Genomic DNA, 288,358 nt, shown 5'->3' on the forward strand with positions numbered 1-288,358 from the left:
AAACTCGTCTGTGGCCTGCTATTTACTGTACACATACTTCTATACATCGTAGCAAAGCAAATGTTTACGTATCAGTAAATATGGGAAAATAAGTAATGGTTTCAATGTGTATATGCTGCTTTGTTACTCTTTTGAATAGAAACTCTTCTTTAAATACTGGGATCCTGAGAACGACCCGTTCTTCAAGTACCTGAGCACTGCGGGTCCCAACCTTTCTTTGGCTCGATCTATAGACATTCGGTAGGGCTCCTTGTGCGAGGGATCGGCCCGTCGCAAGGCACAGGACAGCACAACACAGAAAAACGCGGACAGACATCCATCCGAAAGTAGTATTAATAGTAACTGTGAAGAAAAACGATCACACTGTCCATAAAGGGTTTGAGGATGTTGACTGGATTCACGTGACTCAAGTTTGGAGACAATGAGTGACTCTCAGCCCTTAAGTAGGACAATGTCCTCTTAATTAACGGAAATTACAGAACAGGTACGCACTGCGACACTGCACACAGAATCGGAAATGCTTCAAGTAAAACCTGTATTTCTAAACGAGATTAATATTTCAGGTTAGGTACCGTACGTAAACCAACTTTTTTTTTTTCAGTTTCGTTTAATTCCAGCTTTCTTGTAGGGCAGGGGTTACATTATAAATTTCCCCCAACAGTAGCTAAGTAATTCACAGAGAAACTTGCTGACAGTCGAACACGACCTCTTCGTTCGGTTTTCGTTTCATTCGCATCGTGCAAATATCACATAATAAATCACAGGACACGGAGGACAGCTGCAATGAAGATGTGGGACTCTAGTTTCTCTTGAGACCTGTTAATTGTAGTATCTGAAGAGTATTTCTTGATACAGCAGGATCTATCAAACAAACGATATTCCCAAATTAACAAATTGGCGTAAAGATCGCGTAGTTGCACAAATAACCGCCACGGTGGTCTAGCGGTTAGAACGCTGGCCTTGTAATTCTGGGGTCTCGGATTCGATTCCCGGCGGTGCCCGAACTTATAACTTATGTTGGGCAAGGCCGTGGTCTAGGCAACACGGAGTTTTCCTCCGGGGGCTTCCCCGGTTTCTCCGTGGTATCCAAACAATTACTCCATTCACACACAGAAGAAGGCAATGGCAAACCACTTCTGGATCATCTGCCAAGAACATATATGAACAGGTCCCAGTCCGAGAAAAGGATGGAAGGATCCTGTTCATATGGACCTGTCGTCACACAGAACACTAAATAATAATAAGATGAGGTGGTCTAGCGGTCAGAACGGTGGCCTTGTAATCCTGGGGTCTCGGGTTCGATTCCCGGCGGTGCCCGAATTTATAACTTGTGTTGGGCAAGGCCGTGGTCTAGGCAACACGGAGTTTTCCTCCGGGGGCTTCCCCGGTTTCTCCGTGGTATCCAAACAATTACTCCATTCACACACAGAAGAAGGCAATGGCAAACCACTTCTGGATCATCTGCCAAGAACATATATGAACAGGTCCCAGTCCGAGAAAAGGATGGAAGGATCCTGTTCATATGGACCTGTCGTCACACAGAACACTAAATAATAATAAGATGAGGTGGTCTAGCGGTCAGAACGGTGGCCTTGTAATCCTGGGGTCTCGGGTTCGATTCCCGGCGGTGCCCGAATTTATAACTTGTGTTGGGCAAGGCCGTGGTCTAGGCAACACGGAGTTTTCCTCCGGGGGCTTCCCCGGTTTCTCCGTGGCATCCCATTCACACACAGAAGAAGGCAATGGCAAATCACTTCTGGATCATCTGCCAAGAACGTAGGGTAAGGTTGCTCAAATCGTACCACTTGAATTTTGAACGAACTACGACGACAACAGCACATACAACGGCAACCAAATATACATCTGAGTCAACCAAGTTGCTTTACGTATTATTGTCTGCCATAAACCAGCCTCGTTATAAATCCTGTCATCAAGTAAGTTTATTTCAATTCTCTTATAATTTTCTGCATATGTTTGGTAGCTAATCTTGCAAGTAAATTATTGATAAAATTATGTTCCTTATTAAATATAAATTCAGTAGAATTTACATAATCGTTTGGTCGAAACGAAATCTTATTAATTTTATTCAATGTTAGGTTATGTTTACTGTTAAATTTAACTTGTGCCGTGTCTTAAGTCGTACCCATATGAGATTCCTAAGTCGTACTGGTACGACTTAAGAAATTACTTCTTGTTTTTACCTACTCTCAACTGACGTTGCTTTCATTCTTATTTTTAGGCCATAATTATGTGAAGGCAGTCAAAGCGAATTTATAATAAATGGAAACAAGAAGATATGGACGAGGCGTTAACCAAATTATCGGAAGGAGTTATTGGATTCAATGAAGCTCATAGACAATATAACATCCCTAAACCAACGTTACGGCGTCATTTTAAAGGATTAAATACGAATGTCAAATTTGGAAGGCCTAAGGACATGACTGAAAATATGGAGAAGGAGTTGGTTGCACACGTTCTCAATTTAGAATCAAGCTTTTCTGGGCTTACTGCAACTGATCTAAGAAGAATTGCTTATCAATTGGCAGAAAAATATAAACGGACGCGCCTATAAACCAAATAAAACTGCAATTAAATATTTTAGCTCCTATTCCAATAATAAACCAAAGCAAAGAGTTCCGTGAATGCTCTACCTCGTCAGTCGAAATAACGTCAACGCAGAATAAAGAAAACATAAAAAAAGCGGCAAATAAAAGAAACGCAGTAATTAATAAAAAGGAATTGGCATTAAAAATTAAAAAGAAGAAAAGCGATTGGTTTTGTTTTATTTTTGGAGAAGATCGGGAGGAAAACATGATTCAATGCTTGAAATGCAAATCATGGGTGCACGATGTATGCGCTGGAGTTGACAAAAGAACAAAAAAATTTGTATGTGATGTTTCTACTAACTGAATACCTATGTGTCATGTAAACAGATTAATAAAAAATACGTTTTAATTATTATTGTTGCTTAATTGAATTCTTAGGTACGACTTAGGAAACCGGTTACTTTAGTCGTAGCGATGTAAGTTTTTAAAGATTTAGTTTATTTTACGTGAAAGCATATAGATTTTCTAATTTCGTTATAATAAATAACAACAATATTAACACAAGTTTTGAATAACACATTTAATTTCTATTTATTTGATAAATCCTAAGTTTTATACGGTTTTTTTAAGGGGTACGACTTGAGCAACCTTACCCTATATGAACAGGTCCCAGTCCGAGAAAAGGATGGAAGGATCTTGTTCATATGGACCTGTCGTCAGACAGAACACTAAATAAATAAATGATGGCCACGGTGGTCTAGCGGTTAGAACGCTGGCCTTGTAATCCTGGGGTCTCGGGTTCGATTCCCGGCGGTGGCCGAATTTATAACTTGTGCTGGGCAAGGCCGTGGTCTAGGCAACACGGAGTTTTCCTCCGTGGCATCCCAACAATTACTCCATTCACACACAGAAGAAGGCAATGGCAAACCACTTCTGGATCATCTGCCAAGAACGTATATGAACAGGTCCCAGTCCAAGAAAAGGATGGAAGGACCCTGTTCATATGGACCTGTCGTCAGACAGAACACTAAATAAATAAATAAATAAATAAATAAATAAATAAATAAATAAATGATGGCCACGGTGGTCTAGCGGTTAGAACGCTGGCCTTGTAATCCTGGGGTCTCGGGTTCGATTCCCGGCGGTGCCCGAATTTATAACTTGTGTTGGGCAAGGCCGTGGTCTAGGCAACACGGAGTTTTCCTCCGGGGGCTTCCCCGGTTTCTCCGTGGCATCCCAACAATTACTCCATTCACACACAGAAGAAGGCAATGACAAACCACTTCTGGATCATCTGCCAAGAACGTATATGAACAGGTCCCAGTCCGAGAAAAGGATGGAAGGATCCTGTTCATATGGACCTGTCGTCAGACAGAACACTAAATAAATAAATAATATAGCATTGTTTGTCTGAGTAATGTAATATTTAACAAACAGAATAAGAGTCAGAAATTGTTTACATGCCTTTTCGATTAAACAGTATTACTGTTTTCGACTCAGAGCAGAATGCCAATGATTTTATCCTGATTAATGTGGCGTAAGCCCATTATTACTGTGTTGGTGTCGAGGGGTGAATACATCTCTGTATAGGCTGTATGACAACAAGAAAACCGTATGATTTGAGGTTTTCACAGCGGTGACTATGAAGATTTCTGTCTTCTGGGTTCTGAATTTATCGCCCTGATGACGGAGGCAGTATGACCTCTGCAACTTTGGTTAACAGCTACCAGACTACACAGCGCAACAACCCAGAAGACAGAAATCTTCATACTCATCGCCCTGATGATGGAGGCAGTATGACCTCTGAAACGTTGGTAAACATCGACCAGACTACACAGCGCAACAACCCAGAAGACAGAAATCTTCATACTCATCGCCCTGATGATGGAGGCAGTATGACCTCTGAAACGTTGGTAAACATCGACCAGACTACACAGCGCAACAACCCAGAAGACAGAAATCTTCATACTCATCGCCCTGATGACGGAGGCAGTATAACCTCTGAAACGTTGGTAAACATCGACCAGACTACACAGCGCAACAACCCAGAAGACAGAAATCTTCATACTCATCGCCCTGATGACGGAGGCAGTATAACCTCTGAAACGTTGGTAAACATCGACCAGACTACACGGCGCAACAACCCAGAAGACAGAAATCTTCATACTCTGATGACGGAGGCAGTATGACCTCTGAAACGTTGGTAAACATCGATCAGACTATACAGCGCAACAACCCAGAAGACAGAAATCTTCATACTCTGATGACGGAGGCAGTATGACCTCTGAAACGTTGGTAAACATCGATCAGACTATACAGCGCAACAACCCAGAAGACAGAAATCTTCATACTCTGATGACGGAGGCAGTATGACCTCTGAAACTTTGGTAAACATCGACCAGACTACACAGCGCAACAACCCAGAAGACAGAAATCTTCATACTCATCGCCCTGATGACGGAGGCAGTATGACCTCTAAAACGTTGGTTAACATCGACCAGACTACACAGCGCAACAACCCAGAAGACAGAAATCTTCATACTCATCGCCCTGATGACGGAGGCAGTATAACCTCTGAAACGTTGGTAAACATCGACCAGACTACACAGCGCAACAACCCAGAAGACAGAAATCTTCATACTCATCGCCCTGATGACGGAGGCAGTATAACCTCTGAAACGTTGGTAAACATCGACCAGACTACACGGCGCAACAACCCAGAAGACAGAAATCTTCATACTCATCGCCCTGATGATGGAGGCAGTATGACCTCTGAAACGTTGGTAAACATCGACCAGACTACACAGCGCAACAACCCAGAAGACAGAAATCTTCATACTCATCGCCCTGATGACGGAGGCAGTATGACCTCTGAAACGTTGGTAAACATCGACCAGACTACACGGCGCAACAACCCAGAAGACAGAAATCTTCATACTCATCGCCCTGATGATGGAGGCAGTATGACCTCTGAAACGTTGGTAAACATCGACCAGACTACACGGCGCAACAACCCAGAAGACAGAAATCTTCATACTCTGATGACGGAGGCAGTATGACCTCTGAAACGTTGGTAAACATCGATCAGACTATACAGCGCAACAACCCAGAAGACAGAAATCTTCATACTCTGATGACGGAGGCAGTATGACCTCTGAAACGTTGGTAAACATCGATCAGACTATACAGCGCAACAACCCAGAAGACAGAAATCTTCATACTCTGATGACGGAGGCAGTATGACCTCTGAAACGTTGGTAAACATCGATCAGACTACACAGCGCAACAACCCAGAAGACAGAAATCTTCATACTCATCGCCCTGATGACGGAGGCAGTATGACCTCTGAAACGTTGGTTAACATCGACCAGACTACACAGCGCAACAACCCAGAAGACGGAAATCTTCTTGATCATATAACACAATCAAATGCGTTTAGTTTTCAATGATCTGCTTTTCGGTTCATGAGGAATGTTGCAGTCAAATGGTGCACAATCTGCATTTACTTGTAAAACATACGCTGTATTTTCTCACGAATTGAAAGATCGATTGAGATGTGATTTTCGAAAATAGGAAGTTTGAAACTTTAGCCAAATTTTATAGCCATAGTATGGGTGGAAGTATGCATAGAACGTAAATTCGTAGCAGGATACATTTTCTTTTACGAGGTGAATAATAATTCGAAATACAGGGAAAAATGTCTAAGTCACACGTACGTAGTACAATGCAACAGAAAATGCATTATAAAGGCAGTTATATGAACAAAGACATGGAGAATGCAACAATAAAAATATATCACTGAACTTTAAAAATGAAAATGTTACAGCAGGTTGAAGTGAGAAGTGACGCAAGACGTTGACTCTCTTGAAAATAGATCTACGTTTTATGAAGTTGATTTTTGGTGTGACCTTGTTGTAGGTGGTTGTTGCTGCAGCCTTGCATTTGTGATTATGCAAATATGTTGTTACACATTCTTACGCTCGCCAAGCTAGACTTATTTAAAGACAAACAAACATTTCATTTATTTTAGTCTGAAATTAACAGTGAGCAGAGAAACCTCAGTAAAGATGGCTGATCATTCAGTAGGCTCTAACAATTCTGACTTCTCGCCAGTTGGAGTACCAACGATTACTAAAGAGTTTGACGTGAGTTTTTCTTTGTTTATTATACGGAAAGAGTTTGCTGTAGTCATAATTATTCAGTTCAGTGATGAGCTACAACAGACAAGCTTCTTGTCAGTGTACTAATGTTTCTGCATGTCTTGTATAAGGCCTGTTAAGCGTGGACTGTAGGCCTACACTTTTACATTCAAGTATTTAAAATACAATTCTATTTTTGAAAATTTAATCACGCTACAGATATATTTTAAATATGTTTGCTTCTATTTCTCTAAATATTCGCTAAGTACAAAAATATTTAAAACAGAATTTGTAGACCTTAATGGTACCTAAATATCAGTAACAAATAAAACCTTTTATTCATGAGGAAATTAAGAGCAGATTGAATTTGGTAAATGCTCACTGCATTCAGTTCATAAACTTTTGTCTTATCGTCTGCTGTCTAAAGACGTAGATATTCAAATATACGAAAGCATAATTCTATTTACAGTTTTATATGAGTGTGAAACTTGGTCTCTGACACTAAGAGAGGAACGTAGATTGTATTTGAAACAGGGCGATGAGGAGAATATTTGGGCCTAAGAGGGAGGAATCACTAGGAGACTGGAGAAAGTCTCATAAAGAGGAGCTTCACAAGCTGTACTTTTCACCAAACTTAATTAGACTGTTTGTAGCTTAAATGCGTCATGTTTGTGTTGATTAAATATATATTTATTTTCACAGTCTATACACAAACGTTGTAATTAAATGATGTTGTTAAAATTATATAATATTAAAACATTATGTAGTATAAAATATTATATTTTGGAGCTTTTTATCGTAAATACGATTTTACATTATTTAGCGCTTTTTTACGACATGTTTCGATGGATAAGACCTCATCTTCAGGTTTATATCAATTTTATAATATTTTAAAATTATTAGATATTTTTATGCAAAGTATTATATTGATCTGTGGTTTGTTTGTAGATTTTCCATTTTCATGATGAGTTGTTTGTTTGTAGTCAGACGTTTATTTTCAAGATGTGTTGTGCGGAGTGACTTACATCTGATAGCTGGTGAGGATAATCTGTAACTGTAGTTACATTGCATAAAAATATCTAATAATTTTAAAATATTATAAAATTGATATAAACCTGAAGATGAGGTCTTATCCATCGAAACATGTCGTAAAAAGCGATAAATAATGTAAAATCGTATTTACGATAAAAAGCGCCAAAATATAATATTTTATACTACATAATGTTTTAATATTATATAATTTTAACAACATCATTTAATTACAAACGTTTGTGTATAGACTGTGAAAATAAATATATATTTAATTAGACTGATCAAGTCAAGGAGGATGAGATGGGAAGGGCATGTAGCCCGCATGGGTGAGAGGAGGAACGCATACAGGGTTTTGGCTGGCAAACCAGAAAAAAAGATACCACCAGAAAGACCCAGATTTAAGTTGGAGGATAATATATTTGTTTAATCTTGTCAGTCTAATCACAATAAAATTCCTATTAAATATTAAAATATTGCTATAATTAACATTTAAATATTTAAAATATATTAAAATGATGTTCTCTATCGAAATGTTCGATTTACAATTAGTACATCACTTTTTACACGACATGTTTCAGTTCTAAAAGAACCATCTTCAGGTGTATAAAATTATATAAACTTAAATATAATTTCTTAAATGCAACTTTTAGTCAGATGTTTAACAGATATCAAAATGATGTTTTCTTCCAGATTTTATTGTATTTTTAATATCGTATTCGAAGTTGTTCTGTATATGTACGTCGTGTTTAACATGATTTTGTGTGGGTGAACGTTTTGTTGTTGTTTTTGTATCAGCCTGTAAAGTAAATAATATAAAGAATAAATGAATATTAATGAATTAGAAATAGAAAATAAAATAATATATTGGTAAATTTAATTTTTGAAACATACCAGAAATGAAGTAGTGGAGGAGTTGCGTCCGTCTGGAAGTATTGCCGTGTTTGAACTCAATAGTGTTCATTATTGATCGTGGTTGTTTGTAAGTGAAAGGAGGTTGTTGGGGGTGGAGTTAAGTATTTGAAGGGAATTAAAGATAGGGTTATTAAGATAAATATTATTGTCATTCAAGCAAATATTTTGTTTGAATGTTTGTTGTGTATGGTATTTTTCAATTGTGTCTCTGTGTTTCTTGTTGTGTACTTTTTTAAGATGTCCATTGTGTCTGTTATCGTGTTCTAATTATAAATCGAACATTTCGATAGAGAACATCATTTTAATATATTTTAAATATTTAAATGTTAATTATAGCAATATTTTAATATTTAATAGGAATTTTATTGTGATTAGACTGACAAGATTAAACAAATATATATTTATCACAATATGACGCAACTTTATCATCTCTTGGAGGATAATATTAAAATGGATCTAGGAGAAATGGGATGGGGTGGTTTGGATTGGATTCTTCTGGCTCAGGTTCGGGGCTAGTGGCGGGCTCTTGTGAACACAGTAATGAACCTATTCAAACAGAATTGTTAAGGATACGAAATAAATCAGAAAATGGCACGAATACGCCACGTAGAAGGAAACTTAGCCTAAATACATGATATATTTTGGTATGGAATTCTTAAGAGAATACGTCACTTAGAGACCTAATCGCAGACTTGAGGATCTTAAAGAAATAACGAGTGAAGGTGTGAAGTAGGTTGAATCATCAGCTTGTATGAGAAAAAAAATGCATTTAGAATTCTGGTAATGAAATTTTTTTGGGAAACTTTCACTTCAGAAGCTGAGAAGGGGATAAATAGATGGAATTATGGAGATTATTTATGGAAATGTGAAGTGGACGGAGCTAGATCAGGATAACAGGTTTTGATATTCAATACGCAGTAGACCGTTCTGGTTCTGCTATCACAGTCTTAGTTAATACAAATAAAAGATAGGAACATAGGACTTGTGTGTCGAATTTAAGGGAAAATGGAACTTCTTGCAGATTACAAATTTGTAAGAACACTTTATATCTTAATTGCGTCATGTTTGTGTTTTATTGATACAATATTTTATTTTCCGTCTATACACAAACTTAAAATAATGTTGTTTAAAATTACTTAAAATTATAACATTCTCAGTAGATACTGTATCTTGTTATATTTTATATTGACGACATGTTTAGATGTGTATTACATCATCATCAGGTCTATCAATTTTAAAAACTGTTGCACATCTTGCGTTGCGTATATTGATTTGTTTGATTTTAAGTCTCTTCCTTTAAATTTGGAGGTTGTGCTTGGATGTTTTATATCGGGTTGTAAGTGATGTGTTGTGTGTCCGATATTAAGAGACGGTAGACTGACGGTAACAAGATACAGTATCTACTGAGAATGTTATAATTTTAAGTAATTTTAAACAACATTATTTTAAGTTTGTGTATAGACGGAAAATAAAATATTGTAAGAACACGTCTGGCAAGTGTAACTACGTACAACGATTATTTCACATTTCCTGTTTTATTATGTATGAAGGTAGGACCACGTCCTTGTAGTCATACATCGTTTACTCTTTAATTATATTGGAATAAATAAACAATATTTTTTTTGCTTTATTATTGTTTAAAACGTATTATATACAATGAAAACTTGTCCGCACCAATAGATGTCTCATATTCAAGGCGTCTGTTTTCTTTTTACATTTCTGAAAGTTCTGTCAAATGACACTGAATTTTATAAGCATCTGAGCGTTGTGTAGTTTGATATACATCTAGGACATTTTTGAAAAGACCAGAACGAGTTGGAGGCTGTTCAAGTTATTCGTATTAGCGATTATTATGCGCTCTTTGCACGAAGAGTAGCGCGAGAACGCAGTATTGGCTGGTCACACTTGTCCTTCGATTCAACTCAAGAACCAGTGAACGGGTTTGGATGAAATCTGATGAGGAGTTTGTGCCATTGTGCACGACCTCGAAATCGTACTTGTGAAATTACTACGAGTGGTGATAACAAAATTACTAATGAGAAAATTTCTTGAGGTAGACAATGACGTCCTGAGATCTGACGGTCAAAATGGGAATTATCGAACAATGCGTTGGAAACAAGGCATGAGATCTTGTGTATCTTCCGGCACGGAATTCACTTTCCGGTGTGTTATTATTTACAAAAGTCTTCCTTTCATCTGTAGTACGTGCCAAGTCACTAGGTGCGCGTGGCCACTAAATCATACAAGAATCTCAGTTACTGATCGTGAGTTTCTGATACAAAGGTAGTACTTCTTGAACGATACATTAACTGCGCGGCATTTCATTAGTTAAAGAAAGATATGCTTATGATACGTTCATGATTATTTTTATTTTTATTTAGTGTTGTGTCTGACGACAGGTCCATATGAACAGGATCCTTCCATCCTTTTCTCGGACTGGGACCTGTTCATATACGTTCTTGGCAAATGATCCAGAAGTGGTTTGCCATTGCCTTCTTCTGTGTGTGAATGGAGTAATTGTTGGGATGCCACGGAGAAACCGGGGAAGCCCCCGGAGGAAAACTCCGTGTTGCCTAGACCACGGTCTTGCCCAACACAAATTATAAATTCGGGCGCCGCCGGGAATCGAACCCGAGACCCCAGGATTACAAGGCCAACGTTCTAACCGCTACACCACCGTAGCGGTCACGTTCATGATTACATAACCATTTTGAAGTAGCTCATGGATTTTTGTGGAATTTGATTATAAACATCATGCCACATTAAAGATTATCCTACTTTTGTACCTTTTGATTTCATGTTACAAATATATATATATATATATATATATATATATATATATATATTAAATACCAGCTCTTTTAATACAGTTTTACTTTATCGAACTCAAACCAAGAATATGGTTGAAGATGGCTGTGTTATTGGTTATTGTCAACGTTTAAGAGATCCTTGCTGGCTCCATCATCAGGGCGATGAATCATGTTCTACCACAGTGATATTCAACCTTTTTTGTTCGCGTACCCTCAGATATAATTTCTCTTCAACTTTGTACCCCCAAAGTTGTTGGTGTATAATTCAAGTTATACATAGTATATAATCTACATGTAAAATAAATTAAATAAATTATTCAGTGTTTATCATAAAATAATATATTTTTATAAATTTCACGTACTCCCTAAGATGTCTTCGCGTACCCCAGGTTGAATACCACTGGTCTACCAGACTACACAGCCCAACTACCCAGAAGACAGCCATAGTCAGACTCACCGCCGTGAAAACCTCAAATCCTACAAGAATATGGCTGACGTTCAAAATAAGCATTAGAATTTCAGTTTTATAGCTAGACAACAATTAAACACTGGAGGTATGGTGAAGGATCATAAACACGACTACAAATTTTATGAACAGAAACGAGCATACAGACAAACCTTGTCTGACATCGATAATTTAATAACGCGGGATTTTGATCAGGAACAAACGTGTCACACACATCTGTAACTCTAAACGACATGTAGAATCAAAGGCGAATTGACCAATAAAGCATATTGACAGAAGCCAACCTCATCTAGGCAAACACCCGCCTCAGAAATGTTCAGTTTTCTTACACAAAACACTACATCAGCCTAACACCAAGAGCTACAAAAACTATAAAAATATAAAGATGGGATAATTATTACAAGTCAGGTTTTGGAATATTTTACATAGGACATGCATTTACGGTGCAATGCTCTTTACATCATCTTTGTAGAAAGTTATGGCAGTGTTGCCACATAGGCGTGACAGACCACTAGTCGATGAGGTTTTCCTGCTTCCTTCACTCTGTATTCCCTATACGATAGGGTGATCGAAAAGTAACGCAACATATTCCTGGCACATCTTCTGTCTGTCAAAAAATAAATTACACTAAAATCAAAAACAAACAAAAAACAATGTTATATTAAATGTTGAAATGTCCACCGCGTTCACTATTTCCCTCATGATTGATGCAACCCAGTGACGAGGTCCTTTGTCAGGGAAATAGTTCGCCAGACGAGGCATTGTCGATTTGTTTGGCACAGGAGAATAGAAAATGTATCCCCAAACTCATTCTGTTAGAACGAGATGCCAAGTAGTGTTCGACAATGGACACTCGTTGAGCTTGTGAAAAAGACATCCTTGCACTTCGACTGTTGTACGACAACTGACGGGAATACGCGAGCAGGTTACAACATGATGTGACCTGCTGAGCTCTTGTACACACACAGCGATACGCGCGTTTATTAATCGAATCGAAATGTATTGAACTGCAATCGGACTTATTGGACAGTGTGTATTTCTAAGAGACAATAACGTCCCAGAGGATATACTTGGTCCGTTTCATCCGCTACAGTTCTACGAAACATAAATGAAAACATAAAACAAGTTGGAATGTGAGCGAACAAAGAGGAAAGGATGAAAATGCATACAAAATTTCGTAATAGTAGTGTACGAGTGTTTGTACATTACTTTCTAGTCACGAACACCTGCCGGTAAGGATTCTGTTAAGAATAAATGTCATGTAGTTTAGGGCTTCAGAATCCAGCAAATCATTTGGAGAAATAGTCAGGCTTCTAATTGCAAAGTATGTTACGTACGTATCTCCACTAGATTACATCCGCATCGTCGGTCTGAATGCCTTAAGTGAAACGTAATTTGTATTAACTTAAAGCCTTCTTTCCTAGCATCAAACGTTCAATGATTACATCACACTGTCACCATTTCACGTTCCACTTATCATTTAATCGGATGAATGCACAATATGGCGTTTTTCAACAGAGTATCAGAACTGAACCTAACTTATCTTACAAAAGCACTTTCCCTTGACAGTAGCAGAACCTTTAGGCCAAATATTATCGTCACAAGTGTTCTGTCATGCTTCATTGACGAGTAGTCATTTTCTATCGTGACTTGGCGAAAAATTAACTGCAGTACAAAGTCACCAGAATAGTGAAGAACCAGAAAACTTCGCATTATATTGAATTTATGTTCCAAATTACATGACATGTGAGCTCCAAACTCTGGCTTAATCCAGTGAATGTAGTATTTATTCAGTGTTCTGTCTTACGACAGGTCCATTGCTCTGCCCAAAGAGAGCTCTCCAGTTTTCCTTATTCTCAGCTTCTCGCTTTAATTCCTGGAACGTCATCTTCTTTCCTTGTTTAATGTCGTCGGTTAGCTGTATCAATCTTCTTCCCAGTCCTCGCTTTCCTTCAACCTGGCCTTCGGTGATATAACTCAGTAACCCATTCCTTCTCATAATATGTCCCAGCCAGTTAGCTTTCCTTTGTGTAATCGCCTGCAGAATGTTTCTTTGCTCGTTGACTCTCCTCAATACTTCTTCGTTGGTCACTCGATCCGTCCACCTGATCTTCTCTATTCTTCTCCAACACCACATTTCGAAACTCTCCAGGTATTTCTGTTCCTTCTTCCTGAGTGTCCAAGTCTCTGCTCCATACGTAACACTTCATTAGTTTCTTCTTCATCTCCAAGCCCAACTTGCTAGAGAGAAGTATCCTCTTCTTGACGAAAGCTGCCTTGGCCATGGCTATCCTTGCTTTTACTTCCTTGGTGCATAGGGCATCCGTCGTGATTATGCTTCCCAAGTACTTGAAATGCTCCACATTCTACAGCTGTTGGTTTCCAACTACAACGTTCAATGGTTCTGCTCTCGGTGCTATCCTCATTACCCTTGATTTTAAAGGCTTAATTCGGCTATACCATATTACCATCAAACACAACATTCACTGCAGGCTTCAAGAATTTCACGGCGAATCGATACGACGCAATGATTATGCAATACACGTCTCAACAAATCAAATGCCAATTGTATATATTCTAAATTACAGCTTCCTTCTGACACAACAGCGATTCTTGGATGAAACTGAAAGATTTATGTCCAAAATTGATTCACAATACATAGGCAATTTACTACGAACTGAGTTTATATTTAATCATTATCACGTGGCATAGCATCACATTACGTTCCATCGCATAGCATTATATCGATTGGTATCGAATTGCAATACATCGGATCGTACCATACTGTCGATCACATAAAATCGAAAGTTTAAGAATGTGTGTCCGCTTATAGCTCGAGAACGGACTACTAGTATCCGAAAGATCATTACTCAGATGTAAATATCGCAAGTGAAAAACGTCTGTGCGCTAAACAGAGGAGGAGAGAGACACCTAAGCCGCGATGCACAAACATTACCGCAATAATTCTTCCACGATTTAGTAAAACAGTGACGCTCAAATCAACAAACAAAGCGGGTATGCTCCGACAAAAGATTGGCTCCCGGTCAGGGGATCTGCGGTCTAAAACCCGCTCATTGTATATACGAGCGACTTCCAGGTGTGGTGATGCCACGCTGAAAACATTTATCTCAGATTTCTGTTCTGGACAACAGTTCAAGTCGTGCAGTCCAGTCCATAGTGTGTTTTTTTTGACAACGTGCTGTTTGTGTTTTAAAATTTCCTTCTATTGAGGAAAGTTTTATATTTTATTTAAGTGGTTCACTTCCTGGTGTCAGATGCCTTTTGAATGACTAGTAGAATTGCTGTCAATTTCCTAGTACTGTGACGTCACCCACACCCTTTGCCCAGTGTCGCTGAACACGGTTAACACGTCATTCTTTCTTGCCTTTCTTCAAATTATTAGTTTTATGGAGCAGGGTTTTTGTTAAGAAAGTGAAAGTCGCTCAGTTAATCGAGATCTTCCATAACATTTGTTTAATCCGAATGTTAGTCACACCAGTCCAGAGTGTAACATTTCATACGTGCTGCGATATAAATAACAGTCGCTCACGTGACCCTTTTTTTCGTCCATATCAGTTTTCTGATGTATGATTCGCTTATAACACGAAAGTGCAATTGGCTTCCACCAAGCCCAATGCATTGCTTTATATAAAATGGCAAAGAATACATATGGGAAGTGAGAGAGAGAGAGATAGCAGAAGAGTAGAATTTGCAAAGAGGAAATTGGCAGTGGGAGAAGTGAGAGACACTTCGATTTCCGGGGTGGGGTGGGGGGAAATAAAGAGAATCTTATAGCACATCAGTACGTACCGCGAAGAAAACACAACACTTCAACATTACAAATATTAAATTGGTCACACAAACTCATCAATACAGGTTTCAGGCGTGTCGCAAATTTCTATAAGCATAATCGCAAGTTACAGTCAGAGAATGTCAGTATCCTACCTTCCGTAATCAGAATTTGTATAATTTTGTATCCCCCTTTTCGTGAGGCAAAGTTTTGTGCTGTGCAGTCACGTGTTTTTGACAAGCAAGGGCAAAAGACCGTTAACTACAATGACATCTTGGTAACATGCTGTGTGTACGTCTAAGGCAGTGTTTGCAGACGTGCCAGGACAACGTTCGACAGACTGAACACTGTTACAAGTGTTTGATTTGTTCATAAAGAACTCTATAAATAACTAAGAATGTTTGATGTTTGTCTTCTTTGTCTAGTATGCACAGATATTTACTCTGCTGTGCATATCTTAGAAAGGACAGGAATAAAGACAAGCTCTCCTTTGGCCTACGTCAACGAGTAATGTAGTAAACAATTATGATAAATGACAAATGGCAGGCGTCGTTTAATGTAGTCTGTGTTAGTCTACGAGGTCGTCGGGTAAATATACGTTTCTTCTTAGCCCTGACTAGATTCACGGTGAGCATGTTCTGAAGGCTGATGGCTGGAGTTGTAGTTCTAAAAATGACATGCAGTCTTTCAAACCTTTAACACACAACTGTGCTATTCCCGATACTGAAAGTGCAGGACGAAAAGCGAGTTACAAGGTGGATGAGAGAACGGATAGAACAACAGGAAGAGAAAACAAAGAAGGAGAAGACAAAATAATTACTTTTGTCATCTTCATACTTGCAATGAAGATGGCTGTCTTCTGGGTAGAAGTTTACCACTTCTGACAGACTACACGCCGCTACAATCCAGAAGACTCACTCAAATCTTACTTCACACTTTTACTGTACAGGAAAACATCACATCGCGTAGATTGACCTCTTCCTGTTGATTTGGATGTAAAAGGACTATAACCTTTATAATCAAGCAGCGCTTGTTAAGTTGTACAGATGGCTCTGCAGTACGGAAAGAACAGCGGGATCGATTAGTGGTGTAATAACTAGTCTATAGATGGCAGGATACGTCCGACAGGAGCATTCTAATGCAGTGCAGCTTTAGTATTCTTAATGACGATATCGAAATCAAAAACACAGCGACTGTCCAACGTTTGGTGATAATTCACGAAATATTGACATCCATGAAGAATAAATTACACAAGATAAACTTTTCGGCTTGCAGGCTGAAAACAACATTGGTGAAGGCAGAAATAATTCTGAATTTTGGATGGGAACTATGAGTTGCTGAATGGAACGTGAGGGGAGAACACTGTTGAAGAAATCACGCAGTAGGTCATAACCGAACGTCGTAAGTGAGAGGACCAATGAAAGACTGCGTAATGTCTGTCAACTTAAAGCCTATGGCTCTAGAGTTTATAATATCATGGAAATGTAGCCAATTACAACTCACATTTATTTAAATAAAAGCCAGTATATGAAGGGCTAAGTTAAATTACAGGAATTTTCTTGGAGGGACTAAGAAGATCTATAAATCTCGACAAACTGATCGACAGTCTATTGTCGAGTCGAAGTCTGAAGGTTTCTGACGATGGTGCGTTATAAGTAAAATTGTTCTTTTCGACTTTGTCCATCGTAGAATTTACAAAATTATAAAATTACAACGTTTCGGAATCTGTATTCTGCTTCCGAAAAGTTGTAGTTTTATAATTCAGACGATGGACAAGGCCACCCTCAGAAAAATTTCAGACAAGCCTACCTCCCTCTGGAAAATGACGGGAAATTTTTCAAGTCTGAATACCATTGTTTGTTTTCCGGATAATACATTTGAATATACTAAAATGAATCACGTGATCGTGTTGACATACGCACTCATTTTGTGGTTACTCACAACTACAGACTAAAATATCGCAGCTGCACCATTTCAGCCTGCAGTGAGAGCCTGTACATCAGGTGAAGTGTGTAATCTAATACTGCTGATTAAAAAAATTCCAAGTGTCCCGAAAAGATGCACACACATTCAAGAATCCATTGTTCCAACCGATCGTCTGCTATATGCAGATGAGGGCACGCAGTATCAACAAGACGGGGACACCCCACATTACCATTGTGATATCAGGGCCTATCATGACAACACTTCTCTGGACTATCAAAAAGGACACAGAGGATCTGTTTGGTACACCAATGATTACCAGATTTAATCCAACCTGACTTTTTCTTGTGCGGTGTACAACACAGAGCCAGCAGCAACACTGGTGGCCGCTGGCCAGTCGGTTAGTTGCTCGACGCTACCAGCTGCGCTACGAAGCTAGCGGTGGTCATTTTGAACACCTGCACCAGATTCGCTAATTCACTAAGTGCTAACGCTGACGTCAGAACTTACTTTTACATGTGGACTTCCGCTGGGATCTACGTGTTTAAACTCGTGAGCTTATAGCAGTGAGGCATTAATAATATAATATGACTGTAAGCCAAAATGCGGTCAGGTTTGAGTTTCTGCTCAATACTGTTGCTAATTCCGTAAGTGCCCCACTGATTCCTTGAGACATTCTAACACGACTTTTATACAAGTTGTCAAATAACAAACCAATTCCTCTAAAATACCCGTTACTAATAAAGTTCTTTGCAGCATGTTTAACTTATAATCGTCACCCAGTAGATTAACTGTTGGTTGTTCATTGCCCCTCATAAATTGTTTTCCAAAAAATCATTAGAAAAATACAAACTTTTAGCCATTCACAGACGCCGATGATAACAGAGCTTTGCTGCATTCACAGCTGAGCAGAAATACTAACAGCTTGCAAGGTCTTCACACTAACGGTCAGTCCCGAAACTTCAGAAAACATTCCAAAATTCCCTTCTTTCGACAGATATTTAATCATCGATTAACCAGACTTGCCTTATGAAGATTTCTTTATTTTTCTGAAAATTTAAAGTAAAGTTGTATACATGTCTAAGCTCCACACCATGAAGGCGAACAATGGGCGGGGTATATTAAAAGTTCCACGTACTTTAAATATCGATTATTAGGCGATGGTGAGAGGCCAGCAAAGTTATCGTGATAAGTCAACCTTCTGGTACAGGCCTACGTCTGTGACGATGAATACGTTTTACGAGCTGTTCCCCTGCAGCGGTCTTTGCAAATGCAATGCCGGAGTTATTCTGTGAAACTATCCGGTCCCTAGTTCATCGAATTTTCCGGCTGTATGGATCCCCAGAGCAGAATCAGAACACAATTTATTTCCAGAAAATCCTACTCACTTACAATTTGGTCATCAGATGAACGTTATTTCAATAGACAAGTTTGAATTTATGGTAAGATTTTCAAGATACTAAAATGATTTCAGGAGAACTTACCGGAACGCGAAGCTGACCACTCATCTCCGACAAACCTCGAAATTGAGAATGCGTGTAGCTTTACCGCCACCATCACGATTTATTCAGGGACAAATTTATTATTTTTTCTCTGCTAACTGCAAGCACGTTTTCATGGGGGCTGGCGTGGGTTAAAACCGGAATGCCTAGAAGCGGCAAGCCTACGGTACAGCGTCGCAGTTACAGGCAGCGCCACCCTCTCCAATGCTGCAGAGGTAGGCGCACAATTCTCCCCAGTCGACGTCCTCAGAATTGCCTCTAGTGCTGTCAGCGGCCATTGACAGCTTCTCGGCGTGGAAGGCCGGCTTCACCCGGCAAAGAGGACACCCGTACAGAGTGTACCCTTCTTGGTAGCAGAACGAGTCGCAGATGGCGGTCCAGTTCGCAGGCTTCGTCACCATGGCACTGCACACAGGAGGATTGCCAAATAATTACTTAAGTACAGGGCATCAGACGTTCTGAAACTTCCAGAACAGTCTCCGTCACTTGCAGTCACTTCTTCCAGATATTAAATTTGTGTGATGTTAAATAACACCACTGAACTGCATCGACTTTTAAATCTAACATTACCAAACGTTTCATTCACAGTTTTCACACAGGTTTACAGTTGATGTAACAGATTTCGTACTGACGATTATTCTTTTAAAACTTCTTTGTAACCGATACTTATTCCGTCGCTCCAAGATGAAAAATTCTGTTCTGCTGTTGTTTTGGCAACGATTACAAAATTTGGCATGCCTACAGCTCACATATTGTAACCAGGAACGTGGTTACAAATAAACCACGTCGTCGAGTACCAAATATCGGTGTTTGAATTTGCACCTTAGAAGACATGATGGAGTTATCTGACACTTTATCTCTCAATTAAACTGATCGTTATGTTGATTATTTGACTTAGTTAAGTCTCTTAATACAGGACGTGGTAACATGATTATGAAATGAGATTTTATGTTCTCACAGCATTTATTATGAAGATGGATATTTTCTGGGTTCTTGCACCCTGTAGTATGGTACAAATTTACCAACGTCTCAGAGGTACTTGCTGCCTTCATAATTAGGGTAATGAATACCTGATGAACGAGATAGCAAGCACCTTTGAAACGACAGTGAACTTTTATATTACACGGAGTGCAACCCCGAAGACAGCCAATTGATGATTATGAAATGGAAGACGTATGAAATTTTCTAAGACAGAATTTAAAATCTCAACATGTGACCAGAATCAAGTTAACGGTGACATTTAAATGTGAGAATGCTAATGAAGATCAGATGTAATAAGGAACTTGGCAGAACTTAAAAATACCTGACGAGTGACAACAAACACTCCAGGAAGTTGGCGTATAAGGAGCAGAGCTCACGTAGGCTCTGGATGGAGGAAAGAGGTCACCTTCAGGCTCTGTACGCTTTACCCCTGGGGAAAGTTATTCTGAACAGGAGGACGGGTGAGCCTGAAAACCGGTCTGGACTTAGTAGCGAAGAAATGAATTCTTGTCGAAAGCTGTCCCGAAGCCAGAACATTTAAAGTTTGATTCACAAGCGACATGCAGTACGCGATTGGTTATTTGCAACATCATGTCAACTTATGTTCACATTAAATAAATCAAACTGTTAGTTTATAAAAAAATGTCAGGGAGAGAAGTGGTAATTATATTTAAGTAATCGTAGCGGCGTGGATAGTTTTCTACGATTTAATATTTTGTAGTGTTTTTTTTTCTTCTGAAGGCGTAAATAGTACACACTGCGCTGACATCACAAAAAACCCATCTGGACCAGAACGTTCTAGTTAATGACAGTCGATATGTATCACTCAGAGATGCAACAAAGATGTTCGATCATCACTGTGAAGATTTCAAAAGTGACAACTCTGTAATTTTTGGTGTGAAATTCATGCCAATTCCTTAAAGCGACATCTATTGTGTAACGCCTGTAAATGATCCGTGGGAATAGATTTTCGGAAAATACAATCTTTGTATCATGGCGGTTGCAGAATAAATACGTCGACTTAACCAGGATGTTGTCACAGAGCTGACACACCTCATGACGTATCAGTATCAATTACATTAATTACTTCAAGAAGACTTTAAGACCAAACGACCATCATATTTGGGAACTAAAATTGTCTGAGATAAACTAACGTAATCTTTTATTAACAATTCAGAATATGCAAAGAACGAATTTGTGTATGTTGCCACCAGCTGCTTTGCCGTAAATCCTGACAAAGTGTACGTGGAAGTTCCCGAACATACCTCTCGACGTGACAGCCGCAGAGCGGATCACCGAGGTTGTTATGGCACAACACAGGGCAGACGGCAAGACGCGGTCCGTAAATATCCTTCTTTCGGGCAGTGGCGAGAGTGAATTGTCTCAGACGGGACCGGAGATCGAACCCCATGTCCTCGTTGCATAGCTCCCCGCAGGGGGCGCCTCCCAGCCCCGAGGTGCACAGGTCCGAGCACATCTGTTGTTTCATGACGTGCAGAGACTTGGTCTTGTTGGCGACCGTGAGCGGCGCCACCAGCATCAGCAAAATCAGCAGCATCGCTCTGCAACAGAACGATTGCATCCTGATCTATATTTTTCGACTTCCTTCTTCGGCTACAGTAAGGATCGAACGCAGTCACTTTCAAAACATTAATTTTCTTTAACCCTGCTATATTTAACCACCTAAAGCCAAGCGGTAGCTATACTAAGCGCTTTAACAACCACTAAGACTGCGTTTTGTTTTGTGTTTCACTGCAAACAACGATTATTTCCTTAAAAAGTGTTTCGTAATTTCTTTTTTTATATCTGCCGAATACATAATTTTGTAATTGTATTTGTCTACAGACCGCCACGGTGGTCTAGCGGTTAGAACGCTGGCCTTGTAATCCTGGGGTCCCGGGTTCGATTCCCGGCGGTACCCGAATTTATAACTTGTGTTGGGCAAGACCGTGGTCTAGGCAACACGGAGTTTTCCTCCGGGGGTTTCCCCGGTTTCTCCGTGGCATCCCATTCACACACAGAAGAAGGCAATGGCAAACCACTTCTGGATCATCTGCCAAGAACGTATATGAACAGGTCCCAGTCCGAGAAAAGGATGGAAGGATCCTGTTCATATGGACCTGTCGTCAGACAGAACACTAAAAAAAATTGTCTACGTCACTTGTAGTATTAAAATAATTAAATTAGAATAGGCCTAAATCTGCCATAAAAGTGCTGGTGGAAAAGTTGATCATGCTATTAGCAACTGGGCTAGAACAAGTGACTGAAATTGATGAAATTATGGAGACCAAGCAAGCTATCACACGAGTGGATAGCAAACAAGATGCACTTGAATGACTCCGGAGTGCAGAGTTAGTAGCGAGTGGCAGCCATATGCCGCACTGCGTGACAACCTTAACAAATGACTTTCAACGGACACTACTACTTAGCCTACTTCAGGCTTATCTAGAATCTCTTTTTGGTCTAACCTCACTTTGGACCATATATGACGTATAAACCGTAGTTGAAGGTATCTGGACACAAAACAGACCGTAACCTACGACAGATTAACTAACAAGAGCGTGGAGAAAGTTACATGGCGAGTAATATTACTGATTTTATTCTTCACTTACAATGTTTAAATAATTATAAATTAAGGACTTTGTCGGAAAAATTCCACTTGAAAGAATAAGGTGTAGCGGAGAGAAATATTAAGAAAATGTTGTTTGGATGTGAACTGGGCATCAGAAGAGGAACCAACGTAGGGCTTCTGTGGACAAAACGTCGGAAGCCATGTTTATAAAAAACAAAACATTTCCTAACATCTCCGAGAAAAAAGATGCACGTTTTCGCTTACCGTGCACCTTTGTAGGTGTGTTCTTGAAAACAGAGTTTATAGCTTCATATTTAGGTATTAAAATTCTGACTGTGCTATGTTTTACTTGGAAATCCGCCCTCAGCCCAAATGTTCAAGATGACATGGTTTGACTTGATTAATCGGCTACTGCATTTCATCGTCAAAGGGTTTGTTGTTAAGATTTGTGTCTTCTGGGTTGTTGCGCTGTGTAGTCTGGTCGATGTTAACCAACGTTTCAGAGGTCATACTGCCTCCGTCATCAGGGCGATGAGTATGAAGATTTCTGTCTTCTGGGTTGTTGCACCGTGTAGTATGGTCGATGTTAACCAACGTTTCAGAGGTCATACTGCCTCCATCATCAGGGCGATGAGTATGAAGATTTCTGTCTTCTGGGTTGTTGCGCTGTGTAGTCTGGTCGATGTTAACCAACGTTTCAGAGGTCATACTGCCTCCGTCATCAGAGTATGAAGATTTCTATCTTCTTGGGTGTTGCACCGTGTAGTATGGTCGATGTTAACCAACGTTTCAGAGGTCATACTGCCTCCGTCATCAGGGCGATGAATTCAGAACCCGGAAGACAGAAATCTTCATAGTCACCGCTGTGAAAACCTCAAATCATACGGTTTTCTTGTTGTCATACAGCCTATACAGAGATGTATTCACCCCTCGACACCAACACAGTAATAATGGGCTTACGCCACATTAGTCAGGATGAAATCATTGGCATTCTGCTCTGAGTCGAAAACAGTAATACTGTTTAATCGAAAAGGCATGTAAACAATTTCTGACTCTTATTCTGTTTGTTAAATATTACATTACTCAGACAAACAATGCTATATTATTTATTTATTATTATTATTAGTGTTCTGTCTGACGACAGGTCCATATGAACAGGATCCTTCGATCTTTTTCTCGGACTGGGACCTGTTCATATACGTTCTTGGCAGATGATCCAGAAGTGGTTTGCCATTGCCTTCTTCTGTGTGTGAATGGAGTAATTGTTGGGATGCCACGGAGGAAAACTCCGTGATGCCTAGACCACGGCCTTGCCCAATACAAGTTACAAATTCGGGCACCGCCGGGAATCGAACCCGAGACCCCAGGATTACAAGGCCAGCGTTCTAACCGCTAGACCACCGTGGCTATTAATGCTATATTACGTGTTAGAAACGTTTAGTGTGTTCAGCAAAGTATGGATTCCCTCTTTTCCTTACATCTGATGCAACACGGTAAAGCGTTTCTGTGTCATGGAAAAGGTTCACCAAACGAGGTACTGTCGATTCGTTTGGAACATGAAAATCGAGAAACGTATCCTTAAACTCATTCTGGCACGTTAAGTAGGTACGAGATGACAGGTAGTGTTCGACAATGAACACTCGTTGCACTTTTGAAAGGCATCCTTGCACTTCGACTGTTGAAAGATAAATGACGGACTGACTCGAGCAGGTTACAACATGACGCGACCTGCATAGGCTCTTGTATGGGCACAATGATATCGTGTATTTAAAAACGCAATCGAATAGTACTAAATTACAGCCATAAAAACGTTTTAATATTTGTTTCCTACGTTCACTCTATATATAGCATCCATTTATGTCAACTCGAGCCGGAAGTGTTAGGGATCTAATATTCTAATGACGTCATCAAACAGCGTTATCCTTAGCCGAGTCACATTTAAATGTTCATTCCTCAGGAATGATAAGAGTAAGGGTATTGTAACCTATATGTAAAATGACCAATAAATAAAGACCTTTAAGAATCTGTAATGTATTTTGTTGTAATTATAATTGTTTATACATTTATTGTAATTTTAATGAACCAATGTGTATAATTTTCAATGCATCTGGCGCGTTAAGCGCCCGCCTCTCGAAAACCGTAAGAGATAGATCTGGACATATTGCGTACGAAATGCATATTACCTCTTGAGCTTTTCATATCTGTTTTCAGATATTATATATCACAAATGGTTTAGGTTCTACAAACATTTATTTAGCGCAATCCACTCGCGTCATTTCTTTACTCGGCAACTTGAGTTCATTTTCTTCCCTACAGGAGGCAGAACAGTCGAAATTATCGAGAAAGAACGACAAGGACTCTAGTGCAACCGCTCCGAAGGAGCGCGTTGCTCTAGTCACTGAAAAAACGTGTGTCACTCTCTTCGAGACAGCCGATGAGAACCAGTTAAAAAAAACCTGTCCAAATCTGCAGTCTCCTCATCTTAAAAACGCGCATTTCAGTTTCAGACTTCTGTAATGCTTTTACAAACGTCCTTGAAGCCCCTGTAGAAATGTCAGACACGTGTGCCTACGTAAAGATCCTAAGTAGTATTAATATTTGAAATATACCAGTTATTCCCAGCTACGTCATTCGCCATCATACATACAAATCCGTCGATTCAAAGTAGTAAAATTAGACATCCATTGCACCAGATATTAGAGTAAAACATTGTAATTCTCCTATTTTATGGGACTTCTGGAAAGAGTCGTCTGGATACGACCCAGCGTCACCATTTTAGGGAGATTTAAAGTAACGCCAAGAGCAGCTAAGCAAACAAATTATGCAGAGGGTGCAGATATTAACACCCTCAGTCTCAAGTACTCCCGAGGGAGGTAGCTCCCCTCCACATTAACATGAAGATTATGGTCGAGTTGCAGCGTAATCGACTCCAGCTATAAATAATGTTCAGAACGCGATTTTAACACATCCGCAGCGGAATTCAACGGATTCCATATCACCATAACAACATCGTTTTCCTTCTTCTTCTCTTAAGCTTCATAAGACAAAATATGCTTCATTCTCTTGAGGCAAATTTTATAAATGATTTTTCGTAAACGGAATGGTGGAAAGTATATGAACTGACAGTATATCTGCTCGTCACAATTTCACTTTCTCTATTCTCACGATGTTTCAAGAATGCAAAGAATTTGGTAATAGGAACAAAGACTGGAGACTGTAAATAGATCTATTATGGCTCGCAACTGCACTGCACGATACAGCGGCTGTGATCACGTCCCCCAATCCGATTACATATGTTTTACGTCGTACAAAAAATTCCCATTTAATGGTTCGGTTGCATTATAAGACTGTATTGCAACATTCCTTGCTGTAGTGTTCGGGTACAGACAGTATTCATTTATTTCATGTATTTTAGGTACTGGATAAATATCAGGGATTCCAAAATTAGATAAATATTCATTTCACATATAACGCGGGTACTGCAGCTGTCCCCCGAAACCCGCGTTATATCGAGGTTCCACTGTAATTAAAAATCACTTACATAACCTATTCTGTACAACAGAGGCCTTGCGATGGGCCGATCCCTCGTCCAAAGAGTCTTACCAAATGTCGCCGTGGTAGAAGTTTATCGACATTTCAGAGGTCCTTGCTGCCTTCGTCATCAGGAAACCTTGGTGATGGAATCAGGAAGGAGCTCTGAAACGTCGGGAAACTTCTACCAAACTACACGGTGCAGCAATCCAGAAGACAGCCATCTTCTGTGTATTTTTCTGTATTTCCTCGACAGACCTCGTGTGCCAATATCCTACCTCCCTAACAAATGGACAATTCATCTTTAATTATCGTTTTATAACACATAATCGGGTCTTGAACAGAAAACATTATATTAGACGAGCTAATTGCGTGGGACAATTCGGATGGGGACAGAAACCCTCCACCCCCCCCTCGGGCCGGCCCACTTTCAGCAACCCGAAATGACGTAAAATCAATCTCGAGCCAGTTTGTATATATATGCACTGCACCCCTCTGCTACCGCCTGACGGAGCGGGGTTGCTTTTAATCAAAATTTTTTGGGAGGGGGTTGCAGGGTGCGGTGGTGAGATTCCATTGTTACTAGCACACCAGATGCTGCCAGTGACGTCAGTACAGACTGTTCACAAATAAACTGAAATCTTCTTCTCTCGTTAAGAAGCAAAACGTACCATGAGGTTCAAGTCTGTGATCAGAGCGCAGAATAATTGAAAACAAAATGTTCGTAAATCTTATAATCAAAAAGTAATAGGAGTGGAAATGTGTAATTCAGTGAAAACCACATATTTTCCAAAATCGATCCTTGCGATTTTACATTTCTCACTGGACTTCCTGTTAATTTGTTTCGGATACAAATCTATTCTCCCTGACGCAGAAGCAAATATATTTTAAAAGATAATAAAAGTTTTCATACCAACGCACACACTAAAATTATATTAATTTACATTTCATTAAATATTAATTTCACCCAAAAAAATAAAAGTTCTAGGCCTTAATGACATATGTATTTTATGAACTGTCCCAGGTTCCGTATAATGAACAATTTTTTCAGAAAACTTTAAACCTCAGCATCAACTACTTGTAAAATGCATATTAGCTCTGCCGGACCGACTTCAGGACGGAATTCGATAAAGAGTTTCGAAGTTGAAACGTCAGTGGGCAGATGCTACTTTCCACTTCAGCATTAATTTTAAAAAAAGCCTTATGTAAATTTCGCACGAAATCGGGCAGAGCGCGTGTCTGGTATTAACCTATTTGAACTTGACAGAAAATTACGCTTTTCTACAAATTGAAGAACATCAAAGCATCACGAATTTGTGCGGCCGTTACTGAAAGACCAGTTTTCGAAAAAGTGGATTAGTAGAGGATGATCTATGCCTTGACATCAGCCAATTATATTTCCTTTCGGGAGCAGATGATTATACTCCTATAAAGAACAACGTATACTTCTCAAAAGCAGCACGGTTAAAACACTTAAAAGCATCCGTATCGGATGATTGTCGTGTGTAGTAATAGTGCATATTTGAATATTCCCTATGAATTAGCAGTAATTCGCAGTTTCAACAGATTATGACAGCTGTAATGAAAACCCCATAAAATTAAATTTCTTTGACAGAATGGTTTTTGCTAAATATATATCCTACCTGGAGTCGATCTTGGGTCCTGTCCGTAGAAGGGCAGCTGCGGAAGAGATGTGATAGTCTGTCGCCCGTGGGCACTGATTTATCGGAAGAGATAAGAGAACGATTTACGTTCTCATGACAACAATCTCTCGTTCTGTTGTGAATCACTCTATGAGGGAGTTACCAGGGAACAGAACCATCTCGTTAGACATACAAATCGAAACGGTCGATCTTTGATTTTCTTCTGAACTTCGGTTAATTTTGTTATAAAAGTTGGATTAAAACGTAGACTATTATAACATAAGTCACAAGACAAACACTGTCTGCTTTCGTCTGCATTGTAAATTATATTTAAAATATTTAGCGTAGGATAGAAAAGAAATGAGTACTGATTTGGTGATAATGAGCTATTATAACAACGCATGTGAAATTCAATATGGCGTGACATTAAAATCATTAGGCGTACAAATGTATTTTAAAAAGAAATATGGAAGTCTTCTGGCTTGTTGATCCGTGTAGGCCGAGCTTTACAGACGTTTCAGAGATACTTACAGCCTTCACCATTAGGTAAGGTAATCACTGTCCTGTTGATGTACGCATTAAAAACCTCTGAAACGTTGGTAAATATCTTCCAAAAGACATCATTCTTCATACTCTCCGCCTCGAAAACCTAAAATTCCCGCCGTAAAACCCAAGGTTTATTTTTGGACAAATCAGAAATTTAAACTGCGCAGTGAGAAACCACAAACCTATCAATAAACTCTGTTATGAATCATGTCGTGTATGGAAAATATCAAAGTGCTGAATATTCGGTTATATTTCCAAAGAAAAACAGGACACACGAGTCTTTATTGGATATGAAGCCATCCTGATTATATCCCCAGCCGCGCAAAGTGGGATATTTTTGCCCTAAAGAACTCGAAGAGCCACTTATCTCACTCTTGCAGCACGCTTGTGCAGATCACGTGACGCGGACAGCAAAAATATCGCAACGTTGATGTGAATACTTCGGCAGTTAAATTCTGCGGCGTCCAGAGGCGTCTAAAAGTAAATTTAATTTCCTCACGATCGACTGATGTTACCCTTAAAACTTTGATATTGGTCCTTTAAAGAGGCGTATGTTTGGTTACCTAAAGTTTTAATTACCCCCCCCCCCCCCGGCCCCACACTCACAGACACAGACAAAGACACACGCATTCATAAAAATAGAAATTTCACGTAAAAAAGACTGTATCGTATGATTTTAATTGGCGATAATATGATGGTGTAATAATCGATTCTGTAAATGTTGGTAGCAACGGCTGATTAAATTACTCTGTACATTGTTCCTGGTCAGTATAAATAATAGGCATAAAGAATTTGTAAGACTATAAACAGAAGTACCAAGGGATAGGTCTATGTCAGAATAAATAACAAATCTCATTTATATAAATATGTATCTCCAACATCTGCATTAATAGTAACCTCCAATTCGTATTGGTCCTTCAAACGACATGTTTCTCTGTTCCTCGCTAATTTAATTTCACTCTAATCTACATTTCTTAACATTTTATATATTCTGTCAGAGAACATAAGAGACCAAGTTTGATATTTATATCAGTTAGCATTTATCTCCAGATGTTTAGAAAGAAAAGAAGATGGCAGATTTTAAACTGAATAATAACGTGGGTTCCTAGACCATCCTTGTTCGAGGGTTTCAGTTTCGCGGTTTTGCTTATTCGCGGAAAAATAAATGTGATAATATTTCAGCATCGCGGTGTAGGTCCCTCGTTTTGTCGCTGTCGCTTTGGCCCGCCCTCCTGTCTCAGCAGCTACGTAGATATAGTGACACACCGAGTGTATTTCCACTGTATTTTTCGCACTTCTTAGAACTGATTGCTGCCCTTGTGTTCGATCACCCTGACAGCACCAACAATGTTCTTGTATTATTTATTATTTATTTAGTGTGCTGTCTGACGACAGGTCCATATGAACAGGATCCTTCCATCCTTTTCTCGGACTGGGACCTGTTCATATACGTTCTTGGCAGATGATCCAGAAGTGGTTTGCCATTGCCTTCTTCTGTGTGTGAATGGAGTAATTGTTGGGATGCCACGGAGGAAAACTCCGTGTTGCTTAGACCACGGCCTTGCCCAACACAAGTTATAAGTTCGGGCACCGCCGGGAATCGAACCCGAGACCCCAGGATTACAAGGCCAGCGTTCTAACCGCTAGACCACCTCATCTTATTATTATTTAGTGTTCTGTCTTACGACAGGTCCATATGTACAGGATCCTTCCATCCTTTTCTCGGACTGGAACCTGTTCATATACGTTCTTGGCAGATGATCCAGAAGTGGTTTGCCATTTCCTTCTTCTGTGTTTGTGAATGGATGCCACGGAGAAACCGGGGAAGCCCCCGGAGGAAAACTCCGTGTTGCCTAGACCACGGCCTTGCCCAACACAAGTTATAAATTCGGACACGGCCGGAAATCGAACCCGAGACCCCAGGATTACAAGGCCAGCGTTCTAACCGATAGACCACCGTAGCTCCTATTCTTGTATTAATTATTATTAATTGTCATATTCAGTATCACGTTCTGTGTGTCTTTGTTCTTCTATGCCGTTCGCAACCACAGCAAAGGAGTGGATGTGCTGTACCTTCATTCTATACTTAACCTCAAATTGTTTACATGTAAAATACTTTTATTTCGTTCCTTAATATCTTCCCCCTGATCCGCTTAGATATAACCAATTTCACAGGCATTCTCCAACACAGTTTCTCTTACATGAAAAGGAATTAACTAAAGTTATTTTGTAGGATTTGAGGTTCTCACAAGCGGCGAATATGAAGACGACTGTCTTCTCTAAGTTGTAGCGCCGTGCAGAAGTTTGTAAACGTTTCAGAGGTCCTTGCTGTCTCCATCATTAGAGCCCTGGTGATGAAGGCAGTAAGAAACTTCAAAACGTCGGTAAACTACCATACTACACGGCGTTAAAACCCATAAAACAGCCACAATTTAACATTATTTTTGTTTGGTTACCATTCATATACTCGTTTCTGGGGTTTCTAAGTCAAGTGTTGCTAGCAATGCCACTCGATACCCGACTAACACATTTCAGAATCATAAAAGAAGTCTTAGGGCCAACAGTTTCAAGCATAATTATGCAAGCTTTCAAGGGTTCAAACCCCAAGCCTCGACCCTAGATTGTTGCACTTCAAAATATCAAGACCTCGATGCGGGTCGCTGGTTTCCCCTACATCCTGCTTCGCTAGCCACAATCCTTTCCCGCGCTAATCAGTCTCCTGCTCCGTCGTGGCAAACAACCCGCGTTCAAGAAAGGGAATGTCAGTTGTCCCTCAACTCGCGGCCTTGTGAATGTTTTCTGTGACCCGCGTAGATTTGCTGCAAAAAGATGTTATTCTCTGTAATGAAACGTAGTTATCTAAAATGCAAAAACAGTAACAAATCTTATTTACAACTGATTTTATTAAAGAATTTTAATACGTAATAAATGAACCTGCTTGTTACAAGAAGTTGACAATATATTTGTTAAATTGCCATGGCGTTTGAATAAGTTGTTCTCATTTATAACCTTGCAGCCTGGGAGTCCTTGAGCAAGGTTCAGAAAAACTTGGAAACTCGTATGCGTCCAACAAATCGTTTCTTTCTTTTATAAAAGAGTGATAGCAGTTCAAATTACGAGTATACTCACTGGAAGGAAATCTGTGAATTTTACTAATTAAGTCCACGGTGTACATACCTTACTGAGAAGATAAAAATTTCCCAGATAGAAAAGAATTCCCTGCTTTTACGGAACCCCAAGATGCATACAGTGTCCGCAAGTCTGTACCGCTAAACCCCATTCTAAGCCAGATAAATCCACTCTATACTCCATAACGTTAAGATCTATTTTAATATTAATCCCCCCCCCCCCAACTTGGATTTACCGAGTGGTGACTTTCCTTTAAGTTGTCCGATTCAAATTATGAATGAATTTCACATTTCTCATGTGCAGACCTGCATTTTCTTAAAGGCCTTGGCCTCACTCGTAGAATAAACTGTATTTACACTATCATCCAGTGTCGGGGTTTTGTTGTGACTGTCATGAAGGAAGCTTTTTGAGTTTCCATAATTCTGAAGTAAAGGCATGCACGTACAGGACAAATTTCACGGCGCTCCTAAGTCATCAGAAAGACTTTCAACGAGAAAAGTACTCTGAAGTTTAAGAATATCATACGGACAATTTTAACAGTCATTAAGCGGACTTGCTGGTAAGAACACCTAAAAATGAAACTATTCATTGTATTAAACCCGTATAGATATATTTATACAATCAGCGAATTGAAGAACAAAGTTGCTTGCATCTAAATTGCATTGAAATGTAACCTTGACAATGAAGTCAAGGGAATGCAGGTTCTGAGATCAACGTTTCCCTTCATGTTCAATGCTCCTGTCATGAAGGTTGTGAATAATCTACCGAAACAGACGCGTGTTTAAGTGGCAAGAGCCTTAAAACGAGGTTCACGTTTCTGTCTAGCTTACGCAATGCGATCTTCAAATTCTCGTATTTTCCTCGTTCCTCCAAGGCAGGTTAGCACAAATTTCGACTCGTATACATAGAATATATTTCTTGCTACAATAGATTCTGGATGCTGTCATACGGTTTATTACACCGACATTATGGGACAATTTGAGATATCGCATTCTCGTGGTCTACCTATTTAAAAATCTGTACTCCTCCCCCAATATTGTCAGGGTGATTAAGTCAAGAAGAGACCGCTGGGGAGACCTAGACGTAGATGGGAGGATAATCTCAGACGGGATCCATGGGAGATAGGAGTCGAAGGAGACTGGATTTTGCTGGCCCAGGACAGGGTCCGGTGGAGGGCTTTGGTTGATTCGGTGATGAACCTTCGGGTTCCGTAAGCCATCTGGTTGGTTGGGTCCACTATTTGGGAAGCCTGAGGGGAAGAGACCGCTGGGGAGACCTAAACGTAGATGGGAGGATAATCTCAGGCGGGATCTACGGGAGATAGGTGTTGGAGGAGACTGGGTTTTGTCGGCCCAGGACAGGGTCCGGTGGAGGGATTTAGTTAATTCGGTGATGAACCTTCGGGTTCGGTAAGCCATCTGGTTGGTTGGGTCCACTATTTGGGAAGCCTGAGGGGAAGAGACCTCTGGGGAGACCTAGACGTAGATGGGAGGATAATCTCAGGCGGGATCTATGGGAGATAGGAGTTGAAGGAGACTGGATTTTGTTGGCCTAGGACAGGGTCCGGTGGAGGGCTTTGGTTAATTCGGTGATGAACCTTCGGGTTCCGTAAGCCATCTGGTTGGTTGGGTTCATTATTTGGGAAGCCTGAGGGGAAGAGACCTCTGGGGAGACCTAGACGTAGATGGGAGGATAATCTCAGGCGGGATCTATGGGAGATAGGAGTTGAAGGAAACTGGATTTTGTTGGCCCTGGACAGGGACTGGTGGAGGGCTTTGGTTAATTCGGTGATGAACCTTCGGGTTCGGTAAGCCATCTTGTTAGTTAGTTATGGTCTACCTGTGCCACATTGAGTTTAATTTTAATAGTATCCACCTTCTAGATATTTTAAGTTACTTTGGAAAGGGATTTCTCCATTCACTATATGTGCAGACTAGTGAAACCTCCGTAGCCTGACAACATGAGGACAGCCAAGTTTCTTGTTTTGTAGTACGCTCTTCAAAACACTTGTGCCTTAAAATAATTAACCTGCCGGAGTTCGGACAGAGAGGAGACGGCGGACAATTTCAGCATCGATTGTAAAGCTGTTCAGTGAGTTGTTCATAACAAACAAAAAACAAAGAAACAATTCTTTTAAATTCTTATAATGATGTCACTAAAGTTTACAAATATTGTTGTAGTTGTGACTGCGTTTAAAACGAGATTTTAATGTTTAAAACACTTTTCTTACTTTAAATAGGTTATTTGACGCTGCTTATTCTGAGACGGTTAAAACGTGGATTGTGGTTTCTGGGTTGTGAGGCAGTGCCTTGAAGATGAAGATAATACGTTTCTCCGAAACACTGATAAACTGCCACTGCGTCATAACATATAAAGCCAAAATCCGTTGTTTACATTTCTAATTTGTTATCATTATGAACATAATACTTCCTTGCAGATAAACCAGCAGCGAATATGCGAGAACGTTCACTCCCGCACAAAGCACACAGAAACTGCCTGTTTTATGCACTTGTGATAACGTTTGTGGAGCCGCCACTGCACTCAGAGAGATACAAATCACACAAATCCATTAGCGACGTGATGCTAAATCTCAGTGCAAGAATGGCTCTCATAGCAATCTGAGTCGTCCTTCCAGTTTCGGCAACGCTGAAAGTAATCCACTACGATGATAACGGGTTTCCCTACCAGTTGGCGGGTTGCAGAAGAAATGGGCTACTTAATTTAATAATTACAGAATTAGAATGTTATTTAAACGTCCCTGGTTTAATGCAACGAAATGCAAGAAGTCCTGCAGTCACGTTTTGCTGGCTGCTTGCCTCGCCGTGTCTGTCCGCCAATCCGCCTTTCTTAATATATTTGAGGGGACCCATTTTAAAAAGTTTTGATAACATTTTTACTTACATAATATTAACTCCATGGGTACCTGTCTTAGTCTGACCTCTCCTCCTCGACCAATCTGGCTAGGGAGGCCCTACCAGTAGCTATGCTACCGCCAGTCAACAGGCTAATGTACCCTGGTCCTCCAGGTTGGGGGTTGGTCGCAAGGCTAACAACCTTGCACCGTAAAAAGGAAGATGTTTCGAAACCTCGATCAAAGCCTGGGATAGAATCGACCTTACAATAGGACCGAATGGAAGGGGAGAATTGAGGAGGCCATGGACCGAATACGGACCGGAGAGCCATAGAAGAAGAAGAAGAATATTGAAGATTTCCCTCTTCTGGGTTGTTGTTGTTGCGGGGAAGCCCCCGGAGGAAAACTCCGTGATGCCTAGACCACGGCCTTGCCCAACATAAGTTATAAATTTGAGCACCACCGGGTATTGAACCCGGGACCCCAGGCTTACAAGGCTAGTGTTCTGACCGCTAGACCACCATGGCGGTAATTTTAGATATACATTCTGTTAAATCTGAAGATTTTCTTTTGTTTCCTTCTAATACATTAAAATACAAACCTTATGAGTAATTTAAAATAATATTATATCATGTAAGACTTGAGGTTTTCACAGCGGTGAGTACGAAGATTTCTGTCTTCTGGGTTGTTGCGCTGTGTAGTCTGAGGTCATACTGCCTCCGTCATCAGGGCGATATCGCCCTGATGATGGAGGCAGTATGACCTCTGAAACGTTGGTTAACATCGACCAGACTACACAGCGCAACAACCCAGAAGACAGAGATCTTCATACTCATCGCCCTGATGACGGAGGCAGTATGACCTCTGAAACGTTGGTTAACATCGACCAGACTACACAGCGCAACAACCCAGAAGACGGAAATCTTCATACTCACCGCTGTGAGAACCTCAAGTCTTACAAGAAGAATATTAACTCCATGGTATATTAGCCTGTTGACTGGTGTGTGTGTGTAGTCGTCATGAAACTGTCATTTATATTGGGGCAAGGTTCGCCACGTTTACAAGAGTCCGCCATTGGATCCCTTTATCTTGTCAGTGCAATTCAGTTCACACCGTCACGCCATTGTCCTCTAGTAAGACACATCCACCTACGCCTTGGTATATCAGCTAGCTTCGTCCCTTGAAGATTCCCGACCAAAATTATTCACGCGTTCATTTCCTAGACGCATTCTAACCAATTCACGTCTTTGCATTTAATCACACTATCAACATTTGGCGAAAAGTAAATTTTATAAAGTTCCTCATTCGGATCTATCTAATCAATTCCAGTTCTTTTTATCCTCGCTTTTTAACACAAAAATACAATTTCTGTCCTTCAGAAGATCATTTTCTTCTGTTCCCAGTCCCGTAGCCACGTAGGACGTTCGCATGAGTTTCCAAGGGACATAATTCCTCCATCAAATCCCCGCCAGGTATCAGCGGCAATAATACCTTAAAGGCACATTCTTGTGTTGCCGATGACGTCAATGAGCCTCACACCCATGCACTCTCTGACGCAATACCACGAGCCCGATCGTTGCAGCTTGACCTGGTTCCCGGGTTGCAGGATTCCCAGGGGCTCAGAGTAGCAGTAACAATGCATTGATTTGCTTCCGCGCGGGGTCTGGCTTATTATAAGAACCACCAACAATGAGGTCACTTCTCTCTTCTCTCAGTATGATAATAATGAACTGGAAGACGGTCGTAGAATCATGGCCGTTGGTCCATTGCAACTGGTCCCCTGATAGTAACTATGCTACGACCCGAAGATTCAACGCAAATATTACAAAGTCTGTAACTGGGCTCGATCCTGAGTCTTTTATATATCTGTTCCCCAAACGTAAGACACCATGTTTCACACTCATACAAAACAACTATTGAATTACTGTTTATCTTATTTTGATTTTGTTTTAAACATTAAAAGCATCATAAATTTTACAGCCCAATAAATGACAAACATTTTTCAGAATGTATTCTCACCTCAATTTTTCTATAAACCTCATTATATTTGCTAGTGTTATTCCTAGATACTTCAGTTATCGAACAATTTTAAATGTTATTTGCTATGTTATTGAGATTTGAGGATCTCAAAGAGGTTCAGATATCAATGATGATCTTTTGGGTTGTAACGTCATGTGGCCTTATATGCATTTACCAAAGTTTTGGAAGAATTTTGCTGCCCCAAACTTCAGCCCTGTACGTACAATATGCTTCAAAATATACTACAAATCAAAACGTTCAACAAAGCTCACTGCAGAAGACAATTTACGTAAATAATAACTGACAACGTAATAAACAAGCATTTCGGCTTAATGCAAACACCTTAGTATTAATGAACATTCCGACGATATAATTTTCCCAAATACAACATAAAATATTCGTACCGCCTCCTTCTTTATAACGTCATCATAAAATATGAATTCCAAACAAAATGTATATACATGTTTAGAAGTAGATACGATTTTAAAACATAGATAATTTTAACGTTATGAATTAGGAAATAAATAGAGGCCTATATTATTCCTGACGTCAATTAATTAACTTATCTGTAATACAAATTAAGTAATTCTTCTCAATTACACACTGTTTTTGTTTAAAGAAAAACCACAGTAATAAGACATTCAAACTATTGTTTCCCACGCCTTCAGGAAGTCCAGTTCGATTTACGTGGGGTCAGAATCAACTTGAAAAACAGAAAATTACCTGTAAGTTTAACTTATATAATTAACTACAACTTTAAAGACAGAGATAAACCAAAGAGATCGGCTGAACAAGGGCTGAAATCGATATGCACAGAGCAGGGCTACCAGCTTAGCAGCTAAAGGAGCAGACAGGAAGGCTTCCAAAAGTACGAAGTGTCTGCTGGGTCCGAAAAGCCAAGTGACTTTTTAGAACATGATAATTTCTCTGTCGATCCGTTAGCACGGCGTTGCTAATGATTTTCCTTTGAAGACAGGGACAAATCTACGAATTAACGAAAAATAAGTCAACTACAACAAGATTATCAGTCGGATTATATTACCTTCCAATATTAAATCTGTCTGGCTAATTAATATACTATAAGACGCGAATTTTTTAAAAAAAATTCCTTCAAATACATTTATAATTTATAAAATAAACTTAGTTCGCCTATTACATATCCAAAAAAAGTCTAACCAATGATAAAAACACATCAGCCATCGCAGAATTCACCTCCCAAAGCCACAAAATTCGTGGGCGCAATGACTTCTGACATTTCAGATCTTCACGCGAGCCCCCTCGAAACGACAAGGGTGCACAGGAATAGAAGTCATGCCAGAGCGTGACCCGCTTTATTTGCTCCAAAAAAAAAAATAATGTGATTTATGTGCCACCCCTGAGGGAGGATTTTATTTAGAAAAGGAAGGTGGGCATTTAATGGAATATCACGTCTCAGTGGCCACACAATGGCTGTTCAGATTCCAAGCCCCGCCCACTCGGTAAATTGATTTAAACGCACGGCGCCGGCGTCTGGTACGAGCGACGCTATTCGTCAGTGTTGCGTTCCACCGCGCAGTTCCGTGCCCGGACTGGGGTAAACCCCTCTTACAGGCGCACAGCAAAAAGGACGCTACTGTTCGTTTCCATAGGCCCTTCTTACACAGAGCGTGCTAAATGGTCTTTCTTTCTTACTTACTTTCCTTCTTAATTCAATTCTTATTCCTAGCATTAATTATCTCTTTTATATTTTATCTTCTTACTTATATATACCGCCACGGTGGTCTAGCGGTTAGAATGCTGGCCTTGTAATCCTGGGGTCTCGGGTTCGATTCCCGGCGGTGCCCGAATTTATAACTTGTGTTGGGCAAGGCCGTGGTCTAGGCAACACGGAGTTTTCCTCCGGGGGCTTCCCCGGTTTCTCCGTGGCATCCCAACAATTACTCCATTCACACACAGAAGAAGGCAATGGCAAACCACTTCTGGATCATTGCCAAGAACGTATATGAACAGGTCCCAGTCCGAGAAAAGGATGGAAGGATCCTGTTCATATGGACCTGTCGTCAGACAGAACACTAAATAATAATATAACTTATATATCTCCCTTTCTCCAAGCATTTATACCTTTCGCCCGTATCATAAATATATAATAAAAGTCCGAAATGCACCAAAATCTAAAATGTAACATTCGCTGGAGACAAGAACTGAAGAAAAAATGTAATTAGAAACTTATAAGAAGCTTGTAACAGTTCACACTGTAAAATCCACCGTCCATTATCCTTTGTAAATTCCTCAAGCACGAAGTCGACATTATCGTAAAAAAGTTAGGATATTTCCGCATTGTATAACAATTCTGGAACGTTCGCTAGAATTTAACCTTGGAATTTGTGAAAGGCTGAGAAATTTCGCGGTAGGGGATTCCCCACCCTCTAACATCCGAGCGCAAAACCGCACACAGGTTTTCATTAAAGTGCCAGTTATTGTTGCTAATTTAAATCAAAATTAAGATGACTCCTTAGTATTCCTGTAGAACTTCTGAATACCAGAAGTAATTGAAATCGATTTAACGATTATCGATTTATTACATGCGCTGAAATGCGAACGCGCCTAAACGTAATTCTCATCATGACCTTAAGTTACATTACTTTACAAAAATATGGTATACTTTTTACTAAATAAAGTATGTCCAAAAGCGTGCTGTAGACTTAATGTCTGTAACACGCTGATCATTTTAGAGAACGAGAGCCATGATTCAATATTGAGCTCTTTTGTATCCAATAAAACGAATAACAACAAAAGAACAGAAACATTATTAATAGGTTATTTATTATTTATTTAGTGTTCTGTCTGACGACAGGTCCATATGAACAGGATCCTTCCATCCTTTTCTCGGACTGGGACCTGTTCATATATGTTCTTGGCAGATGATCCAGAAGTGGTTTGCCATTGCCTTCTTCTGTGTGTGAATGCCACGGAGAAACCGGGGAAGCCCCCGGAGGAAAACTCCGTGTTGCCTAGACCACGGCCTTGCCCAACACAAGTTATAAATTCGGGCACCGCCGGGAATCGAACCCGAGACCCCAGGATTACAAGGCCAACGTTCTAACCGCTAGACCACCGTGGCCATCATTTATTTATTTAGTGTTCTGTCTGACGACAGGTCCATATGAACAGGCTCCTTCCATCCTTTTCTCCGACTGGGACCTGTTCATATACGTTCTTGGCAGATGATCCAGAAGTGGTTTGTCATTACCTTCTTCTGTGTGTGAATGGAGTAATTGTTGGGATGCCACGGAGAAACCGGGGAAGCCCCCGGAGGAAAACTCCGTGTTGCCTAGACCACGTCCTTGCCCAACACAAGACTCATTTGCCCGGGATATTTCTCGCCTTTTACGAAACAAAAAAGTTCATTGCCTTTACATAATAATCGGATGATGTGTTACTACATTCAACTTTAAGAACTTAAATTAAGTATCTATACTGTGGCTTCCACCTGTCGTTTCACTGTCGCCATTTTATTATTATTTTGTGGATTAGAATTAAAGGTATAATTGTGTTTCAGTCTTCAATAGCACGATATAAAACTTCATTAAATTTATCAAATAATTCTAAAGTTATTAAAGGAGAGTTACAAGGGCGAAAATACAAATATTCAATAAATAAATCTGCAATGACAGAGACTACAAGATTGAATGTAGCATACCCTGAAAATAACGAAGGAGGAAACCTTGATTACTGGGTTATCAAGGCAAAGTATTTCATATAAATGCGCGGGACTAACAGTTGTTTTAAATCTTAAACGTATAAGCAAGAGAATCCTTCACACAGTTCAGTAATACGAATACCTATTTATTTCCATACAAAATCTCACTGGTTCGTTCTCGCCGTCAAACCGAGAGATAAATAAAGAATTCTCGCGAACTCCATGTTGCTGCTTTACAAAATAGCCCACAAAAACGAGATTATATCTGGAAAATTTAACGTATTCAAATTCTGTACGTCTATACTAAACATTATAAACGCACTAAATCAATAAGTTGTGTACCCGTAATTAGTATTTTACGGATGTTTATAAAACTCCAGTTAATCCCTTTGAAAGCCAGGCTAGTCTAAATAATATTTAAACATCCAGTTCTTATCGCATAATAAACACTTCACCATTAAAAACATCAGTTGCTTAATTCTGTTTAAGGAAATGACAACTGTTTACTTTAAGAATAATACGAAACCCACAGAAAACACTCTGTGCTCAAAATGCAGTTACTAAACGTTATTAAATGAGACGGTAAATACAGGACTAATTACCACTCAGCCTTAAAAGATTACAATTATGCATCTATGGCTGATGGATATTAGAAGAGTTAGGTTCTAGTGGGATATTCTATACTGAAGATGGCTGTCTTCTGGGTTGTTGAGTCGTGTAGTCTGGTAGAAGTTCACGGCGCAACAAACCAGAAGACAGCCATCTTTAAACTCACCGCCTTAAAAACCTCAAATGCTACATAATCTGTACTATCTGCTCACTCTTTTATTGAAAAAGTGTAATGGAATATGTAGACTTACGTCTACACGAAAAGAAGCTCTTACTCCGAGCCAGACCAGACGCTCAAGACCGCCACAATATAATTGTCCAACAAATTTCTAATTTACCAGCTCTCAGCATCCCATCATGCAAGCACACAGAAATCAGCGATGTGAGATTTGAGGTTTCCACGGCGGTGGAGATAATGTAGTTCTGGGTTTGGGTGTCCAAATGAATGATATCACCACAGAACAATGAGTTGTAAACAGACCATTCTCAGCGCTGAGGTTGCAGCCAAGTAAAATTCCATAGCAGGAATAATACCGTGCATTACACCATTTTATATTTACCCATTTTCATCGTCGTACCATTTACCGCCCACACAAAGCCGCACGCTGTTAAACCAACTCTTGTCAATGGCAAGGTTGCCTCATTAGTAGCTATCCTAAGAGGACCAATTCATTATCAGTTTATCTGTATATGATTTGAGGTTTTCCCAGCTGTGAGTATGAAGATTTCTGTTATATAATCTGTCTCAGAGTTGATATGTAATCAGCAGATCCACACTGGAACAGTTCGTTATAATAGGCCACGTTGGTCTGCAATATACCAATTCATCACCACTCTATCTTCCAGGACTTCGAAACAAACATTCCAGGTTTTCTATACATTTTACCTTTCTAATAGTAAATTACCGCCGCGGTGGTCTAGCGGTTAGAACGCTGGCCTTTTAATCCTGGGGTCTCGGGTTCGATTCCCGGCGGTGCCCGAATTTATAACTTGTGTTGGGCAAGGCCGTGGTCTAGGCAACACGGAGTTTTCCTCGTGGCATCCCAACAATTACTCCATTCACACACAGAAGAAGGCAATGGCAAACCACTTCTGGATCATCTGCCAAGAACGTATATGAACAGGTCCCAGTCCGAGAAAAGGATGGAAGGATCCTGTTCATATGGACCTGTCGTCAGACAGAATAATAATAATAATAATAATAATAGTAAATTATATATAATTAACAGAAGAAGTTTGACGATTGTTCAAAGTTAATGCTTGCTTTGAAAATATTTCTTACAAAAATAAAGTTTAAAACTGAACTCCATGACATATTACAATTTTGAACGTAAAATATTTTTATTTTGTTCTTTAATATCTTTCCCCGATCCGTTTAGATATAACCCATTTCACAGGCATTCCTACACACAGCACCGTTTGTCGTGGTTCATATCAGAGTCTCCCACGTCTCCCAATGTATCATACCTCTGCCCCTCTCCAGGCTTCGTCACCAATCACCGTGTTCTCGGTGTTGCGCCTGTTTGCAGTCAACCCCGCCCAACAGGAGCCCGCCCCTGAATCTAAGAGCATCTCTCAGTGCGTCTCCACACACCGCCCTAGTAGCGTGCTCCCCGTCCAACCTACATGCAGCCATACATCTGGACAACTTCGTCCTCTGGTAGACATCTCAGCAAATAGACCCCTTCCACGTAGCACTCATCCTCAATGTCCCAAACCAAACACTACCCATCGACCCAGTCTTCGTTTTAGAATTCCAAGACGTTTCATTCTTCATCTCCTGTCCAGTGCATTTCGTACTGATTATTTCCTCTACATCCACGCTACTAAATTTCAGTACCATTTTCTCGTTCCATTGTCGGATCGCTAATTTTTCTGTTTAATTCGCCTCCTTGTCTCTGTCGCAAATCTGTCATCCCAACTCCATCTTAAGGCGCCGTCTCACTACCGCTGCTCGGCCGACAGTTTCCAATTAATTGTTGTAGAATAACTCCGCCAAAATTGAGCTACCGGCGCAACTCGACCTCCTTCTCGATCGCTTCCTTCTGAGCCCCTGCAAGTCGCTCAAAGCGAAGCTGCTGACAATGAGCTCTGGAGGTGGACTGGAACCTGCCAACTACAGGCTCACTAAGAACACAGCTCTCCTTACATACACCGGTGAGTTAATCGTCCTCTAACGGACTATACCTTCCTAATAGGATAATATAATTTTAGATATTTTTTTTTTATTTGTAGTGTTCTGTCTGACGACAGGTCCATATATTATGAACAGGATCCTTCCAACCTCTTCAGGTTGTCAGGGACCTGCTCATACATATATACATAATTGGCAGAGATGATCAGAAGTGGTTTGCCATTGCCTTCTTCTGTGTGTGAGTGGAGTAATTGTTGGGATGCCACGGAGAAACCGGGGAAGCCCCCGGACGAAAACTCCGTGATGCCTAGACCACGGCCTTGCCCAACACAAGTTATAAATTTGAGCACCACCGGGAATTTAACCCGGGACCCCAGGCTTACAAGGCTAGTGTTCTGACCGCTAGACCACTGTGGCGGTAATTTTAGATATACATTCTGTTAAATCTGAAGATTTTCTTTTGTTTCCTTCTAATACATTAAAATACAAACCTTATGATTAATTTAAAATAATATTATATCATGTAAGACTTGAGGTTTTCACAGCGGTGAGTATGAAGATTTCTGTCTTCTGGGTTGTTGCGCTGTGTAGTCTGAGGTCATACTGCCTCCGTCATCAGGGCGATATCGCCCTGATGATGGAGGCAGTATGACCTCTGAAACGTTGGTTAACATCGACCAGACTACACAGCGCAACACCCCAGAAGACAGAAATCTTCATACTCATCGCCCTGATGACGGAGGCAGTATGACCTCTGAAACGTTGGTAAACATCGACCAGACTACACAGCGCAACAACCCAGAAGACAGAAATCTTCATACTAAGAATCGCACTGATGATGGAGGCAGTATGATCTCTGAAACGTTGGTTAACATCTACCAGACTACACAGCGCAACAACCCAGAAGACGGAAATCTTCATACTAAGAATCGCACTGATGATGGAGGCAGTATGATCTCTGAAACGTTGGTTGACATCGACCAGACTACACGGCGCAACAACCCAGAAGACGGAAATCTTCATACTAAGAATCGCACTGATGACGGAGGCAGTATGACCTCTGAAACGTTGGTTGACATCGACCAGACTACACAGCACAATAACCCAGAAGACAGAAATCTTCAGACTCATCGCCCTGATGACGGAGGCAGTATGACCTCTGAAACGTTGGTAAACATCGACCAGACTACACAGCGCAACATCCCAGAAGACAGAAATCTTCAGACTCATCGCCCTGATGACGGAGGCAGTATGACCTCTGAAACGTTGGTTAACATCGACCAGACTACACAGCGCAACATCCCAGAAGACAGAAATCTTCATACTAAGAATCGCCCTGATGATGAAGGCAGTATGACCTCTGAAACGTTGGTAAACATCGACCAGACTACACAGCGCAACAACCCAGAAGACAGAAATCTTCAGACTCATCGCCCTGATGACGGAGGCAGTATGACCTCTGAAACGTTGGTTAACATCGACCAGACTACACAGCGCAACATCCCAGAAGACAGAAATCTTCATACTAAGAATCGCCCTGATGATGAAGGCAGTATGACCTCTGAAACGTTGGTAAACATCGACCAGACTACACAGCGCAACAACCCAGAAGACAGAAATCTTCATACTAAGAATCGCCCTGATGATGAAGGCAGTATGACCTCTGAAACGTTGGTAAACATCGACCAGACTACACAGCGCAACATCCCAGAAGACAGAAATCTTTATACTAAGAATCGCCCTGATGATGAAGGCAGTATGACCTCTGAAACGTTGGTAAACATCGACCAGACTACACAGCGCAACAACCCAGAAGACAGAAATCTTCATACTCATCGCCCTGATGACGGAGGCAGTATGACCTCTGAAACGTTGGTAAACATCGACCAGACTACACAGCGCAACAACCCAGAAGACAGAAATCTTCATACTAAGAATCGCACTGATGATGGAGGCAGTATGATCTCTGAAACGTTGGTTAACATCGACCAGACTACACAGCGCAACAACCCAGAAGACGGAAATCTTCATACTAAGAATCGCCCTGATGACGGAGGCAGTATGACCTCTGAAACGTTGGTTAACATCGACCAGACTACACAGCGCAACATCCCAGAAGACAGAAATCTTCATACTAAGAATCGCCCTGATGATGAAGGCAGTATGACCTCTGAAACGTTGGTAAACATCGACCAGACTACACAGCGCAACAACCCAGAAGACAGAAATCTTCATACTAAGAATCGCCCTGATGATGAAGGCAGTATGACCTCTGAAACGTTGGTAAACATCGACCAGACTACACAGCGCAACATCCCAGAAGACAGAAATCTTTATACTAAGAATCGCCCTGATGATGAAGGCAGTATGACCTCTGAAACGTTGGTAAACATCGACCAGACTACACAGCGCAACAACCCAGAAGACAGAAATCTTCATACTCATCGCCCTGATGACGGAGGCAGTATGACCTCTGAAACGTTGGTAAACATCGACCAGACTACACAGCACAACAACCCAGAAGACAGAAATCTTCATACTCATCGCCCTGATGACGGAGGCAGTATGATCTCTGAAACGTTGGTTAACATCGACCAGACTACACAGCGCAACAACCCAGAAGACGGAAATCTTCATACTAAGAATCGCACTGATGATGGAGGCAGTATGATCTCTGAAACGTTGGTTAACATCGACCAGACTACACGGCGCAACAACCCAGAAGACGGAAATCTTCATCCTAAGAATCGCACTGATGATGGAGGCAGTATGATCTCTGAAACGTTGGTTAACATCGACCAGACTACACGGCGCAACAACCCAGAAGACGGAAATCTTCATACTAAGAATCGCACTGATGACGGAGGCAGTATGACCTCTGAAACGTTGGTTGACATCGACCAGACTACACAGCGCAACATCCCAGAAGACAGAAATCTTTATACTAAGAATCGCCCTGATGATGAAGGCAGTATGACCTCTGAAACGTCGGTTAACATCGACCAGACTACACAGCGCAACAACCCAGAAGACAGAAATCTTCATACTAAGAATCGCCCTGATGATGAAGGCAGTATGACCTCTGAAACGTCGGTTAACATCGACCAGACTACACAGCGCAACAACCCAGAAGACAGAAATCTTCATACTCATCGCCCTGATGACGGAGGCAGTATGACCTCTGAAACGTTGGTAAACATCGACCAGACTACACAGCGCAACAACCCAGAAGACAGAAATCTTCATACTAAGAATCGCACTGATGATGGAGGCAGTATGATCTCTGAAACGTTGGTTAACATCTACCAGACTACACAGCGCAACAACCCAGAAGACGGAAATCTTCATACTAAGAATCGCACTGATGATGGAGGCAGTATGATCTCTGAAACGTTGGTTGACATCGACCAGACTACACGGCGCAACAACCCAGAAGACGGAAATCTTCATACTAAGAATCGCACTGATGACGGAGGCAGTATGACCTCTGAAACGTTGGTTGACATCGACCAGACTACACAGCACAATAACCCAGAAGACAGAAATCTTCAGACTCATCGCCCTGATGACGGAGGCAGTATGACCTCTGAAACGTTGGTAAACATCGACCAGACTACACAGCGCAACATCCCAGAAGACAGAAATCTTCAGACTCATCGCCCTGATGACGGAGGCAGTATGACCTCTGAAACGTTGGTTAACATCGACCAGACTACACAGCGCAACATCCCAGAAGACAGAAATCTTCATACTAAGAATCGCCCTGATGATGAAGGCAGTATGACCTCTGAAACGTTGGTAAACATCGACCAGACTACACAGCGCAACAACCCAGAAGACAGAAATCTTCAGACTCATCGCCCTGATGACGGAGGCAGTATGACCTCTGAAACGTTGGTTAACATCGACCAGACTACACAGCGCAACATCCCAGAAGACAGAAATCTTCATACTAAGAATCGCCCTGATGATGAAGGCAGTATGACCTCTGAAACGTTGGTAAACATCGACCAGACTACACAGCGCAACAACCCAGAAGACAGAAATCTTCATACTAAGAATCGCCCTGATGATGAAGGCAGTATGACCTCTGAAACGTTGGTAAACATCGACCAGACTACACAGCGCAACATCCCAGAAGACAGAAATCTTTATACTAAGAATCGCCCTGATGATGAAGGCAGTATGACCTCTGAAACGTTGGTAAACATCGACCAGACTACACAGCGCAACAACCCAGAAGACAGAAATCTTCATACTCATCGCCCTGATGACGGAGGCAGTATGACCTCTGAAACGTTGGTAAACATCGACCAGACTACACAGCGCAACAACCCAGAAGACAGAAATCTTCATACTAAGAATCGCACTGATGATGGAGGCAGTATGATCTCTGAAACGTTGGTTAACATCGACCAGACTACACAGCGCAACAACCCAGAAGACGGAAATCTTCATACTAAGAATCGCCCTGATGACGGAGGCAGTATGACCTCTGAAACGTTGGTTAACATCGACCAGACTACACAGCGCAACATCCCAGAAGACAGAAATCTTCATACTAAGAATCGCCCTGATGATGAAGGCAGTATGACCTCTGAAACGTTGGTAAACATCGACCAGACTACACAGCGCAACAACCCAGAAGACAGAAATCTTCATACTAAGAATCGCCCTGATGATGAAGGCAGTATGACCTCTGAAACGTTGGTAAACATCGACCAGACTACACAGCGCAACATCCCAGAAGACAGAAATCTTTATACTAAGAATCGCCCTGATGATGAAGGCAGTATGACCTCTGAAACGTTGGTAAACATCGACCAGACTACACAGCGCAACAACCCAGAAGACAGAAATCTTCATACTCATCGCCCTGATGACGGAGGCAGTATGACCTCTGAAACGTTGGTAAACATCGACCAGACTACACAGCACAACAACCCAGAAGACAGAAATCTTCATACTCATCGCCCTGATGACGGAGGCAGTATGATCTCTGAAACGTTGGTTAACATCGACCAGACTACACAGCGCAACAACCCAGAAGACGGAAATCTTCATACTAAGAATCGCACTGATGATGGAGGCAGTATGATCTCTGAAACGTTGGTTAACATCGACCAGACTACACGGCGCAACAACCCAGAAGACGGAAATCTTCATCCTAAGAATCGCACTGATGATGGAGGCAGTATGATCTCTGAAACGTTGGTTAACATCGACCAGACTACACGGCGCAACAACCCAGAAGACGGAAATCTTCATACTAAGAATCGCACTGATGACGGAGGCAGTATGACCTCTGAAACGTTGGTTGACATCGACCAGACTACACAGCGCAACATCCCAGAAGACAGAAATCTTTATACTAAGAATCGCCCTGATGATGAAGGCAGTATGACCTCTGAAACGTCGGTTAACATCGACCAGACTACACAGCGCAACAACCCAGAAGACAGAAATCTTCATACTAAGAATCGCCCTGATGATGAAGGCAGTATGACCTCTGAAACGTCGGTTAACATCGACCAGACTACACAGCGCAACAACCCAGAAGACAGAAATCTTCATACTAAGAATCGCCCTGATGATGAAGGCAGTATGACCTCTGAAACGTTGGTAAACATCGACCAGACTACACAGCGCAACATCCCAGAAGACAGAAATCTTTATACTAAGAATCGCCCTGATGATGAAGGCAGTATGACCTCTGAAACGTCGGTTAACATCGACCAGACTACACAGCGCAACAACCCAGAAGACAGAAATCTTCAGACTCATCGCCCTGATGACGGAGGCAGTATGACCTCTGAAACGTTGGTAAACATCGACCAGACTACACAGCGCAACATCCCAGAAGACAGAAATCTTCAGACTCATCGCCCTGATGACGGAGGCAGTATGACCTCTAAAACGTCGGTTAACATCGACCAGACTACACAGCGCAACAGCCCAGAAGACAGAAATCTTCATACTCATCGCCCTGATGATGAAGGCAGTATGACCTCTGAAACGTTGGTAAACATCGACCAGACTACACAGCGCAACAACCCAGAAGACAGAAATCTTTATACTAAGAATCGCCCTGATGATGAAGGCAGTATGACCTCTGAAACGTTGGTAAACATCGACCAGACTACACAGCGCAACAACCCAGAAGACAGAAATCTTCAGACTCATCGCCCTGATGACGGAGGCAGTATGACCTCTGAAACGTTGGTAAACATCGACCAGACTACACAGCGCAACATCCCAGAAGACAGAAATCTTCAGACTCATCGCCCTGATGACGGAGGCAGTATGACCTCTAAAACGTCGGTTAACATCGACCAGACTACACAGCGCAACAGCCCAGAAGACAGAAATCTTCATACTCATCGCCCTGATGATGAAGGCAGTATGACCTCTGAAACGTTGGTAAACATCGACCAGACTACACAGCGCAACATCCCAGAAGACAGAAATCTTTATACTAAGAATCGCCCTGATGATGAAGGCAGTATGACCTCTGAAACGTTGGTAAACATCGACCAGACTACACAGCGCAACAACCCAGAAGACAGAAATCTTCAGACTCATCGCCCTGATGACGGAGGCAGTATGACCTCTAAAACGTCGGTTAACATCGACCAGACTACACAGCGCAACAGCCCAGAAGACAGAAATCTTCAGACTCATCGCCCTGATGATGAAGGCAGTATGACCTCTGAAACGTTGGTAAACATCGACCAGACTACACAGCGCAACAACCCAGAAGACAGAAATCTTCAGACTCATCGCCCTGATGACGGAGGCAGTATGACCTCTAAAACGTCGGTTAACATCGACCAGACTACACAGCGCAACAGCCCAGAAGACAGAAATCTTTATACTAAGAATCGCCCTGATGATGAAGGCAGTATGACCTCTGAAACGTTGGTAAACATCGACCAGACTACACAGCGCAACAACCCAGAAGACAGAAATCTTCAGACTCATCGCCCTGATGACGGAGGCAGTATGACCTCTAAAACGTCGGTTAACATCGACCAGACTACACAGCGCAACAGCCCAGAAGACAGAAATCTTCAGACTCATCGCCCTGATGATGAAGGCAGTATGACCTCTGAAACGTTGGTAAACATCGACCAGACTACACAGCGCAACAACCCAGAAGACAGAAATCTTCATACTAAGAATCGCCCTGATGATGAAGGCAGTATGACCTCTGAAACGTTGGTAAACATCGACCAGACTACACAGCGCAACAACCCAGAAGACAGAAATCTTCATACTCATCGCCCTGATGACGGAGGCAGTATGACCTCTGAAACGTTGGTTAACATCGACCAGACTACACAGCGCAACAACCCAGAAGACAGAAATCTTCATACTAAGAATCGCCCTGATGATGAAGGCAGTATGACCTCTGAAACGTTGGTTAACATCGACCAGACTACACAGCGCAACAACCCAGAAGACAGAAATCTTCATACTCATCGCCCTGATGACGGAGGCAGTATGACCTCTGAAACGTTGGTTAACATCGACCAGACTACACAGCGCAACAACCCAGAAGACAGAAATCTTCATACTAAGAATCGCCCTGATGATGAAGGCAGTATGACCTCTGAAACGTTGGTAAACATCGACCAGACTACACAGCGCAACAACCCAGAAGACAGAAATCTTCATACTCATCGCCCTGATGACGGAGGCAGTATGACCTCTAAAACGTCGGTTAACATCGACCAGACTACACAGCGCAACAACCCAGAAGACAGAAATCTTCATACTCATCGCCCTGATGACGGAGGCAGTATGACCTCTGAAACGTTGGTTAACATCGACCAGACTACACAGCGCAACAACCCAGAAGACAGAAATCTTCATACTCATCGCCCTGATGACGGAGGCAGTATGACCTCTGAAACGTTGGTTAACATCGACCAGACTACACAGCGCAACAACCCAGAAGACAGAAATCTTCATACTCATCGCCCTGATGACGGAGGCAGTATGACCTCTGAAACGTTGGTTAACATCGACCAGACTACACAGCGCAACAACCCAGAAGACAGAAATCTTCATACTCATTGCCCTGATGACGGAGGCAGTATGACCTCTGAAACGTTGGTTAACATCGACCAGACTACACAGCGCAACAACCCAGAAGACAGAAATCTTCATACTCATCGCCCTGATGACGGAGGCAGTATGACCTCTGAAACGTTGGTTAACATCGACCAGACTACACAGCGCAACAACCCAGAAGACAGAAATCTTCATACTCATTGCCCTGATGACGGAGGCAGTATGACCTCTGAAACGTTGGTTAACATCGACCAGACTACACAGCGCAACAACCCAGAAGACAGAAATCTTCATACTCATTGCCCTGATGACGGAGGCAGTATGACCTCTGAAACGTTGGTTAACATCGACCAGACTACACAGCGCAACAACCCAGAAGACAGAAATCTTCATACTCATCGCCCTGATGACGGAGGCAGTATGACCTCTGAAACGTTGGTTAACATCGACCAGACTACACAGCGCAACAACCCAGAAGACAGAAATCTTCATACTCATCGCCCTGATGACGGAGGCAGTATGACCTCTGAAACGTTGGTTAACATCGACCAGACTACACAGCGCAACAACCCAGAAGACAGAAATCTTCATACTCATCGCCCTGATGACGGAGGCAGTATGACCTCTGAAACGTTGGTTAACATCGACCAGACTACACAGCGCAACAACCCAGAAGACAGAAATCTTCATACTCATTGCCCTGATGACGGAGGCAGTATGACCTCTGAAACGTTGGTTAACATCGACCAGACTACACAGCGCAACAACCCAGAAGACAGAAATCTTCATACTCATCGCCCTGATGACGGAGGCAGTATGACCTCTGAAACGTTGGTTAACATCGACCAGACTACACAGCGCAACAACCCAGAAGACAGAAATCTTCATACTCATCGCCCTGATGACGGAGGCAGTATGACCTCTGAAACGTTGGTTAACATCGACCAGACTACACAGCGCAACAACCCAGAAGACAGAAATCTTCATACTCATCGCCCTGATGACGGAGGCAGTATGACCTCTGAAACGTTGGTTAACATCGACCAGACTACACAGCGCAACAACCCAGAAGACAGAAATCTTCATACTAAGAATCGCCCTGATGATGAAGGCAGTATGACCTCTGAAACGTTGGTAAACATCGACCAGACTACACAGCGCAACAACCCAGAAGACAGAAATCTTCATACTCATCGCCCTGATGAAGGAGGCAGTATGACCTCTGAAACGTTGGTTAACATCGACCAGACTACACAGCGCAACAACCCAGAAGACAGAAATCTTCATACTAAGAATCGCCCTGATGATGAAGGCAGTATGACCTCTGAAACGTTGGTAAACATCGACCAGACTACACAGCGCAACAACCCAGAAGACAGAAATCTTCAGACTCATCGCCCTGATGACGGAGGCAGTATGACCTCTAAAACGTCGGTTAACATCGACCAGACTACACAGCGCAACAGCCCAGAAGACAGAAATCTTTATACTAAGAATCGCCCTGATGATGAAGGCAGTATGACCTCTGAAACGTTGGTTAACATCGACCAGACTACACAGCGCAACAGCCCAGAAGACAGAAATCTTTATACTAAGAATCGCCCTGATGATGAAGGCAGTATGACCTCTAAAACGTCGGTTAACATCGACCAGACTACACAGCGCAACAACCCAGAAGACAGAAATCTTCATACTCATCGCCCTGATGACGGAGGCAGTATGACCTCTGAAACGTTGGTAAACATCGACCAGACCATACAGCGCAACAACCCAGAAGACAGAAATCTTCATACTAAGAATCGCCCTGATGACGGAGGCAGTATGGCCTCTGAAACGTTGGTAAACATCGACCAGACTACACAGCGCAACAGCCCAGAAGACAGAAATCTTTATACTAAGAATCGCCCTGATGATGAAGGCAGTATGACCTCTGAAACGTTGGTTAACATCGACCAGACTACACAGCGCAACAGCCCAGAAGACAGAAATCTTCATACTAAGAATCGCCCTGATGATGAAGGCAGTATGACCTCTAAAACGTCGGTTAACATCGACCAGACTACACAGCGCAACAGCCCAGAAGACAGAAATCTTCAATATTATATCACTTTTAGTCGCTGCAGTTAAATATTAGCTGTAGAAATACTTAAATTTTAAATCTCTGTCAAGGTCAGATTTTCAAATTGGACTTTCATAAAGTATTAAGACATGTTTAAAGAATCATTTTGTTCAAAGTTGCAGAATTACGAGATTGTGTTAACGAAATCAACATTTCTTTGTAGGATCTGAAGTTCTTGCGGCGGAGAGTACGAAGATGGCTGTCTCCTGGGTTGTAGTGCCATGTAGTCTGGTAGAATATTACACGACGTTTCAGAGATCCCTGCTGCCTACATCATTAGGGCGATGACTTAAGCAGAAAGTACCTCTGAAACGTTGGTAAACGTCTACCGCGCCACGGCTCTGCAACCCAGAAGACAGCCATCACCAACAATTCTTTTCTCGCATTTCTTTAATATCCACAGCATGGGCAGATTTTTCGAATTTAATATCATCCGAATTTTATATAGTGTACAAATCATCTAAGGAGATGCGCTAGACTAAGAGTGATACCCCGGTCCTCCAGGTTGGGGGTTGGGTGTAGGGCTAACAACCTGTCACCTTTAAAAAAATATGTGTTACGAAAAAATCAACCAAGCCTCGGATCAGGACGGACTTAAAAGAAGCTAGTGGGTCTAATAAAAATGTGCTTAAATGAAACCTGTAGCAAAATTCGAGTAGGTAAATATGTATCTGAGACATTCCTCATCAAGAACGGTCTAACACAATTAGATGCTTTGTCTCCCTTGCTCTTTAACTTTGCACTAGAATACGCCATCAGGAAGGTCCAAGGTAGGCAGGAGGGTTTGCAATTGAATGGGACACATCAGCTATTGGCATATGCTGATGATGTTAATTTATTGGGGGACGATATAAATACAATAAAGAGGAACGCAGAAGTTTTACTAGAGGCTGGTAGACAAGTGGGGCTGGAAGTAAATTCAGAAAAAACTAAGTACATGTTAGTATCTCGTCATCAGAAGACAGGCGGGCAAAATTATCTTAGGGTGGCTAATAAATCCTTTGAAAGGGTTACAAAGTTCAAATATTTGGGAACAACAATAACAAATCGAAATGATACTCGTGAGGAAGTTAGGAGGAGACTAAACTCCGGAAATGCTTGCTACTTCTCAGTCCAAAATATTTTGTCTTCCCGTCTGATTTCTAAGAACCTGAAAATTAAAGTATACAAAACAATAATCTTGCCTGTTGTTTTGTATGGGTGCGAAACATGGTCTCTCACTCAGAGGGAGGAACACAGATTGCAGGTGTTTGAGAATCGGGTGTTGAGGAGGATATTTGGGCCTAAGAGGGAAGACGATGGGGCGTGGAGAAAACTGCACAATGACGAGCTTAAAAATCTGTACTGTTTCCCCAGTATTGTCAGGGTGATTAAGTCGAGAAGAATGAGATGGGCTGGGCACGTAGCGCGCATGGATGGGACAAGAGGTGTGCACCGGGTACTGGTTGGGAAACCTGAAGGGAAGAGACCGCTGGGGAGACCTAGACGTAGATGGGAGGATAATCTCAGGCGGGATCTATGGGAGATAGGAGTTGAAGGAAACTGGATTTTGTTGGCCCAGGACAGGGTCCGGTGGAGGGCTTTGGTTAATTCGGTGATGAACCTTCGGGTTCGGTAAGCCATCTAGTTAGTTAGTTAGTTAGTACAAATCATTTTCCTACGATGTGATGTCCATGAGAAAATCGATGTTTTATTTGAGATTGGGGTTACACTGAACCAAAATGAAATCACTACTGTCGACTAACCCCACCCCCCACCCCTCCAAAATACTAAGTACAAAACCCGCCGAGATGATTCGGATACGATGCAAACGGACGGATGCTGAGAATCTGAGACCGTACCGTTTTCTAATAGTCTGAGCTTTAACAGTTTCCTGTCTAATAAAATCCGACGAGCCACACGATCAAATCCATTATCCTTACAAACGTTCACGGATCAGCTTAATTACGTACAGTAAACTCTAATGTAAATCGAATATTTCGATAAAGAACATCACTTGATATTTTAAATATTAAATATTTTAAAATGTTAATTATTGTAATATTTTAATATTAATAAGAATTTATTGTGATTAGACGGACAAGATTTAAAATATATATATAAAAATATATATATATATTTAAAAATAAAAAATATATATCCCGATTATTCAAGTTGGTTGGGAAGTCGGAAATTCTGATAATCCACAAAAATTAAAGAAATAATAAGCAACTATAACAACCACGTTTGTTTACAGATATACACTACTTAAATTTCTAAAGATTAATAATAACAGAGAGGATTTTTCAACACAATTTAATATATTATATAACAACTATTTTAAATGATTCCAACGGATATTAATAACGATTTATTGTCTTAAACTTTACGTTTTAGCAATAACTGATTTAAGTCATACATTAAATAATATGTCACTATAGAATTTTTAATTTATTTTAAAAGTTCTAATTTTAAATGAGACAGACCCCGTTTAATCAGCATCCTGGTTAATCCACCCACGGATAATCTGGAGTCTACTGTAGAATCATTTGCAGCTGTTAATATTTCGGCATGCAATGCTACATACGATACTAGTATTACTGAATAACTTTAAGAAACAGGTAACTGTTATCCATTTGGGGCATAATAATTAAAGAACGAATTCCGATGAACACTGAACGAAGGCGTCACAAAGCCTTCGAAGAACGCCTTGCTCAGTGCAAATGCCTGTTATGTTTATATGTTCCCCGATCTACCGAATAACCTACCTACGACATTAAAAGTCTAACCAGTAGGTAGGTTGTTGTTTCTCGACTCTACAACAATCTTATGGGTTTCTTGGTGAAGTGAAGTAGTGAGTTACCAGCCACTGCTCAATTCTACTCAATCCTGATTTCACTGCCAGAGCCATCTAGCAGTTAATCAGGAGACTTTTCGGGTGAGAAATGGACACTGAATTTTGCTTACGAAACATCTCGCATCATGCTCGTAAGGTTCTTTTACATGCCGTAAATCTACGATTTCCCTTTCGAAGAAATTTGTACTTAAAAATCCATCGACCTCGGCCTTGATTGAGCAAGCTAACCGCTAGTCCACCGAGGTCGACAACAAGTAGGTCTACCTCTGGATCCTATCCAGAATCACTTAATCCATTCCAAACACTATTGTTTAAGATCCATTTTAATACTGTTTTCCGACCTAAACCTTCAGGTTTTGAAACTCTCAACAATTTCGTACGCTTTTCTCAGCTAAAAATAGCAGCATTGTCGTTTGTCATAATTTGGTCGCCCTAATAATGTTAGGTCCCGACGTTAGGATCCGTTGCCCACGGAAATACATACTGTAAATTTCTTGAATGCCCAGTCTCTCCTGTTTTCCCCTGAAAATATGCTTAAGGTTACGGAACATCACCTGAAATTTGGCTATTTGTGAAATGTAAAGTAAATCTGTCCCACTATACGCCACGTAGGCGCTTGAGGGAAGAGATCTTATAGCTCCTACTCGCTCTTAACCTCGGCACAAGATGGGGTGAATGGTCAGAGTCAAGCCCCATCCGCGCTTTACCGCCGGGAAATAACCCCGGTACCCACCAGACAGGAGATTGGGTCGGCCCCAGAGCCGGCCTGGACGCAGATTTTCTATTTATAATAGTCGTAATAAAACTGTATGTTTTCAGGTCACCGACCAAATTAACAATACAGCGTTGTTATCTTTGCTACGCCGCGAGTTCTGAACTGTCGTCATTCCCCTGAGAGTCGCTGTTAATGTAACGTGGTACAATATTTATATGACCTTGAAACTTGCAATGTGTCCAGTGATTTAGATTTCACACCTGCCATCAGGAGTCTCATCGTATTTTACAACAGAGAACAATATCGATAGTAATCGACTGTGTGCAGAACATGACTATAATAAACATTTTTGGACACGTATAATTGTTTTTAAATAGATAAATCCTGGTTGTCCTTATTATGAATTTCTTACAACCTATATTAATTATTACGAAAATGTGTATAAATATTGCATTCGTTTGATTCTGCATATGATTAAATTAATTATTCGGTTTTTGTCCGTCTAATCACAATTATATTTAAAATTTACAAATAAGATAATTAAAATATCATTTTATGTTCCACATCGAATAATCGATTTACATTTGGAACATTTTTACAACATGTTTCGGTTTAATCGAACCATCTTCAGGTGTAAAATTAGACGGACAAAAACCGAATAATTAATTTAATATTTGATTCACAATATGACGCAATTATACTATCTTTTGCATATGATTGTCGATTTTCAACCTTACAATACCTGGCCACCGGATAACACACAACTTCTTAGCGTGGTACAAGGACATGTATCAGAAGTATTGCTTTGTTTGTTGGACAAAATATACGAACCAGTTTTCCCCATTAGCGTATCAAACGTGACGTCTACTCGGTTTTATCTTCGCAAAATGCAAATGGCGGCTGTAATTACAGGAAGTGACGTTGGTAATCCCATGACCTCACTTAACAGAGCAGCGACTCTTTTGTTTTCACGCTCCAAGTGCTCCATTGTTGTGACGAAACAAAACAGAGGAGTTAAATCTCAGTTTACGATTCTGTAAGTGAAAGAAACCAGACGCCTGGCACAGATGACAACATGGCTCCCGCTGGCTTCAAAGTGACGGGGCAAGAAGTAGAGACCTAGTGCACACTGTCACGTCGGCACTTAACATTATTGCTTTGTCAAATAATTTTGAATTATTAAACAGTTCTACATAAACACCGTTATCTATATTCGGTTAATTTAATCCGTCTCTAAAGCTCAAAGTATATTATTATAAATATATTACTAGCTTGTCAGTTACGCCTGTGTGGATCTCTGTCCAACTCAAATTTCTCATCTTTATCTAAAGTTACATCATCTCAAAATTCATAGCTCAATCGTCATATTTGCAAGTAATTAGAAGTATGGCCTCTCACTAAAGACAGTTTGGTAATTTTCGTATTAATATTACATGCAATAATAATTTTATTATCGGGTTCACGGTGTCATGGTTCGAATGTAAAAATAAGGTACACCAAAGGTTCTTGAGAAGGGCTCACTTAAAATTTCGACGGTTCAGAACCCAATGTAAGTCTTTATTTAAACTTATTACAAAGAAACAGAAAAGGGTTTATTAAGTTTGCCTTACGAAAATAACATCAAAGGTAAGTAAAAAAGTGTTGCATGAAAAATTTTGCCTTATAAATTATTATTGTCAAAAAATAATTTTAGAAATATAAAAATATGTTACACTCCACAAACCACATAAAACAACGTTCTACCTCTTACCCTATCTTCTGAACAGTCCATTTATAATGGAATGGGATATTTTTCGACAGATTTTTTAAAACTAAACCCAATTAAATGCAAATCTGCTAATCTATTAGGATGGATTTATAAATACAGTAACCTGTAATTTAATGATCAAAACAGAAAAAACGATGGAAACATTATGAGCATATAAATAACCACTGTCAAGAAGATATTTCGTCATATGATCATATATTCCAATTTTCTAGTGTCCTGTTATTTACGGCTGGGGCGCTGTAGAATAATCGCTTTATGCATTGGGTTTACTCAATTACCGAGAAATAAAACTTTTAGAAAGCTGGCCTTGTAATCCTTGGGTCTCGGGTTCGATTTCCGGCGGTGCCCGAATTTATAACTTTTGTTGGGCAAGGCCGTGGTCTAGTCAACACGGAGTTTTCCTCCGGGGGCTTACCCGGTTTCTCTGTGGCATCCCAACAATTTCTCCATTCACACACAGAAGAAGACAATGGCAAACCACTTCTGGATCATCTGCCAAGAACGTATATGAACAGGTCCCAGTCCGAGAAAAGGATGGAAGGATCCTGTTCATATGGACCTGGACCTGTCGTCAGACAGAACACTAATTAATTACTTACAACTTTTTATGGACGTAGATCGCTTTTGCATTACAGAAACGGTTAAGCCTGGGTGAACACCATACGGGCCAGAGACGGAGAGACGGAGAACGTTAACCGAACGTATTTCACATAACATAAAATATCGAAAATCTATACGTAATGCAACGCCAAAAATAGAATACAGGGTAGACGCTGAAAGATTTTCTTGTGTGAGTGACAATTTAATAAAAAACACATCTCCATACTGAATTTATGTTCCATGGATATTGAACGTGTAAAAATTGTGACGTGCGAACAGAGTTCTTGGGCAAACAATTGTCTACGAAGAAACGTTCAGGATAAAAATAAACTAGAAGGCCGATGTGGACATGGCATTTGATATGAAATGAGCTTACACTTAAGTACGCTTGAAACCGCGTATCCCATATCAGATCACTGGCATTCCGAACGCATTTCACTGTTCGGATAGTTCTGACACCGATTTAAACGTCAGATTAAAAATAAACGCGCGTCCTCAAGATACGGTTTTCAGCAGACGGATCCGTCTATGGGGGCCGTTAGCTCCGATTACGCTAAAGACAGAAATTCGTCGTCCTCAGCTTGGCCATGTTTACACTAAAAATTATAGTAAAGAAATAGATATAAGATTCAGCGTTTTTTATTGTTAAAGCAGGCGGTAAATATAGTTACCATTTGGCTATAACGGGTTAATGGAATACATAGTCCGATTATACTACATATACAATTATTCAGTTCAAAATATTTACTATTTATGATTACATCAGTATAATAGTCTACATTAAAAGAGCAAAATGGTGTAGCGATTGGCTATTTTTATTTAGTGTTCTGTCTGACGACAGGTCCATATGAACAGGATCCTTCCATCCTTTTCTCGGACTGGGACCTGTTCATATACGTTCTTGGCAGATGATCCAGAAGTGGTTTGCCATTGCCTTCTTTTGTGTGTGAATGCCACGGAGAAACCGGGGAAGCCCCTGGAGGAAAACTCCGTGTTGCCTAAACCACGGACTTGCCCAACACAAGTTATAAATTCGGGCACCGCCGGAAATCGAACCTGAGACCCCAGGATTACAAGGCCAGCGTTCTAACCGCTAGACCACCGTGGCTCCCATTAGAGTGGTAGAAACATATATTTGCAGGACAGATAATAATAACACTTCTACCACGTGTTTTAAATTGAGTGCCCGTCATCTTAATTAGGATATGTCACAGTGTCAGTGTTTTAACAACACGTGGTCAAACTTTATTATAGTTGTTTTCTTTTTAAAGCAGCTTTGCTGGTTTAACGCTTGGTCAGTAAATTGTTTTCAATGTCGAATAGCTTTTCAATGTGCCATATAGTGTAATGAGATATAAACATTAGATACTAATGAGAAAACATAACCTAAACTTAGTTTTAACGTGACCCGGTCTCCCCTAAATTATGACTACGTCAGATTTTACCATTATAAAATCAAAGATTTACATCGTGTTAACGCTTGTGATTGTTAACAGGTGAAGCTTTTTTGCACAGAATGTACGGGCGTCTACGACCCATATCTTTTTGACTATGTAGTCCAATTAAATCACAGAACATGATGGACAAGTTAGTGGAGACAGGTAGAGAGTATGGAATGGAAATCAACATTGAAAAATCAAAGGTAATGAGGATAGCACCGAGAGCAGAACCATTGAACGTTGTAATTGGAAACCAACAGCTGTAGAATGTGGAGCATTTCAAGTACTTGGGAAGCATAGTCACGACGGACGCCCTATGCACCAAGGAAGTAAAAGCAAGGATAGCCATGGCCAAGGCAGCTTTCGTCAAGAAGAGGATACTTCTCACTAGCAAGTTGGGCTTGGAGATGAAGAAGAAACTAGTGAAGTGTTACGTATGGAGCAGAGACTTGGACACTCAGGAAGAAGGAACAGAAATACCTGGAGAGTTTCGAAATGTGGTGTTGGAGAAGAATAGAGAAGATCAGGTGGACGGATCGAGTGACCAACGAAGAAGTATTGAGGAGAGTCAACGAGCAAAGAAACATTCTGCAGGCGATTACACGAAGGAAAGCTAACTGGCTGGGACATATTATGAGAAGGAATGGGTTACTGAGTGATATCACCGAAGGCCAGGTTGAAGGAAAGAGAGGACTAGGAAGAAGATTGATACAGCTAACCGACGACCTTAAACAAGGAAAGAAGATGACGTTCCAGGAATTAAAGCGAGAAGCCGAGAATAGGGACAACTGGAGAGCTCCTTTTGGGCAGAGCAATGGACCTGTCGTAAGACAGAACACTTAATAATAATAATAATAATAATAATAGTCCAATTACATTTCGGTGGTATGTTTACTTGATTTTTGTCAATACCACATTCTTGGAGTAACAGCATGTGACAAACTAAGACATTAGAACGAAAAACGGTCAACGAAAGCGTTCTGTTATTTTAACACCTTTAATGTGTGCGGTGGTCTACCGGTTAGAACGCTGGCCTTGTAATCCTGGAGTCTCGGGTTCGATTCCCGGCGGTGCCCGAATTTATAACTAGTGTTGGGCAAGGCCGTGGCCTAGGCAACACGGAGTTTTCCTCCGGGGGCTTCCCCGGTTTCTCCGTGGCATCCCAACAATTACTCCATTCACACACAGAAGAAGGCAATGGCAAACCACTTCTGGATCATCTGCCAAGAACGTATATGAACAGGTCCCAGTCCGAGAAAAGGATGGAAGGATCCTGTTCATATGGACCTGTCGTCAAACAGAACACTAAATAAATAAATAAATGATGGCCACGGATGTCTAGCGGTTAGAACGCTGGCCTTGTAATCCTGGGGTCTCGGGTTCGATTCTCGGCGGTGCCCGAATTTATAACTAGTGTTGGGCAAGGCCGTGGTCTAGGCAACACGGAGTTTTCCTCCGGGGGCTTCCCCGGTTTCTCCGTGGCATCCCAACAATTACTCCATTCACACACAGAAGAAGGCAATGGCAAACCACTTCTGGATCATCTGCCAAGAACGTATATGAACAGGTCCCAGTCCGAGAAAAGGATGGAAGGATCCTGTTCATATGGACCTGTCGTCAAACAGAACACTAAATAAATAAATAAATAAATAAATAAATGATGGCCACGGATGTCTAGCGGTTAGAACGCTGGCCTTGTAATCCTGGGGTCTCGGGTTCGATTCTCGGCGGTGCCCGAATTTATAACTAGTGTTGGGCAAGGCCGTGGTCTAGGCAACACGGAGTTTTCCTCCGGGGGCTTCCCCGGTTTCTCCGTGGCATCCCATTCACACACAGAAGAAGGCAATGGCAAACCACTTCTGGATCATCTGCCAAGAACGTATATGAACAGGTGCCAGTCCGAGAAAAGGATGGAAGGATCCTGTTCATATGGACCTGTCGTCAGACAGAACACTAAATAAATAATAATAATAATAATGTGTGCGAACACCCAGTCTTATTTTATTTGAGTTTCTGGTCTCTAGTTTCCAGGTATTTCAGAGTCTTTCTAAAAGACTTCAACTATGTCCGTGTGCACTAGTTTCCTTTATCTGGGATTTGAGACTAAATGTGATTAAGGGAGAAGCTCTTTTTGTGATAAGGGCTTTTACCTAGAAAGACTGGAAAAAAAATGACGAAAACCTTCGGTTACTACGGCCGGTCTGAGGGGACAAGATCTGAACTCGTGACCTTCGGAATATTTGACAGGAATGCTAACCACTTTTAACCATCTTTTGTCCCTCAGTTCTTGTAAGTATGCGCACATACATCATTCACTTTGAAATATACGAACATGACAACACAACACAGAACGAACAAAGACAAACATCCATGCATTGAGCTGGATTCGAACTCATGACCTTAATAAACAAGCGGCGACTGTGACCGAAACAATTCGGACGCGACGTTCAGTTAACTTTTCACACACCGAGAGTACGTGAAAAGCGACGGTCATAAAAATAAAAGAAAATCAGTATAACGCACCGGGATTGTAACCGTCCACTGATCGTTACCCCGTGGAGCTGTAGTCGTCTCAGGGTGGGTATTCGGCTGCCTATCCTCCCAAGGGCGATGTGGGTGTCTCAGGATGTATGATACTAGCTCGTCGGTGAGTGCACTCTTATCTCGGGTCGTGTTAACGGCCTGGTTCGCGTCAGCCAATAATAACTCGGATTGAAGTTTTGAGGAAGTCACCACTGTTTATTTTATTCAATAATGAGGTTATAGATATAAGAAATAAGATTATAAGATACGAGGTGCGATCGGAAAGTTTCCAGACTGCGCCTATTAAAAAAACCCGTACACTTATCTCAGGTATTAAATTCATCCATCACCCTTGAAGTAGTTCCCCTGGGAGTGAACACAACGATCCCAGCGCCGCTGCCAAGCCTGGAAGCATCCCTGGAAATCTTTCTTTGTCAGCCTGTCAAGCACCATCTGCGATTCTGCCTGAATCTCTTCTATCGTCTCAAATCTCCTCCCCTTTAGCTGAATTTTCATCTTTGGGAAGAGGAAGAAGTCACACGGCAAATAAGGAGGGTGCGGGATGACGGCCATGGTGCTTGAGGCCAAAAACTGCCGAACTTTGAGGGCGGTGTGCGCTGGCGCGTTGTCATGATGCGTCGCATGTGGAGTTCTTCCTTTAGAATCAGCTGACAGGTCCCATAGCCTATCCCAACAATGTCGCACAAGTCGTTGATGGTACGACGTCGATCTTCGTGAATGGCCTGCCGAATCTTCGTAACATTTTCGGGCGTTGTGCTCGAAGATGGTCGTCCAGAACGCTCGTCATCATCGACAGAGGTTCGGCCATTTTTAAAACGTGAATGCCACACAAAAGTTTGTGCACGACCCATTGCGGACTCCCCAAATGCTTGCTTTAGCATTTCATAGGTTTCCGTAGCCGTTTTGGCGAGTCTTTGGCAAAATTTGATGCACACGCCATTCCGAAATCGCAGGAGGGTCGGTGTAATGCACTACCAAAACGCCCGTAACTAAGAAACAAATGCTAATTCGATGATGCCGGCTGGCACACTGATTCACTATGAATGTAGGCCCAACCCCTTAGCGGCAGAAGCTGGTACTACATCCGGTTTGCCCTCTATTGACACAGTCTTGAAACTTTCCGATCGCACCTCGTATCTTAATCAAGCTAATAATCACTTGGGTGTTTTTGGTTCCTTCGATATAGAGACTCCAACCAAGAATGATATAACATTAATTTCCATTGGCGTTAAGTGTCCGGGGTCGGTGTGAAGAACCACACCTTTCTCGTGAAAGAGAGAGACTCTTACAACATCCGTATAACCCGGTTTTTCACGTTTGCTCCTAAATATAACTCTGTCGGTAATAAATAGAATTCAGCAAGAGCAGGGTAATTTAGATGCGAGATGTTTTCTGCTCAAGTACTGTAAAGGATACTTTTTAGCACTTGGGACGGAAATTCCAAGTAGTTGTCAATACAATAAACATCTTGAGATGTGTGGTGCAGAAGCATGTGTTAAATTGAACAATTCGTGTGGTAACTAATGGTGAAATACAAAACTGTTAATAAACTGATACAAAAACACGTCCTTATACAAAGAAATTATTAAATATACAGAATTAATTAACTAAAAATAAACTAATTTCGGATGAGCGGTTACAGGATTCTAGACTACAGACTAAAATCAGATCAACTCATGAAGGATACTGCGGAATTTTCAAAACGGATATATTCTGTTCATAACCCAATTCAAATTGTATGAACGTCTCGTGGATCTAAATAGAACGCAAATAAATTACTACTAAAGTTTATAGAAGTCTGCACGAAAACTGGGGGCTGAGTCACTAGCATTATGATCGCTTCGAACTTCAAGTCCATCAAAGTTTTAGCAACAAGAAATGCGTAATGTACTTTTTAAAGCTCTTACTTATCCTGTGTAAGGGATGATGGCTCAGATGCATTATCGAAGTTTCTGCACCCTCAATCACTCCCCCCTCGCGGTCCCATACCAACCGCTTCGTGACGTCATTCTGTGAAAGAATTCAGCAAAGTACAAAACAAGATTGCTGAAAATGATCGTCTGTACGCTCAAGGCACAGGCAAGCTGCGTGCCTTTCGCAGATTGGATTAATGAACAATTTGTTATTTCGACACACCACCCCTTGTCGGCTGTCTGAGATTGCTTATTCAGTATCTACAGACATCTTCCATACTTCGAGGACGCCTCCATCCGCAAGTCATCGACATACATCATTAATTGGTTCCTTAAAAATACAACGGATATAGAAACGTTGATTCCTACGTTAAAATGAAAATTCGTATCGAAGAAATCATATAATTGAGCTCAAATTCCAATTCTGGTAAATAAGCACAAATATTTGAACTACTTTATTAACTGTTTATTGAATATATTCTTCTTCTTCTTCTTCTTCTTCTTCTTAATGTGCCTATCCGCTCCGGATGTTGGCGAACAGCATAGCAATTTGAGATTTACCGGCTGCTACTTGAAAGTGCCCTCCAGTGGACATCGAGAACCAAGTTTTTAGGTTCTGAAGCCAGGAGTTTCTTGGCCTGCCAGGTCCACTCTTTCCGAATCCTTTCTCCTGGATTACCAGCTGAAGCAACCCGTATCTATCACTGTTTCTCATGACATGGCCGAAATATTCCAATTCTCTCTTTTTATGGTCTTAACAACCTCGAGATTCTCGAGAACTTTTTTGTTGGTTACACGGTCAATCCAGGAAATTCGAAGAATACGTCAGTATAACCACTTTTTGAAGGCCTCCAACTTTTTTGGAGAAGCTTTGGTCAACGTCCACGATTCAGCGCCGTATAAAAGCATGGAGAGAATATAACATCTGAGTAGTCTTGACTTTGTGTTTAAGTTTAAGTCTCTGCTCCTGAAGATTGATCCCATTTTGATGAAAGTGGCTCTAGATTTTTCGATACGGCACTTTATTTCCAAGGAGTGATTCCACTGGTCATTAATTGTGCTGCCCACGTATGTATATTTCGATACTGAAGCGCTGCTTCCTTCCAAAGATACCATTTTCTAAACAGTTACTGTTAGGTTTTGTTTCAGTCGTTGTTTATTTTTGACGTAAATACGTCTATATGGAAGGGTCAGTGTCATTCCGCAAAAAAGTGTTACGAAAAAGTGTAAGGAAAATGTGTAAGATGGTTACCTAGGAAACTTCATCTGTTTACTCGGCATTGTTGTTACCTATAAAACATTTCATTACCTTACCTTATATTACCTTACCCTACCTTACCTTACCTTACCTTACCTTACCTTACACAACCGCCACGGTGGTCTAGCGGTCAGAACACTAGCCTTGTAAGCCTGGGGTCCCGGGTTCAATTCCCGGTGGTGCTCAAATTTATAACTTGTGTTGGGCAAGGCCGTGGTCTAGGCATCACGGAGTTTTCCTCCGGGGGCTTCCCTGGTTTCTCCGTGGCATCCCAACAATTACTCCACTCACACACAGAAGAAGGCAATGGCAAACCACTTCTGATCATCTCTGCCAAGAATGTATATATGTATGAGCAGGTCCCTGACAACCTGAAGAGGTTGGAAGGATCCTGTTCATAATATATGGACCTGTCGTCAGACAGAACACTACAAATAAATAAATAACCTTACATTACCTTACATTACTTTATATTACATTCATCTATCACAGACCCATCTTAAGCGTAACTAATTCAAGTTAAATAACCAAAGTCTTAATCAAACTTGACTCAATTGTAAGGCATGTATAAAAGAAATATTTAGAATAAAGCCAATATATAAAATTCCTTTCCGTATAGACGTATTTACGTCTAATTCTTATTACATTACATTACTTTACATTCAGCTACCTTCCTTCCATTGTATTTATTGCTTAAATATAATTTAAATGCAGAGACGTATTTACGTCAAATTCTCCGGAACCTTCGTTCCACTGACAAGTTTTTATTAAGTCAGTTGTTTAATCGAAACCAGTGCCTAATTCATGGTTGAACCATTAATTAACCTGCATTTGAGAGGCAAAATACTGAAAACAAAAAGTGCACCAATTAAATGAATTAATATGTAAAACATTTAAAGAGACATCAAGACTATTTTACAACAAACAAAATAAGTGAAAATCAAACTAGAAGAGAATAATCATAATAATAATTAAGAATCTGAAAGTTATCGTAATTTTATTTGTTAATGTGAGGCTTTCCAGTTGCGACCCAAAATTCTTTGTCCTCCCTCGATTGTATCTGTACACATCTTCCCCTAATGGTGGCGCGGTCCGCAGGTTTATAACCCGGTTAGTAGTATCTTATTTTATAATTTTATTTCCCTTTTTCTGTCTTCAGTTGGTACTCTGTGTTCTTAGGGCAAATCAAGTCTGTAAGTGCTCGTACAATCCATCTTCGTTAAAAAATGGTGGAGGAATGTAAACGCAATAAAATAATGCGATCAAATCTGAAGACCATTCGTTCCCCTTCCTCTGAATGTAAAATGAGAAAAAGAAAAACATCACCGAAGCTGAAAATAAAGTGCGCGTTTCCGTGGCAACTAAACCCAGACATTTGCATAAAGAGGAATTACGGTTTACCACACAGCAGCCGCAAGCCATTTACCTGAACATCAAGAGGTTGGACTTGTGCCACTGTTGTTGTAAGGCAGAATTAAACACTTGACTGATGACGAGCTTAGTAACCAGCAAATGGGAGCTTCCTCGGCCACCCAACATAAACTGCCAACTGAAAGCAGCGATGTGAGTAATTTGCTTTGGGTAAAATAATAATATGAAATGTGGTTCAATTTCATTACGTAATATTTAATTAATTAATCTTGTCCGTCTAATCACAATTTTAAAATTTAAAATTAAGAAAATTAAAATACCATGTGATGTTCCTTATCGAAACATTCGATTTACATTTGGAACATCACTTTCTCACTACATGTTTCGGTTCTTAGATGAACCATCTTCAGGTGTGTAAAAATTACAATTACATTACGTAAGTTTATTGAACGTCACGTGTGAATCTTTGTGCTAATGTTTGTTGTTAACTTGCTCGACAATAATTCTCTTTAGGAAACGAAACTCAGGACGAAAGAGTGCATGAATAACTAGAAACTATGGTTAAGCGTCCTTTTATCTAACGATGGCACGAACACAAAATACACCACTGTACTCTGTTTTGCTCCCAACTAATGCCCAATTTTGTGAGACTAGCTTTCAAATCCATACCCAGATATCCCACGTGCTACCTTCTCTCCGGGTTTTCTGTAATGCAAACGAATAGGTGCTTTAAAGAACGGACACACACACAAACACACACTGAATTTAATAAATTATTTCGTGTGATGAAATGTTTTGGGAGTCGCAAAGGATAAGGAGCACTGCAGTGGGCCTACGTGACCAATAAAGTTGACAGATCTGTTGTAGTTAGGGATTCCTTTAGAAATTCACGTAAGTTCAGCTGATCGAAAAATTCTGTTTATAAAACCCAATGTTGTACTACTCTCATCACAATATCTCGCACTGGACACTGTTCTGAGCCAGTTACATCCACTCGAAAGTTAAAGGAGTATTACAATATGCAAAATTGTTCTTTTCCACTTTGTCTATAGTCTATATCAGTGATATTCAATCTGGGGTACGTGTACCCCCGGGGGTACGCGAAGATATCTTAGGGGGTACGTGAAATTTAAAAAATATATATATTATTTTATGATAAACACTGAATAATCAGTAATGTAATTTATTTAATTTATTTTAGATGTAGATTATATACTACATATAACTTGAATTATACACCAACAACTTTGGGGGTACAAAATTAAAGAGAAATTATATCTGAGGGTACGCGAACAAAAGAAAGTTGAATACCACTGCTCTATACTACATGAACCACTACGTTTTCAAAGCTGTTCTATGCTTCCTTGTTCAGATTAAAACGGGGCAAGAAAATAGAAAGCCTGTCTGTTGGGGCCCCTGGTCAAGCTAGCCAACTTAACTGGTATTTTTTAAAGTCAGAGGTGCATGATCACTACGCATTGAAGACATATAAGGTCTATGAGGTAGAAATCCACCTCTTCATAGACTGGTCATATTCACGTATTGGGCGACTTTTAATTCCGTTGAAAGAACCCTCGATACTCACTGGACTATTTGTAGGTGGCCCTCAGAGTCGTTCTGCACACAGCAGTGGCGAAAAGAATAAAATCCAGGTCTTCAGTCCATGGCCAGTCGCACGTTGCTTTCACGATCCATTTTAATATTATGTCAACAGTCCCGTAATATCTCAGAAACAGAATTAAGATTTTGTCTTCTGCTTTCTTGCCATGTGAGTAATCGGAGACTTAACACATCTGCAGTCGATAATACAGCGTGTCGACCCGACCCACTTGCGGTGTGAAGATCGACGGTGCATTCAACTGTCAGCTGCACGCCACTCAGGCCGAATCTCACACTGTCCCTTTCAGTGGTGCTGGCTGGGATGCTGGAGGATGAAAAGGATAAAGGAGAAAAGGATAGAAGAAAGTTGTCTTATGCCATGCCGACAGCTGAATCTCTGAGAAAAGAAATGCCGATTCCTTACTACTATTCTCAAGACGAATGCGTCGATATTGCAGGTAGCTGAATGGTTAGAAGAGAATTGCTTGTTTACCAGAAATGATTTCCCAGTGGTCCGAGGAACGAATATTTGTAGGCGAAGAGGTTATGTGCAATTAAGTGTCATAAGACATTTTTCGTCGAGATAATGTGACTAACTGAATAATGTTGTGTCTCAGTCAAGGAATCACCCATTCGTCGTTTCATCTCAATGGAACTTTCACCTTACATAACCGACAAATGTAAGCGTAACCTAGGTTCGCCGGACTTCTGCTGTGTGGTTTTTTAAGCATATTTAAATTCTGTATTTTTGTCACGTTTAGAATTCGATTTACACGTTGCCCAACCTAAAAATACAAATCCCTGCAGATTTATATATGTGGAAAAAAGCTGTGTAATTGGTCTTCAGCTACGAACGCCTGATACTGTAACAATTCACGCAAACGCCATTTTTTATTTTCCACTTTATGAATAAATGACTGCAAAACAAATTTGTAATTTTAAACCGATAATTATTATGTTATTTCACCTTCATAGGTTTCCTCAACAGTTACGTCACACTGGGACAACCCTTGCAATGTTGGTAATGGTAGAACGGCCGTCTCCTGCCTATCATTTAGAATCCACACAAAACAGTGCGTTGTTAAACAAACTTTTGAGGTTTCCTTTTCTACCTAACAATAAACAATCTCTTCTCCACAATTCATGATCACCCTCTCGCAATCTCCCCTTACCCTTCAAGTTTACAGCTATCTCTTCTGGAGATACTGCTCGTACATCGCTCAGCAGTGACTGGGGGCGGCTGGGGTGGGGGTGGGGTGAGGTGGGAACATCTGGTCAGTATCGGCAGCCGGGGGAGATTAAGGATTAGCTACAGAGAAAGGGGGTGAGACGACTTCACTCCAACAGACGCTGCATCACACATCCACAATATTGCAAGGGGCGGATTAAAATGCGATTACGTTTTGTAAATTTTCTGTTACAACATTGCAATCCGAGATTCTCTTTTTAAAATTGGTGTCGTGGAATAACACATTTATTGAGGATACTGAAAGGGAACCACTTTCCGGTTGCGCCCGACGTTATTGTTCGTACCAGTGTCAGGACAAGTTGGTCTGTACTTGGTGTTTCAAAAACAAAAACTTCCTGATCTAATTCAAAGAAGCTCATGACGTAAACTACAATTCAGTAGACCTTCTTAGGTATGAAATTTTGAAAAGTGACAGACCTTGATAAAAATAAACTACGCCCTGCAAAGATTATTTGTTTATATAAAACACAAAATAAATTAAGGAATTTTTAGAACAAACAATTGAATCTTCTGAAAAGAATCCATGTATATAAATATAATTTATTTCGGCACATCCTGCCGTCTAAAGTTCCAAAAGAAATCCTGAAATAGTAGCCGACAAGTATCAGCAAACGACTTCGATACCCTCTGCCGAACGACGTTATAACTAAAGTCGAACTAGGCCAATTTACATTTCGTGAAAGAATATGACGATGTCGATTATGAAAAGAGGAATTTTCGTTTCTTTATTTTCCTTTCTTCTGGATTGACATTTTGGAGTTCCCTAGGCAGTAACGTTCCTACTAGAGCTCTTATTCCAAGCTGTCTTTACAAATATGCGAAAAATCAGATGTCGAAATGTTAGTCTTAATTATTTAAGGAAATCTGACACCTACGCGAAAATTGGAGATTAATAATAAAGCGAATCTTCAGACAGACAGGACATAAACATGTAAAATAGACTAACGTGACAGTATGGGTACCGTGACGACTTTTGTGGATAGGGTTATGAACATTCCTTTTCCAAAACAAGACAGAACAGCTCTACTCTGCACCAAAGAATTGGCTATCAACACATTGTTTCACGATGGATAATGTGCATTATATCACTATTACATCCAGAAATCTGTGCAACATTTGTAGTACATGAGTTTCCGGTTCCTGTGTCCGGAAATTAAAAGTGAAACGCGACGGAAAACAAGTTCTGGAAGAGCTGGTTATCGGCACACCGCGTTCCGATACGAGGGACGGAAGAAGGGTGGGCCCCGCACGTATTGATTTCTGCTTCACTGTGCTCTCTGCAGGAGCTTCTTAAAAGTAAGTGACGCGCCCCGGCGCCTGGCATCAGCGGGTCGCTACAATTCCTCTGCAGCGTTAGATGTATAAACGATGTCAATTAGCTTCTGAGGCAAATAACAACTGTTTAAATAAGAAGAGAAACGGGAACACGTGAACACAGCACGTATATGGGTCGTAAATCAGACCATCTCAAAAAAGTGCTCAGTATTTCAGTGAACACATACATTCACAGGTCCAGAGACCCTTGGTTTATTCACTTCACTGGTCAGAGAATGAATTTAAATCGAGAAACAAAGTTTTCTTGCCCTTTAATTTCAGTAAGTGCGACGCCATAACTTCCCACATTAAAGTGAAATTAACCATCGACGTGATGTTTCCAACAAAACTGTCTCTCCGTCACAGCTTTTAAAATTATTTCTTAAGCCACGACAAAAAGATTTCAGAAGGATATATGATTTGAGGTTTTCACAGCCGTGAGTATTAAGATTTCTGTCTTCTGGGTTGTTGCGCCGTGTAGTCTGGTCGATGTTAACCAACGTTTCGGAGGTCATACTGCCTCCGTCATCAGGGCGATGAGTATGAAGATTTCTGTCTTCTGGGTTGTTGCGCTGTGTAGTCTGGTCGATGATAACCGACGTTTCAGAGGTCATACTGCCTCCATCATCAGGGCGATGAGTATGACGATTTCTGTCTTCTGGGTTGTTGCGCTGTGTAGTCTGGTCGATGATAACCGACGTTTCAGAGGTCATACTGCCTCCATCATCAGGGCGATGAGTATGACGATTTCTGTCTTCTGGGTTGTTGCGCTGTGTCGTCTGGTCGATTTTAACCAACGTTTCAGAGGTCATACTGCCTCCGTCTTCAGGGCGGTGAAGATTTCTGTCTTCTGGGTTGTTGCGCTGTGTAGTCTGGTCGATGTTTACCAACGATTCAGAGGTCATACTGCCTCCATCATCAGGGCGATGAGTATGAAGATTTCTGTCTTCTGGGTTGTTGCGCTGTGTAGTATGGTCGATGTTTACCAACGTTTCAGAGGTCATACTGCCTCCGTCATCAGAGTATGAAGATTTCTGTCTTCTGGGTTGTTGCGCTGTGTAGTCTGGTAGATGTTTACCAACGTTTCAGAGGTCATACTGCCTCCGTCATCAGAGTATGAAGGTTTCTGTCTTCTGGGTTGTTGCGTTGTGTAGTCTGGTAGATGTTGACCAACGTTTTAGAGGTCATACTGCCTCCGTCATCAGAGTATGAAGGTTTCTGTCTTCTGGGTTGTTGCGTTGTGTAGTCTGGTCGATGTTAACCAACGTTTCTGACGTCATACTGCCTCCGTCATCAGGGCGATTAATCGCCCTGATGACGTAACAACCCAGAAATCTTCATACTCACAGCTGTTTAAACCTCAAATCACACGTGTTAAACCTGTTTTGTAATTATAATAACTCACTGGGAAGATTAGCGCAGCTGTAAAAAAAAATGACTTGTAAACGGAATGCATCAGTTACAAATTGATCGTGATCTTCCTTAATCCTTCCAAAGAAATATCAAACCAGGCTCCACCGCTTCATTCTACGTCATTGTGAATTAACATATGCTACCATATAAACCATTTATGAGATACAGCGTCATCAAATAGGATGGGAACAATCCAAGCACGACAAACATTTTGTACGGGCACGGCGAAGTATTAACAAACGCAACATTTAATTTGAACGGGGTTTTGAGACGGCGGGCTGATGCAAGTGGTGCATGCACCCTCTCTGACAGATGCGTTGTTATTGCATTCCGTTGCGCTTTTAATTAAAACCCCCGCCACATTACACCCTCCCCACCTCATATATTATGACTTACCCCTGGCTATTGGCTTCTTTATGCGCTCACATCCCCACCTCCGCATTTCGCAGGGTAATCGGCCCTGGGGGACGCGATGTTCGCGTGGTGGGGGACGTCACAAGGCACTGCTCGACAAACACAGGACCACGACGAAACTGGGAAGACGAACAAGACTCGAGAGTCGATTACCGAGAGTTTACAAATCATGTAACTGAGAAAATTACGTAGCGAGGAGATGTAACTTCAACAGCCCGGCTGACTAAATAAGACATTTGCTTGAAGAGTGACAAGCACGATCTTACAATAAATACATTTAACTTTTTTACACTGTTTTAAAAACAAGAAGTTTTCTAGATGTTTTCCATCGTCTAGTAAAATCATAAAATTGCACGACGTTTCGGAGATGGGACTCTATCTCCGTCTTCAGTTACCTGTTCTTTTGGGCCCAATCGATAGAGCTAATTCCTATCTATAATCGTCACAAACTTTTAGATTTGAACTGTTTTAAAAATACTATTTAGGAATCCAGAACGGGAAGCTGGAGGTAATGTTAGGTCTGAGCAAGTAATGGACTGTGAGGACTCAAACTTTATTAGATTTAAGTGGTTGTTTTTATGACGAAAGCAAAAAAGTTCTCCATGGCACTTGAAAATTTCCTGAATAGCTGAGTATTTTTCTACTCGCTAAGAACAATTGCGATTAATGCACTTTAGCCAGTTCACCAATTAGTTAGTTGGGTTTTAAGTTCGTTCATTAACCGCTAGTCAGATAGTTTATTAGTAAGTTAATTTAATTTTATTATATTTATCCTTGGTTTATTTCAAGACGATTTCTACAGCTTAGTTTATAGAGCATTTGATGATCGGATTAGCTAATAATTAAATTAAATGATATAAAAAGAAGTTTTAAGATGGCTGTCCTCTGAGGTTTTGCGTCGTGTAGTCCGGTAGAAGTTTACCGACGTTTCAGAGGTCCTTGCTGCCTCCATCATCAGGGAGCCCTGAAAAGTCGGTAAACTTCTACAAGACTATACGGTGCAACAACTCAGAAGACAGCCATCTTCAGACTCACCGCCGTGTAAAACTCAAATTCTGCAAATGAAGTTGTGTCGCATAATTTAAGTTAGCCAGGTAATATCCCGGAATTTGCATAGATGAAGTTAAAAATACGACGAGAAACTTGTCGGTAGAATCAGTATGGGACCAGAACGTTAATGTCGCACTATATTCAGGCTATTTCACAGCTATGAAGTTGGCAACGAGTAGGTTGCAAATCCATTACTGCTCCCTCTGAAATAAACGGAGATAAATTGATACCCTCGCCCTGCCACTTTGATCCTACTTCATCCCGAAATCCCTCACATTCACTGCGGAGAAAAAGGAAAAAGTAATCGCATGTTTATCCTGATGGGACATATTTACCCCGATTAACCCTAGCCGCAGATACTCGTGTCGCGTTAGGACAGTATTCGAGTGGCTGCCTCCACAGACGAGCAACCAAGGTATCACGATGGGGGATCAGCTGGCCGGATAACTAGAAGAAAACTGTGGAACGATCTTGTGAGTAATGATTTTCTGTGGAGTAATAAACAAATGGATTCCACAAAATAACAGGCTTACCGGTTATGTTACAAATAAGAATATTCCATATCTTAGTTGTCGCGAGCGTAATAACGCTAACAAAGCCAAATTATTACTCGTATCAACGCATTTTTAATCTCATCGGTTCTGATATGTTCCAGTGTATGGAGTACCACTGAACCATGAAAGGAAGAGAGAAGATTTTTTCAAAGTGTTAGTCTCTTTGACATGGTTAACATAAACGCTCCACCCATGTTTTTAAATGCGGTACGTTCTATGCAATTAGCAGTGAATGTATTATCGGACAAGTTAATTAGGGACTGAACGATACATTATTTTCCTTTGTATTTCCTTTATCTCTTTCAGACACGGTATTTTGACAGAGACGTGTTTGTAATTTGGAGATGTCCGAGCCAACAATTGTTAATTTTATCAGCCTTGTGTTGCATTCTTGCGGCATAAATTATAGCTAATCACCAGCGTAAAGCGATGTAAATATTCATAAGATGATAGAGTTGCGTCATATTGTGAAAATATATATTTAATTAATTAATCTTATCTGTCTAATCACAATTTAAAATTTAAAATTAAGATAATTAAAATACCATGTGATGCTCCTTATCGAAACATTCGATTTACATTTGGAACATCACTTTCTCACTACATGTTTCGGTTCTTAGATGTACCATCTTCAGGTGTGTAAAAATTACAATTATATAAACTTAAAACTTAATCATAATTTCTTATATGCAACTTTTTGTAGTTGTTTATCAGTTATTCTCTTTATTCTTATTCATTCATTAATATTCATTTATTCTTTGAATTATTTACATTACAGACTGATATAAAAAACATCAACAAAAACATTCACCAACCTAAAAGTTTATTTGAACACGACGCACATATATAGAACAACTTCAAATATATTAAAATGGAATCTGGAAGTGAACACCACAAATAACTGATAAACAACTACAAAAAAGTTGCATATAAGAAATTATGATTAAGTTTTAAGTTTATATAATTGTAATTTTTACACACGTGAAGATGGTTCATCTAAGAACCAAAACATGTAGTGAGAAAGTGATGTTCCAAATGTAAATCGAATGTTTCGATAAGGAGCATCACATGGTATTTTAACTATCTTAATTTTAAATTTTAAATTGTGATTAGACGGATAAGATTAATTAATTAAAGATGTAAATATTGTTGTTTACAAAGTCAGTCGAGAATAAAATGTACCATAGAAAAACATTACATTGTGCCTTGGCTTATTAAATATTTCATATCGAAAATGTTTATCGGTTGGTAGTCGATACATTTAAAGTCGACCAAAGTGAACTTATATAGCCTATGTGCTACTTACTAAACATAAGTTAAAACTTTACTTTAATTTAACCTAACCTAATTTTTGGTAGTGATATTTTCTCCTCCACGCTAGATGTCACGGTTACATTATCATGACTCGATTTCAAAAGTATCATCTCTTTTATAATGTATGTATCACGTGAATATGGGTTTGACATTAAGGCAGAAGAGGCTTTATATTTCATAGTCCTTTCTTTTTGGTTAGTCCTTATACTCCTTTAGCCAAAACTTCCTCTCCGGAATTCAAATTAGAAAGCTTCCTGTTACGATGCTTCGAATCTGGCTTTTTCGGACCATAAAAAGGAACTTGGTCGTTTGGAGTGTCGATTCTACAGTTGGCAGCATTGCGATTGTTGGTCATTGTTCGAGAAGTATCGATCAGTCGAGACAAAGAAGCAGGGGGAGCCGGAAATGATTAACCGCGCTGGATCTGCTCCTTTAGCCCTCAAGTGGGGCGGAAACAGATGGCAAGAAAAAATAGTTTGAGAAGAAGATGCATGTTTGGAGGGATTTCTGGTTGGCTTATGGTGTCATAGCAGGGGAAGATTGGATGGAGGCTGCAACAGACCAGGCATCGAGTTTATAGAGATGTAGGATATCAACTCATTATTACAGAGCAGGGCACGCTCGTTCAAATTTTCACCACGCGCCTACATACTCTGCAAATAAGCGTCCCTGGTTACGTACGTTACCACACTGAACGTAGAAGAGTTGGACAGACAATGGAGTCTCATCTGCAAGATTCTATAACCTATATTACTGGGCTCTATAGACGACACATGCGGATTTAACTAGCAGTAACATAAGCTGAATAACAACATTTTAGTCACTAAAGCTCAAGGGGCAAGACCATCGTAATAACTTGGTCAAAGACGGGTATATAATATTAAAATGCATGCTAGACGACTGGGAAGTTAAGGGTGTAGACTGGTTTTAACAGACTCGACATATCCTAAGGTAGATTTTTGGGAAAGTGGTAATGAATCTTTGGGTTTCATAAATAAATTCTTTCCCAGCTGAGTAACTGTAATATCATGAATAAAAGATGATGATTATGGAGTTAGTTATAAAGTAGACAGTCCATCAACTAAAAATTGCGATCCGGTCTATTATAACTCTGATGTACATTAAAATAAACCAGGCCTTGATCTCACCATAGTTTGCACTCCTCAAAAATTATTTCCAATGTGATTAAATCAATGATAAAATGACAGTTCGTGTAAGAGGAATAAGAGAGATTCAAAATGCTTATAATGGCTTATAATGGTGTGTAGATAACCACTTCAAATACCAAGCTAAATAGAAGAATATACATTCAGCTGGATTATACTGGCTCAAAATAAGGGTCAGTGGCGGGCTCTTGTAAACACGGTAATGAACCCGCGGATTCCGTATATCGCGGTTGAAATCCTTATCGTCTGAGCAATTACAAGTTTCTCAAGAAGGACTCTGCTCCCTGCAGTTAGTCTTTTTTATGTTAATTATAATTTACGGGCCGGCAGCGATCAGCATATAACGTGTTGACAAATATGACTCTGTGTTTATTTCATAGGATAGTGGGGGTTCCGAACAAGAACACACAATTCTTGGGAATCCGTCGAATTAATATTCGAATGAAACACAAAATGTAGCAGCACAGCCTACGTACCGAATTGCAAACAACGCTGACTCTGCAGCTGTCTCCTGACGTGACATGCAAATAGCATCGTATCTGCAAGAACGCAGCCCCTGTTGCTATGCTAGCCTTATCACACGCCGCGTTTGTTTGCACAATGCAAATCTGTGCAGCCAGCCACTCCCAGCAACAGTGACACAAAGCACTCAACAGTAGTCCCGTTTGAAGAAAACTCCACTTACTGTTCTGTTGCTACTTAAAGGTGGTAACATATGAAACCACCTTCAGTCAGATGTCTATGCGATTACTGTTTGTTTGAATGATTCATCACACGAGCCTTTTAACTTGCTGGTTATGCAGTATCGAAAGGAAACAATGAATTAGAAAGGATATTAAAGGAAGCTGTTGTAGCCTATTCTGAGATACCATCTGTACCAGTACTTTCCTATAGGACTGAAGGAAGCCCGTGACATCGCCAGCCAGAATACTCGATCTTCGGGCCGAGACTCGAAGCCTTAACCTCCCGAATACATAGCAGCAGTGCTACCACTCGACACAGACGTTAGAAAACGTTTCCATCCGTGTCTAAATTTAATCTAAGACAAACGACATATGAAAAAACACTTCGGCGTAACTTCCGAATTAATTTATGCTTCGTACGGTTAAAAGAAAGATATCCCAAGAAGAATTCGTCTTAGAGTACAATTACATTTACCATTAAAGAAAGACTTGAGGTTCTCACAGCGGTGAGTATGATGAATATTCATCGCCCTGATGATGGAGGCAGTATGACCTCTGAAACGTTGGTTAACATCGACCAGACTAAACAGCGCAACAACCCAAAAGACGGAAATATTCACCATTAAAGAAGTTTGTAGCTGGCTTCCGATGAAGAAAACCGTTAGTGAATTCGCTGGATATGGGGCGGGAATCTCCCAAGTGTCGATTACTGCCTACAGAGCGTCGCAACACAGAAGACCAGAATTTAATTTTTCGCCTTCAAGAAAACCTGAAATTTCCTACAGACGGGTTTCTTTTCTACGCTCCCACAACCAGACCACAATTTCTATGTAACATGTCGTTCAATCAATAATTAATTAGACAATGTCAAATTAACATATGGCAACTGAGGGAACAATTTACAATTATACGACCGAGTTTTTTAGACAGTGAAAAATTATGCTTGTTTTTTATTATATAAAATATATCATATTTCTGTAAATTAAAATGAAGGCATAATGTATTAAGTTATCAAGACAAAAGCAGTCTAATACAATAATCTGAAACTTAAGTTTATGTAAGACTTGAGGTTCTCACAGCGGTGAGTATGAAGATTTCTGTCTTCTGGGTTGTTGCGCTGTGTAGTCTGGTCGATGTTAACCAGCGTTTCAGAGGTCATACTGCCTCCATCATCAGGGCGATGAGTATGAAGATTTCTGTCTTCTGGGTTGTTGCGCTGTGTAGTCTGGTCGATGTTAACCAGCGTTTCAGAGGTCATACTGCCTCCATCATCAGGGCGATGAGTATGAAGATTTCTGTCTTCTGGGTTGTTGCGCTGTGTAGTCTGGTCGATGTTTACCAACGTTTCAGAGGTCATACTGCCTTCATCATCAGGGCGATGAGTATGAAGATTTCTGTCTTCTGGGTTGTTGCGCTGTGTAGTCTGGTCGATGTTAACCAGCGTTTCAGAGGTCATACTGCCTCCATCATCAGGGCGATGAGTATGAAGATTTCTGTCTTCTGGGTTGTTGCGCTGTGTAGTCTGGTCGATGTTTACCAACGTTTCAGAGGTCATACTGCCTCCATCATCAGGGCGATGAGTATGAAGATTTCTGTCTTCTGGGTTGTTGCGCTGTGTAGTCTGGTCGATGTTTACCAACGTTTCAGAGGTCATACTGCCTTCATCATCAGGGCGATGAGTATGAAGATTTCTGTCTTCTGGGTTGTTGCGCTGTGTAGTCTGGTCGATGTTTACCAACGTTTCAGAGGTCATACTGCCTTCATCATCAGGGCGATTCTTAGTATGAAGATTTCTGTCTTCTGGGATGTTGCGCTGTGTAGTCTGGTCGATGTTTACCAACGTTTCAGAGGTCATACTGCCTCCATCATCAGGGCGATGAGTATGAAGATTTCTGTCTTCTGGGTTGTTGCGCTGTGTAGTCTGGTCGATGTTTACCAACGTTTCAGAGGTCATACTGCCTTCATCATCAGGGCGATGAGTATGAAGATTTCTGTCTTCTGGGTTGTTGCGCTGTGTAGTCTGGTCGATGTTAACCAACGTTTCAGAGGTCATACTGCCTCCATCATCAGGGCGATGAGTATGAAGATTTCTGTCTTCTGGGTTGTTGCGCTGTGTAGTCTGGTCGATGTTAACCAGCGTTTCAGAGGTCATACTGCCTCCATCATCAGGGCGATGAGTATGAAGATTTCTGTCTTCTGGGTTGTTGCGCTGTGTAGTCTGGTCGATGTTAACCAACGTTTCAGAGGTCATACTGCCTCCATCATCAGGGCGATGAGTATGAAGATTTCTGTCTTCTGGGTTGTTGCGCTGTGTAGTCTGGTCGATGTTAACCAGCGTTTCAGAGGTCATACTGCCTCCATCATCAGGGCGATGAGTATGAAGATTTCTGTCTTCTGGGTTGTTGCGCTGTGTAGTCTGGTCGATGTTTACCAACGTTTCAGAGGTCATACTGCCTTCATCATCAGGGCGATTCTTAGTATGAAGATTTCTGTCTTCTGGGATGTTGCGCTGTGTAGTCTGGTCGATGTTTACCAACGTTTCAGAGGTCATACTGCCTCCATCATCAGGGCGATGAGTATGAAGATTTCTGTCTTCTGGGTTGTTGCGCTGTGTAGTCTGGTCGATGTTTACCAACGTTTCAGAGGTCATACTGCCTTCATCATCAGGGCGATGAGTATGAAGATTTCTGTCTTCTGGGTTGTTGCGCTGTGTAGTCTGGTCGATGTTAACCAACGTTTCAGAGGTCATACTGCCTCCATCATCAGGGCGATGAGTATGAAGATTTCTGTCTTCTGGGTTGTTGCGCTGTGTAGTCTGGTCGATGTTAACCAGCGTTTCAGAGGTCATACTGCCTCCATCATCAGGGCGATGAGTATGAAGATTTCTGTCTTCTGGGTTGTTGCGCTGTGTAGTCTGGTCGATGTTAACCAGCGTTTCAGAGGTCATACTGCCTCCATCATCAGGGCGATGAGTATGAAGATTTCTGTCTTCTGGGTTGTTGCGCTGTGTAGTCTGGTCGATGTTTACCAACGTTTCAGAGGTCATACTGCCTTCATCATCAGGGCGATGAGTATGAAGATTTCTGTCTTCTGGGTTGTTGCGCTGTGTAGTCTGGTCGATGTTAACCAGCGTTTCAGAGGTCATACTGCCTCCATCATCAGGGCGATGAGTATGAAGATTTCTGTCTTCTGGGTTGTTGCGCTGTGTAGTCTGGTCGATGTTTACCAACGTTTCAGAGGTCATACTGCCTCCATCATCAGGGCGATGAGTATGAAGATTTCTGTCTTCTGGGTTGTTGCGCTGTGTAGTCTGGTCGATGTTTACCAACGTTTCAGAGGTCATACTGCCTTCATCATCAGGGCGATGAGTATGAAGATTTCTGTCTTCTGGGTTGTTGCGCTGTGTAGTCTGGTCGATGTTTACCAACGTTTCAGAGGTCATACTGCCTTCATCATCAGGGCGATGAGTATGAAGATTTCTGTCTTCTGGGTTGTTGCGCTGTGTAGTCTGGTCGATGTTAACCAACGTTTCAGAGGTCATACTGCCTCCATCATCAGGGCGATGAGTATGAAGATTTCTGTCTTCTGGGTTGTTGCGCTGTGTAGTCTGGTCGATGTTAACCAGCGTTTCAGAGGTCATACTGCCTCCATCATCAGGGCGATGAGTATGAAGATTTCTGTCTTCTGGGTTGTTGCGCTGTGTAGTCTGGTCGATGTTTACCAACGTTTCAGAGGTCATACTGCCTTCATCATCAGGGCGATGAGTATGAAGATTTCTGTCTTCTGGGTTGTTGCGCTGTGTAGTCTGGTCGATGTTAACCAGCGTTTCAGAGGTCATACTGCCTCCATCATCAGGGCGATGAGTATGAAGATTTCTGTCTTCTGGGTTGTTGCGCTGTGTAGTCTGGTCGATGTTTACCAACGTTTCAGAGGTCATACTGCCTCCATCATCAGGGCGATGAGTATGAAGATTTCTGTCTTCTGGGTTGTTGCGCTGTGTAGTCTGGTCGATGTTTACCAACGTTTCAGAGGTCATACTGCCTTCATCATCAGGGCGATGAGTATGAAGATTTCTGTCTTCTGGGTTGTTGCGCTGTGTAGTCTGGTCGATGTTAACCAGCGTTTCAGAGGTCATACTGCCTCCATCATCAGGGCGATGAGTATGAAGATTTCTGTCTTCTGGGTTGTTGCGCTGTGTAGTCTGGTCGATGTTTACCAACGTTTCAGAGGTCATACTGCCTTCATCATCAGGGCGATGAGTATGAAGATTTCTGTCTTCTGGGTTGTTGCGCTGTGTAGTCTGGTCGATGTTAACCAACGTTTCAGAGGTCATACTGCCTCCATCATCAGGGCGATGAGTATGAAGATTTCTGTCTTCTGGGTTGTTGCGCTGTGTAGTCTGGTCGATGTTAACCAGCGTTTCAGAGGTCATACTGCCTCCATCATCAGGGCGATGAGTATGAAGATTTCTGTCTTCTGGGTTGTTGCGCTGTGTAGTCTGGTCGATGTTAACCAGCGTTTCAGAGGTCATACTGCCTCCATCATCAGGGCGATGAGTATGAAGATTTCTGTCTTCTGGGTTGTTGCGCTGTGTAGTCTGGTCGATGTTTACCAACGTTTCAGAGGTCATACTGCCTTCATCATCAGGGCGATGAGTATGAAGATTTCTGTCTTCTGGGTTGTTGCGCTGTGTAGTCTGGTCGATGTTAACCAGCGTTTCAGAGGTCATACTGCCTCCATCATCAGGGCGATGAGTATGAAGATTTCTGTCTTCTGGGTTGTTGCGCTGTGTAGTCTGGTCGATGTTTACCAACGTTTCAGAGGTCATACTGCCTTCATCATCAGGGCGATGAGTATGAAGATTTCTGTCTTCTGGGTTGTTGCGCTGTGTAGTCTGGTCGATGTTAACCAGCGTTTCAGAGGTCATACTGCCTCCATCATCAGGGCGATGAGTATGAAGATTTCTGTCTTCTGGGTTATTGCGCTGTGTAGTCTGGTCGATGTTTACCAACGTTTCAGAGGTCATACTGCCTCCATCATCAGGGCGATGAGTATGAAGATTTCTGTCTTCTGGGTTATTGCGCTGTGTAGTCTGGTCGATGTTTACCAACGTTTCAGAGGTCATGCTGCCTCCGTCATTAGAGTATGAAGATTTCTGTCTTCTGGGTTGTTGCGCTGTGTAGTCTGGTCGATGTTAACCAACGTTTCAGAGGTCATACTGCCTCCATCATCAGGGCGATGAGTATGAAGATTTCTGTCTTCTGGGTTGTTGCGCTGTGTAGTCTGGTAGATGTTTACCAACGTTTCAGAGGTCATACTGCCTCCATCATCAGGGCGATGAGTATGAAGATTTCTGTCTTCTGGGTTGTATCGCCGTGTAGTCTGGTCGATGTTAACCAACGTTTCAGAGGTCATACTGCCTCCGTCCTGATGACGTTGGTTAACATCGACCAGACTACACAGCGCAACAACCCAGAAGACGGAAATCTTCAACTTAAGTTTAGCAAAATAACCACGGAACGTAATACTATAATTACTAGTACAGCTACTACCTTCCACCTTTTGTCAGTATTACCTTACTTATTAACAGCACAATCCTGTTAGTAACGTAAGAATTAAAAGTCTTACTTCTAACTTTTTGTGGAAGTCTCTGGCATCTTCTGCTATAAGATACATATTAATACAGCAGCTGCATGATTTTATTTCGAGGTATTCTTTCCAATGTTCTACAAGTTCCTCATAAGAGTTTTATGGTTGTATTTACAACTATTATTCTCAGTTATCGTCGAATGCCTTCATTACGTTTATGATCCGATTCTGTTTTACTCGTAATAATCCGTCCGTTGACAACAGCAGACCTCTTTACATTGCAGCTCAACATTTACGTCAAGGCCACAGATAGAATTGAATTATTCAATAAGATTATTGATTACGACAGACTATACGCGTTTCCGCCATCTTGTTGCTTATTGTAAAATGATAGACGGTCTTATCTCGACTTCACAGGACCATCCCACGAGAGCGCAACTAGCCCAAGGGACTGCTTAGTGTTGTTTTCCCCATCATTCAACCCTGCTCCCATGGGCGGCTGTGGCCTACCGAGAAACACAGACAAAATAGCTTCGTATGACGACATATCTTCGTTAAAATATAAACCTCCCTTCAATTATGACATATTTTAGAAACATGAAAAATTACAAGTGTTTTACCCAAGAACGGTGACGAATTATTGTAATTTGACCCCTGAAATGTTTGCGGTGACCAGCAGCGGTTTGTGCCTTTAATGTTTCTAGCGGGGCACCCCAGAAACGAAATATAAAATAAAACTTCCATATTCTAATACACTTTCATGTCATCGAATGCAAGTACCAGAATTACCAACATGAACGAAACAGATGTTACTACTAACAGTTTTTAAGTCGTTTTAACACGTAAATGCTAAAATTAATTTTTTTGCAAAATTTTAATACAGCACATTTAAGTATATTCATGTGGGTCTTAATTAAAGATGAACAGTAACAAAACACGTCCTGTCAATGGACGGAAATATGTTAAATTGTTATTTGCTGGACTCGGTGAATGTTATTTTTTTCCCGTTATTTTCAGACAAGTGATCCTAGAGAAGAAAGTCCCATCTCCCGAACTTTCTATTCAGACATATGTTCCTCGCCACATGTAGTCCAGAAACGTGGTTATCTGAACATCTAAACCTATCTGTTGCATCATTTACAACAAAACAATTTGGGGGGGGGGTTAAAGTTAAGAATTAAATTAAATGACAATAACGAGGTTGATCCTGTTGTTCGGTGCTGGCACCGTGTGTAACTAACCAGTACTGGCGACGTTGCGGAGGAAAATTCTTGCCTGATGATGGAGGCAGTATGTTACTCTGAAACGTCGGTAACACAGTCGACATTTACACGGTACCAGCACAGAAAATTAAGATCAATACCAACAACGAATCACCGCGAACATTCAAATTCAGGTACGATCAATAACAAACCCGTAAGACATCCGAAATGCACGTACGATATTTTGAAATGGAAACACACAAAACCAACTAATGTTGTAGGGTCACATGTCATAATTCATGAGTCTGCTGGAGAGTGACAGGCGGAACTCGAATGTTGCAGATCTGCTGCCTTACAACACGCAGCAAGGCGTGCCCATCACTCGAGAATTCCTGCTCAAGTTGATCGAAGTGCTCCTGGAATTCGTACGACAGACGAATGACAGGAACTGCAAGGTATTGGACTTCCACCACCCGGCCGACATGAGGCGTCTGCTGGACTTGGACCTACCAGACAGACCGGTAACCTTGCAGCAGCTCATTGACGACTGCTGCCTCACGCTCAAGTATCAGGTGAAAACAGGTAAGTGGCCTACACTGACTGTCGGCGGCACACGCTCGTTCACTGTGCCGCTTGAACTAAGGTTTCGAATGCAGAGGATACGAGGTGCGATCGGAAAGTTTCAAGACTGTGTCAATAGAGGGCGAACCGGATGTAGTACGAGCTTCTGCCGCTAGGGGGTGCGGCCTACATTCATAGTGAATCAGTGTGAGAGCCGGCATCATCGAATTAGCATTTGTTTCTTAGTTACGGGCGTTTTGGTAGTGCATTACACCGACCCTCCTGCGATTTCGGAATGGCGTGTGCATCAAATTTTGCCAAAGACTCGCCAAAACGGCTACGGAAACCTATGAAATGCTAAAGCAAGCATTTGGGGAGTCCGCAATGGGTCGTGCACAAACTTCTGTGTGGCATTCACGTTTTAAAAATGGCCGAACCTCTTCCAGGCTTGGCAGCGGCGCTGGGATCGTTGTGTTCACTCCCAGGGGAACTACTTCGAGGGTGATGGATGAATTTAATACCTGAGATAAGTGTACGGGTTTTTATAGGCGCAGTCTTGAAACTTTCCGATCGCACCTCGTATTTTAATTGAAATGCGATGTTTACGTTCTTTTATGCCTTCTTTGTTGTAAATAGACGCGCCTGACTCAAAAAGAATATTAATTTATGGAACAATTTGTAGCCTGTTTTCACTATAGGCCTACGAAAGATAAGACAAGTCATTATGTCCGTATGACAATATATGTGTGCCCGCTCACCATTAACATATGGACCAAATGACACTTTTTCATGAGATTTTGTACGAACATCATGTCACTAGAGGTCAATTCCAAATATCAACAATACTTTTGGTAGCCCTATGAACTTCTGAGATGGGAGTTAATTTTGTGATCGATGGGTCTTCGTACATTTATCGACGCTGTTTCAACTACATAGGTGAATGTACCCTAGACTTGTTTGTAAATTGGCTATGATGTGGAAGGGAGTGGTAGTGACCGACTTAAAGGTACAATACTAAAATTTGCATAGAGAAATTTAAAAAAAAACTCAAAAAATATTCAGCCAAGATGGCCAATCGAATGGTCATTTATTCGAACCCACGACATCCCAAATATCAAGTACCGGTGGCGACCCACCCACCATGACGTTAGGCTTGATATTTTATGTCGTAATAAACCCTCGAAAAATAAGGAATTTTTACCAAAGTAATATTTTTTTAGAATTTACAATCATGACATGGCGAGCGCATAATTCAATATCTATCTACCTAGTGTATGATGACAACTAATGGGCCATTGAAACAAAGCACGTGAAACTGTTTTGGCCTATTCAGAGAAACCTACATAAATCGTTGTTTCTTTGTAATCTTCTCTTTATTCCTTCTCTCTTCCACTCATTTTTGCGTTCCTTTCTTAAGAGCTTACTCTGTACTTTGATTAACTAAAACCATCAATACTACTAACCATTCACATGTTTTAATCTCACATATTTCGGCCCGTATCACACTATCCTCAGAGGTACAAACATTTTGAGTTTTACAAGCTTACTTCATCACAGAAGTGTCTGTTATGACCTACTGTAAATTAAAACAATATTTTGACTTGTTACGTATTAACTCAGCATTCGTACGTCCAATAACAGATGAGTTAAATGTTAATAATATATTAATAATCACGCAAAACTTTTATAAATTGATATGACTCCTGAAAGCCCGAGAAATACCATACATGTGAGGTCAATGTGAGATTTCAGATTCTTATGGCGGTGAATATGAAGATGACTCTCTTTCTAAAATGTTAAACCGTGTAGTCTGGAAGATGTTTGCCAGCTTTTAAGAGGTCCTTACTGCCTCCATTATCAGGGCGGTGCCTCATCATCCTGATGATTTAGACAGTACGCACCTCTGAAACGTCGGTGAACTTCTACCAGAATGTTCGGCATCGGTGAACTTCTACCAGAATGTTCGGCGTTGGTGAACTTCTACCAGAATGTTCGGCGTCGGTAAACTTCTACCAGAATATTCGGCGTCGGTGAACTTCTACCAGAATGTTCGGCGTCGGTGAACTTCTACCAGAATGTTCGGCGTCGGTGAACTTCTACCAGAATGTTCGGCGTCGGTGAACTTCTACCAGAATGTTCGGCGTCGGTGAACTTCTACCAGAATGTTCGGCGCAACATCCCAGAAGACACACTTGATGCAACAGAAATGTTCAAACAGCCTAGTCTGTATTGCACTTCATTGCACGCATTGCTGATGTGTTAGGCAGCGTTGTCACTTAAGACACTTCGCCACAAAACACTTCCTGCCTCTCTGACACGTGAGACGCTCTAATTCAATAATCTCACCCCTAACTAGCGCCCTTTTGGCGGTCTGCAGGGGGTGACTTTTAACAATAACTAACAAGAGCTATTCATTCACACGCACGTCCAATCTCGCCGCATTGTTTGCTCCCCGCCACAACAGCGGTAACTCTGAAAGCACGTCGAGCTATTCTTATGGGGCATTCTTAGCATTAATTAGCGTTTGAAGACAGCAGAAGGAATTAATTACATATGAGAATATAAATAAACTCATCCGGTCTGCTGCATACCGTATTGTAAATCTTCGAAATATTTTTTTTAATGAAGACGAATGCAAGAATCATTTCTATGAGCAAATGCTTGAAGTTTTAAACAGGATCTTGGTATTTTTGGAGTTTTCTTTCCCTGAAAAGGCTTCTTAAGTGTTTGAGTAACACATTCTTATTTCGATTTAACAAACACTGACCAATAAATCGATAACTGTAAAGAAATCGCATTCTCGTCCCTCGCTGAGAATTTTATGTTTCAAACTTCAGGTTCTTTTTAAAGTGAGGATGCCAATTGCGGTCTTCCGTGTTGTGACTTCGCCTGTTTTTTGATTTTATTAAGCTGGTTACCGAAGTATCGGAGGTATTCCAGAAATGATGGTGATACTTTCTCTCCGAAACTTTGGTAACCACCCACAAAACTGTACAGTGTCACAACCCAGAAGACCATAATTAACAATTTAATTGTTTCCGACTGACAAGTTGGGGCAATTAAGTAATAAAACAGTCATGTGTGACGGCAAGGGGTGGGTGGGCGAAGTAGAAACATCTTTTCATGTCCCGCAGTCCAGTATTACAAAATAGTTCACATACTGCCGCCTGAAAAATTTGGAAGATAATTACATTTCGTCTCCACACATGTTAGAAAAATCCAACAGAATTTTACCCGCAAAGAATAACGGGAAAATGTGAAGTACTGCAGCAAACACGTTATTATTTATTTATTTATTTAGTGTTCTGTCTGACGACAGGTCCAGGTCCATATGAACAGGATCCTTCCATCCTTTTCTCGGACTGGGACCTGTTCATATACGTTCTTGGCAGATGATCCAGAAGTGGTTTGCCATTGCCTTCTTCTGTGTGTGAATGGAGTAATCGTTGGGATGCCACGGAGAAACCGGGGAAGCCCCCGTGGTGTCTAGATCACGGCCTTGCCCAACACAAGTTATAAATTCGGGCACCGCCGGGAATCGAAACCGAGACCCCAGGATTACAAGGCCAGCGTTCTAACCGCTAGACCACCGTGGCAGACAATGACCACCATCCAATAGTTGATTATTATACAAGTACATATATTTTCCTCGTAATTATTTTCGGAGTAAATTCAAATTATTGTTTCGTCAACGAAATTAACTTTGTTCTGGGCCCGACTTTTTGTATCCGTCCTCTTTGCGCAAACGCAACTCTGCTGTCCTCATGGCAAAAAACATCGTACGCCTTCATATACTATATATGTGTATAAGCAGGTACATAATAATATACTTATATACACACAAATATAGGTCTATCACATTAATTTTATAAATTACTATAGGTTATATACACATAAGTACGCGCATTCATCCACATGCATCAAACGCTTATACATACATACGCACGCGCGTTTCAAGGAATTTAAAATACGCTGTGGAATTAATAAGAAATATGAACACTTTATTGGTGGGACTCATAATCAAAGTTGTAGTGTTGCCTAGTTGTTTAGTGGTTAGTGTACTAGCTTAGGATTTTAAAGGTGACGGCCACCACTAATATTACAATAAATCTGCCAGTGTAATGCCTCCTGAGGAGGACAAGACAGCTAACTCATACATCAAAGAGATCTCACATAGTGTAAAGTATAATAACCCACTTTATACAACTCTTGAAACAGACGGCGAAGACAAACTCCAGAACACGCGGATGCGGTGTTCAGGGCTCGAACTTTTGGAGCCAACTCCCCTGTCCCCTCTTCTAGTACTTACAGAAACGGGGAAGTGAAGAGGGAAAATCCCGGATTATCCCCTTAGAAGCAGCTTAAACTTGGCGGGGAGGAGAAACATTCCGGGGCGCTCGAGTCGCAGTGACAAACTGAAGAACTAATGGTCGTTACATTACTAGAATTACACAGCGAGATGCTGGCAGTGACTTGGCTGCAAGATAGTCGAATTCTAAGTTACGTTGAATCGATTAATTGGGTTTGCCTCATCGACTTTATTCGATGATCTATTAAAACAGACGAAATCATTACACTTATCTTATAAGACAGTGTATTCTAATGTATGGCTACTTTTCTTCATCGGATTTGGGGTTTCAAGGCGGTGAGTCTGAAGATGACTGTCTTCTGGGCTGTGGCGCCGTGTAGTCTGATAGAATTTTACCGACGTTTCAAAGGTCCTTGCTGCCTCCATCATTAGGGCGACCTACTAAATTCTGGGACCCGTTCGTGTGTCTTTGAAAATATGGTGGAAAGCGTTTGGTTAAGATCTTTCTAACAAATTAAAGCGAAAAACCAGGTCGTTTATCTCTTTATTTTGATGTTACCAATACCGTTGTAGTTAGGGCTACCGACTAAATGGAACATACAGAAGAATAAGTCTAATTATTTAACCAATTCCATGCTATATAGGACATCTGTCGATGTAAATACCAGCTAATTTTGCTGTTTGATGTTTCGTATCGGAACATAAATTCTCGCATCGTCTCTTGACACTTCGCTAACTAATTGTATCTTACATCAGTTAATATTACAAACAACTATGAGAAAAATAACCTAAAATAAGGAATTTATTTTATAACCAACAAGGAAACGTTTATTTGTCGGAGATTGTATTTTATGAAACAGGCTAGGCTGGGCCGTGGTCGTTAGGCTATTCCTGTACCAAAGAAGGCTCTGCAAAAGAGAGAGAAATGGACCATAAATCCGGGACAGCTTTGAGTACGACTGCATCGTTTTGTTCGTCGTTTGTCATCATATCTTGTCAACCGACTCGGATTGGATACCTAGCGGTCCCTGCAACATCGATCCGGCCACGCGACCCTTACTATAAGACGCGGGCGTGGCTCGTGGCGTTCTGACTTCAGAAAAGTCTTTTCATTTTTATAAACGCTGACTGCATCTTTACCTCTTGCATTCTGATTAAAGATATATATATATATATATATATATATGCGTTAAGATTTTGGCATCAGAAATAAGTCTGAAGTCTGACGGCGCTACAACCCAGAGGACAGCCATCTTCAGTTCATGCTTCTACGAGTATTTAAGATCCTTTTTCAACTGAATTTGTTACACTTCTAACGTGAGGGTGGGTGTGAACGATGAATTAAAAAAGTCAGTGGAACCAAGGTTCCAGAGAATGTGACGTAAATACGTCTACACGGAAAGGAATTTTATATATTGGCCTTATTCTAAATATTTCCTTTATACATGCTTTACAATTGAGTAAAGTTTGATTAAGACATTGCTTAATCAACTAGAATTAGTTACGCTTAAGATGGGTCTGTGGTAGATGAATGTAATGTAAAGTAATGTATTGTAACGTTCCCTAGGTACACTTGTTACACTTTTTCGTTACACTTTTTGCCGAATGACCCTTCCTCATAGACGTATTTACGTCAAAAAAATTAGAAGGATGTAATTGTGACCTATTTAGATTTACTTTTACAGAATTCATCTGCAAAGACCGGTGAGAAACACGAAAAACTTCAGTCAATGCAACCACCCGCGGACTCGATATTTGAATCTGCGACCTCTCGATTGTCATGCAGGACTTCTTACCATTACACTGCAACACCTGTTCAAACGGAGTTACACTGGCTTCCTTAACTGACAGGGGAATGTACATTTAAATGTCTGATGTCGCTAGTGTTGGTCCCACGTCAGAAGTTCACGTTGGTCGACCTGCAGAGTGATTTGTTTCTGAGGCAGAACTGAGGGGATAGAGAAGTCAAGGGCACGATCGTGGTACCTGACTCGATGTTTGGTACACTGAGCAGTCAGTAGAATGCGTTGGCCATGCTCTAGAATAAGATTGATTACGACTCAGAAATCCTGCAACGTGTAACATGGGGCACATTTTGCGAACAATTTAATACAGTAATTGAATGTCTCTTGCTTGAAACAATAACACATTTCCTATACACTCCCCTTGTCTCCTGTAAATAACCTATTATCAAGGGGTGAATAAATTCTTCCCCCTCTGGATCTAGGCTAATACCTTATTTCGGCCACAGATGGGAACACAGCACGGTCTGCGCGCAGAAGTGGCATAGGTGGAAGCTTCGTACGTTTGTGAAATCACAGGAACTTAGCACGTCCATACATAAGCTGTATTAAGAGGTTGTGGTATCAAAAATATGTCGTAGTTTACAGAATGATTTTATAAGCATAACAAGACTGAAAACGTATATTCTCTGGAGTACGCTAAAACTCCAGAAGATTTCTTACACCACATCACGGGTGACGAGATCAGCAGAACAACCAATGGAATCGCAAATGTAATGGTATCCATGGTCACTCTTGCTACAACATGATACAAGGTCATCGAATCAAAAATGTTATCCAAGGCTGTTGTTACAAAAATGAGTTCCGACGGGCAGAAACGTGGAGGGGCCTATAAGTTCAATATTCTTACTCTAAGGCGTAATAGCACCTAATGCCTGGCGTCTAACTTCCTATACAACGGGTGACGCGTGAGGCAAAGTTTAAATATAAGGGAAAGATAATAAGGAATCCGTATTAAATTCGGACAATACTTGTTACCATTCGGGTCAGAATATTTTCCCTTTAAATTAATCTAAAACTTAAATAGTAATATATACAAAAATAGAATTGCAAAACTAATTCTTTTGTATGGGGATATAATTTTACTCTTTTCCCTACGGAAAGAATGTAAATTGAGGGTGTCTGAGAAAAATATTTGGAACACGTCAGTAACAGAAACTGGAGAAATTTATGACGACTTTCATAATTTGAATTTTGACAGTTGGTACTATGCGACGTAATGGAGGAGCACGAAGTAGGTAAGGCTTGTAGCACACAAAGCATCGTAAACCTGAAAGTGAAAGAACACTTGGGAGGTCTAAGCGAAGATGTAAGGTTAATATCAATTTCCTTTAATATTTACTTTCAAGAAGTGTCAGACACACGTGTCCGTGATCCTCATATAATTTTGTTCGTGGCACGACAAGTGGTCAACTGTTGAAAGTTTCCCGGGATTCGTAATTTTTACGCCATTCGCCTGTCAGACGCGCTCTGCTGGACATGTCATGTATTCGCCCTGACGGCTGCCAGCCATCTTTCACTCACAAACAGCCAGCCTTACTCCACGCTGGACTCCACACTAGTCCATCTCAGGAGGGGTAATCCCATAACATGTTTTGTGAATAAACATTCGTATGTTCTTACATCTAAGAACTAAGCTTCCTCAAGAACACTGGTTGTGTGAGATATGAGGTTCTCACGTCAGCGAGTATGATGGTGGCATGTTTCAGGGGTGCTTGATGCCTACGCAGAAAGAATCTCTAAAACATCGACAAACTTCTACCAGTCTGCAAGGGGCAACAACCAAGTAGACAGAATTTATTTTAACATTAGTTATACGAGGTGCGATCGGAAAGTTTCAAGACTGTGTCAATAGAGGGCGAACCGGATGTATTACGAGCTTCTGCCGCTAGGGGGTGCGGCCTACATTCATAGTGAATCAGTGTGCCAGCCGGCATCATCGAATTAGCATTTGTTTCTTAGTTACGGGCGTTTTGGTAGTGCATTACACCGACCCTCCTGCGATTTCGGAATGGCGTGTGCATCAAATTTTGCCAAAGACTCGCCAAAACGGCTACGGAAACCTATGAAATGCTAAATCAAGCATTTGGGGAGTCCGCAATGGGTCGTGCACAAACTTTTGTGTGGCATTCACGTTTTAAAAATGGCCGAACCTCTTCCAGGCTTGGCAGCGGCGCTGGGATCGTTGTGTTCACTCCGAGGGGAACTACTTCGAGGGTGATGGATGAATTTAATACCTGAGATAAGTGTACGGGTTTTTATAGGCGAAGTCTTGAAACTTTCCGATCGCACCTCGTATAATATGAAGCTAATGTACTGAAAAGGGTACAGAAGGTCGCAGTCATGTATTACTTTAAGATAGGCAACTATCAGAGTGTTTACCGGAGTGACAGAGAGCCTCGACTAACTGAATCAGTACAGCCGGCCAAAGTTTGAGGTGGGCGGGAAATGTAGCATGCATGGAAAAATCAGTAAAGGATACAAACCTGATGGAACGATGTCATTTCGTAAACCGTAAATCTGCGCGAATGGAGGTTGATACATTAAAATAAATACGGTGTGGGAGTGTGAACTGAATTCAACTGACTTAGGATAGAGCCTAGCGGCGGGCTCTACAACGCGTTCACTGATAAAATTTAACGCAACTGCCATTTTTCGTCTCCTGGCTGCTATAAAAAGACAATTTAATCTTACTGCGTTTATAAATCCACGCCATAAAACCGAACGTCGTGGTCGAGTGGTTAGCACTCCTGCTCCTCGAATCTCGGCCCGGAGACCGGCTATCCTGACTGAGGTGCTTCGTAGGTGGTTTTACTAAGACCCTCCAGGAAAATTCCCGGATAGTAACCTAAATTAGGCCACGACCGCTTCCTTCCACATCCTTTCCAGCTCATTATTCACTATCATCTTCTCATTCGACTCTATATATTCTGACTTCCTGAAAAAGCGTAGTTAAATAAACTATAAATAGATACGTAAATAAATATAAAGCAATGCCTTTCTCGTAACAAGAAAACCTTGTAGCGCTTGGCAGTGAGTCAAAGGACGTGGAATATTTTGATTATTTAAATGAAAATAAGTTTGTAAAAAAATTAAGCTGCACGGAATTAATTATGGTCGTGTTTATTTCCTTACTAAGTTGTTGGCGTGAGCTGACTTCAGGTGGTATAACGGTATATAGTTTAGTAATCTCTTACTGCAATCTGCCAATTAAAGTGGTTAGTGCGCCTATAATATGTCTGTGTGTCATGTGAGGGTTTATGGTAACTTAGCTGGCCGTAAGTCCACAAGAATATGAACCACCCACTTGCATTGTAGTTAATTATTTCTTGCAGATATATTTAATTGTTAAACGAGTTCCAGCGTACGTAAGATGTTACAAACAAGAAACCTGAAAGCATTCTGGTTCCAGGAGGCTGTGGACCCCCCTGTGGAGGGGAGTACGCTCTAATGCGCTGGAAGATTGGGCGGGGGGGGGGGGGGCAACATGGAATTTGGCGGGATTATGTCACTCGGTCAAGCGTACTTAAAAGCAGATATACGAGGGTTGTGAACGACGGAGGGTGAACCATCCATCAAGAAATATCCCCGACTCGAGTAACCCTCTTCTCCCACTCCGGCAACATCTCTGATGTTCCAGGTTCCAACCTTGCTGAGATTCGATCATTCTCAGTCTGTTGAATGGCATGTGAATGTTTTAAATACTGAGTTTTTTTTAACAAATACTGACAAACCTTCAAAATAGGCCACAACTACTTCTTCAAACATCGTCCAAACCAACCATACCACAAAAGAAGAAATTTTTATTTTCTGTCTGTAACCTGAGAAAATACTCTGTTTTTGTAATAAATTGGGTACTCTGACCATAGAAATGACAAATTAATAACAAATCTAAAACTTCTTGACGATGGTGAAGAGTCAATTGAATAAAAATTTCCTTCGATATTATCCATCGTCTAGTAAATATAAAACTTAAAAAACGACGTTTCGGAGATGGGACTCTATCTCCGTCTTCAGGTTCCTACACAGTTGGGCCCACTAGATAGAGCTAATCCCTATCTCCGGAGATGGATAATATCCAAGAAAATTTTTATTCAATTGACAAATTACTAAAGTGCACATCTCATTTATTATTCGTAATGTTTTATATGCCTCTTTTGTATTCCCTGTATGTTTTTGTTATTTACATAATGTTTATATTTCAAGTTGATTTGCTAAATGCACAAAATATGCTAATCTGACTTTAAACTTATTACAATGAATTTATTTTTCCTTGTAAACAACAAGTATCACCTTGCATTCCATCACTGTTTTTTTTTCTAATCTTTATTACAAATTGTTAAGTCCAGATCTGCAATAACATGTCAGAAATAATTTTAAAAAGTGAGTTTAATTTTACCACATCCTTGTTGACTGCTTTTACTTCGCTGTTGATAAATCGAATTCCTGTACATCAGACCTAAAATCCGGAGATAGGGATTATCTCTATCTAGTGGGCCCAACTGTGTAGGAACCTGAAGACGGAGATAGAGTCCCATCTCCGAAACGTCGTTTTACGTTTTATATTTTACTAGACGATGGATAATATCAAGAAAACTTTTATTCAATCGAATTCCTGTAGCTAAACTTGCGTATTTCATAACGCACCGTGTTCTCCGCTAACACATCGTACAATGCCGTATTACACTGATATTCACATACCGCGTATTTTCTGTTTCGCAGGGCACCCTCGATTCTTCAACCAGCTGTCCTGTGGTCTGGATTTGGTCTCCATGGCGGGCGAGTGGCTTACGGCGACTGCAAACACTAACATGTTCACTTACGAGATCGCACCAGTCTTCATTCTCATGGAGCACGTTGTCATGGAGAAGATGCGAGAAATCATCGGCTTTCAGGGCGGCGACTCCATACTGGCACCAGGTAACTGACATACCCTCAAGTCTGGTCTTTGTGTTCACTGCGTCAGTATTCAGGTTCCAATGTAGGTATCACCAAACTGCATGCTTCAAGATCACAGCACAAACGTACAACACTGCAACATGAACAGCTGAGTCCAGGCGAGTAAAGACATTTCAGAAATCGCAGCTAGCAACACTACCGTCGAGTCTTAGTCAAGCCTGGATTCACACAGGTCTACGAAGTTGTGTTGTTGAAAGAGATTCCGCTTGAAATTGGTCACATTAAATGCCTCCATCATCAGGGCGATGAGTATGAAGATTTCTGTCTTCTGGGTTGTTGCGCTGTGTAGTCTGGTCGATGTTTACCAACGTTTCAGAGGTCATACTGCCTCCGTCATCAGGGCGATGAGTATGAAGATTTCTGTCTTCTGGGTTGTTGCGCTGTGTAGTCTGGTCGATGTTAACCAACGTTTCAGAGGTCAAACTGCCTCCGTCATCAGGGCGATGAATGTTCCAATTGGGTGGGTGGGGCTAGGTTTATAAACCTCACATTCATCGCCCTGATGACGGAGGCAGTATGACCTCTGAAACGTTGGTTAACATCGACCAGACTACACAGCGCAACAACCCAGAAGACAGAAATCTTCAAATTATACTGAGATGTGAAAGCGAAATATTACGTTTTCTAAGATTAACTGACGTAAATACGTGTCAGTACTTTTTACCGCGCAACTAATGGTCACACGCCATCTTGTCTGAATCTTAGAATACTTAGTTGGTTAGTTATAATTCAAGAGTCAACAGTGTGGGATTAATTCTATGACAAGTAGGGAACACAGTCTATATTAGGCTCTTAAATGTATACTTTGAATTACACACAAATAAGATTATTAAGATAGGAAATTGGGAAACATATCATCGGTAAAATACGTATTTAATTATTCGTGGTTTATATACCAACGTTGCCAGTAGCACCGAGGTCAAGTTTTTAAAATGATTTATCATAGGTCTGTAGATGTGTAAGATGTAAGAATTCCAGACTGATCCTGCTGTTTGCAGGAGGCTCGATATCGAACTTGTATGCCTTCCTGGCAGCTCGGCATCGCATGTTCCCGGACTACAAGCAGAAGGGCCTCAGCTGCATACCGGGACAGCTCGTCATGTACACATCAGATCAGGTAGGCCGTCCCTCAGCATCTGACAGCCAAGAGATAAATTTTCACGATCTTCAGTATATATTTATTTATTATTTCAGTCTATACACAAACTTAATTTTTAAAATGTTGTTGTTAAAATTAAAATTAAAATTTAGCGCTTTTCATCGTTATTACGATGTTACATTTCAGCGCTTATTATTTTACGACATGTTTCGATGCTATTGCATCATCCTCAGGTTTTTATTGTTATTTTCATCTTTAAAACTAATATATATTTATTAATGCAACCATTTATTGATTTATTTGTTTTGTAGATTTCTTTTTGTAGGTATTCCTTTTGATCTTCGTAGTGTTTTGCATATTTTTGGTCAGTTGTTCATTATTCTGTGAAACAATTAATTAACATTCGAATTATTAATTATTAATATGAAAATGAGTTTTGAGATTGTCGTAGAAAATATATATTTGTAAAATTATAGGAATATAAGAAACATACCAAGAGTTGTGATGTGTGGTGTGTCTACGACAATCTCAAAACTCATTTTCATATTAATAATTAATAATTCGAATGTTAATTAATTGTTTCACAGAATAATGAACAACTGACCAAAAATATGCAAAACACTACGAAGATCAAAAGGAATACCTACAAAAAGAAATCTACAAAACAAATAAATCAATAAATGGTTGCATTAATAAATATATATTAGTTTTAAAGATGAAAATAACAATAAAAACCTGAGGATGATGCAATAGCATCGAAACATGTCGTAAAATAATAAGCGCTGAAATGTAACATCGTAATAACGATGAAAAGCGCTAAATTTTAATTTTAATTTTAACAACAACATTTTAAAAATTAAGTTTGTGTATAGACTGAAATAATAAATAAATATATACTGAATTTCAACACAAACATGACGCATCTAAACTACAATTTCACGATCTGTATAACTGGAAATCAGCAGAAGCGATCTCACTGTCATGGGGACTAAAAAGGAAAAGATCGATTTATATTGAGTCGTCTGTGACGGAAAGCTACGCCTTCAAGAACAACGTAATTATAACCCGTCCAGGTTTGTAAAATTTGCTATTTGAAATCAAACTTTCGACAACAAATTATCACCGATTTTCTCTAAAAAATTTCCCGTGATACATCGCGTTTCGCCAGCATCTAAGCCACGCGCGGTGCGTCACTGGCCGCCTCAGTCTGCAACTAGCTGTTGTATCGGCAACATGTGGCGAAGTTCAGCGTTTTTTTTTGTTTTTTTTTACTTTCCGCTCAACCATATTTCACAGAAGAAAAAGTAGTGTTAGCTATGGAAGTACAAATGTGAAACCTGTGAAGTTACAAATGCATAGGTATAATAAGGATCACATAATTTATTAAAACGTTCATACAAATATGCTTATATTCAGCTCTATCAAAATACTTAAATTTTAACGAGATCATCTGAGGAACGTAGGCTGTACCTCGCGAACAAGTTGGTATGCCTGAATATATAGCGATTCGTATAAAAGCTATAAATTTCTGAAATATGAAACGAAACAAGTAATTGATTTAGAAGAATATATTATTGTAGTTATGTCTCTCTCTCGTGAAACAAACGGTATTTATTTTAATTAAAATTTGGTATCATGTCCCCGATGTATTTAAGGTCTCGGTGTTTTGACGTTCTGCAAGCTTTATTTTCATCCCCGTACTGACCGCACATTTTCAAAATGTCTAACAACGTTGGGTTTGATTCGGTACATTACATCTTCCTACCCTCGCTCGGTCCAGGTTTGTGTATGCATCTGTTGACTCGCCTAAACTTTAAAGAATTCAAATAAAATTTGCTGCTTTATGTTACACCAGATTTTTAATGGCGTATATATTTAAAGATTCTTTTATATAAAATTTCTTAACAGTCCATTCAAGAACAAGGCACCTAGTCCTTCTTACTTTTTAAATTTAAAGACACTTCAATCACAGACTACTCTATAAAATGTTATATCTCAGCGGTGAGTAGGAAGATGGCTGTCATCTGGGTTGTAACAACTTTCAGTCTGGTAGAAGCTTACTGACGTTTCAGAGGTCCTTGCTGCCTCCATCATCAGCATCGCAATAAAGATGGAAAATGCAAGGACCTCTGAAACGTCAGTAAAATTCTATCAGACTACACGGCGCTACAAGCCAGAAGAGAGCCCCGGCTTAAAGACTAGGCATTTGTTGCCCATTGCAACTTAAAGCCAGTCCCTCAGCCTGAGGTTTCTGCTGCAGACGCAGTGGGTAGGAATAAAGGCATCTTTAACGAAGAGTGTATTTTGCTTATGCACATTACCCAGCCTTTTACAATTATTGAATAAAAATTTCCTTGGATATTATCCATCGTCTAGTAAATATAAAACGTAAAAAACGACGTTTCGGAGATGGGACTCTATCTCCGTCTTCAGGTTCCTACACAGTTGGGCACACTAGATAGAGCTAATCCCTATCTCCGGACCGGACGGAGATAGAGTCCCATCTCCGAAACGTCGTTTTACGTTTTATATTTACTAGACGATGGATAATATCCAAGGAAATTTTTATTCAATTGACTCTTCACCATCGTCAAGAAGTTTTAGATTTTTTTCACAATTATGTTTCCTTTGTGTGTGTGTATATATATATATATATATATCTGTTTTGTTTCTTTTGCTATTGAATTTATATTTTTTTATTTTAGTGCTTGTCTGTTCCTGCCTATTCAGCTGTTGTCAACACGTCAATCAATAAATCGAATTTAATTATTATACACGCTTAATGTGTTTACTGGGTTCTAAACTGTTGCTTACACACATCATAAGAAAATGCTTCAATACATAATTAGACAGCATGTCGGTCAATGCAGCATATTGGAACGGTGGTTTGTCCTTAGTCTGGAAGTTCGAGTTCGAATCTCGGTCAGGCTAACAGCAAAAAAAGGCCACGGTTTTTAGTGACTTTCTACAGTCTCTCCTGGAGAATTCAAAGACTACCTTCAAATAGGCCTTGACCGATTCTTTCCGACAATTCATAATCATCTTTCCATCCCATCTGACGCCATAGGCTCAGAATTAACCAAGACTTGTGATGTTCCTGAAGATGGACAACAGACAGCTGCCATAACAACTTTTGGATCTGTGTTTAAGAACACACGTCGTGCAGTGTATCGGGTTGTTCAAATACTGTGGAGACCAGACTGTACTGGGAAGGATCAGAGAAGTGTTCTGTGCCCAGTGATCAATCGCGAGGCATATGTCGCGGACAGAGGCCGAGGGAGAGGGGTTGCGTGCCTTTGACATCAAAGATTCACAGCCAGAAAATGGTGGGAGTCAGAGGGACCTCTCGGCCCATTACGAACAGAAACAGGACATAAGCGATTTAACACTTTGTAGCACAAGACCCTTCTATATTTTTATTTGTTTATTTGTTACTTCACATAATCATAAGCTACTTTATCTACTTCGTACCGGCATTTAAATATTCGGTTCCTACTAGGAAGTATCCCAAAGATAACAACTCTGGAACTGAAAGAACCCAGTAAATTCAAAGCTTCGAACGTTTTACCTTTAAGGCAGGCCTTCCATTCTCTACACAACAATAACGTATATCAAATCTAAAACTTCTTGACGATGGTGAAGAGTCAATTGAATAAAAATTTCCTTGGATATTATCCATCGTCTAGTAAATATAAAACGTAAAAAGACGTTTCAGAGATGGGACTCTATCTCCGTCTTCAGGTTCTGAAGAGTCATTTGAATAAAAATTTCCTTGGATATTATCCATCGTCTAGTAAATATAAAACGTAAAACGACGTTTCGGAGATGGGACTCTATCTCCGTCTTCAGGTTCTGAAGAGTCATTTGAATAAAAATTTCCTTGGATATTATCCATCGTCTAGTAAATATAAAACGTAAAACGACGTTTCGGAGATGTTACTCTATCTCCGTCTTCAGGTTCTGAAGAGTCATTCGAATAAAAATTTGCTTGGATATTATCTATCGTCTAGTAAATATAAAACGTAAAACGACGTTTCGGAGATGGGACTCTATCTCCGTCTTCAGGTTCTGAAGAGTCATTTGAATAAAAAATTCCTTGGATATTATCCATCGTCTAGTAAATATAAAACGTAAAAAACGACGTTTCGGAGATGGGACTCTATCTCCGTCTTCAGGTTCCTACACAGTTGGGCCCACTAGATAGAGCTAATCCCTATCTCCGGTCCGGACGGAGATAGAGTCCCACCTCCGAAACGTCGTTTTACGTTTTATATTTACTAGACGATGGATAATATCCAAGGAAATTTTTATTCAATTAACAATAACGTAGTTTATTCTGTTATTCAACAAATACAAAATAAGTCAGCAAGACAGTGTAAGCTCATATCGCAAATGTAACAGGGAAATATTTATTACGTACCTTCAGTCCGAAAACGTTATTTTTAAAAACACTATTCGTGTCCCGGAACAACTCATTCACATTTTTAAACGATTATTTATCTAATTTCACGGATTTACTTTAAGAGCAGGTAAAATTTGGATGTGGATACAGTATCATTTTCATGGAGGAGACTTATATTAGGGAAGCAGGAGAGAAATACAAAATGTTTGTTATGGAAAATTCATCACAAGAGATAACTTATAATATGAAAATGTCGATGAGAGTGAAGATGGCTGTCTTCTGTGTTGTAGCGCCGTGAAGTGTGGTAGAATATTACCGACGTTTCAAAGGCGTTTGCTGCTCCATCGTTACTCATCGCCCAGATGATAGAGGCAGCAAGCACCTTTGAAACGATGTAATCTTCTATCAGACTAACGGCATTACAACCCAGAAGACAACCACCTTCAATTACAAAATAATTTCGCGGGCCTTGTGGTCTCGGGCCGTATGTGCCCAGTTTACCACGCTGACTTAAGATATTTTTTTTTAAAATCAGACGTAAACTTACTCAGATAAATGGAAGTAACTGCAAAAGACATGACAGGAAAATCTTAACTAATTTGATCCCAAACTCTGCTTTTAAGAATTCAATCTAAGAGTCACATCATTCAGTCTGTGTGAACCCTTTGAACGCCGAAAGTCATGCAAAGAATATTTAAACATGGAGAAACACAACGCATCTCCATTACAAGACCCTGTAAACGCTGTTTAGGAAATAATTGCAAGATGCAGTGACAGTGAATGTTACAGCGCATGGCACACAGAGTTACCACTGTGTTTAAAGGGTAAAGGCAGGTGTACACGCTGTTCGTTTTGTATGCGCAGTGCCATTACTCGGTCAAGAGTTGCGCAGCTGTGTGTGGCCTGGGAGTGGACAACTGTGTCGAGGTGCCATCTGACGAGAGGTAAGAGTACCACAAAATAAAATAAAATAAAGAGTATTTAGAGCAGTGGTATTCAACTTTCTTTTGTTCGCGTACCCTCAGATATAATTTCTCTTTAATTTTGTACCCCCAAAGTTGTTGGTGTATAATTCAAGTTATACATACTATATAATCTACATCTAAAATAAATTAAATAAATTACATTACTGATTATTCAGTGTTTATAATAAAATAATTTTTTTTTAAATTTCAATATTTCTTCGCGTACCCCCGGGGGTACGCGTACCCCGGGTTAAATACCACTGATTTAGAGCACTGTACTATATACTTTTTGAAACGTGAAAATAATTTATATCGCTTCAGTAACAACGTCAGTCTACTGGTACAAAGTGTTGTTTGATTTACGTACTGTACTCAACTCGCGGCTTAATGTTAATGTACCATCACCCGAAGATGATGGTTCAGTGGTTTGACGTTAATTCTTAAAAAAGCATTGTACTTTGTGAGTGCAACCGTTAGCTTCTTCGCACAGCTGACAGCGATGAGTGACAACCAAAGTTGTTCTTGCTGTTATTTTATACATGTTTTTTGGGACATTCTGTTAACATTTAAGCCAAAAGTACTTAAAAAAGTCCATAATTATACAACATTTTAGATGATTCTGCACAGGATTATAAGAATAGTGGTCTTCTGTGGTGTAGTCTGGTAGAAGTGTACGACGTTTCATCAGGGCAATAAGCAACAACCCAGAAGACAGCCATCTTCAGACTCACAGCCGTAGAAACCTCAAATCCTACAAGAGTAGTGGAGTAGTGGTAAACTGACAGACCACATTATTTTACCAGCAATAAATAAACAAGTCGACAAACTAGAAACTAATTTCACAAAGCACAATAGTTCTTGAGAAGCTGTTATAGAATTTCCGTTCTTAGAGGAAGGTTCGAGAGATGATTTTTCTCTTCAAGTAGAAGAAAAGTTGAGTTTGATCTAATATTGTTATATAAAATGTAGAAAAAGGTCTTGCTCATCTGTTAAATAATCTCTCAATCAAGAATTAAAATATTATGTAATATCTAAAAGGAAATTCGTAGAATAAACAGACATAAATCTATGTAGAGAGTTATGTATAATTTGAGGTCTCACGGTACTGACTCTGAAGATGGCTGCTTTCTGGGTCGTAGGGCCGTGTAGTCTGGTAGATGTTTGCTGACGTTTCAGAGGTCACACAAATCTATAATGTTAGAGATAGCAAGGACCTCTGAAACTTTGGTAAATTTCTCTAGACTGCACGGCGCTAAAACCCAGAAGACAGCTGTCCAAAAATATTTGTTCCATTTGTATCATAGCCCGAGTAAAGAGTTATTATTAGCTAATTATATTCTGTTGTGACTGCCAGCACAAACGTGTTAATAATCACGATGTAGGTCTGTTCGATTGTGGTATTCTGGGTTTTGACATCATATGGTCTTGTAGAAGGTTACCAACGTTTCGAATAAACGCATCGCATCCATTGTCAGGAAAGCACTATTACACTGAAGATGAAGGCGAAACACTAAGTCACAACCCAGAAACCCATTTCACCTCCGTGAGAAAATTAAATCACAGAAACAGAGATGACTGTCTTTTGTTTCATGACAGAGGGCGAATGATCCCTTCGGAACTGGAGCGCTTGATTCTGGAGAGGAAAGCAAAGGGTCACATACCCTTCTTTGTGAACGCGACCGCTGGAACTACAGTGTTAGGGGCATTTGACCCCATCGAACCGATTGCCGACATCTGCCAGAAATACAATCTGTGGCTGCATGTTGATGTGAGTACTGAACTGCTTGAAATAGTCTTAATCTCAAACGCGTATTAACACGCATCATATAATAAGGATAAGGATTGAGTTTTACAGAAATCCAGAAGTTCTACAGAACGTCTGAGGTAAGTTCTGTTCCTTAGTCGGGGTACTCTTCGGGTCGTTTCTGCTAAAAACAAATTTCATTACGCCAGTTAAACGGAATAAACTATCTGTATTGAAGTCACAATACCATACAAGGTTCTGTTCATATGTTCTCAAAGACAACACGTTTAGCTCGCATTTTGAGCGTCTAACAGCGAGTTCTTCATGAGCCGGGATAGCTCAGTCAGTACAGTGACTAGCTACGGGCTGGACGACCGGGGTTCGATCCCCGACGGGGGCAGAGGATTTTTCCTCTAGCCTCTGCGTCCAGACCGGCTCTGTGTGGCAATGGGTACCGGGGTCCTTTCCCGGGGGTAAAGCCGGCCGGGGCGTGATGCTGACCACTCACCCCCATCTAGTGCCGAGGTCAAGGAAGAGAGGAGCTATACCTCCACTCCCCCCAAGCGCCTACATGGCGTATAGTGGGACAAACTTTACTTTACTTTAACAGCGAGTTCTTCACAGTTCCACACATGTTTCGAATACTGCCCACCGCATTCTGCACATGATGATTCAGGTGTCCAGAGATCTCGATCGCATTGAGACCTACGGCATTCATAATTAGCAATCCTATTTTTTAATCGAAAAGTCACTGGTTCAAACCTAATCCCACGGAATAGCTATACTGAATGACATTTATTGTGGTTTCTGTCAGTCTGTTAGGCAAATTAAGGTGAAATGCCTTAAGTTAAGCCACGACCGCTATCTTCCATATCGTTTCCTATTCACTTTTCATTAAACATCCTATCATTCTACGTTATATAATCTGAGATACTGACAGAGTAGTTAAATTAATCACAAATAGATAAATACTATGTTCTTCATGGTCATCCTCAGGAACGTTGTCTAGTATTATGAAGGACAAAATAGTTGAAACAAAAACAATTACCATGAGGTAATAACAATTTTTATCACTTTCTTTCATAAGTTGATATAATTGCGTCATATTGTGAATTAAAATTTAATTATTCGTGTTTTATCCGTCTAATCACAATTGTATATAAATAAAATTATACATAAGATATTAAAATATCATTTACATATTTGGTACATCTTTTTACTACATGTTTCGGTTACATTGAACCATCTTCAGGTGTAAAGTTAAAAGTTAAAAATTATAATCTTATAAACTAAAACTTAATTACTGTTGTTGTGTAACTTCTGATGATGTTTACATCCAAATTCATTGGAGTGAGGGTATATTTTGAAGTGATAGTGGTTTAACATTGGCCTGTAACGTAAATAATTTAAAATATTTTTAAATATTACTGAACTTGAAAGAACGAGTATAGAAGACAAAATGTAATAAGGTAAAAATAAATAAAAATGGAAGGTAAAATGTAAAAATGAACATACCGAGGAAGATGGTTCAATGTAACCGAAACATGTAGTAAAAATATGTACCAAATATGTAATTGATATTTTAATATCTTATGTATAATTTTATTTATATACAATTGTGATTAGACGGATAAAACACGAATAATCACTTTCTTTATCACTTGCACCTCAAAAAGTTATATGACTACTTTCTCACTGCAACATATGTCAGGACACACTGAGCCTTAAACTATAATTACAACATATGATTAAATTGTTCCCCGTCCTGTTGTAGATAACATTAAACCCGTTTCAACATACTCGTAAAAACGTAAAAACTCTGCACAGGTTGGCGCCGTTGAGTAAGAAGCAAAGAAAAGTTAACTTTATCAGTAAGTATATATTATTTAAATCTTGTCCGTCTAATCACAATAAATTCTTATTAAATATTAAAATATTACAATAATTAACATTTAAAATATTTAAAATATTAAATGATGTTCTTTATCGAAATATTCGATTTACATTAGACCATCATTTTTCACGACATTGTATTTAAGTTATTATTGATTTGAATCTTTATATAATTATATACACCTGAAGATAGTTCTTTTAGGAACTGAAACATGTCGTGAAAAATGATGGTCTAATGTAAATCGAATATTTCGATAAAGAACATCATTTAATATTTTAAATATTTTAAATGTTAATTATTGTAATATTTTAATATTTAATAAGAATTTATTGTGATTAGACGGACAAGATTTAAATAATATATATTTATTATATCACAATATGACGCAACTTTACCATCTCATTTATCAGTAAGGTTTATCTGCTATGTCTGTTTAACTGCTTCATTCTGTGGTCTAAAGTAACGTTCAACAACAAACACATACTGCTCTGTCGGAAACTGAGCCATTCTTCTTGCACAAACTGACGAAGACCAACAAATACTCAAGAAAAAGTTTTAGGCGTTCCTTACTTTCATATCTCATTGTTTTCTGTTTGAACTGATTGAAGCATTGGAATGATTTTAAGCAGGTGGTAAAAGTACATTTAGAAGTCAATAAATCTGATAACACAATTTAATCCCAATCAAATTCGATAAAATATCGATTGCCGTGTGTGTTGCAGGCTGCTTGGGGAGGCGGCCTACTACTGTCCAGGAAATACCGACACCCGAGACTCTCTGGCATTGAGAGGTGAGTGTACCCAGGGTGGGGACTGCATTTAGCCAGAAAATCTACAAGTCAAAATGCTTCAAGAAAGGCCCCATAGAATATTCTTACTTCATCACTAGTAGTTCCTTGACCACTATATAATTTTAGAGCACAAGTGTACTGAACACATAATAGGGAGGTCACGTTAAGCAGCTTTTCAGAAAGCACGTCTCATGTCCAAGAGTTGAAAGAAGGGTCTGTGCTCATAGTGTTAAGAGCTGTAAGTTCATATGGGCCGCCATGTACAACCTCTACTTGACATGAAGACTAACCTGAACCTAACCGAATTTCTCAGAAAAAAATACAAAATATGCATCACATCAAGCACTATAACGTTTATTTAGAACAACATTCTTCACATTCTAGCGTGAGCGAAGAACTTCCTATGTTTCCGTCAATGTCTGTCTGTCTGTATCAGTTTTCGGCACAGGAAACAGGCAATCTCCAAGGATTTTTGAAGGCGCAAAGACAACCTAGGAATTTTCACTACGAGGGTTCCTCCCTCCCCTTGGGGGTTCTACAACAGGTTTTAGCCCGGTAGCGACCTTTGTTCCCTTTGGCTTGTCTCACTTTGAGGCTTTGTACGCAAACTTGTTCCCTGCAGCTTTGCCCCCCCCCCCCCCCCAATTTTCTGTCCTTGCCCTCTCTGGGTTGAAAATTCATAGGCTTCTACCACCTCAAGGTAGATCACTCAGGCCTCAAGAACATGAGACTGACCTCGAGGGGCTTTGACCACCTACGGATCGACTCCAGGGACACCCCAAATAATGACACCGGGCTTGCTTCTTAATCCCTGAAGCTTCAACACTCAGGCCTTTCGTCAGCATGTTTGCTCCCTGGAACCTAGTTCGCCACCCTTGTTGCCCAGGATTTCCTGTCCTGTACCTAGACCACTCCGGCTTTCAAAATCCACAGATTTGCCCTCCTTGGGTTGAGACATAACAGAGTTTCCAACATGGACTTGGTCACACACGAGGTTAGGCCATATCTGGCGCCTACACCCCTTTGTGAAAAAAATTTAATTTCTCGCAGTCTTACCCCAAACGGGACTTGATACATCACAGCTTCACAAACACAGCTCTTCCCAGCAGCCTTGCTCCATGAGATCAAACCCCCTACGTTAGCTGCACCGGGGGCTGTGCCCCACATGCTTTATATCCCATGTTTCCCCACTGTGCTGCCACCATTACGGGATAGAGCACCCACGGAACTGCAGTGGATTAGCCGATCCCAGGCCACCTCTGGGGAATGTGCACCATGTGACGTCACATCCGCAGCTGAGTAAGACCATTAGAACAGTTAAAGAAAAAATCGCCTCAATATAAAATACTAATGACGTCTGCGTTACAATTTTAGTGTTTAGGATGGAACAAGAGTGTACTCATAATGAGTACGTATCTGTACAAACGTGTTCCATGCGATTTTGAATGCTTCACTGGACTAGGATGTTCCTTTGGTTTAGATAAGAATCTGTTGTTGCGACCATTTAATCATTACATATGAGCACGCGACGCTAAAGTCAGACAAGTCTTTCGTTAAACATACAGAACTCTAGACATTTTTTTTTTCAATTTGCAAAAGCGAATTAACTCTATTGTATGCGTGTACTTTTTCTTTCTGCACGATAAAATCTATTATAAAATGTTTGAAGTTCTACTTAAGCTCAATGTAAAGTTAGGTTTCTATTGAACAGATTCACAGAAAAATTAAATTCACTCGACAATTTTAAGCGCAGAATCGCAATGTCAAAATTAATTAAAAAAAATCCACTGAGTAGCTTCGGAGATTAAACATGTGGATGTTACGTTAGCTGACACAACTCTGCCTAATGCATACACTTCATAGGCCGCATTATAATAAATAGCACATATGAACTTAAAATGACAAATACGAAACAAATCGACTGAGTTACTTAAGATCTAATCGTCTTCACACCCACAAGTAGAATTCCAGAAGCTATTTGTACCTAAAACGTACTTTTCGAATAATTAGATCGATTTTCAGCGATCGCAATATCGAGGTGGTGGCAAGAGGGGATGTCCCACCCTCTCTGTCAGTGACGCACGTGCTTTTAATTCCACGTCTTGGTTTTAATCTGCGAAGCAAAGCAGCTGTGCCCATCTGGTGCCACCCCAGTGTTGCCAACATCTTGTGTTCTACACCAGAAACACGCACTGATACTTTCTGATAATTCATATATGAGACTTTCGTAAGTTAGTCCAGTCAGAAATCAATTATATAGCCATTTGAAACTGCACAATTATTTACACGATTTAATGAATTTCGATTATGATTTCATATTCATGGCCTACATTATATTTTATTGCGAATTACATTTAGCTAAGAAGATTTCTGTCTTCTGGGTTGTTGCGCTGTGTAGTCTGGTCGATGTTAACCAACGTTTCAGAGATCATACTGCCTCCATCATTAGGGCGATTCTTTCTAAGTTATCTACGCTATGAAGATTTCTGTCTTCTGGGTTGTTGCGCTGTGTAGTCTGGTCGATGTTAACCAACGTTTCTGAGGTCATACTGCCTCCGTCATCAGGGCGATGAATATGCCAATAGGGTGTGTGGGGCTAGGTTTTTAGGTGCATATTGGCATATTCATTGCCCTGATGACGGAGGCAGTATGACCTATGAAACGTTGGTTAACATCGACCAGACTACACAGCGCAACAACCCAGAAGACAGAAATATTCATACTCATCGCCCTGATGACGGAGGCAGTATGACCTATGAAACGTTGGTTAACATCGACCAGACTACACAGCGCAACAACCCAGAAGACAGAAATATTCATACTCATCGCCCTGATGACGGAGGCAGTATGACCTCTGAAACGTTGGTAGACATCGACCAGACTACACAGCGCAACAACCCAGAAGACAGAAATATTCATACTCATCGCCCTGATGACGGAGGCAGTATGACCTATGAAACGTTGGTTAACATCGACCAGACTACACAGCGCAACAACCCAGAAGACAGAAATCTTCATACTCACCGCTGTGAAAACCTCAAATCTTACATTTACCTACATAACGATCCACTACAAGTCCTGCTTTTCAAGTAGCTCCAGTCGAATTTCTCAAAAACTATTAGTCTTCCCAAAAAATGAATCCACGACAAAAACCTGGAAGTATAGTTTTTGTTTATATATTAAGTTGGTTCAAATTTAACATGGACTCTTTACTTTTCCGGACGTTTACAGGCTTTATACACAACTGACACCACCTCTCGGATAACTTGAGGAATATAGCAGCGAAGAATTCTTTCGGCTGACTGCGCTACCAGAGTCGCATAGCTTCCAGAATCTCTTCAGTTGTGTAGAACCGCTGGCCTCCCAAATGGTCCATAATTGGTCCAAACAAGTAATAATCTCACAGGAAGAAATGTGCACTCCAACGATCGTCAGACAGCATCATTCACCCCAGTTAATCAAGAACATTAACTGTCGCATGTGCAAAATGTGGACTGGCATTATCATATATGATAATGGTCCCTTTGGACAGCTGTCAGTGCCTTTTGATTCTAATGTCGAACTAAAATCTGTCTTTGAGTAGATAACTGTACTAGGCTCAATTAATGTTTCTATTACAACGAAAAGTTTACATACACATTAACTTCGATCACTGCCACGGTGCGGAGCTGTGTATGTGCACGGCCGTCTTTAAATGATTCTCGTCATTTGAACCCAGACGAACGAGAAAGACACTCTACCTTTAACTGCGACTGAAGACGACGATGGATACAGCCACATTTTCACACTCGTTACAGCAACATTTGATAATAAAATGCTATTCAAGAGAGCTCGGCACATCACCTGCCGCCATGATGGACAACACAATAGAAACACTAATGTGGGTAGCGTTTGTACAAATACTTGCTATCCTAGGAGGGTTAAATTATAGCTCTTGATTTGACTACCATAAAAATAGAAACCCGATTCAAATTTTAACCCTCGCCGTATATTTAAATGTGAATTATATTTAAGAAGACGGAAGAAAAATGTTTTATGTTCGTGTTTAGTGAAATAGTCCCTTCATTCAGAAGCTCTTTCAGCAAAATATGTATCTAAAAAACACCAACTGAAATTCAAGAGGCGTTGCACATGACAGCACACGAAGACTTAAAACGTATATCTGTCACTGTGACTAAGTACCACACCAAGAAGTCGAATGAGACAAGTGGAGGTAAAACTCCACGCAATCTTAACCGCGGTACCCGAAGATGATAAACGTCGCGCTTCGGCCGTCTTATTTCAAGATAGTCGAAAATGTCTCAGACGTCTATCACGACGTATCAGATCTATATATCATGCATTCAGCAATGTCACTGAACGGACACAGACCTTCAGCTTAATTTTACAACCAGAGGTTTAAAGACGAATTATGTGAGGTTGCGAGCGTTAACCGATTCAAATAATCTGCTACCGAATAACTAACTGACGCATTGTTACTGAGTCAAATTCACTTACTATATCGGTCAATTAAACAACCCCCATCCCCTTTTGAGATTTAAAAGCAGCCCACATGATTGATGCCGCTACTGTCGACACCCCCCCCCCTATAATTGAATTTTAATGTTGCTCACTAATGACACCCCGCAGCGACAGGTTATTCTCAGCCGCTCCATCAATGAGTGCAGTGTTTATCGATGCATTTATCCTTGTGCGTCAGTAATGTGAAATGAGAATGGGTCAATAGGACGAAATTGAACAACACAGCTTACTTTCTTCCTTTCCCTTATTTATCATTCCCTTTTATATCCTCTTCCTTTCTTTAACTTCTCATATTCCTTTCCCACTTTTCTATTGTTTTTTCTCGCTTGTTCACTTTTCTCTTCTTTCGTACGAATGAATCAGTCACGCAATAAAGAAACAGAACTTCGCGGCCCAGTGGCTGTCACGTCTGCTGGAGGCCTCTGGTTCAAATTTCAATCCGGAAACCGGCTACTTTTTCTCAGTTTCTCCAGATATATGCTGCGACAATGTCAAAAATTAGGCCACGACCGATTCTTTCCATACACCTAACTATTCGTTATTTATTAATGACATCATATGACGCTGTGCATATTGAGCTACTGGCAGCGTTGTTAAATACGCCACAAACAAAGGAGTCACACGAAATGTTTGAGGACAGTCTCTTGGGCAAGCTCTGCCAGAAAAGTTGCTAATGTTCACGGTCCCCTTGAGCCGCTAATTGCACGTCGCGTCCATTAATCAACAGGAATCACAGCACGAGGCGGGCGACATGCTTCCTGCACACAACTGTTTAGACTACACGCCACACATAAGTGTCGGAGAAGTTGCCGCCGACCGCAGGTCGCAACAGTGATTCAAACACGCAGTAAAGGCATATACGTCACTTTAATCTCATTGAATCACAATCTTACTCATTTCCTGATAAGTTCATACAGGCGTAGACGACTTTCCTTACTTAATACGAATAGAAGGCCTGTGATATTATGTGTGTCAGTGTTTTCACACAAACTGATTCTACGTAAACTTTAGAATGCGTAGAGCTATATCTCCAAGATTTCTGTCTTCTGGGTTGTTGTGCTGTGTAGTCTGGTTGATGTTTACCGACGTTTCAGAGGTCATACTGCCTCCGTCATCAGAGTATGAAGATTTCTGTCTTCTGGGTTGTTGTGCTGTGTAGTCTGGTTGATGTTTACCGACGTTTCTGAGGTCATACTGCCTCCGTCATCAGGGCGATTCTTAGTATGAATATTTCTGTCTTCTGGGTTGTTGCGCTGTGTAGTCTGGTCGATGTTAACCAACGTTTTAGAAGTCATACTGCCTCCGTCATCAGAGTATGAAGATTTCTGTCTTCTGGGTTGTTGCGCTGTGTAGTCTGGTCGATGTTAACCAACGTTTCTGAGGTCATACTGCCTCCGTCATCAGGGCGATGGTGAGTATGAAGATTTCTGTCTTCTGGGTTGTTGCGCTGTGTAGTCTGGTTGATGTTTACCAACGTTTCTGAGGTCATACTGCCTCTGTCATCAGTTCGATGAGTATGAAGAGTTCTGTCTTCTGAGTTATTGCGCTGTGTAGTCTGGTTGATGTTTACCGACGTTTCTGAGGTTATACTGCCTCCGTCATCAGGGCGGTGGTGAGTATGAAGATTTCTGTCTTCTGGGTTGTTGCGCTGTGTAGTCTGGTTGATGTTTACCAACGTTTCTGAGGTCATACTGCCTCCGTCATCAGGTCGATGAGTATGAAGATTTCTGTCTTCTGGGTTGTTGGGCTGTGTAGTCTGGTCCATGTTAACCAACGTTTCAGAGGTCATACTGCCTCCGTCATCAGGGCGATGAGTCTGAAGATTTCTGTCTTCCGGGTTGTTGTGCTGTGTAGTCTGGTCGATGTTAACCAACGTATCTGAGGTCATACTGCCTCCGTCATCAGAGTATGAAGATTTCTGTCTTCTGGGTTGTTGCGCTGTGTAGTCTGGTCGATGTTAACCAACGTTTTAGAAGTCATACTGCCTCCGTCATCAGAGTATGAAGATTTCTGTCTTCTGGGTTGTTGCGCTGTGTAGTCTGGTCGATGTTTACCAACGTTTCAGAGGTCATACTGCCTCAGTCATCAGGGCGATTCAAGTCACCATTACAACGTTGCTATCTTTGCTACGAAGTGAGTTATCAGCTGCCTTTATTCGCTTGGGATCCGCTGTTAGTGTTGAACCGTTGTAAAATTTTGTTGTGTCCTTGGAGCACAAAATTTGGTGGCGGCTACACTAAATGGACGAAGAAAAACATCCATACTGAGCGGGATTAGATTTCACGATCCCAGCAACCAAACTGCCGAAACCTACACCCCAGATCGAAGGAACATGGCGGCCACAGACGCGCACTAACGCCGGCTTTCTGTTTCAGAGCGGATTCTGTGACGTGGAATCCACATAAGCTGATGGGGGCGCTTCTACAGTGCTCCACGATACACTTCAAGCAGGATGTGAGTAGAATATAAAAGTCCACTGACTATATTTATGTATACGAACCTCTTACGGCTTCGTCGATTTGGTAGCGGCGTTATAAACATCATACATTTATTACATTTACATTTTGTTTACAATGTTACGAATTTCAAGAACTTTGCTACAACGGTAACGAATAAATATTGTATCATCATGGGTTTAAAGGAGTAATATCCTATGCCAGAGTGGTTCAACAAGCGGCATGTGATCAACAAACGAAATTATTTATTTTCCACAAACTATTTTATTGTCTTTACTCCGAAAGATTTTTAAGAAAAACACAAATATTATCTGCTGCTTTACATACAAGTTCCAGACAAATAATGACTTTAAAATTCTACCGTAAGACGTAAGTTTTCCAGGTACAAATTATTTCAGATACAAGCTGTTGCAAAAGCAAGTTTAAAACAACATTAACTTTAAAAATAGTGCGAGAAGGAGTTCTTGACCATTGGGGCCAACGGGAACACTACCCTTGGACCAAGGTAAAAAGAAAGTTGGATCACCTGACCCTACGCAAATGCAATTAGTAATTCATTCCAGAGTCTGTCACTTTTTATCCTAAATCTAAACAACAAAATACTAAGAGAGACATGCGTAGGCCTACGTTCATACCGGTATCTGAGTAGTAACATGTATTCATAGTATTAAAGGAGATATACTGAACAGGAATTAAGAAAACCATAAAACAAGGAGCGCTATAAACCGGTTTAACGTTAGACCACATACGTAGCACGCAGGCTTTGAAGATGGAGAAAATAAAGCCATCGCGAAGTGGTAACAATAATCTGTAGTTTCTACTTGTGAGTGCATTGGTTTAGTAAGGACGTTATATAACAAATTTTATGAAAATTTAATTCGCCCATACCAGGGCAAGTACATGATTACACGCGGAAACAGAAACCTGCTGTTTTGTGGGTGTCAAAATTAGTCTTTAAAGGACGAACACTGATCGAGAGTATTTGAGAACAGGATGCCAAATAGAATATTTGAACCTAAAAGGGATGAAAACTGTATAATCAGAAGCGCTAAATTTGCAATCTTCGCAAAGTATCTTTGGAATGAACAAATCAAAGTGAATGAGATGGTAGAGGCATAGTACGATGAGAAATGCATAGAAAGATTTGGTTGGAAAACCTGAAGAGAAGAGACCACTCCGAAAAGCTAGACGTAGATGGAGGAGATAATATTAAAATAGGTTTTAAAGAAGTCGGGTGGAAGTGTGGACTAAATGCATGTGGCTGAGGATAGGTTCCAATGGTAGACTGTCGTGAACACGGTAATAAACCCTATTATTCCATAAAAGATGGGAAATTTTACTAGTTGAGTGCACTATAAGCTTCTCAAGAAGGGCTCTGCTCCATGCGGTCAGATCCAGTAGGGTTCCGCGGAGCACAGTTTGAAGAATCACGTTTCCTGACAATCAGGTCAGCTGATGGAACTAATAAAGAAAGCAGCAGTGAAGCTGAGGGAGGAACATTCAGTCCAGCTGCGAGATTCATGCGCATCGAAGACTATTCTATATACCTGTTCTGCAAGTGCCCTTAATTTTAGAAATTTGCCTACACTTCGAGCTGCCGAGGTTTTGAGAGGGTGACACAGAGTCGACAATGCCTGCATCATCCTCAGTGTTGATAGTTTATGCCTACTTCATTTAAACATGTGCGAGTGATTTATTAATTCGCCAGTTGTTTTGTGAGTGCAGAATCGATTGGAATTCTTTGGAAACAAAGTGAACAAGAAAATATTTGGATCTGAGGAGGATAGAGCAAGCAAGCAACTTACGACGGGCCTCATGAATAACGAAGAACTTCGTGATTTTTACAGGTAGCATGGTATTATTCGGAGAGTAAAATGTAGGATTCCACGATGAACACTACATGTAGCCAGAATAGGAGGGACAATAAATTCGGTTAGGAAATCCTCTCGAAAAACAGCCACTAGGAAGACAAAGCAGGAGATGGGTGAATAAGAGATCTTGTGGGTGTACATCGTGGATATGGCTCAGAATCGAGTCCAGTGGTGAAGTTCGATTGTAAACAACAATAAGCCTAAATATACACCTATTAATGAGTTTATCGGTTATAACAAAATATTATTCAACGTAATTTAAAACATATATTTAATAACAAAATATATATACAGAAATTCTAAATTATTTAAAAATACGTTAAATTCAATACTGCAAGTAATATTTCCATTCGGGGAAAGGGTACATCGATAGATATCATAATAAAAAAGGCATTATGTTTAAAATATAAACTATTTATACAGCATATTACCTAGGTTCTAAAAAAAATGTTACACGAATCTAAAACTCCGATGAGATTAATGACAATAATAGAAATCAGCATAAATAAGAAATTAATATAGACTTGAAAGAGAAATTTAAAAAGAGTCAAAAATGTACAAAACTCTTTTAATGTTTCCGTACTATTAATAGTGGAATTTAATATACAACCCCGTCATGGCAATAGCAGATTTTGTCTACTTTGTCTGGGTTCATTTGACTTCCAAAGACTGACCCTTTAAGAACAACTGTTGGTCCTTAGACCAATGAGATAACTCTGAAAGAACTCGGAAGACTGCATTCGTAAAAAGACCTAAGACTTTGGGCCATTAACTAATGATGCAATTCTGACGATAGATCTGATATTCCCTAAGTAAAGGACCAGATACATCGTGTCGGTACGTGTATGACCACCTAATGATCCGTTCCTTCTCGTGAAGAATCACTTAGGTATTTTCTGTCCTGAGGCGAGGGATATTTTACTACAGAGCGTCCCGACGTACGTACAGTTGTTTCGGAATCCAGCAGCCTACAAGGAATGCGAGGGGATTGTGGTATGCGCAATAACTTACATTCCTTCTGTAAAAACTTCCCTGTCTTGTTGCAGATACAACACGAAATTAGTTATCTGAGGACGCTGCAGCTTATACGTGGGACAGACAGCGAGATTCACATTTGAGAGGTCCTGCATGGAGTCCCTAGAGTCGGCTGTCAAACGTTCATTATTCGTGGCTAGGCGAGCAGTCTTTTCCAGGGGCGTAGCGTTCATAACAACCGTGTCGGTCAGGCTAACTCTTCGAGAAACGACAAATTAAATACACTGTAGTAATTTCGTGGTTCAGTGACACTCCATGCAATGAGACATAGCAGAACCGATCACACAAAACGCTTCGTTAGCCAGCTTCAGTCAGGCAGACCTTATTACGCTCGCCGCGAGCGTTACGTCTCAACTGCTGTAACTGGCTAGTCAAATAGTTCAGTTAAAATATTGGTTACAGTTTACATAAATTTATACTCTTCAGCGATTTGATGGAGAATGGTAAGAGTTGGTGACATGACCATGGATGCTTCAGACAGCAGCCTTAGATGTGGTCAGATCCTGGTAAATAATGATGATGTACGAAGTTTTCTTTCAGAACAATAAAAACATAAATTGCTAAAATGGAATTATCTACTATAAGAGCTCGACTAAATACTGGACTATTAAATAAAGCGGAACGCCTAGCAGTTTCACTATAATTGCAACACCCAGAATGAGTAAATAATGGCAAAAATTTCCTTCTGTATCTGGGTTAGGCATATCATAAAATGCGGAAGTCAATGTTCCCCAGTTTGAACAATATAGATTCATTCACCAAGAGGTAAATTTGCCCAAAAATAATACTGAACTTTTTAACTGTTGAGACAAACCACAGTTGTCCAAAATATAAATATAATTTTTCAATTATTTTTATGACGCTTGTAAATGCACTGGATGTGTTGCCATGAATTGTAAAGGATGTCAAATGCAAGCGGGAGTGTCCTGATTTAAGAGGTGCCTACTGTTCCAGGATTTGCCTGGAGCTACTTAGGGAAACAGTGAATATCTGAGTCGGGATAACCGGTCTCTGGGAAATACTTGGAGCGTCCGGAATACAAATCAGAGGTCCCAACCACTCAACCGCAGTGTTGTTAAGAAATATCTCGCAGTTATAGTACAAACGTCACCTCTAACCCCTTGAAGACAACATTCACCTAAATAATATTTCAAAATTCAGTCCGTAACGCAAAGATAAAACAGTTCTTAAATAATTACAAAGATCAAACTGTTAACGGTGTTTAAGGAAAAAAATCGGTGATCACATTGGCTATCATAATAAACCCGCAAATACAAAATGAAAAGGAGTAGTTCATTGCTGAAGTAGATTGGGTATAAAATCACCATAAAGCGTTAAAGATTTAATCAACCTAGATAAGGAAATTAAGCTTCATTACATCGCAGTTAACCATTACAGCTTCGCAATTTGGAAACATAAATTCCTATTTCGAATCTCGAGTCCATTGTTCAGACATGTGTTAGAATCAGGGCCATGAAACACATTGATGAAGGGGTAAATCTTGACACCCACAAACTTGTCTCACTCTTAGTTTCTTTGGGAAATCGAAAGAAGCTGTCTGAGATTTCAGGTTTTCACGGCTGTAGGAACAATGTTGTTCTGGGTCTTAACACAGTGTAGTCTCCTCAAATATACTGCCTCCGTCCCCAAGGCTGGAGTGGAAGTGCTGAGAAGGAGGAAGGCCAATCTGGGACGAAAAACGCGCTGTCTGGCTACCACTGACGAGCACGCATTTCTATTGTTTTCACTACAGGGGCTGCTGATCAGTTGCAATCAGATGAGCGCCGAGTACCTGTTCATGCAGGACAAACTGTACGATGTCCAGTACGACACCGGGGACAAAGTCATTCAGTGCGGCAGACACAACGACATTTTCAAGCTCTGGCTACAATGGCGTGCAAAGGTACCTCATTAAATTAAATTTCTTTTCTTATCTTCTGCACCAATTAGTTTGCAGAGGAAAAGTGGACATTTCAAGTTCTCACGGCAGCTCGCATTGAGATGGCTGTCTTCTGGGTTGTTGCGTGGACAAGTTTACCGGCGTTTCAGAAGGTCCTTTCTGCCTCCATCATCAATCACCATGATGATGGAGGCAGCAAGCTCCTGTGAAACGTCGGCAAACTTCTACCAGTCTACAAGCCCCCACAATCCAAGAGATAGCCATCTGCAAGAAGGAAGATTAGTAAAAGTATATATCATTTATATCATAATATGCATCCTTGCTATTATATTAATAATACTTTACCATCCTTTTATACCACTTCTGAAATTCAATTTTGTTACGACCCTTGAAGATTTTGTGTGTAGCTATTATAGTTACATCTTACTTTTATAATTTAGCGTCTTCAAATTAAACATTGATGGAATTATGTAATTAAAACGAGAATGTTTCCCAAATGCGTTCTCCACCTTTTCTGTTAATTATTTTTATAAATAAATTACAGCCAGAAAAATCTGATTCCTCTTTCATGTCATTACACGTGAAATTTTGTGTTATACTCTGAAATAGGCTGAACTGTTTAACTTTAAACAATTTTTATTTACCTATTACCAATTCAAGTGACGTAAGACAATATTTAAATGAAGAATAGCCATGACATGACTAACTGTACAAAATCACATTAACTTCTACTGTTTAAATTATGAAGTTAACTTAAATACGTAGGACCTAACTACATATTTCCCTCAGCACAAACAAAATCATCAACCGAACGACACGCCAAGTCAGTCCACATGACGTTACAATTATAAACGTGTTGTTGAAAAGAAATTCACACTATGTAGAGTCACAAAGTAGTATACTATTTCGTTGTTTCTTTAACTCGAAAAATATACCAAATAAAAGTTGTAGATCTTAATAAGCTGTATATTTTATTGTCAAATATTTCGTACGATATTTTAGCATTACGGATACAACTAAATTAGTTTTACGCCTTTAAAATCATAATTTTAGTATTCAGCTAATACAAATCCGTTAATAGTTTCAGAGATAAGAAACGAGGGCGGACGGACAGCATTCGCTTCAGGCACTATTTGCAAATATAATATTTTATAATCGCAATTATAGATAAAAACTATTTTTTATCCCTAGCGTGTGTCAGTGTTTTGAAGCCAGCGTCTGGAAAACGAATCTGCCTATTTCCTTGTTCCCTTCTTAATCAATAAAATCGAATTACGTAAGTCCTAAACAGTTTGCAACTATCAATCTCCTCTCAGAATCGTTACTCTGTTAGCTGACACCCAAAGTTAATCGGAATATCTACAAAGAAGTATAAGCCGATGTTCGGACCGTTCTCAAATTGTAATCTGTTTTTCGCTACGGTCAGAAGCGGCGAGTTTCTGCTACAAATGTTTCATCATCATAGATTGCAATCGGGAGGTCCAGATTTCAAATATCTACCTGGGGTCTCGGGTTCGATTCCCGGCGGTGCCCGAATTTATAACTTGTGTTGGGCAAGGCCGTGGTCTAGGCAACACGGATTTTTCCTCCGGGCATCCCAACAATTACTCCATTCACACACAGAAGAAGGCAATGGCAAACCACTTCTGGATCATCTGCCAAGAACGTATATGAACAGGTCCCAGTCCGAGAAAAGGATGGAAGGATCCTGTTCATATGGACCTGTCATCAGACAGAACACTAAATAATAAGATGAGGTGGTCTAGCGGTTAGAACGCTGGCCTTGTAATACTGGGGTCTCGGGTTCGATTCCGGCGGTGCCCGAATTTATAACTTGTGTTGGGCAAGGCCGTGGTCTAGGCAACACGGAGTTTTCCTCCGGGGGCTTCCCCGGTTTCTCCGTGGCATCCCAACAATTACTCCATTCACACACAGAAGAAGGCAATGGCAAACCACTTCTGGATCATCTGCCAAGAACGTATATGAACAGGTCACAGTCCGTAAAAAGGAAGGAAGGAACCTGTTCATATGGACCTGTCGTCAGACAGAACACTAAAAATAAAAAATAAAACTACATTGCGTCATTATCTACTGATGGGCTATTAACTTTTATGTGTTCTGTAGGGCACAGAGGGTTTCGAGAAACACATGGACACATTGATGGAGTTGTCAGAGTACATGGTGAAGCGCATCAAGTCGATGCCCGACAAATACTACCTCATCCTTGAGCCCGAAATGGTCAACGTTAGCTTCTGGTATGTGCCCACCCGTCTACGTTCCATTCCCCACAGTCCCGAGAGGGCGAAGTTGCTCGGACAGGTGAGTCACCATCAAGAACCATCTTCTCCCATTAGACACCCGTTAATTAAAAAACTCTTATGCACATATTCGCAGAAACGATCAACACTTTTGTGACATTGATTGAATCACAGTTATATTCGATAATATTTACTGTCTGTCTAAGCAAAGCACAGACATTACTATGTATATAATACTTCGCGCACAGCGACTCATTAAGTGCCCAAGAAGTAAAAGTGTAACATAAAACATGTTAAAATATGGCCTATCAAGTTCACTGTCATCCCATAACGGATATAAGAACAAACTCTTTAATAAATACAGCTAGGCGTCAGTGATATTAAAATTACAGGCTACCAGCTTAGAATTTTTATTTTGTATATTTGTTTAGAGCCACGCTGGCCTTGTAATCCTGGGGTCTCGGGTTCGATTCCCGGCGGTGCCCGAATTTATAACTTGTGTTGGGCAAGGCCGTGGTCTAGGCAACACGGAGTTTTCCTCCGTGGCATCCCAACAATCACTCCATTCACACACAGAAGAAGGCAATGGCAAACCACTTCTGGATCATCTGCCAAGAACGTATATGAACAGGTCCCAGTCCGAGAAAAGGATGGAAGGATCCTGTTCATATGGACCTGTCGTCAGACAGAACACTAAACAAAATTGTTTATTTACTGTGTACATACAAATCTTAAGAAGGGGCCCCGTACCCCTCTAGGGGCGTTTTTGTATAGACTAAATCAAATAACCTATACCTCACACAACAGACTGTGATAAAAGCACCACAGTACACCCCTACTTTCAGCTGTATGTCTCGATCTGTCATACTCGTAGCACTATTTCTGCAAATGAGGTTCTGTCTAATGAGATGGCTGTGGTGTCAGTGGGAAGTGTCGTTTCTCTTTGCTGCCTTATTTGGTCTTCATTCAGATTAACCATGATGGGTGCAAATGATAAATTTCATCTTGACGTAAGATTTATTCCTACTCGTCCACTTTCCTCCGTTTCTGAGAGTCTGATTCCTGGAAGATTTTCTCTTTACTACGACGCAGGAAAGTAGTCCCAAAAAAGAAAATTTCATTGGTGGTTTGGAACGCAGTTCGAAGTTAAAATAAATGAGCTTGAGTAATAATACAAGGCCGTTTAACTAGAACTTAACGACATCTCTACATTTTTAAATGCAGAATTAAATTATATAAACAGCTCACGAAATGCACAAATTTAAAGTACCTGATACATCCGCTTCAAAGAGATAACTTGCAAATTTAATAAATCTATCATTCTGTCCGACTCTTGAAGGTGCTACATATTTTGTTTCAAGTGTCTAAAGGGGCGTACTTCTATCTATACTTGAAAGAAGCAACAGGGTGGCGCCCTCAGCATCAATAAAGGCACTAGGACGCCACCCTGGATAGACTGCAGACTGGCTCAGGGGCCCACCCAACCTCCTGTTCAGAGGGTTTCATGGGAAAATCAGACGATTTCTTCAGTTGCTCACTCACATTCATGTAACAAAGTTAAGAATGTGTAGACAATATTCTCGCTCCTACACGTCTTCATGACGTGTCGCTTAATGTCAGTAACATAATTAACATTTACCTCATTCCAGCTCAAAATAAGAACAAATGCGTTATAATACTAATTCAATTCAGTTTCTTCATGAAGTTTGCCAATAGTAATCAGGCTATGACAAACAGTAATAAATAAATATCATCATCATCATCTATGACTCTACAACCCAGTGTGGGTATTGGCTTCCTTTCTTCGAGGTTACTTAATCTATTTAGACATTTGGTAGGCCTCCTTGGATGAGTAATCAGCCCCGTCCCAAGGCCTCCATCTGCACACAGGACAGCACAACACAGAAAGACGCGGACAAACATCCAATCCATGGCTTGAGTGGGATTCGAACCCACGGTCCCAGTGTCTAAGTACATGGAAGTCCACTCTTCAGACCGCACGGTCACTGTGACCGGATACACGATATAAAAATAAGTGAAACAAAATTAATCTAAATACACTAATGAATCTACACACTTCGGTGTATCGAGAAAGTGTCCTCATAGGAGATAACATTTTTTCTATAAATGTCCAAACACCGGAACATATAATATACAGCACCCGGTTCGTAATGCGCTGCTCACGATGGAAGTATAATATTCTCTAATTTTCTTTGTACGCACACGAATATCAACAACATCCATGGTGGAATGGTAATTCATTTTACCACTGGAATCACCAATAAAAAGGTAAAAGAATCGTCTTTAATAAAATATTAAAATGTTAAACAATTTTAAATTAAATCGTAATTACAAAAAAATATCAACTGAGAAATATAACAACACAAACTGGCAAATTGTCTTCGAATATTTTATATTTTATTGGAGACAGATGATGTATGATTGTCCCATGCGACAGAGGCATACTCTAGCTTTGATGTAACTAAAGCTCTGCATAAAACAACCAGACTATCCGAAAAAGATTATCAATAATAACGTTTATTAGTGTTCATTTGCACATAAGGCTGCCCAGTTTCTCTACAGCACAATGTGTTTCAAAGCCCTACATTTTGCGATTTGTCGGTGCTACAGATCACACCAGTCCTGAAGGGTCGCATGATGACAGCAGGCACGCTGATGGTGGGCTATCAGCCCGACGATGCACGACCCAACTTCTTCAGGAATATTATCTCAAGTGCAGCCGTCGTGGAGGCAGACATTGATTTCCTCCTTACAGAGTTGGACCGCCTAGGACACGATCTGTAGACACTGAACTTTATCGACCATAAAGGAGTAGACTATTCATGAAGAAAATGATGACAGTCTGTATTCTCTCTAAAATTTTTAGTTTGTATCAAAGAGTCACTGATATTAACCAACAAATTTCAGGGCTGTTCTCGAAGAAATTATATTATCTTACATTTACCTTAAACAGGCGTGGCTTCAAGTGGCCACCATTTTATGAACAAATAGAAATCACGTGAATTACATCTTATATATATTTATTTTATTTTAACAAGCTAACAATAGCTACTAGTTCAATTAATTTCAAGTACTCTACAATAGTTTATGCTTCTACTCGGTTAGTTACCAGCGTTGCTCCACGCAGAAATGTTATTTTATAACTTATTTTATAACTAATTTTATTACTCATCTACTTTAGGTATTTTATTGTTACATTTTTAGAAGTGGGAGTTCGGAATCTTAGAATAACGCAGCTCATTAAGAATAACGTATATGGTACCCAGGTCACCCTTGGAAATTATTCATGTTCTAATTATCAGTCAATCATAAATGAATTCGACTCTGTGTAATTTATAGGTCCCGTCCAGTTAGCTCAATAACAGCATAAACAGGACGTTAAAGCGTATTTAGAATGTCAATATGGAAACACGCAAGCAGAAGGTATGTACTTTTAGAATACAATATCATTCATATTATCATTGTTAAACGGAGACCTCATGTTTCAAGTTCACGTCTCAATTTAAAATTTACTTAACTGTGTAAATGCCTTAAATGTCTTTTAACATATAATGTGCAGTTGGTTCTCATAAAGAGAGGTATCATACCGCCGTTTTAAGTGAAGGGATGATTTACATTCCATGAGACTCAGAAACTTCATAACGGATGTACCCATTAAATTGCAATAAGAGGACCTTTGTTCAATGCACTTAATCTTCTACTAACTTCGATGTAGTATTTGGAGTATGTTCTGTCATTAAGAGATTATATGAAGATAAAAGTGTGTTAAATCCAATTTATACGTCGTTTTCAGCTTAGGGAAGTTTATTAACGTTGTGTCGGTATAAGAATGGTTCTTTATATTTTAGGGAAAAACAATTTTATTAAAAGAATTATTTTAAATGTTGTGTAGGTCCTGATAGATAAAAAATTATGTAGTTATACGTAGGTAAGTAAAATATATAAAATGATCAAATATGACTATGATCAGATGTACTGACTTTAATTTTCCAAAAAAAATTTAGATGTACATACGTTCTTATAAGTGTCTCATAATGGACATTTCAAGCTGGTTCGACAATATTCTAGCTATTATTCTGTTATCACGATGATGAAGAAACTCAAAGCTGCTGTTATTACATATCGATGTTGTTAATATTGGGAGTATATAAACGTATAGACGTGTATTATGTAATTTATAGTAAGACAAAAATATATTTAAAGTAAAGCAAAATACTAAGTAATGGTAAGTAGCCTCAACATTCCAATGTGTAGCCGCGCAATAATGTTATGTACATTACAACATAGAGTTTTTTATTATGGAGAGGTTCTCACAGAGTTCCAGCTGTATGAATACAAACGTTGTAAATTAATGGACACGTCGACAAGGAAAATAATTTCAAAACAAAATATTTCGAAAGCTCTTCGTAATAATTCGAAGACAATTAAGCGAAATTCTAACAATATCTAAATTATAATATTCCGCACAGAACATTTTGGGAACCTCCGCCTGTAGAAATGAAAGAAGATATCTGTAAATTCATATGGTTTCGCCATGTTGTGTAAAAAATTATAATATTTTATTTTTTCTCCTCGTTTCGAGTCAATAGTGCATCACACCGCTTGCTTGCCACCACGGCCTACTGTATACTGTAATAAAACAAAATGGGACCTAAATATGCCGAACATATGCTGCAAGTATTTTGGAAAATTTTATCTGAACGCTGGAAATGTAGCAATTCTTTTATGATTCTCACTCCCCTTGCAGTCCGTAATGACTCCCCATGACACAACGAGCTTTGTTTCTGTAAAGAAATTACACTGTTCACGTCACATATGCCTGCAATGTGCAATTTAGTAATTTAAATAAAAGTAGGATTTTAATGTGCACTAAATTTATTAATATTAGACCTAGGAAACTCAGAAATATCTTCTAACAGTGGAAAATAATGTACTTGAAAAGCAAGTATTTAAATTACACAGTTAGCTTTGTTTCTTTAACGTTAATGTTAATGAAACTTACAAAAAGGTCTCGTATAAGAATGGAATCAAGATTGAAGATTGAATACATCATAAACTACACAAATTTGCGTCGGTATTAGTGTGTTTCCATGTGTGTAAATAGCGGTACTTAAAAGCAGTTACGTCAACGTATTCTTCATCATTATGCATAAGTTTTTGAGACTACAGTTTACAAACGAAAAATATATTTGCAGGCACAAAATTTTAGCTCATGGCCATGATATATCGTGGAATTTCCAAGACAGTTCTGGATTTATGTGGATTATTCACTAATCATTTGGCCAGATAATTATATAGACTCGGTTTTCCTGGAACGTAAGTTGTGATAAATATTACAGTAAAATGTCTGAATTCGGAAAGATTCATACCTGCATAAAATCGGTTTTTAAATGTCACTTCCCTGTTTCCTACCAAATATACTGATTTTCCCATGTCCTTAATATTTCCCTAAGTCAAAATCACAATTTCAAAATAACACTGATTAAACGCAGTAAAGTTCTTTTTACGAGATTAAATTACTTGTAATATCAAATTGCTAATTCATTTTAAAAATTCTTCTTGAGAATAATACACAAGGAAACCAATTGGTGAACACATTAAACTGCTTATCAGAATGCACGTTTCTGGACAAAAACATGGACTGTTAAGTTTTTATTCTTTTCAACTCTTGTTAATAATTTCGGACACTCTTCCGCTGTCTTCGGAAGTGGGAATTAGTTACAGACCCAGACACAGACTGGCTTTTTGTTAGACGAGTGATTTCATACAAAGACGCATACTAAGGGTTGCAACCACTTGCTGCAGTAACTTTTGTTCAAATAACGCTTTAAAGCTCACCAGAATCTCAACTAAAATGATCAAATTAAATAAAACCCACAGTATTTAATTCCATGCTGTGTAACCTTAGTAGTTGATATATCGTCAAGGAACTATCAATGTCTTGGAACAAATGAACACTGTCAATTGAATAAAAATTTTCTCGGATATTATCCATCGTCTAGTAAATATAAAACGTAAAACGACGTTTCGGAGATAGGGATTAGCTCTATCTAGTGGGCCCAACTGTGTAGGAACCTGAAGACGGAGATAGAGTCCCATCTCCGAAACGTCGTTTTACGTTTTATATTTACTAGACGATGGATAATATCCAAGGAAATTTTTATTCAATTGACTCTTCAGAACCTGAAGACGGAGATAGAGTCCCATCTCCGAAACGTCGTTTTACGTTTTATATTTACTAGACGATGGATAATATCCGAGAAAATTTTTATTCAATTGACTCTTCACCATCGTCAAGAAGTTTTAGATTTGAAATGAACACTGTGCTATTACCATTCTCTTGCCGTACCATAATCAGTGAAATTGACTGGTAGATTGGAGCTTAATGTAATGAAATTTTTGCCATTAGTTGAATTAAAATCAAAGACGTGAAATACGTGTCTAAAATTGAATCCACGGAGACAGTGTTTACAGAGAACCGCGATAAATTTACGCCTAAATAAACAGTAATTTGTCACCCAGGCCCCTACGTATTTCAAGTGATGTAATAGAAAGTAGCATCTAACATGTGGCTACCTTATCTTATAATATCTAGGAGACAAAGTACATAAAAGTTTATTGCTTAAAACTATATTCTCTTATGTAGAATATTATAAAACTTATATCTCGTTTAATTAGCAATTGTTCAATATTTTACGTCTTTATATTTTAATTACTAAGCCAAAATCAAAACTACGTTTGGCGAAAAGACGAGTTCGAGTAGAAACCACAATTTTAACAATCGGCATTGAGAAAAATTCACCTTTGTTACACATCGCGTAAAAAAGAAGGTCGGTCAAAATCACGTTTCTGGATGCGAACACAGAATCTGCTTTTGAAAACTGTAGAAAAAAAACATGTTTTAAATAAGAAACGCTTTTCGTGATTGCATTTATCGATCCCGTTGAGAGGGTATTGATCGTGTTATTGTTGGTGCAAGAACGAGATAGCCAAATCGACATCTTGCCGTGGCAAATTACGTATATCTGCGTTGAGAGAAGATAAAGTAATTGCCACAGTGTGTTAAAAAAAACTAATCTTATTTGCTTAGCTCTGACAAGGTATAAACGTTATGTACATAGTTTTCAAAATATTTTTGTATGTAGCTTATCATATTTCTCATTTTTGCTGGTTTTATAATAATTACAAATAAACTGTGTTGTTTTAAAATAAAAATAATGTACAAATGTCAATATACCAGCAATATTAGATTCGAGGTAACCTCGAAACAACATTCCATGTCTTCCAATTAAAACAAGATGGCCGACTGAGTCGTGCTGCCTTTATTTTAACAATTGTAAATATTGTTTGTGAATGCGCTTGCATGGGTATGAGTGCCTCCCTGTTGTGTGTTTCAGTGTTGAATGTCAAATGTAACAGCGTGGAGAGGTGTATTAACATAATAACAAATAAATAGCAAATGTTATATGATTTCAATGCGTCTCTCTCTTACCACGCACAGACATCACAGATTCAGAACACGCTTACCTGAACTTACATTTCAAACATTTTTATAGGACGAAAGCATGCATGGGAGACATGAGAAATACAAAATCTGTCTAGAAACAAAAGATTTTGTGAGTCCGAGGCGTATTTGGAGAAATAATACTAAAATTGTACTGGAGAAAACAGGTATTATGGCACTTTCCAGTTCCATAAAAACATCAAATACCTTGGTGAGATTTCAGGTTCTTATGGTGTCGAGTATGAAGATGGCTGTCTTCTGGGACGTTGCCCCAAAAAGTCTGGTAGAAGCTTACAGTAAATTTCTACCAGACTACACGGCGAAACATCTCTCACAAAATTTGTTTAAATCTTGTCAGTCTAATCACAATAAAATTCCTATTAAATATTAAAATATTACTATAATTGACATTTAAATATTTAAAATATATTATATGATGTTCTCTATCGAAATGTTCGATTTACATTAGATCATCACTTTTTACACGACATGTTTCAGTTCTAAAAGAACCATCTTCAGGTGTATAAAATTATATAAACTTAAATATAATTTCTTAAATGCAACTTTTAGTCAGATGTTTATCAGATTTCAAATGATGTTTTCTTCCAGATTTTATTGTATTTTAATATCGTATTCGAAGTTGTTCTGTATATGTACGTCGTGCTTAACATGGTTTTGTGTGGGTGAACGTTTTGTTGTTGTTTTTGTATCATCCAGAAATAAAGTTGTAGAAAAGTTACGTCCGTCTGGAAGTATTGCCGTGTTTGAACTGAAATCTGATAAACATCTGACTAAAAGTTGCATTTAAGAAATTATATTTAAGTTTATATAATTTTATACACCTGAAGATGGTTCTTTTAGAACTGAAACATGTCGTGTAAAAAGTGATGATCTAATATAAATCGAACATTTCGATAGAGAACATCATATAATATATTTTAAATATTTAAATGTTAATTATAGTAATATTTTAATATTTAATAGAATTTTATTGTGATTAGACTGACAAGATTTAAACAAATATATATTTATCACAATATGACGCAACTTTATCATCTCATACAAAAGCTATCTTCAGTTAATATCATGATGGACCAAGTAACCACCAAGTTTTCAAAAACTATCCTTTACCACGATAGATAGTAAGTAGGAACATACAGATAGGGAGAACGTGTGCAGTATCAACCTCAAGAAGTTCGTAGAACTGCCATAACGTTGAATGTTTAAATTAAAATGTCTTGGTCACCTCTAACAATACATTTACAAAGAAGATTGGATTGGTGTATTCTTCGGAGAACACCAAATTTCCGAAGGTGTTCTATACGCCACTTAACAGGGAGTAAAGCAAATAAAGGAGACTGCAAGAACTGTATCCAAAGTCACGGTTTCAGCACTGCGAAAAGGTTGTACAAGACAAATGTAACAATATAAAGAAATATGCGACAGGCAGGCATCGACGAATCTACTTTTCCGACGCTGAATTGTAAAGAACACCTAAGAATATAAAAAAATGATATTTTATGGAAAACTACTGACTGCATTGACAGCGAGGCCTTACAACCCTTTTCGGTCCCTATTCGTCCATCTAAATAAAATTACGACACCACTAAATTCATAAGAATGAGCTAATTAATAACATGAGCTACCTGTTTACTATTATTTATTAAAAGTAATCTTTGTTTTTAATCGTTGGCATATGGAGAAAAAACGAAAACACTTCTCTTATGAACAAAATTCAAGAAAATTCAGATACTCATAAAACGTGTATTTGTTTCCTTCGACATTACTTCGTACAAAATCGTCGATTATCTGATTATGTTGTGATCACTGAAGTCGGTTTGGTGCCACTTTAGCTCAGCACCCTCAAATGTACAGCTTGTACACCCCTAAAGCCGGCCTTGCACCGCGTGCAGGCTTTATATTTCACTGATATCAACCAAAATGAAATTCAGCAGTCAGCTTTTATATGGACTATAAAAATCACATCGAATCGAAATCTGAGCTTTATTTTTGTAAGAATGACTGAGAGAGACGACATTCTATTATGCTTCGATTTTATATAGTACTTCGTGGTAAGAACGGATATAATTTATTTTGTTACGTTCTTTAATCGCCACAGTGCATCGTTCCCTCATTCATATCAATGGGGAAAACTATTTTGAGAAATTAATGCACTCGATCGTATCAAATTCGTTCACATGGAATATAAATTGCGAATCTCCTCTAAGCAAATAGCGGAACAACAACAGAACACTCTATAACTAATAATTATTCCTGCCGTCTCGACACCAACGTAATATTCAGGCTTACCACATTTTAAGTGACGAAGAAGATAATATCGGAAACCTTCTGGAAGTTGCAGATACGTAAAAAGACGTTATAACCGATTGAGCACATTTTCACATTCAAGGGAAACTTCAAGCAGGCTACCTTGCACTTTTCGTCACTACATTATTGGCTTCGCCTTGGATTTATTTATTGGTTACACATAATAAAACCCTAGCGTATATAAACACATTCAAAAGCTGCCATGATTAATCGCCGATTAGCTTATTTTATTTAGTGTAGATTAAAATACATTAAAAAGATGAGTCGTTTGGGTTGTTGCCCCGTGTAGCCTGGTTGAAGTTTACCGACACTTCCATGTTGCTTGCTGGCTCCATCGACATGAGTAAGCCGCGGGCGAGGTATCGGTTAATCTGTTTCCTTGTCACGCCCACACATTCGATTATATGAAATTATACCTGCAAGCTTACGCCAGGCGGTAAAATCTGGACCATAGAAGAAACCGATTCGAATACCAAAACCTACTGAACGAAATAGGAGAGCACAATAGGTGCAACCGTGTAAACAGAGACGTCGAATGACAAATAGGTTAAGATGTTCTGCCCATTATGACAAACAGCTATACTCAATGGTAAGGTTTACAAACTCACAATTAATTCAGGCACAGTCTGAGGTTACTTACCGAAATCCAGCCGAATTCGTTTTAGTTTTCAGAAATGTAGTGGTTACATTCCCGTTGTGCAGGTCTGTACACAGTAGGCACTCTTGATTCACTTGCACGTAGGCCTACCACATCACACAGAAACATACCATTATCACTGACACTATTAGATGACCACTGACTCCAGTTTCATAATATACTATATATTCCTGAAAGTTCACATTTCCAACTAATAACTGTAGGAACATTTTGTTCAAAACAGTTCCACGCGAACTTTGAAGTTTAATATAACAAGTTTATCTGTAGGCATTCCAGTAACCTGTACAATCGATCGAGACATCGAAACGTCACTTCTTTTGAATGTAATATAGTTCCAGGAAAAGAGATATCGGAAGTCGTTCGAAGCACAGTGCTTGCTAACCTGTCACTGAATGAAGCTAATACACACCTACAATTAAAACACGTAACGCATACATTCTGTCCTAAGTTACCTTAAACTATTGAAGCAAGTAAAGGAGTGACAAATAGTAGCATACAAAAACATGAAATCATAAACCGCTTAAACCGTAAAAGACGTTCTAAAAAGCAACCTTGGGTCTACACTCTCGTCTCCTATGACCCGTGCGGCACAACACTTTTATTTACTTTTAGGTGTTTTCAAAACACTTAAGACATACAAACTATAACAAATATTCGAATAAAAGCAACCATACACGTCTGCTGTATTTACAATTTTACCCTCATTTTGCACTTCTGGTACAACTGTGCGAATAACGCGAGACTTCCATGAACTAATTCGCTTCAGTGGTGGGGATGAAACACTGGCCATCACTATTCATTCTTTACGGCCAAGCTGTGTTTAACTTATGGTATACAGCATCTTACGTCAGTCTTACCTCATCTGTTTGTACTGAATTGGATTTCACTTGCAATTACATTTCACAATAGACATGTATCACCATCAATAATAATTAATATGCATTTCCAAAAACAAATTTTGTATATTTTCCCTATCCCTATGATTGTTATTAATACTAATACAGTGAATTCCTCCATAACTACTTTCATTTTATTCATGTTGGTACTCCTCACAAACAGAGAGAGTTTTGTCAGGAATTGTCTGTTTTTTAGGATTTCATAATCAAGGAATATCACATGACAGAGATAAGAAATGCATGCAAAATTATGATCAGAACACCTGAAAGGGCCAATTCAGACCTACATAGGATGACCGGTTATTATGAAGTGGCAGTGGACTTGATTCTTCTGGCTCTGAATATGGGCCATTAGTGGGCTCTTGTGAACAAATTACTAAATCTTTGGGTTTCAGAGATAGGGAAAATCTACTAGTTTCTCAGTGACTCCATGAACTTCACTGTGTGGTTAATTTACTCCCAGTTATATCACCAGTAACAGTTTTAATCTGCACAATATTCTTCTATGGCTCTCTGGTCTGCATTCGGTCCATGGCCTCCTCAATTCTCCTCTTCCATTCGGTCCTCTGTTAGGTCTGTCTGATATTGCCTATCACATTTGCAGATATTTTACAACAATCCTATCTAGCACAGACTGCCATTAAAAGTTTTGTCTTGTAATTTATTAAACTGACATCTAGACTGTCTGTACAGATCTGAATGCTTATGACATCTAATGGAAGATTAACAAACTATTCAAAAGAAACAGCACAACTTATTTCAAACCGTAAAGCACAGCTTGTGCTGGCATTGAGTGCATAGTCAGAAACTGCTCGGAATGGGTTAAGGAGACTGTAGATCATAATGAGCTCTGTATTTTATTTAATGTACTAATCTTCTTACACTTCAAGCTATTTCTGAGAAAATCAATAAAGTCCCATTTAAAACTGGATTTACATTTGACTGACATGAACCAAAATCAAGCAATAGACCCCAATACCAAATTTAATGAAAGCTGATCATCATCAGTTGCGCTACAACCCTTTTCGGGTCTTGGTTTCCTGGTCTTGAAGTGTGCATTTGTGAGTAGTGAATGACCAGCCCACAGACTGCACAATTTCTACTCTATCCCAATTTGACTGCCAGAGCCAGGAGACTTGGATGATAAATTGCTGCTGAATTTTGCTTATGAAATATCTTGTATCATGCTCATAAGATTCTTTTACATGCCGTAAATCTACGACATGGGACTGCCGGCTTTACTTCCCCTCCAAAGGAAGCTATGCTACAGATTTTTATCACCCTTAAAAATTCATCGACCTCAGCCGGGATTGAACCCGTAAACCTTGGGTCCAGTGGCAAGCACGCTAACCACTAGTCCACCGAGGGCGACAATGATATCTGATCATGAATTATAAAGATGAAACATAAAGACCAACAGAGATAAGCTCTTTATTATGCATCCATTTTGAAAAAAGAACATAAAAATATGAAATAATATATATTTCCATAAAAAGTACATTTCATACAACATGGAGTCAAAAACCCTTGTTGAAACAAGGCATCATTACTGATATACTTCCTTTCATAAGTATTTAATAACTATGGCTGAAGTGAAACATTCTGGCTGAAGATTGGTACCAACTTCCTGCTTTCCTTCCTTCCTAGCCATCTCAGACAGCACCTCCAGCAACCTGAAATAAAACTGTGGCTCATAAACTTTAATCTACCATAGAACAGAATTACTGACGTGCACTGCATTGGCAAACCATGATTAACCTGTACTCGTGATAAAATAAGTATTACAACATAATTATTTTATACAGGAAAGACGTGTGCATTGTCATCATCACTGTAATCATAGGATGGATCCTACAAATGCAAGAAATATCACTCAAGATTTATATGATTTTTTTTAAATAATAATATATTTACTGTTCAATATATGCTTACCTCATTCTCCCAAAATTCACAACTTCAAAGAATTGAAATCTATAAAAGCAAGAAATATCAAATTATAAACAAATAAATAAAATACAAATATATGTTAACATGTTTTAAAAATATCTATTACATACACAGTGCAATGTTTGCGTCATTGTTTTTAATTCACCCATTAACATACATATTACATCACAATCATCTTCTGCACTATGAACTGGAATCATCAAATCATTCAGCAGACTGAAATAAAGTAATAAGTGGCATAGATCTTTTCATATCATGCCACATGAGTTGCAGCACACTGTTTAAGCAGTAAAAAATATTTCCCATTTCAGTGCAAGGGTCACCATTATTTACATACATACATATCCATTCTAGACTCAAAAACTCTCGAGTACATGCATCCCTAACATGCAAAAATTCAGATGTTCTAGTGTCCAAGCCATGTCCTCTGTACTAGCACATGTCTCTAAAATATCTAACACTTCTGTAGAGAGAAAAAATGTTCCACTTATCACATATTAATATTATATGGCAAGCACCCTGCTTTGTGACAAAGGTTCTGAAGCACTCACATACCATGAAGTCTCTCATAGACTTGGTACCCGTACAGAACACCATTCTCCTCCTGCATCTCTTCAGGAACATCTGGATCTCTGTAAGAGAAAACTTTCTGTGATGATTTTTTTTGCTGGGCAGGTGGCAGCACATGACACAACACTTCACTGTATTAATCTTCTTATTTTGTAATCAATCCTAGGATTGGCTGGCAGCAGCTCTTTTTTTAGCTGTTGATACTTGGGAAATCCTGAGGATCTTTAATGCGGTGGATTCCCCTTGCCTTCCGCATCTTATGCAGTTGACCCATCCGGGTTCATCTGCCTTTAGGGGTGATTTGTCACCCCAAGGACATGAGGGTGCTCTGAACCTCCACCCGCTCATCCAACCTCCGAAGAGGCTGTTGGCACTTGGTAGAGGGGGCCACTTATACCGGTAGTAACTTGGTCTATGGGCGCAGTTTAACGTCATGCCCGGGACTAGTATTAATCATGCATAAAGTATAATAATATCATTTGTATTTTGTTTCTTTTGCAGAATCAGTGCTTATCAAAGCAGTATTATGTTGTTTCTTTAGAATGGTGAAATCCAGTTTTAGACAAATCAATTAAAATAATATTGCTTGTTATATCGGTAAAATATCAAGGAAATTTATAGAATACTATAACAAGTTTCTGAGATGAATGAAAGTCCAAAAAATTATTTCCTTTTTGTAGGGAAAGGAATTCTGAGAAGGAAAAACAAGGATATCAAATCATCCAGACACGAGGAAACTCCAGCAGCTGATTTAATTGTAGAAATTACCTTAAGTGCTAATAAATGAAAGCTGAAGTTAGAAGATGAAATGAACACAAACTTATCAGACTTAAATAAAAAACCATAACATAAATGTCTAAACAATGATTATGCTAATATCAGCAGTGAGCAAAAACTGAGAACAAATGAATTTGTACACATAAGAAAACATATCGGACCTCAGCAATGGGTGGAGAGGAAGGGTGTAAACAATGATGAGACCAGGGTCCCTAGTGCAAATAGGACCTACTAAAAATGGGACTTCCAATCATCATCAAAGTAACAATTTTTTTAAAAAAAATACATTTCCAGCCTTTCTATGCAGTATAAGCACTTGGCATGTACAATATCAACCCACTCAAAACCTCAAGGAGATGAATGTGTTAATACAAACATATAAAGATATATTCAGTGCATCTTAATTACAATTGATATTGAGTTTATCTAAAAGTATGCCGTTTATAATGTCTCTCATAGCTGATACTGTAAACTAGTGTGTAGACTGTGTTTCACTCCTCAGATATCTTACAACAAATACTCCCAACAACTTCTCAGTTCACCTATATTAAGAGTTATTTCTCAGCAAATACATAAAAACACACGTGCACGCATACACAAACAAATAAGAAGATAAGCCAAAGGGAAAATAAAATATTTGATACTAAAATCATCTCAATAAATATATTAAGCAAAACAAACAGATAGCAGTGACACACTAAAAACTCACTTGACAAGCTTGAAAGTGTTCATAGGAACCTCAGGAAGGAATGTATCGCATTCGAAGGTCTTGAAGATTTTTGTCAGGTAAATACGAGAGCAGTGAGGTGAAGCCATTGCTTCCTATAACAGAAATTAACATATCATCTATGTCTCAGTGTTGGATGAAACTGCCAAACAGTTGCATTTTCAATAAATCCGATCCTTTAAAGACTTATCTGATGAAACCATATTCAAAAAGAGATTTATCAAGGGAAGAACAGTTTTATAATTACAGACTCTCCAGAGCATGAAGAACAGTAGAATGTGCCTTCAGTATAATTGCAGCCAAATGGAGGTTACTCAATAAGTGTATTGAAACTAAACCAGATAAAGCTGACATAATCATTAAGTGTATATGCTTGTTATATAATATTATTATTGAGAAGGAAGGTATTTATGATCCATCTATTACATCGTCGACACCACAAAATGCAAGCATAATAAATACAAACAAATCACGATCAAATAATAGGTCAGCACAACAGGCTTGTGACATCAGAGATGCATTTAAAAACTATTTTAACAGTAGTGAAGGTAGCATTATCCAACAGTTCAACGTTCCCTAATTATCTGTGCCACACACAATCCACTAACTCAACAAACACAAATGTAGAATTTGTACTGGTATAGCAAGGAACAGTTTGTAATAAACTTAAATTGCAATATATATACTTACTTGAAACATTCATAACCACATTAATTTTTTTCCATAACTTCCTTGAAACCTCTCTGTTGTGATATCTTTTCATTTTTTGGTCCCACAAAGCCTTCTCACTGAACACAAGATGAATTAATTTTTAAGTATCCATCTCTTCGCACGAATGAAAACAAACCTGTTTGAACGACGAGGGATGTCGAGCGATACGCACAATAACTTCACTTGCAGTGTGACCGGTTACAGACCTTGTAACGTGTTTGATAGTTCGCCCGATAACACCCTACCATCAATTTGCACAAATACGCTTGCAGTGTGACCGCAGCCTTAGAAGCTGCATTGCTATAATACCAAATCCAATTTTCTAGAAAAAGACATGATTTTTATTGATAAATGTGTTGCTAAAATGTTCAGTAATTTGAGGACATTATGCTGCATTGATTAAATAAGGAGGAATAAATTAATTATGGAAAACTCCTTTGACATTAAAGAGCAGACCAGCATGGTTATGATCTTTAATTTTAAAATTCAAATTTCCTTGTGTCTTCATGACTCTGAACTATGGTGTTTATTTTCTGGGTCATACTGTCATCATCAGTTATTACTTTTTCCAAAATATGAGGTTCTTCCAACAGTCTTGCTGAAATGCCTGAGCAAATTTCTTCTCATTTTTTGCTTGCAGCCTTAGTGGATAAAAATTAATTTGAAACTGATCATGGTTTTCAGTTCAGGGACCTAATTAAGACAAAGACTGAGTTTGAGCTAAAACATCTCAGTCCTTACACATTTACAAACAAAAGTGACACATTTTGATAGTCCCTGAATTTTTGTCACAGAATGCCATAACATCAAACAGCAATTACCAACCTTGTACACTGAACTTCCCCCTATGACCCATGCTGACTCTATACTTTCTGCAAGTGGAGGTTCCTGCAGACTCTGAAGAGCAGTTTCCAAAGAGCTACATGCCAGTGTATTCAGTCCTAATTTCCTGTATAAGAACAACATATAATGGGAATGTGAAACTTTTTCTCTCACCATCTAAAATTGAGGTTAAGTAGTTAGTACACCTTCATATTCAGGTGGTCTTAGTCCAGAGGCTAGCTATCATAGCTGAAGTCTATGTGGCTTACCTCAGTCTCTCCAGACAAATGCTAGGATAGCACATTAAATTAAGAAATAACCACCACTTCCTTCCACATCCTTTCCAATACATCATTCACAATCACCCTGTCATTCAACACTACGCATCCAAAGTAGTTGAAAAAGCATCAGTAAATAAATAAAAAATGTTTCTATAAAAATAGCTGAGTCTTGACAAATATGAGAACCAGAACACCACAACACTTGTAAATTAAAGTGCAACACTCCTTTCTCCTGTAACATTTTACTAATATTGGAATTCCATCCTGTACTGAAAAACAAATCCTATATAGTTCTGCAAACAAAGCTAGCATTATAAAATCCCTTAGTAAATGACAAATGACTGGTGCTTGTAGATTTTCACAGACAAAATTAATTTTTGTATTCTATACCAGAACCATGATCGATACATACAATCGAGTTAGGTGGTTTGGTGGGCAGAAGGTCACTCAAGCAAATGTTTTTTTGAGTCATCAGTTTGGAATCAAGAATATGTGCCTCCACAATAGTGATCACCAACCCACAGGCACCAATGTGTATGCAAACGTCCTTCAAGTGCCTGCAGTAACTCTTACACTTTACAGCATCCAAAATATCTTCTTTGTGGGGTCACAGGTCAACAAAGTAACAAGAGAATTAAAAAACACAATTAAAATATAATTATATCACAATGAGCACAAGAACAACAGACCAATGTGCTTTCCTTAGTGAAGAACATAATGAGGAGATGAAGGGCAATTCACCATAAATCCTATAGTCTCCTTGTAAAGACTGTCTTCTAAGTTGTAGTGCTCTGCAGTCAGGTACAAGTTTACCGATGTTTCAGAGGTGCTTGCAGCCTCAATCATCAAGCCCCTGATGGAGGCAGCAAGGACCTCTGAAACACTGGCCGCTTGTTGCAGGAGTTCATGGTTTTGGGGATACAGACCAGACTACAAGCTTCTAGAAGTTTGTCAGTGGCTGTAGTGTGTCTGGCATTGTTCAAACACAGACATTTTTGGATTGTACTAGCAATTACACGTGTGATTGGACAGCCATGATGTCACCATTGGCAAGCAATGGGAGACTGGGAGTGAAAGAGGGGTGGTTGGCACCAGCTGTAGTCAGACCTCATGACAATATTAATAACTTTGTTAAAAACACAGTAATAAAGCAAAGTTCAGAAATTACAATTCCAAACTACCTTGAACTTTGGGAATGGGTAACACACATAGCAAATGAAGTATTAACTTATACAAGATTTTAGAAACCAGGGTTCTTCATTGCACAACCAAAAGTCTGTGAAGCCCCAAGCCTACTACATATAGTACTACAGGTACTCTAAAACTGGCCCTGGTGTTTCTGGTATGTGTCTCAATGGACAACAATCAGAATGCTGATAAAGTCTGACAAAAACCATTAAATAACCTTACAACCAGTAACAACTGCTCCATAAACTTATATACAAGAATTTCAGATGACTCTTGAGTTCTATTTCTGATGACTGAGTTTGGTTTTTGCTGCATTTATTATACTTACAGATCTTGTCGTGACAATACAATGTTGATTCGTCCAGCAAGGGGTCGATTCTTGTCTGGAATTGATTCCCAGGTCTTCCTTCCCATGATGACTGCATTCTGTTTGCTAGAATCCTTGGTGCGCTTGGTCATCCGAGAGAAATATGCCATCTCTTTCCTGTTGAATAAAATTATATAATCACCATATTTAAATTGTGTAACTTTCCAACTGTTTTAGAACGTTTAATGAAACATGACTAAAAGGTACAAGCTACAAATATGTGATTCCACTAGGCATCATGAGAACAGAAGTCAAGAAGTACAAGGAGCTTTGGTTTATAAGCACAAAGTTAAAAGAATACAAATAAAACACAGACTCAACAAACTAGCATGGAACTTCACAGATATAGTAAATATACAAGGGTTCATACCACTCACGCACACACACCAATATATCAAAGCTCCATGCATTTAAACACATTTTGAAAGATTCCTTAAAGAATGATTTTCGGTGGAATAGTGGATGAATGGATGAAGTGTAATAAATATAAATTACAAATATCCTTGATAATTTGGACTTAAAATACAATTCAGCAATATATATAAAATTATTATTAATTGTTTTAGTTGCCACAAAAGCTTCAAGTAATAAATTATTAACTGGTTAAGACATGTTAGGCCATACTAGGAGGCATTTTGGAATCATTACTGAACAAATTCACTGTCGTGATTACTTTTTAACAGACATAATATGATAAGATTTTGAATAAATAACTCCTCACCTACAAATATGAGTCTATATACCTACTATGAGCCACTCAAAAAATAACCCATGTTAATACCACACAAATGTTTAACTTGGTGAGATTTGAGGGTCTCACAGCAGTCAATATGAATTCAGACTGCCTCCAAACTTTGTATCACTGGAATCGTGCAGTATTAAATTGGATTATTCATTATTATTTCATTGACATATACCTAATGCTGCCTCAATCCTGATTAAACAACTGGTCTGACAGGTCACACAGGAGAAGACTGTCTGTACACCTACTCTCAATTCTTGAAAAATCACTTTCTATATACAATATTTGTTCTCTATGCTGGTCCTTGTATATTGGCAAGCACCGGAGCACTACAAAACTCACAAATTAAACACGCAAGTTCCACAAGATTCAATGATTATCAAAACAACAGCCTTGTTATAAATGTAGGTACAATCACAATGACAACCCTTAAATTCAATACCACTAATATCCTAACCCACCACCAGACATGATCTTGTGCCACTTCTATTCACTATACATCCTGTCAACCCATGTTGCAAAGATCCAGGTTAATATCACACAGTTTTCTTAATCCTCAACACAGTTACTTTCTAAGAATTCACCACACTTAAATTCTGTACACATGTGTTCTTTCCTGTCAAAGCAGTATTTTAATTACCCTAACTCTCTATCTGTAAAGATAAAAATGGTAAACTCACCTCTGGTGCTTAACTAAGCACCACACAAATCAGTTGGGGAATGGAGGTAGTTTCACACAGTACTAGGCAAAGATATGTGATTATTTTCATGGCTCAACCACTTTACCCCTGCAAAACCTGCGATGGGGGGATATGAACCGAAATCTACAAGTTTCCATTTCCACTTTTCAATCTCCGCCTCTACAGACGACCCAAACCATCAGTAAATGTTCGTGAAGACTCGCATATAGAGCCATTTATCACTTGTAGGTTATATAGCATCTACAAGTACAAACTATGTAAGATTTGAAGCTTTCACGGCGATTACATGCAATAATGTCTTACTGTAACAAAACTTGTAAATGTTGGAAACGACTTATTTTTATTGTAGTTTATTAAACAACCCTTTGGCAATTTACAAGTGAATTCGTTTGTTAATTTTCGGAAATTAATTTTATTACTATACCTTAGTCTCCAAGGCAAATCCCCATTCATACCAATGCCCATATTTTCACTAACTGCGACGATAATATTCAGTTTAAAGTTCATTTTCACCGTGTCTTACCACAAGAAACACACGCGTCGATAAAAGCCAAAGCCGTTAAACTCACAAAAACGCGGTTCCACCATTGAGACCCAGTCTTGGCCACTATTTACTAGTGCAATTTCTGTTCTAGGACCCAAGAAACCATGACCACTTCTTTCCATACCCTTTCCAATTCAATGTTAATTTATCATCGTGTACAGTTGACATTGTCTAGCCTATTGAGTACAACAAACAAAATTAAAATTAAATAAGGGCGGGAAATTTTAAAAGTAACTTAACCAATCGCAAACAAAATGCCGATGACGGACGTAGTCTGTGACCCAAATATCCTTGTGATTATTTCAACCTTGGATACTAGATGTACACACGGATTATCTACATTTTTACTTAGTAAATTTAATGATGAGTCTATCAGTTAACCAAATGACTCATTTTCGCGGACTGCTGATCAAAATCGGCATGGAACATCTTCATGGATAATGAGCAATTTGGAAATAGCTCAACTGTGTCACCACGGTGTTCACAGCACGGGTCACATAACTCTGCTACACAAACTTATAGCAGGTGGTGTCCACGTACGTACCAGTCGAATTTATGTAGTTTACAAGTTGTCCGCCAGAGCGAAGTATCTGTAAGCATCGCGTTGCCTTTAGCTGAGTTTGCTTCTAATAATCTCCTCGCTCCGTGAAGCAGAGACACCATTCCAAAGTCTGGAAAACTCGTGTGCTGTGGTAGGAATAACATGAAGAGCTTCATCGCGTATCCGGAGACCTCGGATTTTCCTATCGAAAATCTGCCATATGGAGTTTTTTCAACTTCCGATAACGTAAGATATGTAAAAAAAATACCTTGTTGAGTGAAATGAATTTTGAATGGAAATACAGACGAAATAAGGTGTTCCGAGCGGTGGATGACTGACTAAATCAAATTTCCTTGAGCACCAGAGTATACACACACACAGTGACGTTCTTTACAAAACATATACTGAGGACTGGCAAACAGTTCTATACAAGGCCAGCTGGAAATTTTTCGATATAAACCAACAATGGAATATTGACCGCTGCTACCTCCGATAATAGAAATTGCACTAAAAATAAATAAAATAAAATAAGAGCTGTTTAAGCTTGAGGTATGCTTCCTACCATTCAGTTCAGAGTATTTTGTCATCTTGTTTGCTATCATAAACGTAGTATACAGAACTATAATTTTACCTGTTGTTCTGTATGAGCGCGTGACTTGGTCTCTCACTTAAAGAAAATAACGCAGATTGAGGGAATGTGAAAAAATAGTGCTGAAAAGAATTTTGGGTCAAAGACGAAGTAACATGAGACTTGACAAAATTTAATGACTATCATCAATTTTATATACTCTTAAAATCAAGAAGGATGGAATGGGCAAAGCATGTAGCACGGATAAGAATGATAAAAATTTTAGGGTGGAAAATCTAAACGGAAGACACTTTCCAAGACCTGGGTATATGTAAGGTGATATTAAATGTATGTTGGTGAAATCGAGTGTAGATTGGATTCATTTGGCTCAGGATAGGAATCAGTTAAGTTGTGAACATAATAATAAAGTCACGGTTCCCATAAAGAATGAAATAGTTACCTCCAAAATTAGATATTTAGTTTCAAGCGCGTAAATAAAAAAGAAACAGTAAACAACTTACTGGATGTGACCCGATATCTGCAAAAGGTTGGTAACCCCTGCTTTAAAGGATGAAGACCCCTACCATAAATCATGGAGCCCCGCAAAGGAATGAGCGCGTGTGCGTAGCTCTCTGATACCCCACGGTTCCTCTGTCATTTCACCAGTAATTCCATCATGCGATACCAATACTCGAGTTTATTTTTATTTAACGACACCAATATATGCATAAAATACATAGCAGCAAACTGAAACTTACAGCATAGTCTTTATGGAGAAGGTCGTGGTGTATGTGAAAAATACTGCTCTGACATGGGCGAAACAATTGGACGCAGAAACAGGAAGGTGGGGAGGATTACGAAAGTCACAAAGCAAACGACCTTCAGGAACAGGTCGAGCCGGTCTCACGCATAAGTATTTTTTTACCGGTTGGTGCCAGGCTGCGAAATTATTAACGTTTTTTTATTATTGTTTATTAAGCAGGATTCACACTGAAGTAACTAGCAACAGTCAACAAGGGACTGGCGATACATATTATCCTATCGGCTTCACATTTATACCACAGCGAACTTAAGTCTGTGAAAATGTCGGATGAAATTAACATTGCATGCCGCACGAACTCATTTCGCTATCTACTATAACGTGTTGCCTGAATGTGGTTCACTGGACGATGCAATGTCATTGATAAATCCCATCCATGATTTGCGATATGTATCGATCGGCGAAATGTTGCTGTCTACATGTATCGCATCATTGAGCGGTAATTTTGAAAGCGCTATTGCTATCTACCCTGTGTGAAAATGTCCACAATGTAATGCATGTTGTTTCTATAAGCGACACCTATGGCGTATCGTTTCCCGGGTGAATTTTTGACCCGAAATTGATCACCACCTTACATTTTGAGAAGTCAGCACAAATGACCCTCTCTGTATGTAAGGGCTGGATAATATCCTTGGCGGTGGCACCATTGGAAGACCAACTCTAGGGCCCACCAAGTGTCCTAACTAATGAGTACCACAGGTCCTTCGCTTCTGTACAAAGCGGCCAGAACGTGAAGCTGACCACACATCCATCTAGAACTGAGGTTAAGACTGCATGAATCTGTACAGCTATTCCTCCATGTGTCTTCATGGTGTGATACTTCTACAGGCACAATTGTTCTTTTACTGAAAGAATATACTCAATTTAAATTAATCATGTATCCTTTCTTTTAATCAAGGATACTCATCGGATTGGGGTGGCAATTGGGGACCAGATTCTGGACCTATCTGTGGTGTACTACCTGTTTGAGAATGAGAAACTTCAGCAAGCATTCCAAGAGGTGAGTCACAATGTCACATATCACTTTATATCACTTGTTACTTAAACCAATGGTTCCTGCCCTACACAATGAAGAGCCCAATGCAGATTTCCCTCTCTCAGCAGGATACTTAAATAGCAACATCACATTAAACTTATAAATAGACTTGCCCATGGGAAAAACAAGTTTTATTTCACTTGCTGGAAAATATTATCAGTTATTTATTTCATACAAAACCTAATTTCAGGTTTGAATTTGTCTCTTGTGCTTCTAAATGGAACCTTTTCAAGCCAGATGCACCTTTGTTGATAACCCTGGTTAAAACGAACCACATTAAATTTTAGTATTCCTTCCTTCTTTACTTTTGGCATGAGGTCTGTTCCAAATTGCAGTGCAGACTCTTGGTTGACACCACAACAATGTGGAGCAAAGTAAGCCTGAACATTCACAGTCTGTACACTCCTAGTTGTTGCTTTGTTCCAGGAAACACTGAACAGGTTCATGAGTTTGGGTCGTCCTATCTGGCTGGAGGCACGCTCAAAACTGCAGAATCTGCTCTCAGCTGGGAATACAACACTGCAGAGCAACCCAGACCTCAGAAAAAAGTGAGCCTTCAGTTTATGGACATTACTACTTGTGAAGTGCCCACTGTTCTCTTATCTCCACTGAGCAGACTTAGTGCAACTACAGAACATAATGTTGCAGAAGCGTAGCACACAACTCCTTTCAGTATTCAGTAACCAATTTTTTAAATACAGATACCCATACAGTCATCTGTCCAATTTCTTGCACATATAAACATATTTTGTGACTTCCTGCCATGTAATGAAGTTACCGGAGTAAAAGGTTGTTGTTTTTATTATAGACAAACAGAGTTAACTTTTATTGGCTGCTTACACATGATCCAGTTGGCCATGTATCAAAATAGCAATAAAAGTTTTAGATCTTACTGAGATGTACAGGTTATGTTATATACCAATTATTTAAGCAATAAACTGCCTTTAGAAAATTGAGACAGTTCTGTTTGAGTCATGTACCTTTATTGGAACAGTACAAAACAAAGTTAAATTTAACTGACGACTTTCTTTGTATACATGCAATACTGAAGTTTATCATAATCCAGTGAGTAATTCTGGAGCTTTCCGGAAATGCTTGCTACTTCTCAGTTCAAAATATTTTGTCTTCCCGTCTGATTTCTAAGAACCTGAAAATTAAAGTATACAAAACAATAATCTTGCCTGTTGTTTTGTATGGGTGCGAAACATGGTCTCTCACTCAGAGGGAGGAACACAGATTGCAGGTGTTTGGGAATAGGATGTTGAGGATATTTGGGCCTAAGAGAGAAGACGAAGGGGCATGGAGAAAACTGCATAATGATGAGCTTAAAAATCTGTACTCCTCCCCCAATATTGTCAGGGTGATGAAGTCGAGAAGAATGAGATGGGTGGGGCATGTAGCGCGCATGGATGGGACAAGAGGTGTGCACCGGGTATTGGTTGGGAAGCCTGAGGGGACGAGACCACTGGGGAGACCTAGACGTAGATGGGAGGATGATATCAGGCGGGATCTATGGGAGATACGAGGTGCGATCGGAAAGTTTCCAGACGGCGCGTATAAAAACCCGTAAACTTATCTCAGGTATTAAATTCATCCATCACCCTCGAAGTAGTTCCCCTGGGAGTGAACACAACGATCCCAGCGCCGCTGCCAAGCCTGGAAGCATCCCTGGAAATCTTTCTTTGTCAGCCTGTCAAGCACCATCTGCGATTCTGCCTGAATCTCTTCTATCGTCTCAAATCTCCTTCCCTTTAGCTGAATTTTCATCTTTGGGAAGAGGAAGAAGTCACACGGAGCTAAATCCGGCGAATAAGGAGGGTGCGGGATGACGGCCATGGTGTTTGAGGCCAAAAACTGCCGAACTTTGAGGGCGGTGTGCGCTGGCGCGTTGTCATGATGCGTCGCATGTGGAGTTCTTCCTTTAGAATCAGCTCACAGGTCCCATAGCCTATCCCAACAATGTCGCACAAGTCGTTGATGGTACGACGTCGATCTTCGTGAATGGCCTGCGGGCGTTGTGCTCGAAGATGGTCGTCCAGAACGCTCGTCATCATCGACAGAGGTTCGGCCATTTTTAAAACATGAATGCCATACAAAAGTTTGTGCACGACCCATTGCGGACTCCCCAAATGCTTGCTTTAGCATTTCATAGGTTTCCGTAGCCGTTTTGGCGAGTCTTTGGCAAAATTTGATGCACACGCCATTCCGAAATCGCAGGAGGGTCGGTGTAATGCACTACCAAAACGCCCGTAACTAAGAAGCAAATGCTAATTCGATGATGCCGGCTGGCACACTGATTCACTATGAATGTAGGCCGCATCCGCTAAAGGCAGAAGCTCGTACTACATCCGGTTCGCCAGCTATTGACACAGTCTTGAAACTTTCCGATCGCACCTCGTAGGAGTTGAAGGAGACTGGATTTTGTTGGCCCAGGACAGGGTCCAGTGAAGGGCTTTGGTTAATTCGGTGATGAACCTTTGAGTTCGGTAAGCCATCTAGTTAGTTAATTCTGGAGACAAAAGATACTGACAAACATGCAACAATGCACTTTCCAGTATATTATACCTGTGGTATTGCCACAGAGATGATCTTCCATGTAATCATGTGTATGTTATGTTCCAGGATATTTGTTTCACAATCAAAAGCAACAATGCATCTCCCAGTCCAAGTGGGAGACTACACTGACTTCTACTCTTCCATCCACCATGCCACCAACGTAGGCATTATGTTCCGTGACAAAAACAATGCACTTTTTCCTAACTGGTAAGAATTACCATACCTCACAGATATAATAGGGTGACCAAATTAAGGAGCACGAGATGGGCAGGACATGCAGCATACATGGTGATATGATAAATGTACGCTGTATTTTAGATAAAACCTGAATAGAACAGACTGCTATGGAGACCAAGGTTAAAATGGGAAGATATATTAAGATAGGTCCTAAAGAAAAAAGTATGAAAGTTGACTGAATTCATACGACGTAGAAAAGGGACCAGCTATGTGATTATTAACTTTTCAAGGAGGTCTCTGTTCTTGGAGTTACTTAGTTAGATAGTACCTTTATACAATTCACAACTCATTCATTCAAGTTGTGGTCCAGATCACCATGTTTAAAAACTAAACAAAATATAAATTTATGGTCTTACAGGAAGCATTTACCTGTAGCCTATCATGGCCGAGCATCTTCTGTTGTCATAACTGGGACTCCAATCCGGCGACCTAACGGCCAGACGTGTCCGGTGGAAGGGGCTGCCCCAGTGTTTGGACCTAGCCGCCTCATGGACTTTGAGCTGGAGGTGGCGTTCTTTGTGGGCGGGCCACCATCTAAACTTGGAGAGCCTGTGCCTGTGAAAGAAGCACATGAACACATATTTGGCATGGTGCTCATGAATGACTGGAGTGGTATGTACCAGCTAGCGATGAAACATTCTGGAAACAGGTCTAAATAAATAAATTTGTTTTTCATTTTTCACTTTGATTAGATTTCATTCATTGACCAGTCTCATTCAGCTACCAAAATAATATTGTTATTATAATAAAATTATGTAATCTGTAAATACATTAAACCCCAGGCTGAAAATATAGTACTCACTGACATGATTAAGTAAACAAGGTAAACAGGTTGCAAAAGTGGGCTGTAATGAATGAATTCAATTTAACAAAGACCTGTTCTGCCCATTTCTAGTACCAGCATATGACTCAGCATACTAAAAATGAGATGGAATGGTTTAGATTGTGTTCTGTATTTCCTTGCTATGGTAAGGATAACCAAGGAATATCAGAAAGCTATAAAAAAAATTGCAGCATAATGTTTACATTCTCACAGTAATTTTTTTTTAAATATTACAGAACACAAAATAATTAGAAATTAATCTAAAGCTGTGAAATTCATGATGAACAGATCCAGATAATTCCTCACTCCTGTCTATTACTTATAAACAGCCTGGAAGTGAATTTTTGATTTGAGAAAGAAGCAAACAGAAAATACTGTGTACAAAATTTGTATAAGAGTGACCAAGTCAATTTATGATGACAAATTTATCGAAAGCTAAACAAGTGAAATGGAAACGTAATGAATGCCCCAAAAAATTTGGTACAGTTTGGAGACCTAATTTATCAATGAATTAAGCCTGAAATATCAATAAACGCTTACATTTCAAATTTGCTGTAATTAATGTAATTTGTATAACGAACATTACATGTTGTAATTCAAGAACCATTAAATATAAATATGTCTTGTAGCTCGTGACATTCAGAAGTGGGAGTATGTCCCACTTGGTCCATTTCTTGCTAAAAATGTTGGGACATCCATTTCTCCCTGGGTGGTAACAATGGAGGCACTGGAACCATTTACTGTTGATAACTACAAGCAAGATTTGACACCACTCCCATATCTGCAGCATAGCGACCCATACAACTTTGACATCAATCTGCAAGTGGACATCAAACGTGAGCCTTTCCTTCCTTCTTTTGCATGTGTTGTGTTGCAGTATGGATAAAAGACATTTTAATCAATTCTGGTAGTTCATTCACTAGACGGAAATTCTCGAAGTCACCCTTCTCAAACCATGAGGCTTATCTCTTATTTTTATCAAGCAGGTTAGTTCAGTGGCAATACATCTGACATGTATTCAGGAGGTATCTAATTTGAATCTCAGATTTAGTTTTCCTCATTTCATCCATACAAATATTTGGAGAACCATACGCTGAAAACATTTTCACCTAAAAAAAACTTCCATAAATTTCTGTGCTTTTTGACATTACTGTGAGTATTTCTGAAAATACAGAAAATATTCTGCAATGTGTGCAATGGGATACTTAAAAAAATATGTTGAGGTCTCACCAGGTATTTATTGATTCTTTGTAATTAAGATTTAAGATCCATCTGAGGTTCTCGTAGCAGTGAAGATATAAAATTTGGCCTCCTGGGCTGTGATGCTGTGTGGTCTTGAAAGTGATTACCAATATTTTGGAGGAACATGCCATAGCCATCTTCAATGTAAAGGAAAACAAATTTAAGACCTGCATATTTACATCAAGTGTGGATACTAATTATTAAAAATGTTGGCACTGACATGTAATTTTTAAACATAAGTGACTTGGGATGTGGTATTTATTGAATATTATTTCTTTTAAAAATGAACTCGAAGCCCACTTAAATATTGAAAATATGAACGTGGAATGAGGTATTATTCCAAGTATAACCACTGCCCATAAAGTACCTGAAATCTTGTCATTCTTAAAAATCACATGCCTTTTGGCCTTACTGAGCTGAGAGGTAAAGAAAATGTGATAAAAAATTACATGTGATGTTGTAGCGGAGAAGTCAATTGCAAGTACAGTGTGTCGCTCTAACTTCAAATACCTCTACTGGACACCAAAACAGCAACTAGCACATCACACCGTCACTGGGTGTAACATAAACCCAGGGGACATGATGGCTTCTGGAACCATCAGCGGTGAGGTATGCCTTCTCATCCTTAACTCTAAATTAGTTCTTCATAAGAAGAAAGATGTCTTACACAACCTGAAATAAGATTTATCAAAATGTCACGCGCAGTACAAAATATATATTAAACATGTCATTGATAAATTACACTCACCAGTATATTCGCTCTGCGCTATGTTTTCCTAACAAGGAGCACAAAAATATTTACCTTCTCAACAAAAGATAAAAAGATTTATTTTATCCAGTTATGTTCCCTTTGGCTCTCTCAGTTTTGGGACCTTCCAGTGACCCAATAATTTATAAACAGTAAAACTACATTGTGACTAACTAAATTAACTAACTTCATGGATCAGAGTTTATAAGTAATTGATCATACCAAAAAAGTTGAAACGGGCTAGACACTGATGAAACAACAAACATGAGAACTACAGTAGCAAAGCCTCATATTAACTCAGCATGGGACACCAAGGATTGTATGGAAATTGGATGTTTGATGTGAAATGGATTGAAGTGGTCCAGCCTAATATCAAATAGCAGACTTCATAGATGCAGTGATGAAGCTGGTGACACGCTAAAATTCTCTAACAAGACAGGAAGTCCATAATGTTTAAATGGACTGTTGAAAGAAGTGTGTTTTTTTGGTGGCATTAATCCAGAACTGCATTGTTTTAGACTTCTGACTCATTTGGATCAATGCTTGAGCTATGCTGGAAAGGCACCAAGCCCATTCAGCTTAAGGATGGAAACACTCGCAAATTCCTTCAGGACAATGACGAAGTTATAATCACAGGTAAAAGCAATATCTGAAAGTTTCATTTCCTACTGAAACCAGTGACTTTATTTTTACATTAGAAACAGCAATCAAAATGAATTTTTAAGACTTGAAAAAGTATGACTTTGTTTAATGTAATCTCAGGTGTACATTTTTATAGTTGGCATAAAAATAAGTTTCTTGTAATTCATGTGTCAGAGGGCTGGATGTATATTACAATCACTGAAACATAGTATGCAGAATTAAGTATACATTTTCTTTTTGTGTCCAGTACGCACCATTCAGCATGGTGTGCATTGGTGGTTAGCAGGATTCACGACCCATCAGTACATGGGTTCGATTGGGACCGCAACATTTAACGCTCCTGCTGTGACCCCCTTTTTGCAAAATTATGATGAAAGTGGAGTAATTGTTGGGATGCCACAGAGAAACCGAGGAAACCCCGGAGGAAAACTCCGTGATGCCTAGACCACGGCCTTGCCCAACATAAGTTGTAAATCTGAGTACCGCCGGGAATCGAACCCGGGACCCCAGTATTACAAGCCCAGCGTTCTAACTGCTAGACCACCGTAGTATACAATGATTCTGATCATATAAAAATTGTAGATACATGGCAAATATATCTTCCTCAGTCTTCCATCAATCAAAATAATTTTAGTAAAGCAGTCAAATGGTTGACCACTTAATGAATATTAATAATGTTTATGTTAACAGTTTAAATCTTCCTTCCAAAAAATTCCTGATCAAATTCTTTATCAGTAAAATTATGGATGTTTCCATAAACACCACAAGCTACGACCATAGTTTTCACTGATCCTGGCAGGAAACAGGGACAGCAGAGGAAGGTATAAGATAAATCTGTTTTCTTCTGCCAGGTTACTGTCAAGGTGATGGTTTCCGCGTGGGATTTGGCTCGTGCACGGGGAAGGTACTGCCAGCATTGCAGCTGTACTGAGAACTGACAAGATTCTATCATGATGGTAACAGGCTATAAGGATTTCTTTATCGATAAATTGTGTGTGAGGAATGAAAATTATGAGAACTGGTTAACAAATCTTAGCATCAAATCCGTATAATCAATTTATAGTGTTTTCATGGAAACCAAGCATCAGAAGATTACAGGCTCTTGTTGTTTGTGGCCTCAACCTTCATCAAAACATGCAATAATTTAGAGACCTAATGACTGAGTATCAGTTGAAACATTGTCTGGAGGGAGAAAAAAAAATATCACAATAGCATAAAATGCATGTGAAAAAGTGTCCATACAGTGATGGTGCTTCAGTACAAACATAAAAACCCATAAACATAATTTGTGGGCAAAATGCAAAGATAGTGAATGTTGAAGTAGGTGGTACATTTAGTTACCACTAGGTTTAAAGGGTTAAATGTTTGTAAAAGTGATGAATGAGCCTTCTGGTGAATCAAATTCCTTCCTTGAATCTCTTAAACCAAACAAATGTCTGTATTGTCATAACCTTGTCACAATAAGCTATTATTTCATATAGGTGTCAGAAGTTTGGTAAGGAATTTGAGATAATTTATGTTCCATAAGCCTGTGGCTTGGTTTTAACGTTTCTTCATTATTTTATATGGGCAGACAGATTTTGAAGAAACTTCATCTCAGTGTAAAAACATTTGATGCTGCAAGATTTCTGTACTTTTAAAATTCCAACTGTAAATAATATCGACATGGCAGCCTGCAAACTCCTTAGGTGATGGGTAGGTAATTCTTCGAAAGATATGACACTTGACGCATTTTTGTAAAATGTAAAAAGGTATTTGACATGGAATCTATATTGATCTTGCAGTTTAAGAGCTGTAACTAACAAACCACTGCAGCATGGGAAATTTTATGTGTTAATGCATCATAAACATGCTGAATGGAACATTTTCTTAATATAAAAGTTTGAGGTTATTAACTTTCAGGTAGTAAGAATCTGCACTAGTAGAAATGAGGCATAGAAATAACAGACAAACTTCATAGAGCACAGTCCTTCTTGACAGGCTGTTTTTTATGCAATGAGAAGGCTGTTTACAATGTTCACAAGAGCCTGCCACTGGTCCATCTCCTGAGCTACATTAATATAATCCACAGTATCCTAACCTCTTTCGTTAATATCCATTTTAATATTATCCTCTTACCTATGCCTAGGCCTTCCAAATGGTCACTACACTTCAGGTTTCCCAACCAAAATTATATTTTTCTGTATGCCTCATATTTCTAGAAATAATTACTAATTGTTGAATTATTAATTTCTAATTTATGTATAGTTCTGTATGTAGATTTAAGGATTTGATGAATAGTAGGCACAATAGATTCCTTCCAGCACTTCTTGTTATGACAGAATTGAAGAAACCTGTTAAGAAAACTGATCATAGCACAAACTGTAAAGAACACAGTTATGCGATGTCTAAACCAAGGAGATCAAGAGAAGTTCTCAGTTTCCATGAACTTCACCAGATTTAAAGAGAAACTGTTCAGAAACTACTGGCACACACCTGTATCTTTCTGGTTGTGAATTCTGAGTTATTCTTAACATAATTATTGTACCTCTCCCTAAAACATCATTTTCTACTTTAAAATGTCATAAAACATGCTTAACCGCCATGGTGGTTTAGCGGTTAGAACGCTGGCCTTGTAATCCTGGGGTCTCGGGTTCGATTCCCGGCGGTGCCCGAATTTATAACTTGTGTTGGGCAAGGCCGTGATCTAGGCAACACGGAGTTTTCCTCCGGGGGCTTCCGTGGTTTCTCCGTGGCATCCCAACAATTACTCCATTCACACACAGAAGAAGGCAATGGCAAACCACTTCTGGATCATCTGCCAAGAACGTATATGAACAGGTCCCAGTCCGAGAAAAGGATGGAAGGATCCTGTTCATATGGACCTCCACCTGTCGTCAGACAGAACACTAAATAAAAATAAATAAAACATGCTTATTAACAATCAGACATTAAACTGGCAATTACCTAACAAACAAATTCATAATAACTCCCAAAGTTGTACAATGGCATGTGCAATGCAAATAAACCATTACAAATAACATCTCTGCATTGCATTAATAATGGTTTAATATTTCAGAATATTTGTTATGCCTTGATGTAATATGGTTGCCTTGTACTAGATACAGAAAAGTACATATTTTAAGTTACTTTCTTTGTTGGGACAACCTGTTATTTTCATAAATTTATTGTAATTTTTTGCATTTTTGAAAGTGTTTTAATACACTAACATATTGCAGCAGTTGGTAATCATTATTAATCATTCAATATTTCCTCCTGGGTAGGTCATCTTATGATAATGTATTCTCTATTCTTCTGTCATCCCATCGACACTTTCCGTACTTTCTCTCGCTTATTTCCTCTACTTTCTTTGTTTCCCCAAAAGTTATTTATTAGACTTCCTTCATATCAGAGTATCACATTTGTAATCCCTGTGGTACACACTGTATTGTGAAGTTTAATGATTTTTTTGGTTGTGTCACTACCTTCAAACCTTTAATCTCCTGCTTTTGGAATTTATTCCTTCTTGATGTGCCCTAGATCCTGGAAAGTTTTGAGAGCCCCTGATAACATTGAAAGAGTAAAATCTGAAATTTAAAGTTAAAAGGGTTTTTCTAACAAACGGTGATTTAATTCATGCATATTTAGGCAATAATGCCTTTGCTATTTCAGAATAACTTATAAGCACTGCATTACTAATTAAAGAAATGTATGGAAAGAGTAATTTACCCCATATTTCACATTAAAGATAAATTTTATCCCCAAGAAGTAATGTCTTCGATACTAGTGAAGACATATTTAATAGTCTTGATGCACAGGTCAAAATTTACCTAAGAGTAGTCTTTTGACAGCAAAGATGAAGGCATACATTTTCCAGTGCAGTCTAATTCATAGATAATATATTTGTTTATTTCCTATATTACTAATTCCACTACACACACATCATAGTCAATGGTATATTTTCTTGTTAAGCACGTTTGAAATTAACAGGAGGCATATGTATGTACAGAGTTTGGTTATATATACAAATGATGTTCATACAGATGTGAATTCAAATACTTTTAATCCTATATACTGCCACTGTAATAACGACACATCAAATGTTCATTTCAGTTATCTTGTTTATGTCAAATTAGAGAGCTCTCAGGCACGATTTTACTAAACTTTTCTATTTGGACATTTTTAAAACATTTCACATTCTGCGATAAACATAATCTCGTCCAAATATTATCAACATTCACAGAATGGAAACAATGCATTTGAAAAAGACTGATTGCTCATCCATTGCCTACTATGTACTTATGTAACTTAGGCTTTTGGGTGAGAGTCGTGTCAAATGTTTAGTGTTTACCAGCATTTTGGCAAACACTGCAGTTGCCATTTCCAAGGTGGGTATGGACATATACTTGTATACAATGAAGCAAATTGGATTTTGTATTAACACACAATAATGATCACCAAAGTAGCATAATCCGATTGCAAGTTTTTATTTTTCATCAGGTTAATGTCATAAAACTGTAGCAATGTTCATAAACATCAAACTAAACTAAATCACTATGAATTTCATACAAGCACTGAGCTCTTCAGAACCAATTCCAATAAGACTTACCTAAACAATTTAAACATGTTTATAAATACGTTGCCATACACTCATTGACTTCATGTTGCCTTAAACTTGACACTTAGTGGGAAAAAACAGCCATTGCATTGAAATAAAAACAACTAAAATTCTTAGGAACGTCTGTCTAACCCAAAAATATTGGTATTCTGCCATTTCCTAATTTTACTTAATTTTGAGGTATAAAATGATAAAGAGTTTGAGAAATCTATGAGCTCTTACTTTGTTTTTAAGATGTTACAGTTCTTATATATTATATAAAATTAAGCATTTGAAGAGTCCAGCACTAAATACACAGACGTTCAGTAGGTATTCTTCATGATGGACACAAAGCCTTGTTTAATGCACTTAAAAGTTAAAATTGTCTTAACACTGATATTCTTACATGTTTTGTGTTGATTGTTAATGCTTCACTCTTTTATGTTATTTTGGTGTAATTCTAAAATACAGTGGTGAAGAATGACAGTTTCAACTCATAGATTATTCATATAGAAGCATAACAGACATAATCATCTCAACAATTAAATACATTTTATTTATTAAGGTCTGTCAGTACCACATGGTCCCTGCATCCATTAAATAATTATTAAGAAATTGAAATGAGAATGACTAAAAGCAGTTATGTCTGGCATTCCCCTTATTTTATTAATAAGTAGTATTCAAGATGAGATGAATGCAATTAATGAGGGCAGGGACAAAGTTTGTCCATAAACATTATAACATTTTAGAAAACACAAAGAATGGGTAAATGCATACTGCAGATGTCATTAGAAAGGTACATTTCATGTCCATGATAGCTGAAGGTTAGACAACACTTTTGATGGTGCACATTTAGTAATTATTATAATACTGATTTTCACAAAAGAGCCTAGTTTTATGAAAATACTGTGAAAGACAACTTATCCCAGTATTTTTCTCTTATGCTCTTAACATGGGCCTAAAACAAATTAAGGATATCAAAAAACTTGATAATACTTGTATTCTTGTAGTGCTGCATACTGAATATCACAAAAATCTGTCAAGGACTAAACAATAAACATAAAAGTTAATTTAGGTCTCCACATAAAATACCTCTTAAAACGAATTAAAGCATATGCCAGTTAAATGTGGTAATACTCTTACAGGCATAACATGGAAGCAGAAGGTACCTCTAAACTTTTGTAAACTACAAGACTACACAGACTGTAATCCAGAAGACAGACATCTTCATACTTTCTGTCACGGGAACCTCAAATCCTACAAAACTAAATTAAATCTGTCAAAGAATATTAAAGATAAATACACAAGGTTACAAGTAGGCCTTTCAATAATGTGACCCTTAAAAGAAAGAAATGTGAATTAATGAAATCGAAATCGCGCCTTCTGTATGAAAATTCATCTTTTTACGCAATTGTTTTGTCAAATTTCTAGAGCCAATCATCAGCAAGAATAATCATAATTTACCATCAACGATAATCGAAGGCCTGTACACTACCATGCCAGTTTCAGATATGTAGCGAATAAAATACTATTTATGTATCGTAATCTTATACGAAATTGACGGAAATAATACAATATGGATGACTCCCCACCTTAATGTACTTGTTTGACCCATTTCAGCTATAAGAATATTGATTTTCCATGCAGCATTGCGCAAATAATACATAGCAGTAGAAATCGGACTCTTATTTGTGTGACAAATAGGTTATGTTCGTTAATTATATTTGTATATTCTGTTCAAATATATAAGTGGAAATGAATGACTGAAATCAGTTATATGCTGATAATTATTAGGTACGTGTAAATAATACCGAAAATTATAGTAAAATCAGAAAATTCTAAACGTATGTGCCACGTAACTAATTTTATGGCAAATATACCATAACTGTAGGTTATGTAATTTGAAAAAGCACCTAAAACCTGAACTATAGCCAAGTACTGGGTCAGATACTAAGCCCCTAACTGACGATATAATAATGTGCTGCTTGGTCATGGCCATTACTCACGTCATGATGGGGTGATTTTAGTTGAGTGTGATGCAATGGCAGAATGAATAGCAGGCAAAAACTAAAGATCAAGGAGTTAAACCTGCTCCAGTACAATTCCCAGGACTGAACCCAGGTCCTCATATACAGAATTCTGGTTAGCTATTTGGAAAAGTTTCTGACTTTAAAAATATCATAATAACAAAAATTCTTAAGCAAGTTGAGAATATATTCATAAAATGTTTCAGATTTTAGTTAAAAAATTGTTAATCATTGTTACCAAAACAGTAGTGAATATAATGCACTTGTGACATGAGATAACTTTGGATAATAATAATTATAACTATATAAACAAAATTCTGTATTTTACGGTAAAATATTTTTCATCAAAACATGCCAATAATTTAATTTTTGTGGGTATATTCCAAATGCAAAAAAGAAAACTGTGGACATAATAATGAACCTTCTGGTTCCTTAAGAGCAAGAAATTTTTGGTCCAGGTGACTATCAACTTTTCAAAAGCGACACTACAAGATGAAGTTAGTTACAGAACATCTATTAAGAAACCCATGTTCAATAATTTCAAGAGAGAGATTGTATTAGAATTATATGATACATTTTGCACATTAACTTTTTTAATCCTCTTTTGCTGTTTAGAAGGTGTGGAACTGAAAATTCAGTTGATGCACAATGACAGGGGATCTGGTTGCTTTCTGGGACATCCCACTCAGCGATGGCATTCATCACATTGAATTTGAACATGGAACAACATCAGGCAAGAGAATAATTAGAGTTGATGGCAAGGTATTTAATTTAAAACTGTAATTAAATATTAAATTTTGGTACCAAATATTATAGAAGTGTATAGGACTCCATCCATATTCATGAGGTCTGTGGTTAAAATCTGAAGCACATACAAATGCAAATCATACACATTACCATTCAGTCACATGGTTAATTAACTGAGGGCTGTTACTCAAGCATGGTTTGCCTCATAGGAAGTGTTGCACCGTGATTGGATGTTCAAGCTGGTTGGGGATGAAGCATTCAATGTTGGCAGTGCCTGCTGTCTTATCAAGGTTGAGCCTGTTGGAGGCTTCTCGTACTCATATTCCCTCGAGGTGAATGGAGAGAGCTATCAGAGATTTTCTGAGATACAAAGCAAGGCAATAAATACCTGGATTGTTCATATCAGAAATGAGACGTTTCGAGTTGTTCTGGGTGAGTGTATTGCATGTTACGACGTATGATACCTAACAACAGATTCATCAACATTCTTTACATATTTGCTGAAAATTAAGTATGTTGTATACACACGTTATCTGATCATCTGCTTCAAACTGTTCAATCATGTTTTATTACAACAACATATTTTAACCACTGCATTCCTGAGTATGCATTTGCAACAGTTAGATAATCGGCGATTTCAGCATAATTGATGCTACTGAATGGAGACACAATCAAGATGAATCATGTATGGCTGAGATTTTAATGCTGAAAATAATGCTATTTAGATACCAGAATCACTCTTCCTGCTTCTGGTTTGTTTGATAACTAGTAAATTACCCATCGAGAATGAGAGAAAAATCTGAAATATTACACTTACAACCATAAATATTATTCCACATGGCCCAAAACCAGCCAAAACTTATTATACAGGCAGGCAGACACATGTGACTGCCTCAGATTTGAAACTAGCCAGATCTAATACATATTTTTCTGCATGCTTTCCCCATCTTTCACCTTTGACAGAGGTGGAAACTTCCATCATTTAATAAATGTTTTTTGATAACAGCCCATTACTGGGCCCTACCTCCAGCCAGTTCATTCCATTCCATATATTCACACCAACTTTTTAAGATCTATTTTAATAGTATCCTCCCATTATGAACCTCTCTTCATGTACTTGTCTCCATCCTCCTGTTACTTCATTTCTCATAGGTCAAAATATTTTCCTCAGCACTTTGTGCTCATTCACCCTCCGGCCATTTGCTGTGTGAAAGACCAATGTTTACACCCATATATAACCACAGGTAAAATTATACTTATTTATATAGTAATGTACATGTTTTTAAATAGGAGTTAGAAAGATAAAACATTCTTAGGTAAATGGTAGTAAGCATTCCCCAAATGTCATCTGGTTTTAACTTCCTAGTGTTTTATGCTTACTAATTACTTACTGTTCCTTTGAAAGGGTTACAAAGTTCAAATATCTAGGAACAACAATAACAAATGAAAATGACACTAATGAGGAAGTTAGGAGGAGACTAAATTCTGGAAATGCTTGCTACTTCTCAGTTCAGAATATTTTGTCTTTCAGTCTGATTTCTAGGAACCTGAAAATTAAAATATACAAAACAATAATCTTGCCTGTTGTTTTGTATGGGTGCGAAACATGGTCTCTCACTCAGAGGGAGGAACACAGATTGCAGGTGTTTGAGAACAGGGTGTTGAGAAGGATATTTGGGCCTAGGAGAGAAGACGAAGGGGCGTGGAGAAAACTGCGTAATGAGGAGCTTAAAAATCTGTACTCCTCCCCCAATATTGTCAGGGTGATTAAGTCGAGAAGAATGAGATGGGCTCGGCATGTAGCGCGCATGGATGGGACAAGAGGTGTGCACCTTGTATTGGTTGGGAAGCCTGAGGGGAAGAGCGCTGGGGAGACCTAGACGTAGATGGGAGGATAATCTCAGGTGGGATCTATGGGAGATAGGAGTTGAAGGAGACTGAATTTTGTTGGCCCAGGACAGGGTCCGATGGACGGCTTTGGTTAATCCGGTAATGAACCTTCGGGTTTGGTAAGCTATCTAGTTAGTTAGTTAATTACTTACTGTTCTGATTTCAGAGAAAGACACACTAGATGTGTGGGTCAATGGGGAAAAGCTTCAAGTAATGGTGAGTGTACAAGCCAATCATGACATCTTCCTTGATAAGAAAGTAGCCCAAAATGTTCTGTCCATTTTCCCACGACTCTCCAAGAGTGGTTAGCGTGCTGTCAGTAACAATTTGCTTTACATGTATCCTACAACATACTATAAAGGTACTGAGCATAAATGTTTATAATGTTCCTGTCTCACCACAGGGGGAATTTGTGGAGGATGGAACTGAGACACACTTTGCACTGGGGGACATGCCTGCATACATAAAGGCAGTGACAAGTGGAAAGCGTCGTGAAGGCATCATTCACAGTCTCATTGTGAACAACACTGTGATACCTGAGGCAAATGAGTGATAAAACATTAACTTGAATGGTCCCTCTTTTTGCTCTTTCCTTCACTTCACTTGCACTCCTCATTACTGAACCATCCATCTAACCTAAGTTCTATCAGAAATCTAACAGACCTTTTCTTGTAGGATTTAAGATTTTCACAGCAGTTAGTCTGAAGATCGCTCTCTTCTGGTGTATTGTTCACTGTATTTCTTTGAAAGAATTCCAAATCTTTGGCATATCCTAAATTACCAAGTTACAGACTTTCAACTGACTTTCATTTACCCAGAGTCATTGCAACATCACGTTTGCTGTTGCTTTAAATGCTATTGCCTCTTGATGTGGGTTTCCATCACTGTATAGCAACCAGCGTCCTCACACCACATTTTTCAGTTAATTTCAGAATACATCTGTTTCCATGCATTTAATCTTATACCATACCAAACTGAACTTGCCTCATTATATATTTCTAACCCTATATTCCACGTTGTCTAAAAACGTCTAAGTCACATTCCTATTTGCTGCGAGACCAATTCATTAATTTTTTGTAACTGAAATTTCAAATGAATGAGACTTCACACTGTTATCCCGAAGTTTTAATGTATTTTTGTACCTCATATAATATTTACCAATCGTATTTAAGGGAAATTTATGAGTTATGTGTTTCCAAGAGGGAATTTAAAATTTCAGTACACGTTAGACTTCATAAAGTTTACTTACTGCAGTTTTCACTTCAAACCTCGCAAACTGGTTAGAAGTCTCTTCCGTCATATACCAGGTTTCTGCAAGTCTTGTGTTCCACAGAATTTGAGGTACCAAGTCCACGACTCGGACAATGTGATCACAATCCCGTCCATGGATTATTCTAAAAAGCATCGCTATGCGCAATCCTACACCCTACCACCCTTACCTCGGCCTTGCAACTACAGTACGACACACTGTAATACAGAGTGATTAAAATAAAATATAATGCAAAGCATTTTGCTCGTGGATTATGTTTAATGTTATGTGTAGTATTGTTCCATGATCACTTGACTTGTTCTTATCAGGTATGGATGCCGATATCCAAAATGCTCTTGCAATTTGGATTGGTTCGGAACATGAAATTTACGAACCATTCTTATCCTACTGGTTAACCCATCAGCTTCTTATGGAGTGTGGCATATGGATCAGCCATTCCACAGTGATTTACGACTTCAAAGAAACTTCTGATCTCATCTACCTAGTACATGCCTGTCTGAATGCAGTCTGTAAATTTTCCAGGTCTGCTCTGTTCTTATGTTCCCATTAACTATATTAGTATTGACTTCAAAACCCTGAAGGCATGGACAGAAATTAACAAGTCAAGCGGAAAATTTCTTCACTGTTACTTCAGCCACAGTGTCATATTAAACTCCAGCATATTTAAATTTGGAGAGGCCATCAAGTACAACAAACAATGTATTCAGTTCCTCTGTTCATGGGAACAACCAGTATTAGGAACACATGTCCCAATATAAGAAACTGTCATTCTCTTTTTTGGTTATAATTTAAAAACGTATTCTGCATATGAATATCATTACAAACATGAGGATGAGTCACATGTCGTTTGTTACCTCTAAATTTGTATTTTACGTGATGAATTAGTACAACCATATAGGATTTGAAACTTTCGCGGCGAGTACAATCAATAAAATCTTTTCGGGCAATCAGCCACGTTAACTGGGTAAGTAATAAACCGACGTTTCGGGAACAAACTCTGTCCCCATCTTCAGGGTTCTGATGTGACCGGATCCTCGGAAGTCGCCTGTCGGTTTATTACGGTAACCAGTTAACGTGGCTGATTACCCGAAAAGATTTTATTGATAGTACAACCATGTTCAACTCCCCCCCCCCCCCCCCACATGAAAGTTAGCTCACTGTTGCTCTCAGGTCTTCAATTATTAATGCACGTATGCATGCATTTTTTCATAACTTCCATCTCTATTCTCTAGTGCACTAGCGCTGTTATGAGTCTTTGACAAATTGATACTTAAAATTAAAAAAAAATGCGGGTTCGAAGACCCGTGTCCCTGTCTTTAGACAAAAAGATACCTACTCTATGGGGCCTATTACATACAGCTGTCTTCCATCGACGAAGACTGAATTATCTCATGGGCCCACAGTCTTCACAACTGGAAGACAAACTTCATTTAACAGGCTCTATAGAACATGTACACTCCTTCCTGAGGACGGTGACAGTCTCAGAATCGTAGTACATTTTTTAGGTTTTTTTATAATCCGTAAAAAGACAATTTTATGTTCTTTCATTCAATTAAGATGGATCCTTACCTTGTTAAGCGCTGTCGGATTGAAACGAATGCCCGTGCCATAGCAGAGTACAGGTTAGAATAGAAAAGACAACATGGCAAGCAGACTAGTTCCAGGGAAGGGATACATACATATAGACCTATTAAAAACATTTGACTTTACCGTTATCATCGTATAGTCGTATGGCGCAATTAAGCGTAATGTCATTTGAAATGGAATACATCAAATTGTCTCAAAATTCTTTATCGCCAAGAAGGCAACTTCCTGTCGCCCACACTTCCTTCGATCATGGACAGGGCTTTTCTTTCCACAGATGTTACGTTAAGCTCATGTTACCTGATAACGACTTCCTCATTATAATGGTAACAAATTCAAGACTGTTGTATGATGACCTCCATAACCTCTCATGAGGCTTATCTTGCCCTGTGTGAGGTGTCTACACTCTACAGAAGCGGGAGATGATCGTCTTCGTTAGTGAATGATTCATCTCTTACAGTTAACAAATGTTTTGTACGGCCGTGTTGTCCACTTTCAGTCTTTTGTATGGATATATTCGTGCGACAGAGCATCCATATGTTTAATTCAACAACGCTGCCAGTAGCTCAGACCACATCATGTCAAATGGTACGATAATTTATGAATGAAGAATTGGAAAATATGTGGAAAGAAGCGGCCATGGCCTAATTTAATGCAATATCCCGACATTTATCTGGAAGGGCTGAGGGAAACCACGAAAATCCTCAGTCAGAACAATCAGTCTCCGGATCGAGATTTGGCCCCGGGACCTCTTGAATACGAAACAGCAGTGCTAACGACAGTCTCTGCTGATAACATTTATATTGTTGAATGTAACGTAATGTATTGAAAGTTGGTATCAATATCATTCCATTTGAAACAAACCAAACAATGAGAAACTGGATGGAAGTTGTGTGATTATCAATTTATGGTACTTCTTAGACTCGCTATACAGATCGAAGCATTTGGGTGAAAAGGAAATGCGACAAATTCTTCAAGAACCTCATAATTCAAACAATTTAGCATAAGTACGTTGAAAATAATGAGCTGTTGTTGGGTCGGTTCCTGGCACAGGGTCTTGTTTTGCACTCAGACGGTCGGGCGTCATACGCCAACACAAGAAAATGGTCCAGAAACAAAAGGTCATCTTACTATCACAGTTATTTGTTTGGAATAATGTGTTAGATTATAATTAGAGCAGCTGCGCTCAAAAGTTCGCCAATATCCTGCCTGTTAAGAAACTTCTCACAAATTTGCCATAAAGATTTCCTAGTCAACTGAAAATATGAGTAAAACAATGCACCAATCACATGGCGTTATTTTGTCTATGGCGTCATCCTAATCTGATTGCTATCGGCTACCGTTGCGGCAATTCTATGCACTTACTGCTGCGTTGGTAGTGCATTTCGGCGTGAAGCTAGAGGCTGTGACGATTGAGTTAAGTATTAGCGCGTCAGAGTGGGAGATTTAATTGGTTTTTATAAATACAATCGTATATTGTGTTTCGCTTTTACTTAACATTGCGAGCAGTTTCTTTATTTTCTATGTGTTTTGGTAATATAATTAATTAGTCTGAAATAATATACGTAATAATCTTCATATACCAATGGAAAACAGATGCAGAATTTGTGGCTTTATGGACCCAGGTTTTGAAAGTTGTGACGATTTCAGTAATAATCATTATCCGCGTGAATTTAGAGGTACTTTGGAAGGCAGATCAAATTTGAATACAGTTTATCCCGTTCAACGCCAGGAGCGAAATCCAAACCACTTCTCGTGGTGCAAAAATATAGAAGCTGTGTATCCAGATTGGCTGCGTGAAGAATTGAAGAGACTCTTCCCTGCAGACTGTAACCCAGATCCAACGTCTTCATTCGACACTCCAGGTAAGGTTTTTGCCTGAGTTCCAGGGTTCTTGGGAATTAATTTTAATGGACAAGGACGGTGAGACTAAATTGAAAAACCTCGTAATAATTGGAGGAGGGGAAATTCTTGTAACGGCATTTTGTAGTGATATATTACAATTTTGACGGACATGCGTCGCTTTGTATTAGTGCATTCCATTAGATGCCACTATCAAGTGAAACAAAATAACGTGGCGGAACAAAGTATATGCATTGTTGGGACACTTTATAGTTTGTTCAAGTCTGGTAGCAAAATGCTAAAGGTTCGGCATCGTTAATGTCAAAGCCTGCCATTGGACACAATCTTTCTCCAATTCCAGCCACCACCCATACCCACAAAATGCTTTTCTAAGATCCGTTTTAACGTTATTCGCTCATTTCCATATCGGTTTTCAAATAGGCTAACCTCGCCAAAACATTTTATGAGTCACATGTTCGCTTTTTGCTTGAGAAGAGAAAAACCGAGTTTATCCAGACTTGAATGCTTGTTCTTTGAGACCAGGAAGAGAACACAGGACGATCAAAACTCTGGAGAAAATGTCCTGGGTTTGAGTCCCGGTGAGGGCGTTTCCTGTAGCTCCGAAATTAAGCACGCTAGAAGAATGGCGTCGAGACGAAGACCAAGTTATTTGCTACAGAACCGAGAAAAACTCTCCAGGGTTCGAGTCTCAGTGAAGATGTTGGTTTTATGAATAATGTTTTCTATGATATTCAATGCTACGCCTGTGATAAATTTTCCGACAAAAATGATTGATAACGAATACAAGCATTTGTCGAATTTTTCCCGCACTAACACTGTGGAAATTCTACTAGTACGAATATAACTATAAGACGTAACATTTAAAGATTGGAAACGGTAGTTCTGTCGTTAAAATATTAAGTAAGTAAAATTCAAGTTTGATAATAGTTCTCCTTTTATTACATTTCGGAAGAGTTGCCTCAGTTGCGAGATTCACAACGTAGCAGTCTTTTTTTTTTGCATCGGGACACAGCAAGCTACACATCTGCGAAGTTGCTTTTCCTAATTGTCAAAGATAGAAGTATCACTCAAACACCTAGACCGCAATATGACTTGCGAAATCTCGAGAAAGGTTTACCAACAGAACGTTAGCAGATCAACGTTACGTTCGATGCTGAATCGCTGACGCCCAGACATTCTCCCTCATACCATTCTTTTGATGTCTGACTTCAGCCATGAATGACCCATGTCATTGCCATATTCCATTACGAAATTGTCATTAATAAGAGCAGTATCAGAAGTAACTTCTTCGTGCTGGATATTTCATAACTGTGCGTTTCAAAGTACATCGTGAATAAATCAGTGCTCGAATATTTCATCTCTAAAATGACAGAGCGATTCGAGATTAAATTTGGCATTAAGTAGGCGCATTAAAAGGTATATTGGAGAGCTTAATAATGCTGGTCCACATTTGTTCAGATCTGTATGCAATGTTCCCATGCTGTTTGTGATTACCTTCAGAACAATTGAGTATGGTAAGACCAGAGCGGAATGCAACGTCATGAAGAATGCATTTGGAATACATTTGTGTGCATCAGAGTTCTAAATACAGATTTAGAGGCCCCCCTGTATATAGTGAAGATATTGTGGAAAAATCATTGGACAGGTAAAGGGCCCATTCATTGAATTTATTAGCTACTTTTACATTAGTTTGTTCTTCAATTCAGGTACAAATTCAGTGCAATTTCTGATGATACTTTTTGATAGTTCAGAATAATTTATTTTACCAGGATACCATGATTAATACTTCTTATATTCAGGAAGCATATGGATCTAACTTTGGCCATGAATCTTGATATTCTGGCTCAGGTGTTTTGTGGGTTTCTGCAGTCCACCAGGTAAAAGCTACGGCTGCTTCCTTCCACATCCTTCACAGTTACAATGTTATATGGTGCATTTCTGAAGTATATTCCAACATTCAGTCTGCAGGCGCTGTCCACTCTGGTTCTGGGTTTCTTTATCTGGGGGTAAAAAGGCCAGATCATAAAGCTGACCACTCACATCCATCTTGCACTGTGGTCAATAATATGCCTTCATGTCATGGTACTTCGGCACAGACAGTTCATGTTTATTGTGCCATTTTCCTGATTGCTTCATCTTGCCAAAACCTTATTTTTATTACTAAATTCCCAAAGATTTTGGGCCCACCTCATTGGCTCTGTTTATGTACTGTTTCATACTATTTAACAGGCCCATCTTCAAGGTCCCCCAATGATTCGCCAAATCTGCTGGATATGAAAAATTTCCCGCTGAACCAGCCCCATGATGCCAGTGACTGCAGTGTCCAGCGGAGTCCCACAAGGTAAGCCATGCACATATTTTTAGAATTATATAACCAACTCGATTAGGTGAGACAAACATACATGGGAAAATGTGAAATGCATACAGAAATTTAGCCAGGAAAGGAATGGACTACTACTGGAGGATAATATTAAAATCCATCTTCAGTAAATAGGGCCGGATGGATTCAGCTGGCTCAGGGCAGCATCCAGTAGGTATGTTCTTCAGAACACACTAATGAACATTTAGGTTTAATAACAGGTGTGCAATTTTATTAACAACTGAGCGATTATCAGCTTCTCAAGAAGGACTTTGTTACATCGACCTTGTTGGAATTACTATCATGGGAGCCTACAGCTGTGCTCTTAATTTTTGTTACTTTTTGATTAATATTTGCTCTGCTGATGAATTTGGAATTTGGACTAATGGAAACACATTGAGAGGTAACTGGTTTTGGTTATAGATAAAAATCTGTGAAATGGCTTTATATTGTAATACAGACTATTTGGATAATTTTATAAGTATATATTCACAGTTGTGTTATACTTACCAAACCGAAGAAAATATGAAAGATGAGGTTAAACATTGTGATTCATTCAGAATCAGGATCTTGACTACAGAGCCTCATGACCTACCTAATTTTGAATACAATGATTTGCTCAGCTAATAAACTTTCTCACTCAACACTTCTTAAAACACTAATAGTTGCTCAGCTAGTTAATTTCCCCACCTTTTGTGGAATTAAAAGGATTAGTATTGGAATGTTCAGCACATTCAACCCTGGGACCTTATTCACAGCCAGATAATTCTAACACCTTATTAAATAAATATCCAACTCACTAATATGTATCTGTGAAGTAAAGTAAAAAATGTGAAGGTTTTGATGGATATGAAAAGACGGGCTGGATGTCATACTTTGTAGTTTTACTCAGAGCTAAATGACAGACCTCGTCACCACATGACATTCAGCCTAGTTATTGGCAGTGGCCTGGTATGTAACATTTTTAACAAATAAGTGTAAAGTTAGTTGTTTATAAATCTTGACAGTTACCCATTAAGTAATTATAATAGCACAAAAATGTAAGGCACCAAGAATTAAAGTGAGCACATTGTTTTCATTTATCTGTAAAAGTATATTAAAAATAAAACTGGTTCTTCACGTAACCAGTATAAAATACTAATTTGACCCAGATTCAAATTTAAGTTGTGAGAATATGAATATGAGCCATGATAGCTCAGTCAGTATAGTGACTAGCTACGGGCTGGATGACCGGGGTTCGATTCCCGACGGGGGCTGAGGATTTTTCCTCTAGCCTCTGCATCCAGACCAGCTCTGGGGCCCACCCAGCCTCCTCTACAATGGGTACCGGGATCCTTTCCCGGGGGTAAAACCGGCCGGGGGATGATGCCGACCACTCACCCCCATTTAGTGCCGAGGTCAAGAAAGAGAGGAGCTATACCTCCACTCACCCCAAGCGCCTGTATGGCACGTAGCGGGACAAACTTTACTTTTAGAATATGAATGCTTTTATATTAATTATGTGTAGTATAGTAACCATCACCAAACTGATGCTTCTAAGGTCACAGCAGTATTGTTCACTGTTGAAACATGTACAGTGGATCCCAATTGAGTGCAGGCAGCTCATAACTTGCATCACAGCAAAGCTTGTAATGCTATACTGTTGACTTAAGAGTTGTGCAGTGTGAGGGAGGTAAAGTCCTCCTGACTTTGAAGCATGCAGTTTGGTGACGGTTACTATAGCAGTGCTCCGCAACCTTTTTTTACCTCTAGCACACACTGATTTCTCACACATGACATAAAGGCACACCACAACATGTTGCCTGAAGAAATGGGGGTACAAAACTATACACGGTCATAAATATGTATCAATGTATAAACAGTTGCTCAAAGAGAATGCAGGCATATAGAAACAAAATATGTTGAATAAAACTGTTGATGCCTTTTTCTAATTATAACTCATTAATATGCATTTTCTTATAAACAATTCATGGCACACCAGTTGTATAACACTGTACTTATAGAATGCAATTAACTGGGGCATATCTAACTGGGAATGACCCAATGTATCAGTGGTACCAATACAACAAACACCAACCTCCACCTGCTACTGGTTCCTTTGTGTTTCACATTTATCGAGAACCCATAAAACACAAAATTTGATAAACAGCCAAAAAAAAAAAAAAAAAAAAAAAATACTGGCAAGGCAACACCATACTGTATTTTCTAGTGAATAAGACATTCCCTTGTATAAGCTGTGCCCCCAAAATCAAAGCAGTTTTAAGGTATAACACTAAGAGTAAGAGCAATTGATTTATCTAACCTTTTAAAAACATTATTCAATTGTAAAAATCATCAATTTGCCAAAATTATGTTGACTGTTGAACATTGCTTCTTGATGGGGGAGGGACTTGGAGAAACAAATTTGTATGGAAATTAATAGACTGTGCCCAATTCAGAATGCATCTGCACTGGCAAGAATGGCAACCGTGACTATGGGGCATATTTCGAAGGTAAAAATGTGGGTATTATAAACATGAAAATATGGTACATCATTTGTTTCCATGCTTGACAATGGAAGTGTTAAATGCAGAGATGACTAACATAAGTGATGTCTGTAACAATATTTATGGGATGTTTCAGCCAGGAGAATCCTCATGCACAGGCTACTTTTATGTACTTACAACCGCAAACAACTTCAGGCTTTGTAAGGAACAACTGGTCTCTGCCGCAGAACGCCCCTAACAGTGCACAGTCACACACAGACAATGAAATACCTGGAAAGGCTCCTTCAAACACAAGAAAATATTCTAACAGCAAAGTAACGTGCAGTATCTCATACAGTGAAATCATGTCATGCACAAAGATGGACACCACAGAAATGTCTTCAAGTTTGGAAGCTTCTGAGAGCACATCATCACATTCACATAGTCATATAATTTCCACATCAAACACTTCAAGCATTACTAACGTGGGGAATGAGTGGAACCAGGCCAAACCTTTCGGCAAGAAAAGGCAGATGAAGAAACTGTCATCACCTGAATCACATGCTTCTGCCACTGGTAGCTGTAGTGATAATGCTCATTATACCAGGTCCAAAGAACATAGCAAAGAGACAGTCATTGAATCTGGGACTTCAGTTTCACACTCTAGTGCAACAGGTAAGCACATAGCTCTCGTAAACACATTAAATAACCTTTAGGTTATCAGCTTATCAAAAACATGTCTGCTCTAAGTAGTTAGTTACAGACTGGAGGTTTTTGTGGAAAAGGTGCAGAGCATGTTTAAGGGAGAGGAAGTGGCAGAAAGTTTGAGAAAATTTCAGTATGAGAATCTCCATAATTTGTACAGTAATTGAATTTGCATAGTTCACACATTTCTGCAAAAAACAGCACAAAAGAACTGATATTCCATAAAAGAGCTGAATTTCTACATAATAAGCAATTACAGACTTTTATGTTTGTGACATTTTAAGAGAAACTATCCATCAGTGCCACGCTGTTGTCCATTACGTTGCCTGTTCTGATCCTGTACCCACATTAAAGTTACAACTAAAATTACATGGTACCTATTCTTTACCACCTTTAAATAAAAAAATATGTAAACAAAAAAGTGACTTTCACCAAATATTAGGACACTCAAAATCAATAAGTATAAGGTGGGTGGGGGGCATGTAGCATATATGAGACATGAGAAATGCTTTAAAATTTTGGTCAGAGAACCCAAAGAGAAGCAAGCCACTTGGAAAACACAAGCCTCTGTGGGAGGATAATATTAAAAGTGGATCTTAAAGAGAAGGGGCAGGAGTGTATGAATTGAATTTACCTAATCCAGAATATAAATTGTTGATGGGAATTTTTGAACACAGTAATGCACCTTAGGGTTTCAGAAAGGGGACGTAATTTCTTAATACATGCAAGTGTTAGTTTCTCAAGAAGGACTCTGGTCCATGAAGTAAATTAGTTACATTTCAGTAATATAATTAATCAGATTTTATTCAGTTCTTTTAGTACTGTAGGAGGTGCGATCGGAAAGTTTCAAGACTGCGCCTATAAAAACCCGTACACTTATCTCAGGTATTAAATTCATCCATCACCCTCGAAGTAGTTCCCCTGGGAGTGAACACAACGATCCCAGCGCCGCTGCCAAGCCTAGAAGCATCCCTGGAAATCTTTCTTTGTCAGCCTGTCAAGCACCATCTGCGATTCTGCCTGAATCTCTTCTATCGTCTCAAATCTCCTTCCCTTTAGCTGAATTTTCATCTTTGGGAAGAGGAAGAAGTCACACGGAGCTAAATCCGGCGATCCGGCAAGATCTTTGAGCTCCTGACAAACGAGAAGTCGATTCTACTTCTGGTCCTCAGACAGGAGTCGTGGCACAAACTTGGCTGCGATGCGTCGCATGTGGAGTTCTTCCTTTAGAATCAGCTGACAGGTCCCATAGCCTATCCCAACAATGTCGCACAAGTCGTTGATGGTACGACGTCGATCTTCGTGAATGGCCTGCCGAATCTTCGTAACATTTTCGGGCGTTGTGCTCGAAGATGGTCGTCCAGAACGCTCGTCATCATCGACAGAGGTTCGGCCATTTTTAAAACGTGAATGCCACACAAAAGTTTGTGCATGACCCATTGCGGACTCCCCAAATGCTTGCTTTAGCATTTCATAGGTTTCCGTAGCCGTTTTGGCGAGTCTTTGGCAAAATTTGATGCACACGCCATTCCGAAATCGCAGGAGGGTCGGTGTAATGCACTACCAAAACGCCCGTAACTAAGAAACAAATGCTAATTCGATGATGCCGGCTGGCACACTGATTCACTATGAATGTAGGCCGCACCCCCTAGCGGCAGAAGCTCGTACTACATCCGGTTCGCCCTCTATTGACACAGTCTTGAAACTTTCCGATCGCACCTCGTATTTCCTTGATTTAAGAATTTTTTTTTCAGATTTAACAAATTTCTGAAATGGGGCTGCAGCTAACATTTGATGGCATGTAAGAATTGATACAGTACCTTTTTTCCTGAAAACATTACTAAATCAAGGATGCATTCAACAATTGATGGTATTTTAAAATTGAGGAAATACAGTATTTTACTTTTATCAGTACCATTGATTTTAAAAAGGTGCTTCATTGTCATAGGTTAGAAATACTTCTGTAGTTGACTTGCCTCAAAATATTGGGTTTGTGACAAGCAGTAAGTTTGTGCTGATGCCTGCAGGACGAAGACAACGGTGTTCCTTCTGTGCCAAAAATGGGGAGACAGAAGCAATGGCAAGAAGCCATACACTGTTCAGTTCAAACACCAAAGTAGTGCAGTGTCCCATCCTACGTGCATATCGCTGCGAGGCCTGCAATGCTACAGGCGACTTTGCTCACACTCGTTCGTACTGTCCTCGCATCCGCATGCTCGAGGGGAATGTACGGTCTGCCACACTTGCCCTGAAGTCCACTCGAAGACAAGCCGATGGTATGGAGCGTAGCACTAAAGTTGGAAGAAGTAAACCCAAAACTGACATCTAGGTTTTAGACAAGGCTGCATCTTTAAACCCATGTTGTGGACTATATCTTCCTCGAAGTGTTCACAATATCATGACAGGTACGGGAGTAGAAATCTTTCTTTTGTTTTAAGTCAGTGACAGTGAGTTTGAGTTACATTTCTGAATGGAAGTTATTTTAAACTTTGACAAAAAAGTATTAACAGGCAGGAATTAATCTGTTTATGATACAAAATGTATAGTTTAGTATCATACTTGTTCCTGTTTTCATGGGATGCCTCATCTTAGCTTTGTTGTTTATGATATGGGGACAGCCAGCATTGGATGAATAACCTCAACCATATACTCCATCATAAACTTCACTAAAAAAATATGTTCTGGTTAATTATGTGTAGCTGCCATCTGCAGTGCACATTCAGACTTACTTTCTTATCCAAAGTCCTTATAATTAATTGTACAAGTTAAGAACATGCTGAGAAACATCAGTGCTGTTTAGCATTTTGATTTCACAAAGAACACGACTGGTTTGAATAATCTCTGCTTGTTTGTGCAAGTGACCCACAAAGATTGTGAGCTTCAGGGACTCATTTTTGTTATATGAATCATAACAGCTTTACAGTGCATGAGGAACGGTGCTACAGGATTTGAACCTGTTACATTAGTTTTGCAATGTGCAAAGAGAACTGAAGAATCAGTTAACACACCTTAAATGCCAAGTGGGTGGTTAACGTTTTTCAAAATCACAATGCCAGTTTCATAACATGACAAAACAACTGAAGTGCACTAAATATGAAAGTTTTTTAGCATCCTTTACAGTTACAGAAATTTGTTTCTGAAAAATAATTGAGAGGTGTGAATTTAATTTTTGATTTATATTTCCTTTATAATAGATATGGTAATGTTTATTATCAGTCGTATTTGATAGCTGGAATTCTTTATTTTTAATTTTCCAGATTGTTCCATGTGCTTAAGTTTTAACACTCTTTGTTTGTGTTCAGATAATTATTACTTGACAAGTGTTTGCTCATATTCATGTATTCCAATTTTATTGTAGCTGATTGTGTAACGATTTTTTTATAATTTTTATTTTCATGTTTTATGTTTACTTTTTTAATATTATTGACTAAGGTGAAATTATTTGAAATTTTGTTTAATATTTCACAGAATGTAATTTGGTAGAGTGAAACTAATTTTTTGTGACTCAAGATGCTATAAATTTCATGATCATTTCATAACTGATGCTGAATCAAATTTATATCACATGTCTTGAAGTTTGATAGTTTTATACCATGTGACCAAAATTCAACAGATGATTGACTCAACTGACAACACCCAGAATAACCGATTTGTGTGGCTTCTTTTATGGATTTATGGGCATGATTTGCATGTGACCTATATTTGGACTAACTACAATGAAACCTTAGCACAGCTCAAGGCTTTTTATAGAGCATTTTTATATGTAGACTACAATCTCTTAAATATATTATATTGCCTAATATGGGATTCCACTTTTTTGTAGGTAGATAAACATTATATGCAGCCTTAGTGTATTTGATAAAAGTTGGGACAAACAAGAATGTTTTATACAGAGAGAGGTATAGTTATAACATTGTGAAATCATTTTCATTAAGTCTTGTCATGCTTTGTAATGTGTATTGCATATTGTGCACCTAAAAAATTGTATTAATACCACTATATTTTTATTCTTATTACATTTTTCCTTGGTAACAATATGTTTCATTGTCCTGGGACCAGTGCCACACACTTGACAGCTTAAACATTTCCCTTATTAACTCTGCCTGAAAATGTTTTCTCTCCACATGGAACTACTTTTCAGTAGCTATCTACTTCATCTTTATTCAACACAGTGCTTGTATATTATGCTGTCATTTGGCAGGTTTTTTTGCAAGTACTTGCGATTACAGATATGATATACACTGTGTAGTATTGGCTTATTATTTTCAAGTTGTTATTGGTTGTGGTGGTGGTGGTGTTTGACATTATTGAACACAAAACTGACTTGATTTGGCTACATTAGTTTTTGGCACCACATTTAGAGAAATACTAGTAAGGCATTGTGACTAATGGAACGGATTAAAAAAGTTCAAATTACAGATTGGGGAATATATGGCTTTCATAATTTTTAATTAAACAGTGATGCTACACAAGCTATATAGTTGATACAGGAGTTAAATAACCAATACTAGAACAATTAAAATATGCAACCTCATGTTCAGTAAGTTCTACTTGCATTATCACTGGAATCTATTAGAAGAATACTATAAAGATCTTTCCATTGGAGATACATTTTTTGTTCTTCTGAAGCACTTCTTTACAGTGTTTCTTGAAAGAAAACCAATTATTCTTTGATCTAAAAATCAGAATTCATAATTATCTGAAAAATATTTAACATTCTTAATGGCACTTCCAAGGTTATACTTTGAAGACCTCTGCCCTTGGTAACATGGTAACCTACCGTAAGAAACAGAACAAAAGATCAAACAACTTCAAAAGTAAAGGAAAAAAATTATGGTGTGATCAGCATAGTTCACATCTTCATTCCAAAATGAAGTTTCACATCTAAAAGAGCAAGAACTGAACCCAGATATTCCTTACACAAATGGAAAAAATATAACTAAACACCTCTGCAGAAACATGCGACTCTGACCATGCCAAATTCAAAGTAACGGAAAAATAAAGCTAACCTGCTACAAGCCATGTAGGTTCTGAGGAGGAGAGGTGGTGTCAACCACTGCACTAGATGGGGGGTGAGTGGTCTGTGTCATGCCCCGGCTGCCCTTTACCCCTGGGGAAGGGACCCCTGGCACCCACTGCACAGGATGTTGGGTGGGCACAAGAGCAAGTCTGGACAACTCTGGTATGTGTAAATCAATACCATTATAACAGGCAAGACCAGTTCTTTATGTTCTGCTACTCATAATTTGGCTTATGGCATAAACTGAATGATTATGTCAACTTCAGTTAAAAATCAGGGGCTCTGCTGTTGAAGATAAACGGTATTCTGTAGCAACAGTTTCAGGGACTGAATTCTATCTTTATAAAAAAAAAGTCAATAGTCTCATATTAAATTGGTAGTTCCAATATTTCCATAAACTGCTTCACTAAGCTCTGCATTGTGTGAATTATATTATACAGCTTGCATAACTGATAAATTATAAAAACTATAACATTTTCAAAATTTTATTTCATGTTACTTTAAAATAAGATATGGAAGCAACCTACAGAATGCAGTAATGGTGATAAGTAACCTCACTGTAGAAAACTAGTGGCTTTCTCCCTTCTTGCCAGCAACACGTTTGAACTCGCCCATGTTGGTGGTCGATATGGGCGAGCCAATGAAAGTGATATGATCAATGTGTGTTGTGTCATTGCCTTCTTGGTTGTCCTTAATGAACAACTGGATGTTCTGAACATTCTGAAACTTGACATAGCGCAGATTTACTGGCATTCCTTCAAGATCTTCTGGGGTCAGTCTAAAAAACAAAGGCAGGTACACTCAATCAGGACAAGCTGGTATTATGCTTAGAATCATCAGGGCAATGATTGATCATTGCCCTGATGATGCAAGCAGTAAGCACCTTTGAAATGTCATTCAGTATCTACCAGACTACATGATACAACATCCCAGAATACATTAATCTTTAATTGATGATTAAATCATAATTGTCAAATGAATTTCCAGTTGATGGAAGCCCTTCTTACCAAACACCAAATATATTTATTTGAAGTATATTGTGCAGTTTTCATTCAAATTTTTAGGTTAAAAATTAGGCTGCAACCTATATGCAGTGCAAAGTGTAACATAAATGTATATGAGTAAACTGTTGTACTAGGAACAACTCGATGCTGTAATCTGCATACTGAGGTAAATGCTAACACCATATCTAAAGTTTTGGTATTGCATCTGAATGTGTTTTTAGAAACATGCAGCAGAACATTATAATAATTTGATGAAACATCACAAAAAAAGTGATAAAATGTTGCTCTCATCTCTTGTATAGGCCTGTATGAGTCATTAGCAGTGTTATACTCAACATATGTTAGGGTTCTTATGGATGTCACAAGATAAGACTGGAAATATTACAAAACATTTTCAGGCAGAAGAGCTACTACAGATCTCCCAAATGTGAGCAGGCTTTGTTGCTGCTGAGCCACCTCAATGGAGAGGCTTTGTCCAGTAACAAGGAGAAGAAAGGGCTTCTTGTTTGGAACAAGCATGCCATACAAGTAGTATGTGATTATACAGATTCATATTGATTTGAATGGTCAGATGGCTTACAGCTTCATTAGACCCTTTTCCACTTGGTCTCTGCCCTGAATGATTTTGTGAGATTTCAGGATCTCACGGTAGCAAGTATGAAGACTGTCAAAAGCCATATTTTTAATATCTCAACATGGCTGTGGGCTGGGCAGCAATGAACTCTGGTTATAAGACAAAATTTATACTAACAATATGCCAGAGGGGGAAAAAAGAACCCTCATTTACTGAGACAGAAAACATTAGATTTTTAAATTACACAGATTTTGTAAGTTGACTATTCTTTTCAATGAAAAGAAATATGATATGGTTACATTTAACTTCCAGCCTAACATTCTTTCAGGTATAATTCATGCAGTGCTGTTTTGTTGTCAGCTAACTATACATCACAAAATATATTTGGAAACTGTCATTTGTGCTACTATTATAATTTCATTATACACAAACTGTTAAAAATAATTTTGTGATTCACCAGCTATGTACAACAGTTTAAAAATCTACTTCCCCATTCTTTGTGAGGATGAATGAAACATTTCATAGTTACATAACTATCTTCGAGATACATACTGAAGCTCCTGAACGGCTTGGTATGAGTCTGCCATATCAAAGTCAAGTGTTCGTGGCTGGTTTATGAATAATTTAATGGTCTTTGGACCTTTATCCTGTGGAGCCTTGATCTTCAGCGAGTGTACCTTCACTGCCTGCGTGAATGTGATGGATATTATGAGCTGAAATAACACACAACTTGTCTTACAAACATTCCTAATTTAAGTATCTGCATTAATAAAAATTACAGTTATTTAATAATGCTGTCTCAACTACTGAAGTTATGTAATGTTCAGACAAATATACAGTGAATTGGGATAAGATGTGTACAGGTTTTATAAATATGTAGATGAGAGAGTACAGAAAGAAGAACTCTGAATATATGCTTCTACAAAATGGAATAGGTGCTTTTCTATTTTGGCATATTTAGCAACATCTATTTCTTGTATTAGCAAAGTTAAAGGACCTGAATTTTGTGATAGGATGAGATATTTGGTCAAGTTCGTTTAATTTATGACATGTTTGTTTTGAGACTAGTAGGCATAAATAAAACTAATGTTACCAGACACTAAATTATAGGTAAAATCGTGTGAAGGAGGAGGCTGTCACCATATTTACACCTGTTCCTGACAGATAAGGGTCCAAAAAATATATCAGTAATGTAAGGGAGCATTGTATGTTACGTCAGTTTTTAAACTGAGGTAAGTTTTGCACCAGACTAACTGGATACGATTTTAAAAATTATATTAATACTTCTAACTGCTCCTACCTATCAAACTTAAAGCACAAATCACACCTGTTCATCACAATCTGATTCTAGGTATCCACCATTGTTAGTCAAGCAATGAGCAAACGGGTGATCATCTGATTCATTCAAACACTCACACTGCTGCTTGTGGATGAATGTTGATAGATCCATCTGTAAAAACAATACTACAATATTAAATGGAATGATTAAAAGAGGGCAAAATAGTTTATTTCAGTGCAAAGAAAGAATATAAAATAAACAGAATATGTTCATTTGAACTCACATGACCCTGGACTGAACTCTCACCATCGTCTGAATCTTCACTACCATAATATTGCTGAATTTTGTTCTCCAAAGAAGTGGGATCGGCTCCTTGTACCCGATCCACTTTTGTCTTAAACAAAACAAGTAAATTCAGATTATCTTGAATCATGTAAAAAACAAAATAATCGTATTAAATCATTAACCATACTTTATTTCTGTAGAATATAAACGTTGGCATGGCAGTTACTCCTTGACTGGCAGCTGTCTCTTGACACTTATCAACATCAACTTTCAGGAAAACGGCGCGTGGATACTTTCTTGCCAATTGCTCAAACACAGGAGCAATCCTCTGGCAAGGGCCACACCTTGGAGCAAAAAGGATTAAATGTTTAATTCAATTACAGAGGGCTTGTAACCTCAAAATCAAGCACAATGTAAAAAAAAAACTCACCAGCTAGCAGTATAATCCACCACTACTAATTTAGTGCCGGAACAGGACATTTCTCCTTGGAAATGATTATCATCGTTGATTACACGAACACTACCCATTCTGGAAATATTAAATTGGTATTTTATTCAATGACTAATATAGAAACTGTAAATAACACCAATGATTTCCACGTATAGGAATGACTGGCACCATACGTTATGTCGATATTTCACAAAGAAGTGCAACTATCGATAAGATTTATGAAAATCGATTTCATGACTATCGAAGCATGTCACCATTCAAGAAATATGAAAATTCGAGTAATTATGCTGCCATCACGTGTTAGAATATGTAATTATTATAAAAAAAAAAGTAAAGAGGGAGAATTGAAACAGGCAGGTGTTCAAGAAAAATATGTGAACCGTTAAATTATATGTGGGAATACTCATTAAAACCCATATAACTCCACGATTCTTTACTAAACCGGTTACATTTTCCTTATTTTTAAAGAAATTAGTTATTTTAAGAGTCTGGCATGGAAAAGAACTTTCTGCAAAGGGAAGAAGAATTTCATAAATTAAATTCAGAACTGGAACAGAAAACAAAGGAACTGCTGAAAGAAGTAGAAGGGGTAAAGGTATGTATTTTTACTGAAGTGTAAATGTTCTGCTATACCAATGTCTCATTTTTCAAATATTAAACGTTAGACTTCTGTTTCAATTTCAGGAAATTCAGGAGAGATTGTCAAAGACTGAGATCTCCACATGTACCACTCTTCAGAATCCAGCAGGGTCCAGGCATGACTTTTCTCCTACTATATCTATTGAACTGAAATTATTGAGGACAAAAATTTGTAACAGACTGTAATATTTGTGTTGACAGTTTTAAAAGTTTGTCAGTGGTGTTTGCAGTGACACTGGATGATTCTAGGCAATAGTTGGATATCTTTCCAATTACATACAAATTCAAACCCACATACAGGTGGTCTTATCCTTATGTTATAAGAACCACATTCTGTGTGCATTTTAATTATATTAATTTCTGTAGTACTGAGCTTCTAATGTTTTCATTTATGCAGTGTTTATATGCCTGCTCATGGAGGAACTGGAGATGAAGTCCTTCCAGATGCCAGTTATGGAATGGGAAATGATGGCATCACCCGTTTCCTCAGGGCCAAGGTAAAGGGTCTACAAAATGAACTGGAAATACTGCAAGCTGCCTACAAGAAACGGGTGAGTCACTAATGCATATTGAATAAATTTGAACACATGGAAAAATGAAAGTTTAATACTTATAGATTTACTCTAGTTGCATAAGACACTTATTAGGAAATTAAATATTCTTATGTTATTTATTTATTAATTTATTTATAGTTTATTTAACAATGCTTTTTCTGTAACTCACACTATATAGCACTGAATGAGAGGATGATAGTTAATAATGAATTGGAAATGATGTGGAAGGAAGCAGTCATGGCCTAATTCAAGGTATTATCCTGGCATTTGCCTGTAGGGACTGAGAAAAACCACTAAAAACCTCAGTCACAATTGCCAGTCTCCAGGCCATGATTTAAACCCAGGACTTCGAGAATACAAAGCAGGAGTGCTAAGAATTTAACCATGGCATTCAGCAACAGTCTTATCAGAATCAGTACACTTATCAAGAAAATTTCTACTACAATAATCTTCCATTTTATTTAGTTGTTCATTTATTATTGATATGTTCATACTGATATATAATAGGGTGTGCCCATTTTATTTTAAACTGTAGATTTTAAATGCATTTCACCACAAATGGAAAGGCATGTACTTATATTCATGTAATATGTTTATGAGTGTTTGCCTAAAACAAACTAGACACATCAATCTAGTAAGAGATGTAAAAAATGTGTGACAGATAACATGAAAAATATATATTACTCTGTACCTGGCATTAGGCAGAACTCTAATCCAGTGCCTGCTGAATACATGTTTAATTTTATCAGTCTTTGTGTTGCTGATTGTATGCAGACAGAGGACTGGCGTAAGGTACAGGCAGAGATGAAGACTCTGGAAGAGGATCGGAACAAGTGGCAGCAACAGGCAGGGGTGCTCATAGATTCTCTAAAGCAGCAAGAAACGTTGGCTTCTAGCACTGTTTCCAAACACTCACAACAGGAGTCTGAGAACATATCCCTCAAGAAGGTATAAATAAGTTATGGGTCTAACGGGAAGTAACAAAATCCTTCATAAGTCCTTTATATTTTTCCCCTCAGTATTTAAGCAATAACTAGTTCTGAAACAGCCTACACAGTTCAGCTACCTGTATCAGTTTGTTCTCACCATGTACAACAAAAACAATACTTTGTTGTTGTGAAGTATTGTGCTTTATTTTTAAATATGACTCCTTGTTTCTTCAGATACTAAATTAGGGGCAAATGCATATCCTGTATTGAATTAAATATGGTACTTTGATAGCTGGAACAACTGAAAATAAGCAGCTGAAGAGAATGTTCAGACATACAAGATAAGTAAAAGGGAGTGATGAAAATTACTTACCAGGGAGTTTCAGTTTGTGCACTTTATCTGGAGTTTAAAAGCATAACTTGGGGACACTGAAGTGTATGGAGACTGAGGCTGACATGCTGAAAGCAAAAGTAGTGTACAAAATTTTGGATAGAAAATCCTATGGAAAAAGGTAACGTTTGAGACAGAGACATAGATGGGAAGGTAGTATGAAATCAATCTAAAGGAAATAGGATGTGCAGATTTGAACAGGAACTGATGATGATGATGATGATGACTTTCAGTTCCACAACATCAAAATTTCTGGAATGGCTGAATACTACTGATTGCTAAATATTCATACTGGAGTTAATTACTAGACGGACAATTTGAAGTTAAGAGTGACACAATTTTGGTCTTTTCTTGCAGGAACTGGAGTCCACCAAAAAAGAACTGCGGACAGCAGTGCAGACATTAAAGGCAAATGAGATGCGACTGAACCGTTCACTGGAAGAGCTAGAAAAATTGCGGACCATTGTACACAGTCATGAGCGTGATGATAAGGAGCTACGAGATCTTGCACGTAAGAAAGAAGATGAGGTGGCTGTGGTTATGAAGCGGCTTGAGAAACAGAAGTCAGAATTGCTACTTGGGTTCAAGAAACAGATGCAACTCATTGACAACCTCAAAAAGCAGAAAGTGAGTAATGTTATTACAGGAAAGTACTTAATCATGTGTCAGTGGGCTGATCACTCACTACTCATTAATGCACGCTTCAAAAGACCAAGAAACCTCCGGAAAAAGAAGGAGGCGGTGAAAACCCACAACTGGGTTGTAGAGCCAAGAAACAACAACAATTAACCATGTCTGGTTAAGACACATAAAATACCACAAATTATCAACTCATACCATTTTATAATATTGCATTTAAATTATATTCAGAGGAATAAAGAGGAATGTACACTATCACCGATTTATTCTAAGAAAGATGTGTCTGGATATATCTGATTACTTTGTCTACTCAAGTCATCCATACTAATGTAAAATTCTGTGATCTATTTTTGAGACTAAGGTTTTGAACACACGCAGAATCAAAGTTTGAAACATGTAGACCCCAGGGCTTTGATTGACAAGAATTAAATAAAAGCTTGATGCAGTTAGGACATTAGTTTATGTACAGATGTGTGGAAGATACTCTCCTGCTGGTAATACTTATGATGTGTTTCCCTGCAGGCTCACTTACAGGCAGCATGCAAGTTGCAGTTCAGTGAGGAGGAATTTCTGAAAATCCTTGACTGGAGTCCCTCCAGTGAGCAGCATTCAGAACATTAGAGGACTTTTACTGTTTCACAGTGAAAGAGATTTCATTTCTAAAAGACAATATTAATTTTACCTCCTTTCCTACAGACTGACATGGTTTTTGAACTATAAATTGTTTTATCCCAGCATGTGACGGGATGTTATGGGTCCACTAACATGTCTAGTTTAATTCATTTTTACACTTTAAGTATCTAATGAACAATGAATATTTAGTATAAATCACTGCTAGTGAGAAACAATCTTCAGAATAAGCAGAAAATAAAAATACAATAAAATATAATAAAGTGCTATTTTAAGATCACATGTAGCATGTATAAACTCGTTCACCTTCCTTTTGATTGGAATATTACAGGAAGTCTGTCAGACGCAAAATTAGGAAGGTCTCTCTTGAACAGTTCATTATATTTTGTAAACTTTTGTCACTGCAGAACCCTTGTCTCTTAGTAAAATCTAGACAGAACACCATGTGAAGAAATATGATAATTAGAAGGAAGAAACACATGGAGAACTGAAATGACATGAAATGAAAAATGGCAATGTTCATGTGGTACATGAAATAAAATCACAGAAATTATAGTTTCATATCTTTTCTGTGGCTTGTGTGAAATATGAGGATAATTGGTGCCAAGATGTCTGTAAAGTCTGGCAGCATCTCAGAACTGTCTGGTGGACTATATTTATATTAACAGTGCTATTAAATGAGAGGAAAATAAGGTATGTGACACTAAAGACACAGTAATTATAATGTGGTAAGCCTCATTTATCAATCACAACAAATTATGATCTAGCCTGATTGCTCTAAATGCTTTCATTTATGCTGCACTCACTCGATTTTAAAAATCTCTTTCAGCTTCTGATTTATCACAAATTAACACCATCCCTTACATAAATAAAAATTATAGCACTAAATTAACAAAAAACAGGAAGATATGCCAACTCAGAAAATGGAAACTGGACCAGTGGTGACAAAATTCAGTAAACTTATGTGATATTCCACACAGGATACATGTAAGGCTAACAGACTACTGTTGTACAGGATTTATCTATTATTCTAATTCTCCATTTAATTTGACATGAAGTACTGGCCAGTCAAGGTTAATATAAATACAATAGAGCATGCAGGTTGGATATATTTTGAAGCAAGTCACGGCTCCTTTATTCACTTCCCCGTGGATGTTTTCAGGCTGCACCCAGTGGTATTTACATTTAATTGCAATACCAAGAGGTAATGGGTTCAACTCTTGACCTGGAGAATGACTATACTGAGGGGATTTCATTTTCCTCAGTCTGTCAAGGTAAATGTCTCAACCAAAATTAGGCCACAACTTCCATTTCCTTTCCTATCCTTCAATGCTATATAGCTTCAGCTATTGACAGAATCACGAAATAAACCACAAGTAAAATGGACAAGAAGTGTCAATCTAATATCATTTTTCTGCAATTTTAAGAAATTTTATGTTGTCTTTGTCAAGGGGAGTGGGGCTATTTCACAGCTGTCCTAATAACATGTATTAAAAACATTTTCAGTATACAGTCAACACAGTTTAATGGAAAAACATATCTGTTGTAAGAAACTATTTCATTGTCCAGAAAATTTGCATTTATTACTTATGTGGTACCAGAAAGATGGTACTAATTATATACCATACGTGCATAATTTAAGAAAAGTAATTTCTGATCTGTTTAATAACTGGAAGCAAACAAATTGTGAGAAAATGCAGGAAATCTCCCACATACTGACAAATATAATGACTTTCTAGTGTTCTATAGTAATGCGAAAGTTTTAAATTATTACAATTCCTTTTAAAGAAATGAATCACTGACTTCCTGTTAACATGTGGCCAACCATCCATCCTGTTTTTTCGAGCATGTGCAGTATTTCTTTCTGTGCAGGTGAACACTAATAACAACATATACACATTTAGTGTTCACATTGAACATAACTGTTTTGAAGACGAGTTTCACACTACACCAGTAGGTCTTACACTTCATCATCTTGTACATCATATCTTTCTTGAAATACATACAAACCCTACCCTCTTCTACGTTTTAAGCATGTAATCTGTAATTATTTATTTAAACAAGTTCACCATTCAATTTCAAAATGAATGCATTGTATCAGACCTGCAAAATACAGAAAAATATGTCAAGAATAAAGCTGGAGATATAAAGGTGATAATTAACCACTTGCCTTACAAATTATTTTTCTGAATGTGAGGCTAATACAAGGCATTTCATTTTAGTTCAGTTTCGTGTTGTTTGAACATAATGAAATAATATAGGCGTCATTTTTTCAACACATTTTATAACACAAAATAAATCTGCATACAACAGCTTCACTACTATTCCAACTAATCTCTGGTTCTGCTTAGATGTTTCATGCTGTGTGGTAGACTGTAAGTACTCATTTCCACCCAGTCCTCGGATTATACAGTGTGTCCGTAAAATAATGGTGGGGTAACAAAGTCATAGTTTTGGAACAAAGCACGACAGGGATATGAAATAAACTTCAAAATAAAGAGAAACTCTCCAAGAATCTTTCCTGTTCAGTAATTTTGATATATGCTCCTTTAGTTGCCCTGCAGACATCAAGACGATATTCAAGCTCTTGCCATACACGACCGAGAACATCCGGTGTGATAGATGAAACAGCTTCAGCGATCTGTTCTTTCAAATGGTCCAAATTTATTATTTGGACAGAGAACACTTGTTGCTTCACATAACCCCACAAATAAAAATCCATAGGGGTAAGATCTGGAGAGCGTGGAGGCCAGGCTATCCACCCTCCTCGTCCAACCCATCGCTGAGGAAATGTTTGGTTTAGGTGATCCCGCACAAATGTGGCAAAATGTGGAGGAGCTCCATCTAACTGGAGAATGAAATTCTCCGGTATTTGGGGCACTGCATACCCTTCTAACCTATCCAGGAAGTTCTTTCCCGTCACAGTTTGTTCAGCAAAAAAGAAGGCACCAATAACTGTCTTGCCCAATTCCGCACCACACATTAAATTTTGGGCTATCACGTTGATGTTCCATAATGACATGGAAGTTCATTACCCCATATTCTAACATTATGATGATGGACTCGTCCCGAAACATGAAACGTAGCCTCATCACTGAACATAAACTTGTCTAAAAATTCCCCATCATGATCTAACCTATCCAGAATGTCTGTAGCAAATTCGAATCGTTTAATTTTGTCCTGTGGATAAATTTTATGTAACACCTGAATTGCAGTGCCCCAAATACCGGAGAATTTCATTCTCCAGTTAGATGAAGCTCCACCACATTTTGCCACATTCGTGCGGGATCACCTAAATCAAACATTTCCTCAGCGATGGGTTGGACGAGGAGGGTGGATAGCCTGGCCTCCACACTCTCCAGATATTACCCCTATGGATTTTTATTTGTGGGGTTATGTGAAGCAACAAGTGTTCTCTGTCCAAATAATAAATTTGGACCATTTGAAAGAACGGATCGCTGAAGCTGTTTCATCTATCACACAGGATGTTCTCGGTCATGTATGGCAAGAGCTTGAATATCGTCTTGATGTCTGCAGGGCAACTAAAGGAGCGCATATCAAAATCTACTGAACAGAAAAGATTATTGGACAGTTTCTCTTTATTTTGACGTTTATTACATGTCTCTATCGTGCTTTGTTCCAAAACTATGACTGTTTGTTACCCCACCATTATTTTACAGACACACTGCACATCAGTGAACCTCTCTGAGCCTGTCATTTCGGACATGGAAATAACACTGCCAGACTCATCAAACACAAATGCCTTCCACTTCATTATTAGTCAGTTGCTTTACATAATCACCAGGTAGTAGCAGTAGTAATGTGAAAATAACAAGCCAATAGAATGCAGTGTGTATCGAATCTCTAATCAAAACTACTCTCAAAAACCTACTAAGTAAAGGCACTATGATGAATAAAACAAAGAATTATAAAAACTGCTAGCAGTGCCATTTCTCAGTGATCTGCTCAAATTATTGCTAGAAATGAAGAAAATAAGGGGTAGTAATTCAAAGTTATAAAGTTCCTAATGCTATGAGTATCCTGTGATAATACATTAAAAACCCATTTGAAGATAAACTGCTGAATGGAACAATATAGGCATTTCTTAGGGTTTTAAAAGCATATAAAGGAATGTTGATGAAAGCTTGAGAAGGAACAGGAAAATTACAAGATCAAAAATTGTTGATAAAAAGCTTTGCAATATTTAACAGAAAAACAGATCCTTAATACAATCACACCACAAAACATCCATACATTAATCAATATCTCTGCCAGTTTTTCCACATTCTGATGTAGTTAAGTCCTCAACGCTTGATACACACTGTTTTCCGTTCTGTCACAAGTTCCTTTGGTAAGTAAAACTGTTAGAAAAAACCTTATGTTGCAAAAGAAAGAAAAATGTAAGTAGGGACTGAAGGGTGATGAGATAGAACTGAAAAGGAGATAGTAGTCACACACTGTCCTATCTTGTGTTCAGTATCACCAATACACACTGTGCAGCACCAGTGAACAAGTACCAGAGGAAAATAATGATAATAAGAGCAAATAACCAAGACACAAGAAAATAAATTACAAATCACTGCTTCTGTTTTCACTCTTGTATATGGCCCACACTTGCAAAACTGCAGAGAAGGAACTGACACATTACCCCCTTTAGTTCTGATTTATTCACATCGTTAAGAATAAGGAGTGGTTTGGGGAATTTGCAATTAACTTTCTCCCACCACCCAATTTTTATGAAAGAGTAAGTAAGTGCCAAATATTTAAAAAATAATCACCTGAGGGAAAGGACTCTACTTTGATGGTGATGCCTTAAGTTTTTCACATTGAATGGGAAGTTTTAATTTTCAATGATAAATTAAAGTTCTATTTTTAATTCCTTTTTAAATTACTTTTATTTTGACATTTACAATTTATTTTTTCTATGTAGAACTTTAGCGTGGATAGTGCTGACCCTGCCCGCCCTCTTTCGTTTGTTTGTTCCTGTCGCTATGTAATCATGCTAAGTAGCTATATGTGTCCTTTTGGCCCTCAGTCCTTTCCAGGTACTCCTTTTCGATCAGGATGTCAATACATTTCTGAAACAGAAGAACCAGATCGTGGCAGCAGCCATTGTACAACCTTCACTGTCGCATACTGCACCCCGCCCCCCACATGTCATATGAAGTCTGCAGACAATACAGTGAAACCTCGATGCATCGTTTTCGGCGGGGGTGGGAAATAAAAACGATGAATGCGGGAAAACGATAGATGCGGGAAAGCATTAAAAATTTAAAAAAAAAACAATGTTTCTCTTTCAAAGTTACTTCTTTTTACCAAAAAAAGTCTTTAATGGACAACTGGTTTGTTGAAACTTTACGTTTTAGACCAAACAGAGCACTTTCCACGTTCAAAATGTTTTCTTCGTCACGTTCACTAATATTAAGCGCATAAAAGAACGACTTCACTTTCGCCAATGCAGCGTGTGCTTCGGCAAAACTCGGCAAAGCTTCGGGCTCGAATTCGTCGTCTTCCTCTTCCTCACCGCTCCAACCCCCTTTGCGGACAATAACAGGAAGAATGGAAATACTATTACTGCCGAACTCAACGAAACGTAGCTGTAGAAGACCCTGAACCGCTGGAAACGAGATGAACCAGAAGAATGAAAAGTGCCGCCAGCCTTTCCTTTGTACTTGTAATAAAAGCATTTGTGAAGAAATTCACACTGCACATGCCATCTGGCATCGCTGGAACGAAATATGAGTGCACCCTAATTAAAATCGTAAAATTTCTGACAATGCGCGCCGCCATTCTCTCCAACTATCACCCCTGCACCACTGACCCTCATTCCAAAAGAATGTGCTGGTTGGGCAACATAACAGGTTACCGCTACTGTGTATTCCAAAAACATTGTGCGTCTTTCGGTATTAATTTATCTCTAAACCCAGCATTTTAAATTCTCAGAAACGATCATTGCGGGAAAACTGTGGGCCGGGACTAAGATTTTTGAACGATCGATGCGATAAAACGATAGTTCAAGGAACGATACAAGCGGGAAAATCTAACATTATTTTATATGGGATGTATTCGGGACCGAACAAAACGGACGATGCATCCGGGAAAACGATAGTTCCGGGAACGATGGATAGAGGTTTCACTGTAGTAGATTTGGGCACTTTAAATCATCCCAGGACTTACTGGTAATACTTTTCTCAAGGATTTATGTCCTGTGGTTTAAACTATGCACCACCACTTGTTCAGAGGATCTGGCGGAAAATGGGTCACCCGAAGAACATATCAAATGCAGAAATTTTCTGTATTTGTTTGATTGGACATGTACTTTGGCTATGAAAAAAATAAGATTTCATGTGTCTGATAATTGTAACAAACATAATCTGCACCTTGTGTTATTATTGTATAAATAATTTAATGATTCTCATCAAAGAAAAGTTGAATGTAACCCCTATTCAGCTTCCATAATTCAGAACTGAATACAACAATGTAACTGCAACCTGTAACCTATTAGGAAAACACACCTTAATGACGTGAACACGAGGCTTGAAGCGGGATGAGAGCTGGTTCAGCACCTCTGCAACCAGCTGCTGGTGTTTTAGCACCTTCCTCATTTTCATGATGCGCACTATAGCTGCCTGGATCAGCAGCTTGCGGTCTTCCTCTATGTGCTTATGGGTTGTCTCCTGCTCCACTTTAAGTTCTGTCTTCATCGGGATGTTGATGTTGACACGCAACTTTTTGCTGCAATGTGACAGGTTAATGCAGTCAAAACAATTCATACCATGTGACATTTGAGGTTCTCATGCTGGGAAGTACGAAGACAGCAGTCTTCTTGTTTGCAGCACTGTGTAGTCTGGCAGATATTTACTGATATTTCACAGATGCTTACTGCTTCCATGAACAGGGCAATGCCCAGCTGATGAAGGAAGCAAGCATCTCTGAAGCGCTGGTAAACGTCTACCGGACTTTTTGGCACAAAGACCCATACCATCTCCTAAATATAGGTAAGGTGGAATTTGTATGAACAACTGTATACAGCATAATGGTGACAACAAATCTTTCCTGCACATGGGACACTGAAAATAATACCAATTGTAATCCTAGGAGAGGAAGAGGACTGCCACATAACAAAACACACAGGGATATAAACAAGTAACATTTGGGATCATGGGAAGCAAGAATCACAGGGGATCAACAACAAAGGAAAGAAACAAATAAAAAAGCATTAAAGTTGCAAAGGAATCCATAAAAAGCAAAGAAAATATGAGAGCCGCCCCTGAACCTTCTTGCCAGAACATACAGCAATTCAAATTGACCGGAAATGGAATTCAGAATGCTACATATTCTCAATTCTCTAGTTCATTTCTTGATAACGTATTCTTTTAGCAACACTTATCCTAATGTTTTTACGGCTATAATTTATAAAACAGCCATAATAATGAGGAAAGACGCAAGCTGTACTGGTTGAGAACCATCACACTGAGAGTTGCCTACATACTTCTTATAGCCTGTGAAGAGTGCAATGGACGAGTTGGAGTGCAGTTCATTCTCATCATCATCACTTTGAAGCAACTTGGCTTTCAACAGGATCTGCAGTACTTGCACAAGGAAGTCTACTTTGATCTGTGTTGACTCATGCAGTTGTTGAACTGTCCAGCTGTCTGACACATTGAACTGCAGCAACACTGCCATCTGGAACGTTGATGCCTGCAGTGTGTACCTATGACAGCAATATTCTGATCAATTTGTGAATGCTTTCAATTCTTGAACACTTAAAAAATAAATAAAAACCAACAAATGTCAATAGTTTTTCAGTTAATCAGGATTTACTAAATTGTGTCACTGGGTTGAGTTCAATTCACTTTTCACATACACAACCTATTTCTCTGAATCCATTATTACATGATTATCTGTGTCCCTCATACATGCATACACATGTGCGTTCTCACAAGCAGTCTCTTCCTATAAGATTTTACAACCAAATTTTGCACATACTTCTTGTTTCTCACATGTGTGCAGTGTTCCAATTAACTCATCTCTGAAAATTTAATCAGTCTAACAATACTCAGAGAATAATGCTTATTATGAAAACTATAATGTAATCTTACCCATTCCAATGTTATCACATACCTCTTTATGGCAAAATATTCTTGAACATATTTCACACAAAATTTTGAAAAAAATTAATTTGTTTTATGCCAAAATTCACACAGTATTGTGAATGAAAGAGATTATGTCTTGATGGAACTGTGGCTGCTAAAGGGCCCACTGACCAGCCACCAGATGATGTATGAGTGAACATGGAGCAGTGGTGATATGATATTGACAGTTTCCCCCCAAAGAACTCCAAGAAAAACCTGCCCCAGTGTCATTCTGTCCACCACAAATTCCACATGGACCGCCCAAATAGAATTGAAGTTATCTGAACTCTTATTAAAATGAGGCGGGGGGGGGGGGGGGGGGGGGGGAAAGGTGGTTATGACAAGATTCCAAACTGAGTGATGGCATGATTTCCTCAATACAATTTTCATCAATAAGCTGGTACACTAAGCAAACATCTGGGTATCCACTGAATGACATAAATCATATATAAATATGAGTATAAACGGAGTTTAAAACATGAGCCTATGAACTGCAAGATTTTTTAAACATGGTCTCAAATTTTGTAAGTATGGATTTTTTTATTATTTATACAAGACTTTCTGCACAGACAACACTTTAAGTGGTGGCTTCTACATTGCATGGAATACAGCTGTGGAGTTGAAATTTTGTATTTATAATTCCCAATTTTAAAATAGTCAAGCACAGCCATAAAATGGCTAAAGTAAAATATATTTTTATATGACAATGTTGTCAAATACCTCAAACCATACACAATAAAATTATATGATGAATGAATCATGAATTGGGATGACTGTGCAAGAGTGGTCTTGGCCTAATATAAGGCTGGCTTCTGGCTAGAGGGACCTCGGATCAGTTGGTCTCCAGACTGACAGACCACTTGAATACAATGGAGTGCTCACCACTAAGCTGCAGCAATCTGCAATATGTACTTCTGGAAGGATTCTGTCTCTTATACCTCATACTAATAATTTACAATAACAAATGGAAGGTCATCAAATTACCTATTTTTGAAGCAATTTGTGAGAAGTTCCCCTTTTGACATGTTGTACAACCAGTTGAGTTTTCGTCCACTGTGCTGGCCACTATAGAATGTCGTAAACCTGTGAACGCTTCGCTCCAACTGCCAGTAACAACACAAGAAATACGTTTAGGTGCCCAAGAAACCTTTAACAAAAGGTTTACAAAGATTTTGTCTTAAAATTATCAATCCATGCAACAATACAGGAAACAATAGAAATGAAATAGGTTACATTGTTTGTATCTGATACTGGGTTTAAGACCACAAAAGGATATTAGACATTGTTATAATCACATATCAAATATTCCTGAGACACTTCAACAACTACGCATTTACATGATCCCAAATTGCTGGACGTTATAAAAGATTTTATTGGTATACACAACGTTTTTTTCTCTAAAGTAGTGACCATGAAACTTGGGTCAGCCTATTAACCTTTATAGTATGTGAATAGGAAATCAAAATCTCCATACTATGGTGCTGTTAGCCAGACTTTTAACTCCACAGTTAATTGTTTAGAGGCATGCTAATGCAATGCACAGCCAGATGTAATGAGCATAAGCCACGATACACATTTGATAAAGGATAACAAGGGAAACCAGTCAATTGTTACCCTCCAATTTAGCTCTCGTTTTACAGTATGGCAGGAGACCATCCTAAAACTTCCTGGCCAAAACATTACTCCATGTTCTTCACTGTAAATCCAAAATTGAAAGCGAAGAATATACCATTCAATTCCTAGCAGGTCAATTTGGAGCTCAAATATTTTCCAAAAGTGTTATTTTTAATCTTACATACCTCATTAGCTTTGATGTTCCATTACTGCTAATCCAAATCTTGTAGAGGAAGCAATTAAAATGTATTTATCCTTTTTACCATTAAATGTTCAACACCACCAACTTAAACTTTGTACAAGATAGGTCTCTGAAGTAGGTTAATTTCTTTACTTCAACAGTTTTTGTTATTTACTGTTTGGTCACTACATCCTATCACCATTCACAATACAAAATTTTAAATTTTGGACATTACATACGTACTGAATCAACTTTCATTCCCTTTCAATAAAATTTCACTTACGTTGCCAAAATAAATTTTTACATAAACATAAAACTATGTATTTCCTTCAACAGAAAGAAAAAAAGAACAAATAAACACGAATCCAGTCCTGTTAAGAAATGTTTCAGATCAGAATGAGACCTACATTTTATTTTATATATCAATGTTTATGTTAACTGTTTGTAAGATAACAGACAGTGCTATTTGTGGTTTATGTAAAGGATTTAAATCTGACCAAATTAATTTATCTGCACAACTTTTAGTTTTGATCCCAAATATCAAATTTCATTACAATGAATTCAAGTGTTGATGGATGTATAAACACTGCCTCCCTATTATGCACCCACTTTATATATTCTTTTCATAAAAAATGCATATAATTCTAGTCTGTAGTAAGATTTATGGTTCTCATAGCAGTGAGTATGATGATGGCTGTCTTCTGAGCTGTTGCACTGTAAAGTTTACTAACATTTCAGAGGTACTTTGCATCTCCATCATCATGACAAGTACCTCTGAAATGTCTGTAAACCTCTACCAGACTACATGGCACAACACCCTAGAAAACAGCCATTTCTTAAAATTTGTAGAATTCAATCAGCAGTAAATGGGTTAAAAAGTGTTATAACGAGAGTGCACTTTCTCACACAAGGGGGACAAAGACAGTTCAATGACACATGTAAGGCAAAGACACAAATGCGGTGTTTGTGCATCCATATGCAAAACCCACTGCCATTACAATTTTATTATTTAACAAGAAATGTTCTACTTGCACTGGGACTTCCAGTAAACATAGTATCAGAGCTATGCACACCTCTGTGGGTAGAGAGAATGTGAAGGACTGCTGGAATGGCCAAGATCCTGAGGAGAGAACCTGTATGCTAAAGTCTATGTCAAGAGGTTCATTTGAGTTTGTGAGGTGTATCCGGAACTGCTCATTCAAGTCCTTAGACACACCAATATCCTGCAACAGACACAGGACGCCTTGTTAATAAGTGCCAAGCAATCTTACCTTAGACAACGGCTGGGCGGAGCATATGTGCTGCAAGAAAACTTGATGTAAGGCTATCATGTATCACAAGGTTGCAGGATTACTGCAGGTACTCTGTGGAGTCATGTCATGATACAGTGGAAGAAAGTTGTTCGTAAAGGTAAAAATAAGTGAATATGAGTAATGTGTTACGTCGATTACAATCTCAATGTTGCAATGGTTATCACAAGAGCACATACCATGAACCTCAATAACGCAAGGTTGGGTTTATCTTCAAAAACAGCACTCCCTCCCATGTTGGGGGTTTCTGCTGTATATTAAAAAACATCAGTATGTTCTAGTCTTATATAATTAGAATGTAACTGTTATGGCATTATTATCCATTAGTCAAGGCCAAATGTCCAGTGCCTCTGCCACGTTACACAATACAATAAATAAAATACCTTATTTCAACAAAACACTGTCTGGGAACAAAATAGCACAATCTGATGACAATCTGAACCAGTAGTTCAAAATATACTACAATTTATCAGAATTTGCTGTTACAAATATCTTTGCAGAATGTACCATAATGGTGAAACAGGATCACACAAGAAATGACAGAATATTACTTTGGAATTATGTTACCATTCAACACAAAGTCTAACCTAAGTTCCTACAAAATTGGGGGGGGGGGGGGGGGGGTCCCCCCCCCCATCAGTTTGGGAATGTCACAAGGCATCCACCTATATTTATGGCTAATTTAACAATGCTGTCAACAATGCAGGCTATGTGGCATTGAATAACAGGATGATTCAATAATTCATAAGGATATGGAAGAAAATGTGGTCATTGCCTAATTTGAGGTACTGTTCAGACATCTGCCTGGAATGACTAAGGAAAATAAAGAAAAACCAACGGATAGCTAATTCTGGGGCCAAGACTTGAGCATAGGACCCTGCGAATACAAAGCAGGAGTGCTAACCACTTGGTCGCAGTGCTCAACATTCACTCCATGCCATGCTATAGGCCAACAAAAAGAACATCTCACTGAAAGGAAAATATCATTCAAGGTAGAAGCACTTTCACAGTATGGAAGAATATATTTAGTGCTTGCCAATTAAAAGGCTCAAAGTTATAAAATGCTAATAGACCACATTTTCATCTTACCCTTACAATATTTATCTATTTCACTTCATACAGAGCTAGACCTTCTTTGTATTATCCCTTATATTAAACAAGGCCCACATACCTGCACGCATGCATGCACACACAAGCATATAATGTCTATTTGTATGAAATATTACAAACCTGGAACATTCGCTGAAGTTTAGATGTGTACTCAAAGCCACAAGCTTGCTTCAGCTTTGAGATCATAGATGCTTCAGCATCATCACTGGCTGACATATGCTGGACTAACCGCTTTGCCAGCATTTTACTATAGAACTTCTGGAACACATCTTTGTCTTCAATGTACTTGAAAACAACCATCTACACAGAAAAGAGTCTGCATTTTAAGATACTGAAGAACTGATGTATCCCAATACATTGAGAAGTTTCATCTAATAATCTCCAATTCTGAAACTTTCATCTATCACAATTTCACATATTCTTATTATGGTTTTAGTGAAAGGCCCATAAAAAGTATACAATTTTACATTCCTGAAAATTTCCATTTATTATTCACTTTAAGGTTCAGCAAAGAAAAAAATTACTTCTATTTACATTTAAACAGATCAATAAAAATAGTCCAGATCTTCAAAGTCTGTTTTCATTTAAGGTACTGACACTTTCAATAACTGGTAATGTGTATTGGTAGGAGCATTCATAGATAGCATTATCAGAGTCTTGTGCACAGCATTACAGTGTTGCATGTAAGTTCTTGCAATTGTGTTAATCAGATTCAGAGTTTGGTAGTGACAACAGATTGAACGACTGCATTCTCAATGTAAATGTAAATGGTGACACTGATGAAGATGACAATATTATTCAGGATTTTGGTTGGAGGACATAAATAATCATGAGGGACAAAGAAAAAAATTCACAGGTAGTGTTAAACCCCGAGCTGCTGAAAACATGTAACAGAAATTGCAGATATTTTCCAGTTGCTTTTCAATGAAACATTTCATTTAAGCTACACTAAATTTGGAAATTTATTTTCTTTAATCTTAAAACCTTGCATACCATGTAGTGTACTGGAACAGTAATTTGGACACTGTTAAAAAAATACACAGAAATGGAATATCAGTACCAAACTATTTAAATTACTGTTGGCACAGTAATCTTGTAAAATGCATGAAGGAACAGCATTTCATAACCATAGCCACGTTGCTTGCTATGGCAATCTTGAAAACATTCCATGTGGAGTGCAGTTTCCTGAAAACCTATTAATGAATCAAGGGTGCATCTTAAAATTGAGGAAATACAGCAATACACTTACAAAAATGGGTTCTGAACCATTGAACGATGAGTATGCAGATGTGTAGCACATCACTGTACCAACTTCAAAGTTCATACTCACAACTTGGTTAAGAGTATCTTCAAGTTCGGCTTCCTCCGGATTTTTACTGCTCTTTTTCAATAAGAGGTCACAGTACTTTGCCAATAACTCTGGTGATTTTGATGAACTGTTGGCCTGTCGTGTCACTGCATTGCTGTTGATGAAACGTCCACATGCCTTATCCAGAGCAGCCACAAATCCAGAGTCGTTGTTGAATGCTGTCAGTACTAATGCATTGTACTTTTTATGAACTTCTAGTATTGTATTGACATAAATTTTGGGGTCCTGGCAATAGAAAAACAAATTCACCAATGACAAACCTATTGCAACAGTTAGAACCCTTCAACTGAAATACAAAACAAAAACAAGGAAATTAAGTAAATTTTAACTTAAAACACTTTCATTGAAAACAATTTCCTGAAATAACTAAAACACACTATATCATTAACTGACCAGTCATAGTTTTTCTTGATTTAAGATACAAAATGCTTCTTCTCCAGAAAACCCATAAATAGAAATTTCACTGTAATTTGTGTTAATACAGATTCAGGAACTGTAACCAAACACCTAGCATCAACAAAACAAGATAAGACACCCCCTTAATGGTCTCTTCTTGTGAGGAGCACACATGATAGAGAATTTTCTGCAAGATATGATGGTCGAGACGGACCACTTGTGTAGCTACCACAGTCCCTGGGTTTAACAGCCCTCGACTCCAAATCTGACAAACTGAAACTGGGAAAAATATAACCATTCTGGCTGTTGACTTCAATCAAATGCTATTTTCAAGAATTAGTTTTATAATGAAAAAAAATTACTAGAGAATGAGTAATTTGTAAAAGCAGGAGAGGCAGAGGAGAAAAACACAAGTTTAGATATTTACTTTTGGCTGTGATCCAGATTTCTCATATACCACCTTTATCACCTGCACTCCAGGGAACAAACAAGGCATTATATTAAAGGTGATGTAAAATGAAGTGAAAATATTGTATGGACTACATTTTAATGTGGGGAGTAGGGGGGAGAGATGGATGGATTTAATTGAAAGTAAGTGTGGCATTTTAACAAAAATTAGTTCTAGAAAATGCTTAATTTTAGGCAAATATTTGAATTAATTCTGCAAATTGTTCATTAAGTTAATAAATGCTATACGTCCTATTTCAGTAATTTGTAAAAGTCTAGTAAAGAAGGTTTGTGCAACCTATTTTAATGTGTTTGCCTTGCAGTTTAAGCAGTTCCATTTAGAACCTTTCTGGCACACTGTTGACTTTGATACTGAAGGGGTCCAAGAACAGCCATAGGTTTGTTTCTTAGCTCTTAAATTCTTGAAATCTATCCCATGAAATTATTATTCACTGAACACAATTATCAGCAAAGGAACTGTAATTAATGCATTACACTGTTAGATAATATTGCAAAATAAAATGTGTTGCAACTCCTAAGCTGAAGTGAAGTTTAATGTTGAAGCTTTGATTTCAGCTCATTCAAGTAGGCTGTTAAATCCACCTGAAAAGCAACTTCACAAACCCAGTCATCACTGATACATTTCATTTCCAGGAACATGATGATTTCACTCCTAAAATTATAAAACTGCTTCAACATGTTTCAGAACCTAGCTTAGATGAAGTTGAACTAGCCATTGGGAAGTTCTTTTCTTTTTCCGGTTTAACAATGTTTGTACATTTTCCGGTACCCTTTACAGGTCCCCAACTTTTCAGTTGGCTTAATCTATGGACATTCGGTAGGACACCTTGGACGAGGGATCGGCCCGTCGCAAGGCCTCTACCTGTACACAGGACAACACAACACATAAAAACATCCATGGCTTGAGTGGGATTCGAACCCACGGTCCCTGCGACCAAGCGGCACAAGCCCATGCCTCAGACCGCACGGCCCCCCCATTGGGAAGTTGAAAACTTATAAATCTCAAGGCACTGATCAGATTCCAGCAGAATTAATTAGAGCAGGTGGCAAAGGGTTGCATATGAGGATCCATAAGCTTATTCAGTTAATTTGGGATAAGGAAGAGATGCCACAATGGAAGGAATCCATAATTATTCCTATTCATAAGAAGGGGGACAAGACTGAGTGTGGTAATTACCAAGGAATTTCTCTGCTATCAACCTCATACAAAATTCTATCCGTTCTTTTGGCAAGATTAACTCCAAATGCGAATGAAATTATTGGGAATCATCAGTGTGGGTTCAGACGAAACAGATCAATGATTGATAAGATCTTTTGCATTCATCAGATACTAGAGAAAAAATGGGAGTTAAGTGGGACCGTACATCAATTATTTATAGATTTCAAAAAAGCCTTTGACTCTGTGAAGAGACAAGTGTGATGTTAATTTATTGGGGGATGATAAAAATACAATAAAGAGGAATGCAGAAGTTTTACTAGAGGCTAGTAGACAGGTGGGCATAATTATCTGGGGTGGCTAATAAATCCTTTGAAAGTGTTACAGAGTTCAAATATTTGAGAACAACAATAACAAATCAAAATGATACTCATTAGGAAGTTAGGAGGAGACTAAATTCTGGAAATACTTGCTACTTCTCAGTTCAAAATATTTTGTCTTCCAGTCTGATTTCTAGGAACCTGAAAATTAAAGTATACAAAACAATAATGTTGCCTGTTGTTTTGTATGGGTGTGAAACATGGTCTCTCACTCAGAGGGAGGAACACAGATTGCAGGTGTTTGAGAATAGGATGTTAAGGATATTTGGGCCTAAGAGAGAAGACGAAGGGGCATGGAGAAAACTGCATAATGATGAGCTTAAAAATCTGTACTCCTCCCCCAATATTGTCAGGGTGATTAAGTCGAGAAGAATGAGATGGGTGGGGCATGCAGCGCACATGGATGGGACAAGAGGTGTGCACCAGGTGTTGGTTGGGAAGCCTGAGGGGAAGAGACCGCTGGGGAGACCTAGACATAGATGGGAGGATAATGTCAGGTGGGATCTATGGGAGATAAGAGTTGAAGGACACTGGATTTTGTTGGCCCAGGACAGGGTGATGAACCTTCGGGTTCGGTAAGCCATCTAGTTAGTTAGTTACATACTGAACTTCACACAAATACATAATTTCCCATAGTCCACTAAGTACCTTCAAGAAATTCATGGAACTGGCAGTGATAAAATACTCTTGATTTTAAGAAAATTTTGTGCAAGTAACAAATTTACTCCATATGAACCCAAAATCATATAATTAAACTTGGCTCTTATTTCTATAATCCAATCCTGCTTCCAAACATTGCAGGTGATAAATCTGATTGTCAAAACTAAGATGACATTTTGACATTAAGCATTCCACTTTTTAAAGATATCCTCTCCTGTAACAGTGTCCTTCATTGACTGAATACCAAGCACTCCTGGTACCTGACACATCGATACTTTCATCAATGGCTAAGAAACTGTCATATTGAGAATTCTGGATGAGAAATGTCTTTCCATTTTTATATTCCTTCATGACTGCTACCGATTTCTTACAAATCAGACACACACAGGATAAAAAAAGTTAGCTCACTTCTTAAAACACTCTACCAGTGGTATCAACTCTTCTCTTCTTAGAAGTCACTTCAAATAAAGCTGTTTAAGAGTAAAAAGTATACTAACAATGCAAAAGTGAAACACTTTAACATCAACTACAACTACCAACATGAACCTTGCTCAACAACATACCCTGCAAAAATTCTCTACCACTGGGCACAAAGAAAATCACCAGTCAACAGGAAAACCCACAAACCACAACTGAAACATCTGATGAACACAAATTATGGCACTGCAGCCACAGCAACACGCTTTGTACATTAAATGTGTAAGCAAGGCTCATTCACAACAATTACAACTTCTTCCTCATCCCATTTATAGTCACTTATATCAAATATATTATAGGCTGTGAATAAAATATTATGTTTAAAACTTTACAAGGGCTGGTTAAAAATCAATGGTAGGCTGTCGTTATCCACGCCAGTTCTAACATATGCACCATGATTTTCCAAAAACTTTGCTACTGCAAACCAAATGGTCGTGTTAAGGTATATACCTCCTAACAGAGGAGTACATTTTAATTCTTGTGGGATTCCTTTTCCCTCTACAAAAAAGGATAGCACCCTAGCCGGGTCATTTTAATCGGAAGACCAAGTTTGTTTCTAGTATCAGTTACAAATGATAACAATGTTCTTTCACAAAAGACTACATTTCAAAATCATGTACAAATTAAGCAATCATTTTCATGTATATTATCCACATACATACATACATACATACACACACATATATGTATGCATGCATGCATGTACTGTATATGATAATTAAGTAAATACTTGTGAGATAGGTGACCTGATAGGCAAGTGACGATGTGTGCAAGCACATCTCCCATATTCTTCAGTGAAGAACAATGGTCTTAATACAAAGATATTTCATACACATGACTGTTGCTTTCTGTGGATCCACTGTTCATAGTATTGTTATTCATTTATTTGGTTTGTTATTACTGTTATTATTTTATAACAGATGTAGTGTTATAAAGCATTACCCATAAAAGTTCACGTCAAATTGTAACAAGTCCTATTTTCAGTATGCAACTTCCCCAAGTTGCATGTGTCACAGGTATTTACTCGACTCTCACATACAGTATGTGTGTTAGCTTGATATTAAGTGTTTATGAACTGAATAATAAAAAGCATTTGCAGAATTTCTTCCTCCGAGTTATGCAATGAACCTCATTTGAATTGAATGTATATGTTTAATGTTACATTTTGAAAGTCTCAAAAAGATTTACTACTTACGGATATATTACGACTTTGTTGCTTCTTCCAGCTTTAGTTCATGCTTATATACTTATTACCAATATTTCACACATGTAACGACAAATGGTGACAAACCAACTGAACATGAATAACAAAAGTAAACTTGTAAAAGGAGGCAAGAACCAAAATTAAACTCACATTGTTAGCAGAATCACCACATTTGTCAATGGCAGCAAGTCCCTGTGAGGCAATGTGGCTCTCTAGCAGATTTCTCAGCTCACCAAGACCATCAGGAATACGAGCAACGAGTTGGTACATGCGTCCAAGATCTTCATTCTTGTCTGCATCAAGGAGGTTCTGGAACTCTGCATGGAAAATTTCCAGATGCTTTTCAATTAGCACTTTCTCGCACGTCTTAGCCAGCCTGTCCAACGTTGTCTCATGCAGGTACACTTGAACTCGCTTGTGTTCCTCAAGTAAACGTTGCTCTGCCTGAAACAGAAAGTATACTCTTTGAATCATATGGCACAGACAGGCCAAAATAAAATAGTTATAATAAGCATGGCCAGTGGCCCATTTAAGAGTGTCTGTTTCAGTACACTTGCTCAGTCTTAGTATCTGCAAACATTGGCCAGTCAAAAACCCCTTATTTACATGTTTCTGGAATCTTGAAACGTTGCATACCGAGTAGTGTCTTAGAATATAAAATAAGTAAACAAACAACTATTAACACTACAAAAAGACACTAGTGCCAAACGCGTTTCAACCTCAAGAGGTCATCATCAGTAACACCCACGCTTCGTTGGAATTCACAGGTACGGACGATGCAACCACGGCTCGCCGCAGACCAGCTACAGCCACCAGACCATTGGATCAATAGCTAAGTGCAGAGTTCAACTCCTGTGAAACCAACATCTGGTGTAGTGATGCTTGATATGCTTTTGTAAAATACTCTACTTCATGATTTGTTTTCTAAACCATTCTGATTAAATTAATTAATTTACCTGTTGCCACTGATGATGACCTCTTGAGGTTGAAATGCATTTGGCACTAGTGTCTTTTTTATAGTGTTAATAGTTTCTTTGTTTGCTTATTTTATGTTTCTGGAAGTTATTAAAAATTATGAAAACTGCATAAAATGATATATCACAAGTTTAGTACATACAAAACCAGTGAAATGGCATGAAAATTAATGGGACTTAAACCACAATATTACCTTCTTCATATATTCTGTGACAGGATTCTGTCGAAGGAACTCCGTGCTCTCACGTGTGTAGAACCTCTCTGTATCCTCCAGGAACACATTTTCAAATGACTCCTTGTACACTGACAGGTTCTGTCCCTTAGCACCAGGATCCTCTTCATTCAGTCCTGCCAAATGCAAAAGTGTCAAAAGCCACACAACCTAACCACGGAAAGTCCCACATATCGAAACATGCCATTGAGGACAGCAAATGTCAAAGTACAGAAACAAGCAGGCACGTATGTACAACTCCACTCCAATAAGTGAAACAGAAGAGCAATCTACTGTTTGAGATAGTTAAGTAAATACCTGTAATGTATGCAGCCTCGGAAGTAACGTGCTGCTGCAATACAAGTATACTGAAAATGTCCTGATTTGATGTAAATTTTATGTGGATAGAATAACACTACAGCTACTATAAAACAATAAAAAAACAAATAAATGAATAGCAACACAACAAAGAGAGAAACAGAGGAAAGCGACAAAGATGTGTGGGAAATAGTAGCTCTGAACTACAGACCAAAGTTCTCCACCCAGGAAAAGGAGGATTATGCATGTGCACATCATCACTTGCCTACTGAAACACCTATACCACAAGTATTCACTTCATTCTAATAGAAAGTAAATGCTATGTATATTGCACCTACCATATACATCCTACTTTGGGAAGGGAAACATTCAATAACAACTTGATTATAACAGGGTTTATTTACATCCATCACAATTTTATGTTCAAAAATGCAATGTTCACAAAACTATAATACAGAACACAGTTTACTGAAATACATCAGTACGTACATACTGCTGCTCATAACTGATACTGTACTGGTGATGTGACACCCTTAACCCCTTCTTTGGACATTAATACTCATTGTTAGACTTTTCTTGACATTGATTCTAAATATTGCATTTGCAAACATACCAAGTTCAACATAGCAGTTGATCACTCCACTCACAAGTCTTGTATTGATAGTTTCACCATTCCTTTCACGCTCTATAAGCTTCAGAACTGCATTTGTCACCTGCAACATGGCAACTATCAAGTTTACATTTGTGCACGTAGCACTAAGACACAAACATCTCCATCACAATATTATAAGCTCATTTCATAAACACAACTGTAAAGGAATGACAAACAAAATCATGTCTCTTCCAAGTTACTACCAAACTGAATGAGTCAGCTGGAACTAAGGAGGGAACAAACAAACACGTATGAAAATGCCTAATAATGAATAAGAATGGTTTAGTTGTATGAATCACAAATAAGCAAGATACTTATCACTTGCATTAAAGGGTTTCTGGAGTCTGTACATCACCCACCATTCTGAAGAAAACATAACAATTTGGAAAATAGATATATTTCTATTCTCAAGCGAATGTGTCAATGTTAACTTTAATATAATTTTCTATTTCCATTTTATTTGCCAAGCCTGCAAACATGAACTGTCATATTACTGTTAAGATCCAAGTACCAGAAAATTCAATGAAGTTTGCTCTAAAAACCACTCTGGTATTATCAGAACATGAAGGTTCAGTGTTAATATCAAAGCAACCATTTGACATACCCCAAGCTAGTTCAACACAGTTCTCATCTTTTATGTAGATGGAAATTCAGTATTATTTTCATGAACACTTCACACTCTCTTCTGTCTTATATCTCTTTGTTGCTAAATTCTTCCTTTTCTTCAATTAATATTACTATAGAACTACCTCTTTCTGCATGTATCAAAATCAGCATTTTTATAGACACAAAATTTGAGATTTGAAAGCCATGACCTAAATCACAATATAGATCACGGCTACCAACAGAGATGCCGAGTTGGAAATGATTTCATAGTTTACCTATACAAAACGTAGTAGACAGATGAGAGATGGAGACAAATGTATAATTAGTAATTTATAATTTATACCTTCTTAAATAAAATATTTTATGATTATATATGTTATCCCAATAGAAGTATCAGACATGCTAATAATGTAAACCTGTTTATTGAGCTGCTTAAATAAGTTATCCCGCCATGTCACCAAGGCTAGCTGGTATATCTCATAGATTCCTTTGCGACCCTCTTCACACTCTCTCCGTACCCAGTGCCTGAAATATAAGTATATGAAAGAAATAAAAATCAGCTTGAACAGAATGCGTCCTATAACTATCTATGACAATGATGTACACGTTAAATCTAAGAAATTTCTCAATAAACCAACTGGCACAAGTTGCATGTAAAATTACATTCTTACCTTATAAACACATGAATATGATTTCAAAATATAAGTGTGCAGCCATCATTAGTGGGTAAAAATATCTTCAGAACAAAATGAAGATGGAGAAGAGGAGGAGAGAATGTGTTTTGACACAATTATTTTTGTGCAAGATGGTAAACAAGCACTGAACAAAGATTTCTTAAAGTGCACAAAGAAAAATTGTCAGCATTTAAAATTATGTCACTTAACTTAGAAAACAACACTTGTACATTCTGTACGGTTCTGACAATGGTATGATATAGTCGGAGTTACCGGGTTTTTGGACTTTGTCCATTATTCAAGGTTAAAATGCACATGACATTTTAAAAACAGGATCTGTTTTTGTCTTCAGGCGTATGCGACAGGGGCACCTACTCTGTTGCGTCTGATAGTCATTGACATTCACACACTTTCTATTATTATTGTGTTTATTTCTATTGTATCTCATCGACAAAACCTGACCTCGGGCGTTTTTACTTGTGTTACGGTTTTGACCCGGGTTGTCCAATGATTGAGTGGACCCAACAGAGTAGGTGCCCCTGCCCCATATACCTGAAGACAAAAACAGATCCAACTTTCGAAACGTCGTGTGAATTTTAACCTTGGACGTTGGATAAAGTCAAAAAACCCAGTAACTCTGAATGCTTGTACATGCTTTCCCAAATTGTAAATGGAACCCCTATATATTTTGAAATGCCATTAGATACAAAAGCTATCAAGAAGGTGGGGTAACATGACTGAAGAAGTTAAAAAAGAGACCAAAACTTAGTACAACTGATCAGGTTATGATACCTTTTTGATCAAAGACAACCATTAGATGTACACATTAATTCCCCATTTAAAGTTTCACTTAAACAGCTATACACTGAATGGATGGCATCTGGAGACCATCCACTGATATCTACACGAGAAGTGAAACAATCCAACATTCAACAACTACATTAATGGATCAAGTGCACCTGGGATTGGACACAAGATGCTTTTGTTGTTTGAAGATTTGTAAGTGTAAAATTTTAAACAGTTTAGACAGCTGTAGTGAAACATACCAGTAATTGCATGCATACTTGTTAAGCTTTCTAGAGTGGGACAAGCCACATTACAATAATATATTACTTTTAAGTCTTTAGTAGTATTTTTGCTAAATATATTTTCAAAAACACTATGAAAAGTTTGGGAGCATAGCATACACATATATACAGCACTTCAATTCCTGAAATCTTGTAGTGTATGGTAACCAAATCACATCTGTTAACAATAAATATAAGGCTAGAAGAGCTGCAAGCTGGAAGAGCATTCTCACTTGAACGGTGACGGTCTCCAGTGACAAAAAATGTCATAGTAGAAAATGTGACTACTTCTCACCTGTTGAGGTAAGCACAGACACCATTAAGCACCTTTGAACTAAACTGATACTCCTCCCACTGTCTTGTGTAGAACTGGAGAACATCTTCATCCATCAGGTCAATACCATCCTGCAAATATAACAAAATGCATACCATTAATTATAGCAGTCCTAAAAGGATAGCAAGTTCTTCATGTGGCCAATTAAAATAAGTACTTCTTTCACATGCTTCATTCTATGTGACAAGGCTAGTAAGAACTGGAAATTTGTTACTGTACAATTTAGTGAGCATTTGTGTGCCTACTACTGATAATTCCAAATAAGTTAAATGTCACATAACCTCAAAGTTTTCCATAACCATGTTTGTAATGCTACCAATTAAATAGTGGTTTAGACACAATCTATAGATATGTATATAACATACACGTGTGTGCACATGCATACAAAATTTTATATATCTGATATAAGACTAGAAAACTTGTTGTGCCCATTATTTCTCAGACTTAAAATATATTCTCCTTGAGTCCCAATATAACCAATCCACTTTACAATAATCTAGGATATGTACAAAGCATATTATATCTTTTATTGTACTAAGGGTAATGAAGTCTTCTGAGGTGATCAGTCATGTGAGTACAGACACCAAATCCAACATTTTGGAAACTGTTTCCACCATCAGAGTTAATGTGATGAGTGACACAACTGCCTGTTGTATATGAACCCACAACTATCTCTCTCCGAGACCTATGTCCTTGTCCATGAGTGAGCCAACAGCTGGCAAGTCCTAGCAGATACAGTGAAGATTGTTCTTTCATATATATCACAATTATGATTGTATTCATTTCAGTTCTTTTCCAAAATTGTCTACTAAGCTAGTTTCATTGTAGTGTGATGTTGTGCCAAGCATTAAAGTTTCACATCTGTGATTATTACTTGGTGTGATATGGTTTATGATGTGACTAAAGACAAGTAAACAGGTTGTTTTAGAGAAAAATGACCAAATGTATGAAAGTGATAATGTGGATGACAGAATCATCAGATGACTGTGAATGCATAGAATCAAACACTCACAAAGAAAATGCACCATTGCACCCACTGTGTGCATATTAAGAGTGATCACTCACTCAAGTGTAAAATAATGAAGCAGGGAGAATAAAGTGCTGAGACAACAGAAGAGGTAAGAAAGATCTTCAGATAATAAGGAAGCTACTAGATAAATAAAGGGAAGTGAAGTGGATTCATAATCTAGTTAGGTAAACAAGTAAAGAAAATATGTGAAGCAACTGGAGGGGGGAGGGGGGGGGGTTTCCAAACACAATGTGAAACCATGTGATGGGTGAATTATTTTCCAGGAAAACTGGAGATGAAATACTTTATAAAACTTTGGCCCACAGAATGTATATAAGAGAACTGGATAGTGATTTACAAAGGAAGAATGTGGAATATAATTTAAAAAAAGAATAACAAACCCTTAGGACTTTATGGGATACCAGCAGAAATGTGGAAAATGTTTTGTACTATGAAAGTTGGGGGGGGCTGATATTTAAAAAATATATGTTTAATAAAATAATGAGGAGAAAAAATATCCTGTCAACTGGAAACTGACATTATTTGTCCAATTTGCAAAGGAAAGAGTGAGTGAATTCTAAAGGATTTTGACGACGGTAGTTTACACTTAAAATTATTTGTTGTCAGGACTTTATCCATCGTCTGTTTTTAAAATTCACGATGTTTCGGAGGCTGGTTCTGTCTCCATCTTCAGGTAAGAGGTACCTACTCCAGTGACAGAGACTTGCTCTTTCTAAGGGACCCAACAGAGTAGGTATCTCTCACCTGAAGACGGAGACAGAACCAGCCTTCAAAACGTTGTGAATTTTAAAAACGGACGATGGAAAAAGTCCTGACAATAAATAATTTTAAAGGGTAAGTGGGTTGATCATTTTTAAGAATTTCACTTTTATCTGTTTTAGGCATATCTTCCAGCATTTTGGCTGGTTTACAGATTTCAAGAAGGGTTTGTGAATGATAAAATAACTATGGATAATATTTTTGTGATTAAAACCATATGATACATACAAATTAAAAGAGACCATATTTAGCAGTGTTTAGAGGATTAGGAAAAGGCCTTTATTCAATTGATAGAAAGTCTTATGGTTTAAACTGAGCCAGAAAGGAGTATGTGATAATATGGCTGAGCATATTAAGAAAATGCAAATGATAAATTTTGTGTAAAGTGTGGGAGTGGTAAGGCAAGAGAAGTACATGTGAAATTTTAGTCAAAAACACCTCTAGAAGAGACCAATTAGGTTAGATGGAAGGATAACATTAAAATAATCTGATAGATACAAGGTATGGTCTGGATTCAAATAACTCAGGTTAGTGTCCAAAGATGAGCACTTGTGCATATGATAATGTACATTTGGGTTTGATACCAGTATTAGAATTTTTTCCCATGTGGTTAGACTCACATCTATAGAAGACTAAGTAAATATTAAGCAGGCAGATGATATTAACCTTGAGTAAGCTGATGAGATAGTTACGCAGGAAATCTCGTAGTCTCTTGTACAGTTCCAGACCTACAAGCTGTGCACCACCAGACACTTGACCCTTCTTCGATTTGGTAGATGTGCTGCGATTTATTTGTTGATGTACACTTGTACAATAGTTGTAGACATGCCTGGAAGAGCTCATTAAGGAAACACATCAAATTATCACACAAATGTTTTCTAATAGTATGTCGATAAAATGAGGAAAACATTTGTACCTCAAAGAGATATATGCAAATAAGGGAATGAAACAAACCATATGAGAAATACAAATTTTACTCTTCTCTTCCTCTTCAAATAAGCAACCCTTTCCCATCATATGAGTACAAAATTAATATTCTTCCTCCTATAGAATAACAATGAACATACTCTTATCATTCATGTGTAATCTGTAAGACAAGCATACAACTGCTTAATAATGCTAAGATCAGCCAGCTATCCTTAGAATGGGCTGTTCTAAATCAAAAGCTGAAGTGTCTGAAGGTTTTACTTAAGTTTTCAAAAGCACCACAAATATGGAGGTGTCCAACAGTAAAGGAAACCAATGAAATACTTAAACAGAATTAAATCATAGGGGCTGCTGGGATACTGTGGGCATACTAAATGCATAAGCCAACTAATGAATACAAACTCTGTCAGGGCCAACTTACTGTAACCTCAATTACAAATGTTCATATCAAAGAGAGTTTATGAAAAAGTTAAATAATATGTACTGGGTCAAGACAAAGTCTAATAATGTACTCTGATGAACATTCTGGTTCTATGAAATGACATTCCTTTAATATACGCAGTCACTAAGACAAAACATAAATCATAAAAGGCATTACATGTAAGAAGGTAAGACTCACATACAAAGATTTTTTGAAGGTTTCACTGACTCTTCCGGTATTACATCCAGAGCTGTGGAGTTGTAGTCAGAAGCAATTTTACACTTTTACTGACTCCGACTCTGACCTAGATATAAAACCTGAAGAAAATACTGTTTTAACACTTCCGCTACCATGTGAGCCGCCAGCAACCTAATGCTTAGGGAGATTTAATGATGTGTTGAACCACATGGTGTGGGAATAATGCTTTGTAACTTTGGCAAATCAATCAATTTCTGCAATAATCATTAGACTTATATTTAAATATAGGTTATAAGTCTAAAAGTAGCCTGATGATTCACGTGGTGGTGATGCAATCTCTTATGGTACCATTTACCATTTTAGTAGGTTTACCATTATTAATACATATTGAGCTTTCATGAAGATGAAGGAGTCAGAGATTTTAGTGCCGGCTCCACAGCCCTGATTACGTCATTCATTCTACATTTTTAAACATGGTGAATACAAACTGAAACAATGTTCAAACCATTCAAACAGCAATATAATCTATGATTTATTTGCAAACTATGACACCAACAAATACGACTATTTATTTTATTAAATGCCTTACATTTACAGTTACTTTTGGACATGTTCAAGGGATCCACAATATCTACTGAAATTATCAGACATTTTAAATAAGATTTTTATGATAAAATCATTAATATCTTAAAGCTCATGAAACTGAATTTAGAAGGAATAGCCATACAATAGGAAGAAAAAAGCATGTCTACAGAGCTTTAAGATATTAATGATTTTATTATATTATTGTGACTGACAACATGAAACTGGATTTAGAAGGAATGGCCATACAATAGGAAGAACAAAGGATGTATATAGTTGTCATTCACTAATGAAGTTAAATTCCTTATACATTATGTCATTTTTGTAAAACATTATTTATGTTCAAATTTCTGTCTCCCCATTGTCACTTTCCATATATGATGTTTTTCAGAACCAATCCTCCATATCCTGGGCAGTGATTCAAGGGGTAATTCAGAGTAAAAATGTCTACATAACACTGGTCCTACTTTCCGACTGCAACTACTGCAACTACTACTACTACTACTACTACTACTACTGCAATTTGGATTTAGAAACAAATATCTCAACAGAAAAGGCTCTATTTAGTTTCACTAATGAAATTGTATGTGCCCTTAACAATAAAATGCATGTGGGTGGAATATCTTGTGACCTAGCCAAGGCATTTGATTGTGTAAACCATGAAATATTACTAGTGAAACTGAAATTTTATGGAATTCGAGGTATAGTAGAACAATGGTTTAAATCCTACCTAAATAACAGAAGGCAGAAAGTAGAAATTAAAAGCCCCCATACCAATCATAATACCTATTCAGAATGGGGTATCGTAAATCATGGAGTGCCACAAGGTTCAGTTCTTGGACCTTTACTTTTCCTCACATATATAAATGACCTGCCGGCAACTATAAACTCTATATCCAAACCTATTCTTTTTGCTGATGATACAAGTATCATTATTGCACACCAAGAATTGATCTATCTTGAAAATATCATGAATGACGTCTTTGCCAACATAAACAAATGGTTTAGAGCTAACAAACTGGCACTAAATTTTGAAAAAACAAACTTCATAAAATTTGTTACTAAGCACAAGACATATCCTAGGTTAAATACAGGTTTTGAAGAAAAATTAATTGTGGAAGTTGAAACAAAAAAATTCCTTGGCTTACAAGTTGACAATACCTTAAATTGGAAGAAACACATTGAGTATATCATTCCCAAATTAAGCTCTGGATGCTTTGCCATGAGAACAATCGTACCACTCATGACAACAGATACTTTAATGCTAGTTTACTTTGCTTACTTTCACTCTGTAGTGTCATATGGATTAATATTTTGGGGAAATTCAACAGACAGTAATAAAGTTTTTTACATGCAAATTTTACATGAAAATTATTTCGTAAATTTAATATACTTCCACTTGCAAGTGAATTTATACTCTGCTTGCTATCATTTGTGGTGGAAAATATGGATAAATTTAAAAGAAATACAGATGTACATAATTTTAATACAAGACGTAAACATGATCTCTATGTGCCAAATGCTAACTTTACTAAATATCAGAAAGGAGTGTACTATACAGGTATCAAGTTATTTAATAATTTTCCACAAACAATTAAAAGTCTAAATTATGATATAAAGGTATACAAGCCTTCATTGAAAGATTACCTCTTTACTCACTCCTTCTATTCTGTAGATGATTTCATCTGCTGAAAATGTTTAAGCTTTAAATCCATAATCTACGTATACGTAAAGCAAGTTTTGTATTTATATTTAAAATTCTGAGGTTTATGTATATTAATTTGTAAAATTATTTTTTATACTTGTATTGCAGAATCTGGAATTTATGTACATTGATATGTGAAATATGTTCTTGTACTTGTGTTGAAAGTTCTTAAGTGTATGTATATTGTATGAAATGACATGTTCTACATCCTTTGGTTGAGTCCTAAGAAGGATCTATGGAATGTAAATAAAATCTACTCCACTCTACAAACGATTCACAGCTCAGCTCTTGCCGCAATAACGAAAGTAATGTAATACAACAATGCCGAGTAAACAGATAACACATTTTCGTTACACAGTAATATAACACAATGCCGAGTAAACAGATGACGTTTCCTAGGTAACAACAATGCACGCAAGCTAACCATTGTTGTCGATTTGTTGATTCGATCTTACACATTTTCCTGTCACTTTTTTGTTACACATTTTTGACGAATGACCCTTCCGTATAGACGTATTTAAGTCAAAATACTGTAAGACACTAAAGGATACGTATAAAGTTCCATATAGCGAGGCTTAGACATGCCCTGACGACTATACACTTGCTCTATGCCTTCCCTGAGATCACCCCAGATCTGGTCAAGATCAATCTGCTTCAGCCCAGGAGGGTTGTTCTGATTTCTATGTCCTGACATAGCAAGTGGAGGCCAGCCAAGTGTATTCTTCAGCTGAAAATAACATAAATGTCTCAGAGTATTCTTTTCTAAACTCACTTTATGCTTGTACTTACCATGCGGAAATAATGAATCCTGAAAAGTGAAATCAGTGCTATGTACCCTTGACAATGTTGTGGTTCATAGCACATTATACATCACATTAAAACCAAATTCCCGGATATCTTTTGGATACACATGCAGTCTACAATGCGATTATATTCAAAATAAGTTTCTGTGTGGAAAGCTTTTGTTTCCCAGAATATGAAGTGGCTTGCCAGAGAAACGAGTGATGAAAGTAGTACTTCATAGCTTAAGAATCCATATACTTACCTCTCAATATATAACATAACAAAAGAGTCTCTTTACTTTTAACAGAGAAGTTAAAAATATATAAATTTGTAATTTATTTCCACCTAAAATATCAATGAATAAAAGCGTACACTACTACAATCACTTCAGTGTGACAGAGAGCCAGTATTGCCAAGCTACCTTCACACAATTTTTTAAACGTGTTTAATAATATTTGAACGCAATGTAACGTACTTATAACCGAACAGTATAACTAATAAGTTTTACAATTTTAAGAAACCCACTTATTATCTTGATGCACCCAATCTACTAGTGTAATCGTTAAACCCTCCATTGTTTCTAAAATACTTTACAAAACACGTCTTACTTGTTGGTCAAACTGATTGCGTCTTGTTTTGCGAGACAACGCGAGAAAATGTGAGAAGCTTCATCCCATTTGATCATATTGGAATGTAGATATAAAACGGAACTTCTAATTTCTTTGTAAGTGATTGCTAAATTCCGTACCAAGCATATGAGATGTTTTAATACCTGTAATAATTTTATATTAGGAGATTTTTCACCTGTATTTTCTATGTATGACACATCTTACTTCATATTACACCGCGTATAAGTCGAATTTTCACTGTAATATGTTGGCAATAGGTGTCGCTGAAATCAGGTTGCGGTCGACATTCTTTGGACAATCTATTACGGAATCAATGACAAGGCGCTAGTGTTTCTACTTTCGAGCATCCATTAAGTGTCGCAAGCAAAAAACGTATATCCTGTACTTTTCAAAGTAGTTTATCGTTAACTATATCTCATAATGTCCGAGAAGAAAGGTATGTTTGGTTTTTATACAAAGTATTTGAAATCTGTGTATGTATTGTAATACCTGTAATGTGTCGGAATAAAAGTTAAATTTGCCCGTCTTATTCGCATAGTTTTCCTTAACGCCCAAAATAAGTACGATGCTGGCCTAAATACTTTTATCTTGTTTTATAGTGTTTCATTATTTATCAGTATGAATAAGATTCAACAAAACAATACGAATGGGACGTTATTATAAATGTTTAATTTCTGACGATGAGGTAATCAATACTTTTGGATAAACAAAATGGCCCCTTCGTTTAACCTGTCAAATGGTTTTGAGAATTTGCATACGAAGTATTTGAAGGCTTAAATGTTATAAGAGCCAGCAGTGAATGAAATATGCATAAATAATTTTTGGCCAAACAATAGCATATGTCGGATTATATAATAGTGTATACCCAGGTTTGAAGTGATATATTAAGATTTAATGTGCTGTATCCAGCAATGGACAGAGCCAATATTTGTAGTCTGCTCACAGCAATGATTTATGCAATCTTACAGATGAAATAGGATTTAACGTGTGTTTTTGGTGCTGCTTTTTGTTGTCTTTTTATTTCAGAGGGATACTCTCGTGCACTAAAAGAGCCATTCACATTTGCCTACTTGGCAAATTTGACATGATGCGGGGCTCAGCTTGACACTGACACAGAGAGAGAGAGCTAATAATACATTTAAAAAAAACTTTGTCCAGGGTAAACATTGTATAATTATTCCTTGCAGCTTTCCTGTTGTGGATGTTTCTTGGCGGGGATAATCTCGTTGGCCTGTACTAGAAAAGTGGCAGCGTATTTAAACACAAAACGTATTCTTCCTCTACGTGTTATTCCGAACTGGCTGGCTGCTTGTCTTTATCATTCTCCTTCACTAGATATCTCCTTAGTGTAGCAAATTGGAGTGCGTGCGTGCAAACGTCTGTTACTTATATTTATTTTTCTCGTCTGAAATATGATGTGAGAAATTTTGCATGGGCAGAAAGTAGGAACTGACAGTAAGTTATGACCCGGGAAGCTGGGACTCCCTCAGGCTTAAAAATTTTGTGATTTTAGCTGTCAGTTAGCACCTGTCGTATATGTGATGGTTGTCAGTTCCTGCATTCTGTAACTGATTTTGCTGTACGGTAGTTTTTGATGGGTTTTTAAAACGACATGTCACCGTGGTGTTATTTGGCACTCATATCCTCAGCTACAAAGCCCACTGGCAGGAACACCAGAGCTCAGGAATGACTGGTACATCTGAAGCAAGAGCTCACTCTACCTGGTAATGCTTGCAGAAATATGGTACCAAGCTGTCATCAAATCTAGTTTTCCTGCCATTTTATATATGATATAATTATTTTTTTATTTTAATGGCCAGGCAATTTGCATAGCAGTTTTAAGTGACTAACGTAATTTGCAGTTGGTTGGTTGTTCCATGTGACAATTGGCAGTTATTATATTTAATTTTGCAAATTCTTCAGTCTTGTTATGAGCATGTGTAGATTGTTACATATACTTTGGTGGATTTTTGAATTTAGCATGCATATGTATTTACATTTATGAATCACTGCTTTTGTAATGCTTTATTTTTTAAATATGTACAGTATGTTAAAAGTAATGGCTTGCATGGTTATTTTGTTTTAAAGGAAACCTGGAATCTGCTTGTATTAAATTTTCTTGTTCTTTTGTAACATCTTTGAGATACCTCAACCTCCCAAGATGTAGATTCCAGGATTTGCATGCCAGCCTGAAAATATTTTGCATGGTCTGTTCTTATACTGTCAGATTGGATTGCATGGCCACAGCATGTAGTGACAGCATATTATATGATAGAGCCTGATATATCCTTTTCCATAGACAAATAAAAGCTTCTTGCAAGCTTTCTTTAGTGTTGTATCCAGTTTTCTTTGCTGGTGTACTTAACAATAGTGCCCCTAATTGTGATTCATGAACTGAAATATGAGACTTGGAAGTATAATTGGAAGAAGAAGAAAATTGGAACAGTCTTAGTCTTGGTGTAGGTGATATTGATAAAATATGCCCCTCACTACCATGTTAGAAAGCAGATCTTGTTTGCACAGAAAAGAAAATGATAATTAATTGTGCTGTTGATAGCAGTGCAATTGAAGTAGCAGACTCTGTTCTATAAACTGTTGTCTTGAAGTTCACTGAGGATATTTGCAGGTGACTTGCACAAGCATGTTTTGTTTGTTAAGTACATATAGCTCTTGCATGTTCTCACCTTTTATGTATGCAAGGTTGTACCACCTGGTTGCTCTATAATTACGTTCTATGTCAAGGACCATAATTTCTTCAGTAGAACCCCAGGGAGGTACAGCAGTGCATAAAAGTAGTTTGATGCAACAAACTTGAGTTGAAGCAAATAACTTTGCTTGAAGGACTGTATATATGAGATTTCCCTCAGCTCAGCCTGTAGATTTTGTGCTTCATTTTATCTCATTGCTTTGGAACAAATTGTTAAAGTAAAGTATAGAAAGATTATGAAAGAAAGCTTTAGTTAACACATTTCATTCAGAATTAAATGACTGAGCTGATGGTAGTCGAATGTTGTGAAGCACAGTTTTGGAATTTCATTGCTTTGTTGATAATTAATTGGCACTGGTTACATAAATTAGTGACACATTGTTTCCAGAAATAAAATGAAGAGCTGCATTGTGATTCCTTATAATTTGGAACATCTTTGCTACTAGTGCCAGTTGATGCCAACTAGTGTAAATTGCACAGTTGCATGATACCAGTTACTTTAATTTTTATTGTCACATAGTCTGTTGGATGCCTCATAGGTTGAGTCTAGTTATGCATGTGTATGCATGAATTACAGTGGCACATGGTAATAGTTTGGTTTTATTTGTATAGTTCTTACTTTTGTAGTGTGGCATGAATATTTTTGCTGAGGCTTGGGTTTATTTTATATAGTGGTGTGGTCTGCAAAAAAAGATAGTTCAAAATTTTATTTTATCACATTCATTCCCTTTATAATTTTTATTCCATTTATTTTTACTTTTTCCATGTGGGCTGTTCCAATTGGCAGGCGTTTTGAAAGCAGATTTTTTAAGTGTTTGTCGCACCTAGATGTGTTTTGGTGTCAACGTCAGTTAATTTAAGCAGTTTTTAAAAGTAAGATAAAAGTAAATAAAGACATTTATTTAAGGTGAACCAGTTGTGTAATTTTTGTTGAAATGTTAAGGATTTCTAAAGTTTATGATTCTTCCCCCTCACCCTTAAGACCTTTATTGTAAATGACTCATAGTCTACAGATTCTTGCACAGAGTTGAGTCACAAACCTCTAAATTTTTGTGTCCAATATGAAATTCGTAGTTGGCTTCATTCCCATGTCAAGGTGTTTGCCATTTCTCCAACCAGTAGTGTGTCTCATTGTCTTGCTCCTTGGTGTTCAGTGCTTATACTAGATATTGGTTACTGTACCTGAAGGCTCCTATGAATTAGCATCTTTATCATCTCTGTATATCTGATTTGTGAGCCTGTTTCATTTCGTTTGTTATTAGTTAGTAATTCTACTTTAAACAAATCACATGAGAGAATGTGATATCAGTAGTAAAAAGCTGTGGATTATTCCAATATGCATTCCAAAAAGTGATATGAATAATGAAGATGCTAACATGTCATAACCTTGCAATATAAGGTTGGCAGTACTGAGCACCACAGTCACTTTCCTCATTCTCATGGTTCTCTCTGCTTTTCAACATTTTATGGTTCACTCTTGACTTTCCGTTATAATTTTTGTCTGTCTCCCCCCCACCCTCTACCTGCCATATAAACTTGTCTGTATGCTTTTACTTGCTAGGATTGTGCCACTTACCTGATGGCCACTTACGCTCAGTTGTGTATTATGTTTCAGCTTACCCTGTAGCTGGTCAGCCTCCAGCAGGTTATGTGCCTGCTCCTCCTCCAGGAGCCTATGGAGGTGAGTGTAAGTCTTCACTTGTACCTAAGAGACCTACATGACAGTGATATTTTAGATTCTGTGTGTGTGTGTGTGCATGCATATGCACATACACACATGCACTCAGACTTGTACCACACACTATAGTTATATTATATTTGTAATTCTTCTTTGGTGCAGTTTCTTTTATTAAGGTTGAAATTTCTTTCAACTTTATTGTCAGTTCATACATGTTTGCTTGATCTCATGTCTAAAACAATTCCTGGATCTTATGAAACAAACATTAGTGTGATGCATTTGAGTCAAAGTTTTCAGAATACAATGTTTATGTGAGTGAAAATATGAGGTGTGTGTATATGATGATTTGAGTTTGTTCTATTAGTTGGTTCTATTTTGAAAGCAGCTGTTTGTTCAGGATTGTAATATATATTAGTTTATCTATGATATTGAATTTGTTGAAATCTTTTCTCATTATGTTAGGCAGCCAAGCAAAGGGACAAAAATATCTTGTCTAAGAATTTTTACAGAAGTGTTATGCACCCTGGAAATTTGTAGATTATGTTCATTTACATAGTAACAGTAAGCAAATATATTACTGTTATTTTTTAGTATTGTGCAGATATCCTTTCAGTAGTATCATGACAGTCAAATCTGTGCAAAGGAAGACATCTTGTTCATCCATACCCCATACATTAAACATCTGTTGTGTTTCTGCATCATAGTACAATTTTAGTGGTGAAAAGTTATTTCAAGACTTAATCAACGAACTAGATGGCTTACAGAATCCAAAAGTTCATCACTGAATTAACACAAGTCCTCCACCGGTCCCTGTCCTGGGCCACAAAGAGTTTGTCCAGTTCCAAGGCTTCATTAATTTTTTTGTAACAATACAGTTTTTTGTGGTAAACGGTTGTTGGCCTCATGCCCAACCCCCAAGATGGAGAACCACTCCTTGAAGAATGTCCACAACTGCTTATTCAATAGATTCACAGCTAACCTCCATAACTGGGGGCTGTTCCTCCATCCTAACCTGAAAGACACCATGCTGTGGTGACAGGGACCCACCAAACATGGATTTCAAGGCTTACAGATTTTTAATAGACCCAAAATGAAAATGAAGGTCAGAAGAATTGACCATGTAGTTTTCTCATTTTACTGAAATTTAATGTGACTTTCTATCTCAGACTTGGAATTTTTATATAAGTATTGTGGGTTTGTTACAAAATGCTTCACTTGGCACCTATGCTTGGCTGCCAGTAATTTATATATGTCTTGCAAGTAGTGTCACTGAAAAGAACAACATTTAACATTTACATTAAAATGTTACATACTGTATAAATGCTTATTTTTGTTTATTTTGTAGAACAATATGGCTGATACAGGATTTATTGAAGAACAAATAAATGATTTTGACAGTATGTGATAAAACTCTGAGGCTGAGTTATTCTCAAATAGTGTTGGCATTGAATGTGCTTCAAGAGTCTGTTTAATCCAATTCATGTCCTCAGGGCGTGTTTACCCTGGTGGAACTTTGCATTCCAGTAGTTATACCTTTACAGTCTTTTTCTGTCTCATCTTTATTGTATGGTGCTTGGGCAATCTAATAACTTTACTTTTATATTCCATTTTGCTTATTTGTTTAATATGCTCCACCAAACCTCTATGCATATTACCTGTGTCTCTTTTATTAGCTGATGTCAATATTTGTAGATAATTTTTTCAACAAACAGTTTGATTTTATTCTGGGTATAGATTTTATCAGTGGGGGTTCTTTTTGTAACCCCTCCCCCCCCCTCAACACATTTAACACATTGTATGCATTATGCAAAAGGAAAAAAACCCATTCTTAAGTTACTGCCTGACATTCTTTTAAATGGTATGGAATGTAATTCATTGACACCATTTTATATATGATTAAGGAATTCATGTATGAATATATAGGAAAACAAAAAAGTAGTCACCATATATTGCATAATATAACTGGAGTGCCATTGATGAGTGGGGAAAAAAATCTTGAAAGTAAGGTAATTTTGATAAGGCCACCAAATTGGGGTTGTGTAGTAGGTTTTAGACCACTTGGAGTGCTCATGAATTAGGCTCATTTTACCCATAAATACTGAAGTGTTTAACATGGTAAGTTGTATTGTAGGGCCTTGATTTTTAATTTTTTTTTAAGTTATATGGTCACTTGGGTTGAATTGTCTCATGATGAAATAACGTGCAGTTGGTTCCATAAGACAGGAAACAGTGAGGCTGTTGCTGTTTTGAAGTATGTGGCATTTGATGGCATTAATTGTAAGTGTGGAAATGTTTCTTTAAAAGAAACCCAAAAGGACAGACATGCTTGCCTCAAACTACATTAAACAAATATTAAACAGTGTATGCTTTCTTTACTAAAAAGAATCTCTTGTTTGAATCTTGTTTAACCCTTTCAGCTTGAGACAGTGTAGAATTAAGTACAGGCCTACATTTTGGTAAATGAGAATGCATATAAGTTGTACAGTTTGTTCTCAGTATTTGTCATATTAGGGTACAAAGCCACAAATAATGTGATTGTTTGCTAATTACACTGCTGTTTGCAAGAAGTAATTCTCTTCAATATTTGCCTTGTTTTTCCCATGCCTGTATTCAGTAAATTTAGCATTATTACATCAGGCATTCCTCTCAACCCCCCCCCCCAAAAAAAAAAAAAAAATGACAACACCTATTGAGGTCATAGCTGACACACATTTTTGTTTGACCTTGATTGTACATTCTTTGTCTGTCCAGCTTGCCTTGGTACTGAAGCCATGTTATGTATGAAGATAAAATTGTCGTCATAGTGTGAAATTTAGCAGGTTCAGAAACAGTATTTGTAAGTTTTTAACTAGAGAATGTCACATAAAAGAATATGCAGTTGCTCTCTGCTTTTGTTTGCCATGTGAGGTACTTTATGTTACAGGAACCAGAGATTGTTGCTGCTTGATATTACCTTGGAATGTAATTTGTGTATCTGACCATGTGAATCTCCAGTTTAAAATATTAATGCAGTTCAAATGTGTTTGTTTCTTAGTTCCAGGCGCAGGTGCTCCATATGGAGTGTTCCCATCACAGGCGCAACTTTATGCTGCAGCTGCTGCAGCCCAGGGTCCACCACCAACTTATGACCAGTCTTTGGCACACCCTGCTGCAGCCACTGCTGCTGCTGTGAACCAGCAGGTGACTTTTAGAACCTTGTGTTAGCCACTTTACACAGAGACAAAAATCTATGTGACAAGTGATGCCAGGCACATTTTCCAAAGTTTATGTGATCAGTAAATGTAATATCTGTCGGCTTTAGTAACAATATGAACCAATACTCTCATGATTGATGTTTTAATATGTCTTGAAATGTTTGTGTAAGGTATAAGCAAGAAGAGGTGTAGAGACTATCCATATATGTGCATGTTTTAGGTTTGCAATTATTAAAATATTCCACTGAATTTTATTCTCGGAATAAAACATATTTACTCATCTCTTGGTCTGTGAGTAAAGAATCATTGCTGACTAGCAGTAGATTGTTTCATGCCCTGGCCCACAAATGTGTGTTTTATGTTTTTTTTTCTGACAAGTTGCACTTCCATCAAGTGAATTAAGTTGTTCATTTTTCTGATTCATTTATGTTAGCCATTATTATCATGCATTGTCCAGGACATTTTGGAGTGATTGAAACTATCGCAAAGTGTCATGGGACATGCAGTTATGAACACTGTAATTCATATAAATTTAACGCTTTACCGCCCTTTGGTAACCACATGTACCACCTGCTTTAACAATCAATAACTCTGCATCTTGCACACTGAGTGAATTTATGGATTTCGTATTATTCTCATAGTAAAGAGCAATTACTTTATTTAATTTTAACAAATTGATCTTTGTAATGGAAAAGTGTTTTGTTTTCTTTGAGGTTAAGAATTGAATTTTTAAATATCATTTATTCAAGCTTTTGCTGCAAGGATATAATGCCTTCTGTAGTTTGACGATAAAATTATCAACTAAAAGTTCCAGTTTTTATATACCACTAGAGAAGAAATTAGGAAGATTGTGTAGAAAGAATGTTCTGTGTGAGGGTCCCAGTATACTGTAAAATATTAACTCATAGTAAGAAGATGGTTAGAGGGAACCCAAAAATTGGGGAATTTATGTTTCTCTGTGCCCAAAATAGACTGACTATAACTAGAAGAAGAAGCCCTCCAAAGGAAAGGAGTATGTTTTGTAATAGTAGTGAAGCACCAAGTTTGTCTGCTACTGGAAAATATTGCGATGGTGTATTGATTGTGGTAAAGTTGAATAACGTAGTGAGTTTAAATAAGTTCTGAGAAGAACTTACAAGTGCTTCCATTTGCATTACTTACCTGAATAAAGGATGAGGTTTTTTCTGTATTTGGGCATCTGGAAAAAAAAAAAACAAGTGTCCTACACTTGTATACTCAGATAATACTGTGCTGGAGTCAGTGTATTCACATCACCATAGTACTCAGAAGATAATGCTTTAGAATGGGTAATGCAGCTGTTCTCTTTCATTTCAAGGTCAAGGAAGCGTGCTTACAGTGTAGGAAGTGCCATGCCAGCAGCAATCAGGAGTTTTGTTCTATGGTTGGTATTGTGTCATTATTGAAGCTTGGCTTGAATACATGTACATGTTGTGTCCACATTTATTTGGGGAAGAGCAGAAATATAGAAAACCATGATCTAGATCATAAATGACCATGCTGAAAAAAGATGCTCTGCAATGTCACGGATATAAAAATGTGTGTTGCAGGTACATATAACCCATAAAAGCCATCTGTGGGTAAAATGCAGAGTTACTGACATTTACCCTGATGATGCAGACAGTTCTCAGAAACATCCGATTTTAACCCAGCTTTGATGCAGCTGGTTATCAAAGAAGATTTTGCTGCATAGTTATTGATTGTTAAAGCAAATGGTACTTACAGTTATCACAGGGCTGTAAAGGGTAGATTAACCTTTACTGTGCTCTTTTAAGTCACCAGTTTACATCTCTGCTAGACCAAGTTCTTTTTGTGGGTATTTAAATTTCTGTGTGAACTTTCACAAATAATTGATATCTCAGGAACTATTTTAACAAAATCAACAGAATAATATTAAACCTAATGAAGTAAAACATAATGGGTCAATATATGAAATCAGTATTCTAGGTATGAATTCTAAAATGTACCTATACTTTGTAAAAATGGTGATATAAAATTGCTGTTCTTACTTGTGTGTCCAGAAAATCATCGCATTTGTATCTGTTGCTGCTCCTATTTATCACAAATCAAGTTTTGTTTGATATTCTTCAAAGCAAGGATTCCCATACTCTGCTTGACACAATTATAATTTGGCCACTTACACACTCTATGCACTGAACAAACATGGCAGTATGTTGCCTTTTCCTGGTCAGTGCTGGCTATGTCTTGGTTTAAGATGATCCAGTTTTGTGGCTGTGGAGTTTGGTCCTCTAACCATGGGAAGATGAAAGCACCTGAGTTTTCTGGCTTCATATATCAGATTTATCACCAAGAGAAGCCAGAAATCTTGCTTTGGATACTTAACCCCATAAGTTGACTACAAAATCCAGGTATTGAGAATTGCAAGGTCAAACTGGATATGAAAAAATAGTTTCTTTGTTCGCTTGAAAGTACGTTGACTGATTGATTAGCTATTTACCATTTGATTGTGATTGTCAACATACACCATATGCATGTTGTAGCTCTTGATGATGGCTGGTGTCAGTGCATTTGGGTAACTCCTGTGAAATAGAACATTAGTACGTCGTGGAGGTTCCCGTTTCAACTGTCTACTGGTCCCAGGTTGAGGGTCTTGTTCAAGTTGCTGCTCTCCTTGTTCATCTTCTGTGTCACTTGGCTTGCAGTAGTCTTCTGAATCACTGTCTAGTGTATTTCCCATTCAGTGTCAACACTGTCGAACTTCCTTTCTGCAACCATGACTTCTTGGTCTAAAGACAGAGTAACTAACTTCAGTCTTCTTCTGAACTCAACAACAACAAAACAAACCATTTGCCTTAGCATTGCATCATGTAAGTTCATCTTTAAAAGTCTAACAGACATATAAAGCAGAAGTTGTAAGTCCTGAACTCTGGAGCAACAAATCAGCTGATATATTAGTTGACCTTTAGGTTCCTGTGCGTGTTTGTGTGAAACATAGCACTGCTATGTCTCCAGGAGGATGTGACCTGCATTCCCTCACTCACCAGCTGACACAAAAGATCAAAGAAAGGCTAGTAAGGGATTCCCAAGCTTGTGGCCAGTTAACTGGCTATATACATCTGTGAAGTTCATATACAGTAGCCAGTATACTGTCTGCAGGTATTTAAGAGATAGAATACCAACACGGTTTACTGATGGACTTGCATTGTATGTTTGCAGATGTATGCACAGAGTGCTGCAGCTGCACAGATGTATGCAGCTCAAGGTTATCCTGGATATCTGGGATATCCTACAGCAGCTGCTGCATACAGTCCTATGCAGGCATACTATCCATCTCTTGCAGCTGCATACTCTTATCCAGGCATGCAGCCTGCCCAGCTGCGGCCCACAATCATGGTTCCTGTAAGTTCTCACACCTGGCCGTTTTAAATACATTCCAGGCATAAAAATACTTTACAAAAGAAGATTAATTTGAAGACATTTTATTTTACATTTTTTGTTTTCACCTTGATCTCATTTTTTATGAGTAGACATAGGTGTGCGTGTCTGCATGAGTGTGTACTTACATAAACTAAAGCGAAATGTAATATATATATTATAAAGTAAGGAATTATTGTTGTGTTAATATCTGCCATCTAATTGCCTTTCATGTAAATATTAGTATAATGGGGGTCCACAGTGGCTGCGCTGTCTGAGGCATGGGCCTTGTGCCGATTTGTCGCTGGGGCCGTGGGTTTGAATCCCACTCAAGCCATGGATTGGATATTTGTCCATGTATTTCTGTGTTGTGCTGTCCTGTGTACAGGTAGAGGCCTTGCGACGGGCTGATCCCTCGTCCAAGGAGTCCTACCAAATGTCTATAAATCGAGCCAACGAAAAGTTGGGACCTGCAGTGCTCAGGCACTTGAAGAACGGATCGTTCCCAGTATTTGTATAATGACCCTGATGTGCACTACTAATTCACTCTATGGTCATTGACAAGGAGTTTTTAAAGACAGTATAAATGTTACTGATTGTATGATCAGAAAATTGTGATGGATTACTTTTAAAAGAATAATGGTAATATGTAGCTGTGGTGGAAGTCTTGCTGATTTGACTTACCATGGTGACACAAGTGTTTAAACCAATGATCTATGTAGAGGCCGCCTGTAGTATATATCTGTGATCATTAGACTTTCACATTTTAACATTACAAATTAGAAATAAAGCTGGCAGAGTGAGAGGATCTTTGCATACATGTGAAATATAGTCCAAAGTCACATTAACATTGATGATGTCAAATAAAATTAAAATTGCAATGTGTGTTTCAGATGTTAAAAATTAGTTAAAATATACATCACTTCCTCAAATGGAAACTTACTATATTGTATCTGTCTGGTATCTAGAGCTTTCTGTTACTTGGAAGTATGTGATGTGATTGTTCTGTTTTGTGTATCTATTCTGAATGATTGTGTGTTTATCCTCCAGAATGGCTTTGATGCTGGAGCACGATTTGATGGAATTGCACAGCAAGTACTGCCACCAGCTCCACCTGGTGTTCCAGCAAATGCTGCACAACTGGCAGCCATGGCAGGTCATAATGTTGCACTCTCTCAAAAAAAGGGCTCATTCCTGGCTGGAGGCAGTGATGGAGGATATACCTTTTGGTAGATGGTGTGGTTGTTGGATAGGCATGCAGCGGGCTAGTAGCAACAGAGAGCAGGGAGGTGGGCGGTGACATCCAACAAGCACCAATATTTGTATAGACGTTTTTTAACATCCTAATGTCTTCTTCTCATTCAGGCACATATCTGTGAGTGGAATACTCGTTATAATGTTTGGCTTCATACCGTGTGTCAGTAGTATCGTATACCGTCTGTGATTTTGTTTGTATAATATATGTGTTCAAAATTATTTGTCAGTAATTCCAAATTAATAGTGAGACTTATTTTCTTGGAGAGCTCATTACCTCTTGTCCCCTGCTGTGGAACAGTGGTGCCTTGATATCAAAAGTTTGGATGTTGGGACTCATTGTTAATTATATGAAATAGCTGGCTAAAAGTCAAATCACATTCTAGTAATGCTAGTTGTAATGTGTTTTAATGCCAGTTTGACAGTTCTTGAACAGGCTTCTCTTTCTAAACCTGGTGTTTGAGGTATAAGAGCCTTAAATGACTGCATTCCCGTACATAGAATATATACTCATCTGCCTCCTGGAATGAGTGAGATTTGGTTTTGGAAATTCTTGTTTTGTAAATGACAGTTGATGCCAGACTGCTAGGTTGCAACACTACACTGTAAGACATGTACTTTGAGGAAGAGGAAGACGTTAGCTGTAGACAGTTGTATTGTCCCAGGATAATATACATTCTTGTTATGTGAAAGTCTTACAAATATTGGTGCAGTTTTTGAAGGCATGTGATTTCATGATCAGAGATGTGATGACTTTGTTTTGTAATGTAGCCCCTGTTACTTTGACCCTTTAATTTGAAAATGAGCAAAGGGTTGTGACAGTCATTTATATTGATATAAAAATACAGTAATCCCTCATTTGTACTTCTACCTTTACTTGCAGCACTATGGATACTTCAGAGTTATTTAAAGCCATTAAGTCAGTTTGAGGGGAGTTACAGCTGCAGAGTGTTTATAGAATGTGTATAATCATTTAAAGAAGTGACGAAGGATGGGAAGTATATAGTGTTTGGATCTTAACCATACAATGAAATGACAATATGGACATATGGCTTACTCTTTCACATGATTAACATCTGCTTTCACTGCATAAGTTATTGATATTGATGATGAACGTTTCTTCTTTTTGTATAAAGAAGGAAAATCAATTGTTAATGTTGTTAAATTAATTTATTATACTCATTTGTTTCTTAAGAAGTTGCAAAGAAAATTTATAGACTAATTTGGCAGAGAGGCATTAGCAGTGACTGGAAGGTCAGATTATTACAAAATATTCAATTTTATTGTGCAGCAAAATAATACATGAGAGGAGGAGAGGGAATTGGTGGCTTTCTGATACTTGCAAGTATGGAATTGTATGTAGGGGAAGGAGTACAATTTTTGTTTTGCTAGAATATCAAATAGTTTTAATCAGTTTAAAGAAGCATGTATCTTATCTTTCTTCCCCTTGTTCAAGACTTGCAAGCCAGCCATCCGAACAATATAATTTCCCTTCTTTAATGATTGTTTTTTGGGCAAAATTAAGATAGAGACAGTGTAACAAAAAATTATGATGTAATACTGCAAAGAAATTTTAATAAAAATATAAAATCTTTTTTAAATGTGGCAGGATGTCATACAGGTGTAATAAACTGTCTTTACAACAATTTCAGTAGCAAAGATGCATTTCAAGTGCGTGGTTATAAAAGTACACATTTACATGAGTAGCAGTATTTCAGAAGACATGACTTGGGCAAAGGTTCTTTGTGGATTAAAGAGTTGATGGTAACAAACAATGTGCTAACCTACAAGCTGAAAAATCTGGAATGGTTAAAAAAGTGAATCTGTTGCCCTATATTTTTAGATGGAGATGGGCTGAGCCACAAATGGTTTGTTGTTTTTAAATTTGTCTTTCAGAATCTTTGGAATGGAATTAGAGCAGCCATGCTTAGAATTTCTCTGTTTTAATAAAGTGTGGGATAGCCCATTGTTCTTCCTAGGTGTTCAGTTGTAGGCACACAACACAAATTTTAACATTCAGCTCTTTTATTAATAAAACCAAAGTACCATTATATATATGGCTTGGTTTTTATATGTAGTTGCTTTAGCGAGGTGCAACTGGTCACCTTATCTCAGTTCTGAAGCACAGTTTTTTATTTTTACAAACACTGCCCCACCAAATTTACTATTTGAGCATTACTAAACCTGTAGCAGAATTAAAAGTTGTAATTACAGTTTTTATGATTTCCCAGCAATTATAATAAATTCCTAGAAAGAGATTTATTTAGTGGCATGTAGCAGTTAATTGCTTTACATAAACAGTGTAAGATACAAAAAAGTTATCAGAACAGCTATTTGGACTGATGATATTACAGTAATGACAGCTGTGTGCACCAAAATGTATGTGACTGTGACCTCATAGGTGCATTATTTCAGAATAAACAAACTTCAAAATGCTGTGAATCTAAGGGTATCAAACAGTCATCGCATGGCCCTCATTTATTTCTTGGCTAACTTTTAACATAATATAACTGGAACTGTTGCATAAATATTATTATTAGTGACAATAATCCACAAAAGTAACTGCAGTTATTGTCAGAAGAAACATTGCAGCAAGTGACTTGAAAACTCTTGATTTAGAATGTTTTATTTAAAAATACTGTATGTGGGTAGGGAGCTGAGAGTTAAATAAGAAGCTTAAACTCCTGTTATGTAACTTATATTTGGGTTTTAAATTTAGGAGAAGGCTCTTGTAGTTCCTGGTATCATCCCTAGTTTGCCTGTTGTATTACAGAACACAATCTTTCCTTATTTTTTATGTCTTCCCAAGCATCATCTTCCTGTGTGTAATATATTATGGAGCTGGGGACCAGGGGATTGTATCAGAGTTAATTCTTTCATGTTCTTTTCAATTCGTTTTGCAGTGTTGTAGAAGGGTTGTCATTTGTGAAATTTGTAGCTCTTATTGTTCTTTCATTTTAGTTTGTCTAAAACTCATTTCAGTTGATATGGAGTTTCTCTTACAGTCATTAGATCTGAATTGTATTTTGAGACACAAATTTCCAGTGACCTTCATGATACATTTGCTTACACAACTTCATGGCCAGATTGAATTGGCATGTAAACGCTAAAAAGTATAGAGAGAATCAAATTGAATTGTAACCTGTTAATTTAAATTTTGAGCCTAGAATCTCTGAATAAAATGTAGACTATTAAAGATGAATCCACAGTCCTTTATGCTGAAGTTTTGAAATAATCAGACAAGCAGCATAGTTTACATTTCCTTTATATTTTTACCCCCACTTTTCTAGTTCTTTGAAATATTGGAGAATTGATGAAATTAGAGGGGCAAAAATTTAACATACAACATTTAAGCTTCAGAATGGTGTAACCCTTGCGGTAATAAAGCCAGGACCCCCCTTTAAGCCGACAGCTGTATTACAAGCAGAATGGTCAAGTTTCTGACTACTGGTTCAAGAATACTACTAGAATTCTTTGTCAGTGCAGTGTTAAACACTCCTAGTTACTGAAGCAGGTAGATGAATGGCTGGGAATCAAAAAAGAAGTGTGTTCTAACATGAGTAGACTTGCAGGTGAGTTTGTGCCACTTTCGTGCTGAGATCTTTATTGCAAGCAGAACTTTGCCTTGCTGGCTCCTAGAGAGATGCCCAAATAGGATTAAATTATTTATGTAGTGCAGGTAAGAACGATTGAGTTGATGTGTGAACCAATGGCATACAAAGATAAACATATATAGTAAGGATCAAGGCCTCTAATGTTGAGCCAAACAAGAAAGATAACTCTGGTGGTAATGGTTCTGATTTATATTTGAGGTGTACCCAGTTTGAAGTGAATTGTAAACCTTGCAAAGAAGGTAGTTTAAACATAGTAAACATTAACTGAAACAACAGTTTTTACAATCTGACATTATATAATACACATCCACTACACAGCAAAATATGGTGTGTGTCACTGAGTGAAAATACACCAGCCAGACCAGTTTTCTTATGAGGTTACAATTCTTGAAAGTTCATGATACCCAGACCATTCTTTGAGCTGCAACTTTACCTGTCAGAGGGAAAAGAAATGGAATAGTGGGAATGTAGGTGAGCATAAAGTGGTATTGCTTTCTGAGATTTGAAGTTCTTCACAACACTGAGGGTGGAATGGTTTTTGGCATTGTGGACTTGGTACATGCAGTCGTTTCGGATAAATACTCTCTCCATCTTCAGGACTCTACACCAAAGAAGGAAGTCAGCACATATTTCCATACTGGAAGAATTAACAGCTTCGAAGCATGTTTGTCCTGTGAGCATACAAATTAAATGCAAGTTTTCAGTTTTGCCATACACATGCTATGAGATTATGGTTTTGACCAATGTAAGATGAGTTTCAGGAAAGAAAAAAAGTTGATATAAAATGTTTATATGCAGCTTTATCCTATGTAATATAAGCTAAACGGAACAGACGAGATTATCTTGGACAAAGGGGAAAGTAGGTGGCATGGCTTGCAGGCGAAGTATATATTATAGAAGCGATATAGATGAGTTTGCTTTATGTGAAACAGTACATGGTTGAAATGGATGTAGCTGTTTTGACATGGTTACTGTGAACGCTGGATGCATCCACTTGTTACTATTTAGAACCAGGTAAAGCTAGTTCACCTACATCTATATCTTTCTAGTGGTGATCAGGTTTTCCAACCAAAATTCTTGCACATATTTCTAATCTCCACAGCTTGTACTCCTTCCCCGATACTGTTAGGGTGATTAAATCGAGGAGAATGAGATGGGTACGACATGGCGGGACACATGGGGTGGGCAGGAGCGTTTACAAAGTATTGGTTTACAGGCCTGAAGGAAGTAGATTGCTGAGAAAATCTAGGCATAGATTGGAAGATAACGTTAAGATGGATCTCAGGGAGATAAGAATCAATGGAGTGAATTGGATGCTGCTAGCTCAGGATAGAGTTCGTTGGAGGGCTTTTGTTAACACGATTATGAATCTTCAGGTTCAAAAACAGAAAGTGGGCTATTTTTTGACAATCGACTTTTCAAATGAATTTCCTGTACCAGAGTATGTGAGTGAGTTTAAGGAGATCAGATATGCATAAAGAGTTTTTATTTCTCATCACCCGTTCGCTTAAACGTTATGTTTATTTAAATTTCAGGCAATATCGCAGTATGCTCCTCTCACATATTGGTATATACCAGTAGGTTCACAGGTAAGTACAACCCAGTCCAAAGACTTCCTCTCCATGAGAACGGATACTTGTAATCGTCATAGGCTTGACTTATCTATGGACATGACTAAAATTGTTTATGACATACATTGTATCTTCTATATTTCATTGTGCAATTCATTAATATTATATATGATATAAACCTGGATTACAATGTTATGTATGTGATCGTAGGTCTAGGTTGGCTATGGATTTGAAGTTTTTACGGCGGTGTGAAAGAAAAGGTCTGTCATATTGTAATGTGGTAAACTTTAGGCTACACAGTGTTATTCTGAGGAAAGTCTTTCGGTCTACATGGCCCTACAACCTAGAATACTATACGTTATTATCTCTGGGCATAGTTAAATAAGTAGATACAGATAATAAACCAAAGTTTTTATCTATGTTCTTATGTGCGTGAGGTGGTGATGGAGGGTGAACTGAAGAGAAGCAGTGGTAGACTGTAATACATTATTTAAATTGAATTTGAAATTATGTGTGGTATATTTCAAGCGCCGGTTAATTTTCAGCTTGAGTCTGTCAGAAATAAGTAATTGTGGGAAAAAACATTTGTCTCGAAAATGGTTGAAGAACAAAGAACACGTGTAGAAGAGGCTATGACGAGAATGGTCAATGAAGTCGATAAACTTCATTTACGAAAAATGCAAGTACGTTTTACAGTGTTTGGTCCTTGTAGAAAGATTTTGTCTGTAGCGTGTTTACCATTTTTATGGTTCTGTTCAAATTAAACCATTTGCCAATAGATACATCATCTTTAAACCACACCTTATATTTTCCAGGCAGATATGCATCGCTGTGCAGCAAATTGTTGTGATAACAATGATCTCTCTATAGAACGTGTGCATCAGTGTGTTGAAAACTGTTCTGTATCTTTAAACAAAGCACAAAAATATGTTCAAAACGAGTTTGAACATTTGCAAGTAAGTTGAGAAGGATGAGCATCTCCTTTGTGTTATATTTTGATATTTATTTTCCCCTTGTTTTATGTGTGATATATGAAGAACTTCGCAAAGTGTGTTTTATTTATAATTGCTGTGACCATAGAGATCTCAGACAATGCCTTGTCCATTATTTTCTGTTTCCCTGTGTTTGTTCTTTTCCTGCTCTGTTTTATATATTTTATGTCATTTGGTCTTCCCAGTCTACTCTTTAAGGTTACTATAAATGTTATAGCCATGCTGCCATTATAACCCATATTCATACAAATAAAAAATTTCATATAATTATTCTGCAAGAATTTGTACAGCCTTCTGTATATTTAACAAACTGCTGTAAATTATGAAGGTTTGGAAACTCATCAATGAAGTAGATGTGTTACAAAAGGAGTTTTTTAATGCCAATTAAAATTGTTTGCTATTAGTGGGTAGATTTGATTTTCTGGTAGCAGTTTAATTCTTTCATAGTATATGATGTTTAGGTTCACTGTAAGTATAGCTATTGGTCTGGAGATCAAGTCTTAATCATTATTACTAGTCATAAAAAACCAATGGATTTCTATCTTTATTCTGCCAAATCATTCGGAAATTGCTGATGGTCTTAGCAGACCTCTTAATAATTTTTCTGTCAGCTGTCTAGCATTTATAATATGGTGTATTAATGATAAGAATAACAAAATTGAAACTGTATTTAATTTGTTATGCAAGCATCTTTGCACTTCTGTGATCTCCAGACACTTTAAGAACCTTTGACATGAACTATTTAAAATTATCTTTCACATTGTTTTCACTTACGTGTTTATAATGTTTGAATTACATACATGAGTCTTTTGCGTGTGCATCCTTTTGCCTTCATATATTGCCAAACTTGTTACATTGTTATTTGTATGCTTAATACTAGCATAAAATCCCTATTAGAATTGAACTGGGAACAACTTCTTTTGTATCTCAATCCTTGCTATTTTTCTTACTTTGCCTTATCCCTGTTGTACCTTTACCTTTCTGTTCTCTCTCATATACTTCTTTTAAGTCAACATTATAAGATGTGACATAAAAACATATAATTAAAGGTAGTACAACTTAGTACTTTGTGATATAAATACAAATATTCTTCAAAATATACTATTATTAGAACAATGAAAAATATCAGTGATTATGTAATTTCAGTAATTTGCCTGAGGTATGTGCCTATTTAAATGTCTTGTCTGAGTGCATGCATAAATACCCACCCAACCATAATACAGTTACCGAACAAAAACATAACGTAAATCACAAGGGCACCTGGTCATTTGTTACTCTCCGATTTGGCTCTAGATTTTCAGTATGGCAGTGGACTTTCTGACTTCCTGGCCAAAATATTAGGTGTTGATATTCCACCATTTTTTTGAAAAATTCAGTTTTTTTTGTACATTTTTTGTTGTTCATAGTCTTGTAAGGACTGTGTCTACATGCAACCAGTGCCACAGTCCTTACCAGATCTACGAGGCCATATCTCAGATGCAGCTGCTGAAGTTGATGCAGCATTGTTACAGGACAAATGAAGGGAATTTATTTCATCCAGACATTTGTTGTGTAACTTGTGATAAATTTGAAACACTCTATGTAACTACAGATGTTAGTCTGTAACTAGTGTAATAGACCCACGGTGGTCTAGCGGTTAGAACGCTGGCCTTGTAATCATGGGGTCTCGGGTTCGATTCCCGGCGGTGCCCGAATTTATAACTTGTGTTGGGCAAGGCCGTGGTCTAGGCAACACAGAGTTTTCCTCCGTGGCATCCCAACAATTACTCCATTCACACACAGAAGAAGGCAATGGCAAACCACTTCTGGATCATCTGCCAAGAACGTATATGAACAGGTCCCAGTCCGAGAAGAGGATGGAAGGATCCTGTTCATATGGACTTGTCGTCAGACAGAACACTAAAAATAAAAAATAAAAAACTAGTGTAACTCTGTTAAACATGTACATGAAAAAGTCATAAATAATTGGTCTCTGTCCTGTAAAGATGTATCTGTAGTATATTTAGAACCTTAATTTGTGTTTTGATGGCTGTTCCCAGTCTTCCATAGCGTATAGTACATGCAAGAATGTATTCTCTTAATTTCTTTCTCAATGATGATATTTTCTAGCTTGTCATGGAAATAACCACACACACACTATTTTCAGAATAGATTACAAAGATGTATCATGCAGTGCAATGATGATATCCGGGATAAGATGGGGCCCAACCCTACTGATGCAGAAGTAAGTTATTTGTATTAGTATGACTACACTGTAGTGACTATGTGTGTTACATTTGCATGCACCTTCTATAGTGACTCTTTGAGCCAGGTAAGTCTGTGATGAAAATTGCATAATTCAGAATTAGTAATTTTTCATCCAAGGCACTTCAAGATTATTGAGGTTTTAAGGTATGCTCTTTCTCATTGTCATATGTAGAGTTCTCTTCAGCTACTTTATTGAGGCAGACCTAGCAACAGCCAAGTTATACTATGATTTTTAATTCTTTTAGGTGAGTCGATATAGCCAGGATTTTGAAAAATGTGCAGTGAAGTGTGTTGATGGCCACTTGGGTCTTGTGCCAACTGTTTTGAAGAAGATGAAGGAAGTTCTGGCACATGGTAGATACCAACAGCACTGAGGTAACCTGGAGATAGTAGTAAATGTTGTGTGAGCCTCTTTTTGTCTGTTGAGGACATTGGGTTACTGTTGGGTGAATTTGGTCGAGCACATCTGTATAATTATTTGTACTATAAACCTACTATATCATAAAATGTGTCATATTTATTGTATGTGTTGTATTCATTTCCCTTTTTAGATTGGGTTTGTAATGGAGGAAGGGGAGAAGCCATTAAGTTGGTTTTGTCTCATTCTGGCAAGCCAGAATTCACTGATTACACTGTCATAGGCATGTTTGGTGAACTATTTTCTATGGTAATTTGTATTAGTCCATTATAAATTGATATAACTTGGGTGTGCGTTAACCATCATTAGTTAATTAATGGGAGGTTTCCATGCTGAAGATTGTAGAAAAGGATAACGTGGTTCAGATAGTATGTCACAAATAGTCAAATTCTGACTTGAGATTTATAAACTTAGAGGCACTGCTATGGAAGGGTTCAGTGTTGCCATTTTAACTCTGATTACAATTTCAGTGGTACATTAGGAAAAACAATTGATGTTATGCGGATTTGGGTGAAGATAATGTTCTGAGGACAATTCATTGGAACCATCAGTTTAAATTATGGTTAACTATTTTTATGTGGGAGTATGGTAATTAAATGCCCAAACGACTGGACTGCTGGTAGGATTTTAACTGGAGTGTTTAAATAGTAATGGTATTAAGATTCAAATCTCTGACATGATGGGAGCCAGTGATAAGTTACAGCAGGGTTGTCAGCACTCACATACTCAAAGAAGCAATCTGACAATATCTGGAGAGAGAGAGAGACATTAATGTTTGTATTCTAATACATAAACTTAATGAACTCCTACAAAAAAGATCAACATTTCAGTGCCCTTAATGTATTAGAAACTGAGCCCTGATACAGAATTTTTTCTTGGAGCGACAATGTTAATTTCTTTCACTGTTGGAAATTTGCCTGTCATAAAATACAAATGTTGGTTCTGTGTATGTCTTTCTCAAAATATAGTTTTGTAGGATCCTGATCTTCCAGTACCTTTGCCTCCCTGCATATTCTAGAAACACCTGATGTACTCATGCACAGACTTTGGCTTCTTCATTCATCTTCAGACTTATATTTTTTAAAGATGTTATATAGGCTGAACATTATTTTACAAGTCTGCTTATAGATGGCACTGTAATCCCTGCCACCAGCACCACCACTACTTCGACTTAGCTTACCAAAAAAATGTCACCAAATGTGAATTGTCCTTAAAAAAGAGAGAAAACTTTCAGAACTGAAGAGACAGTGAAATTGGCTTACATACAGTTCTGCCTATGAAGAGTTGTGGGAGATTGTATTACTTATCTTGTTACTAGATCATCATTTACGCTAGTATAATTGCTTACTTACTCGACGGAGCTGAGTCCTTCCTGAGAAGCCAACAGATGCTCAGCCACTCAAATTCCCAACATTTTATGGAATTTAAAGGTTCATTACCATGTTCACAAGAGCCTGTCACTCGTCCCTATCCTGAGCCAGATGAATCCGGTCCATACCACCCCATCCTATTTCTCTAAGAATATTTATATAAGGTCTTTCCTTCTGGTTTGTCCACCAGAACACTGTGTGCCTTCCTCTTCTCTCCCTTGTGGGCTACATGCCCTGCCAATCTCATCCTCCTTGACATGATCAGTCTATGTTTGGCGAGGAGTACAACTTATGAAGCTCTCTCTTAGGTCCATGTATTCTCCTCAGCAGCCTGTTCTCAAACACCCTCAGTCTATGTTCCTCCCTTAGAGTCGGAGACCAAGTTTCACACCCGTACAAAATGCAGGCAAAACAAATTATTCTGAACTGAATGGTAGGAAGCATTACCTGAATTTAATCTGCTCTTTATTTCCTCATGAATCAAATTTTGATTTGTTACTGTCACTCCCAAATATCTGTACTTAGCCACATTATCAATGGATCCATTAGCTATCTTTGTTACAATTTTGCCTTGCATTCTTGTGACATGACATCAACATACATCGAATACCTAGTTTTCTCTGTGTTTACTTCTAGACCAACCTCCTTACTAACATCATTTAGAGCATCGCTGTTTTTTTGTGATATTTATGTTATCCCCCAATAGACTTACATCATCAGCATAGCCCAGAAGCTGATGTCCCATTTAATTTCAATCTTACCTGGTTCTCCTGGATCTTTCTAATTGCACATTCTAAAGCAAAGTTGAAAAGCAATGAAATGCTAAAGTAGAAGTATGCTTCACACAAGTAACGGTAAGAGGTACAGAAGTGTTATTGAAAATTCACGAGAACTCAAAAAATGTGCCAACTAGTCTCATATATTTACTAATACAGTGTGGTACTTTTTATTGCCATGTTCTTAAACAAATTTGATGTATATTGCAGTTTTTTAAACTTAGTAGAAATAAAACATATTGTGGAAAGAATTATTTCAAATTAATTAGGCTCTCCTGTTCTTGATGCTGTACTGTCATGCTCTTGTCAACTTTGCCCTTGATGACAACTGGAAGTCCCCTAGCAACCAGAGCAGCTGATGCCATGTAGTGTTTATTAGAAGCATGCCCACGGTGGATGGCATACAGCAAGTCGGGTTCTTGCTTCCATTTATAACCATATGGATACCATAATTCTGGAGCGTCTGGGTCTCTTATGTCATTTGGTTTCGGTGGCACTCTCTCCTGCTCTTCATCTGCTACCATCTCCAGTGTTCTTGGCAGCCAGGTGTGTAGTGTATGTACTGTTATGGCATCTGATGCAGCATCTGTCACAGCCCACAGGTTGCCAATCACCATGGGACTGTGAAGCATTTCAGAGATGACCAGGAATAACACTGAATTTTAATTTTGAACCAGATCACATTTAACACTTTCCAGTCACAACACTCAGAATTTTCTGCAGTGAGTACATACAAGCATTTAAATACCTCTGATATACTGAATCACATTCTATTTTTAAAGGCATTTGAATCATGTCTGTATAATGGTGGCAGCCACCAGACAGAGCATTCTGTAATTGTCTGTTTACAGCATTTAGCAGGGAGTGACATAAGATAATGATAAATGAAAAGAAATGTTGATTGTATATTGACATACAATGGAAAAGGGTTAAACTACTATTTTAATCTGCATTTTAAACACCAGTACCATTATTTTGATTGGTTCACATTTGTCAGCTACATTTCTCACCTTACTCTTTACTTCAGTTTTCAAATAAAAAATCCAGAAAAGAAAGTCCAAATGCACCCTGAAGGTTGACATAAAAGTATTTTATTTATTTATACTTGGCATTTGTCTGCTGTCATGCTGTAAGCAGGGCATTGTGTATCAAATGGATATAATTTAAATGAGTGTGATAGCTGGAAGGTGGACTGTGATTTTAATGGTGCACGCTTCGTGTTATAAAATGTATTAGCGATATTCTTAAAATCGATTAGTCTTTATGCAGATTTACATGAAATGACTTACCATATACACGGAAAACATATTTAGACTAAAAGGGTAGTCTGAATTAATGAAAAGCCTAATTTATAGAACCTACTTATATATGTAAATATTTTCAAGCTGTAGTTCATGAGAACAAGCAAATTGATTTACAATCCAGGCAACATGTGTTAACTCTGCATTAGAATACACATGATGAAAAGAATAACATTTTATAGAAAATGTTTATATTCAAAACAGTTACAGTATCCAAAGAATTTAAATAATACAACAAAAATAATGTTTCTTTAAACAGTGAACTTTAATTAGCGTGGTAAACATTAGTAACTATAAATTGTATCAGATGTAGATGGTCCCTCCCAAATTGTATTGTCTTTCTTGAAGAAATTGGAGAAATGTTCTGTTTAGTAAAGTCTAGTCCAAATTAGTGAGGTTTAGCTGTAACGAACACTGATACAGTTCCACCACATTGAACATTGTTTGCTTGAGGTGTTATGAGACAAACATGAAAATTCACAATTCTGTGGGTTTCATTGCTTCTGTACTGACATCCTCTGTCTGAATCTATTTTGACGAAATGTTGGTGTCTTATATCGGCTTCTCACTTCAAGGGAAAAGCCTACATTGAGGGGTGTTGTAAGGACAGGTTGCTGTAGAGAACATTTGGACCTAAGAGACAAATTACAGGAAGTTGGAAAAAGCTGAACATGTGGAGCATCATAATTTGTGCTCTTTGTGTATATTATTAGGGTGGTCAAATGAAGGATGATACAGGTATGACCTGTAACAAATATAGGGGAGGTGAGAAATATATACAGAATTTCAGCCAGAAAATTTGAAGGGAAGAGAGTACTGCTTGGGAGATTTAGGCATGGACAGTACTAGTACTGTATTAAAATGAATCTTAAAGAAAATAAACAACGTGAGAGGGCAGATTGGGTTTCACCATCTTGGGATAGGGTCCAGTTGTGGGATAACGCAAAAACAGCAGTGAACTTTCAGGTTCCATAAAAGGTGGGCTAGTGGTCAGCAATCTTACTTTGTGTCTAGGAGGCCTAATGCTGAAATCTTGGCCTGGAGACCAGCTAGCCTTAATTACTGGTTTCCTCACTCCCTCCAGGCAAATACAAGGTTAGCACTTTAAGTAGACACCCTTCCCAATTCATCATTCATTAGTCAGTGCTTATAGTAAGGAGTTGACAGTCATATAAATTATAAGATAAATAAATATAGCTTGTCACTGATAAGGTGAGTATTCATCCTTGCTCCTTCATCTAACTGCTGAAATACTTACCAACTTGCAATATGATAGAAATGCCACATTCCAGCAGGCTCTACTTGTCCACCCAGGTCCTTGCTCGTGACACTTGAACACCCAAAGAGGAAGGTCACAGCTTGAACTTTCACCTTTTGAATTTCATCCCCCTGCAGGAACTGTGAGCCTGATCCATGTCCAGCATAGCTAAAATTAAGACGTCAACTGCTGATATGAAAAATAAATTAGATTTGTGTGAAGAATGTATTGCTTCAGACAAGACTGAAAACATCACTTTTTGAACTGAAAATTTTAATACAGATTAATATTTTATACTTGTATTTTAAATATATTGTATAATAATAGAGGTCAACAAATGTTGGTTTGAATTCACTAATCGGGCAGAAATTCTCCTTGCCAGAGTTTTCTCCACAAGTTAAACTGAGCCTACAATTATTGGGAAATTACTGATTAAACTGATGTGCACATTGCAGAGGAGGCTAATATTAATATTGGTGATGGTCTGGATCACCATCAACACTAATATTAGTCATTAGGCGATCTTAATGCTGTAAATATGAAAACTACATCCTGAAAGATGATTGAAACATGTAGTGGTAAAATAAGACATAATTAGTAAAAGTTATTGTGTAGACAGACTAATACCTATTGTAATTATAGTGCACTGCACTAGAGAATGCCTGAAATATAAGATTTTCAACAGTGCCATCTGAAGTCAGGATGCATTGTTTGACAGTCTTACATGAATATGCTGTAGTTCTGAAGCACATCTCTGAACTGTTCAGAAGATGGCAAAACACCAAATGTACCCTTCCAACTAGGAGCTCGTGAAGTAAGGAATGGACGAAGGCGTCTCTCATTTCGAGGCAAGTTCTGCTCAGGATTCACAATGTAGTATCCGAATTCTGCATCAACTTGGAGTCTTCCCCCTGAGATATTATCTTCATGGGCTGAAATGATATTCATGGTCACATCTATTAAGTAATGGTATCATCCCTCTTTAATTTGAGTTTTAATTTATCCTGGGAAAACAAGCAATAATGTCTCTATGCATTCTCTAAAATCTTTTTTGAGCCACTGAAATAGTTTTTATGTACAAGCTACATAACTGAAGGTCATCCTCATAGCAGTATTCAAAATTTCTTGTGAGAATCACGGTATCAATATAAATGGTTATTAGTTAGTTCCGCCACCCCAACTGAAAATTAAATAAATTATCAAATGGAGACAAGACTGTCTTCTGGGAAGTTTCTGCCATGTAGTTTGGAAAACGTTTACTGATGTGCCTCCATCATCAGGGTGATCATTCTGATGTTGGAAGCAGCAAGCATAAAACATCAGACGAACACTACCTCTTTTGTATGCACTCACTTCATGCATTTTGTGCAAAGAAGGTATTAAAAAGCACTACAGTTTAGAAGCTGGCTTGTGTCACCATAAATCAATCTCACCTTTGTAAAGGGCATACAGTATGTGTAAATTTGGTACTCTGCACACGGGATGATCTTGAATGACAGTCAGCATTTCCCACGGAAACAGTTCTAGTTCCTGCAGTGTGGAGATAGCATGTTAAGTTAGGTTTGGTTTAACTGGTATGAGATCTTGATATGGTGCATGTTGGTAGTAGTATGGAATATTTAATCATTCCTAGGTTTGAGCAGTGACATTTCCAAAGTCCAATGTAATCTTCCTTCTAACTCTAAGCACTGTAGATTGAATACATGCTCAAAGATAGAAGCAATTTTCTCTTTTTGGACTTCCAGAATTCATCATTGCTCTGACCTATATTTTAGGCAATAGTATTTGTTAGAGCAGGATTTTAAAAGAAAGTATCCATGAGTTGTTTCTTGGGTTTTACAAACACTTTTAGAATCTTAGCCCAAATATTTGTTTCATGGTACAGTATTTTTCACAAGTTAATCTCAACTATTGGTTGGTTAGAATTTGAAACTTACAATACAAATATTTGTGTCTTGGTACATTTTCCACAAGTACATTACACCTATTTGTTGATTCAGAGTTTCTGCATAATTTATGGAGAAATGTGAACTTTTAATTAGCAAATGTGAATTCTTAACACACACTGATTTTCAAATTGTGTTCTACGAAAAAACCCAGGTTCCATGGATAAATTTAAACTAAATACTAAACTTGCTAAAACTTCAGATTTTAAATTGTACATCCCTAAATGTAAATCATTTATATGAGAGGTACATACCTTGTGTCATTCTTCTTCTTCTTCAGGGTGAAAGAGCTACAGAACCCTTCGAATATGGGCTTTTGTGGTCTTCAGAGGTGTTCTGCATATGTACAGAATAATTCCTAATGTCTGTGTCATAGTCTGAACAACAGTTGTCTAGTAAAGAGGCAATAAAAATGTTATATTTGTGAGCAATCTTGCTTCAACCTCTATCACCAGAACATCCATCTGACTGGAAGAAAGTTGTGTACATATGTGCATGCACACACACACACACACACTGGTATGTATATTTCTCCAAAAACCTAACTGTAAGTGAAAGCAATATATTTCCTTATGAGATTAGAAGTACCTCATCCAGAAGGAGAATGACTGGGTGCCTCCTTGTAGTCCGGAGTCTCACTGCATCAGGAAGTTTACTGAGCTGCTGTGTTAGGTTCTTGGTTGCTGCAACAGGTATCTTCAAACAGTCTGCCACGCCCTTTCGCAGTTCCCATTCTGGCAGGAAGGCTGATGCCTTTGCAAGAAGATACATGTTTCTTCTGGACCAGGTTGTCACAGAATGTTGCTCTTTTTGTCTGCAAGTCAACATGACCGATACATTTATTTAGCAATTCTGTACAGATGATTGAGATGGTTTTCCAACTTATAATAGTCCCTAATACTTTTCACTTTGTTGTAATTTGAATATCATGAGTTATTTTATTGTGTTTCATATGATTCTCAGTGTAAAAATAGGGATTATTTCCTTCAACAGTGTTGGGCAGTTGATCTTTGTAATGGTGAAGTAAGGTGTTCTGTTTGTGGCATGGACTGAAGTATTAATTATTATTTGGATGAGTTTCAGCTTTGAAGGATTAATAATGCTGCCACTTGCTAAAACTATATAGCACTGAACAGTAGGATTGTAAATAAATTGGAAAGGAAATGGAAGGAAGTGTTCATGGCCTAAAGGGGCTGAAGAAAACCACGAGAAATCTTAGTGACAATGGCAGATGAACAGGCCTAAATGTGAACACAAGAATTCTTGTTTCTGCAATTAACCACTCAGCTATGATGTTCATTTGATGTTTCATGTTATCTTCTGCTAGCATGTTCATATAAAGCATTATCATACTGACATTATTTTTGTTTTGTGTGGAAACAGGGCATAAACACAGATTTATTCTTGACATTATTAGACGAGACAGGAAAACAAAAGATTCAGAACTGAGTGGTTTATAATTTTTAAAACTGTCATACAAAATTTGATGTTCCTATATTGAAAATGTTATTAGCATTCCTCCACCTCAAATTTCACATGGCTGCCACGCTTTAATTGCTAAGGATAAAAATTTAAAATATAACAGTACAGTGATCTTCGTAGAAAATTCTGTCAACAAGCCAATTCATTAGGCACTCACAGTGAGGTATCTTCATTCTGCACATATTCATCCAGCAACTGGTCAACAAATGATGCAACTTGGTCCTCGTTTTCAGGCTCAGTGTAGTGAGCAACCAGAAGACTAATCCAGTGCCCTAGCCAGTCATTCTGTAGCCTTGTTACCACGTTCTGCCAATATAACAGCATGTATTAAAAATACATTTAATATTCTGTCCACAGTGCACACCTCTGAATATGTGAACTACTTCCTAGATTGGAAGATACATTTAAATTCACCTTTAGAGGTATTCATTCACAGAAGTTCACTATGTTTTTTCTAATTTTTCATTATGTTCAACCCACTGAATATGTATGTGATGGATGAACACACAATTTACTATCTTAACAACAGAGTTCTTGAGTGATCAGTGTCTATACATATGCACTATTAAGCTAGTCCACTAAAAAAAAAGTAAATCCGTGGCATAACAGCTCCAGAGAGCCAAAGCCGACTAGCTGGCTGCTGGCCTCACGTTCACATGCCTAAGCAGAGGTGAACGATCATCCAACCAGATATAGGGTGACGTGTGGTCAGCACGACAACCCCCCAGCCATTGCTAGCTTTCCTGACCGGATTACGCTACTCATTGTAGCTCCCCAATTTCCTCACGATGCTGGGTTGGCACTGGTCCCATACACTGGTCGAAAGCTCATGACAAAATTTCTTCTCCCCCGAGACTCGAACCAGCGCGCATTCCGTATCGCCGGTGAGAAGCATGATGCCTCAGACCGTGCGGCTATGGCGCGGGACAAGCTAGTCCATTATGAGGAGAAAATATCTGTGCTTTATTCTGTCTTGTGCCTTTGAACCCTCATATTTCCTGAATATTATGAAATTACAAAGTGTAAACCTACCTTCATCCTCATATCCAAAGTTCCTTTAAACCTGTAATACTGCTCATTCGTCAGAAGGCCCCACTTGAGGCGGTTCTGGTGATCATCAATGATAGTTCGTAACTCTGCCTTCAGAGTCCTGAATTTCTGCTTGATGGGTATTGTAATGCAATATGGAGGATGCTTTCTTGCATGTTTACCACATTCAAATCTTGTGATGTGTAGTTCAGGAGGAGTCGGATGCTTAAATGGGTGTGTGTGAGATGTAAATCGTGATGCTGGGTCATGTGCAAATGTCAGCTGCACCAGAGTCCACTCTGCAGTTGAGATACATGACACTGTGATGCTTATTTTCTGTGTTAGTTGTATATTCTGATTACACTTACTCTGCTGGCTAAATTTGTTCCATACTTTCTATACAGACACTAAACTGCCTGTATATTGTGTAGTGTTCAACAAAATACTATCATCTCAATTAGCATGAAGGAAAGAAAAATCTCAAGTCATGATAGTCATTTCCTAGCCAGAACTAAACTTTGAATGTCCTTTGTCAGTAATATACTTCATCGTATGGCTTCTAGCTTAGCTTCAGCCAGTGGCTGAGATTAATTAAAAAGTGTACTATTAACAAAGTAAGATAAATCTATACATCTCGGCAACAAAAGAAAACTAAATAAGAGATGTACTCATTTGTCAATGCAGAGGTAACATACACTGCTAAGGTAAAATATTCTCTTGCCTCACAAGCTGAAGTATTCTGAGGCAGACTAAAATTATCAATGACAGACCAATAATATGTTTATCTTTACCTTCAGGTAGCTCATACAGCCTTTCTAACATAGCAGGAACTCCTTTATGCTCATTTACACCTCCATGCCTTACCAATAGCCCATTTAAACCAAGCTTGGACTCCTCTTCACTGAACCTGCATTCCAAAAGTAGAATAATATATACACAATAAGCTAATTTATAAATAAATGGTTTATATTCTACAATTTTATTTCTCATTACCTAGCTTGGTCATATCTTAAATGTGTTCTTGTGCGAAGTGAAACTGCATGCGATTCAACCAGATTGAATATGGCTTCCATCTCTCTGTCAGATTCCAAACATATTTTAGCAAGATTCTTGCGAATGCCTGCAGAACGAAAAAAGAGTTACAACAAAATGTACGTAATGATTATTCATATAATATTCTGAAAAAGTATAAACCTTTTCCTTACTTCTGTAACTCGGCCCATTTGGGAAGCGCTTCAATACTTCTAACTGCTCCTCAAGCTGCCTCCTCAGATCCTCTAAGTCGAGTGACATTATTTTATGACTTAAAAAAACAGCAACTTGTTAAAAGTTTTTAATTGCTCACAGTTCTTTAAATGGGATACATAACCTCTTTCAAGTATTGGCGGTACTCCTAAAACCGTTCACAAACAGATTGAGTCTTGTAAAGTAATATTCTACATTGGTAACACATGTGCCTACAGCAAACTGGAAACATTCTTGAACTTGCCTGATTGACAAATGAAAGTGCCACATGGTATGTAGTGACATCTATGGTCAGAATTTTGAAGTGAAACTTGAACTTATTCGGGTTTCCTGTCGTTCAAATACAATGCAAGAAGTACGAAGAGTGCTGACGGATGTTTCTTACTGGTCGAGACGCCTCATATATTACGTGGTGACAGTTTCACATTTGAATTGGTGTTGCTGAATGTGTTTTAAATTTCTAGTGTTCTTTGCCAATGATTGTTTGAAGGTTGTAAAACCGTAATGGCAAGGTTAACAGAAGAGATGGTTATTGCTCGTACAAGAGCATCAGATCTTTCAAATATCAGGAAACTAAATTGTTGGTAAGTTGAAAATCGGGAATAAAGTCGTGAGCGTAGGATTCGGTACGAATTTGGCTCGTTGAGTGTTAACACTTTTGCAACACAAATTATAGATCATGGGTGAAATTAAAAGCATGTATTTTTCATATATTTACAGGGGCAGTGAACTGTCAGATGTCAGCTTACTTCGCCGTATGCAAAATGTAGAAGTTCTTTCGCTCAGGTAAGAAACTGCTTTTATATTCAGTTTTGTATTGTAACATTCTGGTGTGTTCACTATATTCTATTCAGTCGCCGTCATTTGACACACCTATATAAGGTGAATAACACAATATTTAATCTTGTTTTTGGAAATTGGTCATTGATGTCAGTATTTTTAAAGCAACATATTTCGATTAGAATCTAATTATCAGAATTGTTACATTTTTTGTACGTGACTTACTGCACAGCCATGCATATATTTGTTATTATTTTGATATGCAATAAAATAACATGAAATAAAATGTTTGAAATCACTGAAATATTTAATGAAATCTTGATCAAAGTTTTTGTGATGCTTTGTGTTAATCTGTCTAATCTGTAATATGTATTTTTGTAAGACAATATTTCTGTTCTAGTAACGTAGTTGATATGTCTAAATGAAATTTTTTATATGTATTGCATTTCTTTACCTGTATTTTGCCATATTGTCTATCCTGTGTCTTGTAGTGAAGAGTTACATTCTGAGTGCAATGATATTTTTACGTTAGAATGGTGGAGAACGAGTTTGAAAAAATTGTGTGAAGTATCAGATACCAGTATTGATTACAACAACCCAATATTTGAAATAGCACAGGGTGTGCTTAAAATAATGTGAAATTAAGGAGTAATAACTGTTAACAAATCAACATATCTACATTCTGATTGCTGCCACAGATTCTGAAAAAATGCCAGTTTTACACAGTTTCCACATGATCACCTTTCATTTCATGGATAATATCAAGTTAGTATTCTCAATCCATGTACATTCAAACATATCTGGTATTTCTGACAAAATGAAATTTGTTATCCTGTTACATAGATCGTGAAGCTCAGTAACAAGACTAGTGTATAGTGTCACTGTCTTATAATGCCTGCACAGTTTTCATCTTGTATGTGTGCAGTTTAAGATATGAAGCACTCTGTGGATGGTTAAGTGTGGAATTTGTAGTTGCTATGGAGCATGGCTTATTAATTTGGTGGAGTTGTTCTGAAAAACTTCCCTTAATTTTTCCACTTGGTATTTCAATATATGGAATCTTAGTGTCATCTGTTGCCAACAGACAAAAACTTCTGTCTTTTTGTCATCTATTGGAAGCTATTGCATTTGATTAGTGTTGCTAATTTACATTGTATAGATATTTCTGTTTTTGACATTTTATATACACTGTATATATCAGAATTTTTCAACTAGATAGCAGCACTCATCTTCCTCCCAACCCCATCCTCCTAACATAGAAACATCACTGCACTAGGGACAACTCTATACTCTTCAATGGTAGTGATAAAAAACAAAGCAAAATAAGGTAAAGAAGTGCAGCATAATAAAAATTTGATTTATGCATGCCAGCTATATTACTAAAAAATATTATTGGACATCAGATTTAATTACCAGTATTTGCAGGATTGTGCAGTGACTTGCATACAATAAAATGTAACAAGCCTCATGATTAGATTTTAATTGAAGTTTGTTACTCAGAAATACTTACATCAGTGATTGTCTCCCAAAAAACACAGTGGAAGTAGCGTAGCTCATCCTGTTAATGGAAGCAAGAAGCGCTTCTGAAATGTTTGGTGTATTTCCACCAGGTTACTTGGCATAACAACCCAAAAGACAGTCATCTTCATCAATAATACAGTTCATATGTGTAGTGGAACCTCCACAATTTATGTTTAGTCAATATGAATAGTAGTAGCAGGGTTAGCTCAGTAAGTATAGTGACTGACTGCAGATTGGTTGACGGGTTCATTCCCCTACAGGGGCAGAGGATTTTTCCTCTACCCTATGCATCCAGACTGGCTCTGGGGCCCACCCAGCCTCCTATATGATGGGTACTGGGGTCCTTTTCTCGGGGTAGAGGGTGTGATGCTGACACACTCACCCCTATATATTGCTGAGGTTAAGAATTAGTAGGAGCTATACCACCTCTCCCCCCAAGTGCCTACATGACATATAGAAGGACATCTATATCTTTTTACTTTTTTACAGTGTGGATAGTTGTTATCTGTTTGTTTGACAGTTTTTCAATAGGTTTTTCAGAAGTTTTCTTGTTTTCTTTCAACTTCACACTAAAATTATTACTCTTTTTTAACACCTTGAACATGCCAGTGTCAAGCCCGCTAATACAATGTTAGAATCCTGAGGAGGGAATGAGCTCTCAGTGATATTTGTTATTCTGAAATTAATTTATAGTTTTGATAACTAAATCCACAATGCTGGAAACACATTTGTGTGATAAGCGTGTGTTGATATATTATGTTTTCTTGTTTCAGTCATTTGTATATTTACATTACATATGAGGAATGTATTTTAAATTAACGCTTAATTAACATTCATGATATAATTACTTTATTACTACGGATATTACTGAAACAGTTAGCATTTAAATTCACCTGTGAAATCAATCAGTAAAAGCCATGGATTTCATTATTACTGATAGCTGCAGGTCTTTGTACTAAATCTTTTTATTTGTTTGGTGCACAGCAACAAGAGATCAGAATGATTTGGCGGCATTCGTTCTTAATTTATAGAAAAAATCCTTCAGTGAATGTACAGGAATAGATAACATTTTTCATCCAACACCCACTTCTCTTGAAATTTCAATCAGTTTAACATTGAACATCAGCGCATACCCAAGAACATAAACTTTTCTTATATCCAGTGATGTAGTCACTCTGCTGGCCAAGAAATTCTGCTTTCTGTGGAATCGAAATTTCATTACCGTGTTTACAAGAACCTGCCTTTGGACCTTACCCAGAGTCAGATGAAGCTAGTCTGCAACATCATACCCTGACACTTTAGGATCCTTTTTAATATTATCCTTCAATCTCCGTTTTGGTCTCCCAGATGGTCTCTTCCGTTACTGGTGATAACAGATGTGACTGTGGAGACGCTTGTTGTTCCAAATCTCGTAGTATTTTCTGTTGTGGGAGAGTTTATTTATGATAATAGAAATCTTGTAGTTGCTGTTTATAATACACTACACGGTATGCAAAGTTTTAAGATGATTCAGTGACGATAATGATTGTCACTTGTCCGGGTCACTTTTAATTGATTACCAGTGAACGACAAAAAAAATTGGTGACGTGAAGCATTGGACAGATCGAAATTTTTTGAGAATACATGCCTTCCCTGTCATCCATTGATGGGGGAGTCTGAAGTATGTTCTTTACGAGAGGACGCCCATTTAACTTTGTGTTTCTGCCCAGTGAATGTGCGTAAACATGATCCTGGTGAGGTTAAACCCTTGTGAAGCTCAAAATCTCTTCACTAGTTGTGCAGGTTGCGTGTACCTAAGGGAAAGTATCTCCTGGTACCGATACAGGTAAGATGGGGTACACTGCTGTTCCCTATTGGGAACTGGTCCTTTGTCTGTCGGGTACTATAGGGTGGCTAAATGAAAGAAGTCACAGCACAGCATTCGAAACGCGTAGCCTGGATTAGAGCTACAAGAAATGCTTACAGATTAGTAATATAAAAATAGTATAGGCCAAATTACTTATCTCTGCTCAATTCAAGAATATAATACGATATCTTGTACTCCTATCTCCAATGTGGCTTTATATCGAGATTACAATTTTTCTGCGTTGCAGTACATGAAGATAGTACTCCTCCCTTAACAGTATTACCATGGAAACGGATATAATATTATCCCATAAACTCCAAAATTCTTGAACAGCAAATGACCATCATACTTTAGCGACCGTGATAACAGCACACAGATTCATAAATATTATCGCATTTTGACCAAAAATCCCGTAATAACAGTAAATGATTGCCAGCCAACCAACACTGCTTGTTATTTTACTGTATAACAATAGTGGCGTTTCAGTAGTTCAATTCAGTTCGTTTCTTATGTGCCTGTCAGCGGCCAAACAAGGCCAATCACAGCCAAGTACATAAAACAAACACAAAACATAAAGAAACAGTGAAATGTGCAATACGATTTCCACAGCTTGTGGACCAAGAAATGTCATTGAAAATAGCATTGGCAGCAGAAACGCATCTAGCTGACGGACTAACCTTGAAATTGTGATTAACCATAAACGTAGAGAAGTCTGTAATTCGCCTTTGAGGCATGCGTACACTGACGGAATCAGACATGGAAGAACAACTAAAGATGGTGTTCAGTTCATTATTGAGGCAATTTCTTTATTTTAACGTGGTAAGTTAACAGCTACAGGAGTCATATTACAGTCAACAGAATAAGATAAAATAAATAAATGAATAGAAGAGAAAATAATAAAAAGGTGAAAACAAGACGAAACTAAGTACTCGTTCATGTAATCAGTCTGAACACTTTCATTTGTCGAAAAGGTGTCCTCGAAGTAGACAGTTTTGTTGCCAGAAATTTCTGTCTTTTGCAGCACTGACGCACCAAGCGGAAGGACCATGTATTAATGCACTGCTTATAATGAAAGTATAGAAAATTATTTTGCCTTGTAGGCACACGAACACGATGGATGAAATGACATTTATTTTGACCTTGAGAACATTAATGAGGAATAACGCGTCGAGATGTCCAGTCTGGAATAAGGTGTTCTGAAATTTAAATGGCTCAGTATTGAATCATAATTATGCAAAGTATGAAACATGAAAAACGATAACACAAAGTGGGAAAACTTTTGCTGTATGTTTTGTTTCGTTGGAGTCGGTCGATGTAAGGTTATTTATTCTATATTGCAGAGGCCGACTCTAGCTTTGGCCCAATTAAAGCAATATATAAGTCATCTAAAGAAGATAAATTTGCTAGTAATGAAACGAATAAACCTGAGTATATAAAAATTAACAAGACAGCGAAAATACGATTTATTATCTAATATAATAATGTGATTATTGGGTGACATAATGATACTTTTCCTTACTACCTGACTTCTAGACCAGGATTCCCCACTGGCGACGTGACTGCTTGGTGGATTCGTAGGGGAAGACGCCCGCTGCTGACGTCGGTCGTGCGAGCGATATCGATTTGTACGCGACTTGTCACCGTCTCGGCTAGGAACTTGAGACTTCTACAAATTTAAATTTATCATGCTGTAGGTCAGGGATTTGTTCTCCGGATCGGTCTTTCTATCATCACAGACGAAACCCGATTTATCGATACAGAAGGTCGTGTTGCAGTGGTTAGCACCAACGTTCATAAAGAATCGATATTAAATGACCCACAAATTAATTGGAGTTAGTAATAACACCACAACGTGCTGAGATAATTTGAGTCAGTCACTTGTTATTATCTTATCTGCTTTCCAAAATGCTGGAGATTAAGATATGCAGAACGAAAATGCAGGCAGTTTGTAGGGATATGCGACGATATGATTACATTGAATGAAGAACATAAAGTATCGATATTTGAAAGCAAGGCCATTAGGAGAGTAAAGAGGACAAAACTAGAGTCATTTAGAATGTTACGTAATGTGAAGCATTGGCGTGTAGGTAGGGCTGAAGAAACGAAGGATTCCAAATAGAGATTTTTGTGGAAACCATCTTGGAAAAAACTGTTTGCAAGATAGAGAAGGAGATGCATGGCAAATAATTAAGGTAGATTTGAAGGAAATAGGTTGTGATGATGAACATTTATTGAAGCAATGTTTAACATTCGTAATGCCATTTATTCAGTTAGAAACTGGAACAATTTCTATGTGTTTGGAATAATATAGCAAAATGTTTTATAAGATTTATTAGAAATGTAATAAGTTGGGTGGGGTCATTTGTAGAATTTTTTTATAGTTTGTCTTGTGAACACGGTGGTGGGCTCTGGGTTATATAAAAGAGGGCTGTTTCTTGACTAGCTAGTTGATCGATTATTGGATTTTGAAAAGGACTGGTCCGTGGAGTTATGCTATGAAGATGGCTGTCTCTGACCTATGAAACGTCGGTAAACTTCTACCAGACTACACGGCGCAAAAACCCAGGAGACAGCCATCTCTAGACTCAGCTTCGGGGAAACCTCAAATCCTACGAGTAATTCTTTGTTGTTATAGTTTAAACTGTATGATTTGAAGGAAAGTAGGCGACTTAATTTCTTCCCAGAATGTCTTGTTCACCAAAAATGTGATAAGTCTTCTGACTATACGTAAATTCAAGAGCGGCACGATGTGGAAATGCGCTTTTGGGTAGTAGGAAGAAGTGAATTGTTAAGTTGGAGTCGAAATGTTTGATACGTAGTGTCATTATGAATTTTTTTGAGCGTTAATTTTGTAGATTTAAATTTGTTCCTCTGGTGAAGACGTACGAAGAGGAGGTAAAGCTTCACGCATCTTTAACCTTGGCATTAGATGGATGTGATTCCTCTGCCGGTCGTTTATTGAAGTTTTGTGTGATCGTGTCGTGGCGTTTTATGGATATAGAGCAAATCTGAGCCGTACATCAGTTACCTTGGAATGTTGTATTGTTTTCACTCGGCAGTCATCTGTTGACCACAAATTCTGACGGGGAGCGTGTCTTTGGTTCAGGGATCGAGTCTCTGCGAGATGTCGTATGTGCTGGATGAGCAGTGGCTACGTTTCAAGTTGTGAGCAGACATTGAGCCTGGATAGGAAGTACCGAGTGCCTTCACCGGTCAAGGATTCTGGAGGGAAGACAGAGGAAATAGATGGATAGCGTGACTAAGAAAACGAAACGTTCCTTTTCGGTAAAATACATCTTCGTGATGAACATGTGCACGTTTCTTGTATTGATACCTGGTTGCACAGGTATTACATTCCTAGCACGCAAGAACTTTCTATATACAGGATAATTTTAGTTAATATACTTAAAAAAGATTTTAAAAAAAGATTATTGTTTTGACTGTATCCTCAAATTATAGACAACTTGGCAGACGATCATATTAAAATATTTTGATATTTTGGAGTTGTTTTTAGAGTAAATAGCTGTCATAACGTGAAATTTTGGGATCCAGTTGGACGTATATTTTACGCAGTACTAAACGCGTATTAAATCTGTAAATCCGAAAATTTTCTCTATTGGAAGTATCTTTTGTGCTTACGAATGAGGAGCAGTGTAACGAAATAATCTTAAGATGACCGATGTGCCCTACAGTTCAGTGTAGTTCTTTATTAAGATTGTGTGCCACTTGGGGATATTCACAAGTTGGCCGAAATTTTTAGTGGTAAAAGTAAGACGTAGATTTATTTTATTTTTTTATTTAGTGTTCTGTCTGACGACAGGTCCATATGAACAGGATCCTTCCATCCTTTTCTCGGACTGGACCTGTTCATATACGTTCTTGGCAGATGATCCAGAAGTGGTTTGCCATTGCCTTCTTCTGTGTGTGAATGGAGTAATTGTTGGGATGCCACGGAGAAACCGGGGAAGCCCCCGGAGGAAAACTCCGTGTTGCCTAGACCACGGCCTTGCCCAACACAAGTTATAAATTCGGGCACCGCCGGGAATCGAACCCGAGACCCCAGGATTACAAGGCCAGCGTTCTAACCGCTAGACCACCGTAGCTACTAGACGTAGATTAGTAAATGTAATTGTTGTTTAGACTGAATAACACTTATCGTAATTATTATAGAAATGTGCTTAAACGTTATCTGGAAATAAGTTGCCTATAGATAAACATTCGGTTTATCACAATTGTTTTACAGTTTTGCTTTGGGATATTCCAGCAGAAAGCCCCCAACACATGAGGAACTGCAGCGAGGAGTTGGCGTCCATTGCCGACACGAAATTTACCGTGCAGAATCGCGAAGTATTGTTGCGACCAAGGCGAATGGTTATGCGGCGAGAAACGGCACTAGCGACATCTTTTTTCTGTTTATTAGTCAGACGCTGACATCAGAGCTCTCGTGATTGTCGGAATATAGCATTTTCATGTCATCCAATGTTTGAAGATCACAGAAGTAAATCGATCGGAATTACATTCATGAATAAACTAAAAGCAGATTAACGTCTAGTTTAGAATTCTAGTAATCGGTTTCCTATGAAAAATCTGAAATATCGTGTGTAAAATTTAAATTGTTGGTTTTGTTTGTACGTACGTACGAATGTATGTGTCTCGAGAATTGATTAACCGATTTTCACAAAACTTGGCATGCTTGATCCTTGAAACCAGAAAGTGAACATGGGAAAGCTAAGACTTTGGAGAAAACTGTCTTGGAGTTCAAGTCCCGGTGAGGACGTTTCTTGTAGCTCGGAAACTAAACACGACTGAAGAACGAGACAGAATTTTTTTTTCCAGTTGTATGGCAGAAACCAAGGTCACCAAGGTTTCTAGCTAAGATAGATATTTTGGGTTTAGGGATAATATTCTAATATTTTTTCGTGCGATAATCGATGATTATATCGTTTGATCAGATCTGTGATGAGCTTTCGGGCAATAAAAATTAGTATGATATGCAAGTATTTTCCGAATGTCCTCGCACTCTGTTAGTATTAAAATGTTCTGTTCAGGGTGACACGTGGCCACTGCAGAGCGCAAAGTGTAACGAATGCGTGCGTTTCTGTGGTAACAATAGGAACGTGAACAGTAATTATCTGCCAGGAAAAGTGACGATAAGTAAGCGCTCTGTTCCTTGCTGCTTTTTTCCGTACCATGTGTAGAAAGTTGCCCACATTTATTGTTGAATTTTGTTTTGTTATGCATAGTTGTGTTAGACCGAGCTGGGCATTGACCTGTGCAAACAATTGCCGGACGCAACAGAGCGGAGATACGTACCTCATCTCGCTGTTATTCACATGCGAGATAATTTTATCGATCTTTTTTATGTCGGAAAGAAATGGTCTGCGTCTCGGATCTGAAAGATAAATGTTTTTTTGGAACACGGTGTTGAGGAAAATTTGGGCACGAGACGGAGGGACGTGCAGGAGACTGGAGAAAATTACGTAACGAGGGGGCTCATATTTTTTATTCACCAAATAATTAGGGTAATAAAATTGAGGATTATGAGAAGGCCAGGTCATGGGGAATGAGAAGTGTAGACATTGTTGGTCGACAGCCTGAAGGATAGAGGCCCGTTTGGAGATCCAGGCACAGATTGCAGGATAATATTAAAATGGATCTGAGAGTGGTAAGTTATGAGATGGATTCAGGATGGGTTAAATTAATGAAACTTCTGACTTCTTAAACGATGAGGAATTTGTTGATTACCTGAGCAACTACTAGTTTCTTAAGAGATGTTTTTTAATTAAGCTAGTTAGTGGGCTGTATATGTAGTCCAAACAACTTCCTTCCAGTTGAATAAAAATTTCCTTGGATATTATCCATCGTCTAGTAAAATATAAAATATAAAAACGTAAAACGACGTTTCGGAGATGGGACTCTTATCTCCGTCTTCAGGTATATTTTACTAGACGATGGATAATATCCAAGGAAATTTTTATTCAAATGACTCTTCACCATCGTCAAGAAGTTTTAGATTTGATAAACTTCCTACCAAGACGTTTCTTAATAAAAATTGCATTGTTTTAAATTGTTCTTTTTTACTTTTGTCCGTCGTATAAATATTATAAAACTATAGCGTTTCGGAAGTTGAGAAAAAGAAGAAAATTGATTGAGCTAGCCTCGAACCTGGACCTTGGGACCAAACAGATTTTTCTCTCCTCCCCCCCTGACGGAAGTAGAATTCAGCTTGCGAAATGTTTTTTATGTTATTTAGACGAAGGACAAAGTCCAGTAGAGTACTGATCGCCGAAAGCCTTAAAAACAGTCTAAATTTTCAGTTTTACCTCGTGCATGCCACATCCGGTTTTTATTATAATTGGTATTTCCGGGATAAGTTTGGCATTTAGCGTGTTTTGGAGAGTAAATAAAGATGTCTGATGCCCCACTACCCATTTAGCGGAAAGCATGACAGAAATGCCATGAATGGAGAACTGTTGGTTGTCAGTGTGAGTATGTGGGCCCGGATAAACAAGTGGGCGGCTCGCCAAGAAGTCACGAGACTTCCTACAGACCGCGCCTAAAACTTGAGTGTTCCAGGCCCCAGTTCCAAATTTGGTACAGTGTGTCATGCGGTGAAGAACGCGGTTATTATAGAGTGCACGTCTCTACGCTGTGGGCTTCGGTTCCACCAGTGGTTGTGTGTGAATGTAGGCCTAACCACGTTTATCAGTCTCATTCCCGTTTCAAACAAATCGGAAGATCTTCAGAGAGGTTTTGTCTTCTCGAAGGAAGGTACTGTCAAAACTGGGAGCGATATTGTCTCCGTATTTTTACTGCAGGAGTTTAAAAAAGCCATTTACTCTGAAATCTTGCTACCGGGATTCGAAACGGAAACCTGTGGTATACGAAGCATCGCGACGGTGGGCGAAATCTGATGTCTTCATGTTGGGATTATGTCAGCTGTATAATAAATCCCGTAGTGAATGATTTACTCTGGCAGTTTTGAAACCATTTTGCAGTTGTGTATGAATTAACTGTTGTAACATTTTTTTGAGTTTCATTTCTGTGATTTCGGCAAAGGAACTGAAATAACCGCGAAAAGTTTTCGTTGCTGCTTTGGTTCTTCGGAATGAATGTCTGGATAGCAGTACCACGATATACTGAATTTGCGTGAGAAACTGAAGGAAACAGAGATTTTAATTTGGTTAATTTTGTTAACCATGCCAGATTACGTAGTATCGGTTGGGGGACGTTGGGCTGATTATGTATGGTGAATGGGATGAAATGTTGGAAGAAGGAGTCGTGGCATGTCTCAGTCCTATTCCAGTGTTTGCTGGAAGGAAGGGCCGTGAGAAAGTGGTATCCCCTCCTGCGTCCTGTCGTCACATCATTGCGATGTTGTGATCACCACGATCTGTTGCTGTTGTGGGCCCACACCCGGACTTGATCCGTCCTAACATGGTCACGCGGCAAGATGTTTGCCCACGTGAATTCGTCTCTTGAGAGACAAACCCACAAGGCGTCAGTATTGCCAACTTGTTACACAATTGTGCTCTAACATGACATTTAAAGAAAGCGTTATTTAAAAAAACGTATAGATTAGCGTCGTAATAGTGCCATGTTGGCCACTCTAAACATTGGACAAACGGTACACAAACATAAGTAAGAGAGAATATAAATGGCCTCTGGGAAGTCGCTTTTAGTGATTATATATCCTTTTTCTGCACTCAAATTGATTTTGTGGCATTTGAATAAAATCTTTTTATGATACAAAGGTTATTTTATATATTCTTTGTTTATTATTTAATAACGCATCAGTTGGCAGGATTGTAAGTTATATCATCTGATGGTAGAATGAGGTGAATTGGAAAGGATGCGGACATGGTCTAAATTTCTGTTGTCTCCCTTTTCTTGTGTATGGGGACTCAGGAAAACCGCAAAGGACCTTATATGGCTTGTCCCTGGGCTGAGATTTGAACACGGGAGTGACTGAATACGAAACAGTAGAGCTAACCACTAGACCGCGACATTCATTTGTTATTTTAAGGCCTGAAACTTTTGTATAAATGTTTTCTCCACAGGAGGTGTCTGTGTTCTGGGTTTTAGCTCCGTGTGGTGTGGTAGAAGTTTAGAGACGCTTACTGCGTCCATCATCAGGGCGATTGTCCATGCGACCGTTTTTAAGATTTAGGCGTAAATTGGGAGATTGTGGACTGTCTTAGAATATATTATATATGGGGTGGACTGGATTCAAGTGGCTTAGGATAGGGGCAGTGTCTTTCTCTTGCAAACGCAATAATAAGCCTTGTGGTTCCGTAAGCGGTGATGAATCCCTTGACTAATTGAGCGACTATCAGTTTGTCAAGACGGACGCCACTCAGTGCAGTTAATTCGAGCCAACTCTTCTTTAATTAAATGTGCTACAAAAATAGCTTTGAGCTCTAGGCTTACCACGAACATCAATACTATGAAGTTCTAGCTGGGGTCGTTCATCTGCAGTCCACTGCCTACTCTGTAGCCATAAGTTGTCGACCGTGTCTGCAAATTGTAAAATTATTTCCGTAATCCGCACGCAATGTGCATATTTTGTACAGCCCTTGTTAAGTTTGAAATTGCCCAACTGTAGTTTTACTGTCCTTTGTACTGACTGACCACGTCTTGGCTTACGGACTGCATCTATTTGTTCAGTGTGGGTTTTCTGTGAAATCGAGCTCTGTTTTAGGGAGCTACAAGCGACGAACATCTTCACCGGGACTCGAATCCGTGACATTTTTCGGGTTTGTGACCTTAAGTCATGTAATCTTTGCGCCGAAATGAGCAAATTTTGCCATGACGCCAGTGTTCTTTCGTCCTTAGTTTCCGTACAACAGAAAACATTCTTATCAGGACTCGAACCCAGCACAGTTTTTTGTGTCGTGGCCTTTATTCCTGTAATCTCCTTGCCGAAACGAATAAATTTTGACCTGGCGTCGTTCTATCGTGCAATATGAGCAATAGAAATCATCCTCATCGGGAATCAAACCCAGGACAGTTTTCCGGGGTTGTGCTATTTGTTTATATAATCTTCTCTCCGAAACGTTCTTCTATTGGGTTTAGTTTCTGAGCTGCAGGAAGCGTCCTCATCGAAAAATGAAGTCGGGACATTTTTTTTGTAGTTATGACCGCTCTATGTTCTCTTGGAATTAGCATGCCAAGTTTGGTGCAAATCGGTTTATCCGTTCTCTAGACATACGCAAACAGAAATAAAAGTACCCACAATTTTAACTTCATATACAAGATAGCCAGGTATCATAGTCAGCCCTTTGGCCTCAAAGATTCTTAATGCAAAAATAGAACTGTAAGTATTACCAGAGCAACAAGTCACTGGTAAATTATGTGTTATGCTATCATCTTTCATTTGTGCCAATTTATAGGTGTAGCAGCTGGAGAATGATGGATTCTGCAGTTTGTGGGGTACAACACAGATTTCATTTCCTGCTCTGGCTGTTTTCTGAACCATTTCAGTACAGTTTGCATCCTCACAACTAGTTTCATTAATTTGTAGCTTAAATGCGTCATGTTTGTGTTGATTAAATATATATTTATTTTCACAGTCTATACACAAACGTTGTAATTAAATGATGTTGTTAAAATTATATAATATTAAAACATTATGTAGTATAAAATATTATATTTTGGCGCTTTTTATCGTAAATACGATTTTACATTATTTAGCGCTTTTTTACGACATGTTTCGATGGATAAGACCTCATCTTCAGGTTTTTAAAATATTATAAAATTGATATTAACCTGAAGATGAGGTCTTATCCATCGAAACATGTCGTAAAAAAAGCGTTAAATAATGTAAAATCGTATTTACGATAAAAAGCGCCAAAATATAATATTTTATACAACATAATGTTTTAATATTATATAATTTTAACAACATCATTTAATTACAACGTTTGTGTATAGACTGTGAAAATAAATATATAGTTTCATTAAGGTCCAGTCAAGTTCCTTTGATACTCATTCCTATGTTTATTTATTGACTTGAGTCCTCTGTACAGAAGACTGGTCATCTAATACTGTGTTTTTTGTAGACCATGGCCTGGTAAAAAACTATCCCTAAGGCGCCATTCTTTTGTTCTGCAGACTTTTTTCTTATAACTAGAAGCCTACCATTCCTTTCATATTCTTGCTTATAGATTTCATGAACTGTTTAATTTACTTATTCCAAGTGGAAGTGATGATTATGGCCTGCTGCAGTACTTTATTTGTTCCAGCGTGAACAAGATTGGAACCCTATCAGATTTCCAGTTCTGTCGCAATCTGCAGGAGCTGTATGTACGCAAGAACAACATTCGGGAGTTGAACCAGATCTTATATCTACAAGATTTGCCCCGACTCAAGTGCTTGTGGCTCGAGGAGAACCCATGTGCTGATACAGATCAGTAAGTGGCTTTAAAGAGGGTAAAGACAGGTTTGTCCCTGTGTTTATTTAAACACTCAAAATACTTGCAGTTCTAGACACTTTTGTGCACATGACTGATGTATGATTTTCATTTCTTTCAGCATGCAAAAAAGGCAATGATGAAATGAAATCTGTTATTTCAGCTTTGGTTTATAAGATGGAATAGCTTTGTAATTTTCATTGTATATTTAAACACCTTGACTGGTTGCATACAGATGTACTCACATGTGTACATACACAGATCATTTTTTTTTATATATATACGCAACGCAAGATGTGCAACAGTTTTTAAAATTGATAGACCTGATGATGATGTAATACACATCTAAACATGTCGTCAATACAAAATGTAACAAGATACAGTATCTACTGAGAATGTTATAATTTTAAGTAATTTTAAACAACATTATTTTAAGTTTGTGTATAGACGGAAAATAAATTATTGTACAGATCATTTTGTTCCTTCCTTTCCAGTTTTGTTACCTGTTATTCGAGGCCATATGAGGGTTCTCTGCTTAATTACATACGTATAGCATGATCTAATTGGAGGTTCTATCCATGCTAAAAGAATAGCATTCTGAGTGAAACTACTTTAGTTACCTAATATTACAATAGCTGACAAAAATATTGTCTTTCAGTGACCATGTACATTTGCCACTGATGTAAAATATTCTTACCTTTTGTGGTTTCTGGTATATTATTTCAGATTTTGATCTGTAAAACATCCAAAGTACATGGAGTTTTTCTGTATACTGACTGAATTTTGCAAGAATTTCAGAGGTATTTGCTGCCTCCATCATCTGGGCGATGAGTTGATGGAGGCAGCTAACACCTGTGAAACATGGTTAAACTTCTACAAGACCGTACTGTGCAGCATCCCAGAAGACAGTTATTGTCATACTTTCTCCTACGAGAACCTGAAATCTCACAAAATGCTGTGCATGTTGAATGAACCACTCTGTTTGTGTGTGCTTGCAGTATACAACTTCACCATTTGATTTATAAGTACTTGCAAGATTTGAGGTTTTCACAGCGGTGAGTATGAAGATTTTTTGTCTTCTGGGTTGTTGCGCTGTGTAGTCTGGTCGATGTTAACCAACGTTTCAGAGGTCATACTGCCTCCGTCATCAGGGCGATGAGTATGAAAATTTCTGTCTTCTGGGTTGTTGCGCTGTGTAGTCTGGTCGATGTTTACCAACGTTTCAGAGATCATACTGCCTCTGTTATGACGTTGGTAAACATCGACCAGACTACACAGCGCAACAACCCAGAAGACAGAAATCTTTATAAGTACTTGTTTTCTGGTCAGTTAAGTTACATGGTTCTCTATAGATATCGACTGACTGTATTGCGGACTCTACCGAATCTCCAGAAATTGGACAACATTGCAGTACAGCCAGAAGAGGTACAGGATGCCCTGAGGAAAGGTCGAGAGTTAGTGCACCCAGAGGACATTCAGGATGTATCTCCTGCAACAGATCGTCACTGGGGATCAGGTTCCAGCAGTCCATCCCACAGCCCCACACAGCATGAGGTATGTTTAGCCAAGGTGTCTGTTAAACAAGCAGCAAAGAAGCACTGATTTAGCACTCATATAAACGTATCAAGTGATGTTTTTGCAGGAATACATACCTCAAGTGTACTACAGAGAGTATGAGGAGGTGGAGCATACAGCAAGGATACCTAGTGTTGGGCAGGTGAATTATATTTTAATTTGTTTTCAGTTGGTGCATGCAGCATGTTCTCCTCTGCATCAATTAAGACTTCAACCAACCTATTTTATGTTTGTGTCAAGGTGGATGTGAGTTCTTGATGTCTTGCATTTTTATTTTATACATCATTTTGTTATGGAAGTAGTATGTTACTGAAATCCTTTTACTTCAGACTGGCATTACACAACTAACTATTTATAATACTTTTTAGAATAAACACATTCTCAAACTGTACACCCTGAGTTGCTTGTGGCATGATGATCTTTGCATCACAGCCGTGTGCTACATACCTGTCTGTTATTGTGACTTGTGTTCATGTTGCTGTGTTTGAGAAATGTACAGTGATGGTCTTTGCAAGACTGGACCATCCGCTCAGTTCACTTTGCTCTTTTCCCTCTGTGTTTATGTCTGTGTGTGTCTATCATGGTCATAATCTGAAACATCCATATAAATAAAGGTCAATTTCTTTTAAATGAAGGTTACCTAAAGCCAGCTCTTTGAACATTAATATTTATAATCACGTTGCTCATCTTGATTTAAAATCAACTCCTTAATGAGGTTTGAGAAACCAAAGAGGACATATATAATGTTTTTCTTTCCTTTAGTAGCACTTGGGGTGCAATCATAGATAGGGGGGGCCCTTCCATTTTTTTAATGGGCAGGGCAGAAAATTATTTGTAAATGAAAGAAATTTAAAGTGAAAATGAAGAAATGTTTGCAAAATAACATGGAGTACTGTAGATTTTACAGTATGCCATCTCTGCTGTTCTGCATGAAGTGATCTGAATTGTGTTTGTGACGTTTGCTTTGTAGCTTAATCTTGCGCTTAGTTGTGGCACTTGGCAGGAAATATTGTTTGAAATATGTATGTGCATTCCTTTTCTGCCAGTGATTTTGGGGGAGTCTGTGGCCTTCAATTGTCTTCTGACCATAACTGACCACATTTTCTCAGCTGTTATGAAATTTCAAGGTTTATTGCTGTATCCTTAGCAGCTCATTATTTAATCCTGGGCCAGCCATGTTCACTTAATACGTTTACAAAATGTTTAAAATGGATTTTAATATTATTTTGTTGAGTTATATTTACAAGTACTTATTATGCCACATATTTTTAGGTTCAGAGATGTTGAAGCTTAACAGTTGAGTCAGAAGTTGTCAGTGAAACATACACAAAGAAAATAGGCTGTAAAGAGATACATTGAAAGATGAGTTACATAAATTTTGTTATAACCTATATTTCGTGCACATTATTTCCATTTGGAAACTTTATAGTAAACTGACTACTTGAAAGCCTTAGGAGGATGATAATATTTGAAATGATTCTTTGTCTAAATGGTTGTGGAAATGTGAGTTGGAGGAACTGTAATGGTACCATATCTTTGAGTGCTGTTACCTGTTAGTATTAGTTACAGCTCTGTTATGTAGGTTTGTCACCATGGCATGACTTCTGTTTAGATGGCATGTGCGTTTTTTAGTAGATTGATCAAAGAAGACCTATACCAGAGGATTAATATTTTCAAAATGTATTAGTACCTCAATACTGATAACCTTGTTGATTGAAGGAGTTATAGGTGGTGTGTGTAAACATGTGTGGAGTTTTTCTGGGTACACAGAAAACTGAGATATTGGTAGGATATTATATATTAAAATGGGATTATGTTTTGGCATGTGAAGTTTGAATTGAATGGGCTGAGCATAGGGTCCTTTTGCAGATTTTTAGTTTATAGTGCTGAACTGTTTCGTTTTTAAAAGTCATCTCCACAGGCAGATTATGAACATAAAGAATCTGATATCTGTGCCATTATGAATACAAACAGCTGTACTTTGACATGAGTATGATAAGGCATGTTTTATGATGTCTACAGACAAGTCCCCCAAGACGACAGGGAACTGGTGAACGGGAGTCAGAGACAACAGATGTACGGCGACACTCAGCCTTGATACATGATGATGAATATCACACATCTTATGAGACAGACAGATGCAATGCTAATTATGGGGCATATATTCCCACGTGAGTACTTGTGATTAATATCATGGATTGAAGTGTAACAGTACTTATTCTGTTTACTATATCCAGTATCCTACTGAAAAGTTGAAGATGGCGGTCTTGTGGGTTGTTGCACCATGTAGGCTGGTAGAAGTTTACCAATATTTCAGAGGTCCTTGCTGCCTCCATCATCAGGTCACCCTGGTGGAGGCAGCAAGGATCTCTGAACCGTTGGTAAACTTCTGCCAGACTACACGGTGCAACAACCCACAAGACCGCCATCTTCAGACTCACCGCCGTGAAAACCTAAAGGCATACTGAAAAGTTCACTATGCATTAGGTGAAACAAGAGTTATACTGCATTGTGTGAAATTACAGGAAGTGAGTTGATGATGCAATTAACATGAATAACTAAAACCAGAAAAAGTGGAAGGTGTGAAGCGGTTGGGTCTTGTTTACATCTCAGTAAAGAGAGGAACTGCAGCAGATCTTGAACATTTTCTCATATGAATGAAATAAAGTGAAAATACATAACCAGTTATCCACATCAGAAATAGACAAATGTAAATAGCCTGGGGCCTGATCCAGTTCATTGATGTGTTTACAACAGCAAGCCAGTGGTCTCTGTCCTGAGCCACATGAATCCAGTCCATGTGATCACAACTTATTTCCTCTAGGGCCAGTTTAATTTTATGTTCCATCTACTCCTGCTGAGCTGTTTTTTCCCATCAGGTTTTCTACAAAAATTGTTTATTTATTTCTCATCTCTCCTATTTGTGCTATATGCTCTGCCTTTTCAGTTATATTGATTTAATTACTCTACTAATAGTTATGAAGAATACTGATCATAATTTGGACTGTTCCTTATTATGCAGTTTTGTCTAGTGTCCTGTTACCTCGCCTTTGTCCCAAACATATTCCTTAGCATCGTGTTCTTAAACATATGAATCTGTGTTCTTTTCTCAGGGTGAGAGTGAAAATGTATGAATTAAAAGAAAACCATATGCTGTCATTTCATGTCGTGTATGAATGTTTGTGTATTTTTTTGCAGATATTCTCAGCAGCAAAGTTCTCCATATGAAGTGAGTATAACTCCAGTCTATTTATTATAATGAGACATTCTCTCCTAATTGCATGTAAATTATTTTGGAATGCTGATTTACTAAAAAGCCTAGAAATTATGCTTGAAACCTCCATCTAAAAATGTTTAAGATTAAAGTTACAGAATGTATTGTAACAAACACTTCATATCATTACAATGACAAACTTTTTGGATATTACCCATTATTCTAATGCTAATTATAAAACTATAGTTTGGAGATTGGAATGTATCCCCTTAACTAGGTGGAACCTATTCTGTTGAGCCCAGTTGATAGAGGTAGTCGTTATCTGACTCTTTTATTTATTGGGCTGAACAGAGTAGATTACACCCATTGACAGTGACATATTTCAGTCTCTGAAACATAGTTTTTATTTAGAATGATGGATAATATGCAAGAAGTTTGTCATTGCAGTGATATACCATCATCATAATTGTATTTTGTGATATTTATATAATAGTATGACTTGTATTTGTATAACATGTATTGTATTATTATGACTTATTCTACATCCTATTGTCATCTGACTAACTTATGGATCCATGGAATGTAATAAAGATGTATGTATGTGTGTGTGTATGTTTTTTAACCATTCAAAGACCTGTAAATGACACCATGCTTGCCCATGCAGCTTCATTCAAGTGGCAGGTAACAAATTGATGGCTATCTTCAGGGTTGTAGTGTCGTGTAGTATAGTAGGTTTAACAACATTTCCGAAGCCCTTGCTGCCTCTATCATCAGGGCGATGAGATCACCCTGATAATGGATGATGACATGTGGGTAAACGTCTACCAGATTATACAGTGCTACAACCCAGAAGACAGCCATCTTTATGCATACTGCTGTGAAAACCTCAATTCCTAATTAAAATCAATTTTGGGTTAATGGCATTCAGAGGCTGAACTACACCCGTGTTGTGCAGAGTGAGCGATGTGTACAAGAATGAAATAAGTGTGAAGTCAATAAATAAAGTGAAGCCTTAATGTATGATAGGCTGCATAGAAGTGGAATAAAAACTCTGTTTCAGTGACTGTCTTTATTTTTATCATCAAATACTGATCAGAGTGACTAGGTTTTTGATATGTAAACATATTTACCTGTCAAAAGCAAAAGCAGTGGACAGCCTTTGATGAAGAAAGTGGACGTTCTGCCTGAAATGTCTAGAGTTTTATTCGATATGCATTTATTTACCATGATAACTTCAGATTGTCTTGTCTTGTTAATCTTGTGTAAGCTTGCTTTCACTAACCTTGGTTGTATGTAGCGCTCCCCTACCTCCACTAACAGTCACCCAGAAGAAGCGTCACCATCGGAAAGTATTAAGGATGAGATCAGCTGCCCCATGGCCATGTCAAACAGCATGCCTCTGATGAAGGTCAGCAGTAACATTGATAATGTGGTGCATGGAATACATATAGGGCAACTTATTTTAAAAAGTTATATCATCATGATTGTACTCCTGCTTGTATTTCCAGTACATACAAGTAGAATCAAAATGCATGTGCGAAGAGTATAGTTTAAACACCGTGTTCAAGGCTAATATTTAAATTATGCAGAAGAGAAACTTGGCTCTTATGTGGTTAACAGTTGGGTATGCTGTATATGTTCATCCTTCTGGTTGTCAGTATAAACATTGGTTTAGATATTGTTTTATGCAGTACAGAAATGGGACCAAACTGATGTTGCTGTTGGTTGAAATTTCTGGTTCTTGATTGTGCAGGAAGTGAAGAAATACTCTAGCAACTCTCCCATAAATTAAACACTGAACTGAGAAAGGATTTTAGGATTTACCAAAACTTTTGTCTAAAGCATGTGTAAGAACTGATCTTCTCAGTCTAATCTTGTTGGTAGCAGTGGTTTCTTGGTGTCAGTTAGTGACAAATTCTTTCCTCTTTGGTTTATCTGGAAATTGAGTTGTTGGAATACAAGTAGACACTGATCCGTCTGACAGGATTTGGCTCCAAATGGTGAAGAACTGCACCGAACTAGCAGTGGGCACTGTTGTCATGGAGGCCAGGCAGCTTGTGACAGTAGCAGTGATGGGAGTGCAAACAGCAGCCAGTGTGGGGGGCGGAGCGGGCGGGGGGTGAGTTGTGAGCTCAAAATCTATGTGGATTTCTGATACTGATGAATCACAATTAATGTGATTGTTAAACCCACAGGAAGAAGATCCCAAGCAGCGAGTCAGTACTTCGGATAAAGGACTTTCAAATTCTAGGCCTCTGTACCCTCGCAGACCTATCACTAGGGTGAGTTTTTTTTAAACACCCATCTGCATGTGTGTCTGCACAGTGTTGCAAAATCAACTTATCTCAATTGTGTGCATCATCCATATGCATACATAAGGACTGATTTCAGTTCTGACAGATTGACTTGATTCCATTCACTTGCTTAAGTTACTAAAAGACAAAATCACCAGTCAGTCATGTAATACAGCACTGGGAAACAGAATAGAAATGTTTTTTAGTGGATGAATTACAGGAGCTTTACTTTTTCATACCAAGACTCGCTATTATGAAAAATAGAAAATGAAGTTCAGATTTTCATCTTCAGATGATACCAAATGTCATAAAAATTAATCATGCTGAGGACATCAAAGTTAGCAGAGTTATCAGCTTACTGATTGTGTGGAATGTCAATACATGATGCATGGGCCTGGGGTATTGTGAGTACTGCTTATGGCACTGAGGGTTTAAACTGAAAGATTTTAATATTTAGTTTTCTCTCTTAAATATTTTAGGTAAATGGGTGTTTAGATTATTTTATACAAATAACAATTTTCATTATTTTGATATTTGTTACATCAGCATTTGACCATATATGTTGTAACAACATTACTTTGAGCACTAATAAACAAGATTTTCCATGTTTAGAGAATATACACACTGAACTTTAAGTTTAATGTGACATTGCATTTGCATAACCTATGTTCAAGTTAAAATTACCTTACTTTTTTAATTTGGATCTTAACTGTCAGGTAGAGAAGTCTCTGTTATGCACATTTCAGAGTTCCAACATCCTGTCAGCTGTACTGTGTCTAATAAAGGAGCTTGACTACCCAAACCTGGAGGTAGTGGAAATGGCCGTCCGGTCACGTATGGATGAACTGTGACTTTGCTGGCTGTGTGGGCGACAGTTACAGCTGTATCGGGAGTATTAACATGATGTGCAACCATGGCTGTCTGAGGACATTCCAGTAGAAACATCTGCAGCATTCAAACATACTCCAATGGCAGTTTAACCCCTCTGCACCCACATGCCATCATCAGGGATTATATAAAACATTAATGCCATTCTTGTAACTACCACTGTTTTTGTTTTGCTAATTAGCATTTAAGGCTAGGAGTAGATAGCAGAGAAATGGTTGCTGGTATCCAAAGGGATAAGACAATGTCCAGTGGCATGCAGACATTAGAAGGTCAAGAAATGTTCTGGCTTTGTAAAGTAGTGAGAAATTCAAGAAGATTTATCCCATTGTTCTATTTTCAGACTGTTGTATCCACACAAGACATATTTAGTGAGTCCTGTGTCTTTTGACTTCGGTGTTTTGTCTAATACACCTTCTTTGAAACAGGCCAGGATTACAGTGTTGAGAATAACTCATATAGCAGAGGACAAGGTTTGAAGCTTGGGGCAGAAACAAATAAAAATAACTGTAAAGTAGACAAAAAAAAAGCATTGTCATTAATTTATACTTAATGGTGAAGATTCTTGTGATAAAAACAAGCCTACCAACTACCATGGTTGCTGAATAAAATCTGTTTTCTGGAATCTGACTTCTGCTTTTGCTTTTGACAGTATGGCTTACTGTTGTGAAATTTACTTAACCATAATATACTGTCATAAATCAGTTTTCTGTTCTGTGTGTAGCTTTTTATGGCAACAGAAGTTGGTTGAATAACTGCATACTGTTGTTGAAATGTGTCCAAAGCATTGATGTTTCTGTGGTGGCAGGCTTGAAGTATCAGTATACATTTTTTGATATTTTAAAAGTATAATTACAGTATACACATATTTTATCGTAGTATTTGTGAAAGATGTACTTAGGTGAAATGAATAAATTGTTTTAGAGGGAATGTCATTTATAGGAACAGAAAACAATTCAGAAATAACAGGGTTTACATTGCCAGTGTCTGCAAATGTATAAGAGAATCTTAAATTTAAAACTGAGAAGACAGGCAAAAAATTAAATGAGAGAAGGAACAATGATATATACCTACAAGTGCCCATGGTGTTACAACCACAGAGAAGTATTGACAAAATATACAATGGTCTGTAGGAGAGATTAATTGACCCAATATAGTAGATTTTATACTTTTACCTGATGACAGAAACAAACCCAGCTTTTGAAATATGTTTTAATCAAAAAATAGGATAATGGGAATAGTCCAAAATATTTGTCAGTTTGATGTTATTTCAAGTTACGACACCAGAAGGGTAAACATTTTGTACCATTGGCTGATATTGTTGTCCTCTTTTGTGAAAACTACTCCAAGCAAACACTCTGTAGAGTCACAAGAAAACTCTCATCCAGATGTGATCTCCATCTAGTAAATTTTGTGGTTATTTAGCGAAGCTGTATCAATTGACAGTATTGCTCATCATGAGAAAAGAATTTTGAAAATGAAATAACCTTGATCCACTATGGGCTTTTGTGTCACAGGTACCATGAATGTAATGACAAAACAGTGTGCATAACAGTAGTTAACATCACGGCCAAGTGGTCAGGACTTCTTCATATTTAGGAGGTTCCAAGTCAAAATCTTGGTTGGAGATTGACTATCCTGACTGACCGTTTAGGCAGATTTCAGGATAGTACTTTAAATTATGCCATGGCCATTTCCTTTCTTACTCGGTGTGGAGACAGTTATTCTGTCTGAAGTTTTTGTGGGTTTCTTTAGTTGATTAGGCAAATGCTTCCTTTTATGTCCTTTTACATTTCACTGTTTACTGATTATTTTGTCATCTGGCACTGCATAGTCTAAGCTACTGACAATGTTGTTAAATAAACCATAAATAAATCAAATTAATGATTCCGAACTTTGGAACCTATAAACAGTTACTGCTGCAAAAATATAGTGACATATTTAAAATTGCTTCATTTGCTATGTGTGGTGAATGTCAGAAAGGTGTGCACAGCTGCTAATAAACAATTTAAATGTTCCCCTGAATATGCATTTTCAGGAATATACAGTTTCTGAAAGGTTTTTTTAATATAGATTTCACAATTGTCTTAAAAATGTATGTAATTGCTAGTCTTGTAAGTATTTCCATGCTGTGTTATTGTGAATTACAGTGGTTACAAATGAATGTCCATACTGCTGGACAGGAGACATCTCTGACAGCAAAAATCCATGTTGTGTGATGTGTTGTACATTAATTTTCAATTGCTCTAGTAGCATAAATATTTTGTACATAATGTTTCTTCTTGTGAGATTTTTACTGCAGTCTGTATTCACTTTGGAGTCTTCTGGGTGTTGGACTATGTCAGAATGGTAACCGTTATCACATTTCTTCCAAAATAGGTAATTTTTACTATTTTGGCAGAGTGCAACACCCAGATAATTGTGTCCTGAATTTTATTGATGTGTGGTGTTGAGGGCAGACTGATTTGGATTCAGTGTAGCCAGTTGTAAGAGAATATGAAACACTGTTGCAATGAAAAAATGAAATATTACAAATTTCTCAAAAATACTCTTATATCCCTAAGTCTGATGATGCAATATTATGTTGTTTGTTTTTTTATGTTATTGCATACTTTTAAGTTTAAGTTATTGTAGCTAATTTGGCTATGTCCAATGAATGACCAACTTTGGTATAAAAATGCATACATTTTTCCAGTTTCGTACTACTTTAATTAAATCAGAGGTTCTCAATCTATGGCTGACTGATGTGTTTTGTGTGGCCCACATACATTCTTGTAATATTGTAACACTGTAAAACGAAAAAAAAAAATTATCACCTGAGTTAAATATTTAATTTTGAATAAAGTTGAAATTAACGAATTTGTAAGAGAAAATATATATGAACCTATTTTTGATAGTGAGCATAAGTTTTAATAAATTGCCATGAATTTTCAGTAAATTGTCATCTTTTATAACCCATCAGTCCATGAGGCAGTAAGAAATGATAAATGTAACCCAGGCCATAAAAGTTTGAGAACCCCTGCACTACGTAGAAGGAGAAGTGAGATGTTAAATGGTAACATAAGAGGCAGGTCATAAGGATCTGAAGGAAAATTTATTTGGGAAAGTATATAAAGTTATTCGAGTTGAAAACAAGTTCATGGAACAAGAAGTTGGTGAACTGCATGCTAATCATGAAGTAAAGATTAGACATGTCCTTGGAGTCCAGTTTTATTAATTTAGATGTTCTCAAAGTAGGATGTGAAGTTCTCACAGTAGTATGTACAAAGATGAGTGATGCTCATGATGGAGGCAGCTTAGCACTGAACCTGATAAGATAGCCATTTTATGATTTTCTAAAAAAATGGATTTTTTTGAGATACCAGGTTCTCATGGCAGTGAGTGTTTAGGTGGCTGTCTTCTGGATTGTTACACATGTAGTCTGGCTGAAGTCTCCTGACATTTCAGTGATATCACCCTGATGATGGATGCACCAAGCGCCTCTGAAACATGAACTACTACCAGACTACATGGTGCAAGAACCCAGAGGTCAACCATCTTCATGGGATTTTTTTATGAACTATATACACATGAAATATTTTGTTATTCCTTCCAACTTCTGCTTGAAAACAGTTTACTGTTTGATGGGCATGAAATATTTTGGAAGTTCATTGTGATATTTATGTAAAGTAGTGTGTTTTGTCCAAATATGAATTTGGATGATACATTTAACAAAACTTTCATAGCTAAAGTAGTGGTGTTTGTGAGTGCCTCAAAACTGAGCAGGCTGATCTAGCATTGAGAGTTGCAGGAGCAGTCCATGTTTCTTAGTGATTTCACTGTCTGTGCTAATGGATGGATTTTAATAGAATTTAATATTGTTAATTACTGTTGTTGGTCTGAAAGTTCTCTACAGTTGACTAGTGAGGGCTGCCACCTTGAGACATTCACAGGGGCCTGTTTTCACTCCCTTTGGATTTTTATGCCTGTATGCACTATACCATCGATCTAATTTTGTATAACTTTGCACTGATGTCTGTTGATATATAGTTAGTATTTGTTACATTTGACTCAGTTGGAAACTTGAGACAGGGTGGCCACACTTCTGGAAGGGATTTTTTATAATAAAATAACCACAACAAATGTTCTAACTTTTGGGTCTCTGTATCAGATTCGCTGGTATTGTGAATTTTGTTTTTTGATAATAGCTGTTAGATTAGCAGATACAAAAATATTCAAGTGTGTAAAGAATGTAAGTACTGGAGCATCGAACAGGATAAAAGTATCTTTATTTTTACTGTGCATTTGATTACCTTTATTGTAGCTGATTGTTGTGTTAAGGAGCATTTATTGTGCTTCTTATTGTTAATCATGGTTTTAAAAAATGTTTCAATCAGGTTTGTTAAATGAGATGTTAAGTTTAATTTTGATGTAAGATTTTAAATCTGGTCATAAGACAGTGTTCTGTAGGCTGGGACAGAACAACTGTGCCAAAGATGTGGATGTATGCTCTATCAGGAATAATTGGGGTGGAGGAAAATGTACTGGCACAGTTATCTGTATAATGTCTAAGAGAGATTTCAGGTTGTCATTCCAGTCGTTGCACTGTGGAATCTGATAGAAGTTTACCAGCATTTTAGAGGTACTTGCTGCATCCATCAATAGTGAAAGGGAAAATAATAAATGAGGGCATTAATTCAAGTAACAAAACAGAGCAATGGTTACTTCTGCTTTCAGAAATAAAATGAACAGGACTGAATGCTTCTCATGAATTTGTGTTTCTAGATGATGATGTTTTATGTTGTGGCCACCTTGTGGAAAGTGTGTGTGTGCGTGTGCATCCGCCCACATGCATATGAGCTATGAACTACTAACACAAGAATTGTAAATTACCATAAATTTTACAATGGCAGCTAACAGCAATGTTAATGACAGAGCTTATTATAATCAAAGGTTGTGTATTATTTGTTGTTTTCAGAGATGGAGATTATGTAATGAGGCTTTAATGATGCATAATGGCTCATAGTGCTTATTCCTGTGGACTTTGGCCCTCGTTTAGAAGGGACAGCTTATATTTCACTTTGAAACTAGTATATTTGTATACCTGCTTCTGCTACTGCATTCAAGTTCTGAAGACTTGAACTGTGAATTAAATATTTGAAATATTATGTAGGCCATCCTCTGACATGCAGTAGCTTATTCTTTTTTTTTACGTTCTGATATTTCTCTCCCATCCCCATTCTAGATCTTTGTTAGGAAACCAATGTCATTCATTCCAAAATAGTGTTGGAAGTAACAAAATAAAGTGATGTTATTTAATTTTTTGAGAGATGGGGTGTGGTTTTGGGTTACAGGCAGCTGTTCTGTTGGGACTATACCATGTAAGTAAGTCCATGGAGCTAATATTTGCTCAGCTAGTCAGAAAAGCTCCTTACCTTTTATGGAATCAAAAGATTCATTTCCGTGTTCACAAGGGCTCATCACTGGACCCTGTCCTGTTCAGTCCACTGATTTATTTAAGATCAGCCCTCATCTGTGCCAAGTGGTCTCGTCCATTCAGGTTTTCTAACTTAAATTCTGTATGTATATATTTCTTCTATGGATACTACATGCCCCGCCCATCTTATCCTATTACATTATGTATTGTAATTCATACTTGAAATGTTATTTATTATTAAGTAGAACAATGGGAAGAAATTGTGATGCCGGAATTATCTGCATATTCTTTTAACAGTTGACGCATGAAGTGGACATTGCAGAAAGAGACATTCTTAAATGCTTTTAATGCCTTGTTCAGAACACTTGAGCATTTGTCGTCTGAGACGTGCTAGCATCTCAGTGAATGATTTTAAATGGCATATTCCAAACTGTTACTGAAATAGGGACCTCATATTCATTACTTCCAATGAACTAAAGCACATAAACAAGTTTTTTGTTGTTGTAATCTTCATAGATACATTGAAGCAGAAACTGTATAACTGAATAAGGGGGAGTACAATAACCAGTTCCGACGGGGGCAGAGGATTTTTCCTCTAGCCTCTGCGTCCAGACCAGCTCTGGGGCCCACCCAGCCTCCTCTACAATGGGTACCGGGGTCCTTTCCCGGGGGTAAAGCCGGCCGGGGCGTGATGCTGACCACTCACCCCCATCTAGTGCCGAGGTCAAGGAAGAGAGGAGCTATACCTCCACTCACCCCAAACGCCTACATGGTGTATAGTGGGACAAACTTTACTTTACTTTTACAATAACCAGTTAGAGGAACTGCATATTTTGTATGAATTCTGTTACACATTCTTCGTTACTCTTCAATAATCTGCTTCAGGATATCATGTAGGACTTGAGGTTTTCATGGCAGCAAGTTAGAAGATGGTGTCTTCTGGTTTGTTGTACTGTGTAGTCTGGTAGTCTACATAGAACTTCAGTTATATCTAGGAATACAGTTGTGTTTTTCAGAATATTTTCTAAATGTTTGACATGCAGTATGATTGAACATTGTGGTCAAGTGCTTAGCCTCCTGCTTTGTATTTGGAAGGTCCCAGGTTCAAATCTCAGCATGGAGACCAGCTATCCTGACAGGTTTTTTGTGGTTTTCCTTAATTCCTGCTAGGAATAGTACCTTTGATAGGGCAGGAACCACATTCTTTCCACTATCATCCTCTCATTTGATGCTACGTAGTCTGAGATGTTGAAAGTGTTGTTAAATAAACTATAAATGAATAAGTAAGAGAGACAACATACTAAACGAATTGCAGGATTTATGGCCAGAATCATTCAAGTGAAGAGAATCTTGAGTTTTTGTTGCCTCCTATTGTCTTTTCAAAAATTCACATGTTGGTGTTGCCTGTCCTTTATAAATGTGGTGCCAAGGTTCACACTAGTGGTTGTGGACATGTCAGTGGAAAATCTTACCAATTCTCTGATTCTAACAGTAGCATGGCCACTAGAGGGAAGCAGAACTGATGTACTTATTGTTGAAATGTACATATTTTGTTAGTGCTAGGAATAACAGTTTTATGAATGTTAATGAAATTAATTTGTTGACCAGCTGATTGTGATGACGGTACTGTGTAATGGAGGTTAGCTGGCATTATTATGCTATTTATTGCTTTCATTGTGTGAAGCATCAAAGCTGAATGAATTTCTGTCTACTGGAGATAAGTAGTCTTCTCAAAACATTTTGTCCAAAATTGTATGATCTGGTCTGAACCAATTACTGCTAGAGATTAAACAAGCCTGGCATTTTATCAGTAAGTGTAGTGTGGATAAATTTCTTATGAAGGGAAGGAGAAGATATAATTATTTAAAGAACTCGTTATTTTAGAAATTTTTTATTATGAGTTAGTTGGTAAGAATGTACATGTTTTGACATACAGGATCTGTGTGATAAGCACTGTGGTGGAGTTTAGGAACTGTTTGTAACCCACAATATTAATTTTTGTCTTACTGGAAAGTGAACGTCACATCTGATAGCAATCTGAATGTCAGCTTGACCACTACTTCTGATGCTTTATGATGCTCATTTACCTCCATTACTGTCAGCCTCAAGCAAAACAGATCTAATAAACAGTACATCAGCTGATCAGCTGTATGGTTTTGTTATTAATTTCTTCTGTATCAAGTTTTGTTGACTGTTGCATAAATATTTCCGTACTGTACTATAAATCTGATGTCATTCCTATCAGCCATGCCATCTTTATTGCTGTGTGATCCATCTGGCTGTATCTAGGGTGTTCCACTGGTAATTATCCTTTTATTTCCACCTCTAGTACCCTGTTTGACAGGCTGTTCTTTTCATTTTCCCACATTTTTTAAGTGAACTGGTATCTGAGTTTTACATTATTGTTTTTATGTTAATTTTAGGTGAATTCACAACTTAAGGTTGCAAGAATGCCTATTATATTTTCTACATTACTCTATCTGCATGTAACACTTTAAAGGCTGCAGAATGGGGTTTGATGACATTTTATATTGGGAAATCTACTAAAATTGATCAGAATATTCCATTTTTTATATAGAATTGAACAAAATAATGCACATCAGTACCACAGACTGTGATGATGGGGATGACAATGCATGTCTCTGCCCACTACTTCTATTGGCTTGTGTGGACAAGGACATGGGACAATGGACCACTGGATAGTGAGAATGAGAATATCGAAGTAGTTTATCTGGTAAGGTGTTTTATCTATTGTTTTTAGTTATCTGTATCACTTCTTCCATTTATTTCCAAGTATTATTAGGAGTATTTTAGGTAAAAGAATTCAGTTTTACAATAGCATGTGAAATAAAGTATGACAGATCAGGCAGGGTGCCTGTGATAATATGAAGGTTTAGTTCACTTGTTTATGACAATATAATTAAGAGGTTTATTTGGGCAGAGACTTCGACTTTACTATCACAAATATAAATTAGTACAATTATTAATTTAAAAAATTTCTAGCATGAATCACTGAAAGGTAATTCTTATGTTGAAGAATATATTTACATGATTTGAATTTGAGTTGTGGAATGGGAGGTTAACTTCTGTGGCAGTGGTTTCTTGGTTGAGTTAACCTCGAATAAACTGAAATATTTTATTGCACTCCACATTGCTGAAATTGTTAGGTCTTAATTTGGAAAATGTCTGTTGATCTGAACAATTTAACAAAATATTTGAAGACATTCATCTAACCTTTTATGTTCGTCTGAATACAACTTTGAAAACACTGGAATTATGTAATACTGAATGCCTTTGGTTGCTTTGTGTATTCAGCTGTAGAGAATTCTTCTTTCATTAGCACTGGACAGGTGAATCAGGACATGCTTTATCATCAAGGAAGCCATCTGCATCTATGCAGTACCTGGTGCCATTGTTAGTATACTGTTCAGGATTGTAGTTGCCATTGCCCAGGCATTGATTTGCACTGCCATACATTTTATTGTCCCGAGCACATCCTAAAACATTTGATTTTTATGTGTAACATGAATTGAGTATAAAATGGGGAAAAAACTGAACAGGGCATGTTCATCTCTCCATGAACTGTTAACATTATGCTCTTGTGGAGTGGATTTTTATAAAATTTTATGTTGAAAACTATCATTAAAATATAAACAGTAAGGTTTATATTTATATAGTGTTGTTTCCATATCTCAAGTTCATTTGTCCACCAAGTAGGAAATTATAAAAGCAAGAGTGTAGGGTAGTCTCCAGTGGCATAATATCCATACCAAATTTAATCCAGTCCATTCAACAATTCTCATATTTAATCACGCAGATGGTCAGCCCTGTATGCATTCATTTCATACATGTCATGCTAAGAATTTGTAATAACATTAATGCCTAACTTGAAAATGACTGAAGCTAAGATGATACTTGCAAGATATTAATACATCAGCGTAGCCACGTTCAAAAACACAATTTGACCAGTCATACTAATGGCACTAAACCTGAGCAATTCAAATGAAATTACATGTAGTATTTTGGAATACTAAAACAAATGAAATGGAAGGAAAATTAATGGACCAAAAGAAAATTATGCAGACTTTGTTAACATGCCTGTAATGTATTGTGTAACTTAACCAGTTCATAAGTTTTTGGCCTAAAAAATAAATTGTGGTCAGTACTCACTGCAGTTCATGGCAGCTGCATCCTTCACCTCAGCAGCATAGCCATTAATTCTGCTCTTGTCTTTCCATCCACAATAGAATCTGTAAGAAGAATTGGATACCTTGTCTGAGTGAGGAAATACATGAGGAATGTGTATCAGAGTTATACTTTATTGAATTTAATTTTATTTTCTAGGGAAGTGGTATGATGCTATTGTTATCTTTGTTCAAGAGAACAATTTTTCCACCTGATCTAAGTCTGAATCTGGGTCTCTCATTTCATACAACAGTCTGTTAGTGCTGCCTAATCAGAAAGTACCAAACCATTGTTTTTAGCTTTGGTTTTAAATTTAATGTTTATTATTAATTTAGTGATACATTAGTTACTATGTAGGATTTGAGGTTTTCACAACAGTGAGTCTGAAGATCGCTGTCTTCTGGGTTGTTGCACTGTGTAGTATGGTAGATGTTTACCAGCGTTTCAGAGGTCTCCGTCATCAGGGCAATTGCCCTGATGACGGAGGCAGTATGACCTCTGAAACGTTGGTAAATTTCTACTAGACTACACAGTGCAACAACCCAGAAGACTGCCGTCTTCCTCGCATTAATTACTGTTTTTGATTACAGTTATCAACTGATTGACTTACTGGTTTCCATCCTGCTGCACTGCACCATAGCTTCCATCCAACTCACAGTTTGTGTGAGGGAAGTTTGGGTTTATTGAATTATGTGCTGCCATCTCAATCTCTATTTTCTTCTGGGCAAATAACAAACTCTCACACTGCCGCAGATATCCTGACCCAGTGAGTTCCTTGTCATCTATAACAGGATGGTGATTATTTTAAACATATGATTTGCAAGAGTAAAATACAAGATAATTCTAATTCTGTCAAATTACAAAAGGAATATAGAGATTCCAAAGCAATACAAACTCTGTTTCCTTCACCCACAACTTGCACCTCCACCATGCAATGGTGACAGGTCATCGAAGTATCACTGCTCTTCACCCACTGAATTTGATCACTTTATCTGACAGAAGGAGAGAACGTTTAGAATGCTGACGTAATTTCTGTCACTGAAAAAGTAAAACTGGCAATGATACTCACAACATGGTAGCATTGTCATCATATTCTCAGGCAGGATGCGAGAGATTGGTGTGCCAGTCCTTTCTTCTGCACACCAGCACATCCCATCGTCACATTGCAACTCGTCATAGTTACCTTGTTCATTACAATGCAATGTCACATCTATCCGACCCTGTTCCTGCAATTCCAGCACTCGACGGCTGCATGCTGTGGCACAAGAATGATTTGCGGATTGTTTAATGACACTGACTCATCTGAAGAAGCCAACGGTGATTAATAAACTAAGATAATTTGTTATGTGTAGCAAACTAGTTGATGGAGAATACTATTACAATTATTTGTTTTGAGAAACTGAAGAAGAACCATAGGAAATCTCAGTCTGTATAGCTAGTTACCTATATGAGATTCTCATTGGTCTACTGGGTTGCAACAATATGTGTACTTGTAGGTTGCTGTCTTAGTGGCATGATATTCATACCAAATTTCTTTGAAGTGGTTTAAATGTTATTGGAGGGGGGCACACATGGACAAGCAAACTAGCTTTTAAAAGTATATTAATTTGTTAAATGATCCCTTTTATGTATGGCCATACATGAAAGGGCACCATTTTTGGTAGATATGAACAGCAAATTGATGTTTTCCTTCACATTCCCTGATGATGGAGACATTGTCTCTGAAACGGACTATGATTCCATTTTGACATGGCTAGTAGCGTAAGGAGATTTCATTGCATTTAGTCACCACAAAAGCCTCAAGCGTTATTCATTACTGAAATGTTAGGAACGTTCTATGAAATGTGTAACAACACTAGACTTCTGTCAGATCTAATATTCTAAACACCAGCTCAAGCACATGTGGTGTCATGAACAGTGTCTTTTGAGGTATTTTGGCTAGGCGAAATTGAAACGTGATAGATTTCGGTGATCTGCAATAACATAACCTTGCCACCTTTAAGTTTTCACAGTTGAGACATGTTTCCTGTTGCTAAATTAATCTATATTTAACAAATTCAGTTCATGTTCTTTTGCCAAAATTTTCTTTAACTATGGGAAATTTAACAAACAGATGCACAGAACAGTTAAATCTCTGATTTCACAGCTGAACACAGTAAGTTTAGGCAGATAAAGTGTGATGAATGCTAAGTTTTTGCTAAATAGCATTTGATAATTTTCACTTTGATCTGTGTATAAGCAAAATGTTTGTTCGTTATAAAACTTAAGTACGTATATATGAGAGCTAGTTAGCTCAATCAGTATAGTGACTGGTTACAGGCTGGACAATTGGGGTTCGATCCCTGATGGGCAGAGGATTTTCTTGTGGCCTCTGCATCCAGACTGGATCTGGGGCCCACCCAACCTCCTGTCAAATGCGTGCCAAGGTCCTTTCCTGAGAGTAAAGTATGACCAAGGTGTGCTGCTGACCTCTCACTCCCTTCTAGGGCTGAGGCCGAGAATGAGTGGGAGCTGTACCTCCTCTCCCCGAAGTGCCAACATTGGCACAAAATGGGATGGCTTTACTTATATACAAAACCTGATAACACAGCTTTGTCATCAGGTTCTATAGCCTGGTGACTGAGTATGCTTATAACTTTGATTAATTTTCTATAGCGTCTGTTGGGATGGTGGATCAACGTGAACTCACCGCATGTCATGTTTTCTGCTTTAGACCATAGCTGTTCTCCAAATATTCTCTTCCCCTTCTTATCAAAACAGAAGCACCTGCAATGAAGCACATGGCAGTTCCGTGTTTATCTTCTCAGGTTATAAACATATCAATAACACACTAATATTTTTCTATTCCGTTCTTTATCAGAACAAAATTTTCCATGGTGAGGGCAAATTCCAGGATGGAGTGCCAACTGGCATATCCATCATACATTTAGACTTAATGAGATTAAAAAAAATATGGTTGTTTAGAAGTGGTCTCAGCTTGCCTTTTGGCTCTGGGAAATAAATACTTCGTTTTGATTGTTTTGACACATTTAGTAACCATCATGAAATTTATTGAACTGAATTTGAAAAGAAACCTTGGATAACAGACCAAAAAACCCCTGGTTGCCTTGGTTCCAAATTGGCAGGTTTATTCAAGACTAGGATCAGAATTCATGGTGACACTCAGTGAAATAATAGGTACAGCAGAGTCAGAAAAATGACCTTTCCTTTGGCATAAACAAAAAATATAATTGTCTGCACATGCAAGAATCATTTTCAAATATAATCAACATTAGGATGGGCATAATTAAAGATGAATCTTGAACTTTTGTTAGAAACACAAAACTATCTTTTCTTAGCTGCAGCTTCCTTGCTTTGTAACTTCAGACTGCATCATAAACTCTTTCCATACCTGCCAGTGGGCTTCTCCCCTTTGCACTGTACAGGTCCATAGTCATATCCATCACACCTTGGTCTCCAGGAATTGTAGTAGTTGATATCAAATTTGTACTGGCAGGAACACGCTGCAGAGACACAGAAATATAGGCAGTAGTGGCAGGTTATATAAGAATCTACATAATTTTGTGAAGGCAACTAATACAGTGAGACTGGTGCAGTGAATGGCTGAGAATACAATACAATGGGAAAAATATATATTAGGCACAGTAAAGTATCGTTGCATTTTCTATTTAAGTGCTAGACAGAAATTCATCATTCCATTAAAGACTGGCATTGCAGTACAGACTTCACTCGTAATGAAGATATACTGCACTGCAGGCATTGCTGACCACGCGTCACCATCTAGTGGGCAGGTTAAGAATATGTGGAAATTTCCATTCACCTTGCTACAATGTTAAAGCACGGACAATATAATAAATTGGACCACACGATACTCTAATAAAAGAAGATAAAATATCATAATTCCATCTCAGACCTAAATAGAGGTATATTTCTTGAGGTTCCTAAAATGGTGAGTAAGAAAATGACTGTCTTCTGGAATTTTGCACCCATACATTCTGGTAGAAGTTTACTGGTGTTTCAGAGGTGATTATTGCCTTCATCATCAGGGCAATGTTTTCCATGATGATATGGGCAGTGTGCACTTCTGAAATATCAGTAAACTTCTAGCAGACTACATGGCACAGCATTCCAGAAGATAGTCATCTTCATACATTCTCTACTTCTGTGGTGGAACTTATAACATTTTTACTTGTAAAATAAAAGAAACCCTGTACTTACATTTAGCCACACATATGAGTTGCTGTACATCACATTCATATCCTGGCTTGCACGACATAATGCCATTTGGTTCACACTCATCACCTTGTTCTGTTAAAATAAAACAACGCCTTCGCATCAGTCATCGTGAGTTGGCAACACAACGCGTTATGGTAATAATAAGTTAACGAACTGAAGGAGAGTAATGATAAAAGTCTGTAGACAGTGATGGTATATCCTGTCTGACCAAGGAATGACAAATTTTTTTGGTGGGAACTTGTGAATATTTACATCATATGAAGGCTTTGTTCAAATCAGATTTTGTGGCTAAAATTTTGTGTGAATTTCTCATCTCTTTCATGTATACTACATGTTCTGGTAGTAATAACAATTATAACAGTGAAACAACAATAATAATACAGACACTTCCATATATATTAATGCCATGAGCACTCTCCTTCCCTACTAAATGTCTAAAAATAAATCAGAAACCTCTGAAAGGAGGCCCCTATGCTACACGTAGGAGATAAAAGGGTATGAGATGATGAAGAAGAAGAAGAATGAGCACTATGATTTACGATAAACTAATGTTGAGAAGCACTATTTCACACTCACGTAGGTAAGCTGTGCAGCCATCACACATGTCACAAACTTTGGATCTTGGCTCCCATGTGCTGTTCTGAGGACAAATATTTCTGTCATTGATGCATTGAGGATGCAGGACTGTCATTTCCAGACCAGGACATACCATTTCAGTATCACCTGCAACTGCTATGGCTACCAGCAGTGGCCATAGGTTGCTTGTAATAATGTTGTGAAATCTGCAAAGATGGGTGTTATTTTTAGATCCACGTGTCTGTTCTGCTTATGTTTTGAACCAAGAGCTATTGTCATCTAAGTGTGCACATAGACTACACTGAAACCTGCACACAATAAGACGAAAGGAAATATTTGGCGTGACCCGGTCTCCCGAACTTGGTTTACTCATTGCAGCGCGGTTTAATATGCTCTTATCTCAAATAAGTAAGGGGACCCCGATTTCTTCTTGCACCCGGGCCTCAAGTATCTTTGCATGACAATGATATTTATCATTGTAATTTTTACATAGTAGAATTCGTGTTTTTTAAAACTTTTTGTCAAAATTAACTTTATTGGGGAGCCCCAGGCCTGTGCCTAAGTACAACCCTGTGCACGTCACAGTCAAATGCGCCTCCTATCAAATGATCAAACAATGGACGCCTCGTAGTTACAATAGGTGTTCAGAGAGGTCTCTGTCCATTTCTCTGGAACACGCCTGAACATGTTGGCACCGACCGTTGTCACACTATGGAGAGTTTGTGAGTGGATTTCGTTGCACTCAGGAGAAAAGATTTGGCCTCGGCAGAGTGGAAATTCGACAGCAATGAATCTGTGACTAGAAATCGATGCAGTCCAGTTGAGGAAATGATGGGGCGTGGTGTGGTAGAATTCTTAGTGCAAATTAAGTTAACTTAATTTTATGATATAAAGTGAACACTTTACGAATGGTCAGTAGTTGAAAGAACGGTAAAACGTACAGTGGGGATAGCGAGATGATAAACCATGTAAATCGATGGAGAAGAACCTGATTTTGCGTGTTTGCATTTCAGCTCAAAGAACAGCGAACTATGTGAAGTGTGTTTTCCAACAGTGAAAGAGATTAGACAGAAGGGATAGGAGAGAGAGGAATTATGTAGAGTTAAAACCTTGTAATTTCTGACAATGTCCTATGTTTTCCCGAAAAGTCCATCTGCACTGCCAAGGCCAAAGCTTTTCTCCTAACATACGGCACGAAGATATGTCATAAGAAATTATATTATAATGCAAATCTAACTTGTCTGATCAGACCACTCTTGAAAACACATATAGGTCTAATGCAAGATTGCGCATATGTATCTTTCTCAAGGTCCATAGAGAGGACTTTGGGTAAACATCTTAGACTATAAAATCTAAGAGTTCGTTAAGATGATGAATTATTTGAATAAAAATATGAAAGGAAATTTTTATTCAAATCTTAGACTACATCATCTAAATCGCCGTTTCTCAGTCGGTGTATAACCGATTTGAAATCCGATCTTTTTTGTGAATGTCCAAATAACAGTTCGTTATTAAGCCCATAAATTGGACATCCCGCTTTGGCAGGGTCTGATGGGTATGCAATGCGATTTCAGTTAATACCCGATTAACATAAACATTTATAGGCACCACATTCTTGTTAATAACATTTTTATTCATTATTTAGTCCCTATAAATACACATGCTTCTCCTTTCCTTATTATCCAGTCGGATTAAGTCAAATTACACGTACATTTATTGAGATAAAACCAATCTAACGTCACCTGTAATGGACGTTTATTCGTCCATAACACAGCCGTGTTACCTGAATGGCATAAACGTCACATAAAGCGGGTTGATTTTTTGCAGCAACAGTTTATAAATGTAAAATATGTCCTAATAACTGTGTTTACGAATAAAAATAATATATGTATTTCTCTAAATATCATGATACGTACAGCATTTGTTGGGTTATTCCAGTTCCAATTGTTTCTTCTCTTCACTAGCGACGAAAATCAAATGTGATCTTTATCAGACAACTCATCTGTTGCAACTGTTATCGGGGCGAGGCACCTAGGTGAGGAGAGATAAACGCAGTGACGGTTCTTGGACACTACGCAATCAGTCATTCAACGGAGTCATTTGTACAGACATTCGGTAGAGAGGCGTACGTCAATAATAGATTAGTGGTTTTCAAATGAATTTTTCCCGAAAGGCAGGATAATCATGCTGACAGCTCACCTCCATTCATTACCATGGCTTCACACTTCACCTTCTATTTACTACGAAGACGGTAAGAGATGTAGCCCAGACCGAAGTGGCCTATAGATTTCTGACAGATCAAATAGATAAATCATAGAGACGATGTTCAAGTTTTTCATGCTCGTGTCATTGTATTGTTCCTTGTGTTTGTGTTACTGGCTATTTCCACCACGTGTTCTCGTGCCTGTTATCGTCTGTCCACAGACGTTGTGCTCGAAGATGGTCGTCCAGAACGCTCGTCATCATCGACAGAGGTTCGGCCATTTTTAAAACGTGAATGCCACACACGACCCATTGCGGATTCCCCAAATGCTTGCTTTAGCATTTCATAGGTTTCCGTAGCCGTTTTGGCGAGTCTTTGGCAAAATTTGATGCACACGCCATTCCGAAATCGCAGGAGGGTCGGTGTAATGCACTACCAAAACGCCCGTAACTAAGAAACAAATGCTAATTCGATGATGCCGGCTGGCACACTGATTCACTATGAATGTAGGCCGCACCCCCTAGCGGCAGAAGCTCGTACTACATCCGGTTCGCCCTCTATTGACACAGTCTTGAAACTTTCCGATCGCACCTCGTACGTCGAGGACCCTCGGTTGGGACAGTCCCAGTTCTCGTGCGGTATCTCGAACTTCTCCACGACTATCGTTCCACTGCTGCAGGTATGGCGTCTTCGTCGGGTGTTGTCCGTAAAGACCGCGGGCGACCTGCATTCGCATATAACGTAGGTGTTACACGCCCTCTCTCACGAGACGTAGCTCCAGACGTCAAAACACATCAGCGTCTGGATGACGTCAGCCATAATAACGTAGAGGGTATTTTCATGCAGCAGAAACAGTTCGACTATTACAGGCACAGTAGTTTAACAGGTATCGCAGGAAATAATGAGTACCAACGTACGAAACTTTGGAATTAAGAAGTTGAATACCTCTTAGCTAAATTCCAAAGCTAACATTGAATCACGGAGACTTCACTGCCCCTCGATAAAAATCAGTAACGACTGACTTTCATTTCCGGGGCTGACATCTATCTACGTATGTGAAAGATGATGTACAAGTCCTTCCAATCAAATCGAACCGCGTAATTTTCGGTTTAGAGATTTCTCCGTTAGAGTTCGTGAGTTTCTGTTCCCTGATGTCGGCCAATCGCTAAGTAGAAGGATTATTGATTTGCCTGACTGCAACAACACTCCATCAGCATCCTAATTCGGAACGTCTTTTTACGCATGCTGCCATCTGTACGCTACATTCAATGCGTAGGAACAATTGCATAATTTTCGAAATGGTTTTTGATCTTTGCAATTCATATTGCATATTTATTTGTTGTTTTCCTTAATTTCCGTCATTTGAATGTGTTTGGATTCAATTTTAATCCCCTTATTTACGTATGGTGATTTCTGTGCGCGAATCGTTAGGTATGAAGCTACAACGCGCTTACATAACCTTATTCACTATCAGTTTCTTCGCCATAAAAATAATTTTACACTAATTTTATGCATTTTTTAGTCTTATGACGTATCTGTGCACGTATAGGCATCAGATATTAAACATAAAGAATCGTTTTTGTTCGTAATTCCTTTTTGATAATGTCGGATGATGGTGATCGTGGCCGATCTGGCGTATCTTCCACCTCGGGAATTCGATGCCCTCGTGAGAATTTGTTACAAGTGTTGTGACACGAAAGGGTATGAAATTTTTTTACCTACCTCTGGCACGACGTCCATACAAAATTTCAGCAAATTCCGACCATCCATGGTCTATTTCGGAAATTCGTGCGCAGGGCGCTATGTTCAAGTGACGCAGAATACCCCTGTAAGGTTGTGTTGGGTTAGGTTAAAAGGGCGTCTGCGCGGAAGTAGATGCGCAGTGACGTGATGCAAATTGTCTATGTTGAGGCATCATATGAGTTCTAATATCGATTGCTGGATATTAATTACTCTAATATTTCAATGTTCTCACAATATAGAGCAATCCTGTGTTTGAGGCACTACCATAGCTTTACACTTCAAAGATTTTAAATTTTTTACCTTATTGTTGACCTCGAATAATCTCGGCTCACGTCACTTATGCATTTGTTCCCGAAATTGTGGTTCTTGTATTGCATTTGATGTCTGCTTACGCCTAAGAATTATTAGTAGAAATGTGAAAATTTTATTTTGAAATATATCGAGATATTACAAAGATCCGCTTTGTCAGAAATATATACATTATGTATACATATCCACGGTAACGTCACATTTAGACACGTGCAACCTCTGTAAATCAGGTACATCTGGAATATATTTGGCTGTCATCATAGGAAACACATGATAGTTCGAGGAACGATAGCAGCGGGAAAATGTAACATTATTTTATATGGGATGTATCCGGGACCGAACAAAACGGACGATGCATGCGGGAAAACGATAGATAGTTCGGGGAGCGATGGATAGAGGTTTGACTGTATTACCGAAGTCAGTCTAATCTTTCTCGAGCTGAGATGACACAGAAAAACAATAACACAAAACACAATAAGTGTGTTGGGACACAAATCTCATATCTGTCCACTTGCTATCGAAACCTTCGCATTAGCTAAGACTAGAATGTCTCTAATTTGCCAATATCAATGTAATTAAAATACATATTGCAATTCTCGATTTGTGGACAAAGAGACAGGGAAACACGGAGAAGCTATCAGGAGCATTTTTGAAACTTTTCATTCTGAACGAGCCTAGAAATGTGTTCTTACAATCGAAAGTTATACATCTTCATTATTCATCTGGACAGCTCGGGGCTAGAGAATGTGTTATACGAACACATCCAACATTCATGCATACATATGGCCGTAATGAGATGCATCGAGCGATGTTTCATATGCGTACCATGCGAGGGCTGGATATTTGTGTTCAGTGCCCTTCTGACCACGCGCGCCAGACTGGATGTCGGTAATCAAAAGAGACGCAAGCTTTGACAACGTAACACGGGCTTATGAAAATGCAAACTGTGCTTCTGTTTCTGGATAGTGCTTCGTATAAATAATGATGGTGATGATGGAGGCAGCAAGGACCTCTGAAACGTCGTTGAACTTCTACCAGACTACAAAGCGCAACAACCCAGAAGACAGCCATCTGCGAATGACGACTTTACTGGTGTGAAGTTTTGGAAATTTTATTTTAGTATGTGGCACGGTGGTCTAGCGGTTAGAACGCTGGCCTTGTAATCCTGGGGTCTCGGGTTCGATTCCCGGCGGTGCCCGAATTTGTAACTTGTGTTGGGCAAGGCCGTGGTCTAAGCATCACGGAGTTTTCCTCCGGGGGCTTCTCCGGTTTCTCCGTGGCATCCCAACAATTACTCCATTCACACACAGAAGAAGGCAATGGCAAACCACTTCTGGATCATCTGCCAAGAACGTATATGAACAGGTCCCAGTCCGAGAAAAGGATGGAAGGATCCTGTTCATATGGACCTGTCGTCAGACAGAACACTAAAAAAATGTGGCACGAAGGAAGTCGCTCAAATGAAGGTATTGAAGAACTTCCTGTTCACGTTCTTATAGTCAGTAAATGTCACTGAAGGAGACCCACTAGGATCGAAACATGCTGGGCCCTTTCTAAGAAGCTGCGTAAATAATTGCTGTAACCGTATTTTCACACGCACGCACGCATAAAGGCCTGAGAAGTTTTATGTTACAACTTGTCCCTTACGTTGGATTGCCTTGTCATTAAGTACATTGTTATTGGCTGTTAAAACTCTGTAGCTCCAGTTTCAGACCTTGGGATCGTTATTCATTCGTCGATTTAATGAGCCAGTCGTGTGTTCTAAATACCATTTTTTTGAACACCCTGTAAAGAAAGTGGAGTAGGATCATGTACCTGTGGCGGGGACCATTCTCAAACAAGATCGATTAAAATAAGTTAGTGGGTCATATACACGTAAAAAATTAGCGAAATAGTGAACATCGGTAGAATGA

General features: G+C 38.4%; 14 protein-coding genes and 2 long non-coding RNA genes across 36 annotated transcripts; 9 read left to right on the forward strand and 7 right to left on the reverse strand.

Annotated features, from left to right (window-relative positions):
- The first annotated feature begins 6,579 nt into the window (after positions 1 to 6,579).
- Positions 6,580 to 129,063, forward strand: Gad1 (glutamate decarboxylase). The gene is made up of 12 exons (XM_022078790.2): positions 6,580 to 6,691; positions 42,666 to 42,837; positions 85,343 to 85,582; positions 96,395 to 96,592; positions 97,630 to 97,748; positions 102,997 to 103,076; positions 104,694 to 104,865; positions 107,458 to 107,525; positions 114,422 to 114,500; positions 119,162 to 119,311; positions 121,433 to 121,627; positions 124,198 to 129,063. Exons 1-12 carry the CDS (start codon positions 6,614 to 6,616, stop codon positions 124,369 to 124,371), a joined length of 1,725 nt encoding a protein of 574 aa, XP_021934482.2. The 5' UTR covers positions 6,580 to 6,613; the 3' UTR covers positions 124,372 to 129,063.
- Positions 19,162 to 27,933, reverse strand: LOC110837039 (uncharacterized). The gene is made up of 3 exons (XM_087361092.1): positions 27,848 to 27,933; positions 21,367 to 21,663; positions 19,162 to 19,525 (listed from the first exon to the last, which is right to left on the reverse strand). Exons 2-3 carry the CDS (start codon positions 21,657 to 21,659, stop codon positions 19,282 to 19,284), a joined length of 537 nt encoding a protein of 178 aa, XP_087217218.1. The 5' UTR covers positions 21,660 to 21,663; positions 27,848 to 27,933; the 3' UTR covers positions 19,162 to 19,281.
- Positions 129,064 to 134,380: 5,317 nt separating the features above from the next.
- Positions 134,381 to 144,357, reverse strand: Dhfr (dihydrofolate reductase). 4 transcript variants are annotated; one of them, XM_022078798.2, is made up of 7 exons: positions 144,218 to 144,357; positions 140,325 to 140,480; positions 138,531 to 138,654; positions 136,977 to 137,089; positions 135,476 to 135,552; positions 134,906 to 134,944; positions 134,381 to 134,646 (listed from the first exon to the last, which is right to left on the reverse strand). In XM_022078798.2, the coding sequence occupies exons 1-6, from the start codon at positions 144,220 to 144,222 to the stop codon at positions 134,922 to 134,924; spliced, it is 498 nt and encodes a 165-aa protein (XP_021934490.1). In that variant the 5' UTR covers positions 144,223 to 144,357; the 3' UTR covers positions 134,381 to 134,646; positions 134,906 to 134,921. The 4 variants fall into 4 exon arrangements, with proteins under 4 accessions (XP_021934490.1, XP_021934486.1, XP_021934488.1 ...); XM_022078794.2 differs by lacking the exon at positions 144,218 to 144,357 and adding an exon at positions 142,895 to 143,067; XM_022078796.2 differs by lacking the exon at positions 144,218 to 144,357 and adding an exon at positions 142,231 to 142,840.
- On the forward strand, positions 143,005 to 154,783 carry Faa (fumarylacetoacetate hydrolase). Its single transcript, XM_022078793.2, has 9 exons — positions 143,005 to 143,137; positions 145,178 to 145,279; positions 145,742 to 145,863; positions 147,938 to 148,078; positions 148,467 to 148,720; positions 149,561 to 149,767; positions 150,637 to 150,782; positions 151,440 to 151,557; positions 152,415 to 154,783. The coding sequence occupies exons 1-9, from the start codon at positions 143,054 to 143,056 to the stop codon at positions 152,492 to 152,494; spliced, it is 1,254 nt and encodes a 417-aa protein (XP_021934485.1). The 5' UTR covers positions 143,005 to 143,053; the 3' UTR covers positions 152,495 to 154,783.
- Positions 154,784 to 154,925: 142 nt separating this feature from the next.
- LOC110837042 (fas apoptotic inhibitory molecule 1) lies at positions 154,926 to 162,311 on the forward strand. Of its 3 annotated transcripts, none has more exons than XM_022078800.2 (5): positions 154,926 to 157,933; positions 158,782 to 158,928; positions 159,123 to 159,345; positions 160,970 to 161,019; positions 161,207 to 162,311. In XM_022078800.2, exons 2-5 carry the CDS (start codon positions 158,815 to 158,817, stop codon positions 161,354 to 161,356), a joined length of 537 nt encoding a protein of 178 aa, XP_021934492.1. In that variant the 5' UTR covers positions 154,926 to 157,933; positions 158,782 to 158,814; the 3' UTR covers positions 161,357 to 162,311. The 3 variants fall into 3 exon arrangements, with proteins under 3 accessions (XP_021934492.1, XP_021934493.1, XP_021934494.1); XM_022078801.2 differs by having other exon boundaries at positions 158,785 to 158,928; XM_022078802.2 differs by lacking the exon at positions 154,926 to 157,933 and adding an exon at positions 157,982 to 158,281.
- Positions 162,312 to 165,138: 2,827 nt separating this feature from the next.
- LOC110837054 (uncharacterized) lies at positions 165,139 to 175,328 on the forward strand. Of its 2 annotated transcripts, none has more exons than XM_022078824.2 (4): positions 165,139 to 165,522; positions 167,750 to 167,861; positions 170,502 to 171,019; positions 173,077 to 175,328. In XM_022078824.2, the coding sequence occupies exons 1-4, from the start codon at positions 165,243 to 165,245 to the stop codon at positions 173,376 to 173,378; spliced, it is 1,212 nt and encodes a 403-aa protein (XP_021934516.1). In that variant the 5' UTR covers positions 165,139 to 165,242; the 3' UTR covers positions 173,379 to 175,328. The 2 variants fall into 2 exon arrangements, with proteins under 2 accessions (XP_021934516.1, XP_087217134.1); XM_087361008.1 differs by lacking the exon at positions 165,139 to 165,522 and adding an exon at positions 166,708 to 167,165.
- On the reverse strand, positions 167,167 to 179,850 carry Txl (Thioredoxin-like). 4 transcript variants are annotated; one of them, XM_022078806.1, is made up of 7 exons: positions 179,642 to 179,850; positions 179,399 to 179,555; positions 179,210 to 179,320; positions 178,975 to 179,097; positions 178,200 to 178,360; positions 176,597 to 176,847; positions 167,167 to 167,520 (listed from the first exon to the last, which is right to left on the reverse strand). In XM_022078806.1, exons 1-6 carry the CDS (start codon positions 179,737 to 179,739, stop codon positions 176,637 to 176,639), a joined length of 861 nt encoding a protein of 286 aa, XP_021934498.1. In that variant the 5' UTR covers positions 179,740 to 179,850; the 3' UTR covers positions 167,167 to 167,520; positions 176,597 to 176,636. The 4 variants fall into 4 exon arrangements, with proteins under 4 accessions (XP_021934498.1, XP_087217138.1, XP_021934497.1 ...); XM_087361012.1 differs by lacking the exon at positions 167,167 to 167,520 and adding an exon at positions 168,743 to 173,340; XM_022078805.2 differs by lacking the exon at positions 167,167 to 167,520 and adding an exon at positions 175,470 to 175,825.
- Positions 179,851 to 179,921: 71 nt separating this feature from the next.
- LOC110837044 (testis-expressed protein 9) lies at positions 179,922 to 184,162 on the forward strand. 2 transcript variants are annotated; one of them, XM_022078804.2, is made up of 6 exons: positions 179,922 to 180,257; positions 180,347 to 180,417; positions 180,699 to 180,852; positions 181,630 to 181,803; positions 182,533 to 182,802; positions 183,337 to 184,162. In XM_022078804.2, the coding sequence occupies exons 1-6, from the start codon at positions 180,156 to 180,158 to the stop codon at positions 183,433 to 183,435; spliced, it is 870 nt and encodes a 289-aa protein (XP_021934496.1). In that variant the 5' UTR covers positions 179,922 to 180,155; the 3' UTR covers positions 183,436 to 184,162. The 2 variants fall into 2 exon arrangements, with proteins under 2 accessions (XP_021934496.1, XP_021934495.1); XM_022078803.2 differs by lacking the exon at positions 183,337 to 184,162 and having other exon boundaries at positions 182,533 to 183,111.
- A 3,461-nt stretch (positions 184,163 to 187,623) lies between these two features.
- Cul1 (cullin 1) lies at positions 187,624 to 213,827 on the reverse strand. Of its 2 annotated transcripts, none has more exons than XM_022078810.2 (15): positions 213,755 to 213,827; positions 212,915 to 213,090; positions 209,197 to 209,359; positions 206,703 to 206,812; positions 205,083 to 205,191; positions 204,022 to 204,121; positions 203,073 to 203,227; positions 202,055 to 202,348; positions 197,125 to 197,388; positions 195,915 to 196,094; positions 194,448 to 194,597; positions 192,564 to 192,682; positions 190,937 to 191,158; positions 189,960 to 190,179; positions 187,624 to 188,522 (listed from the first exon to the last, which is right to left on the reverse strand). In XM_022078810.2, the coding sequence occupies exons 2-15, from the start codon at positions 213,055 to 213,057 to the stop codon at positions 188,442 to 188,444; spliced, it is 2,310 nt and encodes a 769-aa protein (XP_021934502.1). In that variant the 5' UTR covers positions 213,058 to 213,090; positions 213,755 to 213,827; the 3' UTR covers positions 187,624 to 188,441. The 2 variants fall into 2 exon arrangements, with proteins under 2 accessions (XP_021934502.1, XP_021934501.1); XM_022078809.2 differs by lacking the exon at positions 213,755 to 213,827 and adding an exon at positions 213,409 to 213,614.
- Positions 210,000 to 212,907, reverse strand: LOC147871519 (uncharacterized). The gene is made up of 2 exons (XR_015538732.1): positions 212,306 to 212,907; positions 210,000 to 210,195 (listed from the first exon to the last, which is right to left on the reverse strand). It is a non-coding gene; the product is annotated as an uncharacterized LOC147871519 (long non-coding RNA).
- Positions 213,828 to 214,055: 228 nt separating the features above from the next.
- Positions 214,056 to 227,602, forward strand: LOC110837051 (uncharacterized). 4 transcript variants are annotated; one of them, XM_022078820.2, is made up of 6 exons: positions 214,056 to 214,211; positions 218,098 to 218,169; positions 221,195 to 221,340; positions 222,691 to 222,756; positions 224,550 to 224,732; positions 225,798 to 227,602. In XM_022078820.2, exons 1-6 carry the CDS (start codon positions 214,196 to 214,198, stop codon positions 225,978 to 225,980), a joined length of 666 nt encoding a protein of 221 aa, XP_021934512.1. In that variant the 5' UTR covers positions 214,056 to 214,195; the 3' UTR covers positions 225,981 to 227,602. The 4 variants fall into 4 exon arrangements, with proteins under 4 accessions (XP_021934512.1, XP_021934513.1, XP_021934514.1 ...); XM_022078821.2 differs by having other exon boundaries at positions 218,098 to 218,163; XM_022078822.2 differs by lacking the exon at positions 222,691 to 222,756.
- A 993-nt stretch (positions 227,603 to 228,595) lies between these two features.
- On the forward strand, positions 228,596 to 231,864 carry LOC147871520 (uncharacterized). Its single transcript, XR_015538731.1, has 3 exons — positions 228,596 to 230,288; positions 231,151 to 231,204; positions 231,732 to 231,864. It is a non-coding gene; the product is annotated as an uncharacterized LOC147871520 (long non-coding RNA).
- LOC110837053 (TIM double twin CX3C motif protein) lies at positions 231,457 to 234,950 on the forward strand. The gene is made up of 4 exons (XM_022078823.2): positions 231,457 to 231,869; positions 232,002 to 232,142; positions 234,325 to 234,402; positions 234,671 to 234,950. Exons 1-4 carry the CDS (start codon positions 231,783 to 231,785, stop codon positions 234,797 to 234,799), a joined length of 435 nt encoding a protein of 144 aa, XP_021934515.1. The 5' UTR covers positions 231,457 to 231,782; the 3' UTR covers positions 234,800 to 234,950.
- Positions 234,951 to 237,111: 2,161 nt separating this feature from the next.
- Sse (extra spindle pole bodies like 1, separase) lies at positions 237,112 to 250,129 on the reverse strand. Of its 3 annotated transcripts, XM_022078814.2 has the most exons (11): positions 250,075 to 250,129; positions 248,806 to 248,972; positions 244,999 to 245,125; positions 244,797 to 244,912; positions 244,009 to 244,304; positions 243,134 to 243,282; positions 242,083 to 242,308; positions 240,982 to 241,078; positions 240,273 to 240,480; positions 239,549 to 239,716; positions 237,112 to 237,610 (listed from the first exon to the last, which is right to left on the reverse strand). In XM_022078814.2, exons 3-11 carry the CDS (start codon positions 245,076 to 245,078, stop codon positions 237,241 to 237,243), a joined length of 1,710 nt encoding a protein of 569 aa, XP_021934506.1. In that variant the 5' UTR covers positions 245,079 to 245,125; positions 248,806 to 248,972; positions 250,075 to 250,129; the 3' UTR covers positions 237,112 to 237,240. The 3 variants fall into 3 exon arrangements, with proteins under 3 accessions (XP_021934506.1, XP_021934504.1, XP_021934503.1); XM_022078812.2 differs by lacking the exon at positions 250,075 to 250,129 and having other exon boundaries at positions 248,806 to 249,794; XM_022078811.2 differs by lacking the exons at positions 248,806 to 248,972; positions 250,075 to 250,129 and adding an exon at positions 245,211 to 245,502.
- LOC110837050 (uncharacterized) lies at positions 245,573 to 275,437 on the forward strand. 5 transcript variants are annotated; one of them, XM_022078815.2, is made up of 11 exons: positions 245,573 to 245,834; positions 245,971 to 246,036; positions 259,642 to 259,809; positions 261,162 to 261,363; positions 261,452 to 261,526; positions 263,407 to 263,555; positions 264,583 to 264,613; positions 265,896 to 266,006; positions 266,583 to 266,717; positions 266,794 to 266,880; positions 267,639 to 275,437. In XM_022078815.2, exons 1-11 carry the CDS (start codon positions 245,755 to 245,757, stop codon positions 267,741 to 267,743), a joined length of 1,209 nt encoding a protein of 402 aa, XP_021934507.1. In that variant the 5' UTR covers positions 245,573 to 245,754; the 3' UTR covers positions 267,744 to 275,437. The 5 variants fall into 5 exon arrangements, with proteins under 5 accessions (XP_021934507.1, XP_021934510.1, XP_021934509.1 ...); XM_022078818.2 differs by lacking the exon at positions 266,583 to 266,717; XM_022078817.2 differs by lacking the exon at positions 265,896 to 266,006.
- LOC110837046 (uncharacterized) lies at positions 275,069 to 284,304 on the reverse strand. Its single transcript, XM_087361009.1, has 9 exons — positions 284,107 to 284,304; positions 282,191 to 282,396; positions 281,597 to 281,686; positions 280,770 to 280,881; positions 280,068 to 280,144; positions 278,448 to 278,633; positions 277,989 to 278,160; positions 277,364 to 277,443; positions 275,069 to 276,690 (listed from the first exon to the last, which is right to left on the reverse strand). Exons 1-9 carry the CDS (start codon positions 284,109 to 284,111, stop codon positions 276,530 to 276,532), a joined length of 1,089 nt encoding a protein of 362 aa, XP_087217135.1. The 5' UTR covers positions 284,112 to 284,304; the 3' UTR covers positions 275,069 to 276,529.
- Between the last annotated feature and the right edge of the window lie 4,054 nt (positions 284,305 to 288,358).

Source organism: Zootermopsis nevadensis, unplaced genomic scaffold (genome assembly GCF_977971745.1).
Source record: "Zootermopsis nevadensis isolate Lab colony 2312 unplaced genomic scaffold, Znev_1.0 Znev_ptg000050l, whole genome shotgun sequence".
Lineage (NCBI taxonomy): Eukaryota > Metazoa > Arthropoda > Insecta > Blattodea > Termopsidae > Zootermopsis > Zootermopsis nevadensis.

What these genes read in the sequence shown, in the direction of transcription:
- LOC110837042 (XM_022078800.2), top strand. Translation starts at nt 158,815, where the DNA reads ATGACAGGGGATCTGGTTGCTTTCTGGGACATCCCACTCAGCGATGGC. An exon ending in GACGTTTCGAGTTGTTCTGG is followed by an intron (nt 159,346 to 160,969) that starts GTGAGTGTATTG and finishes TTCTGATTTCAG; the next exon opens with AGAAAGACACACTAGATGTG. An exon ending in GGGAAAAGCTTCAAGTAATG is followed by an intron (nt 161,020 to 161,206) that starts GTGAGTGTACAA and finishes GTCTCACCACAG; the next exon opens with GGGGAATTTGTGGAGGATGG.
- Faa (XM_022078793.2), top strand. Translation starts at nt 143,054, where the DNA reads ATGAAGAGCTTCATCGCGTATCCGGAGACCTCGGATTTTCCTATCGAA. An exon ending in TTCAGCAAGCATTCCAAGAG is followed by an intron (nt 145,280 to 145,741) that starts GTGAGTCACAAT and finishes GCTTTGTTCCAG; the next exon opens with GAAACACTGAACAGGTTCAT. An exon ending in GCTCATGAATGACTGGAGTG is followed by an intron (nt 148,721 to 149,560) that starts GTATGTACCAGC and finishes TATGTCTTGTAG; the next exon opens with CTCGTGACATTCAGAAGTGG.
- LOC110837054 (XM_022078824.2), top strand. Translation starts at nt 165,243, where the DNA reads ATGGAAAACAGATGCAGAATTTGTGGCTTTATGGACCCAGGTTTTGAA. An exon ending in GTCTTCATTCGACACTCCAG is followed by an intron (nt 165,523 to 167,749) that starts GTAAGGTTTTTG and finishes ACTATTTAACAG; the next exon opens with GCCCATCTTCAAGGTCCCCC. An exon ending in TTCACACTCTAGTGCAACAG is followed by an intron (nt 171,020 to 173,076) that starts GTAAGCACATAG and finishes TGATGCCTGCAG; the next exon opens with GACGAAGACAACGGTGTTCC.
- Txl (XM_022078806.1), bottom strand. Translation starts at nt 179,739, where the DNA reads ATGGGTAGTGTTCGTGTAATCAACGATGATAATCATTTCCAAGGAGAA. An exon ending in AATCAGATTGTGATGAACAG is followed by an intron (nt 178,361 to 178,974) that starts GTGTGATTTGTG and finishes GTGTTATTTCAG; the next exon opens with CTCATAATATCCATCACATT. An exon ending in CAAGCCGTTCAGGAGCTTCA is followed by an intron (nt 176,848 to 178,199) that starts GTATGTATCTCG and finishes TTTGTTTTTTAG; the next exon opens with ACTGACCCCAGAAGATCTTG.
- Gad1 (XM_022078790.2), top strand. Translation starts at nt 6,614, where the DNA reads ATGGCTGATCATTCAGTAGGCTCTAACAATTCTGACTTCTCGCCAGTT. An exon ending in CAAGTATCAGGTGAAAACAG is followed by an intron (nt 85,583 to 96,394) that starts GTAAGTGGCCTA and finishes TCTGTTTCGCAG; the next exon opens with GGCACCCTCGATTCTTCAAC. An exon ending in GAGGTGCCATCTGACGAGAG is followed by an intron (nt 103,077 to 104,693) that starts GTAAGAGTACCA and finishes GTTTCATGACAG; the next exon opens with AGGGCGAATGATCCCTTCGG.
- Dhfr (XM_022078794.2), bottom strand. Translation starts at nt 143,067, where the DNA reads ATGAAGCTCTTCATGTTATTCCTACCACAGCACACGAGTTTTCCAGAC. An exon ending in GTATTGTCACGACAAGATCT is followed by an intron (nt 138,655 to 140,324) that starts GTAAGTATAATA and finishes GTTCTTATACAG; the next exon opens with GAAATTAGGACTGAATACAC. An exon ending in GGGGAAGTTCAGTGTACAAG is followed by an intron (nt 137,090 to 138,530) that starts GTTGGTAATTGC and finishes TTTCTGTTATAG; the next exon opens with GAAGCAATGGCTTCACCTCA.
- LOC110837053 (XM_022078823.2), top strand. Translation starts at nt 231,783, where the DNA reads ATGGTTGAAGAACAAAGAACACGTGTAGAAGAGGCTATGACGAGAATG. An exon ending in TTCATTTACGAAAAATGCAA is followed by an intron (nt 231,870 to 232,001) that starts GTACGTTTTACA and finishes TATATTTTCCAG; the next exon opens with GCAGATATGCATCGCTGTGC. An exon ending in CCAACCCTACTGATGCAGAA is followed by an intron (nt 234,403 to 234,670) that starts GTAAGTTATTTG and finishes TAATTCTTTTAG; the next exon opens with GTGAGTCGATATAGCCAGGA.
- Sse (XM_022078811.2), bottom strand. Translation starts at nt 245,298, where the DNA reads ATGTCACTCGACTTAGAGGATCTGAGGAGGCAGCTTGAGGAGCAGTTA. An exon ending in AAATGGGCCGAGTTACAGAA is followed by an intron (nt 245,126 to 245,210) that starts GTAAGGAAAAGG and finishes TTCGTTCTGCAG; the next exon opens with GCATTCGCAAGAATCTTGCT. An exon ending in GCTGTATGAGCTACCTGAAG is followed by an intron (nt 244,305 to 244,796) that starts GTAAAGATAAAC and finishes TCTCAACTGCAG; the next exon opens with AGTGGACTCTGGTGCAGCTG.
- LOC110837046 (XM_087361009.1), bottom strand. An exon ending in TGGCTGCACAGCTTACCTAC is followed by an intron (nt 281,687 to 282,190) that starts GTGAGTGTGAAA and finishes TTATTTTAACAG; the next exon opens with AACAAGGTGATGAGTGTGAA. An exon ending in GGGGAGAAGCCCACTGGCAG is followed by an intron (nt 280,145 to 280,769) that starts GTATGGAAAGAG and finishes GCTTCATTGCAG; the next exon opens with GTGCTTCTGTTTTGATAAGA.
- LOC110837050 (XM_022078815.2), top strand. Translation starts at nt 245,755, where the DNA reads ATGGCAAGGTTAACAGAAGAGATGGTTATTGCTCGTACAAGAGCATCA. An exon ending in ACAGCCCCACACAGCATGAG is followed by an intron (nt 261,364 to 261,451) that starts GTATGTTTAGCC and finishes ATGTTTTTGCAG; the next exon opens with GAATACATACCTCAAGTGTA. An exon ending in GGGGGCGGAGCGGGCGGGGG is followed by an intron (nt 266,718 to 266,793) that starts GTGAGTTGTGAG and finishes TTAAACCCACAG; the next exon opens with GAAGAAGATCCCAAGCAGCG.
- LOC110837039 (XM_087361092.1), bottom strand. Translation starts at nt 21,659, where the DNA reads ATGCTGCTGATTTTGCTGATGCTGGTGGCGCCGCTCACGGTCGCCAAC. An exon ending in TGCGGCTGTCACGTCGAGAG is followed by an intron (nt 19,526 to 21,366) that starts GTATGTTCGGGA and finishes TCCTGTGTGCAG; the next exon opens with TGCCATGGTGACGAAGCCTG.
- LOC110837044 (XM_022078803.2), top strand. Translation starts at nt 180,156, where the DNA reads ATGGAAAAGAACTTTCTGCAAAGGGAAGAAGAATTTCATAAATTAAAT. An exon ending in AAGCTGCCTACAAGAAACGG is followed by an intron (nt 180,853 to 181,629) that starts GTGAGTCACTAA and finishes GATTGTATGCAG; the next exon opens with ACAGAGGACTGGCGTAAGGT. An exon ending in AGAACATATCCCTCAAGAAG is followed by an intron (nt 181,804 to 182,532) that starts GTATAAATAAGT and finishes CTTTTCTTGCAG; the next exon opens with GAACTGGAGTCCACCAAAAA.
- LOC110837051 (XM_022078820.2), top strand. An exon ending in ATCAGGAGTTTTGTTCTATG is followed by an intron (nt 222,757 to 224,549) that starts GTTGGTATTGTG and finishes GTATGTTTGCAG; the next exon opens with ATGTATGCACAGAGTGCTGC. An exon ending in GGCCCACAATCATGGTTCCT is followed by an intron (nt 224,733 to 225,797) that starts GTAAGTTCTCAC and finishes TTTATCCTCCAG; the next exon opens with AATGGCTTTGATGCTGGAGC.
- Cul1 (XM_022078810.2), bottom strand. Translation starts at nt 213,057, where the DNA reads ATGTCAGGACATAGAAATCAGAACAACCCTCCTGGGCTGAAGCAGATT. An exon ending in ACAAATTGCTTCAAAAATAG is followed by an intron (nt 191,159 to 192,563) that starts GTAATTTGATGA and finishes TTGCTGTCATAG; the next exon opens with GTACACACTGCAGGCATCAA. An exon ending in CTCTTCACAGGCTATAAGAA is followed by an intron (nt 190,180 to 190,936) that starts GTATGTAGGCAA and finishes GTCACATTGCAG; the next exon opens with CAAAAAGTTGCGTGTCAACA.